At 39.9% G+C, this 259,107-nt stretch overlaps 1 protein-coding gene and 1 non-coding gene across 9 annotated transcripts; one reads left to right on the top strand and one right to left on the bottom strand.

Annotated features, from left to right (window-relative positions):
- Nucleotides 1-75,902: 75,902 nt before the first annotated feature.
- Nucleotides 75,903-217,204, top strand: ADD3 (adducin 3). Of its 8 annotated transcripts, XM_023546742.2 has the most exons (16): nt 75,936-76,020; nt 122,711-122,753; nt 183,904-184,127; nt 196,621-196,759; nt 200,955-201,106; nt 202,069-202,149; nt 203,304-203,453; nt 203,924-204,067; nt 204,180-204,278; nt 205,419-205,601; nt 206,157-206,414; nt 208,130-208,249; nt 208,660-208,746; nt 212,545-212,668; nt 214,245-214,340; nt 214,957-217,204. In XM_023546742.2, exons 3-16 carry the CDS (start codon nt 183,933-183,935, stop codon nt 215,247-215,249), a joined length of 2,121 nt encoding a protein of 706 aa, XP_023402510.2. In that variant the 5' UTR covers nt 75,936-76,020; nt 122,711-122,753; nt 183,904-183,932; the 3' UTR covers nt 215,250-217,204. The 8 variants fall into 8 exon arrangements, with proteins under 8 accessions (XP_023402512.2, XP_023402510.2, XP_023402511.2 ...); XM_023546744.2 differs by lacking the exon at nt 122,711-122,753 and having other exon boundaries at nt 75,903-76,020; XM_023546743.2 differs by lacking the exons at nt 75,936-76,020; nt 122,711-122,753 and adding an exon at nt 155,373-155,500.
- On the bottom strand, nt 94,643-94,744 carry LOC111750382 (U6 spliceosomal RNA). Its single transcript, XR_002785525.1, has one exon. It is a non-coding gene; the product is annotated as a U6 spliceosomal RNA (small nuclear RNA).
- Nucleotides 217,205-259,107: the final 41,903 nt, after the last annotated feature.

Here is a 259,107-nt window from a genome sequence, read left to right as displayed (position 1 = left end):
CTTTCAAGTGAAAGACCCCGATCAAAAGTTGTAAATTGGGTACCATGGGCTGATTCTCACCCATAGATGTGTTTACCTTGTCCTACATAATATTTTTAGATTTGAAAAAAATAGTTTTCAATTCATAAAAATGAAGAAATTTCACACACACACAAACATTTATTAACAGTGGGCCCATGGTTCCTGCTTAAATTTTGCAACAAACAGGCTGGTGTTGAGTAGTACCATCCAGTCCCCACCCAGCAGGCCTCACTCATTCATATGGATTGAACTGCGTTCCCAAAAAATATGTGTTGTACATTCTAACCCCCAAATCTGCAGTTATAATCCCATTTGGGAAGAGGTTGTTTTTGTTACGTTAAAGAGACCGGATTAGTGTAGGGTATGTCTTACCAAAAAAGCCAAACCCATTGCCGTCTTCGAGTGGATTCTGACTCAAAGCAAACCTAAAGGACAGAGTAGAACTGCCCTGATAGAGTTTCCAAGGAGCACCTGTTAGATTCAAACTGCCGACCTTTTGAATAACAGCCTGAATAACAGCCATAGCACTTAACCAACAAGCCTTTGGGGTTTCCCGGGTATGTCTTAAGCCAACCTCTTTTGAGATATAAAAGAGATTGAACAAGCAAGTGGAAGAAGCAGAGATGGGGGAAGAGAGATGCCAAGCCACATGAAGATTGCCCAGGAGCAGAAGTTCAAAGACACAAGTACCTTCCTCCAGAGCAAACAGAGAAAGCCTTCCCCTAGAGCCAACACCCTGAATTCAGACTTCTAGCCTCCTAAACTGTGAGAAAATTAATTTCTGTTTGTTAAAGCCACCCACTTGTGGCATTTCTATTATAGCAGCATAGATAACTAAGACATTCATCACGTAGCTGCCCACTTTCTAAAGCGTTTGAATTTAAGATCCTTGATCCAAATAATAAACCCTTGTGACTTCATGGTTAAGAATATATCTGCTAACCGAAAAGTCCGCAGTTGGAATCCACCAGGCACTCCTTGGAAACTCTATGGGGCGGTTCTACTCTCTCTTATAGGGTCACTACGAATCAGAATTGACTCAACGGCAATGGGTTTGGTTGGTTTCTTAATCCAATAATAGTTGCCAACTCATAAAAATGAAGAAATTTCACACACATGCATGAAGAGTCTGCACATTTGCTGTTTGCAGAAGCACCCCAACTCTATGGCCCTGCTTAAAAGAGAGACAGAAAAACAGCAGTGTCTTAGTTATCTAGTAGGTTGCAAGTCCAAATTCAGGGTGTCAGCTCCAGGGGAAGGCTTTATTTCTCTGTCAGCTCTGGAGGAAAGTCCTTGTCTTCAATATTCCCCTGCAGCTTCTCAGGCGCAGGGACCCCAGGTCCAAAGGATGCACTCTGCTCCCGGTGCTGCTTTCTTGGTGGTACGAGGTCCCCAACTCTCTGCTTCCTTCCCTTTCCTTTTATCTCTTGAGAGATAAAAGGTGGTGCAGGCTACACCCCAGGGAAACCCCCTTTACCTTGGATCAGGGAGGTGACCTGAGTAAGGGTGGTGTTACAATCCCACCCTAATCCCCTCAACATATAATTACAATCACAAAATGGGGGACAACCACACATGGCCTAACCAAGTTGACACATATCTTTTGGGGGACACAATTCAATCCATGACAAGCAGACAGCCAGACAGGCAGACACTGGTGAGCAACAGAAATCTTTGCAGGTTTGAAGAATGTCTTAGTTACCTAGTGCTGCTATATCAGAAATACTACAAATGGATGGCTTCAACAAACAGAATTTTATTCTCTCACGATCTAGTAGGCTAGAAGTCCAAATTCAGGGTGTCAGCTCCAAGAGAAGACTTACTCTCTCTGTTAGTTCTGGAGGAAGGTCCTTGTCATCAATCTTCCCCTGGACTAGAAGTTCTTCAGGGCAGGAATCTTGGGTCCAAAAAATGTACTATTCTCCTGCATCTTCTTTCTTGGTGGTATGAGGTCCCCCTGTCTCTCTGCTCACCTGTCTTTTTTGTATCTCAGAAGACATTGGCTCAAGACACAATTCAACCTTATAGATTGAATCCTGCCTCATTAACATAACTGCCACTAATCCCATCTCATCAACATAATAGAGATACTATTTACAACACATAGGAAAATCACATCGGTTGACAAAATGGTAGACAATCACACAATACAAAGAATCATAGCCTAGCCAAATTGATACATGTATTCTGGGGGGACACCATTCAATCCATGACAAAAGATTTATCAGGTGAGCAGATGATCAAAACAGGAACACCAGAATCCTCCGAGCAGTAGGGTCAGAAGGAGGCTGTGGGACCTCTGTGGGACCTCCCTTTGGCCAAAGTTCCCAAAATAAGCAGCAACTGCAGCAAGGCCTCCTCAGACTTCGAAGAGAAAGAAAAAAGCCAGTGTGTTGCCACAAACCATCAGTCTCCACAATGGGAATGTTTGGGAACAACATAACCAAAACCAAAACCCAGTGCCGTCGAGTCAACTCCGACTCATAGAGACCAGTCCCCAAATGTGAGGAGCTGGGCCCTACTTATTGCCAGAAAGTGCCATCTAGCTGGCTCTGCTGCGCAGCCTATCAGTTCATCTCATCAACTGCTAATTGGGAACCTGGGCATAGTAACCTACAGGCCCCAGTGGATCCCAGGCCAGCAGATGCCCTGGAGCAAAATATTTTACAAATTAAACCGTCAGCTGGTGTTCCTGGACTCACGTCCTTGGGTGGCGTAAATGGTTTGCGCTCAGTTACTAACTCAGAGATTGGCAGTTTGAACCCACCCACCGGCACTGCAGAAAAAAAGGCCTGGTGATCTGCTTCTGTAAAGATTACAGCTGAGAAAACCCCAGGGAGCCATTCTACTCTGTAACACATGGGGTCACCCTGAATCAGAATTGACTCTACAGCAAAGGGTTTGGTTTTTGTTTTTTTCATCCCTGGACTCAAGTGTTGGGTATCAAAAGCAATTTGCCCATTTATGGTTTTCCACAAGCTATTAGCCCATGTTGTATCATTGTTAGGTGTCATCAAGTCGATTCCAATCAGAGCAAGCCTATGTAAGTATACCATTGCCCAGTCCTGTGCCGTCTTCGCAATTGTTGCTGTGCTTGAGCCCATTGTTGTAGCCACTTTATCAATCCATCTTGTTGAGGGTCTTCCTCTTTTTCACTGACCAAGCATGTTATCCTTCTCCAGGGGTTGGTCTCTCCTGATAACATGTCCAAAGTATGTGAGACAATGTCTTGCCATCCTCCCTTCTAAGGAGCAGCCTGGCTGTACTTCTTCCAAGATGAATATGTTTGTTCTTCTGGCAATCCAAGGTATAGTCAATATCCTTCAAAGGCATCAATTCTTCTTTGGTCTTCCTCATTCATTGTCCAGCTTTTAAATATGAGGTGATTGAAAATACCATGGCTTGGGTCAGGTGTACCTTAGTCCTTAAAGTGATATCTTTGCTTTTTAACACTTTAAGGAGGTCTTTTGCAGCAGATTTGCCCAATGCATGGAGGTGACCAAACCTTAGCCTGCAGTTGAGTGCCAGACGCTGAAAGGAGTTTTACCTTGTCATAACCTGGTTCTCCAATCACTCCCAGGTATGTCAAACCACAGGACTTAGATTCAAATAGATTTGGGTTTGAATTCCCACTCTGCTGCTTCCCAATCAAAAACCCAGTGCCATCAAGTCTCTGCTGCTTACTAGCTGTGAAATTGTGGGCAACTTGTTTTACCTCTCAAAGCTCCATCTGCAAAGTGGGAAAAATAATACTTGCCTCTGAAGGTTGTTCTGAAGGCTAAGAGAAAGAACACAAGGGAAGCTCTTCACACTGTGTCTGGAGCAGAGAGAGAACACAATAAACATTGGCTTTATTATTATTGGTAAGCTCCCAGGCTACATTTAAAAATTTTGATAACTCTACGTCTTCAGAAAATCAAGGACTGTCAGGGGCCTTGGAGACTATCTAGTTCGCTACATTCGTGAGAAAAGCAGTTTCCTCCTCCAGAAGATGGGGTGATGACCCTGAGCGGAGCAGGATCCCATCAGTAGAGGGTTTCATCAATGCCCTTATTGTGTGAAGCAAGGCACACCTGTAGACACTAGAGTAGATTTGCCTGTGGGGTAGGTCTTACTGTTGTGCTAAAGAGTCACCTTTCCTGGCAGTTTCGGCTCACTACTTAAAAGTCAGATCTTAAGAGGCCCCTGGGTGAGACTCAGAGACAAATGAGCTCAGAACACATGTGGAAGGGCACAATTTACATCTTTTTCCTTTTTACCGGAGTCGCTGGAGTGTGTGAGGAGTAGGATGGATGGCTCTGGGGTTGGAGTTCAGCACAGCTGTAAAAACAGCCTATCCCCATGGCTTCCCCCAGCTCTTTAGCACCGAGGCCCGCAAGCGGCTTAAGAAAGCAAGAGCCAGGGAGGAGCTGCTCTTAAATGGAGCAAAAAAGTTGCTGTTGTATGACCTCATCACCAGCCAGGTCTTTTTTCCTTTCTTTGAAGTGAAGTGGGGCTGAAATCACGTGAGTGTAAAATAATGAGAAAAAAAATCCGTTAAAACTCTCCAAAGAAAGTTTTATTGTATACCATGATTTTCAGCTCCTGGGGTATGTCAATTGCAAACAGGCTTTAAAAGTCTAAAAACCTTAACTGCTGTGCAGTACACAGCTCTGTCCAGCCCTCCACCTCGTCCGTGCCCCTCTCTCACTGGGCTGTAGCCACACCTTCAGGTCTGCAAAGGGGTCACTTTCCACCTGTGGTGAGAGGCTACCGTATTGGTCAGAGTACTTCAGGACCTTTGCACATTGTTCCCTCAGAATGAAAACCTTCCTGCGTCTCTACCCCAAGGCATTCTTCACCTGGCTAATTGTACTCATCTTAAGGGTTCAGGTAAAATGTCTGTTCCATAAGAAAGTCTTCTTTGCCCTCTCCACCACTTTAGGTGTTATCTATGCTCTCCTACCCACAACTCCAAACTTCTGATGGTAGGAGCTATCCCAGTCTTGTTTCCCATTACATTCTCAGAGCCTAGCACAGAGCCCATGCTCATTTTTATTGAATATAGGAATGAAAGAGTATATGGACAGCATACACAGTCCACACTACTCAGGACTTTTCCCTCCCCCAAGAAGCTCAGGTGCCTCAAATCTAGATGTGCAGAGATAGAGAAACTAACAATCTCTTCACAAAGCACAACTAGTGGAGAAGAGCAGTGAGCAGGGTACATGGGAAATATTGGCCCAGAAGTCAGGAAATCAAATGACATATTGCATTGGGCAAATCCACTGCAAAAGACCTCTTTAAAGTGTTAAAAAGCAAAGATGTCACTTTGAGGACTAGCTGCACTTGACCCAAGCCATGGTATTTTCAATGGCCTCATGAATGTGACAGCTGGACAACGAATAAGGAAGACCAAAGAATTGATGCCTTTGAATTATGGTGTTGGTGAAGAATATTGAATAGACCATGGACTGCCAGAAGAATAAACAAATCTTTCTTGAAAGGCCAAACCAAAAAAAAAAACCAAACCCATTGCCTTCGAGTCAATTCCGATTCATATCAACCCTATAGGACAGAGTAGAGCTGACCCATGGAGTTTCCAAGGTGTGCCTGGTGGATTCAAACTGCTGACCTTTTGGTTAGCAGATGTTGCTCTTAACCACTATGCCACCAGGGTTTCTGTCTTGAAAGAAGTACAGCCAAAATGCTCCTTAAAAGCAAGAACAGCAAGATTTCATCTCATGTACTTTGGACATGTTATCAGGAGGGACAAGTCCCTGGAGAATGACAACATGCTTGGCAGAGGATCAGCGAAAAAGTGGAAGACCCTCAACAAGATAGACTGACACAGTAGGCTCTAGCATAACTATCACTGTGAGGATGGCGCAGGACAGGGCAGTATTTCATTTAGTTGTACATAGTGTCTCTGTAAGTCAGAACTGACTGGTCCACAGTGGACTTTTTACATTTAAATAGCCGCCTGTGGCTAGGGGCTACCCTATTGGACAGGGTAGTGCTAAACCAATGAGGCATTGTCGGCCAGGGCTTGGAACCGCTTAGTTTTGGTTTGAAGCCCTGCTGAGAATTTGCATTCCAAACACGTTCCCAGGTAATGCTAATGGTGCTGGTTGGGAACCAATTCTGAGAACCACCAGTAGAGCAGTAGTTCTCAAAATTTATTATGCATAAGAATCACCTGGGGATATTGTTAAAATGTAGATTACGATTCAATATATCTGGGGTGGAAATGCAAGCCGGACTCCAGGAAATTTCTTCGAATCTGTTCTAAGCCCTATTGATGTACAGTGATAGGATTCTTACCTTCCGTAAGGGAGACCTGTTTTCTATTCTTGGTCAATAAACCTCAATGTGTAGCCGCTACCTGTCTCTCAGTGGTGACTTGTGTGTTGCAAACTAAGACAACTAGGAAGAAAGACCTGACGGTCTACTTCTGAAAACCAGCCAGTGAAAATCACAAAGGTCCAATCTGCAACCCATCATGGGGATAGCGCAGGACTTGCCAGCGTTTTGTTCCATTGTGCATGGTGTCACCATGAATCCCATCAACTCATAGGTGGCTAACGACAACAGTTCTAGACTATACTGACATCTCCCTGCATTGCCTGATTATATTCTCCCAAGAACTGAATATAAAGTTGATTGATTCTCTCAACATTTTATTTGCATAAGTTTTGTCCTTGGAGCTGGACTATTAACATAAATTCAGGAGTGAGTTAAAGGTAGGAAAAATCTACTTTTGTGACCCTACTATCGGCGCACACTGCTGAGCACAGAACAGATTGGTCTCAATAAATTCTTGCCAAAATCATTTGGGGCTCAAAACAGAGGAAGATGGAAACAAAGCCTGGAGCACTTGGAACCCTAAGTAGCTGATGCTCCACTACTGAGGTGTGGGATTGGAATGACAATTTCGGAGAAGAAGCTAATAGCTCACTTGGTACAAAAGCCAGCCCTCAGGGCCCAAATGAGGGCAAGCTTCAGCCCAGACCAAGTACTTACACTCCTCCAAGTCCTTCCTGCAATTTCCTGGAGTCCTCTTCTGGTATCTCAGAAGTCACTTACAGTTCCAGAATATACACTGGTCTGAGGAGTGCAGAGTCCGTTACCCAGCTGCAGATCAGAGGGAGCCTCCATGCTAATTAGAATCATTCACCGAGCATTTCTTCGAACCCATGAACTCTCCTTTCCCTTCCCCCAGCCTCTGAAATGCCTGCACTGAGATTTTCTCCCTTTGCAGTTCAGTGCTGACTGAACAGCAAAGGTTTCAAGAGAGGAGCCTGAGCCCAGGGACACCCTCTACATGGGCCCTGTCACCACAGCTTGTCCTTAGCCTCTGCCCCAGTCCAGGGTGTTTTCCATGGGGAGCTGGCAGTGAGGGGTCAGCAGGGGCCCTATCAGCAACAGGAAGAGAAGGGGCTGTGGGTTCTGTTTGACAGGAATCAGAAGAGATAAGAGGCTAGAGCCTTTTGAAGAATGTTCTTCAGAGTCTAAGGCCTAGGCGTTACCCAAATAGGAATTTTGAAACAGATGAAGGTCAAGTTGTAAGATGAAGATAGGAGTGGGAGGGAGGGTGAACCCCGTGGTTGTGTCAAGTAGTCTCCACATTAGGAGTTAAGGAGGTCCTCGCCTGGAGTTTGGGAGGGGCCTCAGTACCTTCTTCCAGGTGAGGTGGAGATAGCTGGGAGGACAGTAGGAAGGCACCTGGATACCTGAGCCCATTACAGGTGGGCCACCAAGGTGATACCAGTCCTTACCCAGTTGAGGAGGAAGAAGTATTTTGGGGGGTTGCAGTTTGCCATCTGCAGTAGGTAGACTTCAGCCCCACTTCCTATACACACACCTGCCCAGTCTGTTCAGAGAGAGAAGCACCAACAGACTAAGTAGCACAATACCAAAACCAAAACAAAAGAAACCTAAACTCTCTAAAGTCCTGTCTGGAAAAAGATAGCCTCTCCTTCTCCTTTCAGTTCCACCCTCTCTTCTTCTCCTCTTAGCCTTCACAGCCAGGTTCTACAGAACGTTGTCCCATGTCTCTGCCTCCACTCCTTCACTTCTCATCTGTCTTCACTGACTCCTCCTCCAGCTCATGCAGGTGGCTTCTGCTTCCATCCAGAGAGGTCACCAATGCTCTACCAGTGGCCAAACTAAACAGACACTGCTAAGGCCTCATCTTACTCAGCCTCGGAGATGACTCCTCCCTCCTGCATGAAATGCTGGGCCTTCTTCATACAGCGGTCTCCTCACTTTCTCCAGCCCTCTGGGTGTCCTTTCTTCTTCCTACTTCTACAGGTGTCAGGGCTCTGCATGAAATGCTGGGCCTTCTTCATACAGCGGTCTCCTCACTTTCTCCAGCCTTCTGGGTGTCCTTTCTTCTTCCTACTTCTACAGGTGTCAGGGCTCCTTCTCCTTCAACCTGCATTCCCCCTGGGCGCTTGTCCTGTACTAGACCTGGGCATCACACTGTACTATACCTGGACAGTCACCCTGTACTGTACCTGGGTGCTCATCCTGTACTATACCTGGGTGCTCACCCTGCACCTATCCCTGGGAAATTGCCTTGCACTTTACGGGGGAGGTCACCCCCCACCTACCCCTGGACACTTGCCTCCAGGGACTTAAGTACCAAATCTATATCTCTGACCCAAACCTGAATATCTTAATTCTGGGTCCTTATTTCTCACTAACTCCTCCACACATCACCCAGATATTCTGCCAGCTCTTCAAATCAAAAATTAAAATCATCCTCTCTTCCCTTCCTTGAAACTTGATTCCCTTGCTATATTTGTGAATATTTAATATCATTCTAATCGTTGTTGTTGTTAGGTGCCGTGGAGTTGGTTCTGACTCATAGCAACCCTATGCACAACAGAACGAAACACTGCCTGGTCCTGAGCCATTCTTAAAATCGTTGTTATGCTTGAGCTCATTGTTGCAGCCACTGTGTCAGTCCACTTCGTTGAGGGTCTTCCTCTTTTTCACTGACCCTGTACTCTGCCAAGCATGATGTCCTTCTCCAGGGACTGATCCCTCCTGATAACGTGTCCAAAGTATGTAAGACGAAGTCTTGCCATCCTTGCCTCTAAGGAGCATTCTGGCTGTACTACTTTTGGCAGTCCATAGTGTACTCAATATTCTTCGCCAAAACCACAATTCAAAGGCGTCAATTCTTCTTCGGTCTTCCTTATTCATTGTCCAGCTTTCACATGCATATGATGTGATTGAAGATACCATGGCTTGCATCAGGCGCACCTTATCTTCAAGGTGACATCTTTGCTCTTCAACACTTTAAAGAGGTCCTTTGCAGCAAATTTACCTAATGCAATCTGTCTTTTCATTTCTTGACTGCTGCTTCCATGGCTGTTGATTGTGGATCCAAGTAAAATGAAATCCTTGACAACTTTAATCTTTTCTCCATTTATCATGATGTTGCTCATTGGTCCAGTTGTGAGGATTTTTGTTTTCTTTATGTTGAGGTGCAATCCATACTGAAGGCTGTGGTCTTTGATCTTCATTAGTAAGTGCTTCAAGTCCTTTTCACTTTCAGAAAGCAAGGTTGTGCCATCTGCATAACACAGGTTGTTAATGAGTCTTCCTCCAATCCTGATGCCCCATTCTTCTTCATATAGTCCAGCTTCTCGGATTATTTGCTCAGCATACAGATTGAATAGGTATGGTGAAAGAATACAACCCTGAGGCACACCTTCCCTGACTTTAAACCAATCAGTATCCCCTTGTTCTGTCCAAACAACTGCCTCTTGATCCATGTAAAGGTTCCTCATGAGTACAATTAAGTGTTCTGGAATTCCCATTCTTCGCAATGTTATCCATAATTTGTTTATGATCCACACAGTCGAGTGCCTTTGCATAGTCTGTAAAACACAGGTAAACATCCTTCTGGTATTCTCTGCTTTCAGCCAGGATCCATCTGACATCAGCAATGATATCCCTGGTTCCACGTCCTCTTCTGAAACTGGCCTGAATTTCTGGCAGTTCCCTGTTGATATACAGTTGCAGCTGTTTTTGAACGATCTTCAGCAAAATTTTGCTTGCATGTGACATTAACGATATTGCTCTATAATTTCCACATTTGGTTGAATCACTTTTCTTGGGAATAGGCAAAAATATGGATTTCTTCCAGTCAGTTGGCCAGGAAGCTGTCTTCCATATTTCTTGGCATGGACGAGTGAGCACCTCCAGCGCTGCATCTGTTTGTTGAAACATCTCAGTTGATACTCCATCAATTCCTGGAGCCTTGTTTTTCACCAATGCCTTCAGAGCAGCTTGGAATTCTTCCTTCAGTACCGTCGGTTCCTGATCACATGCCACCTCTTGAAATGGTTGAACATCAACTAATTCTTTTTCGTATAATGACTCTGTGTATTCCTTCCATCTTCTTTTGATGCTTCCTGCCTCGTTTAGTATTTTTCCCATAGAATCCTTCACTGTTGCAACTCAAGGCTTGAGTTTTTTCTTCAGTTCTTTCAGCTTGAGAAACATCGAGAGTATTCTTCCCTTTTGGTTTTCCATCTCCAGCTCTTTAGACATGTCATTAGAATACTTTGTCTTCTCGAGAGGCTCTTTGAAATCTTCTGTTCAGTTCTTTTACTTCATCATTTCTTCCTTTTGCTTTAGCTGCTCGACGTTCGTGAGCAAGTTTCAGAGTCTTCTCTGACATCCATCTTGATCTTTTCTTTCTTTCCCGTCTTTTCAGTGACCCCTTGCTTTCTTCATGTATGATGTCCTTGATGTCATTCCACAACTCGTCTGGTCTTTGGTCACTAGTGTTCAATGCATCAAATCTCTTCTTGAGATGGTCTCTAAATTCAGGTGGGATATACTCAAGGTCATATTTTGGCTCTCATGGACTTGCTCTGATTTTCTTCAGTTTCAGCTTGAACTTGCATATAAGCAATTGATGGTCTGCTCTACAGTCAGCCCCTGGCCTTGTTCTGACTGATGATATTGAGCTTTTCCATCGTCTCTTTCCACAGATGTAGTCAATTTGATTTTTGTGTGTTCCATCTGATGAGGTCCATGTGTATAGTCGTCGTTTATGTTGTTAAAAAAAGGTATTTGCAGTAAAGAAGTCATTGGTCTTGCAAAATTCTATCATTCAATCTCAGCATTGTTTCTATCACCAAGGCTGTATTTTCCACTGCTGATCCTTCTTCTTTGTTTCCAACTTTCACATCCCAATCGCCAGTAATTATCAATGCATCTTGATTGCATGTCCGATCAATTTCAGACTGCAAAAGCTGATAGAAATCTTCTATTTCTTCATCCTTGGCCTTAGTGGTTGGTGCATAAATTGAATAATAGTTGTATTAACTGGTCTTCCTTGTAGGCGTATGGATATTACCATATCACTGACAGAATTGTACTTCAGGATAGATCTAGAAACGTTGTTTTTGAGGATGAATGTGACGCCATTCCTCTTCAAGTTGTCATTCCCAGCATAGTACACTATATGATTGTCTGATTCAAAATGGCCAATACCAGTCCATTTCAGCTCACTAATGCCTAGGATATCGATGTTTATGCATTCCATTTCATTTTTGATGATTCCAATTTTCCTGGTGAGACACATATTTAGATTTCCTCCTTCCGTTGGCAGTACATGGATTTCCATTCAAGTTAGACTCCTCCCCCACACAGCGCAAAGGCTTTGGGGAAGATGGCTTCGGGCATGGTTCTTGTTTATCAGCAAATCCCATCCTCCTGGCCACAGTGTTTTGTTTAGGGATAGACAATAGTTGGCCCAGTTTGAACCAGTAAGATGGGAGGAGATGTTCCCTGGGAAAAAACTGCTTCAACCTTGTAGATAAACTCCTTGGACAGCTACTTTTCTTCTGATAGATGTAAATATGGAAGCACTTAGCTCTTAGAACATTCTTGCAACTGTCATGTAACCGTGAGGCAGCTAACCTTAGGAGGAATCAGGCACTCTGGAGATCTGAGAAGAAAGAGAGAAAAAACTGAGTCTTTGATGACATTGTTGAATTTCTGGATCAAGTCTCTCCTGAAGGCCACCTCCACACTGAGCTTGTCAATAAATTCCTTTTATACTTTAAGACTGTTTAAACTGAATTTTCTATTACTTGCAACCAGAATCACCCTAAGTGATGTAACTAGTAGTGTTTTTGTTAGATGCTGTCAAGCCAGTTCTGACTCACATCAACCCTATGTGCAACAGAATGAAACACTGGCTGGTCCTGTGCCATTCTCACAATTGTCACTACGTTTGAGCCCATTGTTGCAGCCACTGTGTCTATCCATCTCATTGAGGGTCTTCCTCTTTTTCTCTGACCTTCCACTTTACCAAGCATGATGTCCTTCTCCAGGGATTGATCCCTCTTGATAACATGTTCAAAGTATGTGAAATGGAGTCCAACCATTCTTGCTTCTAAGGAGCATTCTGGCTGTATTTCTTCCAAGACAAATGTGTTCATTGTTCTGGCAGTCTGTGGTATATTGAATATTCTTTGCCAACACCATAATTCAAGGGCATCAATTCTTCTTCTGTCTTCCCTATTTATTGTCCAGCTTTCACACGCATAGGAGGTGATTGAAAATACCACAGCTTCGGTCAGGTGCACCATAGTCCTTAAAATGACATCTTTGCTTTTAACACTTTAAAGTAGTAGTAGGTCTCAATAACTATTTGTTGAATTGAACTGAACCCCTAAAAATACACTAATTATGCATTGGCCTTCTGGTAATATAATGCCTCGATCCAGTTAAGTTACACATATCTCCCTAAGAAAGCATTTCAGCTATGACTCTAATGGCAGAGACTGCATGTTTTAGAAGTTCCCAAGAATAGCAGGGCATTGTGAAGAGCTTCCAGTCACGCCATGGAGGTGGCTAACCACTCTGCCTACACATGAGCCTGGTTCTTTCTCTATTTCAATTTTCTTGTCTCTAACCCAGATGATAAAACTTACACTTCCTTCTGCTGCCCCTGAGTTGTGAAAATTTGGGAAATCAGAGTAGTACATCTTGTAAGTTTCTGGTTTTCACAGTAAGAAATACAGATGCTGTCTATACAAAGCAGACTTTAACAATCTCCTCCTCACCTTTGGAGGGACAATTTCTTACCCAGCAATTTGTGAGAAAAGCCTTTACACTGGCTCTTTACTTTTAGAAAGCTTCTAATGATGTGTCAAAATCACAGGCAAAACTTCAAATCATTATGCCCCAAACAAACTTACCAAGCTCTGGTAAATTTACAAAATGAGGGAGTTGCACTAGATTACAAATTTTCGACCGTATTGTTCTAACACAACCTATTTCTAAGGTATGTTATAGTTTTTTAGTAATAACTGTTTCAGTATCATGTTTAGTATCGTGAACATCTGTTGGTTTTGCCCACCCAGTGTCCATTCTCCTATTGTCTGGTAGGAGCCCCTCAATTTTCCTTTTGGGAACACCTCACGCCTACTCTTAGTCCATATGGTTCCAATGAAGTTGACTCCGCCTCCTCCTTCCCCTATTCCCCCACTAGAAGGATGAGAGAGAGAGAGAAAATACAGTCCTAAACAATTGACAAATCCCATTGACCTGAACACAGTGGTTGGTGTTCAGGCATAAGAGGCAGTGATTTCAAATCAGTCCAATGAGTCTTAATCCCAAAATTTATGCTGAAGCTATACAGAAAAGAATGTTCTTTTTCCACAGAGGGCGTTAAGCTTTGAAGATACAAGTCTAAGGCTGCCAGGAGCCATTTGTCACTCAACAAGAGACATTGTCTGAAAATGATATCAATACAAAGAAAAGCAGAACCAAGAGATGGATAAATAAGAGTTCTGGTGATACCATTTGAGACCCTGGATCTAGCCACAACTGCAGCATCTGCTCCTGAATATTCTTTCAGTCTACAAGCCAATAAATTTCATCTTTAACTTAAGTCAGTTTGGGCAGGGTTTTCATTACATATGAGAATCCTGAGTTTTTAGAAAATAAAGTGAAATCAAGATTACCCTTATAACATCTCTCACTTAATTGCATTCTAATATGCTTTCCTGAGTGGGAGAGGATACAGTAGAAAAAGAGCCAATACCAGCAATGGCTTTCAACCTACAGCTTAGGTATTGCTTGAAGTGAGACCAAAAGTTGAGCCTACCAAAGTAGTATGTCCTGTTTGTGACCGTGATTCCTCTGTGTGTTTTCTTTCTTTATTCTAAACTTTATTCTAAAACTTGCAAAGTATGTGAATGGCTTTTATCATCACAGCTCATTTCTATCTGTGCATTTTTATATTTTCCAGTGTACTTTTCCACTCAACTCACAGGCATGTTTGCACTTACACAACCCTAAGCAGCCAACAGCAATTATGATACCGCTTCACAGTTGGAGAAACTGAGCCTGAGAGAGGTAAAGGAACTCACCCAGCTACACAGCAGGGGAAACTCACGTTTGCTCGTCCTAGCCAGCTCCCTTTCCTCCTCCTGTGAGGGCAAAATGAAATCATAAATAGGAAAGCACTTTGGAAATTAGGAAACTCTATTGATTCCAGATGTATTATTATAAAGCCAAACCTAAGTACAGGATAACCTTGTTACCATTCCCAGAGGTGAAGATGCTTACATATCGGGTCTGCTTAAGCGCCTGCTAACCTGGGGAGAGTACTGGGGCTTTCTTCAGCATGGTTAAGTCTGGCATGTTCCTGACATCACTTTCTCCCAAGGGGACCCATGAGGAAGAAAAGAGTGACATTCCTTCATTCCTTAAAAACATCATCTACCAATTATGCCCAACTCAGGCCAACCTAAACGTCAGAGGGTAATAGCGTAGATGTCAGGATTTAAAAATTATAGATAGTGTGGACATGTGCGATGGTTTTTTGGGGGGGAAATGAATTTGTCATGTGCAAGATATATGGCAGCAGATAAAACATCCTGACACTATTACACGCTTGGGGGTGGGGGTGCATGAGCATATTATTCTGAAAGCACACTGTTACAACACTTTAAAAATTCCAGAATGAATGCTGAGCAGATCCAGAGGCTAACGTGATACTGGAACATGCAGCTGTGCAGGACCATAAATGATCATTCATTTTGCTTCACAAAGTGCATTTTTTTATCTCCTTCTCTCAAATCTTTGAAGTTCGGTGCAGCAACTTTTGAAGCACATTTCATTTGGGTATATTAAAAAGAGTGTGATACAAAAGTAGTAGTAAAAACTCATTTTTTTTTTTAATTTGGAAAACAATACAAATACTCTAAAATTTAAAATATGCTCAATATTGCAAAAGTTTCAACCTAGGTTCCAGTGCACTATAAACTCCGCTTACTCTCTTGCATTGGCCAACATAAATCGCTGCCATCCTTTGCTATGACAAGTCTTGCATCATGAGATTTGTTTGTTTGATTTTTGCTTATATTAAGATCTTACAAATTGTAGCACCCTTATACTACCAAACCTACTCTTAGAGAATGATAGATTTGTAACAAATACTTTTTTTTTTTTTAGAATTTATGGGGAGAAATATTGCTTTATTGTGTAACAAATACTTTGATAAGCTTTATGGGGTTGGGGGTGATCCCCAAGGACACCACTACATAAAAATAGTTGATTTTAAAACAATAACTTCTAAGGAGGGTAAGTTTGCCAAATGCAGTTCTTTTCTTGTTCTCAGTGAGACATGCATATTTGGGGCCAGGGCTAAACTGCTCAGGATGACAAAAGAGAGGCTGAGTGTGGTCCTCTTCCTTTGCTTTTCCCCATTCACTGCATTCAGGGCTCTGATTCCTTCCGAATATTGATTTGAAAAGACACCTTATTGTTAGTCTTCCAGGGTACAAAATTGTTAGCCTATCCACAGTATCCAAGGGAGTTTGTCTGGCTCTTGGTACAACTAAAGTGGAGAAAGAGGAAGAAAGAAGAGTGAAAACTAAAGAGACACATTGGGTCTAGGTAAAATGAAGAGCCAGCAAAACTCACCATGGTGGGGTAGCTTAATAATGGTGATATCTGCTGTTTCATGTGAAGTTTGCACTACTGTGATTGTAAGATTTTACTCCATTGCTTCCTCACCGGTTCCTCAGTACAATCTCTCACGCTCATAAATGATTTATGTGAATAAGGGGTGGGTTTGTGTGTGTGTGTGTGTGTTTGTGTGCATGTGTAGCTTAAAAAAGGGCCTGAATTTTGTGCCCGGTAACCATGGAACCAAATGAAGACCATATGGGCTGAAGAATTGAGGAGGGGAAAGACTTCATGAGAACTGAAGCTCCATCAGGAATTCAGAGAATTTGGGGACCAACTTTGGGTATCCATAGAACAAAGAAAGGGGAGTTCCTTCCAATTTCACCTACAGATCAAGTGAAAGGGAAGTCCCAGTAATATCTGGGTTACATAATGAGGACCAAAGAAAGCCAGTCCGCAGAAGGGGAAAGGGTAAGCAGACAAAGAGAAACCATGTTGCTTTTTGTATTAAGTAGGCGAAACTGTGGCAAAGTGGAGGGTCACTGAAAGAGAGGTAGACCCTCAATGAGATGGATCGACACAGTGGCTGCAACAATGGGCTCAAGCATAGCAACAATTGTGAGAATGGTGCCGGACTGGGCTGTGTTTCATTATGTTGTGCATAAGATCTCTATGAGTCAGAACCGACTCGATGGCACCTAAGAACAACAACAAAAGCTGTGGCAACAAACTGAGGAAGTTTTATTGTTGCTCAAAAACAATAGACATGTATTTCTCATTCGTCCAACTGTCTGAAGCGGATATTCTTGGTCAGCAAACAGCTCTACTCCATGTGATGACTCAGAAACCCAGCTTCCTTCCATCTTGTGGCTGCACTATCCTCTAGGACCTAGGGCCACATCACTGTCTTTATCTAGCCAACAGAAGAGGAACAAAAACAAATAGGGGACATACCAGCTGCTTAGCCTAGAAATAGCCTACATCACTTCCACTCACACTCTGTTGGCTAGAACTCACTTGCATAGCCACACTAACTGCACGTATAGCCTGACAACTACGGTCTGGCTGTGTGTTCAGGAAGAAGAGAAAATGAATTTTTAGTAAACAGCCACCAGTTATCATGGTCTGCCCTTCTGGACACTAAATGTCCATCTGCACCCTTCTTCCCACACAGAGACCATACTCATGTCCTCCTTGAGGAAGACTACCCTAAGTCCTGTTCAGTCTCTACATGGAGCTCAAAGTCCAGAACTCTCGAGGACACAATATCTTCCCAATCAGGTCTATATGTGACTCCTCTTGGTCCAGTAACTAATTAACTAAAAGACCAATTACCTGCCCTTCTAACACACATCCATATACCATAGAGGAGCAGAGACTTGATAACTGCAGTAAAACTTGGATCCATAAAAGAAAGAATGAGGAAAACAGCAGTGCTTGATTGATAGCAGTGATGGAACCTTGCTGGGTGGGCAATGTGAAAACTTGCCAGGCGGGGGGAGAGGGAATTCCTCCCTTGGACTCTTAATTTGTTCTCTGGGAGGAACTGCTTGTCGATTATTCTCTGGGATCCCTTATTCTACCCTCTAGGATTTCCTTCCTTGTACATCGTCCTTTGTGGCCACTTTTTTTTTTTTTTTTTTAATTTTTGTTGTACTTGAAGTAAAAGTTTACAAATCAAGTCAGTCTCTCATACAAAAATTTATATACACCTTGCATAGCATATATACTCCTAATTGCTCTCTGCCTAATGAGACAGCCTTCTCCACTCTCTCTTTTCCTGTCCATTCCACCAGCTTCTGACCTCCTCTACCCTCTTATCTCCCCTACAGATAGGAGGTGCCAACATAGTATCAAGTGTCTTCTTGATCCAAGAAGCTCATTCTTCACCACCTTCTTTTTCTATCCCATTTTCCAGTCCAATCCCTGTCTGAAGAGTTGGCTTTGGGAATGGTTCCTGTCTTGGGCTAACTGAAGGTTTGGGGGCCATGACCACTGGGGTCCTTCTAATCTCAGTCAGACCATTAAGTCTGGTCTTTTTACAAAAATTTGGGGTCTGCATCCCACTGCTCTCCTGCTCCCTCAGGGGTTCTCTGTTGTGTTCCCTGTTAGGGCAGTCATTGGTTGTAGCCAGACACCGTCTAGTTCTTCTGGTCTCAGGATGATGTGGTCTCTGGTTTATGTGGCCGTTTCTGCCTCTTGGGCTCGCAATTGCCTTGTCTTTGGTGTTCTTCATTCTCCTTTGATCCAGGTGGGTTGAGACCAGCTGATGCATGTTAGATGGCTGCTTGCTAGCGTTTAAGACCCTAGACGCCTCTCTCTGAGGTGGGATGCAGAACGTTTTCTTAATACATTTTATTATGACAGTTGACTTAGATGTCCCCTGAAACCATGGTCCCCAAACCCCTGCCCCTGCTACGCTGGCCTTTGAAGCATTCAGTTTATTCAGGAAATTTCTTTGCTTTTGGTTTAGTCCAGTTGTGCTGACCTCGCCTGTATTGTGTGTTGTCTTTCCCTTCACCTAAAATAGTTCTTGTCTACTATCTAATTAGTGAATACCCCTCCCCACCCTCCCTCCCTCCCTGCTCTCATAACCATCAAAGAATATTTCCTTCTCTTTTTAAACTATTTCTCCAGTTCTTATAATAGTGGTCTTATACAAATATTTGTCCTTTTGCAACTGACTAATTTCACTCAGCATAATGCCATCCAGATTCATCCATGCTACGAAATGTTTCACAGATTCATCATTGTTCTTTATCTATGCACAGTATTCCACTGTGTAAATATACCATAACTTATCTATCCATTCATCTGTTGATGGGCACTTTGGTTGCTTCCATCTTTTTGCTATTGTAAACAGTGCTGCAATGAACATGGGTGTGCATATATCTGTTTGTGTAAAGGCTCTTATTTCTCTAGGATATACTCCAAGGAATGGGATTGCTGGATCACATGGTAGTTCTAGTTCTAGCTTTTTAAGGAAGAGCAAAATCAATTTCCAAAGTGGTCGTACCATTTTACATTCCCACCAGCAGTGTATAAGTGTTCCAGTCTCTCCACAACCTCTCCAACATTTATTATTATTATTATTATTTTTGATTCATGCCAGCCTTGTTGGAGTGTGATGGGATCTCACTGAACTTTTGATTTGCATTTCTCTAATGGCTAATGATCCTGAGCATTCCCTCATGTATCTGTTAGCTAACTGAATGTCTCCTTTAGTGAAGTGCCTGTTCATATCTTTTGCCCATTTTTTAATCAGATTATTTGTCTTTTCGTTGTTGAGTTTTTGCAGTATCATATAGACTTTAGAGATCAGACGCTGATCGGAAATGTCATAGCTAAAAACTTTTTCCCAGTCTGTAGGTAATTTTTTTACTCTTTTGGTAAAGTCTTTGGATGAGCATAAGTGTTTGATTTTTAGGAGCTCCCAGTTACCTAGTTTCTCTTCTGCATTGTTAGTAATGTTTTTATACTGTTTGTACCACGTATTAGGGCTCCTAATGTTGTCCCTATTTTTCCTTCCATGATCTTTATCATTTTAGATTTTATATCTAGGTCTTTGATCCATTTTGAGTTTGTTTTTGTGCGTGGTGTGTGGTATGGGTCTTGTTTCATTTTTTTGCAGATGGATATCCAGTTATGCCAGCACCATTTGTTAAAAAGGCTATCTTTTCCCCATTTAACTGATTTGGGGCCTTTGTCAAATATCAGCTGGTCATATGTGGATGAATTTATGTCTGGATTCTCAATTCTGTTCCATTGATCTATGTATCTGTTGTTGTACCAGTACCAGGCTGTTTTGACTACAGTGGCGGTATAATAGTTTCTAAACTCAGGCAGAGTGAGGCCTCCCACTTTGTTCTTCTTTTTAAGTAATTCTTTATTTATTCAGGGCCTCTTTCCCTTCCATATGATGTTGGTGATTTGTTTCCCCATCTCATTAAAGAATGTCATTGGAGTTTGGATCAGAATTGCATTAAATCTATAGATGACTTTTGGTAGAATAGATATTTTTATACTGTTAAGTCTTCCTATTCATGACCAAGGTATGTTTTTCCACTTATGCAGGTCTCTTTTGGTTTCTTGCAGAAGTGTTTTGTAGTTTTCTTTGTATAAGTCTTTTACATCTCTGGTAAGATTTAGTCCTAAGTGTTTTATCTTCTTGGGGGCTACTGTAAATGGTATTGATATGGTAATTTCCTCTTCAGTGTTCTTTTTGTTGGTGTAGAGGAATCCAACTGATTTTTGTATGTTTATCTTGTATCCTGATCCTCTGCTGAACTCTTCTATTAGTTTCAGTAGTTTTCTTGAGGATTCCTTAGGGTTTTCTGTGTATAAGATCATGTCATCTGCAAATAGAGATACTTTGACTTCTTCCTTGCCAATCTGGGTGCCCTTTACTTCTTTATCTAGCCTAATTGCTCTGGCTAGGACCTACAGCACAATGTTGAATAAGAGCAGTGATAAAGGGCATCCTTGTCTGGTTCCCGATCTCAAGGGGAATGCTTTCAGACTCCATTTAAGATGATGTTGGCTATTGGCTTTGTATAAATGCCCTTTATTATGTTGAGGAATTTTCTTTCTATTCTTGTTTTGCTGAGAGTTTTTATCATGAATCTGTGCTGAACTTTGTCAAATGTCTTTTCTGCATCAATTGATAAAATCAGGTGATTCTTGTCTTTTGTTTTCTTTGTGGCCACTTTTAAACTGCCCTTCTTGAAGACTGGACAACCTTCACAGCCAGCTTCCTGCTCACTCAAATTTTAGGACCCAAGAGTAAGGCTTGACCAATCAAAGATTATTTCATCCAAGCTTGTAATTTCTTTGGTAGTACGATGCCTTCAAAAAATTAATAAGCTCCTCACTTATGTGCATCCAATAAATTCCAAGTGCCAGAAACCACACCCAAAGTTCTTTCCTAAACATAGTCTAAAGCATAAATTATTTGTTTCTTTGTCTCCAAGGCTTTTTCTCTACAAAATGGTGACTACTTTGAGGCTATCTTAACAATAGGCTTGGGTGGGAAACTACACCCTTAATCTGATTTTTGCTACAGGGTTTAGCTCCTATATTTAACTGGGAGTTCTTAATGGGCTTTTGTCCTCTCAAAGCTTTGTGTTTTCTCTTTTTTCCAGTCTAAATCAACTCTAGGGAAACAGGTTTTATTTCTTACTGTTTGGTGTTCAGAATTCATAGGCTTTTCCAAATTTTGGGGCTCTCTTCCTTCCTTTTTACTTCTGCTCAATAAACCAGTCAATTCTTGCAAGGAATCATATTTTTCTTGTAACTTAAGCAGCAAGGAACTCAACTGTAACACACACTAATAGTCTGTCTCTTTCTAATGACTCCCTCTTTGAGCTACAGACTGAATAGACACTTGGCTTACCTTCCAAGTGATTGTAGGCAACAGTTATAACAACATGTTGCCACTCCATAACATGGGTCACTATTTTTATAACTACTTCCTTGTCTCCCATTGCACAACTAAGCTAGTGCCACATATTTTACGTGTTTGTGACTTAATCACTGCCCTTCTGAAACCAACATCTGTATTAGTAAAAGTAGGTAAACTACTGTAACAAATAGACCCAAAATGTATAATAACTCAACCACACAGAAATTTATTTTCTACTCCCATACAGTTTGAGGCAGCTGTCTCTTGTCAGACTCCCTTATCTAGTGGCTCTGCCACTTCCTGGAATTTCATCATCATCTGCATCTAGCCACAGAAGGTGAAGAGAGTGTGAAGAGGCATGTTATTCTTGTTGTCAGTTGCCGTCAAGTCAATTCCAACTCATGGCAACCCCATGTGTACAGGGTAGAACTATGCTCCATAGGATTTTGAAGGCTGTGACCTTTCGGATGCAGGTCAGCAGGTCTGTCTTCTTAGGCACCTCTGGGTAAGTTCAAACCTCCAGTTTGAACTTAGGTCAAGCACTTAGCCATGTGCGCCACCCAGTGACTCCTGCAAAGAGGCATATGTGTTTATTAAAAGCTTTGACCCAGAAACAGTCCATGTCATTTCATTGACATTCCATTGTCTAGATCTCAGTCGCATGGCCATACCCTATTACAAGGGAAGCTGGGAGATTAGTCCCGGGCTGGACAGCCATTTTACAAAAACATTATAGCACCAGAGATCAACAAACTATGGAGTACAGACTAAATCCAACCCATTGGTTGCTTTTGTAAACAAGGCTTTGTTGGAACACTTACATATTATCTGAGACTGCTTTCACAGTATAACAGCAGAGTTGAGTAGTTGTAATAGATACTGTATGGCCTACAAAACCTAAAATATTTACTGTCTGGCACCTTTAAAGAAAAAGGTTCCTGACCTCTGCTTTATACTATAGAGGCTACTACTATTGCAGCCATCTTGTAGCCACAAGGGGGAGTATGGAACTGCTGGGCCCACCACATGGAGGCTAAAAATGAAGCCAATCTAACAGAAGGCAGAGATGGAGAGAAACCAAGTCTTGATGACCTCATTTGAGCTCTGAAGGCAGTCAGTCCTGAAACCAACCTACCTTTGGTCTTTCACATTTCTTTCTTCACTTAAACCAATTTGAATTGGGTTTTCTGCCTCAACAAAAGGGCCCTAACTGATACCTTCTCCCATTCTAGCAATAACAGGCAAGTGGGGGAGGAAGTGTTGCCAGTCTTATACTTAAGACATAGTGATGAAATTTTGATCTGACTTAGCACACTAATGGGTCAGACTCAGAACTTGGACAAGTGCTACTGAGGCATAACCAACATGTGACACTTCCCAATTTAACCCTGTCAGCTCTTGAGACACTGATGGCTGGGAGCTACCTATGAATATTTCATGTTTCTGTCTGAATTGATCATATTTCTCAAAGCAGGTGAGAATGAAAGGCAGGGGTTCAGGAAGGCAGCTGCTTAATGATCCCTGGGCCCTGAAAGACCTTGGATAAAACCTGGCCAAGAAACAAAGGCAGAGATTTTTCAGTCTAGCCTATCCTGGAAAGGCCCTGTGTCATCTCACACAATGAAACTTAATAAGCAGTCTCTTTTCCAGGCCGAGCCATCGGAGCTTTCTGCAGGTGTGCTGGCAGAGCATGGAGGAGTTGGCAGAGGGCAGGTAGCTTTGCTCCCCCCACTGCCTCCGCCTTAGAAGTTGCTCATTACAGACTGAGGTGGTGATGTTACATAACACACGCTCAGCCTGGCTCCACTAAAGGACAAGGGAGAGCAAAATATCCAAATGTCTTAAAAATGCTGCAGACTGAGAAACCATATAGTGGACTCTTCAGACCTGGACAGACGGGGAATGCACTGAAGTCATAAAATGCCCTAGACTTCCTGTGAGGTACCCTTTCTAAAGCCAAACACTTGTAGATGATAAGAGTTTCCTAGAGTGGGGCCAAAAACAGCAAAGTCTGTGTTTCTAATAATTCTTGGCATTGGCCAATCAGCCTCCCTCCATGGATCTCAAAGAACTTTGCAAACATTTGCTGTGAAGTAACTTCACAACCATACACACCCACACTATACTTACTTTTCAAAGTCAACCTTGTGAATAAAAGAAAGGCGATTTATGCATACTTTCTTTTAATTAACTAACATGTCCTCCTATAGGAGCCCTGGTGGCATAGTGGTTAAGGGATTAGCTGCTAACAAAAAGGTTGGCGGTTTGAATCCACCAGTCACTTCTTGGAAACCCTATGGGGCAGCTCTACTCTGTCCCATTGGGTCACTATGAGTTGAAATCTACTCAACAGCAAGTTTTGATTTTTTTTTTTTCTTTTTTCGGTTTTTGCCCTAGAGGTCTCTTGTGACATGAATAAGAAATACAACACCCAGGAGACAGAAATGTGTCTTGCTATTTTTTAACCCTTTGTAAAAGTGTGTGAATACTGTGTAAAGAATGTGGTCTCCGAGCAAAAGCACGTAGGACAGAATTCTATAAGCCAATGGAGCACAAAAAGGCAGGAGCCTGGGGGCCATGGCATGTTGACAGTAGTGTGTGTACCTAGCTGAGCTCATTCATACCTGTCCAGATCCCTCTGGGTCAATCTGTGAGGTCTCAGGACTGGAGGCAGATCAGAGAAAGATTTATTCCAGGAAATAAACAGTAGCTTTGGCTAAAAACAAAGCTTAAATTGTGATCATCCAGAAAAGAAACACAAGGTCAAAGCTGAAAACGTAGAGCTGAGGGGTGAGGCAAGTTCATGTGCAGAATACGTAAGAGACTGGGAAGGTCAGGTCAAGAGGCCTAGGGCAATGTGAATCAGGGCAAATAGTTCAGGATGAGGTCTGCAACTAACTCAAGAGCCCCAAGGGTCCATTTTGATATGTTGTTTAAGTGCTGATTCTGACTCATAGCGACCCGATATGAGAGAGTAAAACTGTCCAGAGGGTTTCCTAGGCTATAATCTTTATGGGAACAGATCACCAGGTCTTTTATCTCAAGGAGCTGCTGGAGAGTTTGAACTGCAGACCTTTTGGGCTTAGCAGTTGAGTGCTTAACCATTACACCGCCAGGGCACCTTCTATTTTAAGACTTGGTGCCCAAGAGAACCAGACTTCTACTAAGTTCTTTATGTCATAGAGATTTAGGGCTAGAAGAGATTCCATAGATGAAGAATCTAAGAAGTAGACAATGGTAAAAAATAAATAAAAAGATCCTTGGGTCGCCTGAAAAAGAAGCAGGAAAAAAAAACAACCCAATTTAAAAATGGGCAATAGATTTGAACAGACGCCTAAGAAAAGATGATGTACAGATAGCAAATAAGTATATGAAAAGATGATCAACATCATATGTCATTAAGGAACTGCAAATTTAAACAATAATGAGGTACCACTACACACACCTATTAGAATGGCTAAAATTGAAAACACCGACAACTCCAAATTCTGGTAAGGATGTGGAGCAACAGGAATGCTCATTCATTGCTAATGAGAATGCAAAATGGTACAGCCACTTTGGAAGACATTTTGGCAGTTTCTCACAAAGCTAAACATAAGCTTATCATATGATTTCATCAGTTGTGCTTCTAGGTGTTTACCCCAATGAATTGAAAACTTACGTCCGCTCAAAAACTAACACACAAATGTTTATAGCAGCTTCATTTATAATTGGCAAAATTTGGAAGCAACCAAGATGCCCTTCAATAGGGAAATGGATAAACAAACTGTGATACCTCCATACAACAGAGTATTATTCTGCAATTGCAAAAAAAAAAAAAAGCTATCAAACTACAAATAGACAGGAGGCCCTTAAATGCGTATTGTTAAGTGAACAAAGCCAGTCTGAAAAAACTACCTACTATACGATTCCGACTATACAAAGTTCTGGAAAAGACAAAACTACAGAGACAGTAAAATGATCAGTGGTTGTCAGGGTTTCAGGAGAAGGAGGGGAGGGATGAATAGGTGAAGCACAAGACATTTTAACCCTTTCATGACTTGTGGAACATATGGTGTCCCACCCATTTTTTAATGCCTCTGAAGTTCTTTGGGAGTATACTTTTTCAGCTGAAAGTATTGCTTCCCTACAGCAGAGACTTGCGTAAGAGTGAAAGGTGAAAGAAATGCTCATTGAAGCAAAATAGCTGGGGTATTAGGCAAAACCAGAGGTGCCCCATATACTCATGTGGAAGGTGCCCCACAATAAAGCCTGGTATGCAAGACAGGTAGACCAGATAGGCCCCCACAAACTATGTATTTTCACATAATATTTCTCAAAACCTGTATTACCAACGAAAAATTTAAATACTCGATGAGCATTCCACTACTGGAAACGCAGAGTATCAACAAGAAATTCAAAACAGAAAATAACTGGGTCTTGAAAGGGTTAAGTGGCAGATACATGATACTATGCATTTGTCAAAGCCCACAGAACAACTACCACACAGTGAACCCTAGTGTAAACTATGGACTTTAGTTAGTAATAGTATATCAATATTGGTTCATCATTGTAAAAAATGTACCATAATAATAGCAGAAACTGTGTGGAGTGGAGAGAGGGGGCATATGGGAGCACTCTGTACTTTCTGCACAATTTTTATGTAAACCTAATATGGCTCTAAAAAATAAAGTGAGCTAAAATTTTAAAAATAAGATTAAAAGAGGCAGAAATGGGGCTAGGACTTAATTCTCTTAACTCACAGTCCAGTGTTTGTTCTCAGACTTCGGAGCTAGGCATCCTAAGTCCCAGGGTAACACGCAGTTTCTTTTTTTGATCAAACTTGATTGGGTGTAAAAACAGCTATGTGCCTTTAAATTACTGCCAGCTTGATCAAATCCTAATCATCCAAATATATATTTCTCCAATAACCTCAGGAGAAAGTTAGGCATAGCAGAAGGCTAGGGCAAAAACAAAATGCAAGAGTTTCCAAGAGACTGGAAAACATATGTGGACTTGGCTTCTTGCCCTTAAGAGTTTCATTTCTGAGTCACCTATATCTAACCAGCAATTACTTTGGGGATTCTCATTTGCACCTATGTTCATCTATATCCAAAACTGAGTTGCATCAAGATGGGCCTGCATATCAAGAGAGGGCTGTTCACTTTTCCATTAGACCTAAAATGGCTAAATCAGCTTGTTTCTGACTTTTTATGAATGAAATAACAAAGCTCGCTGTGTGGAACCATCTGGCCCATGCACAGCATGGATTGTTTGCATCAAACCCCACCTGGCATCCCTCTGGGGTCAGGCTCCTCCTATGGATAGCTGGGGTGGCTCCAGGAAGTGCTTAGAGCAAAAAAAAAAAAAAAAAAAAAAAAAAACTTGGCAAAAATAATCCACAAGAGCATCATGAATGCAAAAACTCTTCCCACAACAGAACAATTACCAGACGAGCCAGGCGCTTTTCTTTGGGAACCAGTGTGTGCTTGAAGAAATCAACCAGAGACCAAGGCAAAGAGAGACGATCTGTTACCACCCTCCCAATTTGTTCTGCTTTTGTTTCTCCAAAGTCACAGTTTGCAATGTGTGTGGGTGTTAGTGCACTGTTTTTCCCCTCTAGCAGAAATAACAACCATGGAAACCTCCACACTTCAACTGAGCAAGTGTTTGTCACTTTGAGTGGTATATAAGGGTTAATAATAATAGCTAATTGAGTGCCTGCTATGTGCCAAGGAATGTCTTGAGCATTTTACATGAACCAACTCATTGAATCCTCACAATGATCCTATGAGGTAGGTACCATTATTATTCTCACTTGTCAAATGGGAAGGTGAAAGGTAAAGAGATTAAGTTAGAAGAAGATTAAATTTCCTAAGCAAGGACTATATCTCATCAATTCTAAGAGAAACTTCTGTCACATTTTAACATCACTGTAATTGGGATGAGTTCTACAATTGATGGGGTATTAGCTTTGTGTTGTAATTTAACTGGCAGGATTTCTTCTTTCTTAAAAATAAATAAAGCCACTGCCACTGAGTCGATTCCAACTCATAGCAACCCTAAAGGACAGAGTAGAACTGCCCCATAGGGTTTCCAAGGCTGTGATCTTTGTGGAAGCAAATTGCCACATCTTTCTCCCGATGAGTGGCTGTTGGGTTCAAACCACCGACCTTTAAGGTAAGCAACCAAGCGCTTAACCACTGCGCCACCAGGGCTCCTTTTTCTTTCTTAGTGATGCTTAAAGTAATGATGTGTCTTACAGTCAATGGCAACTTAGATTTGATAAGATACAGAAGGTGAGAACCGGGATAAAACCCAGGTAGTCTGGCTCTGGAGTCTGTTCTCAGGCAGAGGTGACATGATGAGAACTTCCCTGCTGCCCCAGAAAGAGGGGGAGAGAGGAAAAAAAAAAAAAAAATTAAACTTTAATTTCAACTGGGAGAGTTCAGATAGGGCTAGGAATAGGATTTCTAAGAAGACCACACCATTTACCTTGTTCTTACATTGCTCCTTAAAAAGCAAAACTTTACTAATTAGGTTTTGAAATGGAATAAAAGCCAAGGCAGCCTAATCCACTTTATTAGGTTTTTTTTTTTTTTTTAATCCTCAGCATTTCTGATAAACACAAAAATCTCGTTCTGATTCCCTCCCTCTGACACCCCAGGAAACCTGACTTGTTGACCCTGCCCCGACACTACTCAGTGAGAATCTTTGGACTGAAGCACACCCAAAGATAGTCTGCGTACAATTGTACATGGGACTTGATCCACCTTTCTCTTTTATTATCTTCTTAAGCATAATAATATTCACACACTGCTGAACTTAGAGAGAGAGAGAGCATGGGTCAAGGGTGAAAACGAAGGATTTTGTGTGTGTGTGCGCGTGTGTGTGTGTACTACTTGAGTTTTTTGTTTTGTTTTGTATTTTGAGTTGGTAGGGAGGAGGTCTCCATTAAAAAGAAAAAAAGAAGAAAATGTGTAACTTAAACCAATTTATTGTCCCTGGTTTTCCTATCAGCAACACATTGATGTTGTAGCCCAGGGAGCTATGTTGAGTTTCTGGAGAATGAATTACCTCATTCCAAACCAAGGGGTCACCAAACACTCTCTTTTCAACCCTGTTTTCATATGAAACAAAGGCCATTCCTGGCCGCTCACCTGAGTCTCTCTGGAGTCTGAAACCCGAGCCTCAGCTCATTCTTGGGATTTCGCACTTCCTGCTGCAAACCATATGTTAGGTTATAACGGGAAAGCCCTATAGTTACAGTTGGGGAGGGTGGGGGAGGAAGGATGAGGTCACAAATCCCTGCAGGAGGCATGACGGCTCTAACCCAAAGCTGCTAGAAAAACATGCTCCAATAAATTAGATAGATTGTTTTCATGGCCCTTCAACTTCAACATTTTACTCTTCACGGTTCAAAGTGTCTTTCCCTCTACTCGGTGCCGGAAGTCGTCTCCTTCTAGACATCTGCAAAAGCTAATGACTGGCCTCCCCTGGCCTGTAATCTGCCTGGATTTTGTTCCCTGCACCTGGAAAGTTCTTTTAATTAGATGCATTTTTTATTCCCCTTCTTTCTTTGGCGGAGACACGAAATACCGAGGGCCTGCAGGAAGGTGGGCCCAGATTGAGGCCCCTTAGCGGGGTTCGGTGGTGATGAGGGCCTGCCCAGGCAAAGGATACCTAAGATTATCCGAATGGGTGCACAAGAAGAGAATTTGTCCTCCCAAGAGGAGGAGGATGAGAGCGAAGGCCGGCCTACATGCCCTGCTATCTGAAGGAAGATCTGGGTGCCTGTGGGGACTCGATTACCAGCCTGAGCCAGAAGAAGTCTAATCCTGGGGGTAAGACCATGGTCATCGTCCCTAAAGCAGAGGACAGCAAGAGTATTTCCTTAGAAATGGCTCGCAGAAAACTGGTTCTCATCTGGAGGACGAGATGGAGGAGAAGGAAATGGGACTTGAAATCTGGCAGACCGAAATTTGAATCCTGTGTGACCTGCAGTGAATTACCTGACCTCTCTGAACCCTTATTTCCTCCTCTATAAAATGAGGATTACAATACAAAATAAGACTATTATGAGAATTAGGAAGTCCCTGGAAGACAGAAACAGTTAAGCACTCAGCTACTAACTGAAAGTTTGGTGTTTCAAATCCACCCACGGATGCCCCAGAACAAATGCCTGGCAATCTATTTCAGAAAAAATCAGCTATTGATTTTTTCAGTTCTACTCTGACACACATGGGTTGCCATGACTGAGAATCGACTTGATGGCAATTTTTTTTTTTTTTTACTGGTATGGGAATTAAATTATATCACGGGTTTACAGTGCCTGACATATAAAGCTACTGCATAAATGCTCTGCCATCCTGCAAGGCATCTTCCAGGTCTTTGTGATTTCACGTTGTCATATGAGATTAGAGCAGCACCTTTGCTATGAAGGGGGATCTCTGGAGACAGCAGTTATGCTCCATTTGCAGACTTATCCCACTCCTCAGCACACCTCAGCTGCTTTTTCCTGGGGCCTTGTGAGACTCAGAAGTTAGAGCTATGCTTACCCCACTTTCCCCAACAGGAGACAATGAACGTGCAAGCCTCTAACCTTGCAGGAACTGTGAGGCTTTGACCAAACTCTGTTAATGTCATGGGCATGTTACAGTCTTAGGCATGTTCAAAGAATCTTGAGGGTGTATCACCTCCTTCTTCCAGTTGTTTCTGTGGATTCATTTCCATAATAAGGGCATTTGAGTAGCCACCTGGTCTACTGTTGCTTCCATTAGTCCTTCCTGTGGCCTAGAAGTTTTTGAAGTCTCCATCGTGCCAGATCTGGAAGCTCCACCCGCTTGGTGAAGCCCACTCTGGTCACCCAGCACTCATTGTGCCCTCCCTTCTCAGAACTTCCACAACACCACAAACCAGCACCATTCTCAGAACTTCTATAACACCAGAAACCTGCAGCACCATACAGTTTGTCAGGCAATAGTCCTCTTGTTCCAGAGGACTATGCTCCTTTCTCTTGATTGCTGTTAAATCCCTCAACTAGGGGTTGTCATATAAAATATAGGATGCGCACTTAAATTTGAGTTTCAGATAAACAACAAATAACTTTTTAGTATAAGCATGTCCCAGGTATTGCATCCCATATACTTTATCTGCTAAATCTGCCAATATTCAGGCCAGACCCTCATGCTTCTGCATCTACAACAGCACTCAACATGGAGGTAAGACTCCTCTGGGCCACACCATAAATAATAACTGATAACAATAACAACAATGATAATAGTAGTACACATTTACTAAGCATCAAGTACTTAAATTTGTCAGGTACTGTGCTAAATGCTTTACACAGACTTTGTCCAGGAGAGGTCACATACACTTAATCAATGATAATGAAAGGTGGATTATGATTTTTTTTTCTTTTAAGGTAATGTAGTTTAAAGATTGGGAGGAAGCACTCTGAGTCATATAGACCAACTCTGTCATTTACTCTCCCTGCCACCTTGGGTGTTCTAAACTGTCTCCATCCTTCTTATTTATAAAATAGTGATGCTAATAACTCCTTCTTCCTGGGGGCAGTTGTAAGGATTAAACAAGATAATACTCTAAGGATTTAGCAAGTGCCCAGCACGTATAAATTCTGGGAAAACAGTAGATGATGTTTTTGTTGTGGAGATGGTGTCAGTCTTGTTGGAACTTAGAGAGGTGAGGCCTTTGGCCTGAGTGGTCAGTAGACCCTCCACAGACTGTTAAGTCTGACAATCCAGGGGAGCTTCCTAGGACCGTAGGAAAGTGGAAGGCATTTATTCGCCAGAAATCAGCAACCTAGCTGCTTCAGTTTGTGTGGGATTAATTTGAACTTTCCTTTACCATCAAAAATATTCTGTAAAACTTTTTGAAATAGTGGCTACAGTTGCTCAACATGGTCAATATAATTAATGTCATTTAACTGCACACTTAAAAATGGCTAAAATGACAAATTTCTTGTGATACATATTTTGCCACAATAGAAAAAAAATTTTTTAATGCTCTAAAACTAAATAGGGCTTTAAGTCTAATGGTTAAACACTTTGCTGTCTTGCTTAGAGTGATTCAGAGGTCAAAGGATCCAAGTTGAATACTCAGTGATACAATGGTTTAAATGAGAAAGGAAACATCAGGTATAGTTCTGACACTTGATATCTGTCATTGCATCTCATTTCTAAGTTTATCACAGTGAAATAACATTCATCACGACACTGAGATATTTACTGACTTTGAATCCATCTATCAATTGACAATAAAGAGAATTAAACTCTTTTCACAATCAACCTGAAGAATTTTCTCCAAACATTCCTTTTGACCCTTCTTTACTACACAGGGACTTAGGTACAAAGCATAGGCCCAGCGCTGGGAAACTTTTGCAGAATCTGGGCTTCCACTGAGGTTTCTACTCAGGACTGTGGCTGTGGGAATGAAACCAGAGAGGGTGCCAGATGGCAGGGTATGGGAAGTCTCGAGCTAGAAAGGGATGGCCAAGATAAACAAGCAACTGGAGGTCTGAGAAATGAATGGATAAACATTCAGACCAAAGTCAACAGTGCTGGAGAATCCAACCTGGTCTCCACAGCTGGGAGGTTTTGACTCGTGAGTTGTCTCAACCCCTTGAAAGAACGTTTGTGCATCTGATTCTTAAGCATACCTGTTTTTGTGGGGCTAAGTGAGGGAAGTGACACAGTTCCTATAGCAGTGCAGGAATGGATGGATTTTCATCACTATGCCTCTCTGTAAAGTTTCTGCTTTGAAAATAAGCAGATGAGTGGATACTGGTTGATATTAAGTCATGTAAATTTCTTTAAGTGTGATAATGGTATTGTATTTACGTTTTTCAAAGGGTCTTTGCGATGCATACTTTTAGAGATGCATACTGAAAATGTACAGAGGAATTAACATGATGTTGCGGATTGCTTCGAAATAATCTGGGGACAGAGGCCGGGAATTGGCCACAAACTGATCAGTGTTTACTCTTGGGGAGCATTATATTATTCTCTCCACTATTTTATATGATACTTGAAATTTTTGAAAAAAAAGTTTAAAAGTTGCAATGATGCATTTATTCTGTATCATAACAACAACATCAAAAAAAATCCAAGCTGGGATCTAACAGAATATTTGCCTTACTGGGCATGAAAGACATTGATTTCAGGTTTACATAGAACAAAGTAAAACGACAAACTGGTCCAATTCAGCCATTTGGAGAAAGGGAATAAACATCTCATACACCGGAATATCTCAGGGCAAAATGCCTACTCTTTCCTGTAAATTCACAGATAGCTCACATGTATAGTATGATTGGTGTTCTCAATTTATCTTGATAACTGGATAGTGTAGACCTAATCTGGAGAGAAAACTGAATCAGGTAATGTTTATGAAATACCTACTAAGCGGTAGGCAGGAAATCCTGGTGGCGTAATGGTTAAGAGCTATAGCTGTAACCAAAAGTTTGGCTGCTCAAATCCACCAGGCACTCCTTGGAAACCCTATGGGGACAATTCTACTCTGTCCTACAGGGTTGCTAGGAGTTAGAATCAACTCAATGGCAATGGGTAACGGTAAGTGGTAGGCAAGGGGCACTGATGGTACAAGCGGTTAAGCGTTCAGCTGCTAACTGAAAGGTTGCTGGTTTGAACCCACCCTGTCACCCTGGGAGAGAAAGGCCCGGGGACATGCTTCCATAAAGATTACAGGCAATAAAATCCTATGGGGAGATTCTACTCTGTCACATGGGGTCACTGTGAATTGGGATGGACTCCACGGCACACAATAACAGCAATCTTGGGAGGCCATAAATTCAGGGAATAGAATTTATAGTGTGGATCTAAGAGATGCTTCAGAGTTAGCAGTTACTGCTTGTTTGGCTGGTGGCCCATTTGCAGTTCAGTGGGGTCTTGACAGAGAGGCTGGGGCAAAAAGAGGAAACAAGGACTTGAAAGTAAGGAGTCTAACGCGCCAGCAAAAAAGTCCCTGCTGGAGTTCTTCTCTGACCGAAACTCATTTCCTCCCAGCTTTCTGGGGTTTCTTTTGTTGTTGTTGTTTATTTGGTATTTCTTTTCAATTCCTGGTAAATTTCAATCATAGTCACTCTGTGATGTGTGCTGTAAAAAAAGAAGAAAAAAAGGCCAACTGTTTAGAATCCTTGTTTAAACTGGAATAATTGATTCAGCTTTGAAAATAATACATGATCACTTCCTGACCAGCAAAAGACCCCAAATCCTATGTGACCATAGAGGCAGTGTTTATGCAGCTAAAAGGCCTCCACTTTGTTTGCTGTCATTGGGGGCTAGAGAGAAATACCCTGCTGTTTCTCTAAAGTATGGTTGGCACAGGCATGGCCTATACAATCTCACCGAGTTTGCAAACATTGTTAGAAAACCAGCAAATGTCATAGGGTATTGTTTTTAATGCAGTAAAGAGTCAGATGATACTGTACAGCTTGTGCTGCGTGGGAAGGCTGCGTGCAGGCCTGGCCGCTCGGCTCCGGAGTCCAAATCAATTATGCTCTAATCAGGGCTGTTTCCGGAACTGCTGGGATTGAGGTTCAGACTGAAAAGGAAAAATTGCTATTTCTCTCCAGATCCTGTTTGCATCAGCGGACTCCATCTGAGACACATCCTGTTTGATCTCTGGCATGGGGTGACGGGGTTGGGGTGGGACTGTTTCTGTTTGACTTTTGACTGTCACTGATCTGAGGGTCTCTACTTTTGTTTTTGTTTTTTTTCAGGAAGAGCTCAGATTAGCCTAAAAACTCAGTCAGCATCCTCAGATTGTAAGGACTCACAGTCTGGGCTCTTTGTGTTGTCTCAAAATGTCATCCTCAGTGTATCAGAACGCTTGGGGCACTTGTTCAAAATGTAGACTCCTGGCCCTACCTTGAGACACAGTTTCTGGAGGAGGGCTGGGGAAGTCGCTCTTCTAACAAATGTCTTGGGTGATTCTGAAGTACTGTCAAGTTCAAGAATTTTCATCAGGACAGGAACTACTCAGATCCAGTTTCCTCATCTCAAGCTGCTGACTCCAGCCAGGCGCAGCCCGCCTGTTGACCCTCTAATGCTGGGAAAACTGTTTGGACTTTGCAGCACGTAGAAACGACCACCAAAAGAGATCTCCTTGCTTGTGGGTACAGGCGTGCTTTAGAACACCATGTCTATACATTCCCAGGTGGTGGTTAATGAGCTTGGCATAATGTGGGTTCAATCCAAAGACTAGTGTCTGACCATGACCAACTTCTCATCAAGCTAGATTAAAAAGAGAAAAACCAGGGTAAAGCTAAATTTATTCAAATTATTTTATAATTATGTTAAGCGTGCCTTCTGGGGGAAGGGGTTAACATATCTTTTCTTGCAGATATTTATTTTCCATTTATTTATTTATTTTTCAGTTAATACACAATTTACCTTGTACAAAATTCAAAATGTACAAAAGCCTCCTACACTGATTATGTGGGAAGTCTCCCTCCCACCTCAGAGTCCCAGTTCTCAAGCCCAAAGCAGCCACTGTTGCTGATTTCTTATTCTTCAAGAACTACTTTATGCATGTACAAGCAGATACATTTATAGAAACTAAATTTTTTTTTTTTTTTTAGGTGCGTGACTTTTTTGGGTTTCTGGGTTAGGTGAGAGTTTGCAGCTCAAGTTAATTTCTCATACAAAAGTTTATACACATATTGTTTTGTGACATTAGTTGCAATCCCCACAATGGGACAGCACCCTCCCCCTTTCCACTCTAGGTTCCCTGTGTCCATTCAACCAGTTCCTGTCCCTTCCTGCCTTCTCATCCTGCCTGCAGACAGGAGCCCCCCATTTGGTCTCATGTATCTGATTGAACTAAGAAGCATATTCCTCATGTGTATTATTTTTTGTTTTATAGTCCTTCCCAATCTTCAAAGGGTGGGCTTCAGGAATGGTTTCAGTTCTGGGTAACAGAATCCCGGGGCCATAGTTTCAGCGGTTCCTTCAGTCTCTGTCAGACTATTAAGTCTGGTATTTTTTAATCAATTTGAGTTCTGCTCCACACTTTTCTCCCGCTCCATCCTGGATTCTCTGTTGTGTTCCCTGTCAGGGCGGTCATTGGTGGTAGCCGGGTACCGTCTAATTCTTTTGATCTCAGGCTGGTGGAGCCTCTGGTTTACCTGGACCTTTAGTCTCTTGGGCTAATAATTTCCTTGTGTCTTTGGTGTTCTTTATTCTCCTTTGCTCCAAGTGGGATGGGACCAATTAATGAATCTTAGATGGCCGCTCACAAGCTTTTAAGACCCCAGATCTGCTCACTAAAGTGGGATGCGGAACATTTTCTTAATAAACTTTGTTATGCCAATTGACCTAGATGTCCTCCGAAACTATGGTCTCCATGCCTTAGCCCCAGCTAGTTTGTCCCTTGAAGTGTTTGGATGTGTCAAGGAAACTTGCTTTGGTCCAGTTGTGCTGACTTGCCCTGTATTGTGTGTTGTCCTTCCCTTTACCGAAGTTGATCATTGTCTACATTCTAGTTAGTGAATTCCTCTCCCCTCCCTTCTCACACTCTTAACCATCAAAGAATGATTTTTTCTGTGTTTAAACCTTTTCTTGAGTCCTCATAGTAGTGGTCTCATACAATATTTGTCCTTTCGTAACCGACTAATTTCACTCAGCATAATGCCCTCCGGATTCATCCAAAGAAACTTATTTAAAAAAAAATTTTTTTTATTGTGCTTTAAGTGAAAGTTTACAAATCAAGTAGGTCTTTCATACAAAAATTTAAATATACCTTGCTATATACTCCTTTTTTTTTTTTTTTATATACTCCTAGCTGCTCTCCTTCTAATGAGACGGCACACTCCTTCTCTCCACTCTGTGTTCCTATGTCCATTCAGCGAGGCTCTGTCCCCCTCTGCCTCCTCATCTCCCCTCAGACAGGAGCTGCGCACATAGTCTCTAGTCTCATGTGTCTACTTGAGCCAAAAAGCTCAGTCCTCACCAGTATCATTTTCTATCATATAGAAGAGTTGGCTTTGGAATGGCTCCAGTCTTGGGCTAACAGAAGGTCTGGGAACCATGACCTCTGGGGTCCTTCTCGTCTCAGTAAGACCATTAAGTCTGGTCTTTTTTACGAGACTTTGAGAAACTCATTTTTAATACAATGGATAGCATCTTGTTTTCTTTTTTTTTTAGTTAACAATATATTGTAGAAGTACTTCCATATAAGCATCTTTGGGGATTTTTTTTTTTTTAATTAAATGGTAAACCAGTAAAACCAATTGCTATCAAGTCAACTTCAACTCATGGCAACCCTATATGGAGTGACGATGTAGTTGGGCATTTTCTAGATGTCCTACACACGCACACATTTGGCAACTCTATTTTGAGGAGGTGGCTCTTTCTCAATCAAATTTGAAGTGCATTCCAACCTGACGTGTTCATACTCCGGCACTATATCAGACAGTATCCTGCTGCTGTCTGTAAGGTTTTCACTGGCCAATTTTTTCAGAAGTAGATCTCCAGGTCCTTCTTCCTGGTCTGTCTTAGTCTGGAAGTTCTGCTGAATCCTGTCCACCATGTATGACCCTGCTGGTATTTGAAATACTGGTGGCATAGCTGCCAGCATCATAGCAACACACAAGCCACCACAGTATGACAAACTGATAGACGAGTTGTGGAACACCTTACATGTGTCATGGTAACATCTTCCATTACCATGCCACATTTGTCAAAATAAGAAACCAGCATTGGTACAATACAATCACCTAAGTTTGACACCTTATTCAGATTTTACCAGTTTTTTCACTAATGTCCCTACTGTCCTGGGATCTGATCTACTACATTGCACTTAAAAGAATAGTTTTTAATTAGCACAATAATCAACATGATTAATTAATCAATTTGAGAGAGATTCCATTGTCAAAACCTAAGTGTACCTTTCTAAAACACTTTAGAGGTCTTGCAAATCATCTGTTCTTGTAAGTAGTTTTGGTGAACTTGTTGACCTATTCATTCGCATTGTAAATTCTTCTTGCATGATTAATGAAATAGTCAAATACGGGTTAGCATTTGCCTGAATTATCACAATATTCAATTTATTTGGATTTCAAAATAATAAGATTTTACTATGTACATAATTATGTTCTACAAAGATATTAACTATCTGGCACTTAGTAAAAAAAAAGGTGTTCTAAAAGTGGGTGTTGCTCTGTTGAATGTAAAGGGGAATTCAAATATCCTGACATCTTGATCTGCTTACAAGTGTAGTCAAACACACACATGCACTCACACACACACACACGCATTCATGTATTACATTTTCAGACCAAATTGGATTACAGAAGGAACCAATTTGAAAAGTTATTGAATTAAAACCCGTAGAAGAGAGAGATGGGTTTTATTGTTAGTGGTTGGCATGACAACTTGATATGGTAGAGAGTAATATGTGCTGAGTTCATGGCATTGGAGACCCTGACAAGTTCAAGGCTGGGGCTTTGCCTCTAAGTCTTGTTGCCAAGTAATGCAACATAAGGCCAGAATCCACGGAAATGAATACCTCTGACAGCTCATGCCAGCAGGAGCAACCTGATTAAAAGGGTTCTTTTTTTAAAAAAAGAAAGAAAGAAACAGTATTTTAACAAGAGCCGGAGGAGAATGCAAAGGCAGGATATGGAATTATGGGCAACAGAAAATCTGAAAGGAAAGTGGCCAGTAGATGCCAAAAAGCAACTAAATAAAGGGACCTGTTTTATTAGCAAGGGGCTGGTGATGTGTGAAGAGCTGCAGGCAGGGATTCCAGCCTGCCAGGCCATTTTGTAAGCAAAATGATACAGTCCCAAATGGTTCCCTGGCTCAAGTTCAGCAGAATGATTTCCTTTGATTAGTGGCCTCCCTGATGCAGACTTTAATTTGATAGATTTTCTTTCCTGATAATACATTAAATAAAACGGCTTCTGAGGGACTTTACAGGTCACGCATACTTCCCAAGACGAGAGGGGTTTCACAAAAATCTCAGCCTCAGAGTAGAGGCTACCAAAATGCTGTCGCCTGGAGCCACTAAAATGACCTTTTGGATATTCACGTGATTCATTGGTTGATGATTTGTAGGATAACTTTCTTAGGATCATAATCATACGGGATACTAGTTTTCTTAGCTTTATCTGTCAGTTTATCCTGAATTTTCTCATAATGAAACTGTGGTTCTTGGAGGTTCTTATGCTATAAGAACAGAGAACAAATCTTCAAGTACGTGATCATATTTCCCATACAGATTTGACCCAGCCTCCACATGAGCAAGGAGCTCTGGTGGCACAGTGGTTAAGCGCTCAGCTGCTAACCAAAAGGTCAGAGGTTCTAACTCACCAGATGTTCTGCAGGAGAAAGATGTGGCAGTCTGCTTCTGTGAAGATTAGAGCCTTGGAAACTCTATGGGGCAGTTCTATTCTATCTTACAGCGTTGGTCAGAATTGAGTTGACTCGACGACAACTGTTTTTCCACATGAGCTATCCCTCGTTGACATTTCCTAGGATTTAATAGGGATAATCAATAAACGGGGACTTGTGGATAAGAGGGTAAAAGGTGAATTCTGATAGGAACTCAGAATCCCAGATCAGCAGTTCTAATCTGATGTTCTAATGAATTTGGATTCTATGGGGAAATTACGGAATGACGAAGGACGCATCAAAAGAAGACGGAAGGAATACACAGAGCCACTATTTCAAAAAGAATTGGTCAATGTTCAACCATTTCAGGGGGTAGCATATGATTGAGAACTGGTGGTACTGAGGGAAGAAGTCCAAGCAGCACTGAAGGCATTGGTAAGAAACAAGGCTCCAGGAATTGACGACATAACAATTGAGATGTTTCAATAAGCAGAGGCAATGTGGGAGCACTCACTCATCTATGTCAAGAAATTTGGAAGACAGCTACCTGGCCAATGGACTGGGAGAGATTTATATTCATGCCCATTCCAAAGAAAGGTGATCCAACGGAATACGGAAATTATCAAACAGTATCATTAATATCACATGCAAGTAAAGTTATGCTGAAGATAATTCAGAAGCAGTTGCAGCAGTACACTGACAGGAACTGAAATTCAAGCCGGATTCAGAAGAGGATGTGGAATAAGGGATATCATTGCTGATGTCAGGTGGATATTGGTTGAAAGCAGAGAATACCAGATAAGTTTTTATGTGTGTTTTATTGACTATGCAAAGGCATTTGACTGTATGGGCCATAACAAATTATGGTTAAAATTTGAAGAATGGGAATTCCAGAACACTTAACTGTGTTCGTGAGGAACCTGTACACAGATCAAGAGGCAGTTGTTGGAACAGAACAAGGGGATACTGCATGGCTTAAAATCTGGAAAAAGTGTGCATTGTATCCTTTCGCCATACTTATTTAATCTGTGTGCTGAGCAAATAATTGGAGAAGCTGGACTCCAGGGAGAAGAACTGGGCATCAGGATTGGAGGAAGACTTATTAACAATCTGCGATATGCAGATGACACAACCTTGCTTGCTGAAAGCAAAGAGGACTTGAAGCACTTCCTAATGAATTACACCTCGACATAAAGAAAACAAAAGTCCTCACCACTGGACCAATTAGCAACATCTGAAACATGGGGAAAAGAAGAAACTGTCAAGGATTTCATTTTACTTGGATCCACGGTCAACGCCCATAGAAGCAGCAATCCAGAAATCAAAGGACAAATTGCATTGGGCAAATCTGCTGCAAAAGACCTCTTTAAAATGTTAAAAAGGCAAAGATGTCACCATGAGGACTAAGGTGTGCCTGACCCAAGCCATGGTGTTTTCAATCGCCTCATATGCGTGCAAAAGCTGCACAATGAATAAGGAAGACAGAAGAAAAATAGACGCCTTTGAATTACGGTGTATGCGAAGAACATACCACGTACTACCAGAAGAACCCACAAATCTATCTTGGAAAAAGTACAGCCAGAATTCTCCTTAGATGGGAGGATGATGAGACTTCATCTCAGGATCTTTGGACATTTTATCAGGAGGGATGGGTCCCTGGAGAAGGATATCATGTTTGGTAAAGTAGAAAGTCATCGAAAAAGAGAAAGACCCTCAATGAAATGAACTGATATGATGGCTGCAACAATGGGCTCAAACATAGCAGTGATTGTGAGGATGGTGCAGGACTGGACAGTGTTTCTTTCTATTGTACATAGGCTCGCTATGAGTCAGAACCGACTCAATGGCACTTAACAGCAAGAACAAGGAATTCGGATCAGAGTATTTTTTCATAGGCCAATGAGAGAAAGAGAATTACTGCATTTATACAAGTAGTTAATATAGCATAAGCTCTGTTGGAGAGCATACTGGCCTTAGAATTACTGACAAAAATCCAATTCTTGCTTCTGCAAGTGATTTGCTGAAAGATTTTGGCAAAGTATTTAACATGTTTGGTCTCTGTTTCTTAAACTATAAAACAAGGTGGATTGTCCTAGCTCTTCACCGGCAACAGTAGTTCACTACCTGGGATGTACAGCCAAATCATGGAGGGAACTTTTTAGAAATACAGATTCCTGAGGACCCACCCCAAACTTGATTGAGTCAGAATTCATGCTTCTCAAGAGCTCTATGCATGATTCTGATTTGCATCTCTGCCTAAGAGTCGCCAAGATTATGGATAACTTGCAAAGATAAATGGGCTAATATATGTGAGTTGCTTTAAGCTCCTTAATCAATCAAAGAAGAAAGATACTGCTTAGTTCAGCTAATACTTTTTTTTACCTTGTATTTTTAATATTTAAAACAGGGCAGAGGAATTAGGAATGTAAGAAACTTGGCAAAACATAAAATGGTTACATTTTCCTCTACCGTTTGAAGTATTTGGAGATGTCCAAGCTTTAAATAAAAAGCTCTTTGAAATAACTTCCCTTGTTCATGGTTTTCAATACTCCACTCAGTCTTTATTGATCTGGACAGAATGATAATTGAAGTTTATCTCATGCTTACTGGCACTATCCTGAGTGCTTTATAAGTGTTAGCTCATTTTGATCTTATCCCCTCTTTCGCACGTGCTGTGGAGAGATTAAGTAAACTGTCCAAAGGCCTCATGGGTAATAACAGGTAGAGGTGAGCTTTGAATCCAGCTACTCCAGCTGTAGAGCCTCACCCTAAATCACTGTGCTGTTCAACCACTTGAAAGATCAGACATTTCCAAAGAATAAATCGTTCAGCTTTTTCAAGTGAAAACAAAAGCTGATATAAACGGGTTCCGTCTAGGCCTACATTATCATTAGACGTCCTGATCCTTAGATTTCCTGCTTCAAATCACCCAAGGTGCTTATTAAAAATGTAGTTCCCAGGGATCCCTCCAGGATCTATTGAACTAGAATCTTCAAATGGGACTAGGAACTGGGAACTGGCATGGAGAAAATACACTGCTTAGGTGATTCTTAAGCTTAGTAAAACTGGATCAACATTTGTAGGTCACTATTGTTGATTTGGGAAACCCTGGTGGTGTAGTGGTTAGGTGCTATGGCTGCTAACCAAGAGGTCAGCCGTTCGAATCCGCCAGACGCTCCTTGGAAACTCTATGAGGCAGTTCTACTCTGTCTTATAGGGTCGCTGTGAGTCAGAATCCACTCGACAGCAATGGGTTATTGTTGATTTGGAGCCCTGGTGGTTCAGTGGTTAACAGCTTGGCTGCTCAACAGAAGGTTGACAGTTGGAATCTACCAGCTGCTCCTTGGAAACCCTATGGGGCAGTTCTACTCCGTCCTATAGGGTCGCTGTGAGTCAGAATCGACTTGATGGCAACGGGTTTGGTTTTTCGGTTTTATTGTTGATTTAGAAAAGACCTGGTGGCACAGTGATTAAGTGCTCAGCTGCTAACCAGAAGGCTGGGGATTTGAACCCATGGGGGAAAGATGTGGCAGTCTGCTGCCGTAAAGATTACAGCCTTGGAAACCGTATGAGGCAGTTCTGCTCTGTCTTATAGGGTTGCTATGAGTTGAACTGACTCCATGGCAATGGGTTATTGTTGATTTAAAAAGTTCTGGTGGTAGAGTGGAAACCCTGGTGGTGTAGTGGTTAAGTGCTACGGCTGCTAACCAAAGTGTTGGCAGTTCGAATCCACCAGGTGCTCCTTGGAAACTCTGGGGCAGTTCTACCCCTCCCTGTAGGGTTGCTATGAGTTGGAATCCACTTGACAGCAATGGGTTTGAGGTTTTTTTGTTTTGTTTTTGTGGTACAGTGGTTAAGTGCTAGGCTGCTAAACAAAAGGTTAGCAACTCAAAGCCACCAGCTGCTCTGCAGGAGAAAAACATGGCAGTCTCTTTCATAAAGGCAACAGTCTTGGAAACCCTCTGGGACAGTTCTACCCTATCCTATAAGGGTTGCTAAGGGTTGGAATTGACTCAACGGCAACGGGTTTGGTATTGTTGATTTTGTTTTGTTGTTAGTTTCTGACTTTGGAGACTCCATGTGTGACAGAGTAGAACTGCTCCATACGGTTTTCTCGGCTGTAATCTCTACGGAAGCAGGTCACCAGGACTGTTTCTTCCAGGGTGCCACTGGGTAGGTTTGAGCTGCCAACCTTTAGGTTACCGGCTGAGTGCAAACAGTTTGCAATGCCCAGGGACTGTATGTAGGTCACCATTGTTGGAGATGAGGATGTGTAGAAAATCTTAGGATGTTCTATGGACCTGAAGTTGTTTTCCAAAATCAGACATGGGCACTGCCTGGGATGGAATATTCGGTCAGGTGGCTAATGGATGGTTTGTACAAGGTGCCAGTTCTGTCCAAGATCAACTGGTTGTTGTCTTTCCTGGAGGGAAGCCAGCAAACTGACAGTATGAATTTACCTTCGGGACCCAGATCTCATTTCCCCTGCAAGGGGCTCCAGCTTGTTGATGGCAGGACTAGCACTGGCCTGGAACTTTGATGTTTTTCTTTTCAATATCCAAATGCCAGGGAGGCTGCGTGTCACTGCACACACAGTCTCCGACACAATGGCAAAGGCAAGGAGCAGACTGTTTGGAATGTGGTTTGGCCCCATTTGAGCTTTGAATTGGGCTGGAACTTGCAGACTCTCACAAGAGTTCATCGCAGTGTCTTTTGCAGATGGGCCAAGAAAAGGAGGCCAAGAGGCTAACTCAGAAAAGTTGGGGATTTGTACTCTGGAAGAAGTCCATAACAATTTTTTAAGTTGTTTTTGAGGAATCAAAATTTTTTTATTTGAGGCTTATCAAGGCATAATTTATATATGGTAAATTTCACCCTTTTTTGAAAGTACAGTTTGATGATATACTTACCATCATACCACTAATGCTAATTTGATGAGTTTTCACCAACGTATAACGCTAGATTACTAACTGAAAGGTTGATGGTTAGAATTCACCCAGAGGCACCTAGGAAGACAGGCCTGCCAATCTGCTTCTGAGAGATCACAGCCTTGAAAACCCTACAGAATAGTTTTACTCTGCACACATGGGGTTGCCATGAGTCAGAATGGACTCAACAGCAACTAACAACATAGTTAAGTAACATTTTCAACACCCCCCAAATTTCCCTTATACATCTTTGCAGTCAGTTATTTTCCTTACCCTCAGCCCTTGGCTACCACTGATTTGATTTCTGTCTGTATTTCAGAATGTCATATTAATATATAATACTTTATTGTTACATATGTCAATAGCTCTTTCCTTTTTATTATTAAGTGGCATTTTATTGTGTGGATGTACCACAATTTGTTTATTGATTCACCAGTTGGTGGACATTTGAGTTATTTCCACTTTTTGGCAGAAATTGGAATTTAAATGACCATGAATTCAATGAACTATTTATTGAACATGACAGAAGTATACTCTGGAAAATGAGATCATTTATGCTTACAACCTCTGATAAAAATAATAATCACACTGGAGGTTCAAATTAACACTCAGCTAATAAAGAAGGGGCTTCATTTGTGGCCCTGGAAACAGAGGTGAAGAAAGAGAATGCCATTAAAAGAGCATTTTACGCCCTTTGCAAACCCTAAGATTACTACCATGTTGAGACACATGAGGGCGTTCTAACCAGTCAGCATTAGCAAAAACTTTTTATATTTTAACAAAAGGTTGTTTGTGTTTTAATTTATTGGAATCCTTTGTTAGAAAACTCTGGTGAATTCTAGCTTCCATCCTTGGTCTCGTTGGCCACTCTTAGATGATAGAAAAGAATTTGGCATCAAGTGAATCTGTCTTTGACTAGTCCAAGGGGGTTTATTGTACCCAACCACAGTTTTATGGTCAGGCTCCAGCCGGCTTCCCTACGGAGCTCCTGACATGGAATGGAAAGACCTCCAAAGGAACTTTAGATTAGAACATCTCATAAATCACCAGGAGAACTAGGATTGTCCCTAAAGTTCCTTTTTTATTACTGTTGTTTTCAGGCCTTCCCAGAATGTGGCACACAAGTGTTAAAAAACAATTGCTGAGTAACATTTTAGAAAGACTTGTGAGGCACTGCTTTCACGTGGGCCAGCAATTTGGCTGGTTGAGAATTGTTCATTCTTGTCAAAGGAACCACTGTGATCGATAGAGATGAAAGCTATCTTTACCCCGAAGCAGCCAGGAGAGGATAGGGTTACTGGCTTTGGCTTCTAAGTGGCTGTTCAAAACAAAAACCAAAAAAAATTTCTGGATACATTTAAAATTTTTCAAAAATCAATGACTCATTTGTTACAGAATAACCAAGTACAAAATAAAAGACACTTCATAAAGACTGTATTAGAATGCTCTGATGGGAATTTAGTGCTGCGGGTGCCTGATTTTCATGCAAGCTCTAGAAAGTCACAGAGATCCTTTTCTTAGTGGAAGAGTTTGATTCCATTATTTGCAAAGATGTTTCTGCAAGGATTTTCTACAATTGATAGAATAGAATGTTCACTTGAAGAGAAAAGTTTTTTATTAGTCAAACCTATCCAATTTAAAATATGACTGTTTCAAGCATAAAATTAACTTGGCCTGCTGTATCCAAATTATATAATAAACCCGATCCAAATTATATAATAGCATGGTCTTAAAATCAGGAAGAAGATAGTGAAGAGATAATTCTAAGGTCAGGGTATAGCCTGGGCCTGGATCCTTTAAGCGGTTTCATCCCTGAGGCCCTACATTTGGCACCACTCTGCAGGACCACCTGGTGTGCTCTCTTTTCCCCCTTGGATGAAGTCCTGAACCACTCAACCAGACCTGGGCCCTTTACACAGTCTCACTCTGGGCTCTCTCAGTCATGCCCTATAAAAGGCATCCTCTGTTCCAACCTCGTCTTATCCCTTGGAATCCAAAGCTCACCAACTCTATGAGTGTCATAGTTTAAAAGCATGGATCAATGATCTTGAGTAAGTTACTTAAGCAATCTAAGCCTCACTTTTCCCACTATAAAATGAAGATTATAATAGCCTATTTCGGGTCCCCAAAATAGTCCCTATCTGAAGCTGTTGAGAAGATAAATAATGCATACAGTAAGCCCTCAATAAAGAGAACTAACACTATTATTATTACTATTTCCAGTTAGGCCCCCCTCAATATGCACTGGCCTCCCTATCCTGGTAATCCATCCTCAGACACCCTTGGGAAAAACCTTTCCCCTTAACTTCTCCTTTTCCGTGTCTACCCAGAGGATGGGTTTCCCTTCCCACCAGTATCCACAAACAAAATGTAGCCAATGCTCACAACCTTGCCCCATCACGTATTAGAATTGTGCTAAGACTGTCAAGAATGTCAAATGGCCATCACTTTAGCTAACCATCAATTAGTGTTGGATTTACCTTAAAGGTAACATGCATTCCCTTCGAATGTAAATCTCTGCATTATTCATCCATCCATCCAGGGGAAACATGACTTCAAGAGTACAATCTGCCCATTAACAATCATCTCATAAATGAGCTGCAGGGAGAGTACAATGTGAGTGGAAAGGGATTCTGTTTAAGAAGGGGGAAATGCTGTTTTATATCATTCCAATTATGTCTACAGAAAGCAATGGAGTTAAGGCCCAAGCCAACAATTATAGCTCCAAGGTTTGCAAGAGAAATAGAACAGAAAAAAAGGAAGCCTGCCCAGAGATATGATGACCCCAGTTTTAGAAAACTGTCTCTGGTGATAAAATTCTACAAAAGATGAATGAGGAGAAGCAAAGTGCCTCTAAACAGACTTGTTAACATTTCCTTTGAAGACTGGAGAGGAGGTAGAAATTTCTTACAGACAATTCAGAGTATCTTAGAGAGAAGTTGTGTTTTAAACAAGTTTTCTGGATTAGTTGGTGTAGTGTTTAGGAGTGCAGATTCTGGATTTGTCTACTTTGGTTCATATTCTGCCTTTGCCACTTTCCTAAGCTTTGGTTTTCCCATAGGTAAAATGGGGATAGTAACAGTGCCTACTTCATAGCGTTCTTAGAATTAAATAAGATAGCCTATTTATATGACTAAGCACTGTGCATGGAAATGGGAAAGAGGAAGGGAGATGAAGGAGAAGAAGATAATTGAGTAGGATTAAATAAAGAGGGACCTTGTACAGACTGATGATGAAAGGATGTATGAACAAAGAAGTGTGATTAGCTCAACCTCATGCACCTGAGGTCCAAGAAAAAGATAAGGAGAAGGAGCCTTAGCATATGGACTTTGATACTTGTGTTTGTCCACTCAGCGCCTTTTGGCTTGTTTCCTGGTTCTCTACTGTGTACTGATTAGGTGAGATTGCAGGATAGCCAAGTTCCAGGGAAAACGAATAACAAAACAATTATATACATTAGTGATAGCTAATTTTATGTGTCAACTTAGCTAGGCCTTGATTCCCAGTATTATGTAATTGTCCTCCATTTTGTGATCTGATATAATGGCCCCCCATTTTGTGGTATTATATAATTATGTGTTATAAATCCTAAATCTCCATAAAATTAAAGAGGCAGGATTAGTCTGGCATGTATCGTAAGTCATGCCCTTACTAAAAAGTGTGACTCAAGTCACACCCTTACTGAAGTCAGAGCCTTACTCAAGTCACAGCCATACTCAAGTCACACCCTTACTCAAGTCACCACCTTGCTCAAGTAAGGGGAGTTTCCTTGAGGGTGTGGCCTGCATCCAATACATATGAATGTTCTGGCAAAGCTCGCTTTTGCTATGGATTCTGCATTTGGCTCATCAACATCTAACCTCCAGTTCTTGAGACTTGAGCCAGCAATCTGCAGCCTGACCTGCCTTATTCTGGGATTTGCCAGCTTCCGCAGTCCTGTGAGCCAGAAACCTATCGTCTGACCTGATTCTTGAGCTTCTGCAGCCCTGTGAGTCATCAGCCTGTGGTCTGATCTGCCAACTTGGGTTTGTCAGCCCCTGCAGCCACGTAAGTCAGGAGACGCCTTCAGCCTGACTCCTGACTCATGGATTTGAGACTTGCCAACCTCCACAACCACATGAGCCGTTTCCTTGAGATAAATCTCTTTATATGGAAACCCTGGTGGCGTAGTGGTTAAGTTCTATGGCTGCTACCCAAGAGGTCGGCAGTTCAAATCCACCAGGTGCTCTTTGGAAACTCTATGGGGCAGCTCTACTTTTCCCTATAGGGTCGCTATGAGTTGGAATCGACTCAAAGGCAGCAGGTTGGGTTGGTTGGTTATATATATATACATACATACATATATATATACATACATATCACAATTAAAAATATGTGTTAAAAAATACATATATACACTTCACTGGTTTTGCTTCTCTAGAGAACTCAGCCTAAGACAACATTCATAGAACTAAATGCATAGCCTGAAGGGAATTTAGAGGCACTTTAGGCAATGCTTGGAAGCTGCTGGCCTGCTCAAGGTCACAGAGCTGAGGAACAGCCAAGGCAGGACTACACTAGAATGGCTCTAAGGGCCCTCTCTAGTACATCAGGCTACACGGGGAGAGGAAATAATAACAATAATGCTACTTTATTTCATATCTTATGTCCAGTGAAAAATGAAAGAGAAACATCTATACGGACTACAGGCATCTTTTAAAGTTCAACTTACAATAGGTCTTACACTCTAAATGGGTCACTCTGCATCACCATGGTGATTCCTCCAAGTTTTCTTGGAATCATCAGCTGTTTTCTAATGAGGGCACTCCCAGAACTTGCAACTCCACCGAACAGATAAATATTTCCCTCTAGAAAATTCCTAGCTCCTTAATCAGCTTAGTCAGCAGTTGCTTTTTCTTCCCTACTTCTAAGGAAAACAGCACAAGGCATTCTCCTCCATTTGCTTTAGATGTCACAGAGCTCTTAGAAAACCTCTTATTATCACATAATTCATAAAAGAAATAAAGTGAAAAGAAGACCTACCTCTTTATCCCCACCTGACCCCAAAGAGCCACTCATCCCCTCCCTAGAGGTAATATCTGTTAAAGTTAGGTATGCACCCCCAGAATTTTTGATGCCCATTACCAGCTGTTATCAAGTTCACCCCAACTTACAGTGACCCCATGTGTGTCAGAATACAACTGTGCCCCATAGGGTTTTCAATGGTTGATTTTTCAGAAGTAGATCACCAGGCGTTTGCTTCAAGGCACCTCTGGGTGGATTCGAACCTCCAACCTTCCAGTGAGTAGCTGAGCACACTAACAGTTTGTGCTACCCAGGGACTCCACCTAACGGCAAGGGATAGGAAATATTATCCCTGGACATATCTGGGGCTGGAGGCCAAAGCATTTGGCTAGAAGTGTATTTCACGCCTTTTGTTTTATCTTGAAACTTCACATAAAATTTTCATTCTAGTCTATAACATATTATTTGCTTCAATAAAAATGGCATCCTTCCCTCCAATCTAAGGGAAAATGGACACTTCCATGAGATGTACCATATTAATCAGGTGGCTCAAGTTTCTCCTGACATACAATCGGGGAGTAGATACCCCAGTTTGAGAAACATGAGATTAAGATAGATGTTGAATGAGGCCTTACCTCATGCTTCACCAATCATCTCCCCACCTCTGCACCCTACAGACCCATCTCACACCCTCAGCAGCCTTATCTCAACTTTCTGCTAAAACTCTCCTCCCCGCCTGTTCTCTCCTCAACCCTGATTTTGTTTTCCTAACTGACCTACACTTCGTATAGAAAATCCAACTATTCAAAAATTACTTTAGAAAAGTAACTCAATTGCAAAACTCCTCCAGTAACCGTATGAGGCCATTAAGGTCTCATGGAACACCCTTTGTTTATCCATATTGTGTTGGTTTCTTGCTCTGTCTCATTCCTGTCCCCTACGACATTAGACACTTAGAAGAATGTAGCTTGTTTAGTTGAGATCTTGGAAAGCACCCAAGCCAGTGCCATGGTCAGTTAATCCTGGCCTGGTTCTGAGCACTCAGTGAAGTGCTCCCCTTTGTGTGTGAAGGACACTGTAAACAGAACATGTTTTGAATTGTTTCTCCAGAGCTCAGGGTGACTCTCTAATCTGTCCCTCATGTCTCCATCCTCTCTGCCTGAGCTCTGGGTCAGGCCCTGATCATCTCTTGCTTAGATGATTGCTCTAGCTCCTGCGTGCATCTTCTTGTCCTTCCATTCCACCTTCACAGCAGCTAGAGTGATTTTTCTAATACAAAGATCAGCCCATGCCTCTCCCCTGCTTAAATCTTAGGTGGCACTGATCTACAACTACGTGTAACAATACTGAGTTTCTCTTATCAACAGGAGCAAAAGAAACCAGACACAAAAGAGTACATACTTTAAATATAGTACAAAACTAATTTTGGTGTTAGAAGTTAGGATAAGGTTACACTTGACAGGGGTACCCAGAACCCACCCAGTGCATTCAAGTTGATTCCAGCTCATAGCAACCCTGCAGGACAGAGTAGAAGTTCCCCATAGAGCTTCCAAGGAGCACCTGGTGGATTTGAACTGCCGAACCTTCGGTTAGCAGCCATAGCACTCAACCACTATGCCACCAGGGTTTCCTGACAGGGATAAGGGGTGATAATATTTGGGAAGGGGCATGAAAGGGGTCTCTGGGATGCTGTAAAAGTCCTATTCCTTGATCTGGGTGCTAGTTAAATGGGTGTGTTCAATTTGTGAGACTACATCAAGCTGCACATTTACGTTTCAGGTGTGCTTCTCTATGTCTATTACTGCAATAAAAAGTAAAAACAAAGCTAAAAACCAAAGAAAATTAGTTGGTTCCCATTAGCATAATGTACAGTCTTTCATGTATCTCTTATTTGTCCCCGACACCCATCATCTGCCCTGTGATCCAGCCACACCAGATTACTCAACCTTCTCCAAACACATCATGCTTCCTATTTTTTCCTCATGCTGCTCACTTTGAAAGCGAGCCCTTCAGTTGAAATCTACTTGTTCTTTGGGACACCTACTCAAGTGTCACTTCCTCCATGAGGCTTCTTCCTGACCACCCCAGTCAAAATTAATTGTTCCTGTCTCTGCACTTTCACAGTACCTTGTAATTCCTTTCATATCCCTGCAGTGGCCATAGTTTCCACATTAAAAAAACAGGATACATAGTCCAGAAAGTATGTGCTATGCATAAGGGGGCCATAGGATAGAATACTGGGATTAGGAATGGCCTGGAACACCTAGGGTGTATATAATACGATACATAGTATTATAGTAATTTCTTTAAGTTTGTGTTCATCTAAACCAGAGGTTCTTAATCTTTTCTATGCTGTGAACCACTTTGACAGCCTGGGGAAGTGTATAGACCTTGGGCCCCTTCTTAAACTTTTATTAAAGTACAACTATAAGTGTAAAAATCATAGATGCACAACTCAATGAATAGCATAACTTTTCTAATATTATTCTACAACCTACTTATTTCATAAACAATACATCATGGACATCATGCCAGGTTAGAATATCAAAATCAACATCACTTTTATTAGGGCTGCATTGTTGTTGTTAGGTGCTGTCAAGTTGGTTCCGACTCGTAGCAAGCCTGTGAACAACAGAACGAAACACTGCCTGGTCCTGCACCATTCTCACAATTGTTGTTATGCTTGAATCCATTATTGCAACCATTGTGTCACTCCATCTCATTGAGGATCTTCCTCTTTTTTGCTAACCCTCTACTTTACCAAGCATGATGTCCTTCTCCAGGGACTGGTCCCTCCTGATAGCACGTCCGAAGTATGTGAGACAAATTTCGCCATCCTGGCTTCCAAGGAGCATTCTGGGTGTACTTCTCCCAAGACAGATTTTTTCCTTCTTCTGGCAGTCTGTAGTATATTCAATGCTCTTCACCAACACCATAATTCAAAGGTATCAATTCTCCTTCAGTTTTCCTTATTCATTATCCAGGTTTCACATGTGTATGAGGCAATTGAAAACATCATGGCTTGAGTCAGGCACACCTTAGTCCTTAAAGTAACATCTTTACTTTTTAACACTTTAAAGAGGTCTTTTGCAACAAATTTGCCCAACGCAGTGCATTCTTTGATTTCCTGACTGCTGCTTCCATGGGCGTTGACTGTGGATCCAAATAAATGAAATCCTTGACAACTTCAATCTTTTCTGTGTTTACCATGATGTTGTTTATTGGTCCAGTTGTGAAGATTTTTGTTTTCTTTATGTTGAGGAGTAATTTATACCGAAGCCCGTAGTCTTTGTTCTTTATCAGTAAGTGCTTCAAGTCCTCTTCACCTTCACCAAGCAAGGCTCTGTCCTCTGCAGATGATGCAAAGGCTGCATGGTGTCCCATTTTATTTGTGCATAATTGTTTTTATTATTCTCCTATCAAAATATTTAGATTGTTGTTTCTTTTGGTTGCTATTACAAACCACATGGCAGTGAACATCCTTGTAACTATCTTGTTTAAATGCTCATACAAGGATTTCTGTAGGGTAGATTCCTCTGAGTCCCTGGGTTCCTCTAAGTTCCTGAGTCCCATGCTCCACTGCTAACCCAAAGGTTGGTGGTTCAAGTTTACCCAGAGAGGCCTCAAGAAAAAGGCCTGGTGATCTATTTCTAAAAATCAGCCACTGGAAACCCTTGGAGCACATTTCTACTCTGAAACATCTGGGGCTGAGACCCGATGGCAGCCGGTCATGGTAGTGGTTGTGGTGGTGGAGATCCCTTTAAATGAATTTGCTCGGTCAGAGAAGCCACATGTGCCTCTGGGGCCTTAAACGCTAGCAAGCGGCCATCTAAGATGCATCAATTGGTCTCAACCCACTTGGAGCAAAGGAGAATGAAGAACACCAAAGACACAAGATAATTATGAGCCCAAGAGACAGAAAGGGCCGCAGAAATCAGAGACTACATCAGCCTGAGACCAGAAGAACTAGATGGTGCCCAGCTATAAAAATGACTGCTTTGACAGGAAACACAACAGAGAAACCCTGATGGAGCAAGTGAGTAGTAGGATTCAGACCCCAAATCCTTGTAAAAAGACCAGGCTTAATGGCCTGACTGAGACTAGAAGGACCCTGGAGGTCATGGTCCCCAGGCCTTCTGTTAGCCCAAGACTGGAACCATTCCTAATGCCAACTCTTCAGACAGGGATTAGACTGGACTATAAGACAGAAAATGATACTGGTGAGGAGTGAGCTTCTTGGCTTAAGTAGACTCATGAGACTATGTGGGAAGCTCCTGTCTAGAGGGGAAATGAGAAGGCAGAGGGGGGCAGAAGCTGGCTGAATGGACAGAGGGAATACAGGGTAGAGAGAAGGAGTGTGCTATCTCATTAGGGAGAGAGCAACTAGGAGTACATACCAAAACCAAACCCAGTGCCGTCGAGTTGATTCTGACTCATAGCAACCCTATAGGACAGAGCAGAACTGCCCATAGAATTTCCAAGGAGCGCCTGGTGGATTCGAACTGCTGACCCTTTGGTCAGTAGCTGTAGCACTTAACCACTACTCCATGAGGATTTCCGACTCCACGAGGGTTTCCGACATAGCAAGGTATATATAAATTTTTGTATGAGAGACTGACTTGATTTGTACACTTTCATTTAAAGCACAATTAAAAAAAAAAAAAAAAAGCCACATTTCAATTTTTGATAGTTACGGCCAAATTCAAGAGGAGACATTTTGAAGCTTTCATCCCTAAGCAAATTTTCTAAGAGGATTCAACTAACTGTGAGAACCGTAGCTCCAGGCTATTTCACTCCTAAACTCGCAGAATTCCTTTCACTCCAGTAAAGCTAACTTGTTCTCTGTATCGCTACAACCCTTCTCCCTAATGCACATTTTAGCTCCTGCTCGAACTATCCTTTTTGTCAGAATGAAATGACTTCTGCAAAGCAAAAATTCAAAAGCCTCCCATGCCTCAAAGTGAAGATTAAACTACCTCCATTGTGAATTTTTTCCAAACAAGTCAGAACACATAAACCAACAACTTAATTAAATCCATCTTTAAGTGTCTCCTTTTCTAGTTGTACAAGCCAAAAAACAAAAAAGAAGTGGTTTATTAGAAAGAGAAAAGCAAGGATAATATAGAGAGAGTGATTATTCAGACCTGGATCTAGGAGGAAATTTCAGAAATTTTCAGAAAACAAAACAAAATATTGTAACAAGAACCTGAAATAATGCCATAAACTCCATAGGCCTCAATAAATATTGATTTTATTATGTTCTAAGAAAAAAAAGTCATCCTCTTAATAGTCTTTTTTTATTAAACACCCTCCATGTGCAGGCATTTTGTGTAAATTGTTTCTAATTCTCCTAACAAACTTGTGTGGGTAGGTTACAATACCCCATTAGACAGATAAGGAAACTGAGCCTCATAGAACTAAAACAATTTGCTCAAGATTTCACAGCTAGTTAAGTACCAAAAAAAAAAAAAAGTACCAAAGGTCGGGTTCAAATACAGGTTCACCTGATTCTCTTTCCACTGTTCTCCATTGTCTCTCCTGCCAGTCAAGTTGCTGTGCCAGAACTTTAGAGGAGAGAACCCAGAGCAATGAATGGAGGCGCTGAGATGCAGAACTTAGGTCAGCACAAGGAAGCTAAGGAGATAATGAGCACCCTTCATGGAAGCTGACTGATTGGTTATCAGTCAGGAATGTTGTAGACTAAATTCCTGCAGTGGATCACAGGCTGGATCAAATGACCTCCGAGTCCCTTTCCAAGTGTACAAATGTGTAATTTGACTCTCACATCCATTTTACACCTAGGGAAGCTAAGTAACTTGCTCTACATGGCTACCTAGTGAAGAACCCAAATGTGGTGGTGACCCTTCTGCTGACCTTTCTACTAGAACACATTGACTTTTAAGCGTGTAGACTCTCTAGCATTTTGTCTGCATAATTTTTGAAACCCTTTACTCATCTCTTTGTGACTTTGGCTTACCTAGTTTCCACCTTGATATCCAACTACAAATATATGATTAGGGGAGGGGGATGTCACACCTTTATTTTCCCTTCCTGTCTTTTCAAGAGTAATGGACAAGGAAGGGGCAGTCTGCGGGAGGACCATTTGGTGTCACCACACATTGTTTTTTCTTTTTTTTCTTCCATTGGACTCCTAATCCAGTGATGAAAATGCTAATGCTGTATATAAAGGAAGCAAATGTCATGAGGGAAGGAAAGCTGCAATACTTCCAGAAAATGCGAAAGCTTAGCCAAACCAGAGATGCATCCTGCAAAAATTCTGGCAATCTTCTTAGCAGCAATCAAGGCTAGATCGATCCTATCATTCTGTTTTGCAGAAAAGAAAAATAGACTAAGAAGGGTCTTCAAGAATCCTCCACGTTCTGGCCTGAAGTTTCTTGTATCATAGCGAGACCTTAGGGAGCCGGACTCAGGAAATCCACCCTGTATTTGCAGAGGCCCTGAATGAGAATAGGCTGTTGTTTTGTATGCACTGCCCTCCCTCCCAGATGCAAGTCCCAGGCTGGTCTCGTTAATGACTTCCCTGGTAAAGAAGCAAAAGTACCTACCAGAAAAAAGAACACAACTTTCTGAGAGAGTTTGCCACCCATCTCAAAAAAAAAACACACTGTAAAAAAGTAGAAACCCTTTAACTGAATTTGAAAACCAAAGGGCTTGCTCATACCTTTGGGGTCTTAGAGTAGTTTCATAATTCTTGCCACTTAACTTCATGTCAAGTCTTTCTTTGTAAGTAGATTTCTGTAAAGGCTGTTAGAAAGGCTCACCATTTAGTTAACAATTAACATCCAAGCGATATGGCCTCTAGAAAGCCTATTTATTTTGATTACCTTGTTCAGGTAGTTTTTAAATGTAGCTTTAAACATTCAAATTGAGGGTTAGAAGGGCCATAAATGGGTAAATGTGGCTAGAAGGAAAGGCAGTTGCTGTTTCACTAATTGGCTGAGCAGCCTTGGGGGGTGATAAGAGAAGGGGTTGAGAGGCCGGAAAGAATCTGGAGCCATTTTATTGCTTGGATTCAAAACCCGACCTCTGCCATTTACCAGCTCTCTTCTCAGTGCCTCAATTCCCTCCTTTTTAAACAGGAGTAAGAGGGTAATACCTCATGGGGTTGTTGTAGGGATTACATGAGGACTGAGAATAGTACCTGGCACATAGTAAACCAAAACCAAAAACCAAACCTGTTGCTGTCGAGTTGATTCCGACTCATAGTGACCCTATAGCACAGAGTAGAACTGCCCCATAGGGTTTCTAAGGAGCAGCTGGTAGATTTGAACTGCCGACCTTTTGGTTAGCAGCCGTAGCTTTTACCTACTAAGCAACCAGGATTTCCAGCATATAGTAGGTACTCAGCAAATACTAGTAGTAATATTTTATGTTTTAATGCTAAGAATGGTGATTTCTCCCCTCAGTTTGAAGTGAAAACTATAGTCTTGGAGAATATAGATTATATCCAGATGTTAATGTCATGCTTAGTTTTTACAAATAGCAACCACTAAAAAAAAATTGTTTTTAATTAACTAGACTGGTCTTTACACTTAATCTTCATTTATACTACATATAATCTGTAAGTGATTAAATTTCATTTTTATTATCCCTGTTAAACTATAGCATGCTCATTCATTATCTCTACCTGGGTGTGGTTCACACTCAGAATGCTGTTGGCTTTGTTCAGCATCCTATCTGTTGTTACTGAACTTCAGTAATCACTAACAAGAAGATTGTGAGAAACTTGTCCTGTTTGGAGGGTGTTGTTCGTAAAAGACCGACTAGACAGGAGTTAAATCATTTATTTCTTAAAGTCTTAAAGTGGTACGGGTCTTTTTAAAAATGGGGGGAGGAGGAAGGTCAACAAATGACTAGGACTCAACCCAAATGACTAAAAGGACAGGATGTTCTTTTTCTTCCCCTGGGGGCCACAGAAGGAAATGAGAACTAAATTTAATGTTATGAGTTCTCATGTTCACAAATTGATGTCTTAGGTTTTTGTGTCCTAGTAATTATGCCTTCCTTTGGAAAGGCTTACCCTGAAAATTTATTCAGAAGATAGAAATTCAGTACCTAGGAAAGTTAAGTAGAAACTATGAAATAAATGTATTGAGAGTTTCTAGAAAGGGATTTATCTCATATGTAAACATAGGAAAAATTTAGGAAGTAAGCAAAATTTGCATGTCATGTCTCAACCATCCTTTTCCTTCCTACCTCAATGATGGGATTGATGTCAGGTCATGGAGCCCTTCTACTGCCCTCTGCTTGATGAAGTGTGCCCTTCAGGTTCTGCTATCAGACATTTACACTTGAGTGAAAACTTAGGTCAATGTGTTACTGCTCTCAGTAAGGATTTGTTATGAAAATTTACCTCTAATTGTAGATTGGAAGGCCTTTTCATTGTGTCACAGATTGTTTTGCAAGCAACTGAGATCACTCTGACTGACTTAAGGAAGCAAAACAGGAATTTACTGGAAGAATAAGGCTCATAGCTCATGAACTGAAGGAAAAGCTAAAGACTCTAATCTTGGAAAGGCAAGGATCCAAGTCAGTTCCAAGAGACCTTTGCTGCAGTATCTAATCTCATTCTCTTCAGGGACCTTGCTGGAGATAAACTCGGATCTTCTTAACTCCTTGTGTCACTCTACTAAAGATTCAAATGCTAGGGAGAGAATTTATGGCTGGTCCAGCTTGGGACACCAGTCAACCCCTTGATCAGGAAAGGGCCAGGCATCAAGACTGTAGCATTTGGTGAAAGGAGGGTCCACAAGTGAAAATTGGGGCACCATTACCAGAAAAAGGAATGAATGCTGGACAGACAGAAACAAAATACATTTATTATAATTACCAAGTAAAGGAATTTCACACTTCTTTAAATAAATAAGTGTGGGATACTTTGAGGATGTGTCCTGCTCCCCTTGGAATTCCAGCACTGAGGCAGCCATCTTTCTTCTTATGAAGGGCCCTTCTAAGAGATGCTTTCCTGGTCTCCAATGGCAGTATGTAAGTCAAATGAGATAGGAAGGACTCCAGGGTTCTTTCCCTGGTTTTCTCTGGACAGCAAAGCAACATCTTATGATTTCACTGTATATGAGAATACCACTGAATTCTTAAAGCAATACTTAACAGTCTTTTGGTACAGCACTGAAGTGTGAGTTTCTAAGGTAAATATACAAATGAACACTGATCTCTACAACACCCTGGTTCTCAAATTGTAGTCCAAAATGCCTATCTGCAGGGCTGGTTAAATATGCAGTTTCATAAGTGCAACCCCGAGGAGCCATGGTGGTGCAGTGGTTAAAGCACTCAGCTGCTAATCAAAAGGCTGGCGGTTCAAACCTGCCAGCTGCTCTGTGGGAGAAAGCTTTGGCAGTCTGCTTCCGTAAAGATTTACAGCCTTGGAAACCATATGGGAGAGTTCTACTCTATTCTATAGGGTCACTGTGAGTCAGAATCAACTCAAGTGCAATGGGCTTGGTTTGCTTTGGAAGTGTGACCCCAGATCTACTACAGCAGAATGATTGTGGGGAGGGAATAGGGTAGAAATTGATTCGGAACTTTTAATAAGTTGCACAAGTGATATTGATGTGCACTTAAGTTTGAGAATCACTGAACTCTACTCAACAAATCCAAATATTTATTGAACATCTACTCAGGCTCAGTCAGTGCTCTAGACTCTAGGGATACAACAATGAACAAGATAAACAAGGTTCTTGCTCTTTTCAAAATTCTTATGGGGAGGAAATTAACGATGAATAAATACAAAAATAAATTAACAAGATAATTATAGAGTGAGATAACTGCTATGAAGAAAAAAAGTATGTGTAATCTCAAGCTTGACATAACCAAACAGAAGTTTTCACTTTTAGCTGTCATACAACTTTTCAAGTATTCCTTATCTCAGATAAAGGAGCCACCATCTACCTAGATGCTCTGGACAAAAACCTGAAGATCATTCTAGATTGATTCTTTTCTTTCCCTCATTCTCCGTATGCACTCTATCAGCAATTCATATCAGCTATAGTTCCAAAAGATAACTCAAATCCAATAACTTCTCCCCACCTCCATAGCCATCCCTATAACAAGACTCTATTTCCTTCTGTATGTTGCAGTTGCTGTTAGGTGATATGGAATCGGTTCTGGCTCATAGTGACCCTATGTACAACAGAATGAAACAATGTCCAGTCCTGCACCACCCTCACAATCATTGCTATGTTTGAGCCACTGTTAAAGCCACTATGTCGATCCATCTCATCGAAGGTCTTCCTCTTTTTCGCTGACCGTCTACTTTACCAAGCATGATGTCCTTCTCCAGGGATTGGTCCCTCCTGATAACATGTCCTAAGCATGTGAGACAAAGTCTCACTATCCTCACTTCTAAGGAGCATTCTGGCTATTATTCTTCCAAGACAGATTTGTTCCTTCTACTGGCAATCCATGGTATATTCAGTATTCTTCATCAACACCATAGTTCAAAAACATCAATCCAATTGAATTAAAAAATGGGCAAAGGATATGAACAGGCACTTCACCAAAGGAGACATTCAGGCAGCTAACAGGTACGTGAAGAAATGCTCATGATCATTGGAAGTGCAAATTAAAACTACAATGAGGTACCATCTCACCCCAACAAGGCTAGCATTAGTCCAAAAGACACAAAATAATAAATGTTGGAGAGGTTGTAGAGAGACTGGAACCCTATACATTGCTGGTGGGAAAGTAAAATGGTACAACCACTTTGGAAATTGATTTGGTGCTTCCTTAAAAAGCTAGAAATAGAACTACCATACGATTAAGCAATCCCACTCCTTGGACTATATCCTAGAGAAATAAGCACCTCACGTGAATAGATATATGCACACCCATGTTTGTTGCAGCACTGTTTACAATAGCAAAAAGATGGTAACAACCAAAGTGCCCATCAACAGATGGATAAAGAAATTATAGTATATTCATACAATGGAATACTATGCAACGATAAAGAACAACGATAAATCCACGAAACATCTCGTAACATGGATGAATCTGGAAGGCATTATGCTGAGTGAAATTAGTCAGTCGCAAAGGACAAATATTGTATAAGATCACTATTACAAGAACTCAAGAAAAGATTCAAACACAGAAGAAGATACTCTTTGATGGTCATGAGGGTGGGGAGGGAGGAAGAAGGGTATTCACTAACTAGATAACCCACAACTCAGTTTAACTAGTTAGTAGACAAGAATTATTTCAGGTGAAGGGAAGGACAACACACAATACAGTGGAAGTCAACACAACTGGACTAAACCAAAAGCTAAGAAGTTTCCTGAATACAACCAAACAGTTCAAGGGACAGAGTAGCAGAAGTAGGGGTCTGGGGACCACGGTTTCAGGGGACATCTAGGTCAATTGGCAAAACAAAGTATATCAAGAAAATGTTCTGCATTCCACTTTGGTGAGTGGCGTCTGGGGTCCTAAAAGCTAGCAAGTCCCATCTAAGATGCATCACTTGGCCTCAACCCACTTGGAGCAAAGGAGAATGAAGAACACCAAACACACAAGGAAAATATGAGCCCAAGAGACAGAAAGGGCCACATAACCCATAGATTCCATCAGCATGAGACCAAAAGAACTAGATGGTGCCTGGCTACCACCAATGACTGCCCTGACGGGGAACACAACAGAGAATCCCTGATGGAGCAGGACAAAAGTAGGGTACAGAACTCAAGTTCTAGTAAGAAGACCAAACTTAATGGCCTGACTGACACTGGAGGGACCCCACAGGACATGGCCCTCGGACTCTCTGTTAGCCCAGAACTAAAACCATTCCTGAAGCCTACTCTTCAGACAAAGATTAGACTGGACCATGAGACACAAAATTTTACTGGCAAGGAGTGTTCTTCTTAGCTCAAGTAGACACATAAGACTTTGTGGCCAACTCCTGACTGGAGGCAAGACGAGAGGGCAGAGGGGGACAGGAGCTGGTTGAATGGACAAGGGAAATACAGGGTCGAGAGGAGGAGTGTGCTGCCACAGTGTAGTGAGAGCAACTAGGGTCACATAACAATGTGTGTATAAGTTTTTGTATGAGAAACTGACTTGAATTGTAAACTGTCTCTTATACACAATTAAGAAAAAAAAAGACATCAATTCTTCTTTGGTCTTCCTTATTCATTGTTCAGATTTCACGTGCATATGAGGCAATTGAAAATACCATGGCTTAAGTCAGGCACACTTTAGTCCTTAAAGTGACATCTTGGCTTTTTAACACTTTATAGAGGTCTTTTGCAGGAGATTTTCCTAAACTAATATGTCATTTGCTTTCTTGATTGCTGCTTCCATGGGTATTGATTGTGGATCCAAGTAAAATGAAATCTTTGAGAACTTCAATGTTTTCTCAGTTTATCACGATGCTGCTTATTGGTCCAGTTGTGAGGGTTTTTTTTTTTTTTTTTTATATTGAGGTGTAATCCATACCGAAGGCTGTAGTCTTTGATCCTCAACAGTAAGTGCTTCAAGTCCTCTTTACTTTCACCAAGCAAGGTTGTGTTCTTCTGCGTATTGCAGATTGTTAATGAGCCTTCCTCCAATCCTGATACCTCATTCTTCGTATAGTCTTGTGTCTTCTTATCGTCTGTATATCTAGTGCTGCTATAACAGAAATGTCACAAGCAAATGGCTTTAACAAAGAGAAACTTATTCTCTCATACTCTAGCAATCTAGAAGTCCGAATTCAGGCTGCCAGCTCCCGGGGATGGCTTTCTCTCTCTGTCAGCTCTGGAAGAAGGTCTTTGTCATCAATCTGCCCTGGTCTGGGAGATTCTCAGCACAGGAATCGAGGATCCAAAGGACACGTTCTGCTCCCAGCATTGCTTTCTTGGTGATATGAGGACCCCATGTCTCTCTGCTTGCTTCTGGCTTTTGTATCTCGAAAGAGATTGATTTAGGACACAACCTAATCTTGTAGATTGAGTTGTGCTTCGGTAACATCACTGCCTCTAATCCTGCCTCATTAACATCATAGAGGTAGGCTTTACAACACATAGGAAAATCACATTAGATGACAAAATGGTGGACAATCACAAAATACTGGGAATCATGGACTAGTCAAGTTGACACACATTTAGGGGCGACACATTTCAACCCATGACATCCGGCTTCTCAGATTATTTGCTTATCATACAGATTGAAGAAGTATAGTGAAGGATACAACCCTGATGCACACCTTTATTGATTTTAAAACATTTAATACCTCCTTGTTCTATTTGAATGCCTGCCTTTTGGTCCATGTACAAGTTCCTCAGGAACACATTTAAGTGTTCTGGAATTTCCATTCTTCACAATGTTATCCATAATTTGTTATGATCCACACACAGTCAAATGCCTTTGCATAGTCAATAAAACAGGTAAACATCTTTCTGGTATTCTCTGCTTTCAGCCAAGATCTATCTGACATTAGTATGTATGAAGGACTTTAACAACCTCCTAAGTGGCCTCCCTGTCTCTATTAATGTCTCTCTAAGAGTCCCGGGGTGGCATAAATCGTTAAGCACCTGACTACTAATCAAAAGGTTGGTGGTTCGAACCCAACCAGAGGCACCTTATAAGACAGAGGCATCTTGGTAATAATCTGCTTTTCAAAAGGTCACAGCCTTGACATCCCGATGGAGCAGTTCTACTTTACACACACACATGGGGTCAACCTGAGTCAGAATCAACTTGACAGCAACTAACAACAACAAAAAATAATTCATTACCCACTGCTGTCAGAGTGAAATTTCAAAAAATGTAAATGAGGCCATATCGCTTCCATGCTTAAAGCCTCCCATAAGTCAAACTCCTCACTTGGATCTACTAGACCTACACGATCTAGCCCTTGTCCAGCTCTCTGACCTCCTCTTGGCCCTCTCTCCCCCTTGCTCACCATGCTCTAACAACAATACCCTTCTCTCAATCCCTCAGACATACCAAGTTGTCCTGCCTCATGACATTTGAAGTTGCTTTTCTCTTCAGCTGGCAACTGCAGATCATTCAGTCTCAGCTCTAATGTCACCTCCTCAAAGAGGCCTTCTTCATCTATCCTAACTAAAGTAGCACCTCCCTTACCCCAGTCATGGTCAAAGGTCTGTTTTATTTTCTTTATTGAACCTAACATCTGAAATGACCTTATTTACCAATTTGTTTACATGTTGACATCTGTGTTTTCCCAGTAGAATAAAAGTTTTATGAGTGCAGAGATTTTTGTCTGTTGTGTTCTCTGCTCTATCCCTAGCACCCAAAACAGTCACTGACACATAGTAAGATTCAGTAAATATATGTTTCCTTAATGAATGAAAATAAGTGAGTGAATGAATGGAAAGTAATGGGAGGTGGGGCTACTTAAACAAGCTATCAGTGAATGAACTTTGAATGTTCTCAGGTTTATGAGTTTGGGGACTACATAAATTTGAACTTTGCCCTACACAAATTCTCCATTCCAGGTAAACAGGTTTACTTGCTGTTGTACCAACACATCTCACACTTTGCCACCTCTATTCAGTGAAGAGACCTGCAATGAGCATTCATCATTGCGTTGTGATCGTTGTTGGTTGCAGTCAAGTCGGTTCCGACTCAAGGTGAACTTATATATAATAAAATGAACCATTGCTTTGTCCTGGGCCATCCTCGCAACCGTTGGTATGTTTGAGCCCATTGTTACAGCTATTGTGTCAATCCATTTCATGAAGGTTTCCCTCAAGTTTCACTTCTGAGCATGATGACCATTAGCATGGCCCTAAGCAAAATGCGGGGCTCAGAAAGCTCACATACATACTCTTACTCCTGCCACCTCCGTCACCAAAAGCCCTTCTCTTCCATCTTTCTCCATCACAATTCTGCTTCCCACTCAGAGACATTGTCCTTGTTTTCTCCAGAAAGAATTGACCTCTCTCTTCCCTGAACTCCTTTTGGATTCCTTGTATATATTATCACCCTGACCTTGGTATATTTATTAAATATGTGCCTTAAATTTAAACCTAACATCTCTGAGCCTCAGTTTCCTCATCTGAAAAACAGACTTAATGATACTGACCTTGCAGGATTGATACGATGATTAAATATCCCATGTATAAAACATGAAGCACAGTGCTTGGCACATAATTACTCATCAAATGGTAGCTATATGGGGTCACCACGAGTCAGAATCGACTCGACGACAACTGGTTGGTGGTTGGTTGTAACAATTATTTAAAAAATATATAATTATGGCTTAATAACTATTAAAATAGAAAATAATATTATTGATAATGAGATGTTTATTTATTGAGTTTACCATTTGCTAGGAGCTTTACATGATGACCTCATATGTAGTATCCTGCAATCTAGTTGTTTCATACATTTGTATTTTATTTCCCAACTAGATGTTTGGAGCACAGGCCGTGTCTAAAAGTTTTTTTTGTAATCTTCCCGGTGCCAGACTTATGCATTGTTCATAGTAAGTGCTCAAAACCTATTTGTTTAAAATGATGCTGATGATCTGTACCTCTGAGTTTTGGTGACTTGCATTATGTCAGAACATAAGCTTATCTAGAAAATCACATTAATTTGGCCTGCAATTTTTACATAAAAACTTCAGTTCGGATATGTCAATACATGTCCCTGGGCTGTTCCTCACAACTGCAGAAAGCTTCTATAGCCCTCTATCAGCTGCTTAAATAGTGTGCTCGTGAAAGATCTGCCTTCTAGTCACTCAACAAGTATTTTTGAGTGCCTACTATGTGCCACACTCGGTTGTAGGCTTTTAAAACATAGGGAAATGACAACATTCATCTGTTAGTACTTCTGGCATGTTTATAAACTCCAACTTGCAGTTGCTTATTCCTCCCAAGAGACTAGTTCTTATTTTGGGAGCCAAGCACTTAGATAACAGGCAGAACATACAGTGTCGTGAATAGTTAGGCTCTGAAGCCAGAAAGCTTGGGTTTGAATCCCAGCTCTGCTAATCCTTTGCTCTGAGATCCTGAACAAGTAACTTATCCTTTCTATGCCTCAGTTCCTTTACCTGTAAAATCAAACTTTAAGGGTTATTATGGGTAAAAAGTAAAATAATTCATGTAAAGCATTTATCACTACCATGCTATAAGAACTCAAAATATTAGCTTATCATTAGACTAATAGTTCATATTCTTCTACCAACCATACTAAGAACATGGGACAAGAAGAATGCACCTAGAACCTAGTTTTTTGATAAGGATGCAGAAATGACCATATATTTAAGTTCCATTGTATACCAAGCATTAGAGAAGAAGCTCTTCATATGTTATATTGTTTAATCTTCACAACAACATTAAAACAGTATTATTTTACAGATTGGGATGCTAGGACTCAGAGAGGTTAAATACGTTGCCCAAGTTGCACAGCAGAAATGATGGAGCCATTGCTGACCCTACAGGAGAGAGTAGATCTGCTCCATAGGGTGTCCAAGTATAATCTTTACAGAAACATAGAGCAGCTGGTGGGTTCGAACCGCTAACATTTTGGTTAGCAGCACAGCACTTAGCCACTGCACCACCAGGGCTCCTTCATTACTCTTCTAGGACAGTAGTACTTAAATGTTGGTGTACATGAGAATCATTTGGGGTACTTAAAACACCCTCAATCAATTTGACCCTCAATTTTTATGAAAAAGTGAGACTATGTCAATATTTTGAGGAGATAAAGATTCTAATTCATTGAGTTTGGAGTGGTTGTCGTTGTTAGTTGCTGTAAAGTCAGAATCAGCGTTTTGACACCCCCAAGTGATTCTATTGCAGGTGGTTCCTGATCACATTTAGATATACTGCCATGAGGATTAAACCACCTAGTTTTAAGATCATGCAATTAAGACATATACGTACAGGCAGTCCCCGGGTTATGAACAAAATTCATTCCTAACTGTGTCTTTAAGTTTTTAAGTCAAATTTGCCAGTAAATCGTAACAGGTGCATACTGTTCTTATTTAGACTTAATTTAGTGCAAGAAATGGTTTGAAGACTTTTCTGTGATTTAAAAGCTGTGCGTGCAGCAAGTGAAGGTGCTTGTGATTAAGAATTTGTTCCAAGTAGGGATTGGTTCAGTCATTTCAAAGTGATTTGCATAACATCAAAGGGCAAGTAAGTAAGATGTTCCGAACCTGGGGACTGCCTATATATTAAAGATAAGCAGCTGAAACCTTAAGGCACGTCACCAGGTGATGAAAAGGTATATGTGCAAATAAAATATTTTAGGTTTCACATAGCTATTGAATCCTTTGCATTCATTTTACAGCCTCTCTACACAGAGGCTGATGACTCTTAAACTGAGTTTGTATGGGTGAGCCTTTCATTATGGGTATCTTATATGCAGCAGTTGTTTATTTTGTCATGATGATTTTAAGAGTCACCAAATGGAAAATGAATAAATAAGGATAAATCCATTGCTGTTGAGTCATTTCCAACCCATAGTGATCCTACAGGATGGAGTAGAACTGCCCCATAGGGTTTCCAAGGAGTGGCTCATGGATTTGAACTGCCGACCTTTTGGTTAGCAGCCATATCACTTAATCACTGTGCCACAAGGGCTCTGAAATGAGGATAAGCACCTTTCAAAAAAAGAAAGAAAAAGGAGTACCCTGAGGGTGATATTTGATTAAAGTTACAGAAATGTATCAGCCTTGATTACTTAAACAGTTGTGTAAGGATCTGTCAGGTGTTTAGCTGAAGTAATTCCTTTAAAATAAACCATATAGGTCACATAGTGCTAATAAAATATGTTGATGAATCCTTGAGAATTGCCCTGATTATGGCTCCCTGGGGAATGGAGAACTCATTAGCATGAATTCCATGTCGGTACTTTCCAGACTTGGCATAAAAGGGTGATCAAAATGTATGTAGCCAGGCCAAGTTTCAAATGAATGACTTATCTGGCCCCACTGATTAAATACACTGCATTACGTAGTATGAAAGGCTGTTGTGCTTCATTAGGTTTACTTTACTGTCTGAAAGCTTTAAAAAGGTTAAAAAAAATTTTTTTTTTTTTGATGCTGGTGATGCTGGTGGTAGGGAGGGCTCCAAATATAAATTCTTGGCTCTTAATCTTCAACTGTAGATGCATACTTCCTATGATAGGAAAATCCCTCAAAACTGAGAAGTTGTTAAATTGCGAGCACTTAGGGTAGGGCGTGTGTGTGTGTGTGTGAAAGAGAGAGAAAGAAACAAGTGCAGGGAGAGTCATAAAGACCTGTTTGCTTTCTGAAACACTAAGTAGTGAAACAGGTTATTTAGGGTACAGTCCCTTGGACTAGATAACTGATTTAAAGTATATCTGCCTATAATAATACCTTATATTTACATAGTGCTTTGAAAACTTCAAAGTATTTTTACATTTATTATTTCATTTGAATTTCACAACAACCCTAAAAAGTAGGGACAGCAGGTATTATAATCCACTACCACTTAAAAGATGGCTAACCTGAGAGATGAGTATGTCAAGAAACTTTTTCAAGGTCACATAGTCAGTTGATGTCACAAGTAGAACACCAGAATTTTGAAACTGAAGCCTATGTTGTCTTGGCAGAAAATGTCTCTGCTACTGCTTGATCTACCCAGAGTTCATACGGATATTTGTGGCTACAATTTAATTGGAGAATGCAAATCAGGCTTGCCCAAAGAGCTCTACCCAAACAAACCCAGTGCAGCCAAGCCAATTCTGACTCAAAGCGACCCTATAGGACAGAGTAGAACTGCCCCATAGGGTTTCCAAGCAGCACCTGGAAGATTCAAACTGCCAACCTTTTGGTTAGCAGCTGTGGCTCTTGACCACTACGTCACCAGGGTTTCCAAAAGAGCTCTACAGAGAGGAGATTAGTTCTCTTCGATCATGGCCGTGTTCGAGAAGTTTTGGACAATGCAAGTTAAAAACAAACAAAAACAATCTGTAATCAGTTTCTGGATATTTGGGGGGCTATTCATTCACTAATTTGTGTATTCATTTTTCAAAGTATTAAGTGCTGTTATATAAGAGACTGTGTCAGCACTTTGGGGAGATACAAAGAAATCCATTTAAATTTTTGTGGGGTGGGGAAGCACTTTGAATTATACAGAGAATCACCATTTTATTCATTGTCAATTACCACCTGGTAGATTAAATAAAAAGCTTTCAGTGCGGAGGAGCAAGATAAACAAAAACAGATGAAGGAAACTGGGCAACTAATTTCCTTTAATTCTCTTCCTGTAGGAGGCTTTTTTAAAAAATCAAGGCGATAAATTGTCCTGCCAGGTACACAAGATATCAATTTTGCTATGCCACCTAATATAGCACACACATTAACCCAAATGCCCCCTTGAAACTGAGGACACTGGGTTTAGGTTAACACGAGATTCCCTATCAGGAATGCCAGATTAGGAGTTAAGAGAACTGTTGATATCTAAGCCAAAGCTTTCAACTTCCAAAAAGAATCTCTACAGGCCAGATTTAAGTCTCTACAACACTTTCACCCGTCTAGCTCCAAAATGAACTTTTCCTCTTGGCAGTCATGTTTGAGAATGCACACAAAAGGGAACAGAAGAACCAAGGGACAAAAGGAAGCAACTAATAGAGCTGAAGGCCCTGTCACTAGGGTGGAAGATAAGAGTTTGCTAAAGAGTGTTGTCAGTTTCCCTGGATGTCATCTTTTTTTTTTTTTTTTAACATTTCCTTGACAAATGTCTTTGTTTTCTAGCATAAATGCCTCCAGACCCTGAAAGCAAAATTGTGTTAATACTTAACCCAAACCATAACCACTGCCAACGAGTCAATTCGGACTCATACCGACACTATAGGACAGAGTAGAACTGTCTCATAGGATTTCAAAGACTGTGAATCTTCAGGGAAGCAGACTGCCACATCCTTCTACTGTGGAGTGACTGATAGGTTCTAATCACCCACCTATATCAGTTAGCAGACCAGAGCTTAAATACTGGGCCACCAGGGCTCCTTTCTTAATACCTACACACATTACAAATACTTGGTTGATGTATTTCTTTAGTTTATACTACATGTATACAAGCCCTGGTGGCACATACGGTTAAGCGCTTGCTGCTAACCAAAAGGTTGGCAGCTGGAACCCCCCCAGCCACTCAGTAGGAGGAAGACCTGGCAACCTGCTTTGGTAAAGCTTACAGGCAAGAAAACCCTATGCGACAGTTCTCTGTCACATGGAGCTACTATGAGTCGGAATCAACTTGATGGCACCTAACAACAACACGAGTATACAAATAGTCTCATCGAGTGAAAATACCTTTGTTTGTTGTAACAGTTCCTGATCAGTCCCTGGTGTGTAGTACATGAAAGAGTGTGTACGTACATATGTGTGTTGCTTATATGCTGTGTGTGTGTGTGTGTGTGTGCAGCACACGTGCACTAAGAGGGGACACTCAAATTAATCCCAGCTCTATCCCTGTCTTCATTTGCTTCTCTGGGTTTACATTTTGTTCCACTTGTAAAATTATAGGGTTGAGTAGATAAGCTCTAAAATCTGTTCCTCTACCATGCTTTAGTTTTAAACATTTTAGTTACTAATTATTTAACATACATTATGTTGTTGTTAGGTGCCATCAAGTCAGTTCTGACTCATAGTGACTCTATGCACAACAGAATGAAACACTGCCTGGTCCTGTGCCATCCTCACAAACATAGCTGTGCTCAAGCCCATTGTTGCAGCCACTGTGTCAATCCACCTTGTAGAGGGTTTTCCTCTTTTTTGCTGACCCTCTGCTTTACCAAGTACGATGTCCTTCTCCAGGGACTGATCCCTTCAGATAACGTGTCCAAAGCATGTAAGATGTAGTCTTGCCATCCTTGCTTCTAAGGAGCATTCTGGTTGTACTTCTTCCGAGACAGATTTGTTCATTCTTTTGGCAGTCCATGGTATATATTCAATATTCTTCGCCAACACTATAACTAAAAGGCATCAGTTCTTCCTTGGGCTTTTTACTCATTGTTCAGCTCTCACATGCATGTGAGGCAATTGAAAATACAATGAATGGCTTGGGTCAGGCACACCTTAGTCCTCAAGGTGACATCTTTGCTTTTTAACACTTTAAAGAGATCTCTTGCAGCCGATTTGCCCAATGCAGTGCGTCTTGATTTCTTGGCTGATGCTTCCATGGGTGTTGATTGTGGATTCAAGTAAAATGAAATCCTTGACAACTTTAATCTTTTCTCCATTTATCATGATGTTGGTTATTGGTCCAGTTGTGAGGATTTTTGTTTGATTTTGAGGTATAATCCATACTGAAAGCTGTGGTCTTTGATTTTCATCAGCAAGTGCTTCAAGTTTTCTTGACTTTCAGCAAGCAAGGTTGTGTCATCTGCATAACGCAGGTGGTTAATGAGTCTTCCTCCAATCCTGATGCCCCATTCTTCTTCATACCGGCCAGCTTCTCGGATTATTTGCTCAGCATACAGATTGAACAGGTATGGAGAAAGGATACAACCCTGATGCACAACTTTCTTGACTTTAAACCAGCAGTATCCCCTCGTTCTGTTCAAACAACTGCCTCTTGATCCATGTACAGATTCCTCCTGAGCACACTTAAGTGTTCCAGAATTCCCATTCTCTGAAATGTTATCCATAATTTGTTATGATCCACACAACTGAATGCCTTAGCATAGTAAATAAAACACAGGTAAACATTTTTCTGGTATTCTCTGCTTTCAGCCAGGATCCATCTGATATAAGCTACGATATCTCTGGTTCCACATCCTCTTCTAAATCTGGCTTGAATTTCTCACAGTTTACTGTCGATATACTGCTGCAGCTGCTTTTGAATGATATTCACCAAAATTTTGCTTGCACGTGACATTAATGATATTGTTCGATAATTTCTGCATTCGGTTGGATCACCTTTCTTGGGAATAGGCATAAATATGGATCTCTTCCAGTCGGTTGGCCAGCTAGCTGTCTTCCAAATTTCTTGGCATAGACGAGTGAGTACTTTCAGTGGCGCATCTGTTTGTTGAAGCATCTCAGTTGGTATTCTATAAATTCCCGGAGCCTTGTTTTTGGCCAATGCCTTCAGTGCAGCTTGGACTTTTTCCTTCAGTATCATCAGTTCCTGGTCATGTGTTACCTCCTGAAATGGCTGAATGTCGACTAATTTCTGGTATAGTGACTTTGTGTATTCCTTCCATTTCTTTTGATGCTTCCTGTGTTGTTTAATATTTTCCCCATAGAATCCTTCACTATTGCAACTCAAGGCTTGAATTTTTTCTTCAGTTCTTTCAGCTTGAGAAATGCTGAGTGTGTTCTTCCCTTTCGGTCTTCTATCTCAAGGTCTTTGCACATGTCATCATAATGCTTTACTTTGTCTTCTCCAGCCGCCCTTTGAAATCTTCTGTTCAGCTCTTTTACTTCAATTTTTCCTTTTGCTTTAGCTACTTGATGTTCAAGAGCAAGTTTCAGAGTCTCTTCTGACATCCATTTAGGTCTTTTCTCTCTCTCCTGTCTTTTTAATGACCTCTTGCTTTCTTCACGTATGATGTCCTTGATGTCATTCCACAACTCGTCTGGTCTTCTCTGGTCATTAGTGTTCGACGCATCAAATCTGTTCTTGAAATGGTCTCTAAATTCAGGTGGGATATACTCAAGGTCGTACTTTGGCTTGTTCTAATTTTCTTCAGTTTCAACTTGAACTTATGAGTAATTGATGGTCTGATCCATACTCGGCCCTTGGCCTTGTTCTGACTGATGATATTGAGCTTTTCCATAGTCTCTTTCCACAGACATAGTCAATTCAGTTCCTTTGTATTCCATCTGGTGAGGTTCATGTGTACAGTCACAGTTTATGTTGGCAAAAAAAGTATTTGCAATGAAGTCGTCGTTGGTCTTGCAAAATTCAATCATGTGATCTCTGGCATCATTTCTATTACTAAGGCCATATTTTCCAACTGCAGATCCTTCTTGTTTCCAACTTTCACATTCCAACCACCAGTAATTATTGGTGCATCCTGATTGCACATTCGGTCAATTTCAGACTGCAGAAGTTGGTAAAAATCTTCAATTTCTTAATCTTTGGCCTTAGTCTTTGGTCCATAAATTGGAATAATAGTCGTATTAAGTGGTCTCCTTTGTAGACATATGGATATTATCCTATCACTGACAGCACTGTACCTCAGGATATATCTTAAAATGTCCTTTTTGACAATGAATGCAACAACATTCCTCTTTAAGTTGTCATGCCGGGCATAGTAGACCATATGACTGTCCTATTCAAAGTGGCCAATACCAACCCATTTCAGCTCACTAATGCCTCTGATATCGATCTTAATGCGTTCCATTTCGTTTTTGATGATTTCCAATTTTCCTAGATTCATAGTTGTACATCCCATGTTCTGATTTTTAATGGATGTTTGCAGCTGTTTCTTCTCATTTCATGCCATTAGCAAATGAAGGTCCTAAAAGCTTGATTCCATCCATGTCATTAAGGTCAAGTCTACCTTAAGGAGGCGGCTCTTCCCTAGTCATATTTTGAGTGCCTTCTAACCTCAAAATATGAGGGGCTCATCTTCCAGCACCATATCAGTGTTCCACTGCTATTTGTAAGGCTTTCTTTTCAGAAGTAGACGGCTGGCTAATTCTTTTCAGAAGTAGACTGAGGGTCCTTCTTCCTAGTCTGTCTTTGTCTGGAAGCTCAGCTGAAACCTGTCCGCCATAGGTGACCCTGTTGGTATTTGAATACCTGTCACATAGCCTCTGGCATGACAGCAACACACAAGCCCCCACAGTATGACAAACTGTCAGAGTACCCCAGTAAATCACTAACCTTACCAATATAGTAGCGTTCTGCATCAGCAAAATTGGTCATAGTAGGATATAAAATCATAATTCAGATAAAATTGTTTATTCACTTTATGAACTGATTCTTTGCTTTTGTGATAAATACACTCTGGCTATGCATTTAAAATAAAGATTTACTTTTAATCCAGGTTTTCAGGAAAAGTAATTTAGAGTGAAGCACACTTGCATTAAAAAAACACAAGTATGAACATAGAAATGTCATAAAATAAGAGTGTTTTGGACTGCTTAAGCACACTGGAAAATTTCAAATCAAATTCCTCATTTTACAAAATAGGGAACTGAGGACCAAAAAAGCTTAGTTACTTGCTAAGGTAGCTAACAAAGACTATGCAAGAAAAAAAATCAATGGCAGAATATTTTCCATATTTTTCACCATGCCTCTTTGTTTTACCGATAAAGAAAAAAATTATAGTTGTTGAGTGTTCAAATGAAGTTATAGTATTAAAAATGAAATTGAAAGTACATAATACAGACTCTTAAGTTCTTTGTGTATGGACATATCACATTTCAAAAGTCTAAATAGTAGATTCATACGCATTTAAAATAAGTTAATCCACTTATTTCTTCATTTTGCTGATTTTTGAATTGCCACTGAAATAGCACAGTACTCTGCTAATATTTTCTAAAGTTATTTTAGATATTACACTTTTTGGTTTTTCTACAAATAATATTGTGACTTTAAAAATATATATTGAAATCTGTTAATAACACATTTTCTAATATTGACATTCCAGATGTGCTTACAGTTGTAAGATTTGAATCCATTGCTCCCAGGCACAAAAATGAGTTTTTATTATTCTTTTCATTTCTTGTATTAAATACTAAATAGCATCCCTTTATGTAGTTAGCATTTTAATGCAATGTTTAAAAATTAAATACCAACACAAAATACTACTCAGTTTCAAGGCACACCACTGTATTTTTGCTGTGGACCCCAGTGCTTGAACTTAGCAGGGCTCTTTAAAACTAATGCTTCTAGCATTTCATTGACTCACACTAAATTGGTCCCTCCATCACCCAGTTAATTTTAACCTTGACCTCCCACAGCTGTACTGCTTTACGCAGTCCAAAAAAACTTCCTGCTTCCACCCTTTCTGCCTCTTATGAAGCAATAGTGGAGAGGAAAAACAAAACCCATTCCTTTAAGATTCCGCCTCCTCTTTTATAAGCAAGTGCCTAATGGTAATTGTGGAGTCTCTACTAAGTCACACACTTTACTACTCAGCACTGGGAGAAGCTGCTGCTGTTGCTGCTGCTACCGCTACTGCTGCCACTGGTCTAAGGCTGCAGTGGGTTTCTGTGCAGCACTGCAGAATCCACACCTAAAGAACAGAAGACACACATACACACAGCTACCACCCTGGACAGGAGGGAGCCTTGGATCCTCAGCGGTAAGCAGATCTTTTATCCATTTTATCAAGAAACTGTGGGAAAAGGAATGATCGTGGAAAAGAGGTTTCATCAGACATGCCTAAGATGGATTATGTTAATTTCTCTTTTCTTGAGGGGGTTTAGGTTTGTAACTGGCAAATGCCCTGTACGGTGGAGACTATCATCTGACATGTTTCCTTTGCATACTTTTTTTTCTTTTTGCTATTCATAAAAAGGCTAACCTTGATGCATGCAAAGCTCTTCGTTTTTAAAAGCACGGAAACATTCAGCCACTCCCAATCTCTCTCAAATACTGCAGCTATTTTAAAATGCCAAATAAAATGATAGGCTTAACATTTTCTAAATATTTTCTTTTTCTCCCCAAAGCCAGGAACCCTTCCCCATGATTTTTAGGAATATTTAAAAATCACGAGGCATGGTTAGGCTTGAGCAGATGGGAAATGGTGGCAGACTAAAATTCCTATAGCATTCGTCCAGTGGAGAGAGAAAATGAGGATAAATGAATCACAGTTTGTGCCAAGACAAGATACATTTTCCACACTTCGTATGTGGGAAGAGGAAACTACATTTTAATTAGTACATTTTTAGGGAAGAGGGAGGAGATGAAGATGAGGGGGATGGCGTGAGATATTTGAGGGGGAAGAGAAGAAGAGTCTGCAGAGGAAGGAAATGAAGTGGACAGCCACCAGTGCCTTGGAAACGAAGGGAGGTAAGGGTGGGGAATGAAGTTTGTTGTGTGTGTTCGGGTGGGGTTGACCCAAGGGACCGTGAATAATTAGAATGGCGCTCGAAGGGGTGTGCCTGCTGGTGGATGTGGGATACATGTATTCATGTCCGTGGAGGACATGTGTGTGGTAGGCATGTGCAAGTCGTAGGTGGAACAGAAAGGTGTGCTTTGGTGGGAGGTCTATTTCAAGCACCGGTCGGGGTAAGAAACGCGTCTGGGCGGCGGGGGTGGGCGGCCCAATGTCACCTGTGGCTGGATCCACACCCTTGCAACTGCGTGTTGCAAAGTTTGCCCCGATTCATTTTGAAGGCTGTGCCTCGACTTTTCACCTCCAAAAGGTCAACTCTGTGAGACGGTCACGAGGTTGGGGCCAAATTGGGGGGGGGGCCTCGACGGGTGCAAGTGGAGCCCGATTGAGAGCCCCTGCCCTGCCCTCCGTGGAGGCGAATGGGGAGGAGGAGGCGTCCCCACAGGCAACAGCCGACAAGATAATCCGGCCCCCTTTTTATTGGGGGGAGGGGGTTTGCGTGCGGAGGTTGAACCTCAGCAGGGGTCGGTCTCCCTCCGAAGACCAAGCAGCCAGTGTGGGCTGCAAAAGCTGACTCTGCAGGCGGCGGCTCAGCCTCGGGAGTGGTGGTCTCGCTCAGATCGGGCGGTAGATATTGACGAGGCGCCCCTTCTTCCCTCCGCGGTCGGGTTTCCGTCGGGGTCGTTTCCCGCTCCAGCCCTCAGAGGACGCCGAGGATGCCGGCGGCACAGCAGGGAAGAATACGGCGAAAGGGCGCCAGGGGTCCCCCGCGCCAGGCCCTTTCCCTGCCGGAACAGCAAGCCCCCCCGCAGCGGCCTCGGCCTCGCGGACTACGTGCTCGCAGGCGGGGTTGGGGCAGCGGGGGCGGGGCCAGAGCGCTCGAGGGGCGCTCGGGGCGGGGCCAGGGCTCTCGGGGCCGCGCCTGGCGGAGGCGGGGCCAGGGGCTTTCAGTGACCGCGCGGGGCAGGGCCCGAGGGGCGGGGCAGGGCTCGAGGGGCGGGGCAAGGGAGTTAGGGTGCGCGGGGGGCGGGGTCAGGGCGCGCAGCTGAGCCGCCAGGAGGCGGGGCCAGTGGCGCTTGGGACCTGGGGGCGGGGCTAGAGGACGCCCGGGGGGCGTTCGGCCAGTCCCGCCAGCCTTTAACGGTCGCCGGGGCGAGGGGCAGGAGGGGAGTCTCAATTATACAATATTTTTAAAACTGAGAGCAAGGGCTAGAGAGGCGACGGCGACCCAGGTGTCGCTGTTTCCTGCCACTCGGGGCTTGGCGCCCAGGCCCCTCCCTCCTCACGCCCCTTCCTCTGCCCTCCCCTTTGGAGCCGTGCCGCGCTTGAGAGGCGGTGGCGGCGGCAGATCGGCGGCCGCTGCAGCCCGGGCGGCCGCGGAGAAGGAGGGAGGGAAACACAAAGCCGGCTGCGCTCCGAGGTAATCCCAAAGGGAAAGGAGGCGCCGTCGCCCGTCCCTCCTCCCCGTGGGGCAGGCGGCGCTCGGGCGGCGGTTGGCTGCGGGGACCCTTCCAGGGGGTTTCGCCGGGGTGGGGAGTGCGGCGACGTGCGGGGCCGGGGGACTTCCTATTGGCTCTGCCCGCGGCCTCAGGTGAACCCCTCTGTTCAGGGGGCGGGAATGGGAGCTCGGGGCGGGAGTGAGGGGAGTGCATCTGCGGGGGAGGGTACGCGGGGCGGCCGAGCGCCGTCTGGGACCCGCGGGTGGGCCCGGTTCCGACGAGCGTCCTTTGGTTTTCCCCGGGAATGCGGGAGTTCTTCAAAAAGTCTAAATCCTATCTGAGAAGCTTTGGTGACCCGGGCACCCTAAACCCTCAAGGTGCGCTCCAGGCGGGCAGGAGGTTCCCGCGCTTGGAAAAGATTGAGGGGAAGGGAGGGAGTGTGGGTTTTTTGTCCTCGTTGACAAAATTTATGTTACAAGTTAAAAGTGTTCAACCACCTTTTCCTTCTAATCCGCGCTCCTCTCGCCATAACGTAAACCCACCCCTACAAACGTATACTTGTTATACTTGTGACAGGGAGAGTTGGCAGCGCGTCCAGGTTGCTGGTGTTTGGGGCACAGCCAGCATTTTTGGAGGAATGCTCTTACAGCTAGGCAAGACCATAGAGACAGGTAGAATAAGCTGGGCCTGTGGAAACCCTGGTGGCGTAGTGGTTAAGTGCTATGGCTGCTAACCAAGAGGTCGGCAGTTCGAGTCCGCCAGGTGTTCCTTGGAAACCCTATCGAGCAGTTCTACTCTGTCCCCTAGGGTCGCTATGAGTCGGAATCGACTCGACGGCAGGGGGTTTGGTTTTTGGTTTTGTATTAAAATAGCAAGAATAGCCTCAGGTGAACTTTTTTGTTCCGGAGATTTAATTGCAAGTAGGTACCTGTTTAAAATGCAAGTGTAAGTAAAACCACTAATTTCCTTGGCACGTGTGCTGTTGGAATTGACCTCCTGGAGCGGTGTGGAGGAAAAATGGAATTTAACTCAACCAGGAGGCTTTGAGTGAGGATTATATGCAAGGTTGTTGAAGAAATTGATGATTCTGGGAATTAGGACCAGCTACATAAACATGTGTGCACGTTTACATTGTTATAAGACAGTTTAGATTTAGCAGTATGAAATGGTTGCTCTTCTTGGAATGGATTCCCTCTGCATCAGGCCGGGTACATCCTAATTTGGGTTAGAGACTTCTGGTAAGGATATTGTTAAAGAGAATAAAATGAGAAAGCTTAATTTGACTTTTTGCAATTATGATCCTTGGATGTTAAAAAGATTCGTGTAATAAAGGTATGGGACAAACCCATTTATAAGGTTAAGTTACGTTTGGAACATATATAGAAAGCTTTTATAGCTAAGTCATGATTGCAGTGTAATTGCACTTTAACTCATTTTCCTTTGCTTAAATAGAACAGATTAATTTTACAGAGAGAGGACCAGGAAAAAATGGCCACTTTTGGCCATTAACTCTTCCCCTTTCAAGAGTTGAGTCTGTGCCTCGAGTGCTAGCATGTTGGTAGTTGTTTTTAAAAGGAAAAACAAAAAACAAACTGGTGTGTTTGTTTTCAATGTGAAACACAATTTGAGAGTTGTTGAGATAGTTGGTTATGAGGCATTCAGTGTTAACAGCTTTTTACATGTATGATAGCAGGAAATGTTTGATGGTAAACATTTGACATATGACATAGGTGATCATATGACACCTGGGAAATATTTATTTTGCATGATAGGATTATATTTTCAAAATGTAAATTTTAGCCGTTAACTGAAAACGAAGGAGAAAATTGTATTGTACACTTTGCTCTTTCTAGTCTTTTTTTAAATGATGTTATTATACTGGGATGAGTGTGAATTTGCTCAATGATGTTTAAAGTGTAGATTTGGTCTTTGTAAAACCAGAATGTTCTACACACAATTCTAAAACCTAGGTACAGGGTGTGGTCATGAGGCTTCCTGAAGTAGGTGTATGATGTGTATTTTTGTCATGCCTAAGCCAGCGGGGTGGTAAGGTGGTTAATCTTGCCTGTCTCAAAGCAGTTGGTTAGCAGTACTAGGCAACGCTTGTGCATCTGATCAGGGTATGAGAAGCATTTCTCTTGAGGGGAAAAATCGTGTACTGGCATGAAAATTGAACTCCGAACAGACTAAATTTGTACAATGTTGGAAGATTGTATCAGAACGCTAGCTTAAATTAGTTATTATATATAAAATGCTTAGAATAGAACCTGGAACTCAGTAGGTGCTTTATGTGTTTATCATAATCATCCTATATAAAATGGCATCATTTTAAGACATATCATGCTCTTCAGAAGCAAAGAGCCAGCACTTATTTACAACAGCTATTTTTTAAAATATTTATTTGCTCTACCTCTGTGCCGGGCTCTAATCTAACAGTTTTATATGATTTAATTTACTTAATCCTCACAACAACCCAATAACTAAACAGAGGCATGGAGAGGTTAAGTAGCTTGCCCAAGGCATACAGCTACTTGGTGACACAGGCTGGTTCTGAACCCAGAGACTGGCTTCAGAGGGAGCCCATGTAACCACTGGAGACTGCTGCTTTTACACTCGTGCAAATCAATGCAGTCCTCACAGTGTCCCCCAAACTACCAGGTCCACGTGGTCTTATTTATTAACACTACCCACCAGTTGTGTTTATATCTGAAGGGTGGTGATTAATCTGCGTTAAGTAGCGTCCCCTTTACCTTTGGAAGATGATTCTCTTTTGGTACAACATATGTTTAGGATGATAGAGTTTGGCCTACAGTAGGTTATCTTTTTAATTACTAAAGATGTTGAGACAGGCCTGGTGGTCTGCTTCCGAAAGGTCACAGCCTCTAACACCCTCTGGAGCAGTTCTACTCAGTACACACGTGGTTGCTGTGAGTCCACATCAACTCCAGGGAAACTAACGTTATCTTTTCTTTTTAATTAGTAAAGATACTGAAGTCTTTTTTTTTTTTTTCTTTGAAGCATGCCAGGTGTGAGCCTTAAGTGGCTCAGCGGGCACATCCTTTGGAGTTTCTGGTTCAGCGCCTAATCAGTAGGCCTAATCTGCTTTATGACTACAAACGCCGTATCTACCTGAGATGGATTTTTAACTATTTTGTTCTAAAGACCTCCTGAATTGCCTCCTAAAATTAACTTTAAATGAAAAGATGTAACTTGTGGTTTTAAGTCTGTCATACTCAAGGAACTGGTGCTACAAATATGTTGTTGCTTTGCCAGTGTAGTTGACATGTTAAGCAAATTAATTATACCTTAATTTAGGAGCCGGTTAAAGTAATGTTTAGAATTATTATTGTAGATAGCAGATATATCCTTTGTTGGCAAAGTAGTGTCATGTTAGGAAAAAAATGTTTAAAAACAAGCATATGTTGAAGTATAGGCTGTGTTGAAGACTCAGGTGACTAGTCTGTTTCTCACACTAAATCAACACTAAATTTTCTGTTGCTGAAATTAACAGTGCTGTTTAAGATTCCTTTGAAAATATGTACATTTTAAGGTTTAATAGAAAAATTGAAATGCCTAATCAAGAGTGCTTTTATTGTAAACATAGACACCGTATTTACACTCATTTGAACAGTTATAGGCTGTGTCATGTCATTGAGATTTAAAATGAGTGCGTTAATACTTTATATCATGTCTTCTATGTTAACACTCTATCATTTGAGCTTGGAGTTCATGCCAGAGTATTTATAGGTGAGATCGTTGTGAGGTCTTTCAGGTTCTGCCAGTGATTAAATTCTCTTGGCCAAAACCCAAGACACTCAATTTTTTATTGTAATGGGGTGTATAGTAACAAGGATCCTCTCTAAAACATCCAAGTTTTTGAAGCCTTTTGTTGACTATGGCTTGAAAGAAAAAAGCTTGTTATCTCCTAGGTCAGTTTGATTATTTTTCTCTTCTAGCAGTAGCTAATTATGGGCACACATACGTATTATCTTTCAGGTAAAATTAAAAATTATTCACTTGGCATTCATGTATTGTGTACCAATAGCAAGTGTAGAGCAACAACTTTATCTAAAAAAAAAAGTGTTGGAGGAAAAAAGGGTTTTGAACTTTGTTTATTACATTTCAAGTATATTTTAATAATGTTGGTCTTTTATATGTGGACATGTTTCAAAATAAAGCTCAAAATTAAATTAATTGCACAGTTGAAAATCTATTTGAATGTTAAGAAAATGCTGTTTACTCCAAAACCTTAGATGGTAGCATAGATAATTAAAATCAGCGTCTCTTATTTCCTAAGCTGTTTTCTGTTCGATATCTTTAAGATGCTGCACTAAAAATCTCTTTCAGGCTTCTAGGATGTTATTTACTACACTGAAGGAGGAATTTAATGAAGAGCATCCTAGAAACCTTGAAAAACAAATGTGGCTTTCAGAGTTGACTAGCATAACACAAAAAGTAGTAACATGAACACCAAAAGACATAAAATGGATGAAACCTATCTTTTAAATTAAAGGTTACCATTCTTATAAGTTTGTTTCTTGGGGAAGATTATATAAGCTAGGTTCCAACTATGCCAAAAGCTGAACTGCTCTTGTACAAGATGTATAGGCCTTTGTCTTATAATTATACCTTTATGAGTTCAGGTCTAAATTGAGCCCTTGCCTGATGTCAAACTGATCTGCATTGCCACCATATACTTTACACTTACTTTTTTAAAAAGTTAACTTTAGTTAAAGCTTAATTGGGCATGGTAAAACTCCTGATATAAGATGAACTTTGATATCTTTTTGTTTCAAGTTACCTGAAACTGGGCTTGAGGATATTAGTGTATAGGCAGCACATTAACTAGGATTTAACATTGCTACCTCATCAAACAAGGTTAGAGTTTGAACCTAGGGTTATTAACTTAATTTTTCTGCAATAGTCATATATGATTTCCATAGGATAAAAATTTTCTACAACTAACCAGGGGGTAAAAACACTTCTTAGAAGTTTAAGGGCGATAGTAACATAAAGCCCTTAAAAACAATGCCTCAAGAAGTATACTGTGTATATTAATAAAATAGAATAACTTTTTTTTAATGCTCACAGTGTACATCAAGGCAAGACAAGCAATGGATTAATCAGATCAAAATCTAACTCCAGGTTATATACATGACATTGTTTTTATTCTTTTAGCTAAAGCGTACCCCTTTAAATATATTCTTGTAATATCTTACCTCCTCATTCTGTGGGGTAGTTCTATGTCCCATAGGGTCACTATGAGTCAGAATCGGCTCCATGGCAACAGGTTTTTTTTTTTTTTTTTTCCCCCACCTCTCCCTAAGGAAGTGCTCACCTCCTTGGATGAAAGGGGAAAGAAGGATAGTGCAGACTATGAGTTCATGAACCTATTTAACTCAGCTAATGGAAACCCAAACCCTGGTGGCGTAGTGGCTAAGTGCTACGGGTGCTAACCAAAAAGGTCAGCGGTTCAAATCTGCCAGGTGCTCCTAGGAAACCATATGGGGCAGTTCTGTGTCCTGTAGGGTCGCTATGAGTTGGAATCAACTCGATGGCGACAGGTTTGGTTTTTGGTTTGTTCTCATGGCTGTTTGTTGGTTGTCTGCTAGGGGCGCTGGAATTCTAAAAATGTTGAAAGCAGTCAGGTTGGAGAAGTGCTGAGTTTTTCAGTATCATGGGGGCCTTGGTGTATGCCTTTAATTTGTCACCATCAGCAATGTTTTTGTGAAGTTCTTCCATAATGGCTTGGCTCATCCTGTGCAGGAGAGCATTTCCTTTTTCCTTTTCCATAGAATATTCTCATTCTGTCATCTTTTGATCTCCTGGAATAACTAAATGCCATAGCAAAAAGATGGGTTTACTCAGCATCTTCACGGAGAAGATAATTAGGTTTACTTGGTGTATATCTAAAGAAGTATGTTTTGGGATCAAGGCCTCCCCGAGGGCTTCTTAAGAACACTTTAAATCCTTCTGAAGTTAGAGTCAGCAGCTATTAGCTGCATCATCACTTCTGCTCTCATTTGTCTTGTTAGTGCATGAGACAAAGATTTTGTAAGGTCAGCCTTTTTAATATCTAAGGAAGTAGTTGGGGAAGGATGATGGTCAGAGCTCAAGTGGAGTTGTGAATGGAAATAAGTGTATTAGATAAGTGGAATGCTTTTTGCTCAGGATGAGTGACACAGATGGAAGATGGAAAAGGGAACAAGATTGGCAATGAAATTGATAATTCTTATTTTATTATACCCTCTCCCAATTTTTTAACTTTAAATGCTGTTCCTCTTACTTTGCCTTCCTCAGATAACATTTATTGTCACAGCTGTGTTCTGCCTCTCCTAGAGAAAGGTGGAATTTTTAAGGTCATTCCTACCTGATTGCTGGAGAGTTTGGCTTTCAAACTGGAGGTTGCACTAAGAGGAATGTCCTTCCATCTCTTTCCACAACTGCTTTGTAAATTTAAAAGAAAGATCTCTGAAACAGAAGTGTGAGAAATCTTGTTCATCACCTATAGTTGAGAGCCATCTATGTAACTAAAGTAAAATGCATAAAATGAATCAAATCCATATTACTTTAAACACTACTGATTTTTTCCCAAAACTAAATTTACAGTGATTTTGCATTAGGATGTTTGAGTTTTTTAAGTGAGTATCAAAAATCATTTTCAGACAAGAAATGTTGAAAGGATTACGGCTTTCATTTATGTCTTAGCAAATGTTGATAAAAATCATGGTTCTCTAAACACTTTGCTAGCATTAAACACTCTAATGAAATAGGCGTTAGATAAGCAAGGATCTGGTCACTAGCCACTGAAAGGCTGTCACCTCTGCGGCAGAATTAAGAGGGAAGGAACGTTTTATGCTTGAATAAGAACTGTGTTTGCTTGACATTGTGAAGGCTCTGAGAAGCTGATTATTTGGTAATCACTTGAGTTAGGTGATTTCATATAGTGTTTGATGTCTTATAACCTAAACTTCCCTGGGCTCTTTAAAAGTGTCTGGTTTAATCATCATCTTTTGATGAATGCGTTTCTGGAGGGATTGTGACTATCAGTTAAGTGCTTTGAAGAGAGAATCTCTGCTTTGTATCACACCTGAATGTCTGAACATGCTTCTTGGAGCTTGTTTAACTTGGGCTCAAAGCAAAGAGTGCCATCTACTGAACGGCCAGCATCAAGTTGAGCAGCCCTTAAGTTTTCCTTACAGAACTCATGGCTGGGTACTTGAGAAACCAGGCCTCGATTCATTTGGAGGATTTGACAGAATCATAGTACCAAGTGGAATTGTTGCCTGCTTAATTTTAATTATGCTTCCCAGCAGGAGACCTAAACACATGATGAAGAACTAATTCAGCACTTGCTGGAATGCATGGGAAAGAAGAAACTTTAAAAAGTTGTTGGGACTTCTTTTAAAAACAGTGAAGTTTAATGAAATCATTAAATTAAAAATAGCAAAGAAAATTATTGTAATTGTGCATCTTTCATTAATAGTTCTGGTTATTGCTGTCTCCTGCAGGCAATAATGATGTTTCTTTAAGATCTGCTTGGGCTTAAAATCAGCAAACAAATCATTTTGCTGATTGGTGAGATGAATTTAAAGACTACTTGAATATTTTCATTTTTTTTCCCTTACCCTTTTCCTTTATCTCAGTTTCTAAGATGGTGATTCCTACTTGAGTAAATTCACTGTTTCAAAGTGGATTTTGTTGTTTTGGTTTTTGCAAGTGGCATCCTGTTTTTGTTTTTTTCTTTCCCCCTTACTGTCTTCCAGAAACTGCCTGTGGTAGTAGGCAGTAGCCACGAGTAGAAATGGAAGTAGTAGAACCAGTTATGGGTCCGTGGAGGCTTAGGGTACCTGGAACAGGCTTGTTATAGCAAGGTAAGAAAGAACTTTGACGGGGTAAATTGAAAGGAAACTTTGAAATTATTAGGATAAGAGGAATATCCTGACTGTTGTTGTATATTTGTTATATGCAGTTGCTTAATTAGTGATCATTTTTCTGAGCCCTTAGACCTACCAAGGATTATGGTATGCACTTTACGTAAATTGACTGAAGTTTAGTGAAATGACTCGCCTGAGATTACACAGTTAATACATGGTAGCCCAGATTTGAGCCCAGGGCTAATTCCCTTAGACGCTGTGCTATACTGCTGATTTACTTGAGTTTATCCTTGTCGATGGCTGCACACAGGACTTAAACCAAGATTAGAATGGTATTTCTGCCTATGCTGGGGATCTTGTTAAAATGTAGATTCTGATTCAGTATATTTGGGGTTGGAAAGGCAAATTCTCAGTAGAGGTTCAAACCAGAATAAACCGGTTCAAAGAGGTTGATGAAATGGATAAGTAGAATTGACATTTCACTAGAATCAGGAAGTAAGCATGAAATCGACCTTCAAATATTTGCTATTTGATTTTGTCTATAGTATTATTATTATTATTATTTTTTGCTGTATTGTTTCTTATTTAAAACCACAAGAAAAGGTTATTGAAACATTGAAGTGAATTGTTTCACATTGGGGCCTGCTTAAAATATATTTTTGTGGGAAGAAGGGTTAAGTTATGAAGGGTTTTTTGTCTTTCTTGTTTTGATTTTTTTTTTTTAATTTGGTGGTTGTCTTTCTATATTTCACTTGCCCCTATATATTTTTAGGTAGTAGTACTTTTCAATATGACAATAATATCCCAAGTCCACAGCACAATAAAATTCAACCATGTGCCAATCCTGTAGAGCCTCAACTTCTCTTGTGCATGCTAAATATACCCTGTACACTGAATGAGTACCATATAGCACATTTATATATTACGACTTTGTTGAATTCATGTATCCTCTCATTTAAGAGACTCTTTTTTTTTTTTAAGACCTATTATTATAAGGTTTTGATTTTGCTTTTTTAAAAAAATATATTTTGATCTCAAAAGACACCCTTATTACTTTAAAAAGTTGGGAATAACTGTTTTGGTATAATCAAAAGCTTCTAAAATTGCAGTCCAGTCATAGTAGTACTGACTGTGCATCCTAAACCCAAAAGATCACCTTTTATGGCTTCTGGCTCTGCCCCTTCATATGTAGGGGAATTATATTTTACCTATATACCTTCCAGAAAACCCCTATAGGAATATCAAATGGCTAGGTCCTTGAGATCCTGACTTTCTATTCCTCTTAAACATAGGAAAGATTAATAGCAACTAAGACAACAGTACAAAAGATGTTACTTGCCAGTGTGTGACTGCCAAATGACAGGCACAGATAATAAACGCCATTGGTTATCTGGCTAAGAAAAGAGCACCACAGAGGGAGTGATCAGAAAAGCTCCCACACCTCTAGGAAAGAGCAACAAGGGCAAACCATGAAGGGCAGGATAGGATCTCACTAGGTAGAGAGGATGGAAAGGGTTTGGGCCAGAAATTTCTGCCCACGAAAATAACAATTCTTTTTCTGTAGCACAGTGGGAGATAGTTTATGTCAGTGGTTCACGACTTTTTCCCACAGTAAGGTAGTTGTAGAGAGTACATTCAAATATTGTGGAAATGGGGGAGGGGTGATGGGGATGGGGATCATGTAGACCCTGACAGTGCTCCCTTCTGAACCCCAGATGAAAATGAAGAGGTGTACATTTTAGAAAATCAGAATTTGTCCATCATTTCCATTGCTGAATGCTAGAATGTAGTTCTGTTGATGACTCTGTTATAGCTTCTAAATCTAATGTGTATATGTAGATAGAGCTATTGACATATAAGACATAATAATTTCTACTTAACATTTTTATACAATAACATTGTTTATTTTTGGATAAAAAGTCCTCACTGAGAACATGTGAACAAAGACCTGAAGAAGGTGGGGGAGGAGCATTTCAGGCAGAGGGAACAGCAAGCACAAAGGCCCTGAGGCCCAAAAGCATCTGGTAAGGATGAAACATAAAGAGAGAAGGTGAAGGGAAACCACTGGATAACTTTGAACATTGACATGACATGATCTTCTAACTTATGTTTTAAAAAGGGTTATTTTGGCTATGTTTTGAGGCTAGACCATAGTGGGCAAGTATGGCTGTAGGGAAACTAGTTAGGAGGCCAGTGTATTAATCTTGGTGAGAGATCATGGTGTAGCTTGTATGTGGTAGAGGTGGTGAGATTTGATTGGATTCTGAATATATTTTTGAAGATTGAGCCGACGAGATTGGCTGACTGGAATGTGGGGTATACATAAGAAAGACAAGTGAAGCATGACATAGGTTTTAGACCTAAGCAAAAGTTTTCCAGAGGAGTAAGTTTGGGAGGTAGGAAAGAATAGGAGTTCAATTCGAGACATGTAAGTTTGAAATGTCATTTAGACATCCACTTGGGAGATGTTGAGTCGGAAGTTGACTGTGAGTGTAGATCAATGCATAGCTATAGGTTGAATGTATAAACTCGAGAGTTTCATTATTTTCCTCCTCCATTTTTAATGGATGCATATTTAATCTCTTTGATAACTAGAATAAATTTTGCTCTAGTAAGGGCTTTATATGTTCCTGTATATATTTATTCTGGGAAGGGGTTTAATCTACCTTGTAAAACAATTTATTTTAACTTCTAAGGACACTTGATCCCAAAGGAAATCTTTTTCTCTAGGCATATAAAAATTTGTTTTTAATCAAAATGTGAAGTAAAAATAGTGTTGTTTCTGCTCACTAAAAACATAGATGTGATTGTAAAATGATATAGTGACTTTGGAAAAGCTTGACAGTTCCTCACTTTAAAAGGGTGACTTTTATGGTATGTGAATTATATTTCAATTAAAAAAAAGATTATACCAGAAAAAAGTATATGTGTGCATGCACATGTACGTGAGGTAGTTGAAACAATTTATGTGGATCTTATTTCTAGAATAAAACTGCATTCCCAGTAGAGCATTGATGAAGTAAGAATTGCCATACCCCACCTGGCTTAACTTCGGTTCATTTAAAGAGGCTGAGGTAAGGCACTTAGATTATTCAGGTAGTAATCAGAAGCCAGTTTGTGATCCTATCCATGGTAATTAACGGGTAAGTCTAACTTTTCTAATACCCAGTTTCACTGGGTGCCCTAGATAAAGTTCTATAATTACCATTTCCATGGGTTTCTGAGAGTGGGAACCAGTTTTTAAGTAAGTTTATTAGGTCTTAAGTCAATAAATGATTTAATTTTTTTCTCCATATCTATAACTAAAAAACATGGAGGACTCAATTCTCTTTTTTTTTTTCTCTTTAGCCAACCCAAGATGATACTTAACTTCTTAAAAACATTGTGATCAAAGGATAGATTTTGCTTGTCTAGGAAGTACATAAGGATCCCTTGTGGTACAGTGGTTAAGTGCTCAGCTGTGAACTAGAATGTCAGCAGTTCGAGTCCACCAGTTGCCCTGCAAAAGAAAGATGTGGCAGTCCGCTCCTGTAAAGATTTCTAGCCTTGGAAACCCTGTGGAGCAGCTATACCCTGTTCTGTAGGGTCACTATGAGTCAGAATTGATGGAAGTGGATTTGGTTTGTTTTTTAGGAAGTACATGAAAGAATTATCTTTAACTTAACCTTTTATATGCCATTTACCCTAATATTTTCTTCTGAGATATAATTCACATACCATCCAATTCATCCCCTAATGTTATTTTGAATAAGCATCACCGTACTTATTCAGCCTGTTTGCTGAAACAGTCTGTAAAGCTGGACTGTATGAAGAAGAACGCAGCATCAGGATTGAAGGAAGACTCCTTAACACCCTGTGATATGCAGATGACACAACCTTACTTGCTGAAAGTGAAGAGGAAGCACTTCCTGATGAAGATCAAAGACTGCAGCCTTTATTATGGATTATACCTCAGCATAAAGAAACAAAAATTCTCACAACTAGACTAATAAGTAACATCACGATAAATGGAGAAAAGATCAAAGTTGTCAAGGATTTCATTTTGCTTGGATCCACAATCAACACCCATGTGAGCAGCAGTCAGGAAATCAAAGGACGAGTTGCATTGCACAAATCTGCTGCAAAAGACCTCTTTTAAGTTTTAAAAAGCAAAGATGTCACTTTGAGAAAGAAGATGCACCTGATCCAAGCCTTGGTATTTTCAGTCGCCTCATATCCATGTGAAACCTGGACTGGAGAAGAATCGATACCTTTGAATTATGGTGTTGGCGAAGAATATTGAATATACTGTGGACTGCCAGAAGCACAAACAGATCTGTGTTGAACGGAGTGCAGCCAGAATGCTCCTCGGAGGCGAGGATGGCAAGATTTCATCTCATGTACTTTGGACATGTTATCAGGAGGCACTAGTTTCTGGAGAAGGACATCATGCTTGGTAGAGAATCAGCAAAAAAGAGGAAGACGTTCAGCAAGATAGACTGACACAGTGGCTGCAACAGGGGGCTCAAACAGCAACGATTATGAGGATTGTGCAGGACCAGGCAGTGTTTAGTTCTGTTGTATAAAATGGGGTTGCTATTAGTTGGAATCAACTTGACAGCACCTAACAAAACAGCAGTGTTATTTTGGCAAAATATATTTGTCTTTTTTTAAAATTAGAATGAAAATTTCTAGAAGACAGGTCCATATTATTTGAATGACTGCTATATGCATGACTTGTTATGTTTTCAGCATTTTAAGGAAAGCTTATATAAACCTGACAGGAACCTTTCTGGGAAAGATAAACATTTATGTACCTGACTCCAAAACCAACCTCAAAGCTGTGCTGCAGCAATGATTTAAGAATGAACAGTTGGGCACAGAGAAGGGGCATATTTATTCTATTGGAGAGAAACAGTTCATGGAGGACAGTGACATTTGAGTTGAGCTTTAGAGGATCAGTAGGATTTCAAAGGTTGGGGAGGAGGGTGAATTACAGGCCAAGATAATAGACTATGCAGAGAGATGTAGGGCTATAGGATAGATGTGGTAGGAGAAGCAGGAAAGGTAGGGTTGAGAATACCAGATCATCAAGGCTGTCTTAATGGGTACTGTGTTAAGAAATTTAGATTTTATTTTATGGCACCTATTTTAGCAGATAAGAGGCATAATCAGGTGTGTCTGAGATTTGGTGGCGTGAAGAACGGTGTGACGAAGAGAGAGTGTTGGCAAAGAGATACCTAGAGATAAGCAGATGAACCAAGGCAGAGGCTTTGAGATTAGAAAGGGAGGAATTTTGGAGGCAGAAAGTCATACAACTTGCGGAATAATGCAGAGGGTTGAAGAAACATCTGTTCGCTGAGGGTAGAAATTTAACTTTTCGTTCACACCCTTTCTAATAAAATGATTTATGGCAGATGTCTATTGTACATCTGTACAACTAGAAATTTGTTAGATTTAGCAAGACTTGAAGGTATCTTTTCCTTCACATATGTAAAGCTTTTAGAAACTTGACTATTTCAAAATCTGTTTTACTACTTTTCAACTATTAATTATTACAGTCTTTGGATTTGTTTTCATGTGTGCATTTGGAAATGGTTGAATAGTCATCATTTTGGCTAAAGAAAAGTCTTTTTGTTTCCAAATGAAACTGCCTCCCTATGCTGTGTTTTTGTGTTTCGATTTAAACTTTTGTGCAGTGGAATAATAAAAAATGACTGGACGCGTTGGGCATTGCAGTGCACCAAGTATTGTGTGTGGTCATTATAGGAAGTCACGTGCCACCTTGAAGTTTCCCCTTACTAACAGTTAGTGGTTTATCTTGGAACTTCAAAAGTATAGCAAGTACCTGTAAGAAATTGTTTGAAATGTCAAAAGAAGCAAATGCAAAATTATTTGTTTTTGTTATGAAAATTTAGTGGAGAATCCAATAATCCAGTAAGACTTGTACGTATTTGCACAAAGAAAGAACTAATAGAAGATTTGCCTCGTTTAATGCTTCCAGTAGCTTACTTGCAGGCACGGTTGGCCGTTTTTATTTGCAGCTCCCTTGATGATAAGACATGTAACCAAGAGGGTTTGATATTAGGATATAGTGATTTTCTAAATGAGTGGAAGAAGAAACTGGACCTGACACAAGTCCTAGAAATCCTGCGTTTTTGTGCTAGCATTTTATAGGCATTGCACAAAACAGAAGACAGTTGACTATCACTGTATAATCTAAGGCTTCAGAAGTGTTCTGTCTTCTTTCTGTCAGTGCATGGAGCCTAGATCCTTCTTTCTGTCCAGACAGGAGAAATGCTGGTGTATTTAGGGTCTTTAGTAAAAACAACAGGAAAAAGTATGATTTGAAAGTTAGAAGTCTGCCTCAGACCTCTAATTTGGACTGGGAAGCAATCATTGGGGACTTTTTTTTTTTGTTAAGAATCAACGAGTGGGATTTTGATGGTTTCGGAAGGAGACTGGAATTCCCTGGAATTCTCAAGAAGTTCCTCTGAGGCAAGTTTAGCAGTGGTGGTAGTAATAACAATAATAGTTATCATTTATTGACCGTTTCCTAATTACTTTGTGTGCATTGTTTTCACAGCAGCCCTGTAATGATAGGTACTGTTATTATTCCCATTTTGTGGATGAAGAAACAGAAGCCCTGATAGAGTATGTAAGTGATCTTTCCAAGGTAACATAACTAAGATTTGGCAAAGTACTTGAAACTAGAACATTCTGATACCAAATTCCTGTTCTTAATTATAATATACATCTTAGTAATAAAATTATTAGACCCTGTTGGTGTAGTAGTTAAGAGCTTGGCTGCTAACCAAAAGGTCAACAGTTCAGTTCTACCAGCTGCTCCTTGGAAACCCTATGATGTAGTTGTTTTCTCTCCTGTGGGGTTGCTATGAGTCAGAATTGACTCCACAGCAACTTTTTTTTGGAAAATATTTTTTAGTTCCTTCTAACCTTGAACAGATTAATATTTGCATATGCACGTATGTACTTCCCCTCATTTTGAAAGAAACCTTATCATGGTGGGTGCATTTAACAGTAATATATATATTTTTTTCTTTCGGTAGAGCCTCTCGGGGTTTTTTAGGTCTCTGGGTAGCACAAATGGTTTGCACTTGACTATTAAAGGTTGGTGGTTCAAACCCACCCAATGGCACTGTGGGAGAAAGGCCTGGCAATCTGCTTCCGTAAACATTACAGCCGAGATAACTCTATGGAGCAGTTCTGCTGTGTAACCTGTGGGGTCGCCATGAGTTGCAGTTGATTCACTGCATCAGGTTTGGTTTTTGTTTTCAGGGTTTTGGAAACTTTACCCTTTGGATTTCAGATAGCCACGTGAAATGGAACAATACCATTTAATTATGTGCGTATGTAATTATGACAGCAATTCTACAAAGTAGATAACACCCTTAGTTCACATATGATGGATTTGACAGCCAAAAATGTTGAGTAATTTGCCTGAAGTCACACAGCGAATAAGTAAATGGCAGAGTCAGAAATGAACACTAGTGCTTTCAACTTGAAAGCCCATGATCTTTCCACTGTGCCAACGCTCAGGTTTATATAAAACTTGACCATACTTCATCGAGGAGCACGTGGAACCACTTCACTGATGCAGTGTAAAACTTCCTTACATGCTTAAAACTTTTAAGTATTAAATAATGTTTAAAACAACTTATTCAAAAGCAAGTCTTAACAAAAATTATGGATATAAAACAATGAAAATAAAAATCAGAAGAGTAAAAAGCATTCTCACTGTTTTTTTTTTTTTTAAGAACAGGAATGATTTTATTAACTGGTTTCTAAGTTAAACTTACTATTTGAATAAAAAAAAATCTTTTTTATTCTTTAGATGAGGGTTTACAGAACAAACTAGCTTCTCGTTAAACAGTACACATATTGTTTTATGACATTGGTTAACAACCCCACGACATGTCAACACTCTCCCTTCTCAACCTTGGGTTCCCTATTACCGACTTTCCTGTCCCCCTCCTGCCTTCTAGTCCTTGCCTCTAGGCTGGAGTGCCCCTTTAGTCTTGTTTTGTTTTATGGGCCTGTCTAATCTTTGAATGAAGAGTAAACCTCAGGAATGACTTCATTTGAACCAAATTTTTATGAAAATCAAGTTCACTTTTAAATTTTTGATACTGATTTTTTAATAAGATGTATAAGGAATTGGAACAAAATTTAAAAGGCACAAAGGAGTATACAGTGAGAAGTAAGTTGTCACCCTACCCCCAAACCCCTCAGGTTTCCTTTCTTAGTATTTCAAGGATATTTTTCATTGTGTATTTTAAAATTCTCAAATCGAGACTTTGCTTGCCTTTATCTGGTAGATGAATTGCTGCGTAAGAGATAAAGCTTTAGATCAGAACAACCTGGGGAAATAGTAGTTATACGATCTGTTTCTTCTCCTAGGTGTGATTCCCAGGTCTGTTCATCATCTTACTAATTTAAAGAGTATCATTTCCTAGTTTCCTTCTACTTAATACTTAAGGCAAAGGTGTGGAAAGTGTGAGGTGGTAATTGTAATCATCTTCTGCTCATATCCAACCCGCGGCAAATACAAACAACTTTTATGAAATGATACATGCTAACAAAGCAAATTCCACACGAGAAGCCTTCCCACAGAAAAACATCCTCTAGTAGGAAGGGCAAAGAAGGGGTCAAGAGTAGCCAGCCTTCACCACTTCTGTGCACCTGCCCTGTTATGCCAGCTGGAAGTGGACCTTTTCTTTTTTTTGAAAGATGACCTTTTCTAAAACATATTATTTTAGTGCTTGGCATTATTTTGGTGACTCTGCCTTTGGCCACCTGCCATCAAAGGATTTTTTTCCCAAGCTGTGGGGTCACCTGACTTCTAATCTTATTGTTTCTAGACCTAGGTTCTTTTCTTCCTTTGAATGGTATTTAACTAATAGTATGTCATTTCTATACAAAGATAAATACTATATTCTTTGGTCAGAAATATTGAAGATCAAGGCTTTGGGTGACACAAAATCTATTATTTCGGTACCTGATCAATATTGTAATTTTTTTTTTTTAACTCTATAAACAAGTCTATATTCTACAGCAAAGAGTGCCTGTTTGGCATTCGAAGTCCCTGGAGTTAAGGCAAGGGGCACAAAGCCTGTGCCTTTTGACACATATTTTAAAATGAAGAACCGTAGCCTCATTAAAATTGGAGGGGACCTAAAAAGAGTAGCTGCTGAAGCTACTTATGTATAACCAAACACCTCATGGGATTTGATTCCTTGGTTTGGAGGTTTAGGGTCATGGTTTTATGGGACATCCTAGTTAATTGGCCTAATAACGTGTTCAGTACTTCTGTCTCCTAGTTTGTTGTGAAGCTCCTGGGGTCTTAAAAGCTTGGAAGTGGCCATCCAAGGCAGAACAGTTGGTCTCTATTCACCTGGAGCAACAAAGGAAGAAGGAGAGTCAGGAACAGGAGAAGAATATGGAACGTGTAACTAATTACCTCCATGAGCAACTGCCTCCTTTGCCATGAGACAAAAGAACTGGATGGTGCCTGGCTGCTGTTACTGAACATTTTGATCAAAGATTCCTTAGGAGAATCTTGATCAAAAGGGGGAAAATGTAGAATAGAATTTCAAATTCTCATGGACTCCAGACTTTCTGGAGCCATGGAGGGTAGATAAACCCCTGAAACTATTGCCCTGAGATAATGTTTAAAACTTAAACTAAAAATATCCCCGAAGACATCTTAAAACGGAGGAATAATTGAGCTTAACTAGTAAAAAAGGTCTTCCCAGAACATTATGCTCTTTTAAGAACTGTCTATATGGGATAAAATTGACAACAGCAGCCCGAAAGATTAGAATAGGAACCTTAGCGGGGTAGTAAGTTTATGTTAATGAGGGAGGAACAACTCAGAAAAAGAGGGTGAGAATGGTTGTACAACTTGAAGAATGTAATAATGCACTAATGATACATGTAGAAACTGTCAAATTGGTACATGTTTTGCTGTGTTAATTAACAAAAAAATTTTGAAAAAGGCATTGGAGGGGACCTAACCCAAAGCTATGCAAATTCTGTTCTGTGCCAGGAGGAAGGAGTTTGATAGTTATGAGAGAGATGGGAATCATCAGAGTGGTATTAGCAGACCTCTGCCACGATGACACAATAAAAAGGAAGTTTCTCCAGGAATGTAAGTGAAGTAGGAGCTCCCCAGGCCCATAAGTCTTTTTTGGGTGCTAAAATTCACTCTGTCTTTGTGTGAATGATTCTGGCTCTCTGTTACAAGTGTGGAAGTGGGGATTCTCTACAAACTTCAAAGTTCGGAGAGGCAAATGGGAATAAAGAGGGGAATGAAATGTAGACTCATAGAATTCTGGAAATACCACCTCATTTTACTAATGAAGGACCAGCTCTTTTTGAGTCAAGTGACATGTTCAAGGTAAGATATCACTTTTGGTAGATCTAGACCAAGGATTAGAGGTTCCTGGCCATCCAGGGCTTTTTCTACTTTATTACGTTACCAGCCATCTTAACACATTCGTGTGATTCTGGGATGGAGGGTTGTGTCCAGAATTCCAATTGACTTTCCCTAGAGCAGCATTTAAACAGCGACCTTCTCTACAACAGGGTTTGGACAAGATGAAAGACTCCAGTCTTTTAGGGATTTGAGGCTTCTTTTCAAGAAATAGTTGGTATCTGCCTTTTACTTAAAGTACAAAACAAAAATCTTGCATTAAAATAGGGAGAGTTTTGTGAAGAAGTTCTAAAAAATCTGGAATGTGTCATGAACTTTCTTGTTATCCTAACCAAAAGCCATGCTGACCTTCTGTATATTGTTCCAATTTTAGTATGCTTACCACTGAAGCATGTCATGTATATGGTAAATGCTTCTGGCATGTTTAGGAACATTATATTGAAAATTCAAACTGGATGTATTTGGCCGCCTTGATATTTTTTTCTTTTGGAAGGGAACATATTTAAATTAGAAACAGTCTTCCCCTCCAATGAAAAAGGGAAAGTTTTAGGTCATTTGCTTCAGTGGAATAGATTATGGAACTTACGACCCCAATTTTCCATTATTTTCAACTAAGTGGGCCATTACATGAGGCACAGTTAAGGTAGAAATCTATCATATTAGAAAGTATTTTAATCTGATTTGTGATTAAATGTATTTATCAGTAAGATTTTTGCCACCAAGAATGCGTTTTATCTGTTGCATCATACCAAGGATGTCGCATGGAATCTATAAAGTCTGCTTTTCTTTCTTTATTTTCCATGTTTTGCTATGGCATTTGGTTTTATAACACTTTTAGAAAGCAGTTTTCAAGATAGCTTGGTCTTTCCTTCTATACTAGATCCTTTCTGAGCTACTGCAAAAATTCATGCTTATGGTTATGATCTAAATAAAATGTAATTGCTTTTGATTCTCCTGTGAATATCAAATGTCTTTTAATCTATTTTTAAATCATTTTAATAGTAATAAGGACAAGGTCAAACTGGTTGCTGTTATGCTGTGAGGTGCCGTTGAGTCAGTTCCAACTCATAGCGACCTTGTGTACAACAGAAGGAAGCACTGCCCAGTCCTGCACCATCCTCAAGATTTTCTATATCTGAGCCTATTGTTGCAGCGACCATGTCAATGCATCTTGTTGAGGGTCTTCCTCTCTTTCACTGAACTTCTACTTTACCAAGCATGATGTCCTTCTCCACGGACTGGCCTCTCCTGATAATATGTCCAAAGTATGTGAGACAAAGTCTCTCCATCCTCGATCTAAGGAGCATTCTGGCTGTACTTCTTCCAGGACAGATTTGTTCCTCCTTCTGGCAGTCCATGGTATATTCAGTATTCTTTGCCAACACCATAATTCAAAGGTATCAGTTCTTCTTTGGTCTTTTTATTCATTGTCCAGCTTTTACATGCATGTAAGGCAATTGAAAATACCATGGCTTGGATCACTTGCATTTTAGTCCTCAAAATGACATCTTTGCTTTTTAACATTTTAAAGAAGTCTTTTGCAGCGGATTTGCCCAATGCAATGCGTCTTCTGATTTCTTGACTGCCGCCACCATTGTGGATCCAAGTAAAATGAAATCCTTGACAACTCAAATTTTTTCTCCATTCATCATGATGTTTTTTATTGGTCCAGTTGTGAGGATTTTTGTTTTCTTTACGTTGAGGTGTAATCCATACTGAACGCTGTGGCCTTTGATCTTCATTAGTAAGTGCTTCAATTCCTCTTCATTTTCAGCAAGCAAGGCTGTGTCATCTGCAAAATGCAGGTTGTTAATGAGTCTTCCTCCAGTCCTAATGCTCTGTTCTTCATATAGCCCAGCTTCTCAGATTATTTGCTCAGCATACAGTTTGAATAAGTGTGGTGAAAGGATACAACCCTGATGCACATCTTTCCTGATTTTAAACCACAGTGTTTCCCTTTGTTCTGTTCGACCACTGCCTCTTGGTCTATGTACAGGTTCTGCATGAACACAATTAAGTCTTTTGGAATTCCCATTCTTTGCAATGTTATCCCTAATTTGTTATGATCCACACATTTGATCATAGTCAGTAAAACACAGGTAAATGTTTTTCTGGTATTCTCTGCTTTCAGCCAAGATCCATCTGACATCAGCAACGATATCTCTGGTTCCACATCCTCTTGTAAATCCGGCCCCTTAAGTTAGCTACCCATATTCCAGCTGACTTGGCTGGGTCAGTTTGTATGACAGTGCTTTTTTGAGAGGTGTTGCCTGCAAGCAGCCACTACCTCTCTTCCTACTCTTTCTACCTCTCCCTATTCATGAGGTTAAAAACAAACAAAAAAAGTTACTTGGTCCACCACCTCTAATATTTACTATGTGTTTACTATGGTATTTCTTAGTATTTTAAAGATATTTTTTATTGTGTATTTTGAAATCCTCAAATCAAGACTTTGCTTGCCTTTATCTGGTGGATGAATTGCTGTATAAGAGTTAAAACTTTAGATCAGAACATCATCTTACTAATTTAAAGAGTGTCCTTTCCTAGTTTCCCCCTACTTAAGGCAGAGGTGTGGAAAGTGTGAGGTGGTAATTGTAATCATCTTTCACTCATATCCAACCCTAGGCAATTACAAACAACTTTTATGAAATGATACATGCTAACTTAACTGCACCAGGGTCGTATCCTTTACCATACCTGTTCAGTCTGTATGCTGAGCAAATAATCCGAGAAGCTGGACTATATGAAGAGGAACAGGGCATCAGGATTGGAGGAAGACTCACTAACAACCTGCATTATGCTTATGACACAACCTTGTTTGCTGAAAGAGGACTTAAAGCACTTACTAATGAAGATCAAAGACCACAGCCTTCAGTGTGGATTACACCTCATCATAAAGGAAACAGAAATCCTCACAACTGGACCAATAAGCAACAGTATGATAAAAGGAGAAAAAATTTAAGTTGTCAAAGATTTCATTTTACTTGGATCCACAGTCAACAGCTGTGGAAGTGACAGTCAAGAAATCAAAAGACACATTGCATTGGGCAAATCTGCTGCAAAGACCCCTTCGAAGTGTTAAAAAGTAAAGATGTCACCTTGAATACTAAGGTGCGCCTGAGGGAAGCTATGGTATTTTCAGTTGCATCGTATGCATGTGAAAGCTGGACGTTGAAGAAGGAAGAAGAATTGACTCCTTTGAATTGTGGTGTTGGCGAAGAATATTGAATATACCGTGGACTGCCAAAAGAATGAACAAATCTGTCTTGGAAGAAGTACAATTAGGATGCTACTTAGAAGCGAGGATGGCGAGACTGCGTCTTACATACTTTGGTCACGTTTTGAGGAGGGATCAGTCCCTGAAGAGGGACATCATATGTGGTCAAGTACAGGGTCAGCTGAAAAGAGAAGACCCTCAACAAGACGGGTTGACACAGTGACTGCAACAATAGGCTCAAGCATAACAACGATTCTAAGGATGACACAGTACCGGGCAGTGTTCCCATCCTGTTGTGCATAGAGTTGCTATGAGTCGGAACTGACTTAATGGCCACTAAACAACAACAGTTCTAACCATTTTTTCATTTTTATAATGTGAGAACTAAAAGCTGAAGAAATGAAAATACTGTTATAGAATGAAAACTTTAGAGAGCAGGCTCGGTTGGGCTAAAGTGAGGGGATGTGGGGTAAAAAAGGAAGAGTCTGCTTTGGGTGGTACAAAAAGGACAGGTTTTGCCATCAGATCTGACAATTCTGCTGACCTTGAACACAAGTTGCTTAACTTCTCTGAGCCTTTTTCTCCCCTGTATATGTAGAAGTGGGATAAAAACACCTATCTTCTAGAGTTTCAATGAGGATTCAGTGAGATGGTATATGCGTATAGTGTCCGGCACATAGTAGGTACTCATTAAATATGTATTGAATACATGATTGTTGCTTACTTACATTCTCCCCATTCCCTCCTTGTGAGAAAAGATGAGGAAGGGGACAGGCCTAAAATGAATGTAGAAAAAATATTAAAGAAACTTAGCCCATTTGTTAATTTTACTGCGATTCAGCATTTGACCAGAACTAGTCCTTAAGCATTGTGGCAAATTGAGGTTTTAATTCAGAAAGTAATGATGTGAAATAGTTCTGTTCTTTACCTTATTTAAATAGTAAGAAGTGAATTTTGCTAATTAATTTTATTTCACTGTACTTTATTGTCTTAGTCATCTAGTGGTGCTATAACAGAAATACCACAAGTGGCTTTAACAAAGAGAAATCTATTCTCTCACAGCTTAGGAGGCTAGAAGTCCAAATTCAGGGTGTTTGGCTGCTAACCAAAAGGCTTGCAGTTCAAATCCACCAGGTGCTCCTTACAAACTCTATGGGGCAGTTCTCCTGTGTCCTGTAGGGTGGCTGTGAGTCTGAATTGACTCGATGGCAGCAGGATTTTTAGTTCTAGGGGAAGGCATTCTCCTTTGGTTCTGGGGGAAGGTCCTCATCATCAGTCTTCCCCTAGTCTAGGAGCTTTTCAGTGCAGGAACCCTGGGTCCAAAGGAATTACTCTGCTCCCAGTACTGCTTTCTTGGTGTTGAGAAGTCCACTTGTCTTTCTGCTCACTTCTGTTTTATGTCTCAAAAGAGATTGACTCAAGATACAACCTAATCTTGTAGATTGTCTCTTGCCTTAATAACATAACTACCTCTAATCCTGCCTTATTAACATCATAGAGGTAGGATTTACAACACATAGGAAAGTCATATCAGATGACAGAATGGTGTACAAACACACAATACTGGGGCTCATGGCCTAACAAAATTGACACACAGTTTTGGGGGAACACAATTCAATCCATAACATTTACCTCTTCCATTAATCAAGTATAAATAGCATCTGTAAATGTTTCAAAATTGTTCCATTATTTAAGAGAAAATTCTCAATTATCAAAGGTACTTCTCATCTTTTTCTGAATACGATGCAAACACATCATTTTCCTTTTCTTTAAAAGTCTCGTCATAGGAGTTATGGCAATTTGGGATTTAAATATGTTTCATATTGACCTTGGTAGGCTAACCTACAGAGTAATAGATTGTTCTGATGATTGTGAACTTGTGTATTAATTGGAATTAAGGAAAGCTTCCCTAGATGGAAGACAAACAGCCGCTTGGTGACTACATTTTGTTATAACGCAAGTGAGGTATTGTTCTTGCTCAGGCATTAACAGCAGGTTTGTATTTTTAGACAGAATGAGGACTTTGTATGACATTAGCTGTATGAAGTGTTCCGAATCTATTTAGAAGGGAGTTTTTAATCCTATGTATATTTCTGATTTGCTGTGCATTTTGAGGAATTTATTTGAAAATTTGAAACATTGAAATGTAGGAAAGCGTAGAGAGTTTGGAATATATGGTTAGATTAGATAAGAATTTTTCAAAGCTTTGTACTCACCCAATGTAGGCCACATCTGTGGTAATGTTCTTGGAAATTGGTCACATTTTAAAACCTAGTTCTTTGCCAACAGCATCTGGTTGCACTTTACATACTTTGAAAGTATATTTTGCATTGCAGAAAAGCAAACCATATGACATAGACTTTTTTTTACCTGATTGAAAGTTGTTTACAGTTATAGTTGAACTTCAATAAACTTAACATAACCAAAGGCATAATCATCCCAATGCATGGAGTGTCGTGATGCCTCAGATATAGAGGGTTCTTACATACAGTTACCAGCTTTTAAATGTTATCAAGACTTTTACCTTATTTTAGTAATCCTCCTAAAGAGGTCTTGTTTACTGAAAGTTCTTTTAGGTTTGGGGAATTTTGAAGGTGCTGATATGATTGGAATGCATTCTACTTATGGGCAGTCAAGAAATAGTGTTGATTGATGTGATTGGCATTCCTCCACCAGGTACTTACAGCTCTGGACAGCTGTTACTCGTTATGTACTTGTGTTTATGTTTGTCATAGCTTCTGTGAGCCTTTGGTATACTACAGGTGTCCTATTTTAGTAAAATAGGGTTTGGCAATCCAGAGAAGATTTGTGAGTTGACTTTGATTGGCATGGATCTAGGCAATTCTGTGAAATAGGCCAAGTATGTCTTTGGTTTCCTTAAGATTTCCTTCTCAGTGTCCCCTTTTTAGCTTTACTTTGCTTTCTTCCACTTAACTGCCCAGGTGGCTAACCTGTTTCAGATGATCCCTGTTGAAATGTTAGCTGATTAGTCCAGTGCTTTTCCAGGGATGTTTACATTTTAAAAGTGAGATCTTTTAATAACAAGGCTTTTAAGGTCTCTACATTTTAATATGATAGTGAAGTAACAGGTATTAGGGTAGACTCTTTGGACTGGGCCCAAGCTTGATGCCAGGATTATAGAGCCCTGCTGTCAGTATGGTAGTCAATTACCACATGTGGCTATTGACTACAGGCAGTCCGCCGGTTACAAACGAGACCGCTTCTTAAATCTGTCTTTAAGTTGAATTTGTAGGTAAGTTGGAACAGGAACATATGGTTCTTATTTTGCATCAGTCAAATGTTTGTCTTAGCATAAAGTATATATTTTTAACTTTTTATGCGTATAAATGTCTTGAAAGAAATAAAACCAGAATGCTCCTTAGAAGCAAGTATGGCGAGACTACATCTCACATACTGTGGACGTGTTGTCAGGAGGGATCAGTGCCTGGAGAAGGACATCATGCTTGGTAAAGTAGAGGGTCAGCGAAAAAGAGGAAGACCCTTAATGCAGTAGATTGACATAGTGACTGTAACAATGGGGTTAAGCATAACAACAATTTTGAGGATGGCACAGGATGGGGCAGTGTTTTGTTCTGTTGTACATAGGGTCGCTATGAGCCAGAACCAGCTCGCTAGCACCTAACAACAACAACATGCCCTGGTGGCATAATGGGGCCCTGGTGGTTCAGTGGTTAAGTGATACGGCTGCTAACCAAATAGTCGGCAGTTCAAATCCACCAGCTACTCCTTGGAAACCCTATGGGGCAGTTCTACTCTGTTCTCTAGGGTCGCTATGGGTTGAAATCGACTTGATGGCAACATGTTTCGGGTGGGATAGTGGTTAAGAGTTTGACTACTAACCAAAAGATTGGCAGTTTGAATCCACCAGTTGCTCTTTGGAAACCCTATGGGGCAGTTCTACTCTGTCCTGTAGAGTTGCTATGAGTTGGAATTGACTTGATGGTAATGGGTTTTTGTTTTGTTCTGTTCGTTTTTCTATGCATATAAAACATTTTTTAAAAAGCTTCAAAACTGTGCAGTATTTTCATAAGTGTCACAAAGTAGTGTGTATGTTTGTTATTATGAACCATTGTATTTAACTCAAAATTTTAATAGGCTTTATGGCAGTCCTTTCTTAATTACGAGTTGTCTGTAAGTCGGACCTTCGTAACCCAGGGACTGCCTGTACTTGAAACGTGGCTAGTCCAAATTGAGATGTGCTCTGAGTATAAAAGGCACACTAGATTTTAAAGACTTGGTACAAGAAAAAGAATGTAAAGTAACTCAGTAATTTTTTATATTGATTGAGTTGGAATGATGACATTTTAGATATCTCGGGTTAAATAAAGAGTATTAAAAATTCATTTGTTTCTTTTTACTGTTTTAATATTATACTAAAAAATTTAAAAGTGTATATATGGCTTACATTTGTGGTTCACATTACATTTCTATTGGACAGTGCCGTGATAAAGAGAAGAGAGTTTTGTTGTGTTCTTACTGTTGGGAACTTGCAGAGGTTCAGTGAAGTGCTCCCCAGGACGCCTTCGCTACCCTTATTCCAGCTGACTTGGCTGGGTCAATTTGTATGACAATGCTTTTTTGAGAGGTGTTGCCTGCAAGCAGCCACTACCTCTCCTTCTACTTTACCTCTCCCAATTCATGAGGTTAAAAAAAAGTTACTTGGCCCATCGCCTCTTAATATTTATTAACTCCTGGCCAGCTTCTTGAAGACAGGTGTTTAAAAAAAATTTTTATAGCTACTATGTATTGGGCATCTGCCATGGGCCAGGTACTAGTGCCGGGTACTTTACATAAACTCTGGAGTCCTTAATCAATTCTGCAAGATTGATATTACCAGATGAAGAAACTGAGATTCAGATACATTTTAACTTTGCCCTGGGTCAGTTAGTAAGTGGCAGAATCAGGGTTGCAGCCCAAGACTGTCTAGTTCTATAGCCAGTGTTCTTTCTGCTGTGGTTTCCATCTCTTGTGTGTGTCTTTTAGCACAAAGCAGAGTGCCATATACAAAGGGGTCACTTGCCAAATGGTGTTGACTGATAGTTATATAATATTTTTGTGTTGTGTTCCTTTGTCTTGGTGGATGACTCCAGTGCCTATCACTCCAGCGCATCTTCCTCCCCTGTCCGGTGCCTAGAGATTTAAGCTTATTGACAGCCTTTTGAGCAGGGTAGAACATCTCTAAGCTTCCTGTGAAAGAGCATCTTTTTCCCCTTGAAAATGAATCAACAAAGAATGCTTCACATGCCTCTAGGAAGAGATACAGTAATAGTCACCTTCTTTGGATGCCAAAAATACCAAATGTTCGATTTCAGAGGCTAGCTAGCCATATAAGGAAAGGGCTTTTTATAGACAAAGAGGGTTGAAGTAAAATAATGGGATAGAATAAGTATATTGAGCTGGATAAGTCTTGTATAATCCTAGGTTATCTCTTAATGGCCATGTCCACAACATTGTTGCATTAACAATGAGAGTAAGGGGGTAATAGTTCATATGTTTGGCCTGCTGATGTCTTAAATTAGAGTGGATGCAATCACAACCCATGAGTGCTCTGGTAGGCTGGGTGCTACGTTCACTCCCTGCTGCCTTCGCTCAGGCTCCAGCAAGTGGTGACAACTTTGGAAAGATAAGGAGAGAAAAGGAAGAACAAAGAGGTTCAAGGAGTAAAATTAGAATGGGGGTAGGTGGTGGGGAGGTTTGGGCAAGTTTACCTGCAAAGCACTTTTATACATGCATATGCATATTATATTCGAAATATTAAGAGCTATGTAAACTGTAAAATACTATTATTGTAGGAAATAAACTGTGACATACTAGAAAGGAAAAAAAAAAAAACTAGGTGATATGAATTCAATTTCTCTAGCCTCACCATTAGTATAACTGTGTAATCTTAGGAAACCTATAGAATCAGAGATCTAGTAAAATGGGAAAGATAATCGTTTCCCTTTCCACTTCTCCAGTCTTCTGTGATGATTATATAAGATCATGATGAGTGTAAAAGCACTTGGTGCATATTCATATGCCATATAACTTGTTGTTGTTTCTTATACTATTATTTACTCTTTATCTGAAGTATTGCCTACCTGAAACTTCATTGAGAGGAAAAAATGTGTACCCAAGAGTGCCCACGTTTTGACCAGGAGAAGTTAAGAGTTAAATGGCCAAGTAAAATAAGGGCCAATTTGGCTCTTGTCCCTAGGCTTTATAAAAGGGACAATGTCAGCCTGTGGGTGAGGGGACTGTGGACCTATTTGCTTATAGAACTTAAACAGTCAACCTTTTAGTAGCCCCTTTAAAGCTTGACTTCTGTAGGTTGATTCTATAATACGTGAACCCGCAAGATGCTTCTCTTTGGGTAAAAAGTCCTATTGAATGGCTTTTTTTTAAATTAATATTTTGATATATTCATAACAATAACCTGGTTTACATTTCTTTGAGACTCACAGTCTTCAACTTCTGACCAAGCTAGTGAAGTGTTGCTATAGCTACCAAATGGCAGTCTTTCCTGATCCAGTGTTGGATGCCAACAGACTAATACAGAATAGATTTAAATAGTGTTCAAGCACATTTGAAGTATTATATAAACTGATCATCTAGCAAATTTATCGTAAAGAGGATAAGTTGAATACATTCATGTTACCATACAATTGCTTGGTTCTCAGGGAAATCTCTGAATGCATATGTATTCAATGTAAAATACCGGGTACAGGGATATTTGCCAAGTGCCAGTTTGAAATTTACTTGGGATTCATCCAGCTGGCAGATCAGTTGTACTGATCAGATGGGCCCGTTTCTGGGGAACAGGATTTCATAGCAAGAGCAGTGTTCTTAAAGTATAGTTGCTTTAAAAATGAGTTCATTTTTAATTTTAAAACTCAAAAGCATTATATTAAAAATAGTATAACATTATAATGCATATGTGCAAATACGTAATACATTTTTGTAAGTAATAGTGGGGACAATAAATTCATTATACTATATTCAGTTTTTTTTTTTTCTTTTTATTTTGCTTTAGGTGAAAGTTTACAGCTCAAGTTAGTTTCTCATACAAAAGTTTATACACGTTGTTATGTGATCCTAGTGGCTATCCCTATAATCTGACAGCACATTCCTCCTTTCCACCCCGGATTTCTCATGTTTATTCAACCAGCTCTTGTCCCTTTCTGCCTTCTCATCTCGCCTCCAGACAGGAGCTCCCCATTTAATCTTGTACTTGAACTAAAAAAGTACACTCTTTACAAGTATCATTTTATGTCTTATAGCCCATTCTAATCTTTGTCTGAAGAGTTGGCTTCAGGAATGGTTTTTAGTTCTGGGTTAGCAGAGAGTCTGGGGGCCGTGTCTTCTGGGTTTCATCTAGTCTGAGTCAGACCATTAAGTCTGGTCTTTCTACTAGAATTTGAGTTCTACACCCCACTTTACTCCTGCTGTGTCAGGGACTGTCTGTTGTGTTCCCTGTCAGGGCAGTCATTGGTGGTAGCCGGGCACCATCTAGTTCTGGTCTCACACTGATGGAGCCTCTGGTTTATGTGGCCCTTTTGTCTCTTGGGCTGATACTTGTGTTTTTGGTATTCTTCCTTTTCCTTTGTTCCAGGTGGTTTGGGACCAATTGATGCATTTTAGATGGCCGCTCGCTAGCTTTTAAGGCCGTAGACACCACTTACCAAAGTGCGGTGCAGGATATTTCCTTTGTATACTTTGTCATGCCAGTTGACCTAGATGTCCCCTGAAACCATGGTCCCCAGACCCCTGCCTCTGCTACTGTGTCCCTAGAAATGTTTGGTTGTGTTTAGGAAACGTCTTAGCTTTTGGTTTAGTCTGGTTATGCTGATTTTCCCCTGTGTTGTGTGTTGTCCTTCCCTCCACCTAAGACATTCAGTTGTTTTTAATTTCTATTTTGAGTTTTTGGAATCATAACTTGCTTCCCAGATTAATCCGTATGAACAAGAAAGATGCCAAAGTACAGATAGATTAAACCTAGTAAACACTGCAGCCAGCTGGCTTTCTGTGTAGAGTAAGCTGTAAACTAATACTCTGTTTGAGGTTAGCTAGTTAAAGACTACATGGGACAAATGAAAAGGAATTCAGTCATCATAGATGGGGGTTAGACCTGAAGAACTAACATAGATCCTTTTTAACCCTGAGATTAACTGTGTAAGTGTAGTACACTGTCATTTTCATACTAAGAAACCTAAGGTTCCACAGTAGCATTTCCCAAAGTATTTTCTGCAGATCACTAGTTCTGAGATATTTCCCAGGAAAAGTGTTTCCAAATATGTTTGGGAAATTGTGTTCTGTATCCCTATTGAAAGTTTATAATTGCATATCAGCATTGTAAAGGCAAGGAGCCGTGGCAGCGCAGTGGTTAAATGCTCTGCTGCTAATTGAAAGATTGATGGTTCATACCCACCAGGCACTCTGCAGGAGAAAGATGTGGCAGTCTGCTTCTGTAAAGATTACAGCCCTTGGAACCCTATGGGGCAGTTCTGCTCTGTCCTATAGGGCCATTATGAGTCAGAATCAATTTCATGGCAACGAGTTTTTTTTTTTTTTTTTTTTTTTTTAAAGCAAAGACAAAAGTGCTGCTGTTAAGTTCTAGGTTTACCTTTCTTAAAAACTCTGTGGTGTTGGTGAAGAATATTGACTATGTGGTGGACTGCTAGAAGAACAAACAAATCAATTTTAGAAGAAATACAACCAAAATGCTCCTGAGAAATGAGAATGGCGAGACCTCAGCTTACTTACTTTGGACACATAATCAGAAAAGACCAGCTGCTAGAAAAGAACATCATGGTTGCGAAGACAGAGGGTCAGCGAAAACCAGGGAAGCCTTCAATGATATGGATGGACACAACAGCCACAGCAATGGATTCAAACATCCCAGTCATGATGAAGATGGTGCGGGACTGGGCAACGTTTCATTCTGTTACATAAGGTCGCCATGAGTTGGAGCTGACACAATGGCAGTTAACAACAAAACAAATATCTCAAACTAAATGAATCACATAGACCACGGAAATCGATCAGTCAAACTCTCTAGTAAAATTGTATTAACATCCCATGAAACTACTGTTTCCTAGAATGTACTTGGGAGAAACGGTGCCTTTAAGCAGTGAGTTGCAGATTTCACTTTTTTTTTTTTGTCTTTAAAAAATCATAATTAAAATTAAATTTGGGAGTTACAGGTATCTTGGCCTTGGGGATATAATACTGTGTTTAAAAATGTTTTAAAATCAGTATTATAAGGCAGTTTACATAGAAATGTTAATTTGTATGGGGCATGTCTTTTGAGTTGATACTGACATGTATCTTTTGGGAGCGTTTTGATACTTTTTGTAAATATAATTTTCCTTTTATTTAAAACAAATAATTTTGATAAAAAGTCCAGATAATTCTTTTAACAAGCTGTTTCCTAGTTTAAATTATATATTTTTCAAGAATAAAATAAGAGGTGGGGCCAAGATGGCGGAATAACCAGACACTTCCTGCGACCCCTCTTGCAACAAAGACCCAAAAAAACGGGGAAACAGTTATATTTATGACAAGCTAGGAGCCCTGAACATCAAAGGCAAAGTTAGAAAACGGACTGAGTGGCAGGGGGAGCAAGAAGACGGTTCAGAAGCAGAGAGGAGTCACTGGACCTGAATCCCCAGGATCCCTCAGGCACCATTACCTGGAGCGACTGTGGTGGGCTGGTGGTAGTGTTAGGCTGCAGTTTCCTCAGGGAGAAGCAGCCAGCTGCACAGCCTGCTCGTACCTCTGGAACCAGAGAAGAACGGCGCTTTTAGCAAAAGCTAAGTACTTGCGTATATTTCACCACACCTCCAACCGCCAAGCTGGCTTCAGTGGCCTTTGATTTCCTTGGGCCTGAGATAGGCCATATTGAGCACCCGTAGCCATCCTCCTGGCCTTGGAGTAGGAATAAATTCACAGTTGAGGGAAAAGATAATTTGCTAGCCCCACTAACCAGGGAAGCTCAGGACAGAAGCAACTCCTGTCCAGGCATAAACCTTCCGTGGACCTTGAGCACCTTTCCCTTCTGCATGGACCTGTGTGGGCCTATTTCAGGAGAATAGGCCCTTGTTGGCAGATTGCAACTGTTTTCAGCTGTGCGGCGAAGAGGTGGGTGTTTGATATTTGACACTGCTTGACCTATTAGATAGGGTCCTCACCAACCCACATCGGGCCTAAGGACTGGTAGCTCCACTCAGGTCACCTGGCCACCCCTAACAGGGGTCCCGGAATAACTGGTGCCTCCCAGTGCTTACAACCAAAAACACTGGGTGCCCACGGTCCATCTGCAGAACCCACCCACCTGTACGCTTTAGGGAACAGGGCTGTGCTTTCCTCACAGACATTCGGGGGACAGTTCTCAGCCCCCTGCCTTGTTCAGAGTGTGACCCCCTGCTACAACCAGGTACCAGTACCTACACCAATCACCCCTGCCCCTCTAAGACTGTTGGACAGAGCCTGTACTACACACATGATGATCAGCTACCTGGACACCTGCGCTGAATTCATACAAGAAAAGTGAATGGACTCCTAGACTGATACACCTGATAACAGCTCTAGCCGTCTGGTCACAGGACGTCAGAATTTCAAAGGTAAAAATAATCAAGCAACCCATTCAGGCATATCAAAACAAAACAAAGCAAGAAGCTAGGATACAGCAAGCAAACATAAAATAAACTAATACAGTAACGTATTGATGGCTTGGAGACAACAGTCAGTATCAAGTAACGTAAACAGACCATGATCGCCTCAACAAGCTCTAGAACAAAGAATCAATGGATCTTCTGGATGAAGGTGCCTTTTTGGAATTACCAGATGCAGAATTCAAAAGATTAATATATAGAACTCTTCAAGACATCAGGAACAAAATTAGGAATACGCAGAGCAAGCAAAGGAACACACAGATAAAGTAGTTGAAGAAATTAAAAAGGTTATTCAAAAACATAATGAAAAATTTAATAAGCTGTAAGAATCCATGGAGAGACAGCAATCAGGAATTCAGAACATTAAAATTACAGATTTAGACAACTCAATAGAAAGCCAGAGGAGCAGAATTGCGCAGGCGGAAGGCAGAGTTAATGAGCTTGAAGTTAAAGTACATGACACCAATAAATTTGAAGAAAAATCAGGTAAAAGAACTTAAAAATATGAAGAAACCTTAAGAATCACGTGGGACTCTATCGAGAGAAATAACTACGAGTGATTGGAGCATCAGAACAGGGAGGGACAACAGAAAATACAGAGAGAATTGTTGAAGATTTGTTGGCAGAAAACTTCCCTGATGTCGGAAAGATGATAAGATATCCAGGATGCTCATCGAACTCCACATAAGGTAGATTCTAAAAGAAAGTCACTAAGACATATTATAATCAAACTTGTCAAAACTAAAGACAGAAAATTTTAAGAGCAGCTAGGAATAAACGAAAAATCACCTCCAAAGGAGAGTCAATAAGAATAAGCTTGGACTGTTTGGCAGAAATCATGCAGGCAAGAAGGTAATGGGATGACTTATATAAAGCATTGAAGGAAAAAGATTGCCAGCCAAGAATCATATATCCAGCAAAACTGTCTGTCAAATATGAAGGTGAAATTCGGACATTTCCAGATAAACAGAAGTTTAGGGAATTTGTAAAAACCAAACCAAAACTACAAGAAATACTAAAGGAGGTTTTTTGCTTAGAAAATGAATAATATCAGGTATCAACCCAAGAGTAGAACACTGGGCAGAGCAATCAGAAGTCAACCCAGACAGGGAAAAAAAAAAAAAGATAAAAAACCACTCAAAACAGGAAAACTGTGATGTTATTATGTAAAAGAAGACAACATTAAAACACTAAAGAGGGACTAAGAAATGTAGTCATAGATCTTTCATATGCAAAGGAAGACAAGGCAATATAAAGAAATAAAAGTTAGGTTTAAACTTAGAAAAATAGGGTAAATATTAAGGTAACCTTAAAGGAGACTAACTATCCTCATCAAAATAAAATACAAGAAAAAAATAGAGACTCAGCAGAAACAAAAACAACAAGTAAGAGGAAAAGACAATAAGGATAAACTCAGCACAAAAAATTAAGTGGGAAAAAGAAACTGTCAACAACACACAAAAAAAGACATCAAAATGATACCACTAAACTCATACATATGTATAATTATGCTGAATGTAAATGGACTAAATGCACCAGTAAAGAGACAGAGAGTGGCAGAATGGATTAAAAAACACGATCCGTCGATATGCTGTCTACAAGAGACACACCTTAGACTTAGAGACACAAACAAACTAAAAATCAGAGGATGGAAAAAAATATATCAAGCAAACAATCAAAAAGAGCAGGAGTGGCAGTATTAATTTCTGACAAAATAGACTTTAAGCTTAAATCCACCACAAAGGACAAGGAAGGACACTACATAATGATTAAAGGGACAATATACCCAGGAGGATATAACCATATTAAATATTTATACACCGAGTGACAGGGCTGCAAGATACATAAAACAACCTCTGACAGCATTGAAAAGTGAGATAGACAGCTCCACAATTACAGCAGGAGACTTCAACACACCACTTTCGGTGAAGGACAGGACAACCAGAAAGAAACTCGATAAAGACACGTAAGATCTAAATGCCACGATCGACCAACTTGACTTCATAGACATTTGCAGAATACTCCACCCAACAGCAACCAAGCATACTTTCTTTTCTAGTGCACATGGAACATTCTCTAGAATAGACCACATATTAGGTCATAAAGCAAGCCTTAGCAGAATCCAAAACATTGAAGTATTACAAAGCATCTTCTCTGACCATAAGGCCGTAAAAGCAGAAATCAATAACAGAAAAAGCAGGGAAAAGAAATCAAACACTTGGAAACTGAACAATACCCTGCTCAAAAACGACTGGGTCAAAGAAGACATTAAGGATGGAATAAAATTCATAGAATACAATGAGAATGAAAACATGCCCTATTAGAACCTTTGGGACACAGCGAAAGCAGTGCCCAGAGGTCAGTGTATATCAATAAATGCGCACATCCAAAAAGAAGAAAGGGCCAAAATCAAAGAATTATCCCTACAACTCGAACAAATGGAAAGAAGAAGAAGAACAACAACAAAAAAAAAAACCCTCAGACACCAGAAGAATGCAAATAATAAAAATTAGAGCAGAATTAAATGAAATAGAAAACAGAAAAACAATTGAAAGAATTAACAAGACCAAAAGCTGGTTCTTTGAAAAAATTAACAAAATTGATAAACCATTGGCCAAACTGACAAAAGAAAAACAGGAGAGGAAGCATATAACCCGAATAAGAAATGAGATGGGTGATATTACAATAGACCCAACTGAAATTAAAAGAATCATACCAGATTACTATGAAAAACTATACTCAAACAAATTTGAAAACCTAGAAGAAATGGATGAATTCCCAGAAACACACTACCTACCTAAACTAACACAGAGGTAGGACAACCAAATAGACCCATAACAAAAGAAGAAATTGAAAAGGTAATCAAAAAAACTCCCAACGAAAAAAAGCCCTGGCCTGGACAGCTTCACTGCAGAGTTCTACCAAAGTTTCAGACAACAGTTAACACCACTACTACTAAAGATACTTCAGAACATAGAAAAGGACAGAATACTGCCAAACTCATTCTATGAAGCCACCATATCCTTGATACCAAAACCAGGTAAAGACTCCACAAAAAAAGAAAATTACAGACCTATATCCCTCATGAACTTAGATGCAAAAATCCTCAACAAAATTCTAGCCAGTAGAATTCAACAACATATCCAAAAAATAATTCGCCACGACCAAGTGGGATTCATACCAGGTACGCAAGGATGGTTCAACATTAGAAAAATAATGTGATTCCATTTCATTCCAACAAGGCTGACATGAGTCCAAAAAACAAAATAATAAATGTTGGAAAGGTCGTGGAGAGACTGGAACACTTATACACTGCTGGTGGGAATGTAAAATGGTACAACCACTTTGGAAATCGATTTGGCATTTCTTTAAAAAACTAGAAATAGAATTATCATACGATCCAGCAATCCCACTCCTTCAAATATATCCTAGAGAATTAAGAGCCTTTACACAAACAGATATATGCACACCTATGTTCATTGCAGCGCTGATTACAATAGCAAAAAGATGGAAATAACCAAGGTGCCTATCAATGGATGAATGATTAAATTATGTTATATTCACACGATGGAATACTACGCATTGATAAAGAACAACGATGCAGCCATGAAACGTTTTATAACATGGATGAATCTGGAAGGCATTATGCTGAGTGAAATTAGTTGCCAAAGGACAAATGTTGTAAAAGACCACAATTATAATAACTGGAGAAATAGTTTAAATGGAGAAAAATATATACTTTGATGGTTATGAGGGTGGGGAGAGAGGGAGGGAGGGAGGCAGGGAGAGTGGTTTTCACTAATTAAATAGTAGATAAGAGTTATTTTAGGTGAAGGGAAAGACAATACAGGCAAGGTCAGCACAGCTGGACTAAAAGAAAAGCAAAGCAGTTTCCTGAATAAAATGAATGCTTCGAAGGCTAGTGTAGCAGGGGTAGGTGGTTGGGAACCATGGTTTCAGGGGACATCTAAGTCAATTGGCATAATAAAGTCTATTAAGAATACAATCTGCATCCCACTTTGGAGAGTGACTCCTGGAGTCTTAAATGCTAGCAAGTAGCCATCTAAGATGCATCAATGGGTCTCAACCCACCTGGAGCAAAGGAGAATGAAGAACACCAAAGACACAAGATAATTATGGCCCAAGAGACAGAAGGGACCACATAAACTCGAGACTACATCAGCCTGAGACCAGAAGAGCTAGATGGTGCCCGACTACAACTGACGACTGCCTTGACAGGGAACCACAACAGAGAGCCCCTGAGGGAGCAGGAGAGCAGTGGGATGCAGACCCCAAATTCTCATAAAAAGACCAGACTTAATGGTCTGCCTGAGACTAGAAGGACCCCGGAGGTCATGGTCCCCACACCTTCTCTTGGCCCAAGACAAGAACCATTCCCAAAGCCAACTCTTCATACAGAAGTTGGACTGGACTATGGGATAGAAGATGATACTGATGAAGAGTGAGCTTCTTGGATCAAGTAGACACATGAGACTATGTGGGCAGCTCTGTCTCGGGGGGGAGATGAGAGGGCAGAGGGGGTCAGAAGCTGGCTGAATGGACCCGAAAAGAGGGAGTGGAGGGAAGGGCTGTGCTGCCTCATTAGGGGGAGAGCAATTATGAATGTATAGCAAGGTGTATATAAATTTTTGTAGGAGAGACTGAGTTGATTTGTAAACTTTCTCTTAAGGCACAGTAAAAATTAAAAAAAGAAAATTACTAAATTAGGAGACGCTTTAGTAGCAAAGTAGCCTGTAACTGTTTTTGTTTGAACTGGATGGAAAGCCGAAGATTTCAGTAACCCAGGATAATTGCCATGTAATCAGTTACGTTAAGTGAGGTTTTGAGACTGTCAAAAGCTAGACATTGACACTTTAAGAATAGGTAAATTACTTATCTTTACCAAAACCTCGTATTTATATTCTCTAACCTGAGTATAAGGAGTCCTGGTGGTGCAACGGATAAGTGCTCCACTGCTAACCAAAAGGTTGATGGCTCAAACCCACCCAGTGACTCTGCAGGAGAAAGAACTGGCAATCTGCTTCCAAAAAGATTACAGCCTAGAAAACTGTATGGAGCAGTTCTTTTGTCGTGTAAGTTTGCTGTGAGTCGAAATCGACCCAGTGGCACCTAACAGCAACAACCTGCATATATATAATCCGAGGATTATAAGCATTTCTTTACTTTCCATGAATTCCTTAAAGATTACGTCTGAGAATGGTTTTTAAAATGCTACAGCTAAATATGAATCCTGAGTCATCCCCAGATTGGAAAACTGGCATGTTTTATCATATTATAGGTAATATAAAATATTAAATATAGACAGGCTTCTAAATGTGAGCCAGCACATAAATAAACCAAAAAGCTTGACCGACCAACCATGTTTCAAGTTTTGTGACATACAGTGTATAAGTGAAACCTCCTACCAGAAAAATACTTCTCTTTCCGTTAACCACCAAACCAAATCATGAGACAATATTTTATTTTAGTTGTATTTGGAGACCATGTATCTTGTACCTAAATTTGCCAAATAACTAAAAATGGCATGTTTAATGCTAAGTAGTATTCATGACTAGACCATCAAACCCCAAATGGAATTGAGGGAGGGATTCTTTCATATTGAAATATGAAACAAACATCTTTTCCTTAGTGTTATGTTAGACAGCACAAGATCCTTAGACTGACTCACTTATGGGATATAAAATGGTTACCTAATCCATGAGGCGCCCTGGTGGTACAGTGGTTAAGCACTTGGCTGTTAACCAAAAGGTCAGAAGTTCAAACCTTTCAACCACACTGTGGGAGAAAAATGTGGCAGCCTGGTTCCATCAAGATTTATAGTCTTGGAAACACTGTGGTGCTGTTCTGCTCTGTCCTGTAGGGTTGGTATGAGTCTGATCACCTCGATGGCAATGGGTTCAGTTGCTTTTGGTGTCTAATCCATACTGTGTCATCGGTTTTCTGCCCCCTTGCTGCAAACTCTTCCTTATTGAAACTGTCATAATCCCCAGTCTCACCCCAGCCAGCATCCCATGTTTTAAAGGGATTATGGGCAATAGGGAGTAAACACACTAGAACAATCTTTATTCTGAAGGATATTTCTTGGTGGGAAAGCCCAAAGATTTGAGCAATAACTGACTCCACCAGAAATGAATCCCTTAGCAACTACTGTGAGATCAGATGCTTTAAACACAAGCTGGACTAGCTACCTAGACAGAAACTGTACTTGTGGAGCTATCTCAAATGCCTGTAGTTGGACCATTTCTCCATTCTGCCAGTGGTGGCACCAGCCCTTTTAGACTAGTGGTTCTCAGACTTTAGCGTGCATTGGAAACAAAGATTGCTTGGCCACAACCCCAGGTTTTTTGATTCTGTAAGTCTGGGGTGAGGCACAATAATTTGCATTTCTAAAAAGCTTCCAGGTGTTGCTGCTACTGCTGGTCTAAGACCAACTTTGAAAACAGTCTTCTTTTAGACTGGGAAATAAATCTTTTTGGATCTTCTGTTGTCCTTTCTGTCCTTTTCCTCCCTCATTCCCCTACAGTACCCATCAAAGCCTGCTATTTTGTGTAATGGAGTGTCCAAAAACGCTCATATTAGATTTCCCTGCATCAGTTTCTTTCTTTTTTTTTTTTCTTTTAGCCCATCTACAGTCAGTGAGGCAGCATTGTATGGTAGAGCCAATTTTTATTATTATAATTTGGCTGTATATTTACCAGTTTCAGAATCCTTTATATGTTCTTCAATTTATGATATTTCTTATATAAATATTCTTCATAGTTTAGAAACCACATCTTTTAAAGTTGTCACATTTGAATTTTTAAATAGATGCTTCCTGCTCTTCTAAATTCATATTGGCTTTTTAAGGCTTGGGAATATAGTGTTTCACAGAAGGGTATGCAGATCATTTCCCTAGCACCCTAAAGCAACGTTTATGAATAGTCTCCATACTTAGAAGTTAGGTGAGGAGAAAGAGAACATTGCTCTTCAAGCAATTATTGCTTTAGCCATAAACAGTAAAACTTCTTTTTGTTATGGGAGTGCCCGCCTGGGCCATGGTTAACCAGATTTGCTTTTTGCTTCCCAGAATGGCCTGGTGCTGAGTTCTGAGGATGAACAGGTGGGTTTTCTTGGGAATGGAGAGTTATGGGAGCACTAGGTGCATCATAAGAAAGTAAAAAAAAATGCTACTTGGAAAGAACTGTTCATAGACCTTAGAGGTCGCCCATCATCTGGGTCAGGCTTCTCATTTTATACAGTAGGAAATGAGACATTTCTCAGACTTACCCAAGTCACATAGCCAATCAGAGATCACTTGACTACCATTTCATTCTCACTTCAAGGCTTTTGCTGCCTTGACACTGGCATGAAGTGAAATTCTGTGGTATACTCAAGTAATGACTAGCCATATAGCTCAGCTTTTTATGAAATTAACTGCATACAGTATTTGTGTTTGTTTTTAATCATGATGTAGTGATTTAACATTTATATAATTTTAGAGAAAGTGCCGTATAATATACACTGTGTGCTTGTGTGTATTCAGCACTTTTATTTATTTTTTTAATAACGTTTGTTTCTGGCTGTAATAATAACAAAAGCTCGTTGCAAAGTGTTTGGAAAATACAGAAATAAGTTAATAAATAAAAATCAGGAATAAACTGTCATTCGGAGGTAGCCTGTTACGTTAGTATAGGCTGTCTGTGCTTATAAACATCTACAAAATTCATCGACTTTGTGTTTTCTTTCACATTTATGTGCAGTTCAGTGTAGATTAGGTGGAAAAGGGGCGGAGGGGGAGGTTTCTCTGAGACCTAGGCTCTTCCATCTAGTGGCTCCACCATTGCCCAAGGCCTTGGAATCCTGCTCTGGATCTTGGATCATCTGTATCCAGTCAGTAAGTGAAGGAAGAAGAGAGAGATCATGGAGGAATCCATAGTAGACCTTAAGAACTAATGCTGAAACCTAGGACATCAGTATAAAAACCATTTTGTATTCTATTTAAACATGGTGCAGTAGAAGAGGGTTCTTCAGCCACCAGGGAGTAATCTAGGACAGTTGTCTTTTGACATCTGTGTGTGTGTATAATCATATATATCTTCGATACGTATTTACATACACATAAGTATAGGGAAACCCTGGTGGCATAGTGGTTAAGTGCTACAGCTGCTAACCAAGAGATTGGCAGTTCGAATCTGCCAGGTGCTCTTTGGAAATTCTATCGGGCAGTTCTACTCTGTCCTATAGGGTTGCTATGAGTCGGAAACGACTTGACGGCAGTAGGTTTGGTTTTGGTTTATATATTGATTATGACAATACATATAAATCATATAAATATGTATCATGTATGTATCAAAGTAAAGACACAAACTGTGTTGACTGAAGTTGAAAGATCAAATGATAATAGCTGATATTTTTGAGAACTTACAATGTCCAAGTACTGAATATGTGATATTTAATTTAATCCTCTCAATAATCTGTTGAATTAGCTATTATTTTCCCCATTACAAAGATGGAGACGTTCACACAGCATGGTGAGATCAATTTCCCAAGATTAAAAAAAACTTGGGTTGACTTCACTGAACCGCTCTTTACTTTTGCCTAACAAAAAATAACATTTTTTTTGTTACTTTTGCCTAAATACCATTAAATGTTAATGGTTATTATTGTTCACATTAAGTTTAATTTGACTAGAATAATAAATTTATACATGTGTATTCAGCCTTCATAATTTTTCTAATGTGTTGTCACCTATTTATAACTTTAAAAATAAAAATGCAAGAAACCCTGCTTTCAACTGTCAGTGTGGATTCTAAGCAAACCAGTCTCTGCAGGCTTGTTCATTTGCCACGGAGGGAATTAAAGTAAATGCTCTCCAGGGACACACACTGTTCTTGGGGATTGACTAATTTGCTACCTCCTGGTTAACCAGTAATATCCGCCACCCCTAACATCCCTTGTGTGCAGGGTCAGATAGCCATTCCCATTAGGAAGGAGGAAACCAGCACTCAGCCTTGATGTGCTCGGTAGCCCCCCCCCCGCCCAAAAAAAAAAAAAAACAACTCATTGCTGTCAAGTCAGTTCTGACTCACAGTGACCCTACAGGACAGACTGTAACTGCCACATAGGTTTTCTACGGCTGTGAGTCTTCATGGAAGCCGACTGCCACACGTTTCTCTTGTAGAGTGGCTGGTGGGTTCAAACCACTGACCTTTTGGTTAATGGCCAAGTGCTTAACCACTGTACCACCAGGGCTCCCTTGATAGGTTGGTCTTACTCAGTATAGGGACCATGTATACCAGCCCATATCGTTGATGATATTTTTCTCGTTTGGTACAACAAATGAGATGGGAGAAATTGCTATCCTGGACAGAAGCCTACATATAAACAGCACGTTTTCAGAATTGTCCGTAGTGAGAGTCTCATGAAGACTTACTTTATCTGTAGCTCTTACTCGTTTTAAGATATATTTAATGATAAAAGATAGTATGGTTATTATTGAAAATATGGAAAACTAGTCACAACCACTGTTAACGCTTTGTCTTTGTTTTCTGTGTATTCTAATCTTTTTTGATATATTTTTAAGATTTTTATTAATCTATATATAATTTTATCTCACTCTTTTGTAACTTAACATTAGTTATTTTTCATGTTACTACAAAATTTCATAACCATTTCAATTGATAATATTCTGTGCCCTTTTGTGGGTTATTTAGATTGTTTCTGATTCTTTGCTCTTCAGGCACTGGAATGAGCATTTTGGTGCCTAAAATTTTTTTTTTTTTAGAATTATTTACTTAGGATTGATTTCCAAAAATGGGCCAGTAGGCATATGCATTTAAAGCATCTGATACATATTGCTAGATTGCAAAAGGGTTATACCAGTTTATATTCAAACCAGCAGTATATGAGTGAATAGTTCATTTTTCTGGGTAAAGAATTTGTGTACTTTGTTATTTCTAAGAGGAGAGTACACACAGACACTCTGTGATGTTGACATAAACAAAACCCTAAAATAATGTATTAGTTATCTATTGCTGTGTAACAAATTACCCCAGAAATTAACAGCTTGAAAGAAAAAACATCTCACAATTTCTGTGGGTCAGGAATCCATGAGTGCCTTAGCTGGTGATTCTGGCTCAGGCTCTCTCAGGAAGTTGCATCAGGCTGCTTGCTGGGGTTCAAGGCAAGGCTGAATTAGGGCTGGAGAATCAGCTTCCCAGCTCGCTCACTTGGTTTTGGCAGGCCTTAGTTCCTCAGGGGCGCATGGCTTGAGAGCCTCAGTTCTTTGCCAAGTGAACCATACCACAGGGCTTTCTGAGTGCCCTCAAGACACGGCAGCTGGTGATAGAAAAAGAAGGAAGAGGGGAGGGAAAGAGAGAATCTAAGGTGGAAGCCACAGTCTTTTTATAACTAAACCTTGGAAATATACTATCATTTCTCTTACATGCTCTTGTTCTCTCAGACCAATCCAGGTACAGTGTGAGAGGGTACTACACAAGATTGTGAATACCAGAAGGCTGGGATCATTGGGAGGCATTTTAGAGGCTGCCTACCACAAATAACAATGCTGCTTTTAGGTAAATTATTAGGGAGGTTAATTTTTGCACAGTTTTCCCACCTTTATCTTATAAAGGGATGTTAGATATTGCCAGAGATGCTTGTTAGAGGTTTGAGTGAGAATATACTCAGTGATGTGGTTTTCTTCTCAATTTAGTAAAAAGAGATTGTGTAAAACCTGTGCCAGGACTGAGAGATGGGCCCATTTACCTTAAGCATGACTGAACAGATTTACACTGGCAGGAACACACAGCACAGATCCAATTTAACCAATTTGTATATGTGCTATAATTACATGTGCAGTAATTTTTTAATGGTTGTCATCCATAATTAGGAGTGAAAAAAAAGAAAACCTAAACCCATTGCTGTCAAGTCAATTCCAACTCACAGTGACCCTATAGGACAGAGTAGAACTGCCCCATAGGGTTTCCAGGAGCCGCTTGTGGATTTGAACTGCTGGCCCTTTGGTCAGCCATAGCTCTTAACCACTGTGCTACTAGGGCTCCTAATTAGGGGTAGTTAACTCCAAGTTTAAGTATTCATTGTTTTGATGTGGTATAAAACAGATAGTGGTTTATAGTAACAAATCACTCTATAGATTTGAATACCTTAATAGTTCTGCTTTTTATGTCACTTGTGAGTTGGCATGCTTAATCAAAAAGTGGAAGTTGATTCTCTCTCAGAGAATATCTGAAAGGACCTGTCTCTGAATGTTTTATTTTGTTTTGCTTTGTTTTTCTAGGTTCCAAAGTCTTATGATTTTCATAATTGGTCCTGGAAAAAAAGTAGTTTTAGACATCCGTCATCAATAGAGAGAGACAAATAGAAGACATAGAGTACAGTCTGGCTGGGAGGATGGGTTTTTAAAATACGTTCACTGAAAAATTCGTTATAGGTACTATAAGAGAAGTATGGACAAGGGACCAAAGGAGAGAGGGTGACCAGTTTTACTCGTTGGGGCAGATGTTGGAAGCGAGGGCTGTAGAGTGCCAGGAAAATGTTCATATAGGTGATGACTCTTGAAAGATAAGTAGGTGTTTATCCAAGCAGGTAGAGGGGCCAGGGACAAAGTAGTCTTCTATTTAGTCTTCTATGGTGGGAGCAGAATACAAAAGGCATGGGGAAATTTCCAAGAGTTCAGGTTGGCTGGCATATAGAGTTTAGGATGGGGCTAAAATAAGTAAAAGATGAAGCTGAAGATATCAACAAGGATTATATCATAAAAGAATTTACGTATCATATATGAAATTGGGACTTTATTCTGTGGGAAATGGGGATCCATGTAAGAATTTATAGAAAGGGAGTCAGTATGATCAGGTGTTTTAAAATCTCTGACAGCTGTATTGAGAGTAGATTGATGGAGGCAAGGTTGAAGGCAAAGACATTATTATAATATCCCAGGAGAGAGAGAATGAGAGCCTGAAATAAATCAGTAGTCTCAGGAATGGAGAGGAAGAGACTGGCATGAGAGAAAAAATGATAAAATCAGAAGGAATTAGTTACTAATTGGATGTAGGAGGTTAAGGACAGGTTAAAGAAGACTCCTAGGTTTCTGGCATGGAGAAAGAAAACGGGTGAAGATCCTTTCCGTTCCCTTCTCCTTTTCTCTCTCTCTCAATCTCTCTTTTTTGTGGTGGAGGAACGTGTGAGTAACATGAGTTTGATTTTCAACGTGTGACGGTTGAGATACGTAGACAGCAGTGAGGATATAAAGTGGACAGCTGGAGCCCAAGCTAGAGGCGTGACAGGACTGGAAATACAGATTTTGTGAACTCAGAGAGGAGAAATGATAGTTGAAGCTGTGGGAGGCAGATGAGGTTGCCCAAGGTGAATGTACAGAGTGAGAGGTGTGCCACGGATGGAACTTTGTCAAATACCAAGGTATAAAATTAGCCTTTGTATAGTCACAACGCAAACTAAGAAATTGCCAGTGTAGGGATCTCTTCCAGTCCCAGCCCTGTTTGAGGTTACATTGACTAAAGTACCAGGACTCCTCCTGTGTGACTTAAAACAAATCATTTAACATCCCTGAGCCTAAGTTTCTTCATCTGTCAGATGAGCGGATTGGTTCGTATCAGCAGTTCTAAAAATTTTTTGTGCTCGATTATGCATAACATATGATGTTTCCATGCCCAGAACATTTCTATGGATGTGCTCTGAATTTTGAGCAGTTTCCATTGCTCTGGAGCTTTCTGTCATACAAGAAATGCAAGTAAATTGGAGTTATGTTAAAAAGAAACCTTGAGTCTGCTCTATTATATATTTCAAAAGGCTAATAGTTTACAAATCTGAATACTTAATCACCAATAAGTTACTTGTGATACTTCACAGCTGATAGGCATATACCGATGAAAACCATACTTTAAACCTCCAATCTAGTTAGGTCACTTTCACAGCTCTTTTGAAGTCACAGACCCCTTTGAGAATTTGATGAAGCTTATCAGTGGAGTTGCTTGGGATTCATGGACCCCAGGTTAAGAAATTCCTTGTCGAGATAAATCCCGTTCTCCCCAAAGATTTTATGACTTTGTATGTTACAAAAGGAGCCTTCCTCTTTGGAAGTATACTTTGTGATTAGATTATTGTAGATAACGAATTCTATAACAGTTATAATTTTTAAGTAGTATTGTTTCTTAAAGGCATTATTATTGTTTATATAAGAACTTGTCAAACTTTTCAAATTCTGTGGGCAAACTAGAACCACAGTAACATTAAGAAGAATAAGGTGATAGGACGGGCAACTATTCAGTTGTTTTAAACTAATGCTATATTATCTTTTGGGGGAAGAGGGGAGGGGAATGTGAAGTTAGGTAAGGGTCGTGGTAGTAGGGCAGCCAGAAGGTGACAAAGAGCCCAAGCATGCAGGAGGTTTGAAATAGTGCAAAACAAAACAAAACAAAGAACAACTTGTTCACGGCCGTGTATTTGTCAAAGTCAGTCTTGCCTAAGTGACTTGAGGGTGTTTAGGACTCTGTGTTAGGTGAGCTGAAAAATAATCCTGTAAACCTTTTACCAAAACAAAAAAACCAAACCCGTTGCAGTCAATTCTGACTCATAGCGACCGTATAGGACAGAGTAGAACTACCCCCATAGAGTTTCCAAGGAGTGCCTGGTAGATTCGAACTGCCAGCATTTTGGTTAGCAGCCCTAGCGCTTAACCACTAAACCACCAGGGTTTCCAGTGCTTTAAAAAAGAAAAAGTAGTTTATTTCAATTAAAACAATACTATTTTTAGTTAGAAAATATTCTGGAATATGTATTTCGGTGTTCCCTAAAAAGAGTAGTTTATAATTAGTGCACTAATGCAATATAGGTATCTTACTGATAACTGAATTTTGCCTCGCACTGTTTCTTCATCTTTTTTTTTTTTTTTTTTAACAACTTTGACTATGGAACTAAATCTAAATCTTCTGATAATTTACAAATAAAGTACTACTTCAACAATTTCCATAGTCTGTTATTTCTTGAGAAAGCTTTCACTAATGGTGAAACTATTTGATTTTGTTCTTTGTCTAAAGTTGTATACATACCAGAGAAAATTTAAATTGATTTGGATCTAAACTAGTTATTAAAACATTGAAATTAAAGTAGAATGCACATTTTTCTAAGACTTTTAATGGGTTACTTTGTATTTTATTTTCATGAATTATCATGCAGTTCAGCTTTTTAGCAAATTGCATCCACTGGACCAGTGATGATTAATCCTGGTTCAATGGTCAAGATTGTTGATTGTGAGAACTTATTTCCAGGCTGTGGAATAGCCTAGGGAGGACGTAGTAATTTGGTTTGCATTTGAATTGTGCACTTTGGTGTACATGGTTGTTGGGCAAGTCAGTCCGGTTTCCAATCGAACTGCTTGCCCTTTCCGGGTGGACTTTTTCTCTAACTGTTCTTCCCTTTTTTCTCTTACAGTAATTGTAACTTTACTGGAGGTTGTCTTAGCCTTTAAATCCAGGTGAGATTTTTTTGTTTCATTTTTTAGGAACTAATTTCAAGGATTAAAAAACAGCAGGATTAATGTATTCATAAAGCTTTTCAGAAATATTTTTAAGTTGTATAATAAAAACTTTTCAAATGTGCACATGTGTATTAAAAGAATGAGTATTTACTTTTAATGTATCTGAATTAATGTTTTTTAGAGAAGCTCATTATCATGTAAAGAAATTCCTAGTTTTTTTAAAAAACACTTTTTTTTTTTTTTAAAGTATAGCTGGTCTTTTCTTACACCTTTTAACTTTACTGTGTAACTTGCATTCGAATGTTGCTAGACATTTTACTAACCCATTTGTTGCTATTTCATTTTTACCCAGTCTACTTTTATATTTTTATTTTTCAACCAAGGACGAATAGGTTGGGAAGAATGACATGGTAAAATGAACAAATCTTTCTTTGAGGGGAAAAAAATATCACTGTTGGAGCCACATTTTTGCACTGGATAAGTTCTCCCAGGAGGGGATTGGGAAATTTTAAAGGCTACTTTAGTCCCTTGAAATGAAGGTGCTCTTTTCAAATTATTACATTCAGGTCCTAAATTCTTCATTGAATACATGTTTTAATTCTTGCTGGTACTAAACACGGTAGGGGATACAAAGATAAATCTAGAGTCTTTCCTCAAGCAATATCAAGTCAATTGAGTAAGATGCTCTGTGTTTTAACAATTACAGTATAAAATACAAAGTAGTAAGAGAAGTACAAATTGAGCCGTTCTAGTTCAGAGGGAAGGGCTGATTATTTTTGTCAGCAGTGAAGGAATTAGAAAAGATATTGTTAAGACTCTTTTAAGGTAAAATTTACTAAATACTGAATAACCTGTAACCCGTTGCTGTGTGTCAGTTCCAACTTATGGTGATCCCGCATGTTTCAGACTAGAACCGCACTCTATAGGGTTTTCAATGACTGTAATCTTATAAAAGTAGATTGCCAGATCTTTCTTCCACAGTGCTGCTGGGTAGATTCAAACCACCAATCTTTTGGTTAGTAGCAGAGAGCAAACTGTTTACATCACCCAGGGACCTTTTAAATACTTAATAGAAAAAGAGAAATCTGATTATATAAATGAGACTTTACAGTTTGAGTATATTCTTTGGGAAACCTTATGTAAGAATTTGTCATTTTGCATTATTACATCTTTTGGCCTATTAGACCATTAGTTCTTTGAGAGTAAGAATCGTGTATTTTTATCTTTTTGTTTCTAGTACTTAATACTTTTGCTTATTACATCATTATTACTTTTGTTTATTACATGATTTTTGAGGGAGTGAATCAGGTAGGAACCTAGACATTGCCACACTGAATTAGAAAAGCGTTTCATATATTTGTGTTCTAATTTAACATAGTTGCTGCCCTCTGTAAATGAGCTTCAGAAATTAAAAATATTCATAGAACATCTCTAGTTGATTCTGACTCGTAGCGACCCAATAGGACAGAGTAGAACTGCCCCATAGAGTTTCCAAGGAGTGCCTGGTAGATTTGAACTGCCATCCTTTTGGTTAGCAGCCATAGCTCTTAACCACTACACCACCAGTGTTTCCCTAGTTAAGTAACACTAATACAGCTTTTTTCCAGGGATAAGTTAGTGGTGTCACTGGGGGTGGGTGAGACAAACATCCTCCTTCAAAATAAATTTATCGGCCACAGAAGAAATCTGTGTCACATAAGTAGGTAGCTGGAGAGTCTTCAAATCTTTCCCATGAAATTAATCAATAGTGACCTTTCAATTCAAAATGGGAAACTTATGATTTATAATTTGGAACTGGGTGAGTTTACAGTCTTATCAAATGCTGTTTTTATAAGTGCTCTACTCATAGTACTCAGACTAAATATACTACATATCTGTTATGGTAAATACGCATATTCACACCTAAATAGATTGCAGCATGCATTTGTCGAGGATTGGATTTTGACTACAGTCTTACCAGTGGAATCTCACTGTAAAGCAATTCCTGGCCTGAGGAAGAGCATCAACAATTGAAGTTGAAGGGAGGAAGCTGCTTGCTTTCCCTGACAACTTTTCCCCAGCACACATAGTTTGAAGTAGAGCACCGATGCTGATATTTCCACCAGAAGAACCTCCTCTGTTGCGGTATAGCATTTTGAGCTGTTAGGTATGTCAAAAGAAAAAAAATGTCAAGGATTTATATAAATGTTATTTATTTATATAATTCTAGGAGGATCAAAAGCTTTGAAGAATATGAAATTCCATCATAAAGTGAAATTTTTCTTAATATATAAACGGAACGGGCTAATGGGAAAGGAGTAGCTCTAAGAGCCTGAGTTGTGCTGCTTAATGGTAGGACTTTGGGGAAGTTGCTGACTCTTTCTAGACCTTGTTTTCCTCGTTTACAAAATGGAGATAATATTTGTCTCATTAAACTAGTGGTGAGCGTTAAATATGTATGTAGATCAGTTAGCATAGCGACCCTATAGGACAGAGTAGAAAAGATTGATGACCTTTTGGTTAACAAGCCGAGTGCTTTAAATACTGTGCCACCAAGGCTTCTCCCAGTGCATAGTAAGTGCTTCAGAAATAGTGGCTGCTAATGAAACATTGTAATATTGATTTGAAAATACGTGGTTTAAAATTGAAAAAGACTAAAACTTGAAATACTGTCATGATCCAGGATAATTTTGTTCTTTTTGTTGTTTTATGGAGTTTGCATTTAGGTGATGCTGAGGTGCAGTGCAGTTCTGAAGTGATGTCTAGGTTTGTCCTTAGGTCACAGCTGTTGATTATTAAGATGCAATTTGTCACCCTAAACACAGTAGGATGGAATTTTCACCAGATGACTTTTTGTGTTTTAAGGGTCATGCTTTTCTAGTGTGTCCTGAATAATGACAGCTAGTTCAAAGCAGTGAAATACATGTAACTCACTACTCTTTAATATTTTAGGTGGCTTAGGGTAGTTGTAAGAGTCTTTCTATGGATCATTTACATTTTTAAAATCCAACAATATAAAAAAACCTACTCTCTGCAAAGTAGATTTACCAAATTAATATACTTTTAGCAACCATATGAATAATAATTAGGCTTAGACGGTTTTACATAATGTACTTACAGTTGGAGGACTTGGATTCTAGTGCAGACTCCACTGCTTGATGACTACAAGTTGTTTGGCTAACTCTCAGCCTCAGACTGCTCGTGCATAAATGCACACTGCAACACTGAAGTTTTTTTCGTACAATCATCGTGACGTTCAAATTAATTCTGGTGCTTCTTAATGGGAATATGTTAGAATCAGATGTGAGCATTTTCCAAATATGTATTTACCTGGGCCCCATTCCATGTCTTCTCAATCTGAATCTTTGCAGGTTGCAGCCTAGGTAATTTTTATATGCGACCCTGGTTAAGAACCATTTTATGCAAACCTTGTCTTAGGCTGGGTTCTCTAAAGAAGCCAAATCAGTAAAGTGTATAAATACATAGAGAGATTTATATCAAGAAAATGGCTTACGCAGTTGTAGAGGCTGAAACGTCCTGAGTCCGTGGGTCAGAATAGAGGCTTCTCCTAATTCATGTACATGCAGGGCTGTGAAACCCAAGATCAGCAGGTCAGAGAGCAGGATTCTTGCTCACTGGCTTTGAAGATCGACACATCCCAAGATTGACAGGCAAGACCGAAGGTAAGCTGCTAGCTCAAGTACCAAGAACCAGAGGTCACACCAACAGGAGCCAACTGCAGAATCCAGAGCAAGCAAAAGCCCGCAAACCTTGCCAGAATGTCCATTTATATTCAGTGCAGTCCACACACCCAAGGAAACTCCCTTACAACTGATTGGCTATCATAGCAGATCCCATCATGGAGGTGATCACATTATCTCAAATCTCATCATGGAAGTGATCACAACATAACAGGACTGTGAAACTACTTCATAACTGCCAAACCACTGACAATCATGGCCCAGCTAAGTAGACACACAACATTAACCATCACACTATAATATTCCTCTTTGTATCTTAAATGATTATTTTGGGACCAGTGGAGAGAAAAACTTTAGTCATGCCATTTATCATAAGGTTGTTTAGGAAAATAAGAAAAGACAACCATAGGAAAAAGACTCAGTTGCAGAAATAGAAGTGAGCAAGGTAGCTTCTTAGATACAGAAATGAAAAATCAATTTAAATTTCAGGGATTTCTCACCAACAGAATTGTTCCATGTGTATCCCCAGTCAAAATTTTAAAAATGAATGTTTTAAAATCAGACTCAACTAATAAGAATGGTTCAACTAATAAGAACCACTGTCCCATTTGAAACAGACATATTACGATGTTTTAAAAAGATCATATTGCTCTCTAAAATGGTTTTTGCATGATATGAAAAATGGATCCTCCTATAGATCAGTCATTGTTCGGCAAAATTATGCTAATGTGGGATATTCTTTAGTAATTTTCTCATTCCATTTGATTGCCTTTCTTTGGAACGGGCACAAGTAATCTCTTCCAGTAGGTTGGCTAAGTAGCTGTCTTCCAGATTTCTTGACATGGACCAGTAAGCACTTCCAGCATTGCATTCATTTTTTGAAGTATCTTAGTTGGCATTCCTACTTGACAGCATCTAACAACAACAACGTATATCAGTGGAAGTATAATTGGGTATATTCTTTTTGGAGAGCAGTTTGACACTGTCAAAATTAATATTGTATATAATCTTTAACAATTCCCCTTCTGGGGATTTTTTTTATAGGTGTGCTAACAAATATGCGCAAAGAAATATATACAAGGGTATCACTGCAACATTGTAATAGTCAAAGACAAAATCTATATACCTACTAAGAGGAAATTTGTTAAATAACAGTATATCCGTAGAATAGAATGGATGTCCATACAATAGTATCCATACAACAATATAGCCATACTGTGCAACCTTTTAAAAACAGATGGATATGTAAGTCCTGATGCAGAATGAACTCCAAGTTATGCTATTATGGAACACAGAAACATGGAGAGCAGTGTGCAGCCTGCTGCTTTTGTAAAAACAGGTGGGAAGAGGTAATGGAAAGAATCATAAGAAACCTGCAAAAGTGGTTGCTTTTAGAAAGAGATTCAAGGTTGGGAGGAAGATTAATTTCCTTGTGTAGACTCTTTTGGGTTGTTTGACTTTTTTTGTACCTTTGAATTTTTTTTACCATGGTATTATTTTCTAAGTAAGTTGAAAAAAAAGTTTAGAACACACTAAAAAGATTTGATAGCATCTGTTGTCTCACTTTATCTGCCTGGAAAATGAGCAAGAGGTAGGATCACCACTCTCCTGAGGAAAACACTTCAGAATGGCTGCTCATAAGCTGCCTTTTTCAGGCAACAGGTCTGTGTTACTGAGTATCTGGGGCAAATCATTAGCTTCCTTAGACAACTTAAAGTGAGGGTTCCTCTTGTGCACAAGTAGACCACAGTTATTTTGACAAATACCAAATCCATTGCCACTGAGTTGATTCTGACCCGTAGCAACTCTATAGGACAGAGTAGAACTGCTCCATAGGGTTTCCAAGGCTGTAATCTTTACGGAAGTAGACTGCCACATCTTTCTCCCTCAGAGCAGCTGGTGAGTTTAAACCACCTACCTTTGGGTTAGCAGCCAAGCATTTAATTACTGTCCCACAAGGGCTCCTTTATTTTGACAAGTAGGTTATGCTGAATGCATAAATAAATGAATATGTGAATAAATATTTTTAAGGCTGAAAACCATTTCAGAGGTTGTATATTTGAAAGTAAAGAAAGTACAAGTGAATCAAATGAAAGGGTCTAAGGCCCATTCAGAGACAGGGTTGCTGTAAAGATTGTGGAAAAAGGGAATTTTGTTAGAGCTTGAAGAAAACATTACATAGTCAGATACAGCGCAGGGACAACCATATAGAAAAGAAGTATATCATGCTGTGTTAAGGTATAAATGATAATGAGGCCTTCAAGAATCTATTCTGAGGAGGACCAAATACCTAATTAAGAAAATGAAAAAAAGCACATGGGAATAGCTGTATAAACACAATAGGAAAGATAGAACTTTTATTTTTGTTAATGAGCAAATTTACCTTCCCAGTAGTATTGTAAATATGATCCAGGTGGCTGAGCGCATAAGATCGTGGTAGGGTGGGGGGAGTAAACCCAACAATTTACCATAGTAATTTTTGACATTTTCACATTTACTTCAATAGAGAGAAAAAATTACATTTGTTGTTGGAGGATGCTCTTGGATTCACTTTGAAGTAGATAAATTTAAGTAATGTCAGTTTTTGTATGGGCCTTAATGTGGATATTTGTTTTCTGTGGCAAATGGTAATTAGATAGGAAATGGCTTTTACTTTTTAATGATCCCTTCTCAAAATATCTTTGTTGATTATTACTATTAGAATGATGAAATAATAGGTATAAAACTGGAAGGCACTATCTAGCTGGATTCTATAAGGTTGCCACTATGTATTTTTATTTTGCATTTCTATTAATATTCCATTGGAATGTAGTTTTTTTTTTTTTACTTTGTTTTTATCTAAAAAAAAAAAAAAAAAAGCAGTAATTGGAACCTTTACTGACTATCAGCAGTCTAATCTTTACCGGGAATTTAATAGAACCACTGGTTCATTTTCATTGAGGATTATTGATTGCTGTCATCAGTTAGAGAAATGAGAATGGGTGAGAGTCCCTTAAAACAGAAATTTTAAATGAAACTTTAAGTCTAATGTGTACATGGTTGATTGGAATGTTAATGGGTTCAGTTTTCATGGAAAGCAATTTATCAATATTTAAAAAAAAATATTTAGCAAAGATGAATTGTGCTTACCCCTTGTCCTATCAATTACATTTCTAGGAATTTACCTTACAGTTTTACTTGGAAAAAATGTATAAAGTTTTATGTACAAGGATGTTTATTTACAGCAGAGTTGGTAATAAATTTTTTTTTAAAAAAAAGCCTGAAAATGGAGGATTACTGTGGCATAATTGTACACTGTAACCATTAAAGAATGAGATCATTCTGTGTAACTCAGAATAAAATATCCATGGTATATTAACTTTTTAAGAAAATAAGTTGTAGAACAGAATATATAATACCAGTATTTTTTAAAAAGTACGAATGAGAATGTTTCTCTTTATATATGCTGAGAAAATATATGAAAGAATACCTGCCAAACTCTGATGAAAGTTTAATTTGTGAGCATGGTATGAGTATGTATTACTTTTGCAATAATACATTTTTAGAAATCAGGAGTGTAGTGTAAAGATTAAAAGCTGTAAAGCTTAGTCACGAAATACTTTAGTGCTATCAGATAATGCTAATATTATTGGTGTGTAACGGATGGAGCACAGGGTTTAGAAGTCCTGGATTCATATTTTGGGACAACCATTCAACTATCTGCAAGATCTTGGGAGAAAGCCAGTCTCTAGAGGCCAGCATTCTTACTTTTAAAGGAAATGCACGTGAAGTGTTTAGCATAGTGTTTGACATCTCATTAAGTGCCCAATAAATATTAGCTACTCTTATGTTCTGGTGAAATTTTCCTTGATTGACATGATGTCAAACTGGAAAAAATACCAGAAGTACAAGAAACAGGAATAAGCCATGGTAATAAAACACCCAGGCAGATGTATTCACCATATTTGATTCAACTGCTGAACTTTTTGCCCCGATGCTCTGAATTATTTTGGTGTTGTGTAGGCATAGAAAATAGTGGTGAATCAATGTCTTTATACAAAAACCACTCAGCTGCTTGTCACCTTATGCTTTATTTCAGAAATATGACATGTGGAACTTCCTAAACATTACTTTGCATTAAAAAATATGTGTATTTTGGGTTAAGTGCTGAGTATAGTATTCCATATTTGGTAAAGTCAATCGAAAATGTTGTTAGGTGCTGTAGAGTTGGTTCCGACTCACAGTGACCCTAAGCACAGCAGAACGAAACACTGCCCGGTCCTGCACCATCTTGACAATCGTTATGCTTGAACCCATTGTTGCAGCCACTGTGTCAGTCCACCTTGTTGAGAGTCTTCCTGTTTTCCACTGACCCTGTACTTTGCCAAACATGATGTCCTTCTCCAGGGACTGATCCCTCCTGACAACATGTCCAAAGTATGTAAAACGCAGACTCGCCATCCTTGCTTCTCAGGAGCATTCTGGTTGTATGTACTTCAAAAGCAAAGGTTGCCAAATTTTACAGCTTAAGCTATTGAGGTAATGATGTTATATCTAAGGTTCAAAATGTTTAATAATTATTTACAATGTTAATAACTTAGTTTTTTTTTTTTTTACTTTTCATATTATAAGACTAAGAAAAGCCCAGGTTAAAAATAAGTGATGAATTAAAAGTTTAAGTAAATCAAAAGGGCCACATGAACCAGAGACTACATCATCCTGAGACCAGAAGAACTAGATGGTGTCTGGCCACAACTGATGACTGCTCTGACAGGGAACACAACAGAGAACCCCTGAGGGAGCAGAAGAACAGTGGGATGCAGACCCCAAATTCTCATAAAAAGACCAGACTTAATGGTCTGACTGAGACTAGAAGGACCCTGGTGGTCGTGGCCCCCAGACCTTCTGTTGGCCCAGGACAGGAACCATTCCCAAAGCCAACTTGTCAGACGTGGATTGGATTGGACAATGGGTTGGAGAGGGTTACTGGTGAGGAGTGAGCTTCTTGGATCAGGTGGACACTTGAGCCGATGTAGGCATCTCCTGCCTGGAGGGGAGATGAGAAGGTAGAGGAGGTTAGAAGCTGGCAAAATGGACACGAAAAGAGAAAGTGGAGGGAGGGAGCGGGCTGTCTCATTAGGGGGAGCGTAATTGGGCGTATGTAGCAAGGTGTATATAAGGTTTTGTGCGAGAGAATGACTTGATTTGTAAACTTTCACTTAAGGCACAATAAAAGTAAAAAAAAGTTTAAGTAGATCAAGGATGGTAGCTCAACTGCCTAACAATAAAGGAGGAAATCAGAAAACCTGAATTCCAGTCTTAACTCTACCACTTACTGTGTCTTCAGTAAATTCCTTAAACTTCTCTAAGCATGGGATGGATCTTAATCTGTGAAATGAAGGTATAATTTTACAAAGTTGTTTTGAGCATACAATGAAAGATGGATATGAAACTAGAAGGCATTATGCAGATACAAGGAGCTATGTCATCTTTTTCTGATCTAAACTTTCTTTGCAAGGTATGTTTTATTAGATGACGTAAAAGCCCATCATGCCAATTTTCTTAATGGAATGAGACAATAATGGTAAAATGGAGCATTTGTTGTAAAACTATGCTAACCGCTATGAAATCTTTTGGCATAGCTAAACATGCAGACTAATATAATAGAGTGCCTGTGATAGCACATATGTGAGTTCATGACCTGAAGCCTGTTGAATTGCTAAAGAATTTTAAGTCAGCAAAGACATTAATCCAAACTACATCACAATTCCAAGTGTTCTTAATGAGATGACTAGCAGCCTCACTACTACCCTGCCACAGCTCCAAGGTTTAGGCTTGGGGGAATGTAAATCCTCAAGCTGACATAATTCAAAAAGGGTTCCCATGATCCTCAAATGTATATGAATATTTAGTTCCATGAATAAATTGCACACCAGCGTTATGCTGTTCCATTTTGCATTTGCAGACTTTACATTCCTGAATTGAATGGTATATTTTTAATCAACTGGTTCCTTTAATGATTAATTTCAGACATGCACAATAGTATTTATAAAAGGCAGGGAAATGGAAGTGAGATCAAGGATTAAAAGAATTAATCTTGACCTTTTATATTGAGAATTAAAAGTATTTTGAGGATGACACCTCAGCTAAGGTGGGTTTTTTGTTTTTCCCCAGTATCATAATAGTAGACAATTTTTAAAAGTAGGAAAATACCTTTCCTGATGATTGGGGAAGATACGGAATATTTTGCAAAATTATTCCAAGATTCAGAGTAACCCAAACCAAACCTATTGCCATCGAGTTGATTTTGATACATAGCAGTATTATAGGACAGAGTAGAACTGCCCCAAATGGTCTCTAAGGCTGTAATCTTTGTGGAAGTAGACTGCCACATCTTTCTCCTGCAGAGCAGCTGGTGGGTTCAAACCACTGATCTTTCAGCTAGCAGCCGGAAGGCTTAACCACTGAGCCACCAGGGCTCCGTGGATTTGGACTAGAAGGTGAAAAATTAACTTTGTGGTTTAGAGTGTTAATTTGCTCTGACCAAGAGTTACCAGCAGGAAATAGAAAATGGACAAATCAGATTTTTCATCTGGTCAACACTGAATATATTCACAAAAGGATTGAATTTTAAACAAGTGGCATATATTTAAATTCTAAGATCCCCAACCCCTGCTAAATAAAACTTGATGAAGTTACTTTGTAGCTCACCTTCCTCAGAAGTACCCTTCCCATGAATCTAGGGCAGAAGATTCCTTTCTTTTGATTGGTCTTCATAGCCTCCAAAGGGACTACTTTATTTGTGCAGTAGCTATAGTAGTAGGAAGACAGCATTATAATTAGATTATTTTTGGTTCATTCCAGGCCCAGGTCTTCATGAGAAAGTTGTTTGGATTCCTGTGGTCAGTGGTATAAGGAAACGCTAGGTTGTTAACAGTTTCCAATGATTTCCTCAAGAGTTCCTTTGGTTGCAAAATATTTTGATGCCTTTGTTGATAAGAAGTGAGGTGGGGTGAGGGGATACTGACTCAGTGCATTTCTTGTGAAATCTGTGATACCCAGATATTCTTCCCTCACATCTCTAATTGTCCCTTCATTAACCCCTTCTCTTATACTCCACCCCATACTTTTCCAACTGGGTATATGTGTTTTTTTATATGTGACAGCTTTTTTCTGCATTGAACATATGAAGTTGTTGTTACTTATCCAAAAGTAATTGCCAGTAATTTTCCCTAATAGTTGCTTTGGAAAATTCTCCTTCCTTTCAAAAGATGCAGGAAATCATTTTCACTGACCAAGAGGTGTTTTTGTTTTTTACCACCCAATCTTTTTATCATTTTATTCCTAGACTAGAGAAAGGTGTCTTGAAAACTTGAAAGGTATTCTTTGGAACATGGAACATTACGTTTTTAAAGAGATAATCACATTAAATGTAATGTTTGATTAGCAGGCAATATACCGAATTGGATGGTTATATGAATCTGGGGATTTTTGTTTATGATGTTACTTTTCCTTTACATTGTTTTGTAATTATAGATTATACTATTACCAATTACATTCTTGGGATATACTAATGGGACATACTTAAAACGTTTAGACTGTTCACTTTGAAGAGGAAAGATATGTACTGAAAACTGTAAACATGGTATTACAACACATGGTATTAAATATTGAAAAATGCATATGATTTAGCCCATGGATCAAAACAACCAGGAAGGGACAATGATGTGTCTGAAGGATTTGGTAATAAAATGTGATGGACTGAAGGCTTTGGTTATAGTGAACCACAAGAGCACAGAGTTTGTAAACTAAAGAATGACAGATTTTCCATATGCAACTTTTAAGATATCATCAAGCACATTCTGGTTTGTTTGTTTGTTTTTCTTTTTATTGTGCTTTAGGTGAAAGTTCACAGCTGAGGTTAATTTCTCATTCAAGATTTTATGCACATATTGTTTTTCTTGGACATTAGTTTCAATCCCCAAGTTCCCTCCCCCTTTCTACCCCAGATTGCCTGTGTCCATTTGATCACTTCCTGTCCCTTCCTGCCATCTCATCCTGCTTTTGAACAGGAGCTGCCCATCTGATCATGTATATCTGATTGAACTAAGAAGCATGTTCCTCATGTGTGTTATTTTTTGTTTTATAGTCCTGTCTAGTCTTTGTCTGAAGAGTGGGCTTTGGGAATGGTTTCAGCTCTGGGTTAACAGAGCATCCGGGGACCATAGTTTCAGGCGTCCTTCCAGTCTCTGTCAGCCCATTAAAACCAAAAAACCAAACCCATTGCTGTCGAGTCGATTCCGACTCATAGTGACCCTATAGGACAGAAGAGAACTGCCCCATAGAGTTTCCAAGGAGCGCCTAGTGGATTCGAACTGCCCACCTGTTGGTTAGCAGCCATAGCTCTTAATCCGCTACACCGCCAGGGTTTCCTAAGACCATTAAGTCTGGTCTTTTTACGTGAATTTGAATGCTGTTCTGTGTTTTTCTCCTGCTCTGTCTGGAGCTCTTCTGTTGTGTTCCCTGTCAGGGTAGTCATTGGTGGTAGCCAGGCACCATCTAGTTCTTCTGGTCTCAGACTGATGGAGTCCCTGGTTCAGTTGGTCCTTTAGTCCTTTGGGCTAGTATTTTCCTTGTGTCTTTGGTTTTCTTCATTCTCCTTTGCTTTGAGTGGGGTGGGACCAATAGATGTATCTTAGATGGCCACTTGCAAGCTTTTAAGACCCCAGACACTACTTAGCAAAGTGAGACGTAGAACATTTTCTTTATAAAGTATGTTGTGCCACTTGACCTAGATGTCCTCTGAAACTATGGTCCCCAGGCCCCGGCCCCAGCTACTCTTGTCACTTGAAGTGTTCGGACGTTTCTAGGAAACTTCTTTGCTTTTGCTTTGGTCTAGTTGTCAGGCACATTCTGAAGAGAGAGCTGTGCAGGTCCAGAATGGGAACTCTTTAGAATTTTATGAATCAACTTTTTATGTTTAATGAAATATTTAAATGCAGAGAATGCTTTTTCATGGAGAAATACAGTTTCATTTGCTTTTAGTAGTTGATGCCTTAAATTGTTTTGTTATTAAATATCTTCTGTGGAAATGTGGAATTTAAAAGGAATATTTTTGCTTTGTAAAGACTTTTTTGCTGTTTTTTTTTTTTTTTTCCTTAAAGACCAGAAGTTGGGAACCAGTGCTCTGGTTCACTGGTCCTTAAGTGTAGTTGTTCTTTGCATCAACTGGGGAGCTTAAAAAAAATACTGACATCTTGGTCCCATTCCCAGGGTTCTGATTCAGACGGTATTGGGATATTTTGGGTGATTCAAATTTTCAGTAAAGTTTGAAAACCACTGCTCTAGACAGTGAAATGAAACTAGACGAAAAAATTAAAATGCATTCCTCAGGATTATGAATAATATAAACTCCATGAGGGCAGGGAATTAGTTCTCCACTGTGTCCCTAGTATGGAAGATGGTATCAGGTGCATAGTAGGCACCCAAAGAATTTTTGTTGAATTAAGGAATATACTTATTAAGGATTAGTATAATTTATTTAAAGAATAAACCATTTGAGCATCAGTTTTTTGAAGTAATCTGAAATTTAAGAACTGGTAAGGAGACCTGGTGGCGCAGTGGTTAAACATTAGGCTGCTTACCGAAAGGATGGCAGTTTGAACCCACTAGCCACTCTGAGAGGAAGATGTGGCAGGCTGAGTCCGTGAAGACTTACAGCCTTAACCCTATGGAGCAGTTCTACTGTGTCCTACAGGGTCGCTATGAGTTGGAATCAACTCAACAGCAACAGATTTGGGTTTGGGTTGGTTTTATAAGAGCTAATTTTTTTCTTTTAATGATGAGTTAGTGATGGATGAATCCTTTTTTGTGTGTATGAAGGAAAAGCTGAAGCTAGATACTCATTTTCAAAACTTACAGATAAAAATCCCTGCGTGAATATGAAGTGGAAGCATGTTCTTCTCATTCATTTCAGTGTGTTTGCACTTCAGATAACTCACTGGGACAAAAATGATTTTCCTACTGAAGCTAGCCCCTGTCATGAAACGTTTTGTTGATGTAGCTGTTTTTCCCTTTATCTCTTGCAAAACATTTTTTCTGCTATATGCATGTATTTTGCTCTTCCTTTGGTTTGTGTGTGTGCGCGTTTGTGTTTAATAAAAGCACCGCTCTGTCTCCTTCCTTCAGGAAACACCTTTTTTTTTTTTTAATATGATGCAGTCAGTTTTTGTCATTTCCACGTTAATGTGAACTAAGAAGTCATCCTTTTCTTGTGAAACGGAAATTTCCCAGCTGCTCGTAAATTGTGGAGCCTGCTGTGGGAGAGGGCAAGATCTCAGAAAGAGTTCCTTCTCTTTTCCATGTGTTCTTTATTACTTTTTCCATATAGCCGATCTCATTTCTAAGGTGTACCATCCAGTTGATAAGATGGTGATGTCCTGTTTAAGAATTAGCTCTGTTTTTGTGTATTAGACCCATGGCAATAGTGTTTGTGAGGACTGTGGCAACACTGCTGTGCTTTCCTCTGATTTAAAAGGTAAGCTGGGAAATCAAAAGACATTGAAAGGGGTATTATTTTGAAAGTAATTCTATAGTGTGTTCTTGGTAGAAATGCTAACCACTTCCTCTTTTCTGTCTAAACACGCCCATTTGAGCATATCACCGTTTCCTTTGTTTTGAGCCTCTCTCATTTGTATATGTAGAACTGCCATTTGGAATATGATCTCCTGCTGATGCACCTGGATACCTCTAATCAGAATCTTAGTACAAGAATCAATTGCAGAGTTTTCTAAAGTGGAGCTGTAGGAAGGACCTTACTGCTGTTAAACTGTCATCAGCCCCAAAATATCTCGTTTGCACGTGCTGCTCCTGGTACCTGGAACACACGGTCTCTCTGTTTCTCTGCTTGGCTAGTTCTTATCCATACAAATTCAGTTCACATGTTGGCTTCATTATGAAGTTTTCTCTTTCTACCTCCATTGCTTTAGACCTCATTAGGTAGTTGCCTGTGAAGGATAAGAAATTTAATTATATTTTGGTGCCCTGGAAATAACTTCCCAAAACAAGAAACTAAGGATCATCTGTACAGGTATGGACTTCGTAAGAGCAAAAGCTGGTTTTATCATTCTTGCTACAATGTGTTCCTCCAAAGGAGTGCAACCAACACGTTAGCCCCACATAGTATTTTTTTTGTGAGGAGGAGTGGGATACATCCCAAAATACTTGTCATCCATAGACTTACTGGCACTTCATCGATGCTGTTTGAATGGGTGTATTACACAGGCTTGGTCAAAGGGTGAATGTGCACTGGGACTGTAAAGGGAATAGAGTTGGGGCTTGGGAACATTTTTGTTTTTCAGATTGCTGACTTCCTGTTCAGCTAAGGAGATAGTCTTGTAACTTTGCCATTCAGCTAAGGAGATAGCCTTGTAAGCTTGACAGATCACAGCTGTGTCCTGTACTTTGTGTGAGAATGAGTTTTCTTTCCCTCTGTTCATCTAATTTTTCTAATTTCGTAATGTATTAAAGTTTATTCCAGTGTTTGATGAAGCAAGTCGTTGGATATATGCCCAGATAAGAATGTGAACAATGGTCAAATACTAAGTTGTAGGCAGAGAGTGAATTAAATATGGGGTGTGTGTGTGCTGTAAAACCTGAATGACAAGGAGAAACTCCCTCTGAATAAATTTTTAAGAAAAGGTCCCAAAGCACTTGGACATTTTAGCCGAGTGCTATAATTGAAACAGTCTCCTATTTCTTTTAAAAACCACACAATTCCTTCATAAAGAACCAAATATTTGCTCTGTATTCTAACCATGCCGTTTTATTCTCTCTCAAAACTTAGAACAGCTTCAGGATGTTGCTTATTTCATTTCATCATTCTAAACATCTTTGATTACCACTAGAACAATATTAACTACTCAGACCTCCTTCCTTCCTTGGGATTTTATACTCCAATGTCTGTTTAAACCTAATACTGTAATACATCTGCTCACAGCAGAACCAAATTCATTTCTTGGACAAACAGATAGCTTGGATGTGTTTTTCAGTATCTCGTCTCAGATGAGGAGGGATATTTCATTGATGATACGGAAGAATGACAATTGACATGTCCCTTAGGAGGGAGGATTCCAAGTTAAGCATTTCTGAGGCAGCTTTAACTTTGATAAAGTGAAATGAGTACTAGGCTTAAGTCAGTAGATACTGGTGTGTGTGACCTTAGGCACTTCTGAATTCTCACAAATGAAAAGAGAGAATTGGACTACATCTAGTCCTTTAAGATTCTTTCAGCTGTATTTGACATTCACAGAACCTGAGCTCTCTCCTTGGGCAAAACACAGTTGTCTCTCTCATTATATTAGTGCCTGTTACTCCCAAAGACCCACCATATTATATGAAAGGTAAAAAAAAGGTAAGGTAGTTGAGGTGCTTGATTTAGAAGGATGAAACCACGGTGTGCCAGATGGTGCAGCGCATCTAGCACAGCCACAAATTATAAGCGAAGTGGGCACAGGTAACACTGATGGCTTTCTGACAGTTTATGTAGTAGACAGGAAAGGGCTTGTGAATTGACTTACTCAGCAACACCTACTTTTAATGATGTAGCACAGCCTAGAAAAGGATTGTCTGTATTTTTTTCTCTCATGCTAAGTGGTCTTGAGAAAGTCTCAGTGAGAGGATTGATTGGAGTCAAGTTTTCCTTTAGAAACGTAGAAGGAAGATACCTTCAAGAAGTACTTTTGTAAGGAGTAAAGCAGATTAGGTATACTGTACTTCACACCTGGTAAAGTCTTCCTACAGTGCACATAAATGCTGAAGTACAAAGATGAAATCCAGGTGCTTGTAGAGGGATAAAGTAATATCCGTTTGCAGGGAGACCTACTGTTACACATGGATTGGCTAATGAAGGATTGGCTATTTGCTTCTTTTGTTTTGCTGTGTTATCTATATCTGGGTAATATAATCATCCATATAAATTTTTATTCAGAGATACCTTCTTCAGTTGAATCATAGAATGCTAGTTAGCATTGTATGAAATCTTTGAGAGTATCTTCAATCCCCTCATTTGAAGTTGAGGAAACTGAGGCCTAAAAAGGCTGGGTAATTTGGTCAGTTCTGTTGACTCCTAGATTTGTACTGTTGAGAATACAAACCTGGCTGTCTTAGTCACCTAGTACTGCTGTAACAGAAATAACCACAACTGGATGGCTTCAACAAAGAGAAATTTATTTTCTCACAGTCTAGTAGGCTGGAAGTCCAAATTCACGGCGTCAGCTCCAGGGGAAGGCTTTCTCTCTCTGTCAGCTCTGAAGGAAGGTCGTTCTCATCAATTTTCCCTTGGTCTGGGAGCATCCCAGTGCAGGAACCTCAGATCCAAAGGACGTGCTCTGCTCCTGGGGTCGCTTTCCGGGTGGTATGAGGTCCCCTACCCCCTCGCTTTCCTTTTATCTCTCTTTAAGGTAAAAGGTGGTACAGGCCATACCCCAGGCAAACTCTGTTTACATTGGATCAGGGATGTGACCTTAAGTAAAGGTGTTACAGTTCCACCCATGTCCTCTTTAACATAAAATTACAATCATAAAATGGAAGACAACCACACAGCACTGGGAATCACGGCCTAACCAAGTTGACACATGTTTTGGGAGGACACCATTTAATCCATGACACTATCCTTTATATAGTTGAAAGTATGAAATGTACCCATAAAATTTTTGTAAGATGGTAACAACCTTTAGTAAGTTAATGAAACCAAATCTGTTTTTCTAGGAGTCTTCCCCCCAACCTTTCCTTTTCAGTAACATGTCAGAAAGTAGCATTCTGCCAGCACATATGTTTCCATATCACATTATCTGCCAGATCCCTGGGTTATGAGATAAAACAGTGTTAGGCAAATGTAGGATAACATTAGTGTAAAGTTTCTGTTACAGTAAGAATCCAGGAAATTCTGTTTTGACAGGGCAGGGCTGTATAACACTGAAATGTTTTGGTGTTGATCAGAATTTCAGATCTTAACCCAGTGAGGAAAATGTAACAAAGGGAAAAAAGAATTCCTGGTTGCTTGTTGTGGGTTAGTGATGACATACAAGTTTTTCTTTTCATTTTTCTTATTTAGTTTTGAACTATTTTAGTTTTTTAAATCACTACAAAGGCATAGTTTATATTTAAATATCTTGTGACTGTTGTTTCTAATCACTGAAAAAATGGTATTCGGATCTGAAGATGATGGGGGAAGCTGCTGAATTCAGATGGTGGAATGTATTAATATTTTAACACTGCTGTTGGCCACAATAATTGAACACTGGGGAGATTTAAGCTACCAATACATTTCAGTCCATTCATTGTATTGTTGATGAGGGAAAGTAGAATGTGTTAGTATACTGATTTGAGCTTTACAGTCTCTGCTTGGGAATATCTTGACTCTGCCTTCATGCTGAGTAGTTAAAATTATATGGGTTACTTATATTCTTATTTTTATAGGAAATAAACAATTTAACATATAAGAGAGCTTGGATCATTTCTTAGGAAAGCTTGGATTATGAAAATATTTTGGTTTTGTAAGAGGATTTAGCAGTGTCTCCAGAGAGCTAAACTAGCCAACAGAAAAGATGGCATTAAGTTGTGAGCTCTTGCTACAAAGAGAGTGGAGGCATTTCTCTCTCTTTTAAATTGTGAACCAAATTTGTTCAGATTAACCTTTAAAAGTAAGATTAACATACGTAGAAAAAGTGCACAAATATAAGGTACAGTTTGATAAATATTTATAAAGTGAACATCCTGTGTAACCCACCTAAATCAAGAAATAGAACAAAAAACTCCCTTGATGCACCTTCTCAGGCATTATTCAAGAAGCACACCCTCTGCCCCCACCAAAGGTTGTGATAATCCTGACATATAATAATATAGGATAGTGCTACCTGCCTTTACATTTTATGTAAATGGAATCATTCAGCATCTGCTGTCTTGTATCTGGCTTCTTTTGCTCAACATGTTTTTTTCTGTTGAGATTCATCCATGTTGTATGTGACAGTAGTTCATTCTCATTATTGTATGTATTCCATTGTATGAACATACAATAATTTATCCATTTTGCTGATGAACATTTGAATTGTTTCCACTTTTTGGCTGTTAAAAGTAATACTGCAGTGAACATTTTTGTATATTTTTATTGTTCATGTGTATGTATGCATTTCTGTTGAGTGTTTTCCTGGGAGAGGAGCTGCATGTGTGTCTCCATCTTTTGTAGATACTGCCAGGTTTCCAAGGTGTTTGTTGTAATTTATACACCATTTGTACCGGTTGAGCTCCAGATGCTCCCCATTCTTGCCACGCTTGGTATTATAAGTTATTTTGTGTTTTTTCTTTTGTTTTTTATTTTCATCTTAGCCATTCTGGTAGGTAGACAGTGATATCTCATTGCGGCCTTAGTTTGTATTTCCCTGATGACTAATGACGTTGGGCACTTCTTCATGTATTTATTGGTCTTTTGGATATTCTCTTTTGCAGAGTGTTCAGATCTTTTAAAAATAGGCAAAATTAGTTGCATATCTTTTAACTGATTTAATAGTCATTTTAAAACTATATTCTGGATAGTCTTTTATCAGACACACAAAATTTTAACATGCATTCTTAACAAAGTCTGAAGTTAATAGCTGTCTTTCCTCTCCTGAACAATACAAGAATCTTAAACCACTTTAACGCTTATTCTCTGTTCCTATCTTATATATTATTGACAAAAAATTTGAGTTCCACTTTGTTTTTAACCCCCTACATTTGTCATTTTTGCTGCTATTGTTTCATATAGTCAGTATTTTTTTTTTTAATTTACTCACATTTACCAGTTTCTCTGCTCATTTCTTCTTTCTTCCACTCATCCATTCCAATTTTAATTTGCTTCTTCCTGAATTCATCCTTTGGAAGTTCCTTTAGTGAGTTTAGAAAACTTTTAATGTTTTGGTTTGTCTGACAATGTTTTATTTCACTCTTACTCTTGAAAGATAGTTTTGTTAGGTATACAATTCTAGGTTGACAGTTATCTTCTCTCAGTGCTTTAAAAATATTATTTCAGTGTCTTGTGGCTTGTATTTTTCTTTTACAGTCTGCTGCAAGTCTAATTTGTCACTTCTTTCTAGGTGTTCTATCTCAAGGACATTCTGGAAAATTTCTAGCCATGTTCTCCTTGAATATAACCTCTCCCCCATTCTCTTTATTTCCTTTAGGAACTCCAGTATGTTGGGCTTCTTCATTCTACTTTCTCTTTTGACCTCTCTTCTGCATAATCCATTTCTCTGTCTTCCTGTCATTCATTCTGTTTTCTTCCCAGATCTATATTCCAGTTAATTCTCTTTCCAGTTAGATCTAGTTTAATCTATTAAGTTTTTAATTTCAGTTATTATGATGATGATGTTGTTGTCTGCTGTCATGTTGACTCCAACTCCTAGCGACCCTATAGGAAAAAGTAGAACTGCCCCATAGGGTTTCCGAGGAGCGGCTGGTGGATTCGAACTGCTGACCCTTCAGCTAGCAGCCTGAGCTCTTAGCCACTGTGCCACCAGGGTTCAAAAAAAAAAAAAAACCTGTTGCTGTCAAGTCAATTCTGACTTACAACAACCCCTAGGACAGTAGAACCGCCCCACAAGGTTTCCAAGGAGCAAGTGGTGGGCTCTAACTGCCGACCTTTTGGTTAGCAGCCGAGCTAAAATACATCTGTAGGAGAGCATGGTATAGTCAGTAGTTTTTCAGATCTACTGGTCTCCCTTTATAGCATCTCATTTCTTTCTCATGTTTGCAGTTATGTCTTTAAAGGTTTTGAGCATTGTAAAAAAAAAAAAAAAAAAAAAAAATTTTTTTTTTTTTAAATTTTGTATTGTACTTTAGGTGAAAGTTTACAGAGCAAATTAGTTTCTCATCCAATAGTTTGTATATGAAGTGTTCCATGACATTGGTTTCACTCCCCAAAGTGTGTCAGCATTCTGCCCATTTCCACCCTGGGTTCCCTGTTTTTCTTTCATCATGATTTTCTACCCCTTCCTGCCTTCTCATCTTTGCTTTTGGGCAAATGTTGTCCTTTTGATCTCGTATAGTTGATTGTTATAAGGAGAACAGTTCCTCTCAGATATAATCACTTATCTTATGGGCCTGTCTTTGGTTTGCCTGGAAGGTGGTCTCTGGGCATAGTTTCAGTTCCAGTTCAGGCTGTAGTCATAGGGGTTACTCTAGTCTCTGTTAGACCAATAAATCTGGTCTTTTTTGTGAATTTGAGTTTTTGTTCTAGAGTTTTTCTCCGGCTCTACCCAGGGGCTGTACCCAGGACCCTCTGTTCTGATCCCAGTCAGAGCGGTCAGTCGGTAGTGGTAGCTGGGCACCATCTAGTTCTCTGGTCTCAAGGTCATGTAGCCTAGCCTGTGGTTCATGTGGTCCATTAGTCCTTAGGACTAATTGCTCCCTCAAGTCATTGGTTTTCTTCATTCTCCTTTGCTCTGGATGGTAAGAGACCAAAAATACTTATTTTATGTTCTATGCTCATAATTATATTGTGTTCAGTTTTGGGGAGCAGTCAGATTCTGGTTTCTGTTGTTTCTGCTGACTTATTTAAGGTGGTTTGTTTATTCATGTGCTTTGTATTTCAGAATTTTGAATTTCTGTTTGGCAGAATTTTATTGGTGGGAATCCTTAGGCAGCCTGTGTTGAGACTACCATCCTCCAGACAGGATTTGTGTTTTCTTTTTGCCAGGTATCTGGGGGTGCTGCTAACTTGATACTGCTTCATGTTACACTCTTGGCTTCGAGCTTTCTGGACCATACTAGATAAGTTCAAATCCCAAATCCTTGTGAGGGTGGGTCTATTGGTACAGATTTCTCAGGGTAGACTTTTTCTTTTTCACTCACCATTCTGGAAAAGACAGATAAGTGGGTTTTTTTGTTGTTGTTGGTTGGTTGTTTTTGTTTTGTTTTGGGGGGTTGGTTTTTTGTTTTTTTCCCTCTGTTGGTGGGCAGATTTTTTTCAGTCTTCCTTTTAACTGAGGGTATAACTCTGCAAGATTCTAGCTTTATGTGGGGATCTCTATAACAACTCCCCACCTTGCAAAAAGAAACCTCTTTCTCACTACCCCCACTACTCTTGGCTTGAGGAAAACCTGGTTTCTAATTTAACATTTTTTTCTTCACAACATTGAGCTCGTCATCTCAGAAGGCCAGAAAGCTTTCTTTCTTACTCCTGACCCCACTCACCCTAGTGAATTAGCTATGAGTGTGATTTAGAAATTATCTTTCATAAGTTTTAAACTATTTATATTGGTTTGTGCTGTGATTAAACGTCTGTTTTTCATTACTGAAATAAAAGGGTATTTCTATGAGTACTTTGTGCTTCTTAATAATAATATGATTTGTATAATGGCTTTATATATTGAAAGAGGGTTTTCATGGTTAGATTCCTCTTTTGAGTCCCTGGTACAAATTTTTACTTTTAAGTCAGTGAGCCAAAGTGGTAAAGCTACAGCTGGTTGTTCTGTTCAAGCTGTACTTAAAAAACACCAGTCTAGGTGCACTGATTGCTTTCTAGCTTATCAGGTACATCTTGACTTTTATGTCCTGGCAAAAGTAAACACTTGTTGAAGGTATGGAGTCCTTTTTCCAATTGCTGTAGGAAGGTATTATTTAATGCTTTGAAGAATGTACAGATTTATGTAGTAAATCATCTTCTAAAAAACTTAAAGTACATTTTTTTTTTCACCTCTCATTTCTGGGGTGTAGCAAAAATAATAACCGTCTTGAAATGGAAGAAAGTGTTGTGTGATAATTTGCTCTGGCAGAAGGTCTTTGAAAAGTCGTTTCTGTAGTATCTAGCCACACGATGGAAAAACACAGTAGTAAATGTATATTATGTTGTTCCTCCTCCCACCTCTGATATTTTTTTAAAACTTAAAATCAGTTCCGAAGTTACTAGTTTAGGCTTTCGTTCTCCCCTACCCCCTTTTAATTTAAACATCGTATCATTTATTATATTGGGCCAGCAGGAATAGTTTAAAGGGGTTGAAAGCTGTTTCTGATTAATGGCTTGGCAACTTGTAAATAGCCCACAGGAGTCGCAGGCCTGCTTGTCTTGGAGTAAAGTTTAAAATCCCAGCCATTGAGAATTGTTTCTATAAGCTGCCAAGTTTAAAATGGGAGTGAAGAAAAACCTTACACTGATCCGCATACTCCAGAATTCTTGTCGGTATACATTGTGGGGTTCTTGTTTGAAGGACAACATAGTCCACAGCCTAAAAAGTTTTATCATGCTGTCAGTAAATAATGCAGCTCTGGGTATATGCGGAGTTTATATTCTTTCTTTTCAAAGTTCTCAGTTTTTTTTATTTTCATATATAAGGTATACATTATCGCTTTTCTAAAATCTGACAATGCAGTGATTTTTGCTTTGATTCCCTTTGCTTATCATATTCCTATGATCCAGTCATTACTTCTCTATTTTAGTTTAATGTTTTTTAAAGTTGTAAGCATCTATTACATCCTAAATTTTTCTATGTTGGAAAAATAGCCCTTCTTTTTCCTTCCCCCGTTTGTAGGATTGTGCAACCTTTCAGTTAAACAAAACCAAAATTGTTCCCTTGTTCACAGTGTTCCACCCCCTTGAAATAAGCCACATACCTCCCTGTGGGTGTGCCTGGCTCATACTGCTGCCATGGTTACTTGGCTACTTGATCATCCTTATCACACGCATGCCACCCAGGGCTCCTTACATTGTTCATCCTCTGCACTCTTGACTCCTCCTTCTCTCCCTTCCTCCTGCTTTTTGTTCTGCTCTAGTCACCTCCCTAAACGCTCAGAAGTAGTTCTCATGAGGTTCATTTTTAGTGTTCTGCCTTTTCTTGAAGTATTCTGAGGAAGATATTCATATGCTGTCCAAAGATACATGTTTTATTAGAAATGCTAAGCTTCCCAGTTTTAAAGGGGAGAGGATTTGCTTTTTCTTTTTGTCAGAGCTCAAGTATTGCAGGTGTGAATTCATGAATATAAAGATGGCCCTTACTTTATGTAAATATATACTCCTAAAAAGTTGGCTGTATGCCAGTATAATATGGTTTTGTTCTATCGTGCATACGGTTGCTATGAGTCGGAACCAACTTGACTGTACGTAACACCACCACCATCACCTTAATTTCTGTTTTAAAAGGTTTATCCTCAAGTTGTCATGAGAGTGTATGCCTGTAAATGGTGATTTTCATATTATTCTTCATAAATCGGAGATTTTTTATTTATGTGTATTTAAAATCTAAAACTTTAACCTTATGGCATTTTTGGAATCAAGAGTAACTTGATCAAAATGGGGGACCTATTTATCAGCAGTTTAACATGTCATCCCTTTCACCTTTAAATGTGTATTTCATCAGATTAGCCCAGTTTTCCAACTTACAAAGGTAACTTTTATGTGTCAGCGTCTTTCTGGGCCAGAGAACTTGAGGCACCTTACAACACACAATGCTTGTAATTCTTGGGTTCTTTTTTCCTCACCCTTCCCCTTAACTCTTCCATAATTACGTTTGATACCTTTAAGGATTTGAGCCCATAGGGTATGGTGTATCTGTGCCAGGTTGGCCATATCTTTGTTTACTGACCTTGGTATTAACCTAGAATATCCATGTGCTTCCTTCCATGAAGATGTGGCAGATGACACTTTGATTGGCTTCCAGATAATTGTTCTTAATTATTTGTAAGTTGTTGGTTAATGCAGTGTTAAGCACAAGTGAGGTTCATGTGTATAGTCACCATTTATGTTGTTGAGAAAAGGTATTTCCAATGAATTAGTCGTTGGTCTTGCAAAATTTTATCATGTGACCTCCTGCATCGCTTCTATCACCAAGGCCGTATTTTCCAACTACCGATTCTTCATTTCCAATTTTCCCATTCCGATCACCAGTAATTATCTATGCATCTTGATTGTAGATTTGATGAATTTCAGAATGCAGAAGTTGGTAAAAATCTTTAGTTTCTTCATCTTTGGCATTATTGGTTGGTACATATATTTGAATAGTAGTTGTATTAACTGGTCTTCCGTGTAGGCGTATGGATATTATCCTATCATTGACAGCATTGTATTTCAGGATAGATCTTCATAGGCTAACCATTGGTGACCCTGTTGGTATTTGAAATACCAGTGACACAGCTTCAGCGTCTCAGCAGGATACAAGCCACCACAGTACCTCACACTGACAGACAAGTTGTGGTCTAAGCTGATAACCAGTGATGGTTTTGATTCCTCTTTTGTATTAGTTGCAATCTGTGATACTTATATGTATTAAACTTGTATGTTTAACTTATATGTGTTAAAATATAAGTTTATTCAGAAGTGTATTAACTTTGTATATCTTTCTGCCAGTCTTTTTCCCCCCTTATACCTACTCACCGTTTTAAGACCAAGCTCTGAGGTAACTTCCCAGGAACCTTTCAAATTGGCTTCTTCTCTGAGTCTATAATACATCTATTATAACACAATAACACAGTGTGTTATAATTGTTTAAGGAGCTGTCTCCCTCTCCCCCTCCCCTCAAGCCACTAAATGGCTAGGGTTTTAGAGTCAAGGACAATGTCTCATTCATTTCTTGCACTCTCCACCACACTACCTCCTCAATTATAGCACATAATAGGTATTGAATGAATTGTTGTTAAAGAATAAATGAACTTCAGAAAATAGAAAAGGATTTATTGATGAGTTGATTTACCAATTTAGAATTTAAATATAAATTTTTAAAATCTAAAACCAGAGTAGGTTACATAATAAGTACAATTTTAGATCTTGGCACAGAACAAGTGGATATTATCCAACTTTAGTAGTATTTGAGGGCAGAAACTATGATGCTGTAAACCAGAGCCCCCCCCAAATGCAAAGGAGAGATGTGTCCATAAGCCTATTTTGTTTTTGGTTTTTTAATTAAACTTCTCATTGTGCTCAGTTTGTCTGAGCAGATAGCAAGGTGGCAAATCTGCCAGCCATCTAATGAAAAAACACATTAAGACATTTTCACTGAGGGCAGACAGAGCTGGTGCAGGGGGTAGAGGAGTGGGGGTGGAGATGGGTGGAGAATGCTTAAACCTTTCTGTTGCCCCGTCTTGAAAAGAGTTTATGATAGTATTTGGGGACTCCTTAAGCTTTCGTTTTGGTGGATGAGATGTGGCTGTTGCCATGGATAAACAGCACATATTCTGGAGGTTGATCTTAGAAAAGCAAAGGTTATTAGTAGGTCCTACAAGTTACGTGATTTGCCAGATTGGCCACCTTACCTATCTTACAGCAGTACTTGTTTTTCCTGAGAACCTATAGAAACACCATTTACACGTAATATTTAAATTTCCCAAGGTTAAAACATCTTTAGTAGGCTTTTTATTGGGTAAATTATTTGAAATGTAAATCATTTTTCCAACTAAAGGGACTTAAATGCCTACATAGTCCCCATACCCTTTGGTGGAACAGATCACTCCAAAAGTAATATTTTTAACAAGATACTACATGTGTCTATAAGGTTGCTATGAGTCAGAATCAACTCGGTGATACTGGGTTTTTGGGTTTTATTACATGTGTCATGAATGTTTCATAAATTATGGTCATGTTGTGTTTTATTTTTACTTGTTTTCTGTTCTTTAAGGTTTTTAGACTTTTCCCTAAGCAGAAATTATTTGTGAATTTGTTTTAAATAGCATATCTACATTTATTCTTTACTTTTTATCTTTTTTTTTGTTTTGTTTTTCTCTTTTTTATGTAGTCTTTGTCTAAGAAAAAACCCAAACCCAATGCCGTTGAGTCGATTCCGACTCATAGTGACCCTGTAGGCCAGAGTAGAACTGCCCCATAGAGTTTCCAAGGAGCGCCTGGTGGATTTGAACTGCCAACCCTCTGGTTAGCAGCTGTAAGCACTTAACCACTATGCCACCAGGGTTTTCTAATAATGCATTCTATTAACTACTTCTTTGTCTAAGAAGTAGTTAATAGAATGCATTATTTTCAGAAGTATTATGCCATGGTGGAGTCAAAGCCACATATTGTTTTTTCATCTTAGGCTTAGCAACATTGAATATGTAATGCATGCTCACTTATTTGGTTAATTTTTATTTTAAATGGGATCATGCCTAATCTTTAGACCTAATGATTTACTAAATCTGAACATCAGCTTTAATAGGCTTCACTTGTCAATCATTGTAGGTTATGTTATGTACGTTTTTTATCCAAAAAAAAAAGCCTATTTGAACATTATATTTCACTTATCCCTTTTTTTTGATCCCTAACCTTGCCTTTCGTGTAATTGTTTCCTGTTTAGATCCTGGATTACCTCTTAACAAATAACCATCTGTCAAATATTAAATAGGCAAAAGACGTTATTCATTTGCCATGCGTAATACTGTTTGGACTCCTGTTTGCAAGGCCTTATGCTAGGTTCCCACGTTGCTCACATCACCTGTTAGAGAGATACCAGTGAATACACAAATGTGATTTATTGTAACGAGTGCTATGGTGGAGGTAAGCCAGACAGAGCTGTGGAACCTGAGGCTTTAAACTTCAGGGTGGATCCTCATAGGGGATTTTCCTTCACAGCATTCGTCTTTACAAGGAAGGCAAAACCAAGGCACCCTTCAAATGGGAAATTACAGCATATTGCCTCCAGACAAGAGTTGAATTTCACTGACTTGACAAGGCTGTCATTATCTTCTGAAGCATGAACACCATGGTCATCATTTTTATCAAGGAGTTATCCATGTTGTATTATCACTTCTGAGAACAGTTACTGTGGGAAACAAGAGCCATTAAAAACTAAGAACTGCTCTTGAGCCCTCCTACGATGCTAGGGCATCTCTGACTTGGGTTTCCTAACTCCAGGATGGCAGAGTTCCTTGAAGCTAACTCCTACAGAGAACTCACACCACTGTTACCACCTCAGCTTTGGTTTTTTTTTTTTTTGTCCAGACCACCCCCCACCCCCGACCCCGCTTTGAGTTTTGCTCCCTCAGCTGAAACTCTTGTATTATTTGGTTGTCCCTACAACCAGATTTTCTTTAACCCAGAGCCTTCACACTACATATGAATTTGACTTGTTATGAAAATCACCTATGAGAAAAAAAATCCCATCTCCCCCTTTTAACTCCATTGCCATTAGTCATGTGACCTTATTTGTTCAATCTCTCGGAGGCTCAGTTTTCTCATCTATAAACTTAAACTCTTTGTCGTCAAGTTGATTCTGACGACTCATAGTGACCCTAAAGGACAGAGTCGAACTGCCCCATAGGGTTTCCAAGGAGCAGCCAGCTGGTAGATTCAAACTGCCAACCTTTTGTTAGCAGCAGTTAACCACTGTGCACCACCAGGGTGCCACATCTATAAAAGGGGGATAGTAATAGGGTTATGTGGAAAGAATACAGGATAAGTTTATAAAACAGAACAATCTAAATTATTCCAATGGCACTTGAACTACTTAGCAGCAGTCTCTTCTCTTAGGGCACAAAAGTTTGCACACAACGACTTGTAATCTTTTATTATCTCATGCCTTTAATCTGTCCTGTGACCAGCTTCCCCTCCCCTCATCTTTCTGGCACTTTGCTTTCCAGTTTGGTGAGTGTTTAGCCTTAGTTTTTGTTGTTCTTGGTTTTTTTTGTTTGTTCATATGTTTGTTTGGTCTTCAGAGCCAACATTATCTCCAAAGCTTCTACTGTCATCCTAAAATGAAGCATAGAGCTTTGGCCTAAGAGCACTAGACTAGGCTGCCAGTAAATTACCCACCAGCTGGGTGACTGGGACAAGCAGCCAGAACTTTCCATGTTTTGTTCTTTCACCCCCAAGCAAGTTGCCCTTGAGTTAATTCCGAGCTCTGCTCCATAGGGCTTTCAGTGGCTGATTTTTTGTCTTTCTTCCGAGGCGCCTGTGACTTACGTGGACTTGAACCTCCACCCTTTCTTTAGCAGCCAAATACATTAGCCACTTGCACTATCCAGGGTCTCCTCCCTCACCTAAGAAGGCAAGTAATGGGAGTAGGTGAGTCTACCCTTCTTTTTAGCTTTGTGATCTCCTCTTAGATTCCTTCCATGTATTTTGTTCATGTCTGCAATTTATCATTCCGTGGGACCAAGGACGAGTTACGTGATGTAGCAGAGAATGTTTTAATGCAGAGATTGCAAAGGGATGACTTTGCGGAGGTTTTTAAAAATCAAAATACTGTTTGCCTCGGGGAAGTGGGAGTGGGGGTTGCCTAGGAAGAAGTTTGAGGGAACTTTCTGGAAAGAAGGTAATGTTCTATATTTGGGAGGGGTTTAGGTTACATATGTGTACATTCAGATCTGTACATTTCCCTGTGTGTAAATTTTACAGTTAAAAAAAAAAAGCAGTAAACAGATACTGAAGTGTACTGATGCCTGTACTTTGAAATGCACTAAAAGTAACATCAATAAATGGATGGATACCCACCCAAAAAACCCACGGCCATCGAGTTGATTCAGACTCATAGCGACCCTAGAGGACGGCGTATAACTGCCCCCATAGTTTCCAAGGAGCGCCTCGCGGATCTGAACTGCCGACCTCTTGGTTAGCAGACACAGCACTTAACCACTACGCCACCAGGGTTTCCATGTATGGATAACCCCAGCATATAGAGGGATAAATAGATGATAAAGCACGCATGCAGACACACACACACACAAACCAAACCCATTGCTGTTAATTCTGACTCATAGCGACCCTGTAGTACAGAGTAGAATTGCCCTATAGGGTTTCCAGGCAGCAGCTGATGGATTCAAACTGCCGACCATTTGGTTAACACCACCAGGACTCCATTATGAGTTTAAGCGACCTGATTTAACTGGTTCAGACAGACCTTTCCTTAGCCAACCTGGTAGGTGGCGGGGGGTGCGGGGGGTTCCTGCCCTTAGACATTTTAAGCTAGGCTGACTGTCCCACAGAGCTGAAGCTTCCCAAGCAAAGCTCATCCCTGTGGCTTTTTTTAGTCATTAATAATTATACCATATTTCCAGAAGTTAGCGTCACCTATCAGCCAAAGATTAAACTTTCCCTGTCCTGGGCAGTCCTTCCTCTCCCCGAGAATGTCCTTGACCAGATAATGTTCCTTTAGAAGGGAAAAGCCCTTTTGTGGTTTTGTGCTTTGTTTTCATTCTATCACATGTTCAGGATGCCTTGTATTTCATTAACAAATCATACTTCATGCTGTCTAGATTCATAGCACTTTAGCTGGGGCAGCTTCTCATTGTCCTGGCTTGAATTCTGGCACTTAAGAGCTTCTTCATTCAGAAGCTTATAGGCTCTCACTCTCCTATTTGGAGCCGGAGAGCTTGTGTTCTCTTCATTGGCTAAACCCCCGACCCTAATGGTGCCCACGGTGAGTGTGCCATCCATGTGTATTTGAGAATGTACAGGATTAGGAGTGCATGAACTCTGGTGCAGCTGATGTGGATTTGTGGGCGAAAGGGCGGGCGGGGGCCCTTAGGACAATGAATTCAATCATGAGGATATATAGTTTTCTTGTAAAAACCAATAAGATAGCTATAATACGTTTCCAATTATTTTGTTCTAAAGATGTCATCTTTCTCTTTCCCCTAACTTTCATAACAACAGCTAATCACAACTCATTTTACATACTGAAAACACAAATAACAAAATGACATATTACAAGATCTAAATGAGGCAAGTATTTGGAATAAAATTGGAGGTGGAGGGAGGGAGAGAGGGGTGGTGGAATACTTCATGAGTTGCACATGACCTCATATTCTAGTTGTTAAGCCTCTGGCACTTGGTATAGAGTATTCTTACTTAAAATCCACAAAACTGAGGGGTGGGGAAGAAATGTGATTGCCTGAGCGTTGCACTAGAAGATTGGATCTGTAAATTTACATGTGTCTCTAAAACGGGCAGGTATATGTGACTGCCAGGTAATGTCGGGTTAACCAAGAAAAACTTGCCTTTCTGCATGACTGTGGTGAAAGCACAACTTTCACATTCATAAGGATTGTTTTAAGGGACTAACTACACACTGGGCAAGCCGCTCCACAGTCCAGAAAGCATTGGCTGGATTTAACATACTAGGGGCTTGTGGATTCCTTAGAATGTCACACCTTGTCCGTACCAATAAATCAGAGTGTCTGTTTTTGATACTAAATCTGATGTTGTTGGCAGATTTTCTTCTTTATCAGAAAGGTGATATTCAGAAGGGAGGATTTTTTTTCCGTGTATTTTTCTGTCTGTGATTGGGATGTTTTTATGTTTTTTTTTTTAAATCTATGAAATAATAACTGGCAAGACCCAGGAAAACTAGATCTGGATTTCATTTTGTCTCTTCAACTCTGTGTGATCTTGTGCACATTCCTGACATGTTGCAAACAGCTTGTGTCTCTGAATGTGCAGTATCAATTTTCAGTGAAGGAAGCCCCAAAAGGAAACAGGCTGATTCTTCCATGTGCAAACAGCTGGGCAGTTGTGGATGGAATTAATTGCTGATACATATTGGCTGTGTTTTTCTTCTCTTGTCGTTTCCTTTGCAGCTGTGAAAGTGAAGTTCGACTTGAAAAGGGACATTTTTAGCAGTGCAAATCCAGAAAGTATCAAGATGGGATTCTTCTAAATAATCTCCAACTGATAGCTTTGAGTTGTTCAGTTTGAGAATGAGGGCAAGCAAGAGATGGCAGCAGGTGATTCATAACTAACGTATATGGTTGAAAAAAGAATTAAATGAAGCACTTGGACTATGAAAAGAGATAGTTTGGATTCGCTGGCAGCTAACAACAACAACAATTTGTCGTATGGTAAGAAGAGTGACCTCATAATCCAACAAAAGGCTAAAATCAATCAGCACTCCTCCCCAGCATCCTCAAACAGGGTGTCCTAGACCATCTTTCTAAATATCACACATGCTCAATACTCAGAGCTGATTGATTGATCCACTTTGATGGAATAGCAGTTGGTAAGGGTAATATAACAACATGGATCACTAAAAATAATATTTTCCTGGTCTTTCCCCAAAATCCTTTCCATTATTTGTTTTAAAGTCTATGTAAACAATTACGTAGCTTATTTTACATGCTTAGATATTTTACTCTGAGAAATTTATCTATCTCATGAACTATAGAAATTCAATTAAAAGTAACTATTGATTGTGTCTAAATGTGCATATAAAGAAAGTCATATTGGTTAAAATTACTTTGAAGAATAATCAGATGTTTGATAACAGTTCCCATAACTCACAAATTATTTTAGACACTATTAAAGATGTTTCGACATGTGTGCACATCCTATGGGCTATCTTATTTGGAAATAAGTCATAGAAAAAGTTAAAATTCATGTGAAATTATTAGGGAAAGTATGTGATTGCAAAATTTTAAAAAGAACAAAGCCTGCATGTTAGTAATGTTCATCAAGATAATTTTCCCTTTTATATGTTCATATCAGTGTCCTACCAAAGCAAGGCGGTAAATCAAATCCCTTATTTCTTTAGTTTTTTAAGACAACTCTTTATTATTTCTCCGTGGCCAGGAGAACTGGAGCATTGGTGAGGAGAGGGTGTGTAATCTGCTTGTGTTCACGTTCAGGTCTCCTGACAACAGGCCGAAGTAAAGTTCTAGTGTGAGCAGTGTTTCTGATACCTTGAGATACGTAAAAGCTGCTGTTCCTAAACTTAGACGTTGGTATGGTCGGACTTCCTTTTTACTAGCTGCTTCTACCTTTTCTCTTGGCTGAGCTGCATGGTGTACCTTGCATTTTCTCTTCCCTTTCTTCAGGAAAAAGAAATGAGTCTGTATTTCACTGCAAGATAGGTAAACCTGATCTGCAAACGTGAACTTTGCCCTGTTTCTTTGAGGAGGATTAACCAATTAATTTTGACTCTGAGGCCTGACGAAATGTGGCAGTATTAATGTGCAGTTTGCTTTCACTAATGCCTGCCTGGGTGTGTTGCTTCCCCCAGAGTGGGCTCCACCCTTGCTCTAACCGCACTGAGTGTGGATATCTTGCTGTTAAAAACAAAGTTCATTTTTAGGGCAGCATTGCTTCAGAATTGCCACACAAAAACCAGCTTAAGAAATATACAGCAGCTTCAGTTTTTGTCCGTAAGTAAGGGATTGTCTGTTGTGATACTGAGAGCTCACTGCTCAGGGGAAAGCATCCATAAGGTAAATGGTTAATTTCGTGCCAACTGCTAGTAACATACAGTCTCCTTCTTGGGGAGGAGCTTCGGATTTTATCACTTAACTAAGTTTTTTCTGTTAGTTCACGTCTCTGCTTTTTTTTTTTTTTTAACTACTGAATTATTGTTATTGTCGCTTTAACTGTTTTTGGAATGACACTGACTATTTAAATTAAGGAAAATACTAATTGTCTCCCAAATGTGCTAATCATTAACATCAAAATGTTTGAAATTGTGTTTTGCACTGAATTTATTGGACCCATTAATAGCATAATCTGGCGGTACTGTGTTTTTCGAGACATTGTGGCATGAACTTTGTGTGTAAGAGGGGGGTTCACTGAATTAAAAAAAGGCAGTATCTAAAGAGCCTTTCATTTCTGTCATAATGATGCTTTGTGCTATTGCTGCTGGGTGTGTGTCAGAAGAGTTGGGGAAGACTACAGCCCAAAGCTCTGTTCCATGCCATCTCAGTTCCATGCCTCTGTGTTCTTTCCAGAGTGTGTGACGTGAACAGTAAGTTGAACTGTAGGAGAATTATTGTTGTTCAGGGAGGGCCACGTTCAGCAATTTTTCTTTGCAAATAGGGTCAGACCTTTTTTTCCCCCCTCATGGTGTATTGAGGTTCTGTTTGTAGCTGGGCTTTAAATGCCTGTGAAGTGTTTAATTATGCACTGACCCAAGTGGGCATGATGAGAGAGAAGCTGTGCTTTGTGATGTCTCTCTTGACTGTTATCTTTCTCTAGTGTGTATTCATTGTGTACTGTTCTGGAGTAGACACACCCACTTGGTGCAAGCAAGTTGAAATCAAAGCTGAATGTTGAAAATGGCATATTTATGTAAAGCTTACAAGGGTGGCATTGTGTCATCCTTTACGGACTTCCTAGCATCTCCTTGCTTCAGCTTCCTCTTTGTAACTTGGTAGTAGTTGTAGTTAGTTATCTCTTAGCATGGTATCTAGAAAAAAGCAGTAGCTTGGGAATCAAGAGACTACAAGTTATTCATCTGTAAAATTCAGAGTATGGATTAACTCTGAAGTCTTTTCCAGCTTAGAATACCCTAACTCTCTTATAAAGACTCATGCCAATTCCAGAAATGCTAACCGGAGTATATTAGAACGGAGGGGAAAAAAATGATTAAATATTAACCCAGAATCATTCTTAGAAATGACATGCAAGCTAAAGCTTTGCTTTAAAGAAATTGTATATGTCAGGAATTTTCAAAATTTACCTTTTTTACATCTGAGCAGTAGAATTAGCTATATAAATATCTCTTCACCAAGAAAATAAACTTTGAAGCTGAAACTAGGCCAGCCTCTTGCCACAAGTGTTACACAGATCTTTCCTTAAGGCATTGCCTTTACTCTGTGTATAATTATTAGTTACATAGCCTTAAATAAATAGCTTTTCAAACTTTTGACAACAATGCATAGTAAGACATATATTTTATATCATGACCTGATACACACACATGTACCACCCAATCTCTGAAATAAGTTTCCCTTACAATATGAAAAACCCTCTGCTATTTTCTACTCTTTCATTTTTTTCAGTGTTGGTTTCAGTCCCCAGTGGGCTAGGTCTCTACTCTCCCTTTGGATTCTAGGAGAGTACAATTACACTTTGGCTTTTACAGCTGCTCCAGAGCAAAGCTGGCCAATCAGTTTGCTGTTAGGTATTGAAATTAGAAGATTTATAAAATAGATTTTGTTTGGAAGTTCTATACAAAGTTAATATTTAGTATTGTGAATAATACTTTCTTATTTTTCTTGGAATAATTTTGTAATGTAAAGAAAATGGAGATGATTTTTTTCACCAAGCCCTATTTAGCTACCCCAGATCTCCTCTTGGAAAACCTGGTGGCTTAGTGGTTAAGTGCTGTGGCTGCTAACCAAAAGGTTGGCAGTTGAAATCCACCAGGAGCTTCTTGGAAACTATAGGGCAGTTTTACTCGGTTGCCATGAGTCGGAACCAACTTGACAGCAGTGGTTTGATGTTGCTTTTTTTTTTTTAAATCCCCTTCTGTTGACTCCAGTATGTTAAAATGTTATCATTTTTATGCATACCGTGTTAGTGAAAACTAGCACACGTGGCATGACATGAAAAAGATTGGGAGGTCTTTTCTAGAGAATTAGATAGAATGTGTCATATAGATTAGATGTAGATTGACCATTGATGGACCCCATCCTTATCTCCCATACCACATAGTTGACCCAAGGCTCAATAGAAGTTTCCTTTTCTGCTTTAAAGCACTTTTTTTAAACTATAAGTTTTATAATTTAAAAAATGCATATGGTTAAAAAGATGAAACAATACAAAAGGGCATGTGATAAGATGTCTCTCAACCCTAATCTTTCAGCCCTACTCCCCAGGAAGGAGTTTCTTCTTTGTATATCCAGAAAATATGTATGAATGTAAATGTGTTTGTGCGTATGTATATATCTTTTTTTTTAAACCCAAATAAAACCATACTACATATACCATGCTGTGTCATTTTCCTCCACTTAACAATGTCTTAGAGATTTTATGTCAGTACATTGAGATCTACCTCATTCTTTTTAATGCCTACATATGGATGGATGTACTATAATTTATTTAATCATTCTTCTGTTGATGAATATCTGGATTATTTCCAGGTTTGTTTTCCTATCAAATGTATCTGTGCTGTCAGTCTTCTCTTTTATGTCTGTGTTAGGATAGAACCCGGACCCAGGTGTCATAGGGAAAGGTGATGGTGTTATGTGCAAATGGAGAAATACTTTCACCAACTTCTTTACTGACTAAGGCTGCAAGGTTAGGCCCTGTTATCTCAACCAGTCATGAGTGGATCAGAGCAGCCCTGGAGGAGATTCATTTCTCAGCAGAATAATGAAAGAACATTGGTTTGAAAATCAGATAGCTTGAATGTAAAGATTGTGAGTAGGTCACCCAGCCTCCTTGCTTGGTCCTCAGTTTTGCCATCTATAAAATGAGAGGTTAGAATGGAATAGTTTTAATGTCCCTTCCAGCTTTAATATTTACAGTGTTTGTTGTAATATTGATTTAAACCATATAACCTAAATTATATGAGGTCTCTGTTATTTAAATTAAAAACTTCTTTTTGTGTGTATTTTGTGGTCTAATTTTTTTGACCTGCCATGTGGCCTAAACGTATTTGAAAGTTTAAGCATGAGAAAAAGAAAAGTTGAATATTTTACATAAACTATTCTTTTAAATAAATCAATTTCAAAAGTATAAAGCCATTCCAAAAGTAAAATAAAATCCTTTTTATCAAGCCTGAATAGCTGAAGAAGATTCTGAATGAGGCGATGTTTGTTTTTAAAACTGACCCACGTAATTTTCATTGAATCCAACCTTTCAAAGCTAATCCTAGGACTTTGAAGCTTGGCTCCAGCCACCTTGTTTTAAATTGTTTTCGCGTTTTAGCCCTCTAATCCATCTCCTTGAATGCTGAAATTGACATTACTTGACATAACTAGAGTTTTCTGATTTGGTGCTGAGGAAGCAGACTTAGAGGTGAACTGTAGCCAGTCATCCTGCTAGCAAAGTTATAAAGTTACACAGCAAAGTTATAAAGTTACAGAAGCAGGAATTTTTGCTGCATCACACATAAGATGTTTGGCATTGCTTGTTTTACAGTTTTATTCTCATAATTCTGTAAAATGACAGCTGTCTGTCCTGAAAGCAAAATGCTTTAAGAACTTCATCACGTGGTTTGTTTAATTACAGCAGGAAGATAAAAAGATATTTTCTTGGTCTGAAGGTAGGGGTGTCTGTGTTTGTGTGCTGGTTACCCTAGCTTCTTGGCAGAAGGCTTGACATACCTTAGATAAGTATACTTTTGTAAAATCTGAGATATTGTTTATTATCCAGGTAATGCTAGGTAATTATAATACTGGTACTCCATATTAATTTTATGTAAATTATTTGACACCTGGTTCAGTTTAGCAAAAAGTATTGAGGACCTTCTCGGAGTCAAGAACCATATTAAATGGTGGGAGGACGGAGATGACTGAGACGATCTTTCTGGAATCTACTAAAATGGCACCTATGCCTATTTTTTCCATTACTCGAAATTTCTAATATCCATTGGGGAGTAGAACTGCACAAAAAAAGTTCAAATTTGAGTCTGTGAAAATAGATAACAAAACATTAGACCCCTCCTTTTCTTAATACTGAAAATACACTATTTTTTTTTAAGGCACTGTCATTATTGCGAAGGCACATTCTTCTGTATGTGGACCTGTTAGTGATGCCAGTTTCTCACTAATCAGATTTTGAAAGAAAGAAACAGTGTTGTGATGCTTGATAAATTGAGCTTCAATTTCTCCTACTAAAATGTATCTGAGATCTAAAAACTTATTGCAGTTATCTGTGCCTCATATAATGACTTAAAATAATTGCTTTTATAAAACTAAGCTTGAAAATGATTATGCTACATCTGGATGACACATCCGATAGCTTCTTTGTCAAGTTACCCCATCCGTTGTGGCATTTACAACTAAGGAAGTTCTCCATAGTTGGGAATATACAGGATGCTGCTGTCTACAGGATGTTGAACAAACTTTGGTTAAAATATTTGAAACCATTTTAGGAGTACAGTCCTGTGATAGCAAAATCAGTCAAATAGATTGTAGTTTGAGCTGAAGCAGAAAGCCATTTAAAACGAGAGAGAGAGAGAGAAGAACAAATGTAATTATTGCTCTGGTCTGTTATTCAATCCCAGAAGGGGCTGCTCTTTTGAGCCTAGCTTTTGGCTAGGGTCTTGTGACACACACTGGGAATTCACTTCCTATCAGGAAACGCTGTTTTTCAATTTATTATCTTGTTGAGGCAGCCACAGTGGACAATAGGCTATTAATGTATTAGAACAACAAGTGCTATATCTAAGCCAATATTTGCTTTGTATTATTACCCTTGGGAAAAAAAAAACCTTCGGTCAGGCTTCTGCATACATTTGACCATCAGTAACTGCTGAATATAGAAGCCAGCACAGTTAAAAAGAACAGAGAAGGAAAAAGTGCTTTAGTAATGATAACGAACTTTTGCAGGTATACTCTACTGGCTTCCTGTCCATAGAGAGACAAGAAAACTGAGTATTTCAAATATATCTTTTGGGTGTCAAAAATGACCATTTAAAAAGCCTATTTTGAGTTCTGGAAGCCACACACCAAGAGACTGGTGTAAAGGAAAAAACCCCTCAAACTTAGGTTCTTTGATGCAGCGTCACATGTTACTCACATTCAGTTTCAGATACATGTATTTTGAATGTATTTGGTGATATTGCTTGTTTCATTGTTGGCAACCTTTTTTAAAGCTTCTTTTTTTTTTTTTCTATAATGACTAGGAAGAAGAAAATTCCGTTGAAGTGGGTGGTCAGTTAATATCAAGGAACTACTATAATTATGTGATAAGAATATGGTAAAATCTCTGAGCTGGAAGGGAGTCTGGATGTCATCCGACCAACTCTCCTCATTTTATAGATGAAGAAATTCAGATCTTGCTTCTTTATTGATATATATTCCTTCACTGTCCTCATCCAAAATTCTTATCAGTGTTCCTCAACACCTGCTGGATGTCTTATGTTTACCTTTTATTTGGCAGTTGTCATAAAATGTTTTTTACTGTCAGTTATCTTTCCATGTGGATGTGTTTTAGTTATCTCCAGCATTAGCTGGAAGGGCGCTACAGTCAGGATTCAGACCTGTGCCTTATATTTCTTTATACCCTTTGCCTAACAGCTGAATTAATGTTTGGATCAGTAGTTTTGGTTTTTTGTTCTTGTTTTGTTTTTGGTTCTTTTAAGATGACATTTTTGTAGTAGTATTTTTACCTGGCTGCAAAACAAAACATGGCAGTAAGGATAGATTTTTTTTAATTACTCCTTTTATACCCTCATACGTTTTTGTGATTACTTGTTAGTCTGCTTAAGAATTTCATATGCAGATCACAATATTCATTACATCAACCACCTCGGTTACCTGGCTAGTCTGATCAAATCATGATAGCCCAGTTTTCAAGGTTTGCTCTAGATTCTTTGCCTTAGTTTATTTATTCTAAGACATAGAGAATGGGATATTATGAGTCAGCAGTCCTACTCACCTCATGAATTTAATAAACCCTTCTTGAGTAAATGTATAGTGGACAGTAAAGAAAACAGAAAGCTATTAACCAAGTTACTGGGGCAGAAAGATGCAGCCAAGTAATTTAAAGGAACAGTTTATGACAAAGTGCTTTGGGAGCACTAAGGGAAAAAGGCTAATTCTGATGGAGGAGATTGGGGAAGCCATTATGGGAGGAGTTGATTTTTGAGTGAGACCTCTTAAGTGTCAACTAAGATTTGGAGGAATGGAGATTAGAGGGAAATCAGCCCAATTGTGTTAAGAAACAAGGCGAGCAAAACCACAATGAGGGAAATGGCTTTTGTTTGATAGCATCATCATTTCCCTCTCAGCCTATACGCTATAGCCTTTTTCATCCTTTTCAGGGCCTGAATTTTAGAAGCCCCACACTGATTCCTAAGTATTTTCTAAGATGGGACTCCCAGATGCATTTTTTCTTTGGGAGGAGGGACTAAGGAAATGGTGTTTTGGAAAATTGTAGTAGATGACTTTGTGCTTCCCAGTTGTAACCAAGGGCTGCGGTTACTCATAGTGCCTGCTAGAGACTTAAAATCATACTTTCCAAGACTACAGAGCTTTTCCTTGACAGTGGAGATAACTTCCCCCCTCTCCCCATAAACATATTTTCATGAAAAAATTGTTTTCAAGAATTTTCCATGTGGATGTTAGTGAACATTTTTGTTTAATGAGAAAATACACCCGCTAAAATACTAAAAAGGATGGTGCAGTTTCATATGGCTGAACAACCCTAACAAGGACTCAGAATCCAGGCAGACCCTTGAGGGCAGGACAGATTCCCAGCAACACGTAATAGGAAAGAGCCCAGGTGTGTGAACAGTAAGTATGAGCAAGGTTCAGCAATAGGTACCAGATCCTGGCATGTAAGTAGGGCATAGTGATGGTAATTTGGCAAAGAATGGTAATTTGTAGAAGTCCAGAGAGGGAATCAATACCAGGGAGGTCTGCATGGCATTAGAGTTTTCCTACCAAAGTCCCAAGGTGCAAGCTATTAGTGGACTTCAGGGAACAAGAGCAACAGATAGAGGGGTCTAAGGTTGAGACCTGAGAAATGGGGTTAAGGCATAGACTTTGAATTTTGAAAATATTTGGAGTTTTCCAATAGAGACAAAAAAAGGATTTAGACTGCTTGGGAGTGGTGAATAGAGGGTCTCAGAGCTGAACAGAGTGTGATTGTTAAGAATCAGACAAAAAAGCATTGCTAAAGTGAATGGCAAACATCAGAGACTTGATACTGAGCTGCCAAACTGGTTTTTTATGGCTTCTTGTAATCCCAAGGCCCATAACTTGGCATGATGCTGAACCTGCTGGTGTGGGTTTAGTGGTCCCTAACATAGGGGACCCTGGTGGCACAGTGGTTAAGAGATCAGCTGCTAACCAAAAGGCCAGCAGTTCGAATCTACTTGCTGCTCCTTGGAAACCCTATGGGGCAATTCTACTCTGTCCTATAGGGTCGCTGTGAGTCGGAATGTACCTCACACGCAGCTACCATCTGTCTGTCAGTGGAGGCTTGTCTCTTGCTATGATGCTAAATAGGTTTCAGTGGAGCATCAGACAAGGACAGACTAAGAAGAAAGGCCTGGTGACCTACTGCTGAAACTCAGCCAGTGAAAACGCTATATGAATAACAGTGGTTCTGTCCACAACGGATCATGGGAATGGCACAAGACCAGACAGCATTTCGTTCCGTTGTGCATGGGGTCACCATGAGTTGGGCAGAATTGACGCCAGCTAACAACAGTAGCAATCGTGGGGAGAAGGGCAGAAATGTAGCATGTATGTATACATGGCAAGACACTTGGCTGACCCGAGCCGGTGCTTTTTTTTTTTTCCTTCGTCTTCCTTGTTTAAAGACATTCCATCAGATTGTAATATTTTATGATTTGGTAAATATTTTAACAGTATTTCAGCTACTGTGGAAGCAGTGGAGCCCATTGCAACTTTAATTTGTGGTTGTCATTCATTGTGAATCTTCATGGAATTTTACGAAGAGATTTCTGGCCAGAATTTGATGTGATGAGAACATTCATAGCTTCTTGCTTCAGATTTCCTTGGAAACACGGTTTTTGTCTAACACTGTAGTTGACGAAGGTCTTGCCATCGTGGAAGACATTTCTGTTGCTTGGGACTTACAGGTATCAGATGTCTTGTTTAGGTTGCTGTTTTGGTGATTTCTGTCCTTTTTAAAGAACTGACTTTGATTCTTTCTGCAGAGGTACACTATCCACACTGTTGTGATGGTAAAAATGCCTCCTAAAATCGGTATTATAGAGATTTCATTGGAACAGTGTGTCATATAGAACTTTAGATCTAAAGGATTATTCCTTTTGAAAAGCCAGTTGCACAAAATGAGAGTTAAAAAAAAAAAATCTCTGAGGTTGATCAACATCCCTTTCAGTGGACTTCTGCTTAACACCGTTACCAAATTCTGAAGTGGCAGAGTATGACCAACAAGTGTTTTTGAAAGTAATTTTTAAGTACTATTACCTGTGCTTAGTAAGCTGTATTTTCATGGTTCATTTTTAGGCTTTACATAAAGAAAACAGGTGAGGTCATGATGATCTTGAAATCTTCTTAGCAGCCAAAATCTGAAGGCAGGAACTCCTTCTTCAAATCATACTTCTTTGCGGTAGTGATATGTTGAGTTACCTAGCTATTGGATTGACTTTTGCAGCTGTATTTTTTTTTTTTGATAAGATATAGCCATGAAAGCCAAAAATCTTTAGCTGGAAAATCTGGAACAGTAAATCAAATGAACTTCTGGGATTTATTCATACTCCGTGTTCTTTAATGTTTTTGTGTATTTTCCACCATTTTTTAAATAAGAAGCTTTGTCCGATATTTCTTGTGCCCTTCCAGACTACTCTCCTCTTCCCTGTTGGTCACAGTGACCTCATTAGGCATGGCACATAGAAGTAATAGTCTACAGTACCAAATCAATTTCCCAGAATACCCTTTTGAGTGACTTTTTATTTTGCAAACTCAACTCATTTTTAATTATGAGCTTTGTAGGATTGCTTACATTTCTTCAGAATAAGGTTCAGATGTAGGTAAATGTAAGATTGAAGTTCTGGGGAGTTTTCTACATCACCTGTCTTTTGATATTCTTTTTGAAAAAAATAATTCTGGAATTTCTGGAGTAGGTATGCAGTAATAGATAAAAGAGTGAGTATGACATCTCAAGAAACTATCAAAAGCAGGGGCTTTCAATGTTTCAAGCTCAGTGCTGCACAGGTGATTAAATAGACTTTAGTTCATGAAGTATGTAAGAGTTGATTTTTTTAAAATAGTTTTCTTGCCCAGAAGAACTACCAGATAGTAAAGAGCCAAAGATTTAAGGTATCTCCAGAAATTTGAGGGCAATGAATCTTCTTTAAAAGTCATAATCTCCAGTGATTTCACTTTTACAAACCTCTCATATATCATGAACTGTCAAGTTCTAAATAGTTTCCTGGATCTGAATTTTTAAAATTTCGGGGGACTCAATAACAGAAACTATCAAAGAGGCACAGTCGAGTAATCAATCTACTAGTCTCTGGTAACTTTCTCTTAGGGGGAAAAAAATCCTCCTGTTTTTTTCCCAACCATTTCTAAAAACTCCATGTTGAAGTCAAGTGATGACTAAGGGAGTCTATAAGAAGCTTTCATCATATTTTGTAGAAGGGAGGGTAAGGGCACTGAGGCCATGTGTATTTGGATTCTGCAAGATACTTAAAAGATTCCTTCTATGTGGTTGATTGTTTTACTCATCATTTTACAAGACTGTATAAAGAATTAATTTCATATTTGCTTTTCCAAATGATTCATGATGGGAACAATTCGAGCCAACTCTAGATAACAATTGAGTTTGAACTTCAAGAAAATACACTTCCTCTGAACTTTTTATACATGTTTGCAAGTTTGTAACATTGCCCTTTACGTGGTCATTGTATTTGGTAAGTTTAGCCTATTTGTTTAGCCTATTTATATTAATTTTTTTTTTTTTTGTCAAGTTATCAGAGAATGTTACTTCTATTCCTCTCAGTGTCGAAGCAAGTAACTGCCCCTCTTTTACCCTCTCCCCCCATTCTTCAAGTGCAGAAATCTGTTCAGCTCACTTCCTTGCAACAGGTGCTATGAACCAATAAAATATCTTTCATCAGGTATTGATACTTTAGTGAGAATTCATCCTCGGTGGTGTCCAGCAGTGAATGCCTTTGGCCTTTGGATCACCCAGCTGAAGATTATGTTTACCTGGCAAGCACAACTTGATATTTTTGTACTCATTGCTCCTCATTTATATTTGGAACCATGTATGATTACCTATGACTACTTGTTTCCGGTTGTACAGTCAAAGGGAGATTCTTTTCATGTTTGCTGAAATAGTTTATCTTAATTAGCAGTATTCTATTTATAAAGCAAAGTTTAAAACTGAAATACTGTCGTAGTTATTCCTCCAATTTGACAGCTTTCTTTTTTTTTTTAAATGAATGCTAAGAGTGGCTGTCTGTCTCCATTGAGGACAGGATCCTATGTAACTTGATGAGTTGTTGTTACTGTTACTAGTTTAGTTTTGTTACGTTTTTTTCTTCCTTGACTAGAAGTTGGATTTTTAAGAGTCACACTAACAGTATCTTTTTCTAAGCAACTGTAGATTTGTTGTTTGCTAGATTTTTATATTACATTTTAGACCTTCTAGTCTTATTTTAAAGATACACTCGAAAGAAGTCATTTCAAAAGGGTAAAAAAAAGGGGGGGCGGGGAGAGGTTCAAAAATTTAAGAGTGATTTGGACCAATATTAAGATTTGGCACTAGATAGGAAAGAGTTAAGTTTCCATATTTATACCAACTTAATAGCCATGCCAGACTTTGTACAATTTTTATTGCTATTTTGAGAATATTTACCATTCTACTTTGGAGCTCAGTATTGTAATTCTGTATTTCCAACATCCTCCGATAAAGAAAGGTAGTAATTAAGGTTGTAATAGTTGTATGTGCCTCTAAGAAATGACTGTCTTTTGAGCCGTTCCGTCTCTTTTGACCAACTCTTCCACACCCCTTAAGGTCTGTAAACAGTTTCTGTTACCAGTTATCCCTTCGGTATATTGTTTCCATCCTAACTCTTTAGATCCCCACATAATTTTTCCCCCTAGAATTGGTTTGTTTCCTAATAGATAATTAGAGGCCCTCAACCCTTTCAGAATTAACCACAGAGATAAAAGTGTGAACTTGAACATAATTTATTATTATCCAGAACACAACCAATGCCAATTTGATAGCCTCTAGGATCACTAAGAGTTGGAATCAGCTGGACAACAAGTTTGGTTTTCTGTTTTTAATTAGCGCAAAGCAGTCATCTGTTGGTTAACAGTTACAGTTTTCAAAATACTGATCATTGCCCTTATGGTCTTCTTTTCACATGTACTTGAGCCAGTTTAAGGGCCTTTAGCCTGCGTTTGGAGCCCTGGTGGCGCAGTGGTTAAGACCTGGGCCGCTAACGAAAAAGTCAGCATTTCAAATCCACCAACTGCTCTTGGGAAACCCCATGGGGCAGTTCTACTCTGTCCTATAGAATCACTGGGTTGGAATCAACTCAATGGCAACGGGTTTGGCTTTTTGGTTTAGCCTGCATTTAATTCCCGTTTGTTTGGAACTTAGAATTGTGTGAAATGTTTGATGATATTTCATGATACTATTTATTGTTGCCTACCAAAAAAAAAAAAAAAATTTTTTTTTTTTTTTTTTTTTACCACATTAAGCTTCTCGGTCTGCCCATTTTCCAATATTCCTTGTACTTATTACATCCCACTTATATGGTTTGCTTAGTACTAACAGAAAAGATGACCAAGTATATAGGGTGAAGAATTATGAGTAAGCAATATGGTATAGTGGGAAAGAGTCCCGGACTATGAGAATTTGGATTACCGTGGATGCTAGGCATATCATCTTGGGCACGTCTCATTACTAAGACCTCCTTCGTTAGCTATCTACCCTGGAAAACAAGAGATTTGGACTGGATGTTCTCTTGATTTTTGCTTCAAAGCTGTCAAAGAACTTAAGTGAAAGGGCAGATCCATGATTTGTTAGCAACATGTTAATGGGTACTTCTTATCTTTAATAACCTAATTGCTTAAGGAAGACTTGTTCCTTAGGTATTTAGGTTAGCAAGCCACCATTATACTACTACCCCACTTGTACGTTTACTTTTTTGTGTGTGTAGTAACAGCATCCTAGACACACAGACAGTCCATTTTCAAGCATTAGAGGAATTTTATCCCTTCCTAATAGCCTGTTCCTCTCAGTCGATACAATTTATAAAATTCCTTCATAAACATGATGTGTGAGGAGCCTGTTTTCTTTGTTAAATTTCACTGCAGGAGCAAATTTTGAGCATAGGGCAATCTGTGAGTGACATGGTCATGCAAATAAAAGTCGTTACTATGATTGTATGACAATTTCTGACCCCTGAGCATTGTAACTTTAGAATAATTACTCAACACCTGCGTATGATTTTCTCTCATCTTTAAAATGTGATCCTTAAGTCTAGTATGAAATATTTCAAGAAAGTTTTCATAAAAACAATCACTATGATAGTAATATGATTCTAGTGCTTTGTGAGGTAATTAAACCTTCTTCCGTTTGGGCAACTTAGAAAGTGTCATTTGTATTACTTAATGCCACTTGGTTTTTTGTTTTTGTTTTTCCTTTGTTTTCTCTTTCTTCATGACTTTTACCTAGCTTTAGTTTTCCAGATCTGTCAATTTCCATGTCAGAAGTAGCTCCTGTCTGTTAAAATTTAAAATGAATAAAACTTCACTGGCTGATCTGAGGATGTGACCTGTCATAGTTAGTTCAGGGTCCATCTTGTTTCCTAAAATTTTAAATTTCTTCACAATTTTGTACTAACTTTCATCAAGAAAAAAACTATAACTCAGTAAACTAGTATTTGTTGTGGTGGTGGTTTTATTTCTTTAAACCAAATATGCAGCTTTGAAGTCTTGGCATATCTTGTTTTAAATATTGGGACAATAGGCCTGGTACTTGAAAGTACAACCATCTCTTTGTTTATGTGTAGGGAACGCTGTTAAAACTGCCAAGAATTTTAAGTTTGGAAAGACTTCTTATAAGTAATAACTTTTTGGAAGTTGTTTTTTTGTGTGTTTTTTTTTTTTGCCATTCCCAGCCTAGAAATAATGCAAACCAGATTTACTTGGAAGGAGCTTTGATACAGTAAAATAATTCACTTCAGGCACCATTTATGGCATACTCTGCCATTGTGGAGACTACAAAGATGGTCCCTGTTCCCAGGCTTTCAAGGTGATCAGTAGCTCCTCAGACAAATTTTTTTAATAACAGCTTTATTGAAATATAATTTATGTATCATAAAATTAACCCATTTAAACTATGCAGTTAGATGGTTTTTAGTATATTCTCAGAGTTGTGCCACCATCATCATAATCAGTTTTAGAACATATTCATCACTCCAGAAATAAACCCCGTTAGCAACTACTCATTTTCTCCCAGACCACCCTCCCCTCAAAACACAAACCACACCTGTGTTCCTAGGCCACCACTAATCTACTTTCTGTCACTGTAGATTTACCTCTTCTGGACATTTTATATAAATGGAGTCATACAATATGTGGTCTTTTGTGGCTGGCTTCTTTAACTTAGCTTAATGTTTTCAAGGTGCATCCATGTTGTAGCATGTACCAGTAATTTCTTATTACTGAACAATATTTCATTGTATGGGGTATATCATATTCTGTTTATCCATTCATCAATTAACAGACATTTGGGATATTTCTACTTTTTTACTATTATGAATAATGCTACTATGATAACCAAAGACTAGAAACAACCCAGATGTTCATTAACAGGTGAATGGTTAAGCAAATGGTGGTACAGCCATACCCTTAAAACAGTACTAAGCAATAAAAAGGAACAAATTATTGATACACACAACAGCTGGGGTAAATCTCCTTTGAATTATGCTGAGTGAAAAAAATTTTTCCAAAGGTTATACATAACATGATTTCATTCATACGGTATATTCCCTAAATGACAGAATTATAGAAATAGGAAACAGATTAGTGGTTGCCAGAGATAAAAGAAGTTCTGGGGACAGGAGGAAAGTGGATGAGGCTGTTAAAGGGCCATGTGAGGAATGCTCAGTGGTTATGGAAATGTTCTCCTTGACTGTATCAATGTCACTGTCCTGGTTGTGATGTTATAGTTTTGAAAGATGTTATTATTAGGGAAACAAGGTAAAGGGTATAAGGAATGTCTATTATTTCTTATTTATAATTACATCAAAATAAAAAGCTTTTAAAGAAAAAAAAAAATTCAGTCAGAACTTTGAACATTTTGCCTAGCCTAAAGATCTCCTTAGCCAGATTCACAAATGTAATTAAGTATATTTTTCTGGTTTTCAAGTTAACACTGCTTGCCAGTTCTGCAGCTATATAAAACATAATCCTTTCTCCAGCCAGCAGTAGCAATCTCCTCACTGCCCTTTTAGCCTCCACTAACAGCCTCCTCACTGCTTTTCCAGCCTCTACCCACCATCCAGTCCCAAGGCCATTGCCACATATTTTCCATTTTTGTTATTGCAGCATCCCACTTTTAGGTACCAATTTTTATTTTAGCTACCTTTACCCAGCATCTATTTCTAGAACCTGTTTGGCAGCCTGTGAACACTTTGAGTTAATTTATAATGTCCAGCTTTACAAAACATACAAACACATGTCAGCTACTATGTAATATATAGTAGCATAAAGTTATAAATGTTACTTCTGTTATTTGGTTTAGGTTTTGAGAGTTATTGTATTAATAAATCTAATTGGATTTGAGGATATGGCTTTAATATGCACGTTGGTTTTTAGCTTAATAGCTCAGATATTATTTGTGAGTTTTCTGTGAATTTATTTTGTATCATATCTTACCTGTGAGAAAAATTTTTTTTTTAATTCTTCAGTGAGGGAAAAGCAAGGTATACTATAAAATTCAGGGAGTGCCCTGAAAAATGTGGTAATTTCCTTTGGCTGTGTTGGGATTGGATACGTTTTACATTGGATGGTTTTTTTATGTGTGTGTGTATTTTTTTTTTTTTAATTCTCGTTTTGAAATTACTCCAGACTTACAAGAAAGTTGCAAAAATAGTGCAAAGAACTTCTATCCTTCATCTAAAACAAAAAACCAAACCCATTGCCATCAAGTCGGTTCCGACTCATAGCGACCCTATAGCACAGAGTAGAACTGCCCCATAGGGTTTCCAAGGAGCAGATTTGAACTGCTGACCTTTTGGCTAGCAGCCAAGCTCTTAGCCACTATTAACAGTATCAGGAAATTAGCATTGAGGTAAATACTATTATCAGATTTACAGATTTTATTTAGATTTCACTGGTTGTCCCACTAATGACCTCTTCCTGATCCAAAATCCCATCTAGGATTGCATGTTACATTTAGTTGTCAGGTCTCTTTAGTCTCCTTTTTCTCCTTTAATCTGGACCAATCCTTCAGTCTGTCTTTTAGGATCTTGACATTTTAAGAACACTGACCTGTTAATTTGTAGAACAAGCCTCATTTTGGGGCATTAGAGGAATAAAAACTTCTAGTACTATTTTCAAATGGTTGAATATACTGAAATGTTGCAAAAACAAAAATGATTCTTGTGCATGAATAATAAGGGGGGTGATTAAGGAACTGAATAGAAATGTAAGCATTGACGTTACCTATAAGTGGCTATGTTTTTCGAGTGTATGTAATATAGGTGTTTGTTTTCAAAAATCAGATTAAAAAATTGTGCTTTCCAGATGTCCAGTTCATAGAGTCATAAACAGCCCTTCGTAATATCCTCAGAGATCTTGAAAATGCTTTCATCTTTCTCTGGTGCTGACATTGGTATGTGCTTTATATGGGCAGACATTGTCCTATCAGCAAAGCCTTCTTCTGGGTGGAGTAAACAGATACGGTTGTAACATTTTCTCTGAGACTAGCTACTTAAAATTTCTCTTCACACTCATGCATCTCAACGCAAATTGTAAATTCTATTTTTGCATACAGATAATTTTTTTTTTCCCCTCTGAGTACTTTTGGTCTAAATTTACTCTTGCCTCTTACGCTTACTAATTTGATCAACTTCAGTTCTTTGTTTAGAAGAAAATTGCCAAAATTTTGTTTACTAAAGAGTTTTCTCTATAAAATATCCATGTATAGAGAAACCTGTAATAACCTGCCATACAACATGTCTTCAGACAAAAAATCAAGGTGTCATTTCTTATTCCCTCCCATCTCTCTAACACATTCTTTTTCTCTTCCTTTTCCCTTCTCTCTTCTTCTTCCCCTGTTCTCGCATACACACACACACACGCACACACACACATACACACACACACACACACACAGACACGCCTCTTCTTTCCATTTCCCATCTGACTGTAGCTTAGAATTTCTAGGGCAATATTTTTCAAATTGTGGGTCACAACCCATTGGTGAATCATGAATCAATTTGACCAGCGTTTAAAAAAAAAAGATTAAAACAGCATAGAAAATACCAGAATATATCACATAGAAAGGGAAGGTATCATGTCACAAATTTATTGCAGCTATTTTATGTATTTATGTATGAGTACTAAGTCACAATGTAAAATATTTCTTACTGTGGGTTGCATTTGAGAGCCACTGTTCTACAGTGTTTCGTCTATTTGTGCCTTGAACCTAATGTTCTTTAAACATACATGTTGGGTAGTCACTACATAAATATTTGGATAAGATTTTTAAAACTAGAATTTTGTTTATACTTGATATCTTGTTTCTGATCTGCTTGGCCAAAGACTACATCAGAGGAAAACCCATAGTGTTGACAATGTTTTACAGCATTACTTTTTGTTTGTTTGTTTTTTCTGCCTTCTGCATCATTTTCAATTCAAAGACCACTTTTAAAAGATTTGTTTTCCTTAATGGAGTTCATACTGGTTTTCACTGGTTTCTATTGCTTTGAAACATTAGAAAGCACACCTGTGTGTATGTGGTATTAAAAAAGAGTTGGTCAGTTTTAAAGAGAACAAGCCCTATCAACAACAATTAAAAAGAGAGAAAGAACAAGCCCTGGAGCCAAGCTGTTTCAAGTATCAACTGGAAGCAGAAGCATTTATGCTTAGGATTAATTGTTCAGGGTGAGAGAGGCTGGAATCTACCACTTGCTTCCTTTAAAACATACCTCCTTGGTGACAGTCGAACAGACCAGAGGGCTGGTAGATGTATGACCCCTTTCCAGGCAAGGGCAGTCCTGGTGCTTTTTCTCTCTGAGCCAGAGTAAACCTTTCCAACACTCAGTGCTACTAAACAGCTGGAATTGGCATTTGACCAACCCCTGGATCTGGGTTGTGATTGAGAGCATGGGCTTTGGAATTCAATAGACTTAGATTTAAAACCTCTTTTTCACCACTTACTACCTATTTGACCTGAGACAAGTTGCTTCTGAGTGGCAATATTTCCTCATCTGTAAAATGGGGATAATAACACCCATATCATAGGATTATGAAGAATAAATGAGCTAAGGTATATAAAGTTCTCAGGCCAGAGGCTGGCACACAGTAAGAGCTCAGTAACTGATAGTTGTTTTTGAATGCTATGATGACCCATCGCTAAAGTAAAGAACAATTATTGTTAGAAAATCTCTGGTAATGATGAAAACTAAGCCAAATCAGGGGTCCTTGTCTGTCTTATTGGAAACCCTGGTAGCTTAGTGGTTAAGAGCTATGGTTGCTGACCAAAAGGTTGGCAGTTCAGATCCACCAGGGGCTCCTTGGAAACTCTGTGGGGCAGCTCTGCTCTGTTCTGTAGGGTCTCTATGAGTTGGAATCAACTCAACGACCATGGGTTTTGGTTTTTATCTCATTATGGGCCGGATCATAGCATGCAAGAACTAGGAAAATCTGAAGGGTCTTTTGAGATAACCCATTTGTTTTATAATTGATAAGGGCAGCTTTACAATGCAGTTGCCTGTTTTTTTGTATTCCTCACTAGATTGCAAGCCTCAAATGGACCTATACCTGTCTTACGCACAGTTGTGTTCTCAGTACAAAACCTTGACACATAGTAGATTCTCAGACATTTGCTGAATGAATGTACTACACGGTTGGTGGAAATGCCAAGACCTGAATCCTGGTCTCTTTATCCCCAATCCAGTATCCTGTACCACACTGCTTTTTGGTTCAAAAGATTACATAGAAGGAAATGTTTAGAATATACTTTTGAAGTTTTTTAAAAGTTTAGACAGAATGTTTTGAGGCATTTTTAATCTTATGTACCCTTTTTCATGTCATTTCTTCATTTTCTGGCAGATTTGATAGGCCCCAATAGTTTAATATTCAGGACAGAATATAGACTAAAAGTGTCAAAATTTTGTAGCTATCTTTTATAATATGTGAAATAGTGTATCATCGTAAAGTAGACTAGGTGGCAGAATTGTGGCCTTGAATATTGCCTGTGACACCAGCAGTGTGATTTTGACAGGGTTTTTAATCCATGAACCTCCATTTTATCAATCACTATCTTATTGTGTAATTGCAAAGGTGAAGTAAAAGGTGTAAGCACAGTGTAAACTATAAAGTGTTTTTATGTGTGTGTGTGTGTGTGTAATAGATTCTATTTTACTATTAAAATGGGTGATTTGATTTAGTAGTCACCCTCCTCTTCACCTTACTCATCTGAAAATGCCTTCATCATCAAGAATTACTTCAGACTATAAGCTTTCACTTATCAGTGTTTCATTAAACAGTTCTTAAACCAATACTGGGACAATGAAATGAATCTAACACCACGGTTTCTTTGTTTTTGCTGTGTTTTCATAAAATTATTTTGTAAACATCGGCAAATTCAGTTAGACACAGGTTTATTATCTAACTCTGTTCTCTGTGGTTTAGAATAAATAGTGTTTTAGGGATCAAGATATAGGTAAAATCCAATTAAAGGTAGTATTTATGGACTGTCTTTTAAAAATGGTTCAAGAAGTCACTGGTCTATTGTGATAAGCTAAAACAGAATTCATTTTTTTTGTTGAACAAGTCCCAGTTATTAACTGAGCACTCACATAGTCAGTACTTGGCCATTAAAAGTCAGCATGCCATTTGCTAATATTAAAAAAAAGGAAAAAAGAAATTCATTGCCATTGAGTCCATTCTGGCTCAGCAGCATGAAGTACTTTTTGTCTGTTTTCCATTTTTTAAACTTTAACTCTCTTTGAAATTTCTGTTGGCAGTAAACTGTTTTAAGGGGCTCAAGTTGTCTTATTATAAACAGCTTCTTAAAAAATTAGGTTCCAAAGATTGGTCGAAGCTCTAGATTTCTGATGACCCAGCTGGATATGAAGAAAAAAAATGTTTCTTATGCTTGGTGCTCTGCACATAGATAATAGCAAGATGATAATAGATACTATAGGTTGGTAAATCAAGCTAATAAGAGTAAAATCTGATTTTTGAAGAGTGTAATAAGACCAGGATCATTCCATTAGTAATAGGTGTCGTGGGAGAAAGGAAAGAATTGGTCACTTGTGAAGAACGCAGTTAATAATCAGATATTTACTGCCTTTTCCCAGTTTTTTAATTAATGAATTAGGATGTGAAAGACTCAAACAAAAGCTCATTTTTTTACATTCCCTTCACACCAAGTAGTTGCTTTACAGTCATAATATCCAAATTTCATTAAAGTTGTATGATATACAATGTTTTTAAATATTTGATTAATTTTTTATATTGTGTGGTAAAATAATTATGATAACTCCTAGAATGTAGTATATGAGACTGTTGGTTGTTGTTGTTGTTAGGTGCCATGGGGTAAGTTCCAACTCATGGAGACCTACGTACCACAGAACGAAACACTGCCCAGTCTCGCGTCATGCTCACAATCCTTATTATGCTTGAGCCCATTGTTTAGCCACCGTATCAGTCCATCTTGTTGAGAGTCTTCCTTTTTTCCACTGACCCTGTACTTAGCCAAGCATGATGTCCTTCTCCAGGGACTGATCCCTCCTGATAACGTGTCCGAAGCATGTAAAATGCAGTCTCGCCATCCTTGCTTCTAAGGAGCATTCTGGTTGTACTTCTTCCAAGACAGACTTGTTTGTTCTTTTGGCAGTCCATGGTATATTCAGTATTCTTCGCCAACACCACAATTCAAAGGCGTCAATTCTTCCGTCTTCCTTGTTCTGTTGTCCAGCTTTCACATGCACATGAGACGATTGAAAATACTTTGGCTTGGGTCAGGTGCACCTTAGTCTTCAAGGTGACAGCTTTGCTTTTCAATACTTTAAAGAAGTCCTCTGCTGCAAATTTGCCCAGTGCAATGCGTTTTTTGATTTCTTGACTGCTGCTTCCATGGCTGTTGATTGTGGATCCAAGTAAAATGAATCCTTGACAACCTCAGCCTTTTCTCCGTTTGTCATGATGTTGCTCATTGGTCCAGTTGTGAGGATTTTTGTTTTCTTTATGTTGAGGTGTAATCCATACTGAAGGCTGTGGTCTTGGATCTTCATCAGTAAGTGCTTCAAGTCCTCTTCACTTTCAGTAAGGAAGGCTGTGTCATCTGTGTAATGCAGGTGGTTAATAAGTCTTCCTCTAATCCTCATGCCGTTCTTCATATAGCCCAGTTTCTCGGATTATTTGCTCAGCATACAGATTGAAAGGTATGGTGAAAGGTTACAACTCTGATGCATACATTTCCTGACTTTAAACCACGCAGCATCCCTTTGTTCTGTCTGAACAACTAGCTGCCTCTTGATCTACGTACTATGTACAGGTTGTTCGTGAGCACAATTAAGTGTTCTGGAATTCCCATTCTTCACAGTGTTATTAACAGGAAATAGAATAAAACTTAGTTTTAACGTGTTTTGCAGAAATTATTCAACAGACTAAGTTTGCATTTTTAGGACCTGAATTAATAATGCAAGACTAATGAGTTCGACGGCACTGGGTTTTTGGGTACTTAGTTTGCATGGGCTAAGTTGGGTCAAAGCAGCTTTAGAGATGAATTCTATCAGAGAATACTATTGCTAGAGACAAACACAGACAGTAACCTCACTGGCTGTTACTGTGTTTAAAAGATGAGACTGTTACCTCTGGATATTTTCAGGGAATCTGGTTCCTAAGGAGAAGGTGGCCTTTACTTTTTCCCCTCTGTTTAGGTCTAAATAAACGTTCTGCTGGGACTCTGAGGCTGTGAAGAATCTGTAGTGTTTCAGGTCCACAAAAATTTCCCCCTGCACCTTAATTTTCTACATAAATGGAAAAGGAATATTTTGATATTTTACATTTAACTGCACATTGTTAGGAGATACTTCTTTCTACCAGGCAAATATCCGTTGAATAAGTAAGTACGATTTTGTCAGAATGGTTTTTCTGTTACTCAAATGTTTCTATTGAACAGGTTGCATTTGAATAGAATTCACACCCTGTAAAGACATTGTTTTAAGCAAAATCACCTTTACAGTTTCTTTTTTGTTTTGTTTCCCATTTCTTCCTCCTTGTTGTACATCCCTTCTTGTATTTTCTATCCCCAGCTGGAAAGAACAACTAGGGAAAGAAAGGGATACACTAAATGAGTGATTTCCCTTTCTCTCGATGCAGGCTTGTGCCATATCACCACTTACAGCTGGAGGAAGCGTTCCTTTATTTTTTTATTTTCTTGCCGTCCAGATTCATCTGTGTTGTGAGATGCTTCAGGGATTCATTATTGTTCTTTGTTGTTGTATAGTATTCTATTGTATGTGTGTACCATAATTTGTTTACCCATTCATCTGCTAATGGGTCAGTACGAATTTTTTTTTTAATTGTACTTTAGATGAAGGTTTTACAGAACAAACCATCTTCTCATTAAACAGTTAGTACATATATTGTTTTATGACATTGGTTAACAACCCCATAGCATGTTGTGCTCTCTCTTCTTGACCCTGGGTTCCCTATTACTAGCTTTCCTGTCCTCTCCTACCTTCTAGTCCTTGCTCCTGGGCTGGTCTGCCCATTTAGTCTCGCTTTGTCTTGCAGGTCTGTATAATGTTTGGCTAAAAGGTGAACCTCTGGAGTGACTTCATCACTCACCTGAAAGCTGAAAGGGTGTTGGGGAGCCATACTCTTCGGGATTTCTCTAGTCTCTGTCAGGCCAGTAAGTCTGGTGTTTTTTTGTTTTTCTTTTTTTTTTTTTTTTGAGTTAGAATTTTGTTCTACATTTTTCTCCAACTCTGCCCGGGACCCTCTATTGTGATCCCTATCAGAGCAGTCAGTGGTAGTAGGCGGGCACCATCTACTTGTACTGGATTCAGCCTGGTGCAGGCTGTGGTAGTTGTGGTCTCTTAGTCCTTTGGACTAATTTTTCCCTTTAGTTTTCTTCAGTTTCCCTTGCTCCGGAAGGGGTGAGACCAGTGGAGTATCTTAGATGGCCGCTCACAGGCTTTTAAGACCCCAGACAGTACTCACCAAAGTGGAATGTAGAACATTTTCTTTATAAACAATGTTATGCCAGTTGAGCTAGATGTTCCCTGAGACCACGGTTCCCACAGCCCTCAGCCCAGTAATTCAGTCCCTTGGGGAGTTTGGATGTGTCTATGGAGCTTCCGTGACCTTACCTTAGAGGAGTTGTGCTGGCTTCCCCAGTATTGTGTGCTGCCTTACCCTTCACCAAAGTTACCGCTTATCTATTGTCTATTTAGTGTTTTTCCACCCCCACCCCTTCCTCTCCCTCGTAACCATCAAAGATTGTTTCTTTTTGTGTGTGAACCTTTCCATGAGTTTTATAGTAGTGGTCTAATATGGTATTTGTCCTTTTGTGATTGACTTATTTATTCAGCATAATGCCCTCCAGGTTCATCCATGTTGTGAGATGCTTCACAGATTCATCACTGTTCTTTATTGTTGCGTAGTATTCCATGTGTGCATGTCCCATACTTTGTTTATCCATTCACATCTTTTGATGGGCATCTAGGTTGTTTCCATCTTTTTTGCTATTGTGAACAGTGCTGCAGTGAACATGGATGTGCGTATGTCTATTCATGTGACACCTCTTGTTTCTCTAGGATATATTCCTAGGAGTGGAATTGCTGGATCATATTTCTATTTCTAGCTTTCTAAGGAAGTGCCATATTGTTTTCCAAAATGGTTGTACTGTTTTACATTCTTACCAGCAGTGCATAAGAGTTCCAATCTCCCCACAGCCTCGCCATCATTTGTTATTTTCTCTTTTATTGATTCATGCCAGTAATGCCAGGGTGAGATGGTATCTCATTGTGATTTTGAGTTGCATTTCTCTAATGGCTAGTGATTGTCAGCATTTCCTCATCTGTCTGTTAGCCACTTAAGTGTTTTCTTTGGTCAAGTGTCTGTTCATTTCCCTTGCCTATTTTCTAATTGGATTATTTGTCTTTTTGTTGTAGAGGTTTTGGATTTTCCTGTAGATTTTAGAGATTGGACTTGTGTTGGATTTGTCATAACCGAAAATTTTTTCCCAGTCTGTAGGTTCTCTTTTTACTCTTTTGGTGAAGCCTGTTGATGAGCGTAAGTGTTTAATTTTTAGAAGATCCCAGTTATCTAGCTTATCTTCTGGAGTTTGTGTGTTCGTAGTTACGGTTTATATCCTGTTAGTGCTGTGTATTAAGGCCTCTAGCATTGATCCCATTTTTTCTTCTGTGATCTTTATAGTTTTTGGTTTTATATTTAGGTCTTTGATCCATTTTGAATTTGTTTTTGTGTATGGTGTGTGGTATGGGTCTTGGTTCATTTTTTTGCATATGAACATCCAGTTTTGCCAGCACCATTTGTTTAAAAAGACTGCCTTTTCCCCATCTGATGGACTTTGGGCCCTTGTCGAAGATCAGGTGCCCATAGGTGGATGGATTTACATCTGGGTTCTTGATTCTGTTCCATTGGTCAATGTATCTGTCGTCGTACCAGCACCAGGCTCTTTTGATTACCGTAGCTGTATACTAGGTTTTGAGGTCAGGTAGCGCGAGCCCTCCTACTTCATTCTTCTTCTTCAGTATAATGCTTTGCTTAGCCAGGGCCTCCTCTTTTTCCATTTAAAGTTAATGGTGTTTTTTTCCATCTCTTTAAAGACTGTCGTTTGGATCAGGATTGCATTGTATTTGTGGATTACTTTGGGTGGAATTGTCATTTTCACAGTGTTGAGTCTACCTATCCATGAACATGACATGTGTTTCCATTTATGTAGATCTGTTTTGGTTTCTTGAGGTAGTGTTTTGTAGCTTTCTTTGTATAGGTCTTTTACATCCCTGGTTAGATTTATTCCTGAGTATTTCACTTTTTAGGGGCTATTATAAGTGATACCCTTTTCCTGGTTTCCTTTTCATCATTCTCTTTCTTTATCGGTGTATAGGAATCCAACTGATTTTTATATATTTATCTTGTATCCTGCTACTCTGCTGAATCTATTAGTTCCAGTAGTTTTCTTGTGGAGTCTTTTGGGTTTTCTGTATATAGTATCATATCGTCTGCAAATAAGGGACAGTTTTCTTCTTCATTATCAATTTGGATGCCCTTTATTTCTTTTTCTTGCCTTATTGCTGTTCATCTGATATTGTTTGTTCTCAAACTGAAGAACTCCCTTTAATAATTCTTGTAAGTTTGGTTTTTACATATTCCCTTAATTTCTGTTTATCTGGAAATGTCCAAATTTTACCGTCATATTTGAACAAGAGTTTTGCAGGATATATTATTCTTGGTTGGCAATTTTTTTCATTCAAGGTTTTGTATATGTCATCCCATTGCCTTCTTGCCTGGATGGTTTCTGCCGAATAATCAGAGTTTAGTCTTACTGTTTCTCCTTTGTATGTGACTTTTCATTTTTCTTGAGCTGCTCTCAGAATTCTTTCTTTGTCTTTGGATTTAGTGAGTGTGATTATGATATGCCTTGGTGATTTTATTTTGGGGTCTATCCTGTACAGGGTTCATTGAGCTTCTTGGATGGTCACCTTTTCATCTTTCATGATATTAGGGAAGTTTTCTGTCAGCAATTCTTCAACGATCCTCTCTGTTTTTTCTTCCTGATCAGTTGTGAATTTTTATTTTTGGTTGTATCCCACATAATTCTCAGAGTTTCTTCATTTTTCTTTGTTCTTTTGTTCTGATTTTTCCTCAAACTTGTATCCAAGTATTTGTCTTCAGTTTTGCTGATCCTGCCATGTTCCTCAGCGCTTTTATGACACTGTCAATTTCTGAAATCACGTTTTTTACCTTTTGGATTTCTGGTTGTTGTTGTTTTTGTATGATTTCTAGTTGTGAATTTATTTTGGCATTTTGCTTCTGTTATTATTTTCCTGAATTCTTTTTTTTTTTTTTTTTGTATTTTCCATGAATTTGTCTATTTTATCCTCATTTTTGCCAACTTTTTACTTCAACTCTTGGATAGCTCTGAATATTAGAGATTTGAATTCCCTATCAGGTAGTACTAGTGCCTTTTATCCTACCAGAAAGTCATCTGGTGTTTTATTTTGGATGCCTACTGGAGCCATCCTGTCCTATTTTTTTTTTTTTTTTAATGTTTTGATATTGTCTGTTGTCTTAGGGACATTGAATAGTTATTTTCTTCATTTATGGATTGTAGATTTGTTTCATCCTGCCTTTTTGTTTTATTTGGTTATGTCTGAGCAGGCGGACTGTGCATTCTTTCTTTGCTCATCTGTGGACATGATATTTTTCACCTCCTTGTGCAATGGTCAGGGCCAGTCACTCAGCTATGGTGCAGCAGGGCAGGTCTAGCTGAAGGGAAGGGGCTGGGATAAGTCGTTTGAGGCATGTACTGAGGCCGACAAGGTGAGCTGGGAGTCGGTGCAGGGCAGGTTCTGGTAGGCCATGCCTGTGCTGCCCTGGAGTGCAATGTTCAGCACACGGTGCAGAAAGGCAGGAGGGAGGGAAAGGGAGAGGTTGTGATGTGTGGGGCTAGACTGGGTATGGAAGAGAAGAGAGAAAGGAAAGAAAGAGGAGCAAAAAAAAAGGCTGAGGGAGCCTCCTGTTGGAGTGGAGAGACGAGAAACCTCGTAATGAAGAAAAACAAAAAGGAAAAAAAAAGAAAAAGAAAATTTTTTAAATGCCCCCAGGGTTCCCACTCGTGTGGCTGTACAGACCGGTAAAGCGGCTTCCAGGCCACACTGTACAGGCTGGCTAGAAGGGATGGAAATGGTACACAGCCCTAGGTATTCAGGAGACAGGAAAAGAAGGTAAGTACAAAGAAATGAGAAACTGAGAAATGAAAAAAGATAGAAAGGAGAAAACAAACAAACAAAAGAAAAAAAATCCAAAGGAATTCCACCAGCATGGTGGCTCAGACTGGGGAAGCTGTTCCCCAGCTGTGTAGCGCTTCACAGCCTGTCAAGAAGAAGCAAAGATGGCACCACAGAGTCAGGTGTTCTAGAGAAAGGAGGGGAAGGAGGTGAGAGGCAGGGAAGAAACCAAAAGGTGCCGAATAAAGTAACACCAGCAACAAAAATTAGCAATAAAGGAGCCAGCTGGTGTGGGCAGGGCAAATCTATATGCCCAAGGAACCGGCACCTCATGTGCCGCAGCCTAATGGGAAGCCGCAGATCGGCCTGCCGGGAATCCTGGGATGGACCTGCTGGGAAGCAGTAAATTGGCCCTCTGGGAAGCCGTGGATCAGCCCGCCAGGAAGCAGTGGATCGGCCTGCGAGAAGCAGGAAATCAGTCCTCTGGGAAGCCGGGAATCAATCCGCCAGGATGTCTTGGATCAGCCCGCTGGGATGTGGCGAAGACTGAGCAGGGGGAGGCAGGGTGGAGGATGGGAAAGCATGTCTCGCTGGTTACTGGGTACACTCTCTCCTGCTGGGAGCTCCATGAATCTGCTTTCCCATACTCCCTGTCTGCCAGTCTCCAGCAGGAGTCCAAGGTGGTGGATCCATGCTGCATTAGCTGATAGGGGATCTATGCTCATAACTCTCCTCGTTGTCTGTTCTCTGTCAGTTTCTTACTCCATTCAGTGCTTGGTTGAGTTCTTTAGCTCTTCATTTGACACTTAGGCTTCCAGGATTGACATTTGTCTCTGTTTTACTTAGTTTTTCGAGTTTTTGCTGTGGAGGGACGGCGTGGTGCTTCTGTCTATAGCGCCATGTTGGCTCCACCCGGAAGCATTCCTTTAATTAGCAGTGCCATTACTCTCTGCTGTGTGAGTGCTACTCAAAGTGTGGTCCATGGTCTGGTGCCAGTCTGTAGACTATTACCAGTTTGTGACATGTACAGAATATGACAGTGAGCATTGAGAAATTTTTCTTGCAATTTGATGTTATTATCCCATGTAAGTGTGTTATTTTGTATTTTACAGGGATATTGATCATCAGTGAATTGGAAATTAAAAGAAAATCGTTCACCATAGACAGTTTGAGAAGCACTGAGCTAGACAACTTCATCAGCTAACACATGCAATCACAATTGATTGGGGGAGGGGGGAGCTGTTAAATGACTATCCTGTAGAGCTAGCTATACTATAGTTAGTTAGGTGCTCAGCTGTAGCAAAGCCCAGATGAATTTGTTTCCCTGGCATAAAATCAAGAATTTTCTTAAATATCAATAATAATCATTTTAATTAACAAGAATCATAGCTGTTCATTTGACTTCTGAATAGCTTTTAATTGTTTCTTACTTGGAGTTGAAACATCATCTGCTAAAGTTAAGTAGCCTGGCAACCGTAATAATTTCTGCATTTTCTCTGGGAAGTTGTTGAATCATTTGAGAAACATAAAGCTTTGTTTTCTTGTGTGTTAGTAAATTACATTCATTATAGAACGTAGTAGTCTTTAAATATAACTGAAGTTTGGTTTAACATACAAGCAAGAGTAAGAAAGAGAAGAGAAGCTCCGTTGACAGTACTCCCCAGTTGTGAAAATTTGCCATCTAGATGTGACGTCTTACATTTAGATATTATGGTCATTGCTCCCTTTAAAAATTGAGTTAGCAATTGATGATATTATAATTGAACCACAAGTTTCATTAGCTTAGAAAATACCAATTTCTAATTTAACATTATTACCTAAGATTTTTACAAAATCGTTCTAATTTTTTTTTTAGAAATTACTTGAGAAAGTTGCTGTTATTACTCAGACAGCAAAAAAGATTCTGCTTGATCCATGTAAAATATGAAAATATACTAATGAACTTATCATCAGCGTCCTCCTCTTTTGTGTTTATTGATACAGATAACAAGGGGAATTAACAGACCTGAAGCATGAGTTCAGATGCCAGCCAAGACGTGGTCACTACTCCTCCTCCTCCCACTATGCCTCACAAAGAGAGGTATTTTGACCGTATCAATGAAAGTGACCCAGAATACATTAGGGAGAGGAACATGTCTCCTGATCTACGGCAAGACTTCAATATGATGGAGCAGAGGAAACGAGTTACTCAGATCCTGCAAAGTCCTGTGAGTTAAAAAAAATTACAAGGATCTCATTTTTCTTGCTCTTTGGGAACCTTGATATAATGAAGTAGGGGGTATCTTAAGCAACCCTCAGATTAAAAGAGAGCTCGAAGAGGAATAACCAGTTGCTCCCAATCATTCAGAGGACAAATGGACACCCAGTTTATGTATCTGACTTGCAGAGCTTTAATAAGAAACTGGTATTGTCTTCGGTGATGTGAAATGTCTTTGTGTGTTCTCTGGGAGGACAAAGGGTGCTACTGAACTCAAGGATACCCAGTTCAGAGTGAAAATCTGTGACGAAAAGAAAGGCATGGCTGAAGTATTAGGAACCAAGAAATGAGTTAGGTACATCCCATGCACATATTTTTTTTCTTGCTTCCTGTACCTTGACACTCAGGAGCATAGGAAGACGTAAGGTTTTTGAGGAGGTCTGTGATTTGACAGCCTCGTATTATGTATAGGAGCCTGGGTGGCATAAGCAGTTTGCAACTGGTTGCTAACCTAAAGGTGGCCATTCAAACCCACCCAAGGAATCCATGGAAGAAAAGGCCTGATAAACTGCTTCCGTAAAGATTACACCCAAGGAAATTCTGTGGAGCACTTATGCGCTGTAACACAAGGGGTTGCCATGAGTTGGGGACTGACTCCATGGGAGCTAACGAGTGTTATGTACACTCATGCAGGCATACACACCAAAGAAGGTAAATTAAAAGTGGATTATAAACTTAGTAACTCAAGCTGAAAATTCTCTCTCTATAGCAGTGCCCAGATTTTGCGATGGTGTTAAAATAATTTGTTATTTTTCTTACAAACATTAAATGATATTGTAAAGGTCACATGTAAGTGATGGAAAATGAGAGAACAGCTTGATTTAACATGATTGAAAAATTACAGCAAGAGTTGTGAAAACCCAAAACTTTTCCATAGCTTATAGGGAGGGGTCCCAGAAGCAAAATGGTATTACAGAGTGTTACTCAAATTGACAAACTTTAGATGCAGAATGAATTCATAACATTATGCATAATGAAGATCATGGGCCTCTTAAGGTAGAGTTCAGCACACATGGACAAGCTGAGGTTATTTTAGATTTCCACCTTGGATACTAAAATAAGCATCAAGGGATAGAGCTGCCTGAAGTAGCCCTGGTAAATCATTTGTGTTGTGCCCTTTTGAATTTAATCACGAAGGCTGAGTCCAAAGCCGAAGGGGAATTCCGCTGTGAATAATTTTCCCATACCAGTGGCTTAGATGAAAGCATTGAAGTACAAGTTATAAAGGCAATGCAAGCATTGAGGAACTTTTTTAAGTGTAGCACCCAATTTAAAGAACCCTTTTTTTTTTTTTTCCCAAATAGAAAGCAGACTAACCAGAGAAGTCATCACGAGAGAGTAAATGCTCAATGCCTTACTTTGTGTAAACCTGCGTTTCTGTGTTTATAAATACTTGAAAGGCATATTAATGATTTGGATCGAAATAGATTTATTTTCACCTTTAAAGAAACCCCACTTTTAAGAACTAACTTATTAAGCAAATGATTGTAGTCACAAATAGTATAATTGACAGAATGGTACATAAAGTTAGATTTTTTTTAAAGATTGATAAATATTGAGATTTCTTTGGGAAATACCCCAGAGAGGACCATTCAATCTAACTGTAAAGTTTAAAAAGTACTAAATTAAGTTTCCATGCCAGGGTTTTTGTTTTATGATTTTCCCATTAAACTAAGGACAGCATAACTTTGAGTAGATTATTTGTTTTATTCTTACATATTTCCATTTATAATTTGGCTTAAGGATATCAATTTTATTTGTGCCTGGAGGAACTTAATAAAATATTGGGAAAGGGTAGGCATATAAACTGTCTTTTCCCCATTCACTTAGCAAGAGTGATTATTTTCTTTAAAAAGAAAGAAAAAAAAAAAAAAACAGTTCATCTGTTGTTCAGGGTTCCGAGGTCACTGTTTTTGTTGGTTCTTACTTGATTTCTTGTGTCATTATTGTAGAGGGACATACATATATATCTATATGTATTTATTAAAATATAAAGGAGTGATTATTTTCTGCCTAGAGAGGAACAAAAAAGGCTAAAGTTTAAAAACAATTGTGAGTTGGCAGTATTTTTGCCTAGATCTTTGCTAGTGAATTTGAAAATCTTGCTTGTGACACACTTGTAAAAGTGTATGTCTTAGTTTCCTAGTGCTGCTGTAACAGCACCAAATTCTTTGATGGTTAACAGGGATGGAAGGGGTAGGGTGAGAAAACTACTAACTAGGTAGAAGACACTTGTTAATACTGGTGAAGGGAAAAGCAATGCACGATATGGGAGAAGTCAGCACAACATGACCAAGGCAAAGGAAGACACTCAGAGGAACACAAGAATAAAGGGCAGCCATTTTTTTATGGTAATTACTATAACATAGACAATCCTGCAACAATGGTATAAACAGTGATTTACCAATGGATGCATTAACAAACAGTGATTTACCAATGGATGCATAGGCAGATTGGTATGCTGAAGAGGTATGGCAGGGTGTAAGGGAGCACACTTAACTGCAGATACAGGTTTGGTTGTGGCTATTTCTACATAGGTAATTGTAGGTGCTGTATGTATATTAATATAAACAATAGAGCACACAAGGGGCACAGTCACGGAAACTTCTTAGACATAACCAAACACCTTGCGGGATGAAGTTCCAGGGCTCAAAGGCAAAAGACCGTAAACTTGAGGGACATGTATGTCAATTGGCACAACATAGTTCGTAAAGACAAAGTTCTGCATCCTCCTTTGGTGAGTAGCATCTGAGGCCGTAAAAGCTTGCGATCAGCCACCTAAGATACAACTATTTATCTCTCCCTGTCTGAAGCAAAGGAGAATGAAGAAAATGAAAGACTCGAGGGAGCAATTAGTCCAGAGGACTAATTGACCATATGAACCACAGCCTGTATGACCCCAAGACCAGAAGAACTAGGTGGTGCCCAGCTACCACTACCAACTGCTCTGACTGGGATTGCAACAGAGGGCCCCAGACAGAGTGGGAAAAAACTGTAGAACAAAAAACCAAATTCACAAAAAGGACCAGACTTACTGGTCTGACAGAGACTAGAGGAACCCCCAAGACTATGGCTCTAAGAACTGGAACTGAAGCCATTTCTGGAGACCACTTTTCAGCCAAACAATAGACAGGCCCATAAAATAATAACACCTGAGAGGAATGTGTTCGTTAGAACAATCAATTATACAAGATCAAAAGGACATTTTCCCAAAAGCAAACAAAGATGAGAAGGCAGGAAGGGGTAGAAAATCCAGACAAAAGGAAATGGGGAACCCAGAGAGGGAATGGGGAGAGTGCTGACACATTGTAGGGAATGCAGCCACTGTCCTGGAATACTTTACGTGCAAACTATCGAGTGGGAAACTAATTTACTCTGTAAACTTTCACATAAAACACAATACAAATTTTTTTTAAATGTATACCAGTAAAGCAAAGGAAGAAGAAGAAAAAAAGATTTGTGAATCTCCTGTTAATATTATTGGCTTTCATTCTGTTAGACAAAACTCATTACCGGGAAAGATCAGAATCAAAGATACTACTAACTGTATGTTTGTAAGTAACAAATTTGTGAACCTTCTATTTAAGATTCTCAGTTCATTTCAGAAGAAGGGAAATAAGCAGAGAAGCTAAAAGAAAAACAAACTAATAATTCTTTTTTAAGCACTTAATATGTGCCGGGAGCCTATTGTGTACATTATCTTATTTAATCCAGAAAACAGCCCAGTCAAGGAAGTATTATTATCTGTGTTTTACAGATGAATAACTGAAACTTAGAGATATTAAATAACTTGCTGATAGTTTTACAGCTGTTAAATGGTGAGGTTGGAATTTAAACTATAAAGCTAACACCTTTAGCCACTAAAGGTGTGTCCATTTAAAGCATTATCAGTAACAATGAAAAATTCCACCCATGTATCTCTTGTTGTTTCATGTGCCTTCAGATTGATTCTCTTGCTCAAGTTAATTCACCCCAACTCAAGAAAATTTTTCAATCATGAGACATTTTTGGTGTCTAAATTTGGATGACAAAAATAGTACCTTATTGCCTTGAGCTGAGAAAGTAAAGGAAGAACACAGAATTTGTCTCAGCTGGACCCCAAGTTTTTTTTTTTTTTTTTAAGAATTCAGTCTTCTGTCATATTTCAGTACTTTTTTTTTAAAGAAAGTATTTGTCTTAGAAATCAAGTGTCTATGGGTAAATTGGTTTAGCTAGGTGTTAATGCAGTGGAGAGAAAAAGTTCTCTTTGCTCGTATGCCATGTCTCTGGAGATCCTAGGTTGTCATGTACCCCTTTGTCTCAGAATGAAGTGTCCAGGACAAACTGTTGGAATGAAACGATGCCTCGTCACAGTTAAAAACCGTATAAGCTGAAAAACTAGCAGATAGCACATTGTATATAGCAGATGCTTAGTAGATTCTGAATGGATGGATGGATATAGATACATGAATAGCTGGGTGTTCTTTGAGTCATTAAAATCTTGAAAGTTGTCCAACAAACTTCTACTGAATTTTCCCAATATGGGGAAACAGTTGGTGGGCTTCAGAAAAAACTAAGTTCTTAAACCTTACCACCATAGGGAGCAATTTAGATTGGTTGATGGAAGTATAACATTGTTATTCTGACAAAATAAGACAGCTCAGGGTCATGACATGCTAACATTTCTCAATAACAGGGCAGTATCTAATGCTGCAAGCTTATTTTGAAGATAAGGACAAAATTGAAAGCCATGTACATCCTAGGATATCATTTTAATTGAGACCTAAAATAATAACAAGGTGCCTTAATTAGAAAATTGGTCAGATTCACCATGACCTATCTGGTCACTTTGGAAGCTACGATGTAAGTATTTTTTATTAACTTTGTTTGTATTTTTATTATATACCCTGTTCAAGAAAAGATATTATTCTAACCTTTAGCTTAGTGTTAACTAAGACTTAGGTACAGGAGAAAGAACATCCAGAAGAAATTTTGGGTGGTTTTTTCTCCTTTCAACAGGGCCAATAATCTGTTTCCAAATGAAATACATTTCTCAGTGGAGAAGTTCTAAGTAAGTTTGTTATGCTCCTAACCCCGCTTAAGGAGCGATCTAATAACATAATTGCAGGATGCATTGGAAGCAACAAGTCTGTAATCTTTTCTGTTGTCGTTTGTTTTGAGGATTTTTTTTGAGGGGGGGGTCCCAGTTTTCCTCTCTAGTAATTGCTACGAGTAGATATTTAGAATCTCTCTCTGATACATCTGATGTTTGTCGGTGTTCTGTTACCTTACTTTTCATAAAGTTGAACATGACTGATAAGTTAGTCTACATGATTTCTTTAGCATTAACCAAAATAATTGCATCAGATCAGTTTCTTTTATCAAATCGGTCCTCTTTTCTGAGATTTAAAAATCTTTCACTTATTTCCACGTTCTTTTAAAATTTCTGATTTCGAATACAAAAACCTTTAAGATCTGATATTTCAAGTTCACTCTACTTTTGGTATCCATGAATACGTATGTACTGAAAGCATTCTCTTAACCTATATGAATCTCAAATATCTGAATGCCCCAAGTTTTTAGAAGTTTATTTTTGTCCATACCTTATAAAATCAAAACTTTCAGGGTCACTCCCTCAAAACTGATAGAAGATATATAAAATCAAAGGGTTGTGAGATTCATACAATGCTTGTAAGCTACCTTTCTCACGCTTAAAGGTCCCTGGGTGGCAGGAACATTTCACTCCTGGCTGCTAACTGAAAGGTTGGCGCACTGGGGAAGACGATTGTTGCTAATTGCTGTGGCGTCAGTCCTGACTCATAGTGACCCCACATGTGCAGAGTAGAACTACTCCGTGGGGTTTTCAAGGCTGTGACCTTTAACATGCAAATCGCTAGGCCTGCCTTCCGAGGTGCCTCTGGGTGGGCTAGTAGTCAAGCGCTTACCGTTTGCACCACTCAGGGACAGCCACTGAAAACCCCACGGAGTGCAGTTCTACTTTGAAACACATAGGGTCACCGTGAGTCGGGAGTGACTCTATGGCAGTGGGGCTCTAGCTTAAACATTTTATTTTCAGCTTGTCATTTTTTTACCATACTTTTTGGAGGTGTGTTTGAAGAGCTATCCAAACTATAATGCTATGGGGACAAAGTTTTCAGGTGGGATTTTGTTTGAGTTGAAGCATTGAATGACTTTTTAAAATTTATGACATACAATAAATATTCATTTCTTATTAAAAAAAAGACTTCTCCCAATAGGATGATGGACAGGCATAATTACAAGGAAGAATTTCCCAGTCAAGTGATATGCTGATAAAACAGTTTTCTGTATCTTCAGATTCCAGTGCTAGTCATTCATGAAATGTATCTTTGCTATCATTAACTCAGTCAAGATTGAGACCAGATTCTTCACAACACATCTTTGTATCTAGAAAAATGAAAAGAAACCCTAACTTACTATTTTATTAATTGGGCATTGAACTAAACACTTGAGAGGAAACTAGAAATATGAAAGACTCACCTCCAGCAATCAGATAATTGTGACGTAGTAGAGTTGAAAAAATAGATCAACAATCACAATGTTATGATAGGTATCCTAAGTATGGCATAGGCAATACATGTTAAGAATTCACAGTGGGGTTGGGGGAAGAGATGTGGAGATCCCTACTAACTGGGATTCTTAGGAAGGACTCCAATGAAAAGATGGCATTTAAGATGAGTGTTGAGTAAAGACTAAGAATTGCAGAGGTAGAAGAACAATGGAAGCCAGCACTTGCATGATCTGAAACAGCATGAGCAAGGATTTAAAAAGTGCAAGTTGTGATGAAAGAATGCTGAGGATACCTGGTAGGCTAGACCAGAGCATAAGGTACCAAACCAAAAACCAAACCCAGTGCCATCGAGTCGATTCCGACTCATAGCGACTCTATAGGACAGGGTAGAACTGCCCCATAGAGTTTCTAAGGAGCGTCTGGCAGATTAGAACTGCCCACCCTTTGGTTAGCAGCCGTAGCACTTAACCACTACGCCACCAGAGTTTCCAGCATAAGGTAGTAATGGCAAATAAAGACAAAAAATTACATAACAACCAATTATGGAGAGCCTGGAATACTGGGCTGTTTTGAACTAGAGTTAGGGGTCAGCCTATTTTCTCATCATTTCTAGTTTTTTTTTTTTTTTTAATTGTACTTTACATGAAAATTTGCAGTTCAAGTCAGTTTCTCATACAAAAATTGATACATACATTGTTATGTGACCCTAGTTGCTCTCCCTATAATGTGGCAACACACTCTTCCTTTCCACCCCAGATTTCCCATGTCCATTCAGTCAGCTCTTGTCCCTTTTTGCCTTCTCATCTTGCCTCCGAATAGGAGCCGCCCATTTAGTCTCATGTATCCACTTGAGCTAAGAAGCACTGTCTTCATGAGTATCATGCCTCATTTTCAGTTTTAGCCTGTTTATATAATTTTTCTTTTTATATACACATATTTGTACACTGCTAGTTTTCGATCTGGATTCAAATCTTTGCTTCACTGACCATTTATTAGCTATGTAACATTAGGAAACTCACTTAGCCTAGCTGAGCTTCAGAATCCTTGTTTGTAAAATAGGGAAAAATACCTGTCTTAGTCATCTAGTGCTGCTATAACAGAAATACCACAAGTGGATGGCTTTAACAAAGACACATTTATTCTCTCACAGTCTAGTAGGCTGTAAGTCCCAATTGAGGGCGTGAGCTCCAGGGGAAGGTTTTCTCTCTCTGTGGGTTCTGGAGGAAGGCCATTGTCATCAATCTTCCCTTGGTCTAGGAGCTTCTCCGCTCCGGAATCTCAGGCCCAAAGGATGCTCTCTGCTCTTGGCACTACTTTCTTGGTGGTATGAAGTCCCCATGTCACTCTGCTTGCTTCTCTCTTTTATATCTCAAAAGAGATTGGTTTAAGATACAATCTAATCTTGTAGATTTCATCAACGTAACTGCCCCTAATCCATCTCATTAACATCATAGGATTACAACACATAGGAAAATCACATCAGATGACAAAATGGTGGATAATCACACATTACTGGGAATTGTGGCCTAGCCAAATTGATGCACATATTTTTGGGGAACACAGTTCAATCCATAACAATACCTCATACAGTTATTATGACAATGAAATGGAATGATGTGAAAGCAGGTAGTACAGTGCCTAGCATGTATAGTAGGCAACCATTTTTGTGGAAATTGTATACATAAGGTTTATTCACTATGCTAATTTAAAGCATATTATGTTTTTGTGATAGTAGATGAAGATTTTAATTATATAATTCTTTAGACTGAATTTTGTTTTTGAAGGCCTTAAGGAATATTTCACCCCGATGTCATTTTACCTCATTCATATTCTTCACAAGATGGTAGTCCAATTCCATCCCTTCCTCCTCTGTGCTCTTCTAGTCCTGAAAATGAAGACACAGTTTATGCTGTGGTTTTATGTATGTGTTGTTTAATCTTTTAACCTGACTCTTGTCTAGTAGAAACCCTAGAGAACTGTTGACTATTCTGACTTCAGAAGCTTTGCATATGACCTCTCTGCCCTGTTAGTTTCTCACAGAACTTCCAACAGTTCGGTCAGTAGGGGTTTGAACCTGATGGAACCAGTTCAAAGCCCAAGTTCCTCATTATGCTTTGGTGGGAAAATTCCTAGCTGCAAGTAGCCAAGCTGCGACTCAGCCTGGTACTCCAGGATCATCGTACTCTGCTGCTATATAATTTTCTTTTAATCTACCATTCTATCTACCATTATACCCTAATGTTCTAATCTAGCCTAAGAGGTTTACTCAACATTTCTGATCACAACTTGCCTGCTGCCTTATTATTAGTTATGTTTGATTTCAGTGACACCATCCAGCTCTGATAAAATTAGGAAAAGGTCCTGTGTCCAACGGAGAGTCCCAGATTTGAATCTTTATTACATTTAGTGATGCAAACTTTAACAAGTCATCACATATCTCAGCACTTTGTTATGCGATTCAAATGAATCAAGTATAAAGGATTATTAACATATGACTATAGTAGAAATATGATTAACTATTCATAAAGATAAATAAAATTTTATTTTAATGTTTTAATTAAAGCTTAATAAATTTACTGATATATTTTTTAATCAACTGAAACAATTTTATATCATTAGTAGTTTTTACACTAAATGCTGTTTTATGACTTTGGTAATTATTTGAAAAATATTTCAAAAACATTTGAAACATGAAAAAGTAAGTTATAGGCAAATGTTTTGTTATATATGTTTTACCACAATAAAAAAAATGAGTTATAAATGTTCATGACAAAAAATATTAACTCTTCTTGCCCAAGAAGAATTATCTACTGAAATAGTTAACTGTATAAAAACCTGGGGAAATCTCATTTATTTTGAAAATTGTTTTCTTTACCTATACTGCATAGAAGCTATTCACCAGCCTTATAGGGGAAACTCGTATTTTTTCCTGTTCTTATTAATTGATTTCAGAAGGGCTTATACATCCTTCAGTGACTTCAGGGATCATCCCAAAGCTTTAGATAGGTACTCACCATATTGTGGGATATATGAAAGTGAAAAAAGCATTTTCATTAATGAAAAAAGTATTTGATGACCTGAGTCCTTGCAATTTAGTAGCTGTGTGACCTTGAACAAGTTTTTCAGTCTGTCTTATTTAGCTTTGTCATCCCACCCAGCAGAAACTTACCGGTTTCAGAAATAGCTGTGATTCTTTTGAGCAACCAGTTGGTTTTTAATCTTAAAGGCATTGTAAATCAGCATGCTTAGTAGGTTGTCTTGACTGATGTTGGCTGCTAGAGAGTTTAGATCAAATTTAGCCCATCTCTAGCAAATGCATACAATTTTGTAGCATACACTTTATATCTTAACCTCATTCCAGGCTCTGTCTGGCCTACTTATGCTATTTTCTCTTTAGCTTGATTTTTTCACCTGTATTTTATTATCTTTTTATTATTTAAATCTATGGAAGCTGCCTTAAATTCTTCCTGGAACACTATGGGGTGGAAGCGGCCAATAAAATAAATGAGGCCCGCTTCTCAGAGCTATTATAATGTACATGAGTGATACCCATAGTAGAAATCACTGATTTTTTTTTTTTTTTCACTGAATCAAAGAATATTGGTTATTATTGCTTTGAACTGAGGAAAATCTAAGGAGAGTTTAGTTTTGAAGGGAAGGTAAAGTTTCAGAAGATTGGCCCATTCCCACGTGTTCAGAAGTTTTTTTTATAGTTTATATAAAGATAAATGAGGAAATACTCTTCTTCTTTCAGCCTTAGACATGGTAAAATACTCCTGTTCTTCATCTGTGAAGGTGTCCATCCATCTTATATGCAGCTCCCAGCCATTTTATGTTCACAGGGTCTTAGAAATATATTAATGGAGTTCTCTGGTAAATATAATATGTCTTTGTAGAAGATACTTTATAGGATAATTTCTCTGGTTTAAATTATGTATTTAAAGGAACTAGAGGCAGTTCACAGAAGTATTTTAGAATTTTAACAATTGTGCTAATAATTTACACTTAATAAGTGTTAAATTTCTAAAAGAAAAACCATGTTTAACTGGTAGAAATTGCTCCATGAGCTCAGAATTCAAATATGGTTACAGTTAGTATTTTGTAAATTAATCACTTAACCCCCCCCCCCCCCCCGCCAGCTGTATTAGCAGAAGATCCAGAATCTTCATCTGAATTTGTTTTCCCCTGAATTGTCCAAAGAGCTTTAGTGGCTTCCATAGTCCAAAGTGTTCATCAGTGGCTTCCATATCCAAGAGGTGGTGTGTGTGTGTGTGTTTGCATGTGTGCATCCGTGAGTGTATGCACGAGAGTCACGCTACAGCCTTCTCAGTCCACCACTGCCACTGTACCTTCCCGTTGGTAAAAATCTAGCGGCCTATCCAACAGAAGACGCAAGTTCAAAGTTGGCCCAAATGCCTGTGCAGGCCATCAGGGTGCATCAGAGAAGGATTCTTCTCTCTCACTTCTTGTTAAGGGTGCCATGGTTGAGCTCCCAAGATTACAGCTATTAGCACTCTGCTCTTTCAGTTCACATCACAGGTGCCTTTCAGCTGTTGTTCTAAAAGCAACACAAGCATTGAATCAGGGCAAGTGCTAACATCTACCACCTAATAGCCTCAGAACCGCATTTTCCCTCCCCACGTGAACTTCTGTGCCATTATGAAAAAAGACAAAGAAAAAAGTCCCCGGGCACCTCTGGGCTATTCACCCATCCTCTGAAGCAAGGCTACCTCTTAGCAGGGACTCCAGGAGATCTTATTCCCACCCTTCTGAGGAAGGTTCCCACCAGTAACTCAAAAAAGATTCACCTTTGAAAGGGAGACTTCCCAAGTAATTTCCAGGGTGTTCATACTTACCCCCCTTGGAGGTCTACGTTCAGTGATTCCAAAGTAATTGTATGCCTTCTCCCTCTTAGGTGAAGTGGGAAATAAAGGAATTTGATTTCTGGCAGGGCATCCTGCTACACATGTGAACAGTCTCAAGTGGAAGCATGAGGCTTCGATGGTTTATATCGCAAGAGCCTTCGGCTGTGTTTAAAGTTAATGAAATAGACATGAGCAAAAGAACAAATGATAAATTTAATAAGTATTGGGTGGGATGGGAAGATGTGAAGGATTGGGAGAGGATTCAGATGATGAATCATATTAGTGACTCAAGGGTTACCGGAATAGAGAATTTCTCATAATGTCCAGGATTTTGATTTATATAAACACTATTTCCAAATGAGACTTTCATTCTCTTTCTGTCACATACCCATCCCCATGCCAAAAAAAGACAAGAAAATATACAGCAGAACTCCAGACTGGGAACATCTGGAACTCAAAGTTGAAGCAAAGTCATTTCTTTAGCACAGTGTTGCAGAAGGAAAGTAATCAGCCCTCTACTTTTCTTACTAGCTTGCTTTCAGAGTTTATGGCACTAAGTAATTGCCATGGGTCATAAAATGGGAACCATGATTTAACGTTATCTTAATGAAACTTTTTACTGTGGGTTTACAAATGAGAGTAACCCATTTAGGGAGTTGCCCCATTCATACAGGGACTCTGTCTTAACTTCGATGGTGAGGCTGCTAAGCAAGGAATCGGTCTCTTTTTGCATCAGAGCATTGGTGCTCTAAATTGTCCATTAATAACAGAGTTGCTTTATCTGTACATGTCTGATGTGGATGTTAAAATATTTCACTTTCTTTGAGATGAAGAATGCCTGCTTTTTTCCTTCCCCTAAAAGCAAGCTTTTTGGTGTTTCTTCTAGTGCTCTAATATTATTTTGTGTCTTATATTTGTTTTTAGATGGTATAGATGAAAGCTTTTCAAAAGAGGGATGAGGGAAAGATTGAGTATATCAGAGCAAGTCGAGTTTGTGTTGTTTCGCTCCAAGTGGATGTATGTGCTCAGTGGTTACTTTTGTGTTACAGGCCTTTCGGGAAGACCTGGAATGCCTTATTCAAGAACAGATGAAGAAAGGTCACAACCCAGCTGGATTACTAGCATTACAGCAGATTGCAGATTACATCATGGCCAATTCCTTCTCGGGCTTTACTTCATCTCCCCTCAGTATGTCAGTGTTGGAGACTTTGGAAAAATTATAGCGTTATCTTTTCTTTGGAACACTGTGTATCTCTAGCAGCATATTCTGCTCAGGTTCAGGCCTTACATATATAACATCTAATCCTTAGAAAGAATCTCTTTTTCAAGTCAACTAGGCATTTACTAGACTAAGGATTATAAAGTAGTATAAAACGAGACATAGTCCCTGCCCTAGATAAATATGTATTTTAGTTGGGGAGATATACCATAAATGCACAAAAGATTAGAACTACAAGATAACTGTAGAAGAAAAAATTACAAAGCAGTTTGTAAGAAATGATTTAATGACCTTTTATAAGTCACCATGCTGTGAGCTCAGAGGAGGAATTGATTACTGACTAAAGTGGACTGAGAAAACTTCATGCAAGGAGAGAGGCCTGAACTAACCAGGCTTTAAAAGGATAGAATATTTAGAACTTGATATAAAAGAGAGGTTAGGACATTTTATTCATTCAACAGATCTTTAGTGAGAGCACCAGTTTGGTGAGCTGAACACTGTAAGGATACCAAAAATCATGAAGGCATTGAACTCAAGTACTTTACATCTCAGCACTGAGATACATACAGCAATTGCTGCAATAAAGGGGCAGGTACACAAAGTATCAGAGGAGTTCATGCCAGATGATGCTGTCAGGGACTGCTTCATATCAGATTCAAGGAATGAGGGCAATACCTCTTCCTTTCCTTTCCGTTTTATTAAAGATTTAAGTTGAATGCCAATGAATTAAAGTACTTTTCAAATAAGGGGAATTGTATAAAAAGAGACATGATGGTGGGGTGGGAATATGCAAGGTGAGTGTGTGTAGAACTCTAAGTGGGCCAATATGTTGGTACATCAATGAGAGTCCTGGGGTAAAAACCTAGGGAGAGAAGTTGGGTCTGATTAAAGAAGGCTTTCACTGCTGGACCAAGGAGGGCTATACCAGTATGGACAGGGGAAAAATCTTGTGAAGAAAGAATTGATAAGTGATAACTTGAATGAGTTCTAGGGAAGAAGGCAAAGAGACTGAAGTTAGAAAGACCAGTTAAGGAATCTGTTGAAAGAGTCTCCACCTGAGGTACAAATGTGTGAACGAACTAGAGTGTTGGTTTTGGGTATAAAAAGGAAGAGACCAATGAGAAAGGCATAGCCAAGAGTGGAAAAGACTTCACAGCAGGTTGGATATGGTGATGTGGTGGGGAAGGGAAAGAGATGAGTCCCAAATGACTGAGTTTTCTAGCTTGGGGTAATGATGATTCTATCAGAAAAAACAAGAAAATTCAAAGATTGAGCTAGTTTGGTTCGTTCTCTCTATAACACTGAGCATCTGTTATGTACCAAGCACCTTTTTAGGGACAAGGATAAGCAAGACAGACAAAATTTTTGTTCTCATGGAGATAGAATATAGATTAAGTAAATAAAATGATCAGATAAGGGAAGTGCTGTACAGAGAATTAAAATACTGTGATGTGATAGAGCAACTAGGTGGCTACTTCAAATTGTGATCAGAGAAAGCTTCTCTTTGGGGTTGACATTTAAACTGAAATCTGAATGGCAAGAAGGAGCCAACCATACGGAGATGGCATTCCAAGTAGAGGAAACAGCTAGCACAAGAGCCATAAGGTAGGAATGAGTTTCACCTCTTCAAGGAACAAAAAAAGATAATGGTCTGAAGCAGGAGAAAGTCCTGGTGATCAGCTTCCAGAAAGATCACAGCCTAGAAAACCCTTTGGGGCAGGTCCCCTCTGTCACATGGAGTCTTGTCAAAATCGACTAACAACAACAACAGTGGTGTGGAACATGGTTTTTAAGGGGATGAGTGGAGCAAAGTGAGGTCAGAAACACAGGCAAGGGCCAAATCATGTAGTGCTTCAGAGCCACGGTTGGAAGTTTGGATTTTATTCTATCTTTGATGGGAGCCGTTTTATTCTCTTTGATGGGGAATGATCTATAGAAAGACCAGTTTAGTTTCTATGTAACGAATAAACTGGGAGATTTCATAGTATAGCCAACAGAAATAGCAAAGTCCAGAGTGGAATCTAGCTTGGTTTGAGAAAGTGGGGAATTCAGTTTTAGGCATGCTCAATTTAAGTTGCCAAGACACTGCAGCAGTTGAAAATTAGAGAGCTTAGGAGACAGTCTTGGCAGATAGACACAGAGAAGTATTACTCAAAGCTGTGGAAGTTAAACAGTCATTCAAGAGGGAATAGGCAGAGAAGAAAAAGAGTGCAAAGAGAAAATATCAAAAGTTGGAAGAGGAAGACTAGTTAGGGAAGACAGAAATAATAAAAGCATCTATCTTGTGAGTGCCCTAGATATAAAGGAGGAAAGGGGAGTGGCAGGGGGTGCTGGCTGGCTGCCTGGAATGTACAAGGCATGGCAGGCAGGAAAGCCATGTCCCAGTATTCAGAGGTCAGGGAGTAGAAATCGACCAGTTTGTCTGCTGCAGTACTTGTGTTGCCTCGTGAGATATGGGAGTTATAGTTGGAAAGGTAGGGAGGTTAAGAGGAGACAGCTTAATGGCTGACTCTGAAATTTTGTCAGAAATTATATCATTTTGTGTGGCTTACATATTGTTAAAACTATTTGAATTAGTTTGCAACATTTCAAAATTTGAAGATCTCACACTTAAATGTTGACTTGGGGCTTCTCTTAAAAAGTTCGGATAGCATGAGACACGTATTCTTACATGAAAACAGCTAATTGGAACTGAGTGGTGCCTGCCTGCCCGGTCAGACTAGGGCTATGTGCTCCAGTTGCCCATAGGCTGCACCTGGCCTGGGTTATGCGTTTACACTACCTTCCTGGCCCCTGTGGGCATCTGAGTTTGCGGTTCCTGCAAAACTAAGAGGTTAAAAGTAGTGCTTTAGGAAACTTGATCTGATGGCTTCATGCAGAATGGATTTGCAAAGAGAGGCACTAGAGGGACACAGAAGAATGAGAAGGCTTATTGTAGGATTTTGCATGTGAGGTAAGGGCCTAAATTTTAACATGGAAATAGAAGACCCTTATGAAGAAAAAACGTGGCAACCTCATGTCACCATGGGGTCACCATAAGTTGAAATCAACTCACTGGCGCCTGGTGTGCTTGGTTTTTTGTTTGTTGGTGTTTGGCTTTGTGAAGAAGTTAGTGATGAAACCTCATGGTAAATTACATATGGTAGCCCAGAAAAGGCTAAGAGATGGAGGTTACTTAATGTTCGAGCCCACAGGAATTGGAATACCTTCAATATTAGAACAGTAAGGAGAGAGAGAAGAAAAATCAGGGAAAATAAGATAAAATCACATTTAGACTTTTAATTTTTATGTTATTGTTTTGCTGGCCATGAGAAACAACCTGAAGAATGGGGAGGAGGGGCCTGGTCAGTGATGATGATGAAGTATCTATCTGCGTAGAAATCACAACTGGAGTCTTAACAGTATATGGTGTTTTCATGGGGAAAATAAAATGAAAAGTACATAGCGAAAGACTGAGCTTTGGGAAAAGAGCCACAGCTAGGGAAAGAAGGGGGAAGAGAATGCGTAGAAGCAGAAAGAAGATCAAGTGGAAAGGGAACAAAAAATCTCAAGATAGTATCATGTGGCCCTGGAAGGCAGTACTAAATAGTGTCTGGCTTTCAAAGAGGTCAAGGAGAATGAAGCCTGAGCAGGCGAAAGCTGAACTGGGCGACTGGGTCATTAGAGCAGTGACAGTGGGTTAAGACTAGTTTTTGGTGCATGATGGAGGCAGAAGCCAGACTACTGTTTCAATGCATTCTTTTTCATCTTAATGTTTTTTAACATTTGAATAAAAGTCGAGATATTAGAAAAGTCATTTTCCAGAGTTCTTTTCATCATAAAATTAGCAGTAACCTTAGTATTTAATAACACTTTTCACCCTTGGTATCATGTAACAATTTTTCCCCAATGATGTGAGCCTTTGATATAGTTACTCCCTAACAAGCACTAGATGAATAACAGCCTTTACCAAGCAAGTAGAAAAGATAGCTGATATTTTTACTCACAGTGTACTTCTCTGAAGGAGGATGTGCTAACTAAACATTGTGTAGACTGGTAAATTTCAGATTATTTACAAGGCTGAGATGCTCTCAGGTTCGGGTTTCTTCCTGTAGGATGTGTGAACTCATTTCCAGGTAAGGCATTGGCTCAACTTGAATCTCTGTCCGCAATTTCCCCTTTTAGGTCTTGGCATGGTCACACCTATCAATGATCTTCCTGGTGCAGATGCATCCTCATATGTGAAGGGGGAAAAGCTTACTCGTTGTAAGCTTGCGAGCCTCTACAGACTTGCAGACTTGTTCGGATGGGCACATCTGGCAAATACATATATCTCAGTGAGTTCTTTAGTTTTCACTGCCTTTTTTAAAAATCCCAAGTAGACAGTAACTGTATCCTTCTCACCTTGTTGTGGGGAATTCCGTTTTCAGACTTCATTCTCTGAACCTAGAATGCTGGATCACAATCTAATACTGATTTAAACCTCATCTCCAAGGGATTATCTACAATCATCCCAACTTTCTTCTCCATTTGTCATCTGCATTGTTCCTTCAGTTCAGACCAGTTAATAGAACGTATCCGGGGATAAATCCTGATGGCAAGTTTTTCCCTTTCCATGTTAATTATGCCCACGATTCAGTGGCATTTAAAAGAATTGGGGGAAAGGAAAATAGGAGTGAGGCAAGTTTGCCCCTGGTTTTTATTTTTTTAATACGGTTTTCCCAATTGTCTTGATCTTATTTTCATTTTGCCACATTTGGAAGTAAGACAGTATTTGGCAACAAAATATTAGAATATTGTGTGGTGGAACTGGCATAAATGTGTGGTGCAGTCTACCAACAGCCTTTTTTCATTTCCCCCAGCTACTCCTTAGTCGTTCCCCTTTTCATCTCCACCATAATTCTTGTCCTAGGAAGAAACTCTCTTCTCTTTCCTTTGTCCATTTTGCCTAATTTCCATGTTGTAAATCAGGGTCATAGGCATTCCCACATTGGGCTGAATAATACTGACACTCTTCTCATGAACGTAGCTGGGACTAAGCTTTTCCAGAAGCCCAAAATAACACTTTAGGCCAGTCCAGTGAATGAGAAACTAATGTCAGAATTCTTTTAGAAAGTACCTGAGCATTGAGGAAAGAAAAACTTTCAAGGAAAGTTTCATATTGCACGTCTTAAATTTTTGTTTTTTTCCCAGATCTCTTACAATTATTTATTGTTAATGTGTGACATTCCTAGTCATGTCTACTCTACAAAAGATGAACACCTCAGAGTAATTCCTTAATATTTTTTCTTTATTCCAGGTGAGAATAAGTAAAGAGCAAGACCATATTATAATACTTCCCAGAGGCCTATCTTTTTCTGAAGCCACAGCCTCCAACTTGGTATAAGTTTCATTCCTGTGTTACTGCTTCTGAACTCCCTTGTGTTTTTGACAGCTTTTAGCATAGGCCAGAACAAGAAAAGATATGAAGAAACATGAACAGGAGAGGGTTTGGAAAGATGTTTATTTATAAGAAAAGTTTTAAGGGTTCAAGAAACACCGTAATTGAAGAAACTGATAAATGATTTGGTCTTATTGGTTAACCTATCCAGATTTTAAAGGGAACCCTCTGAAATTTTTTCCACCCTGTATACTCTGGAATTTTTTTTTTTTAAGAATGCAAAATCTATGTGTGCTTTATAGGAGTCCCTGGGTTGCGCTTCACTACTAACCAAAAGGTTGGTTCGAACCCATCCAGAGGCACCTCAGAAAAAAGGCCTGGCAATCTACTTCCAAAATATTACAGCCATTGCAGATTCATGGAGCACAGTTCTACCCTGAAATACATGGCGTCGCCATGAGTCAAAATCAGCTTGAAGGCAACTGGGAAAAAATACGTGTTTTGTAGGTAGATTTAAACAAAGTTTAGTTGTTGTAAGTATAGGGTATGGCCTAGCATTTTTTATCTTTTCCATGATTATACTGCTAGCCGTGCCCTAGAACCAAAACCCGCTGCTGTCAAGCCGATTCCAACTCATAGCGACCCTACAGGGCAGAGTAGAACTGCCCCATAGAGTTTCTAAGGAGCACCTGGCAGATTCAAACTGCTGACCTTTTGTTGGCAGCCGTAACACTTAACCACTACACCACCAGGGTTTCCTGCTCTAGAACAGCAGTTGCTATGTTGATCCTGGGTACTGAGGTATTACCAAATGGAAGATTGCTAGCCAATCCGTAAATGCTTGAGTTGTCCAGACCTCCAGTGAAGTTTCTTAGGAAGGGTGCCTCTTGTTAATTCTAAGTTCTGTTCCAGACTATCTGTTTTTGTAAATAAAGCTTTATGGGAACACAGCCACACCCATTCTTTTACCTGTTGTTTATGGCTGCTTTTGTGCTACAGTGGCAGAGCTACATAGTTCAACAGAGGCTCACAAAAGCCTATTTTCTATCTGGCCTTTTATAGCAAAAGTTTGCAGACTTTTGGTTTAGCTTGTGGAGTGTAGGCAAACTTCAGTACATGTGTACCAATTAAATACGTCTTTCTGATTTTTCCAGGTTAAAGTAAATATAATAGGAGAAGTGGTTGACCAGGGAAGTACTAATTTGAAAATTGACCATACAGGATTCAGTCCCCATGCTGCAATCTATTCCACACGTCCTGATGTTAAGTGTGTGATACACATCCATACCCATGCAACAGCAGCTGTAAGTCAGTGGGGGGCTAAAACCAACAACAACTCTGGGAAATGTATTATTTTCATAGCTTTCCTGACATGATGCTTTTGTGTCTGCATTCCATCAGACCCTGCCATTCAAAATCATATTTGAAATACTAATCCTCTGTATACTCAGAAAGCAAAAGCCCCTTTGAACCAAATGCTACCATTCTAGGAAACAACTAGAAAGGTGGTATTTGAATTTTTGAACTAATCAGTTTAGTAATTGGATCACTGAGTCCACTGGACTCTTTCATAATATTTGACACAGCATTTAAATTGGATTGTATCTCCTAAGTCCTCCCCGCCCCCTGCCCCAGAACCAAAGTAGGAGGATGGGCTGGAGTGGTGAACACAATGAATGGGCCAGTGCTTCCTGGGTGGACTAAAAAATCAGGTCCCTGTGAATGTCTGCTTAGTAAGTAAATGGGTCATGTTGATATGAACCCATTCAAATAGGTATCCTCCATGAAGTGTGGGATCCTTCCAATTTCTCAAGAGTCCCTGATCCTGGGAGATGTCGCTTATTATGACTACCAAGGGTCACTTGATGAACAGGAGGAAAGAATTCAACTGCAGAAAGTTCTGGGGCCAAGTTGTAAGGTATGTAGTAGAGTTTCTATCTCAGGAGGTATTTTCGTTGCTGCTGCTGTTGATGAAAATGGTGTGAGCTATGACAGTTATTTAAAGTGATTGCTTTGGGATTCTATTTTAGGTGCTGGTACTCAGGAATCATGGTGTGGTAGCACTTGGAGAAACAGTTGAGGAGGCTTTTCATTATATTTTTAATGTGCAAATAGCCTGTGAGATTCAGGTAGGAAAAAAAATTTTTTTAATTGCTTTTTTATTTGCTTGCCTAGTTGGGTTTTGTTTTTACTTATTTCTGAAGCTTTTTGTTTTGTTTCTTAAGAGAAGTTCTCTACTTAAGTAAAAAAGGTCAACACAATTATCTCTTGAGAATAGGAGGAAGGAAAAATGAAAGTCACGGACCTACACACCTAAGTGCCTCAGAAACAATTTTTCCCACAATCCTTACCCAATTATTTTCTGCTTTCAATTTTTTGTTGATACCGTGTGTTTTCATTAATGGAAACATCCTGAATCATTGAGTGTATCTGAACTTTTGGTATGTAGTATGGATTTTTTTTCTTGTCCCCTGCCACAAGCCTACCTACCCTAAGTGTTTAGTGGTACATTTGAAGTACCACTAGTTATACCTGAGTCCCCAGCAGGATCTGTTGGTACATACATATAACAAATAAAAATTTTCAGAATTTCAGTTTTTTCTACCAAAAATTCAGATGCTTCATACAATACCCAGTAAAAACAGTAATTTGCAGTACGCACCCATTTCTTCAGTCTCAAACAGTCGTAAAGGCCCTACTTTGTTGAAGCACGCACTGTCAATGGTACTGCAGCCTCCCAATAAACCCGAGAGGCTGAAAAAGTTCATAGTCACTGTATGTACCTTGGGCATGAAAGGACTAAGATAGTACAGTTGCACATCTCTCTGTTCTCACCCTCTGGTGGTGGGGCTAATAAGCTGCAGAAAGAGGAGAAACAAAGGCATCCTGCAACTATCAAGGACCAGATGCAGCCACTTTTATAAAAGCATAAAAGCAGTGTCAGAAATTTCATGAAGTTACGCAATTCCCGATGATTCTACAGTCTCGTTATTGTAACAGGCAAGAGAGTTCAGTTTCTTGAAATATTTTAAATGGTATGACTAGAAATCTGCTTTCCGTTGACGAGAATCAGAGACCTGAAAGGCATCTTTTTCGGATAGTTGGAAAAGATACTTCTTTCATAAGAGTGTGTGGCCTTTTCTTTGTCATTAGCAGCCTGAACAAGCATTAAGGATTTTTGCAGAATTGAAATTGTGCCTTTTTGAAAGTAAAATACTCATTATGGCCTTACAGTCTTGTGCCTCTGTGTATCTTATCGCTCATTGCAGGTGCGTGCGTTAGCAGGGGCAGGGGGAGTAGACAATCTGCTTGTGCTGGATCTTCAAAAGTATAAAGCGTTCACTCACATAGTAGCAGCGTCTGGAGGAGGAGGTGTGAATATGGGTTCTCATCAAAAATGGAAGGTCGGCGAGGTCGAGTTTGAAGGGCTGATGAGGACTTTGGACAATTTGGTAGGTGAAAAGTTGAACATAAACCTGAATTTCATGTCTTCAGATTTTAGAGAAGCTCTCATCTTTCCTTGGTTTTGGGATATGCTCCTTATCACTCCAGGAACAGAATTTGCCATTAGGAAGGCATTCCAGTGTTATTTAACCAAGTTTTAAGAATCACAAAGTGGAACATTCTAAGGTCATCTTATCTTAGACTTTGTCCTCTTTCATGAGGTGTCAGGAACAGACTTGAATGAGGCCTGAGATTTGGTTCCCAGAAAGCCATTTTATAGGTAGAAAAATGTTTCTGGTCAGCGGTTTTGTAATTACCTTTGTCAGGAACAGTTGTATGAGTGGAAATGGCTGTGTCAGCTTGAATCCTTTTTAACCAGAAATTGAAATTTGCTTCATTTCAACCCTGGTGTTACATGGAGGTTATGTGGGGCTCAAAAGGTTTTTTCCCCCTTATTTGTTTTTTAACAAAGGAGTCTTGAATCATTTGTTTAGAGAATTAAAATCCAAATGATCTCTTGGTACAGGTTTAATTAATTCAAATGTGAATTTTCCTTCTCTTAGGGATATAGAACAGGCTACGCCTACAGGCATCCTCTCATTCGAGAGAAGCCTAGGCACAAGAGCGATGTGGAAATCCCAGCAACTGTGACTGCCTTTTCTTTTGAAGACGATACAGTGCCACTCTCTCCTCTCAAATACATGGCACAGAGACAGCAGCGTGAAAAGACAAGATGGCTGAACTCACCAAATACATACATGAAAGTGAATGTGCCTGAGGAGTCTCGGAATGGGGAAACCAGCCCCAGGACCAAAATCACAGTAGGCCACTTTTTTATGTAGTTTGCTTCTACTAAATATTCTGTCTGGTTACTCATGAATTGAATGTTCTGTGTCAAAAATTGGAGAAGTACAATATTAATAATAATGTCACTATCAATTATTAGGTATTAAATTTGTTATGTTCTAAGTGCTATACATGAATTATCTAATCTAATTCTATGAAGTGGATGCCTGTTTCTCCCCCATTTTACATTATGAGAAAACTGAGGCAGAGGGGCTTAACTAATCACGTTTCAATGGTGAAGTCAGGATTTGAATGCAGGCAGTCTAACTCTGAATGGAGCCCAGTTTTTACCCACTATATGATACTGCATTGTAGTTTATATAGTGCCACTTAATTAAAGGGGCCCTGGTGGCACAGTGGTTAAGCAGTTGGCTGCTAACCAAAAAGTCAGCAGTTTGAATCCACCAGCTGCTCCCAGGAAACCCTTTGGGGCAATTCTACTCTGTCCTGTAGCGTTGCTATGAGGAGGAAATCAACTTGACTGCAGTGACTTCTGTTTCTTTGTTTATGATACTGCTTTATGGTTTATATTGTGCCACTTAGTTAGAACTATAAAAGTTATCAACACCTAATAGTGCGCAAGTTGTATGAATTACTGCCCATGGCGAGACCTTGTAGGTGGAGAAATGGATTGTCTCATCTTTTTCAGCATTTTGCTTCAGGTTTGGTTTGATTTGGTTTTGGGGTGCTTATCACCAAATATCTTTCAGATACTCAACATTAATTTATACTGTCATACAAATCAATAACATTCAATATGGAAATAAATGCCTAGGCATCAAAGTGTTTTCTTCCTAGTCGTGAAGAATTCTTGTCTCCCAGGCAAGGAACATCCTAAATTAAACTCATAAGCTTCTCTGAATTAAGTTTATTGACAGAGCTTAGTGGGAATCCATCATAATCTTGATGAATGCTAGCCTTTTTTAAGGGTTATGATGTGGGGCAAATGACAAGAATTATATAAGGCCATTCCAACTTTGTCACTCTATAATACTATATCAAAAAAAAAACCAAACCCATTGCTGTTGAGTCTATTCCGACTTATAGCAACCCCATAGGACAGAGTAGAACTGCCCCATAGAGTTACCAAGGAGCGCCTGGCGGATTCGAACTGCCGACCCTTTGGTTAGCAGCCATTGCACTTAACCACTACGCCACCAGGGTTTCCATGATACTATATACTACCAGATTGTTCTTTTTCTAAAGTGTAGTATGGGAGCGTGACCTTTTCTGTCAGCCTAAAATGAAAAGTGAAGTTTGGAAAACCAAATCTTAGATTTCTTGAGTACTCTTCTGTGGCTCCTTGGTCATCATCAATTGATGAAGCTTCAGTGCAGGAGACAGAACTCTGAACGGGAGTTAGTGGGGGATCATGCTCTGTGTCTGTATTTGAAATATTTTCAGTATCATATTAAAAAATGCCAAGAGGATAAAGTTTAATTAGCAGTTTAATTGAGTATTCATGTGAATAGTTATGACATTTTTTAAAGTGGATGTTGATTGTGAGTCTATTTCTAACTAGTGTGAAATATAGACTAATTGACTAAGATACTGCTTATTGAAGTTTGTTGAAGAATGGCAATGTATGCCTGCCCCACACCCCCCACCATGAGTCAGTAAACAGCTGTGGAGCACTTACTTTGTTTTCTTAACACAGAGCTTCATTCTAGAATATTTTTTTTTTCTTTAGTGGATGAAAGCAGAGGACTCTTCTAGAGTGAGTAGCGGCACACCTATCAAAATCGAAGATCCAAATCAGTTTGTTCCTTTAAACACAAACCCAAACGAGGTACTAGAAAAGAGAAATAAGGTAAGACATGATCTTCTCTGGCCAGGGGATACATTTTTATGCTGGTTTATGTTTAAATCACTGGCAATTGAATTCAAAACTTATGATTCTGAACACAGAAGAATTTGACTCTGCTAGTCAGAGTTAGGCTAGGCACGGGGAAGAAGTATTAAACATATTTCTACCTTAAATGCCCTGGTATTTAGTGAAAAGGGTAGCTCTCTAACAATATGATAGGAAATCACATGCCTACAAGAGTGGAGGAGATTAATGTGAGTTGTTAGGACAGTAAGAGAGGGCTTTGTGGAAGTGGGAATTGAAGAGACTCTTGACTTACTGTGAGATGATCACATAGTAAGCTTTGAGGAAAAGAAAAAATAAAGGCCATCTGCCTAGTTGCCCTTGTTATTATTATTTTTTTTTTAATTCAGATTCGGGAGCAAAACCGGTATGACTTGAAAACAGCAGGACCACAGTCTCAGTTGCTTGCTGGCATTGTTGTGGATAAGCCTCCTTCTGTAAGTGTGTGAAGCAGTATGATCTTTGTTTTTAGTGTGCCACAGTAATGTCTTTACTTTTTAATGTAAATATTTGTTTTTACTAAAGTAATATAAGCACAAGTTAAAAAGTCAAATAGTCCACAAGACTTTCAAATGCCAATTCTCCAATTCCCAGGGGCTTCCCAGTATCCAAGAGCACCTTTATTCTGATTTTTCTTGGTTTAGCCATTTTAGATCTCTGCTGTATTTGATCAGATCTATGTCATGAATTATAAGAAGTGCCATTATTTTATGCATAACTAAAAGAGAGAAAACACTTCCAATTATACTTGTAGGAAGCCATCCGTTATAAGATGAATCTCAATTTCAGAGATGTGACAGTGGGGGGAGTAAAGTATTGGTGAAAGATAGTGGTGACTTCCTATTACAGGAGACAGGCATTTAGCCTGTTCACACTGCTTCTCTTTTTCCTTCTCCCCATTCTCCCAGTAAAGTTAGAGCACAGTTTTTTTAATCAAATCAGCTTTCAGTGTTTATATTATTCAACATTTACTGCTGAGCCAGATGGTATCGCATTATTACAAGTCCTCTCTTTTACAACTTGGGAGTTAATGACTATCTCCTTTTTTCATTGCATAGGTATTTTGGGTCCCTGCCCCTGGTAGCACAATAGTCACGCACTCGGCTGCTAACTGAAAGAAAGGCTGGTGCTTCAAACCCACCCCGTGGCCCCTTGGGAGAAAGACCTGGAGATCTGCTCCCGTAAGGATAACCGCCTAGGAAACTATATGAGGCAGTTCTACTCTGTCACATGGGGCTGCTAGGAGTCAAAATCTACTCGAGGGTACCTAACAACAACTACTAGTTTTTCCCAAACTATTCAATAGAAATATAAAGTCCCTCTTACTACTATTTTCCATAGGGTCACAGGTAAGAGGTAATCTCTCAGTTCCAGCCCCTCTCATTCTGGTCCAAATCTGGACTGGTTGCTCTCCAGACCAGCTGCACAGGCTCCTCCTGAACATTCCTGTGCTTCTCGCCCGTGCTGCATCCTGTTTCCTGTAGTGCGTGTCTTTGCTTTCTTGATTTACTCCTTTATAATGGAACACATCCTCTAATAACTCCCTGAGAAAGACACCTAGGAGATAGCAGTCTGAAAATGTCTTTATCCTACTCTCAGGTGTGCATTGTTGATGTTTTTAGGTGCCACTGAGTCGCTTCTGGCTCATAGCGACCCTGTATACAACAGGACAAAACACTGCCCAGTCCAGCGCCGTGCTCGGGGTCGTTATGCTTGAGCCGGTGGTTGTAGCCACTCTGTCGGTTCATCTCGCTGAGGGTCTTATTCTTTTTCGCCGACCTTCTACTTTACCAAGCATGATGTCCTTCTCCACACGTGCATAGGCGGTGTAGGATTCTAATTGGGAAATAATTTTCCCCCAGAATATGAAAAGCGTTGCTCCGTTTTCCTCTAACTCCATGCTGTTGTTGAGAAGTAGGAGGGCGTTGTGATCCTTGTACTTCTGTATGTGACTCAGTTTTGTTTTTGTTTTCTTTCAGACCTTTTCTTCATCCCTGCTATTCTGAAATTTTATGGTGGTGTGCTTTGGAGATCTCTTTTTAACTCTTGTTCTTAGCATTTAGCAACTTCTTTTAATCTGCTAAGTCATATCTTTTCAGATCTGGGAATTTTTTTTTTTTTTTCGTTATTTCAGTAGTTTTTCACCCTCCAATTTCTTTCTTGTTTGTTTTAGGATATCCTGTTAGTTTGGATGTCAGACCTCTTTGACTTAGCCACTGATCTTTTTTCTTTCCTGTTTTTCACCTCTTTGTCTTTTTGTCCTACTTTCTAAGAGATTTTCTTGACTTTATTTTCTAGCCAGTTCATTGGAGTTTTTATTTTGATATTAATTTTTTTTATTCTCTGAATGTTCCCTTTTTATAACATCTTGGTCTTTGCCGCATGGATACAATATTTTCTCTGCTCTTTCTAAGGGAATCAGCTTTAAATTTTTTTCAGTATCCTTCCTTGTCTGTTTCTGTGAGTTCCTTTTTCCTTTATTGTTTTGGTCTCTGTCTTCCATGTTGGAGGTTTCCTCAAATGTCTGGTAATTTGTGGCAGTCTGTTTATATTTCAGAATGAGCAAGTGAAGGCTGGTCAGAAGCTCTGGGTGTGTACAGAGCTTGGGGATTGATGCGCTTCCCTGTATAATGACTGGATGTGGACTAGGCTGTTTCTCTGGGGGATCCCCAGGTGTAAATATCTATAGTTTTTTATCTGGGGCCATTTAAGTTATCCAGAAAAGAATTTTCCAGTCTCCTGCCAGTCTCCCACCATTGTTCTAGGAGCCCTCATCTGTGTTTTGTGTCCCCTAATCAGTTTTTCTAAAGAATAAACCTTTAGTCTTCTGCGAAGGGTGGGAGATAGGTAAATGCTTGGCAGTGTGGAGTTGGAAGGGGACTAGAAATCTGTCTGTTCCTTCTTCTGACTTTCAGCTTGCCCCTGTTGCAGCTTTTTCCCTGACCACCATCCTCAGTGGTACCTGATGTCTCCAGTTTCTGAGCCTTACCAGGCTCTGTACAAGGCAAACAGGCATCCTCCTTCTCATTTGCATCCTTCTGTGCAGGACTCAGGGAGCCCTGGTGGCGCAGTAGTTAAAGGGTTTGCTGTTAACCAAAAGGTCAGTGATTCGAACCCACTAGCTGCTCCATGGGAGAAAGATGTGGCTTCTGTAAAGATTTACAGCCTTGGAAACCCTATGAGGCAGTTCTTCTCTGTCCTATGGGGTCTCTGAGAGTCGGAATCAGCATGACAGCAGTGGGTTTGATTTTATACAGGACTTAAGCTTCAGCTTTTTTGGCTCTACTTCCTACTCTTCCACCTGCTTTCCGTCTTCCAAAAATGCATTAACATTTTTCATCCTCTGTTGTCTCCACTCTCATTACTGAATTTTGTCCTTAAATGTTTATACCATCTTTCTTGCTGTCCCTTTGCTATTATTTTAGTGGGGCTTTGGGAGGGATTAGAAATAATGCATGGGTTCAATCTGCCAATTGAATTGAAAGTCCCAGTAATTCTTTTCCTGGAGAAAATAGCAACAAGTTTGTTTTCATAGCAAATTTTAAAAAGTTCCCCAGGTACAGTTTCCTTTATCTGAGCTTTTTGTACAAAACATGTTGCCGTTGAGTCGATTCTGACTCATAGAAACCCAAAGGACAGAGTAGAACTGCCCGAAAGGGTTTCCAAGGAGTGGCTGGTAGATTCGAACTGCCAACCTTTTTATTAGCAGCCGAGCTCTTAACCAAAAGACTTTTTGAAATAGAGCAATTCTTGGTTTTTTAAAGATATTTCTTAATTATATAATGCTTAGTAGAACTTGGCTTAGTTTTCTATATTTTTAAAAAGGGTTATTAAAACTATGTCATAGAACAATGTGTGTACTGACTGATGAGAAACTAGTTTGTTCTGTAAACCTTCATCTAAAGTACAATAAAAAAAAAAAGTGACTTATATAGGCTTTTTAAGGAAACATAGCTGGAAATTATATTCCTTTGGATCAAAAGTCTAAGAGCGTTAATTTGATAAGAGTATTTTTAAAAACCACATTGCTTTATCGTATCTTATGATTGTTGTGATATATATATATTTATGTGTGAGCATATGTGTGTGTATATGTGTATATGGGGTATATATAAAGTATTATATATGTATATGTACACATACACACACAAAGAACATAGATACATGGATAAGGATAGGCAGACATTTTTTTGTTACCAAACTCTTGGTAACAGATAAACTTTTTTCTCTGCAAGACCATGCAGTTTGAAGATGATGATCATGCCCCGCCAGCCCCTCCCAACCCCTTCAGCCATCTCACAGAAGGAGAGCTTGAAGAGTATAAGAAGACAATCGAGCGTAAACAACAAGGCCTGGAAGGTTAGTTAATTTTTAGTTTAAACCTAGCATAGTCATACCTCCTAACAATGGGAACACCTTGATTTGGATGATTGAGGAAAGCAGCCAGTGTTGAAATTTTTTTTCCTTTTGTAATCGCTTGTTCTGTTTCTTCTCTCCCAGTCCTTAACTGAGATGTTGACACTGAACACTTTTTCTTTCCTTTGAAAGTAGTTTGAAGGCTAGTTATTTTATACCCAAGTCTTCTGTATTAGCCAAAATAGATAGAGATACATTCATAGATTGAAACATTTCATAGTAGATGGCATTTTTTTAGCATCTTATTTTGGAATAACTATAGATTTACAAGTGTGTGCCTTTAACGCTTAATAAAATCTCATTCCTGGGTGTCCTTGAGGTGTCAATATTGTAATTTCAAAATCAAAATGTAAAGCAAACTGCTAGACCTTCCTTTAAGCACTTGGCATTCTAGTGAAATTGAGTTTCTGAGTTCAGAACCTTTAATGAATAGTTTGTTAGGATTTTATTTAAGATACGTCAGTGAAAACATCCCAGCTTATTGAATACTAACTTTCTTTTTCTCTAGAATAAGAAAGTCTTTATAGCAGGGGTTCTCAATCTTGGGTCTTTGGAAGAGCCCCAGACATTTCATGAACCACCTGGAAAATACCTACTTAACTGTGTGTGATGCACATTGGGGAAGGAGACGGGGGCGGGGAGAGGGGTTGGAGTTAGAGCCCCTGCTTTACATACATCATCCACAGCATACAGTTGAAAAGCTTCTTCTTAAATGTCTACCCAAGGCAAAAGGGAAGCCAGTAAAGAATTTTTATCCATGTTAGTAATATGCAGGATCATCCAAGGAACAGTTTTTATTAGTGCGTTAGTGCCATTGTCACAAGAGGGAGTCATCTTGACTCATTAATATGATTACACTAAATGCTTTAAGTGGTATGACTGAGTTTGTTTATTGTAACATACGGTTGCCAGCTTTCTCTGTTTTTTATCTTTTGTGAAATGTTCCTCTTTCATCTCCTATCTTTTGAAAGCCTAAAGATGCCAGGTAACAAACATTGCACCCTAGAATCATCATCTTTTATATACAACTTTTTAAATTCTCCCACATTCATTATGACTTTCTGAAACAGCCCACTAATATTGCTCTGACAGAAATTGCTAATTGGATGTTGTTCAAAAATTCTGTGTTCAAAAAATCAGCTTCCTGCCTGATTAATGTAGCAACATTGGAGAGGCTTATAAGTCTTTTTATCTCACTGCTTAATATATTTTGGTTTTCTAATGTACTAGCAAAAGCTAAATGCATACGTATTATTTGCCTGGGCCGCCAGTAGCCCTGCTTCCTTTGTTAACCCTGTATGTAAAGTTACTCCTAGCTGCCAGAGATTTTAGCCCATTAACATCCTCATAATGAATAATTATTGGTGTCTGAGGTAACTGTTAGCATGCTCAGCTAATTGCTAAAGAGTTCATCATCTGTGTATGCAGGCATTTGGTGTACGCACTAACCTCCCTGACCTCTTAGGCTTCTCTGTATGTTTTATTTTGCATGGCTTTTAACTAAACTCTTATCCAACAGATACTGAGGAGGAAGTATTCTCAGATGACGCTTCATCTGTTTCACAAATTCATTCTCAAACTCAGTCACCGCAAAATGTCCCTGAAAAATTAGAAGGTATTCAATGTAATTTCCCGTAGCATTCACTGAGTTAGTCGTGTGAGTCTGCTCCTTTGTCATTTGTTTTCATGTAAGGAAACGGAACACTTGACTAAGTAAATTTGCCATGGATTTTACTTAAATCTCCCAATCATTTTATGTGTTTATTTTTATTGAATAGGGTGCTACTTTTGTTCAACATTTGTATAGACTTACCTTAATCTGGACTTTGGCCAACCCACAGTTCTGAAGATTTTGTGGAATTAAAATCGATTTGTCATAAAGCTTCCAATCAAAAGCATAAAATCTTTTATATTTCGGTTGCCAAATGATCCTAAAATGAAAGAAAAATATAAATTGTCTTCCTCATATATGTTGACTTAATTTACAATGGAGCGGTCATGTAATCAAACTGAAGTTACCTGGCTTGCACCCTTTGATCTGACAACTTTGTTCCCCTCCATCATTTGTGAAAATTAGCTTCATGCTAATAAATCCATGGTCTATTAAAATAACGTCTGTCTTCATTGGAATTAAAATAATGCCTTAGTACATTGCTAAAACGTTTCAGTTTTGTAAATTAAGCAGAGATGCTAACTATATAAATAACAAGGAAAAAAATCCCATTTTGTAGAAAACCATGAGCTGTTTTCCAAGAGCTTCATCTCCGTGGAAGTGCCGGTCATGGTAGTGAATGGCCAGGATGGTATGCATGATGTTGAAAATGAGCTTGCAAAGCGAGTGAGTAGGTTAACTACAAGCACGACCATAGAAAACATCGAGATTACCATTAAGTCTCCGGAAAAAATTGAAGAAGTCCTGTCACCTGAAGGCTCACCTTCAAAGTCACCGTCTAAGAAAAAGAAGAAATTCCGCACTCCCTCTTTTCTGAAAAAGAACAAAAAAAAGGAGAAAGTTGAAGCCTAAGTAAAGTTTTTTTTTCTAATTATTATTATTACCATGTGACGTTGCACATTTAAATACCACATTTAAGGTGATTGTTAAAATGCAGTGGTAGATCAGATGAGGGGGAATATAGCAAACTGGACTTTAAGAACTGGAAAGAGGTTTTACTAAAAGAAAAACATTATGAAAAAACTTTCAAATTCATCTCTCATTTTATGTATCCAGAAATGGCTTTGAATTTTTTAAAAATTGCTGTTTTAATTAGTTTTGCCCTCACGAGGTGTTGTTATAGTTTACCAGAAACAGGTATCTGTCTGAATTACTTTCGGCCTTCTCCATAATATCTGTTGGAAACAAATTACCAGTGAGCAAGCGAGAGAATTTTGATTTCTCAGCAACTGCTTCACTTGGTAATCAGATTATAACTTTTTTTATATCATGATTTTTGACTGTACCTTGTGGGTCCCCATTGTTGTAATGGGTATTAACAGAATGCTTTAAGAGCTTCTAAGACAAGAATCTATAGCATTAGTATACACTGGCACATAATATTTTTTTAAAAAAGTAAGAAAAGATTCATTTGGAATTTTACTCATTGTATAAAATTTCTCGCCTGAAGTAACTTTGCCAAAAAAAAAAAAAAAAAGGTCATTTTAGTAAACTATAATTTTTGAAAACTTCCTTTTTTATTAGTTTAGAAAGCCCCTTATTTTTCAACAAAGGGGATTTTGTACACATAACATGAGTTATTTAGTTTAACTCCAGCAAAAACAATTTTTGTATGTTGAGATGTTTGTATACCACTCAGTATAAAAGCGTCATAAGCATATTAGCCAATCATTAAATAGTAGAGCATATTCAAGGCACTGAGCATATGTAAGTGTAGTTTAAGAATCCAGGGAATTGCTATCAAAAGGGGATTAGAGCTCATAAAAAGTATAACTGGATCCATATCTGAATCTTACAATGTATTTTTCTCTTAGTATTGCTAATGCATGGAGAAAATCTCATAAGGTAACCAGATGCAAGGGAAAAAATGAGAGGGGAAGTGAGAATTTTAAGGGAACAAAAGATGGGACATGAACAGAAGGGTTCTAGTTTGATGATGACTCGTATTCACTATGGGATTTGAAGTGTGATTTGTTGGAAACATGTCCTACATTTCTAAAATTCTGCTTCTTTGCCAAAATCAGTGTATTTCTTGGTTCATAGTTGAGTTTTAAAAGGGTCACATCCTTCTAATGTGTATATCTTTAGAGGGCAGCACTAGAAGAAATCAGTGGGTCCAATCCCACCACTGAGAAAACTACCGCTTTTTGATTTTTACAAATCTTTTTATCTTTTCAGTTAACTTTTTCTAATGTAAATATAGATTTAACCTAGGCTTAACATAGTCCCTCCCCTCCTTTCTCCCAAGTGATGTCACAGATCAGTGTAAAATCAGTGATCCAAAGTGGCTAGTGGGTAAAAATAATTCAAAATGTTTCAAGAGGGTAAGCTGGCTTGCAAAAAAACCTGACATTGATTACAGTGTGTTCTGGGGCTGTGTGAGTATGATAATGAATGCCAAGTTGAAACGGAACCTGGAAATGTCCTTCTAGATCTGACTACTGGAATCAGTGTTTTAATCTCTTAGAGGAAACTTTCAGTTGCTTAACTCTGTTATTTTTTTATGTTCTACATCATTTATGTTGTATTACAACGTATGTAGAAGCAGTAACCTGTGAACTATGCTTTTCCATAACTTTTTAAAATATATATATATCTAAATGAATGCAATGTGCATAAATATTTTTTAAACGCAACAGTGAACTATTTGCACCTTTTGCTAATGCCTCTATTTACTTGCTTTGGCATAAAGAATGAGCCAATGAACCTCTGTGTCCTGTGGAAAAATGTCTAAATGTTATCTGATATTGCTCTTAGATGTAATGCTAATTAATGTTAAATCACAAATAAACAGTATTTTAAATAGATGGATTTGATGTGGAGCTTTCAATTCAGGGGTGGTTCCTTAGCCTGATTACTCTCTGGTATGCTGAGTTTTATCCTTCGGTGAAACCTTGACTACGTAAGATGAGTGCTTCTGAATAAGGAATGTCCTGATAAACTTATTTTCAAATTAGTTGAAAATGAACTGTATAAATATTTTCTTGTTTCAGCCTATAGTAGAGAAAATATTTCCCAAGTGACCCATTTTTTGTCTTGACAGGCAATGAGGACCTTTACAGCATCTCTGAGCTCTAAATGTCTTTAAGGACTTGCCATTCTGATTCTGTCTCAGTTTTTCTGTTCAAATTTATCAATGTGAAAGAATAGACGATGTTGTAGAATGTGTGCTGAATTCACACATTATCCCCCACTTTGGTTTTTATTTGTTTCTTGTGCAAATAACAATATAACAAAAAAAGGTAACAGAAGGAATAGGGAATAATTCACAATCCCACCACAGTAACTTTTTTTTTTTTTTAATTCCCTTCCAGCTCTTGTCCAGTTACGTGAATTTCCTGTTTAGTAGCAATCATGATGTGAGTGTAATTTCTGTTCTGGGTTTTTCCTACTTACTGCAGCATAACCGTCGGAGAAGATTTTCAGACTAAATCCCTCACATGAATAAAAGTTTCTGATGATTTTTTTTCCACTTTGTCCTAAAAATAGAGTACAAGAAGGAAAATCATGTTAATTGAGGGTTCTGGTTAATCAAAATTTTTACTATAATTACCCATTATAAAAATGAAGGGTTTGGGCAGAGAAGAATAGATTCATAGTCTCGGGCATATTTAATTATTACTTTGGCTTGTAAATAGCCCTGTGGTGCAAAGTGCTGTTTTAAGAAAGATGCTTGTTTTAAAATTTCCTTCAATAAAGCAACAAAGACGATTATCCGCAGCTCTCACTTGAGAGTCAGTATAGCGTGGGTAAAAAGCCTGTGCCTTTTCCTCCATTGATCAGTATTTTCATTCATCAGGAAATAAAGACTGAATGGGCAAAATTGCGAAAGCATTGGCTTCTCTTAACGTTCATTCTTTTTGACCTGGGCATAAAACACACAAAGATAAGCTGGTTGTTATTAGTTTTTTAATCAAGAGTGATATATACATCCTAACATACCCAGCTTGTACTGTTGGCAAAACCAGGATTTTAAAAGAATAGTCTTCTTTGTGGCCACTAGAGGGTGGAATAGACCTAATGATTCAGGCTGTTTCTAGTGATTGCATCCAACTTCCGTTTTCTTGGTCTGTAGGCACCACCATGTTTGTTGTGAAATACCCAGAAGTTGGAAGAGAGGACATTCCTTATCCTTTATTGCTCATCTTTCTCCTCACTAGGATGCTCTTGACGTCATTGTCTTAGCAGGTCCTGGAGGTCCCATTTCACAAATACAGATACCACCAGCTGTGACACCGTCATAGCAATGAGGAGCACATTAGAAATTTTTAAGGCATGATCTCAGAAGGAAGCATGTGAGAAAGTGACTCCTTGGGACTGTGAGTGGTAATATAATGCGTCCTTCAATAATTGGCGTTTTTTTTTTTTAACTGAAGAGCCGATTGGTAATATTTATCATTTGTTGATCCCTTCTGCGTACTAAAGATCATGCTAAGTAGTTTTCCTGTATTATTTGGCCTTCCCAGCATCCCAAAAAGTAGACGATATCATCCCCGTTTTTTAGATAACAAAACTAAGGCTTAGAGAAGATGAAAAAGAAGTGAGTATTTTACCCATAGAGATTCAGACTTCTAAAATTACCCAGTACCATCTGTGTGCCAGATCCTATGTGGCCCTAATGTACATTTCTGTGAGTTTTTAGGGAAAAGATGGTCCTTCTAGTTTGTAATAAAAATCTAGCCATGGTGAATTCATGTTTTGGTATGAGCAGATTTGGGATAAAACATTGACTTTTTATTTTGAAGATTTTATTTTTCTAATAACTCACCTCAAGAGTGAAGAAACTGATGGATATCTGGAAAGCGGGAATGACCTGTGGTGACAGTATCCTTTAGGATAAAGAACCAGCTCTGGAATCTTCTCCATGACACCTGGAAGACAAGGTGTCTGTCTCCCTTTGCTTAAGGTACAGCTAAGACTTGGGTAGACACCCTTTTTCTTTCTTTTTGATTTTCAATATTGAGAGCAGGAGAGACTTTCTAAGAAAGATATTGTTTCAAAAACTATTTTAGTCTAGTTATAGAAGGAGATTATACTGTATATCTACTTAAAATTTTACTTAAGCAAATATTCTTGGAGATGGGTTTCCTTTGCGGAAAAACCTAGTATACATGCGGGAGATCAGAATAAGGATAAGGATTTCAGGAAACTTTTGGTACCAAAAAAAATGAATTTGTAAATTTAGTTTACAAAGGAACTTCATTTCTAAGAGATGACCATTAGGGGGCAGTACTGGGTTTAAATTTCGTTTTAATTAATTGAGAGAACTTCTCTTTGAGCTTGGATTTAGGGTTTTTTTTCTAATTCATGCATTATTAGGGGCAGACTTTCCAAAGTTGAGGAAAGTTTATAGATGCCAAATTCTATAATTTCCCCCGTGAGTGTGAAATATTTGTAAAACTAGATGATATTCTTACAATGGATGAAGCAAGATGATTTTAAAATGGATGCTTAAACTCTGAAAAACATAAATAAAGATAATTTAGCTCAGGGGTTGGCTTTTTTTTTTTTTTTTTATATAAAGGGCATATAGTAACTCTTGTAGGCTTCACGTGCTGTATGTTCTCTGTCACAACTGTTCGACTCTGCCTTCTATAGTGGAAAAGCAGCCATAGCCAGGATGTAAACAAATGGGCATGACTGTGCTCCAATAAACCTTTATTTAAAAAAAACATGCAGCAGGCTGGAGTTTTCCAGCCTCCAATTTAGCTGATAAAATGTTTCCTCTCTAATTACATGTCAGAATTCTGGATCTAGGTGGCTATGTTTCCATAGAATTTTGCAGTAACCATTTACTCTTTGGAAGGTTTTATGGCAATTGCTATCTAAACTTTTTTAAAGCCAAACTAAGAATATTCTTTTACTTTTAGATTTTACCTCCACTGGTCTTAACACGTGCCAGATTTTTTTGAAAATAGCAAAAGCAGCCTTGGCTATGTTGAGACTTTTATGTACTAGATTTGTGTCAAAAGCACATTTTAGAATCAGAACAGGTGATATAGAAATTAACTATGTTGTTATGGCCATCATTAGGTGCCATGGAGTCAGTTCTGGCTCATAGCAACCCTGTGCACAACTAAAAACACTGCCCAGTCCTGCGCCATCCTCACAATTGTTGGTATGCTTGAACCCATTGTTGCAGCCACTATGTCAGTCCATCTGGTTGAGTGTCTTCCTCTTTTTCGCTGAGGCTCTACCAAGTATGATGTCCTTCTCCAGGGACTGATTCTTTCTGATAACATGTCCAAAGTATGTGAGACATAGTCCCCACCATCCTTGCTTCTAAGGAGCATTTTGGTTGTACTTCTTCCAAGACAGATTTGTTTATTCTTTTGGCAGTCCATGGTATATTTGGTATTCTTTGTGAGCACCACAATTCAAAGGTGTCAATTCTTCTTCAGTCTTCCTTATTCATTGTCCAGCTTTCGCATACATATGAGGCGATTGAAAACACTATGGCTTGGGTCAGGCATACCTTAGTCTTCAAGGTGACATCCTTGCTTTTCAACACTTTAAGAGGTTTTTTGTATCCGATTTGCCCAATGCAATGCATCTTTTGGTTTCTTGACTGCTGCTTCCATGGGTGTTGATTGTGGATCCAAGTAAAATGAAATCCTTGACAACCTCAGTCTCCTCTCTGTTTATTTCATGTTGCTTATTGGTCCACTTGTGAGAATTTTTGTTTTCTTTATGTTGAGGTGTAATCCTTACTGAAGGCTGTGGTCTTTGATTTTCATCAGTAAGTGCTTCAAGTCCTTTTCACTTTCAGCAAGCAAGGTTGTGTCATCTGCATAACATAAGTTGTTAATGAGTCTTCCTCTAATCCTGATGCCCCATTCTTCTTCATATAGTCCAGCTTCTTGGATTATTTGCTCAGGACACAGATTGAATAGTTTTGGTGAAAGGATGCAACCCTGATGCACACTTTTCCTGACTTTAAATCATGTGATATTCCCTTGTTCTGTTCAAACAACTGCCTCTTGATCCATGTACTGATTCCTCATGAGCACAATTAAGTATTCTGGAATTCCCATTCTCCGCAGTGGTATCCATAATTTATTATGATCCACACAGTCGAATGCTTTTGCATAGTCAATAAAACACAGGTAAACATCTTTCTGGTATTCTCTGCTTTCAGCCAGGATCCATCTGACATCAGCAATGATATCCCTGTAACTATAGTTACATTGAAAAATTGGCAACCATAGTAAATATTAAGTAACTAGCATATGTTTACAGTTTAGGAAGCACTTTCCCATTACTCCATTTGTTCCTTACAGCCCTAGTTATCTTGTTCTGACTTTTAAAAAATCATTACTTCCAATAAGTTGTGTTGTCTTGCATCATACAGTTCATAGAAAGCTAAACCAGGATTCAGGCAAAAGTCAGCATCACATACTTTTCTTCTATAGCACAGCTTCCCTAGGAATAGATAAATATCATTTGTGAACGTTCCCTGTAAATTAATGTTCAGGACTTTACTATGGGAATAGTGAAGAGAAACATATCGCAGAACCAAACTTGTATATTTTTCCTAAAAACTCAAGTCTCTTAGATGCTCTGTGTCTTTTGAATATTCTCTCAAGTTAATCAAGATGCCCATTTCCTTACTGCTGGAACCTATATTTAAATGTCATTTATACACCACATGACAAACTGGGACATTTTAATAGTGAAGAATTTTATATTTTATTCTAGTAGAATGATAGATGGGTATAAATTCAATCCACAGTTATTTTTAAGACCTATATAACTTCTGGTTGGATAAGTCTTGGTACTGAAGCTGAAGGTGAAGGTTGTTAATTAAGCCAGCTTTTGTCTTATATTTTATTTCTACACAAACTGCTTCTACGTTTTGTCATTCCCCAGGGCCAGGCTTGCCCTTGCTTACAATGGTAAAAAGACTCCTTAGTTTTGGGTGTGTTAAACCGAGTGACATTGACCTCTGTCACTAGGCAAAGTACTAGTTCTTTGCTAAATGCCATGGCTTAAAATCAATAGCATTGATTTTATTAGTCTATCTTGGACGTGCACTGAAAAATACTAAATTTCTAAGAAATCCTCCCTAAAATTTTTTAACTTGTGTTTTTGAAATGGTAAATAAGAATAGCTGCTATAATACAAACCCATAGCACCAGATGATACGACTTGTAGACCAGATTTTTGCTCATCGTCTACTTCTATTAGACTCTACCTAGTAAATATGTGAGCCCTATAGAAAGACCATTCTTGAGTAGTAATTAATTGGACTTCATAGACCAAACAGTGTCCCATCAGGTTGATACTTAGACTCGAGGATTTTGAGAAAAACCTTGGCTTTACCAAAACAGTAATATTCTAACAGATGGGGACGGAAATGAGGAAGTGGTACGGCTACAAAAATGCTATAAAAATGCAGGAGTTAAGAGGTAGACTGTTCTGTGGATTTCCCTCTGCTACTTCTGACTTTAGTTATCTTTTCCAGGTTTGAAAAAGAAAAATTGGTAGTGATAGCCCCAGCCTGGACCTACAACTACAGTGTTGCTAGGCCCTTTTGGACCATTGCCTGTCAAGTGTTCTGTCTTTACTTAAAGTCAGGTTGTCTTCTTTCATAAAACAGGTTTTTAGTCTAATTGTTTTTTCCAAAAGCAATAACTTCTGAAGATTCCTATTGAGCAGGAGCTGTGGAGGAAGTAGTTATTGCACTCTATAACTCACCCCTTTCCTGTTGAGTAATGCTCTTGGGGTTGGATTTCAGTGGTGACTGGTTTGATAGACTTTGACTTTAGAATAGATGACCTCCTCGGTTTTATGAGAGAACACTTAGATACAGCCAACTTGTTGGCAGGCACAGACAAACTCTTCCAAAGGTGTTTAGTGGACTAACAAGTTATGGTTAAACATTACTTCCTATCTGGTTTCTATTTTGGAAATGCTGGCTTCAGTTGTTTGAACTGAATAAAAATCATTTGAGGCTATTAAGACAACCGAAAATATATTCCAAACATCTATTTGGTCTATCACTGGGACAGGCTGGGGGGATGGGGGTGGTGAGGGAAAAGGGTGAGGCACCACTGAACCCTGATATTTGGGTGTGTAAAGCCTTTTAAAACATATTGTGGTAATTGAGAGGTTTCATTTTAAAAATATCTTTAAATAGTTTCATGTTTTTAAAGTATGTACATGAAATGATTTTATAAATAGGTAATGGCCTCCTGTCTTCATTTTGACCTTTAGGTTAATATTGAGCAAAAGAAAATGCACATATACTTGCTAAAGTCAAGCTGAGCGTGGCTCAGTTAACTGCAGAGGAATAGGGCAGTCTGGGTGGGTCAAGGTCTGGGCTTCTACTCACTCACTGAGCAAAGTCGGGGGTTAGGGGAACACTCGAACTGAAGCCGGAGGTCCAGCCCTGCTGGTGAAAACATGGAATCTGGAGGACATGGAAATCAACCAAACACATAATCTGGTAAGGTGGTCTGTATCAGGGAAGTTTAAGTCCTAATGAGGAATCCAGGAGCAGGAAATCAAGACAGCAGAGGTCTCATAGCATGTGTAGGAGGAGCCTCAGCCACAGGCCAAGCTTCAAGAGCAGAGCTTCCTCTGCTTCCTGTGGGGTAATGGCAAGATCAAGGCAGGACCTCAGGCTTAAGGGCCTGAGCATAGTAAGCAGCTCTTGAAGACAGAAATTCATATGTAAGGAGAAAAACAGATAGGGATCCCATTGACAGATCTTAGGTACATGGTACTGAATCTCAGAATCCCTAAAACAAGGTGCTCTGAACCAAGACACAAGGTCATGACTGGCTTGCTAACAGGTGTGACTTGATGCTGAATGTGTCCCAGAACATGAAAGTAAAGCTACCTTAGCTCCTTTTGCCTCATCAGGACTAGTTCTAGAGACCATAGCCAGGTAAGGGAGTCAAGTAGCTCCCGTTGTTGAAGGAGAAACCAAAACCAAAACCTGTTGCCCTCTAGTCGATTCTGACTCATAGGACCCTATAGGACAGAGTCAAAGTACCCCACAGGATATCCAAGGCTGTAATCTTTATGGAAGCAGACTGCCATGTCTTTCTTCCACAGAGAGGCTGGTAGCTTCGAACCACCAAACTTTTGGTTAGCAGCCAAGCGCTTTAATCACTGTACCACCAGGGATCCTGTTGGGGGACAGGAGCACTGCAAAGATGGGGTCTGACCTAGCTTTCACAGTAGACACAGCCCCACAGAAGTGCTGCAGAGCAGCAGGAATGGGTTATTAATATTTCACACCAGAACCTAGCTGCAAGGACTAGCAATGACTAATGAACAGGGCCAAGTGCTACCAAAACACTAGCTGTAAAGATGGCCATATAGTCCTTGGAAATGAAATTTCTGTTTTTGGAAGCACAGTTTTACCATAGAAAAATTAGCTCCAGTGATTGCTGTGTGCCGCACCCCCCCTCCCGCCCCACCCACCGCTGGGAGTCACTCTAAGATGCCCCTCAAGAGCACCAACTGGTTAGATGGGAATCAGAAAGAGTGGTCTTTGTTTCCTTCTCCTTCCAGAATAAATGAGGCTATGATTTTATGCTAGCAAAACAGCTCAGGGTCACATGGCTGATCTCCATAACCTTCTGACTGGTAATAGCTTTTTATCACCGAATCAAAAGCCCTCTCTGATTTGTGTTGGCCACACTCACCCAAATAATGATGATTCAGTTCTCTCTTCTACAGCCTGCTGCTAGAGGGCCTGGCTTCCTTGGGACTTTACCTATAGGAGCTTAGATCTGTCATCATCTGGGGGACCCAAGAACAAGCAGTTTGAATCATTCAGTCCTCCACTCCAGCAGTTGTCAACCCTCTTCTGTGCTCATCTCCCCTAACCTGTGCATTTGGCTGAGGTCTTGCACCCTCCCAGATCCCTTCACAGCTCTCCAGGTACCCTTCTCCACCTGGTCCCACTAATGGAAGATGTTTCTATCATCAAGAAAACTTCTTCCTTTACCAAACTCCAACAACACTTTAGGGTCATACTTTTCTCAGTCTTTCTTGAATTCGTGTTATTGATTGCCTCTCTGTCTCCCCTACAAGATAGTAAGCTCTGGGAAAGCAGAGACTGCACGTTGTTCATCCTTTTGTCCTCCACCATCCTTGGCCAAAAAATAGATTCTACAGTTTTATTGGTTATAATGGACAGTACCATTCATGTTGATGCTGTGTTAATAATTGTATGTCCGTAAAAAAAAAAAGTCCACAGCAAAGAGATATTCTCATACCTCTCAAATAGGGCAAATCAGGAAGTGGCTTGGGGTGAAAATCCTACTGGAGCCACTAGTCTGATCTGTGAGCTAAAGAAAAATAATACCGACAGTTTACCAAGTGCCTGCCATTGTGGGCATTGTACTAAATGTTTTAATTACATTTTCCCATTTAATTCTCAGTCCTGCACCATAGGGTTATCTCCACCGAAGGTAAACTGAAGTATTGAGAGAGGCTGAGTACTTGTCTCATATCACCACCTAGTAAGTGGTAGATCCAGGATTCAAACTCCAAGTCTATTTCTTGCCGCTTTGCCAGGTTTTTCACCCAATGCAATCTTCTTGTTAGCTGGCAGGAAAATTAGGTAGATATTAGAACCTGCAACAATGGCAGAGAAGCCCTCCCCAGGCTGTCTGTCGTGGCTAGAGTGGCTTCTAGATGAGGAAGAGTTTAACCCAGGGCAAACTGTCTGGGCAGCTACACTGCCATTCACTAATCCATAGTGGGGAGTGGCCTCCTGAGCAAGGAGACATGTGGTTTTGGTTAGGAACCCAAGGACAACTTTGGGGATGTGCAAAGGATAAAAAACTGGATGTTGGCCCTTTCTTAGCCAACCCTAGTACAGGAGTGCTAATAAGGTGAACAATGATACGGTTACTATAACCTGATCAGCAGTATGCTAAGTACTATTATCCCCCATTTTACACATGAGAAACTGAAGCTTAGAGAAGTTGTCCAAGGTCACACAATTAATAAGTGGTAAAGCTGGGGTTCAAACCTAAGCAGTCAAACTTGAGAGCTCACACCCCTACTATCTTTGATTCCCAAGGATAACTGCTTCTCACCGCATCTTAATTTACCATGGATCTCTGGGGACAGCAGCCACTGGTTAAATAAACCATTACATTATACTGGATTATGTTTTCTTTCCCACTTAGTCTGTTTGGTGTTAGAGTGCTCTATCCATTGGCACATGATATGTATTCTCTTATTAAACATACCAATAATGCCCTGAAATTTACACATTTGAAATTGTTAGAACATTTTTTTCCTCTGTCTGGTAATAAAGGATTATAATCTAATAGCTAAGATCTTGTGCTCTGGAGCCACCGAGACCTGAGTTTGATTCCTAGCTCTTCTCTTTCTATCCTTATGGTCTTAGACAAGTTTTTTAATTTTTCTCTGGCTGTTTCCTTGCCTATAAAATGGGTGTAATAATTGTACTAACCTCTTAGGGTAGATGTAAGAACTAAGCAAGATTATAATACACATAGAAATTAGCATGGAGCCCAGTATCAATAAACCCTCAATTAATGTTGGTTTTATTATTGTTAATATTATCTTTTTTTTTTTTTTTTTTTGTCTCTTGACTACATATTCAGAGAAAGATTAAACTATAGCTGCTTTATCTCTCTGTTATCCATTTGAAATGTCATTCCTGTTCTTTCCAGAATGCTTTGCACAACTGTGGCCAGGTTTTCAGCCTTGGAAAAAGAAGGCTAGAAGATGATAAGAAATGAATAGATAACCCTGTGTAATTTGCCCTTTTCTAGTAAGAAGCCTGGTTGGGGGCATGGTTTGTGCCCTGGGAAGGTGATGGATGAAAGAATTGTTGTGATGATTCATCCCTGACAGGGGTACTCCAGAGCAGCAAGGTGGAGATCACTGGGCATGCCTAGACCTAAGACAGCTTCCTGGAGAGGCCACTAGGGATCTGTCGCTGTGGTCCTAAGATGTGTTCAGTGGAAGAACACAGTTTCCTAGCTCTCTTTGCCCCTCAAAACCCAAGTGCCATCACACAGGGGGTTGAAGGTCTGCAGACTTTGAGCCCCCAACTCTCTCATCTTAGGAATCTAAGAAAGTCTTGCGTGAACAAGCTGAAATGTTTTACAATTTTAGTTTTCTACCTTGGGGATGCCCCAGCCACAGAGGTTAGTCTGAATTATTCTAACAGTGGTCTGCAGCAGACCCAGAAAAGACATACATGTCAACCCTGAACTAGGCAGACCATTATTCATAAAATAAATATGCTTTTGAAGAAAAATCCACATATACTCAAAATATAATGGTAGGGGAGGTAGGGTGGAGGGAAAGTATGTAAAAGTAATGTGTTTTAATTGGATGTAAAATTCTACAGTTTGATGCCAATTTTATTTTAAAAAGTAAACATGTTACACGCATTCGTATTCACAGGGAAAAGACAGGAAAGAATACACCCAAATAGTACCATAAAATCTGCAAAAGCTGGAACCTGTGTAAGACGGAAACCTGTTAGAGAAGGGAAACTCAAATATTTTCCACAGAAATGAGCCATAGGGGTAAGACTGCACCCTGTCAAAGGCGGGAAACTTGTAAGACCTGGAAAAAGAAGGCAGACTCGTCAAGTTCTGGCTCTTAGGTTTCACTCTATGTGTATAAAGGTGGATATTTCCTGGTAATGGGGTTTATAAGTGCTTTATATTTTCTTGGCTTTTTTTTATGATTTCAAAGTTTGAACAATAAATTACTAAAAACTCAGAAGATTAAAAATTGGGATAATCAAGGAGAAATGTTATTTTTAAGTGGTATATCAATATTGATTAGTAAAAAGAACAGTGCCCAACAATGCCTACAGTATGCTAACTTTGTATAATAAATGGCAAAAACAATGTAATTATTTGTATATGTATAAAATATTCCTGGAAGTTTAAACCAAAAATCAGTCACAGAGTGTTGTCCATGGGAAAGGGAGCTGGCTAATGGAGGACAGGGTAGGATGGTGACATTTCACAATAGACCCTTTTGTACTTTTTTTTTACAAAAATATAGCATCTGTATTAGATATGTAAAAGGTTAAATTTTAAAATATTGTATGTGTGTGTGTAGTATATCTATCTATTGACCTATTGATCAGTCATTAGAGGATCCAAGTAGAATGAAATCCTTGACAACTTCAGTATTTTCTCCATTTATCATCATCTTGCTTGTTGGTCCAGTTGTGAGGAATTTTGCTGAGATGTAATCCATACTGAAGGCTATAGTCTTTGATCTTAATCAGTAAGTGTTTCAAGTCCTCTTCACTTTCCACAAGCAAGGTTGTGTCATCTGCATGTTGTAGGTTGTTAATGAGCCTTCCTCCAATCCTGATGCCACCTTCTTCATATAGTCCAGGAAGCAGGAGTCAAGAAATCAAACGACATACTGCATTGGGCAAATCTGCTGCAAAAGACCACTTTATAGTGTTAAAAAGCAAAGATGCCACTTTGAGGACTAAGGTTTACCTGACCCAAGCCATGGTATTTTCAGTCGCCTCATATGCCTGCAAAAGCTGGACAATGGATAAGGAAGACGGAAGAAGAATCAACGCTTTCGAATCATGGTATTGGTGAAGAGTATTGAATATACCATGGACTACCAGAAGAACAAACAAACCTGTCTTGGGAGAAGTGCAGCTAGAATGCTTCTTAGAAGCTAGAATGCTTCTTAGAAGCAAGGATGGTGAGATTTTGTCTCACGTACTTTGGACTTGTTATCAGGAGGGACTAGTCTCTGGAGAAGGACATCATACTTGGTAAAATAGAGGGTCAGTGAAAAAGAGGCAGACCCTCAGTGAGATGGATTGACACAGTGGCTGTAACAGAGGGCTCAATCAAGCATAACAACAATTGTGAGGATGGCGCAGAACCAGGCAGTGTTTCATACTGTTGTATGAATGTGTGTGTGTGTGTGTGTGTGTATGTTATGTGTGTTTTTGTATGTATGTACATATACGTAAAACCCATTGCCATTGAGTCAGTTCCAACTTTTAGCAACCCTATAGGACAGAGTAGAACTGCCCCATAGGGTTTCCAAGGAGCAGCTGGTGGGTTCGAACTGCTGACCTTTTGGTTAGCAGTTAACCACTGTGCCTCCAGGGCTCCATATATATATATGGGGGGGGGAGGGTTATTCCCTATTTTTCCAAGAGTTCTTGAAAATAGTGCATCATTTATTTGTGTGTGTGTGTGTGTGTGTATGTGTGTGAGCACTTTAGGTAAATGTTCACAGAGCAAATTAGTTTCCCATTCAGTAGCTTATACACAAATTGTTCCGTTGACATTGGTTGCAATCCGCACAATGTGTCAGCACTCTCCCCATTACCACCCTGAGTTCCCCATTTCCATTCATCCGGTTTTTCTGCTCCTCCCTCTCTTCTCGTCCCTGGTAACCATCAAAAAACGTTTTTCTGTGCGTAAACCTTTTCTTGACTATTTATAGTCTCGTACAGTATTTGTCTTTTTGTGATAGACTTCTTTAACACAGCATAATGTCCTTCAGATTCATCCATGTTTTGAGATGTTTCACAGATTCATCATTATTCTTTATCATTGTGTAGTATTCCATTATGTGTACATACCATAGTTTATCCATTTATCTGTTTGTGGGAAGTTGTTTCCATCTTTTTCCTCTTGTGAATAATGCTGCAGTGAACATGGGTGTGCATGTCTATTCTTGTCATGGCTCTTATTTCTCTAGGATATATACCTAGGAGTGGGATTGCTGGATCATATGGTATTTCTATTTCTGGCTTTTTAAGGAAGCGCCATACTGTTTTCCATAGTGATTATACCATTTTGCATTCCCAGCAGCAGTGTATAAGAGTTCGGTCTTCCCACAACCTCACCAGTGTTTGTTGTTTTCTGTTTTTTTGATCGGTGCCATTATTGCCAGGGTGAGATGGTATCACATTGTAGTTTTGATATGCATCTCTCTAATGGATGGAATGGCTAATGATTGCAAGCATCTCTTAATGTGTTTTTTTGGCTCCCGAATGTCTCCTTTGGTGACTTGTCTGTTCATGTCCTTTACCCATTTTTTAATTGGGTTGTTTTTATTTTTGTTGTTGAGTTGTTGAAATTGTCTATAAATTTTACAGGTTAGACCCTTGTTGGATGTGTCATAGCCAAAAAATTTTCCCAGTCTGTAGATCATCTTTTCACTCTTGGTAAAGTCTTTTGATGAGCATTAGTGTTTTAATTTTTAGGAGATCCCAGTTACCTAGTTTATCTTGTACTGTTTGTGCATTTTTAATTATGTTTGGTATCCTATTTATGCCATATATTAGGGCCCCTAGCATTGTCCCTATATTTTCTTCCATGATATTTATAATTTTAAGTTTTATATTTAGGTCTTTGATCCATTTTGGGTTATTTTATGTGTATGGTGTGAGGTATGGATCTTGTTTCATTTTTCTGCAAGTGGATATCCAGTTTTGCCAGCACCATTTGTTAGAGGCTTTCTCTTTCCCATTGAATGAACTTTGACCTTTTGTCAAAGACCAGCTGTCCATAGGTGGATGGATTTACATCTGAATTCTCAATTCTGTTCCATTGGTCTCTGTGTTTGTTGTTGTTCAGTACCAGGCTGTTATGACTACCATGGCTGTAAAGTAGCTTCTGAGATGGGGAGTGTGATACCTCCTACTTTGTTCTTCTTCGGTAATGCTTTGCTTATCCAGGGCCTTTTTTCTTTCTGTGTAAAGTTGGTGATTAATTTTCACATCTCATTAAAGAATGTTGTTGGATTTTGGATGGGGATTGCATTATAATTATAGATCATTTCAGGTAGTATTGACTTTCACAGTGTTAAGTCTTCCTATCCATGAGCATGGTATGTTTTTCCATTTATATAGGTTTCTTGTATCTTGCAGTAGTGTTTTGTAGTTTTCTTTGTATAAGTCTTTACTCATAGCAACCCTATAGCACAGAGTAGAACTGCCCCACAGCGTTTCCAAGGAGTGCCTCATGGATTCAAACTGCCAGCCTTTTGGTTAGCAGCCATAGTTTTTAACCACTACGCCACCAGGGTTTCCTTTACATCTCTAGTTAGATTTATTCCTAAGTTTTTTTGTTTGTTTGTTTTTTAAGGCTATTGTGCATGGTATTGTTTTCCTGATTTCTGTTTTAGAGTTCACTTGGTTGGTGTAGAGAAATACAACTGATTTTTGTATGTTGATCTTGTACCCTGCCACTTCGCTGAATTCTTCTATTAGTTCCAGTAGTTTTCTTGAGGAGTCTCTGGGATTTTCTACGTATATGATTTTTTTTTTTTTTATATAGCATCTGCAAATTAGGGGTAGTTTTACTTCTTCCTTACCTATTTGTATGCCTTTTATTTTCCTTTCTTGTCTTACAGCTCTTGCTAGGACTTCCAGTACAATATCAAATAAGAGTGGAGATAAAAGGCATCCTTGTCTGGTTCCCATTCTCAAGGGGAATGCTTTCAGTCTCCATTGAGAATAATGTTTTGAATACATGACCTTATTTATGTTGAGTAGTTTCCCTTCTATTCCTATTTTGCTGAAAGTTTTTATCAAGAATAGGTGTTGGACTTTATCAGATACCTTTCTGCATCAATTGAGATGAGCATGTGATTCTTGTTCTTTGTTTTATTTATGTAGTAGATTGCATTGATTGATTTTCTAATGTTGAACCATCCTTGCATACCTAGTGTGAAATTCCACTTGGATGTGATGTATTATTTTTTGATATGCTATTGAATTTTCTGTTGGTTTAAAATTTTGTTGAGAATTTTTACATCTGTATTCATGAGGGATATCGGTCTATGATTTTCCTTTTTAGTGATGTATTTGCCTGGTTTTTGTATGAGGGTTATGCTGGCTTCATAGAATGAATTTGGGAGTGTTCCTTCCTTTTCTATGTTCTGGAATAATTTGAATAGTATTGGTGTCAACTCTTCTCTGAATATTTGCTAGAATTCTCCAGTTTAGCCATATGGGTTAGGGCTTTCTTTAATTGGGAATTCTTTTATGACCTTCAGTTTCTTCTTTTGTTATGGGTCTATTCATATTTTTTACCTCAGTTTGTATTAGTTTGGGTAGGTGGTGTGTTTCTAGAAATTTGCCTGTTTCATCAGGTTTTCAAATTTGCTAGAGTATAATTTTTCGTAATATTTTGTTATGATCCTTTTTATTTCAGTTGGTTCTGTTGTAATGTCACCCATTCCATTTCTTACTTGGATTATTTGCATCTTCTCTTCCATTTCTTTTGTCAGTTTAGCCCTGGTTTGTCGATTTTATTGATCTTTTCAAAGAATCAACTTCTAGTCTTATTGATTCTTTTGGTTGTTTTTCTGATTTCTGATGAATTTGTTTCTGCTTTAATCCTTATTTCCTTTTTCTGTTGGCTGTGGGCTTTTGCTGCTCTTTTTGTGTTTGTCCTAATTGTAAGTTTAAGGTATTGATTTTGGCCCTTTCTACTTTTTTGATGTGTGTGCTAGTGCATTATTTTAAATGAACTGTGTGCATTACTGTGCTCACAAGTTCAAACATGCTCAGAATGATCCGCGCTAAGTAGAATGTCTACAAGATACCAAGATACCATCCGCTGTACTTGTGATGCTATTTATCTAAAAGCCCACATGTCAAATGTGTATCTTCATTCAGAGAAAAAAAAATTTTTTTAGTTTTAATATGACCCATCAAGTTTACGTTTTTGCCTTGACTTCCATGAAACCTAGAGCTGTGTTTTGTCTTCAGCCATGTTTACTGGTACAGTCAGACTCCTCCCTACACCTACCCACTTTGTTACTTGGCTCTCATCTTTCAAATCTTGTTCTAATAGCTTTCTGTTTACTTATAGCTATGCCTTTATCCATGTGGTGTTTCAAAACTGTTTTGGAAATCATTGAGGTATTGTTACAGATTGAATTATGTCTCCCAAAAATGTGCGTTGTAAATCCTAACCTCTTTGGCTATGATTACATAGAAATCAAACTGACTGCATCTACAGAAAGAGATGATGAAGCAGCTCAATATCATCAGTCAGAACAAGGCCAGGGGCTGACTGCAGAACAGACCATCAATTGCTCATAAGCAAGTTCAAGTTGAAGCTGAAGAAAATTAAAACAAGTCCACTAGAGCCTAAGTACAACCTTGAGTATATCCCAGCTGAATTTAGAGACCATCTCAAGAACAGATTTGATGCATTGAACACTAATGACCGAAGAACAGATGAGTTGTGGAATGAAATTGAGGACATCATACCTAAAGAAAGCAAAAGGTCTTCAAAAAGACAGGAGTGAAAGAAAAGCCCAAAATGGATGTCAGAAGAGACTCTGAAACTTGCTCTTGAACGTAGAGTAGCTAAAGTGAATGGAAGAAACGATGAAGTAAAAGATCTGAACAGAAGATTTCAAAGGATGGCTTAAGAAGACAAAGTATAAAGTAATATAATGAAATGTGCACAAACCTGGAGTTAGAAAACCAGAAGAAAAACCGTGCTCAGCCTTTCTCAAGTTGAAAGAGCTGAAGAAAAATTCAAGCCTTGAGTTGTGATATTGAGGGATTCTGTGGGCAAAACATAGAACAATGCAGGAAACATCAAAAGAGAATGGAAGGAATACACAGAGTCACTATGCCAAAAAGAATTGGTTGACATTCAGCCATTTCAGGAGGTAGCATATGATCAAGAACCAATGGTATTGAAGGAAGTAGTCCAAGCTGCATTTAAGGCATTGGAGAAAAACAAGGCTCCAGGAATTGACAGAATATCAATTGAGATGTTTCAACAAATGGATGCTGCTCCCTCATCTACGCCAAGTAATTTGGAATATAGCTATCAAGGCAGCCAACTGGAAGAGATCCATATTTATGCCTATTTCAAAGAAAGATGATCCAACAGAATGTGGAAATTATCGAACAATATCACTAATATCACATGAAGGTAAAATTTTGCTGAAGATAATTCAGAAATGGTTGCAGCAGGACATCAACAGGGAACTGCCAGAAATTCAGGCTAGATTCAACAGAGGACATGGAATGAGGAATATCATTACTGATGTCAATGAATCTCAGCTGAAAGCAGAGAATACCAGAAAGATATTCACCTGTGTTTTACGGATTATGCAAAGGCATTCTACTATGTGGATCATAACAAATTATGGATAGTATTGTGAAGAATAGGAATTTCACAACACTTAATTATGCTCCTGCAGAACCTGTTCATAAACCAAGAGGCAGTCGTTCAAAGAGAACAAGGAGATGCTACGTGGTTTAAAACCAGGAAAGCTGTGCGTCAGGGTTGTATCCTTTCACCATACTTATTCAATCTGTATACTGAGCAAATAATCTGAGACGTTGGACTGTACAAAGAAGAACAGGACATCAGGATTGAAGGAATACTCATTAACAACCTGCAATATGCAGATGACACAACCTTGCTTGCTGAAAGTGAGGAAGATTTGAAGCACTTACTGATGAAAATCAAAGACAATATAGCCTTCAGTATGGATTACACCTCAAAGTAAAACAAAAATCCTCATAGCTGGACCAGTAAGCAACATCATGATAAACAGAGAAAATACTGAAGTTGTCAAGGATTTCATTTTACTTGGATCCGTAGTCGACGCCCATGGAAGCAACTGTGAAGAAATTAAACGACCTGTTTGCACTGGGCAAATCTGATGCAAAAGACCTTTTTAAAATGTTAAAAAGCAAAGATGCCACTTTGAGGACTAAGGTGTACCTGACCCAAGCCATGGTATTTTCAGTCACCTTGTATGCATGCGAAAGCTGAACAATGACTAAGGAAGACCGAAGATGAATTGATACCTTTGAATTACTGTGTTGGTGAAGAATATTGAATACCATGGACTGTCAGAAGAACGAACAAATCTGTCTTGGGTGAAGTACAGCTCCTTAGAAGCAAGGATGGTGAGACTTCGTCTCACGTATTTTGGACATGTTATCAGGTGGTACCAATCCCTGAAGAAGAACATCTAACAACAACAACAACACTGATTAGATACAAGTCACTAAATCTAGCCAAGATTCAAGGGAAAGATGATTAGATTCCTTCTTTTAATGGGAGGAGTGTGAAACAATTCATGATCATATTTTAAAACCATCATGGGGTATAATAATCAGAATAATCTGTCAAATTAGTCAAATGAGAAGGTAAAGACAATGAGAAATGAAGAGAAGGTAGTTTTTGGAAGAAGGGAACATTTATTGAGCAACTGCTATATGCTCAGTACTTCACATACACTATTGTTTGTGAAGTAAATAGGCTCTGTACTTCACGTCCATCACTGTTTAATTTCACAAAATGATCAGGCTCCAGAGGATTTAGAAATGAGCTTCACAACTGAGGAAAAGCGAGACTCCAAGCGGATGTATAGCTTGTCAGAAATCATACAGCTAGTAAAGAATGAGAGGAGTATGTTAAGCATGCATCACCCAGAGGGAAATGGAAAGCAGCAAGAATGATCAGGGCATCCCCAAGTATTTGGTGCTTTGACTTATCTAAGCCACAGCCATTTTGCCACCAAGGAGAAACTGATGAATACCCCAAGTTGAAATAATTCTGACAGAGCTGTTTAGCTCTTTTCTAAATCCTTTGAAACCAAGCAGATGTTAATTCTCCTTCAGGTGCACCTCCTCTGCTTTCCATCATTGCCAGATATTTGCCCAGTCCAGGCAGTGCCATGCCTCTCCTCACCCCTGACTTTGAAAGCCATCCAACTTCTCTTCCCATTATGTTTGGCTGTGACCTGGAGGTCACTGGGGTCAGTGGAGCAGGGTGGCACTAAGCATGGGTGTGTAAGGACAAGGCCCTTTTCTGGAGACTGAGCCAAGCCCAGCAGGGTGGAGATAGGACAGCCCATCTATCCTGGTGCCATGCTGGACTGCAGGGGCCTGATAAGGGCAGGGAACAGCCCGCCCAACTCTGTGTCTGCTTCCAAATATAGATTTCTCCCTGCATTGCTCTCCCAGCTGCTGGTTGTCACGTGGATGCTTTTCTCCAAAGGTGGCTGCCTACATCTTCCCCACCAGGGGATGGAACCTGACCAGGCCAGGACGAGCTTTTTGGGGTGACAGATTGACCAGGGGCTTTGAATGAGTTCTCTGAACTCCTACCTCTTCTACCCCCACTTCCCTTCTCAGTATTGGCCACTCCATTCCTCTTGGGAAACAAATTTTTCTGATGGATTCTCTCATGGTCACAACACTGTCCTTTCTGCTGAGAACTCATGCCTAGAGAACCACTGAAACTCTCCTCTAGTAGTTCCAGCTCCTAAGGCACATTTCCTTGTACAGAGAATTTTTCTTGTGTTGGAAGTTTGAGAAACCAATGTTATCATTGGATCCAGAGCTGCAGAAAAAAGCAGATCAACTGGGCCATTAACCAGAGCTCCAATCCATAAGGGCATTGAAAACCATCCTGGGAAAGGTAAGAAAGATGAAGAATGTCAACTTAATGGAATTTTTCTTAGGAAGTATACTATCTGGTTGAAAGAGTACAATGATGAAATACTTTGCTGTGGTGGAGGACCTTGAGACCTCTATTATCAGTTGGTTGCCAAGGATGAAGATCTGGTTAATAGCAGGACTTTTTTGGGGGGAGTGGGGTTTGTGTGTTTGAAGCCCAGTGCTACCCCCAGCACACCCCTCCTTGGTCCTTCACCCTTCTCTGGACTCAACCTCCTCTCTAAATGAAAATATAGCAACTATCGAAAGATTATCAACAGGTAGGGCACGAAGTTATTAGAGCACATAGAATCACATGCGTCTTCTGCTCCTGATTGGAGTAGTGTGTGTATGGCACAGGCTGCCCTCTGAGCGGTTGGCTTTATGGGGATGGATCAGTCACCATTGATTGGGATAGAAGGAGACTCAGGGAGGGACCAAACCCATAAACTAGCTGGTGGCTGTTTCCCTCCTCCCCTCAGACCTTCCAGCAGTTAGGGTTGGATTTTCCCTTTCCTCATAGCTGGGGTTGACCCCTTACTTGGAAAGCCCCAAGACATTTGACCTTGATGAAGGAAGCAGGGTGAGCCCACAATCCTGCCTGGAGGGCAGCTGTGAGTCAGCACCAGTCCATTTTAAGTGCTGGTGAATACAACCGCCTAGTAGCCTATTGCCCCCAGTCAGCCAAGACCCCAAGATTGTTCAGTGTGGGCCCTGGGAAAGATCAGCCTAACGGTAGAAAGTGCTAGAATGATAAAATCCACTAGTATGTATGAAGCACTTACCATATCAAAGGCAGTGTGCTAGCTTCTTTACCTGGGCTGTGGCACTCATCACAACACCGCTGGAGGTAGGCCTGTCACACAAGTGAGGAACCACGGGCACATGGAGGCTGAAAAACTTGCCCAAGATAGTAATTAGTAAGTGGAAGCTAAGAATTCAAAGGCTGGTGTCCCTGACTCCAAGCCCTTTCAACATGGGCCCCTTTGTCTCTCCTGAGAGAAATTGCCTTTTGACTGCTGGCACCCCCCAATGCTTGGCTCTTCTATCCCACTGCTTTGCCCTACCCTCCTCTGCAGGGCCCTCCTTTGGGCCCTCCTGCCCCAGAGCTGTTAGGGCAGCTCATGTGATCCCTGCAGTGAGACAGGCTTTTCCAGAACAGATGAGGTGCATGAAATCAGGTTGTGTGTGTCCCAAGAGAAGGCAGAGCCCAGCAGGATGAGAAGATGCTGGGGTATGGGTGTGCAGGGCAGTGATCAGGGCTGAAAGACTTCCAGAACACAGGAATTGGCAAGGCTGAGACTATGGCTGAGGAGAAAGCATGTGGACTTTGGAACCAGAAACACTGCCCACGTCTAAGCTGAGAGACCTTAAGCAAGTTTCTTAACTTCTCAGCTGTGAAGTGGGAGTGATTGTATCTACCTCATAGGGTTGATGTCGAGGGTGAAACAAGCGTTGAGTCAGGTGCCTGGTGCTACAGCTGGCCCACTCCAGCCCTCCAGATGTTGTCACTGAAGGGCATGTGAGGCCACTCCTACGGGCCTCTTCTCTCCCTATCTCCTTCCTCTCCCTCCTTCATTCTTTCACTCCCTATTCCTTCTACAGAGACCTTGTGTGGCACACTGGTTAAGAGCTTGGCTGCTTACTGGGGAAGCCAGCACGACTTATACAAGGCAAGGTCAGGTAAGTTCCATAGATACATCCAAACTCCCTGAGGGACCGAATTACTGGGGTGAGGGCTGTGGGGACCATGGTCTCGGGGAACATCTAGCTCAATTGGCATAACAATTTTAAAGAAAATATTCTACATTCTACTTCGATGAGTAGTGTCTGGGGTCTTAAAAGCTTGTGAGCGGCCATCTAAGATACTCCACTGGTATCCCCATCAGAAGCAAGGGAGAATGAAAAAAACTAAAAACACAAGGGAACAATTAGTCCAAAGGACTAATGGACAATAACTACCACAGCCTCTGCAACTAGATGGTGCCCAGCCACCACCAATGACTACTCTGTCAGGGATCACAATAAAGCATCCTGGACAAAGCTGGAGGAAAATGTAAAACATTTTAACTCACACACACAAAAAAAGACCAGACTTACTGGCCTGCCAGGGACTGGAGAAACCACAAGAGTATGGACCCTGGACACCCTTTTAGCTCAGTAATGAAGTCACTCCTGAAGTTCACCCCTCAGCCAAAGATTAGACAGACCCATAAAACAAATGAGACTAAAGGGGCACCCCAAGGGCAAGGAGTAGAAAACACAAGGAGACGGGAAAGCTGGTAATAGGAAACTGAAAGTCAAGAAGGGGAGAGTGTTGACATGTTGTGCAGTTGGTAACCAATGTCACAAAACAATATATGTTCCGGTTGTTTAATGAGAAGCTAGTTTGTTTTGTAAAGCTTCATCCAAAGTACAATAATAAATTTTTAAAAAAAGAACTTGGCTGCTAACCAAAATGTCAGCAGTTCGAATCCACCAGCCGCTCCTTGGAAACTCTATGGGGCAGTTCTGCTCTGCCCTATAGGGTTGCTATGAGTTGGAATCGATTCCATACACAGCTAGAGGCCTCGGAGCGGCCAGAGAGGTATGGCTGAGCCTTGCCCTCACTTGGGGAGGAGTCACTGGACAGACCTGTTGGTAGCCTAGAACACTTTCAACCGAAAGGTGAACTGAGCCAGGCCCTGAGTCAGTGAGGGAACACTTGTCACATGACAGCCACACCCCAAGCCTCTGACCTCCTCACAGGCACCTGTTTGCCACCTTCCCTTCTCACCCAGACCTCTACCCTAGGAGCTTCAGCTACAGTCTGGGAAGGGTCTGAGGTGAGGGAGAAACAGTCCACTGCAAAGAGACCACTGTCATGGTCATTTTAGCTGGAGGGGAGACTGCAAACTGCCTTTCTTCCTCCTGCCCCTTCCCAAAATGGAGGAAAACCGAGGCATGGGGTGGGGGCCCAGGGGCTGCCATGCTTGGCTGGCTGGCTTTCTGTGTGAAGGGTATTGAGTCTGGCTAATTGACAGATAGTAAACAGGGATAAGGACTTTGGAGCAGAGAAAAAGGGAAGTTGTTGGTGGGATGAGGCAGGCTGAGGCATTGGGGGATGGTGAGGGGTGAGGGATTTGGGAGAAGACCAGATGGCTCCCTGCCATGTCCCCATCTGGGCCTCCACAAACTTTAAGCCAAATGAGCAGGGCCTGGCAGACAAAGGCTGATGTGCACATGAAGGGGGGTGTATGTGTGCGGGGGCGGGGGGGTGTTTGGAGAGTATAGCCTGGACGAAAGTAGAAGTAAGGGACTCCCCCTTCTGTGTGAGGCCTGACAACTTGGGGCCCCTCCAGTACCCCTCCCCCATTCCTTAACTCTTTTAGGGCATCTTGAGCCACCTCCACTCTGCCCCTCAGCTCACCTTCCCCTTTGAGGGAGGCCTGGGATGTTGGGTTTCCCAGGCAGGCCATGTACAGCTCCACACCATGTGAATGTTAATTTTTCCTGCAAGGGCCTGGGGTCTCTGGGACCCTGCTGTTGGCAAAGCTCAGAGATGTGAAGCTGCTGGGGAGAGCCTGGCCTTGGCTGCCAGTTTCTTGTGACCCCACAGCATGGCCCCAAACCCAGAGGAATGGAGTCCCCATGAGATCTAGGCTCCCAGCCAGGGCTGGGCTTCTGAATGAAGTAGGCGGGGAGCTGCCTGCTCTCTGCTTTGGGCCTGAGCACCATCCCCACAGCGGACATGGTCCCACAGGGTCAAGATCTCTGTCAGCTCACTAATGTTGCCAAGGTTTCTTATTATGCTCAGCCCCCTGAGGAAGGGAGAGGATCAGAGACATCCCAATTCTTGTTGGGCAAATTCATTCACTTCCGCCCTTCTGTCTGGCTCCTCAGAGAGGCCTTCCCACCCTCAGCCTGACCCACTGGAGCTCTGCCCTGCCAGTCTACCAAGGCCAGTCACCATGAAGAATCGCCCTCCCTTCCTTTCCAAATCCATCCCAGACTTTACTGCCTGGTCACAGCCTCACCTTTTCCCATAAGTCCTCCCAAGGACACCAGGATGAAAGAGAGACTGGGTTCAGAGTTCACCCTGCTGCTTATGACTTTGGCAAGTCACTTGATTTGAGCTTTGGTTATAAACGGGAAAGGGGGTGCCACCTTGCAGAGTTGTGCAGATTTAATAAGGTAAGGCCTAGAGCATCCTGACCTCCCTCCCCGGCACTTGTGAAGCTTGCCAGACCATGAACTCATAGGAGTGTGGTCACCAAAGTACACTGAGTCTGCCTCCTCAATCTCTCTCCCTTTTAGCCCCTTCTTTCTATCCCCATTGTCATGACTCTAGGCTAGACTCATTTCCCACCTGAATTCATTTAAGCAGCCTTCTTACTGGTCTAGCTGCTGAGCAGCTCAGCCCCCTCAGTCCAGTCTCATATTGCTGGCAAGGGGGCTTTTTAAAATGCAAATCATGGTCCTGTCACTCCCTGTAGAACTGCCTGTGATTTACAAGAAAGGTGAAATTAAACTTTTTTGCACAATGGAGCCCATTGGTGATCTGGTCCCACTCTGCCTCCCCAGCTTTATCTCCATACTCCAACCCTCCTCTCCTCAGTCTAGCCACTGTTTTCACTCTGTTATGCCATTGCACATGCAATTTCCTCTGCTTGGCACAACCTTACCCAGTTCGTCTGATAGCCAGCTCCTCTTCCTTCCAGGATAGAAGGGGAAGAGGCCTATTTTGTGCCAGGCACTGTGCTAAGCATTTTATTTGCATTATCTCATGAGATAAGTAGGAAACCCTGGTGGCGTAGTGGTTAAGTGCTACAGCTGCTAACCAAAGGGTCGGCAGTTTGAATCCACCAGGTGCTCCTTGGAAACTCTACGGGGCAGTTCTACTCTATCCTATAGGGTTGCTATGAGTTGGAATTGACTCGATGCCACTGGGTTTGGTTTTGGTTTTTTTTTGGGGGGGGGCATGAGATAAGTACTATTATCATCCCCACTTTAAAAAAGGTGATAAAACCAAATCTCAAGTGGGTAAACAGTTCAAACCCACGTCAGTCATGCTCCCAAACCCATTGTTTTCTGTTACAGCGTTCTCGCAGCTCAAATATTTCCTTCTCCTCAAAGCCTTCTCCCACTCCAGGTATAGAAGCTCCATCTGACTTGATGTGTCGGAGGACAGTTTTAGGAACACAAAAAGCTTCTGGTGGGGAAAAGTGTGTGAGAATTCAGTCCAGCAAACATGGATTCAGCAGTTGGCTGTATCCAAGGGTTGGGTCTGGGTGCTGTGTGGGATTAAAAACCGATTATGGAACAATAACAAGGGTTGTGAGAAAGTGGAGAAATGGGAATCATCATACACTATGTGAATGTAAAATGATATCACGTATTTGGAAAACTGGCAGTTCCTCAAAGAGTTAAACAGAATTACCTTGTGACCCAGCAAGTCCACTCCTAGCTATATACGCAAGAGAATTAAAAACACATGTCCACACAAAAACTTGTACATAAGTGTTCATGGCAGCATTATTCACATTAACCAAAAAGTGAAAACAGCCGAAATGTCCATCAACTGATGAATGGGTAAACAAAATGTGGTATATCCATACAACAAAATATCATTCAGCTGCAAAAAGGAATGAAGTACTGATACGTGCTACAACATGAATGAACCTTGAAAACATTATGCTAAGTGAAAGGCCACGTATTGTATGATTCTATATGAAATATCCAGGATAAGCAAATTTATAGAAGTAGAAAGTAGATTAGTGGTTGCTAGGGGCTGTGGGAAGACTTGGTGGCACAGTGGTTAAGAACTCAGCTGCTAACCAAAAGGTCAGCAATTGGATTGTACCAGCCACTCCTTGGAAACCCTGTAGAACAGCTTTACTCTGTGCTATAGGGTCACTATGAGTCAGAACTGACTCGACAGCAACAGATTTGGCTCATACCCTCTCCAAGGGCTCACAATTTATTTAGCAAGGAGGATAGATACAGACATCAAAAAGGGACAGTAAGAAGTTAGGAGAGGGCCTCTAGAAGGATGGAGTTTGAAATTATACCTGGAAGAAGCATTTGGGGGCAGAACCAGAAAACTGGGTCTATGGCTCTTGGTTTTCCAGGGGACAAACAGGAAGGGCCAAAGGATAGTAGTCCTCATCAGCTGTCCTTGAAGATCCTGTGTCTTGTGACCCAACACTTCCCTAATACTGGCTTAATAATTCTGGATAGAGATTTGCCTCCCTTACCCCACAACAATTGCCAAAATTGAGTACTTTGTCAAAACCAAGGATGGAACAGTCATCTAGTAGCATTTGAAAAGGGACTGGACCAGAGTTCCCCGGGACTGCCACGCTGGTGGTGGGGAAGGTGGGGTCTCCTTCCCTCCCGGCAAAGGGGATGAAGAGAGAAGGCAGGACGTCAACCTTTCAGAGCCCAGCTGTTCCTCACCTTCCACCCCCTTGTCTTGCTTTTTTAAATGCTGCTACCTCTTGAGCTGGGGGAAGTGCCCAGTGGGCTGCAAACAGAAGTCGGAGGCTGTGAAATAAAACACCTTCAAGATCAACAGGAAGCAGGGAGATAAATCATGAGAATGACTTGGGGAGGACGTATGTTGGGTTTGGTCTTATTTTTAGTGGTCATGGTGGTAGGGAATTGAGGCCAGAAGCCGGAACCTGGGTTTCCCAGCCTCGGCTTTTGATGGTTTCCGGGTCCCCTTGGGCCTATGAAGAAGGGAGTCATCTCTGTGATGAACCCAAACCCAGAAACCCAATGCCGTCGAGTCAGCTCCTTTAAATTGTTTTTGTCTTTGAAAGGTTTTAATCTCTCCTTGTGAAACTGCTACTCCTGTGAGGGTTGCCTCAAACCATGAGTAAGGCAGAGCATGTTAACCGGGGTCTGAGTATGGCCTTAAAATTGTAGCATTGTGAGTGAGCGTTCTACTCATGCACTCACTCCTGGATATTCTGTCGCACCATGAAGACAAGAGCTTTCATCAGTGTCTCTAAGGGATCCACAATTTGCCCAAAGCTAAGAATTACTGATATAAGAAAAAGAGCACTCGACTGGAAGTCAAAAACAAAGTTTGAGCCTCAGTCTTGCAGCTTATTGGCTGTGTGATTTTTTTCAAGTTACTTAATGTTTCTGAGCCTTGGTTTCCTCATCTGAAAATGATGACTACAGTACCTAAAAGCGTCTACTGATTCTTAGGTGCTAAAGAATATTTGCTGAACCAGGGTCTATCTGGAGAAGGCAGGAGAACATTCTGGGACCAGAAAGGCAAACGTGCAGATCAGCACCCAGACCGACTAAAGGCACAGGTGATAAAGGAGTCTTGTGATGCAGCAGGAAGGAGCTAGCTGGTTGTGAGACTTATAAACTGTCCACAGGCCCTGCCACCAAGAGCCACTTCTTTTTCCTCTGTTCACCTTCCCCTCTCCCTCATATTTCACCCAACTAGTCCACATCCCCACCAGGCATCTTGCTTCTTTCTCGATGGCTTTTCTGGCTATTGGATATTTTCTGACCCCTGTGAATGCCTCAAGGTAGAGAAATGGCGCGCAAGAGAAAAGAGTAGATCCAAAGAGACCTTGCTTGAAACCTGAGTCTACTGTGTTGTGACCATAGGCTGCTTCACCCCTCGGAGCCTGTCTATAAAGAGGAAGTAATTAAGCCTACTTCCTCATAGGTGGTGTTTTGGAGATGTTGCATGTGAAGATTTAGACAGAACCAGGTAATCTCTCAATGAGTCGTATTATTTCTTCTTTCCCTTGGTGTATGGACTACAGCACTGAGCCCCAAGCAGGGCCTCAGCTTCTAGAACTTAGCCAGGTCCCATCCATGCTCTTCCCACAAACTTACTTCTCTGAAAGGCACTCCAGTGGCTAGTTTGTTGCAAATGTGGGAACTATAAGATGGAACCCTGGTGGCACAATGGTTAAGAGCTCGGCTGCTAACCAAAAGGTTGGCAATTTGAATCCACCAGCTGCCCGTTGGAAATCCTATGGGGCAGTTCTACCCTGTCCTATAGTGTCGCTATGAGTATGAATCGACTCAACAGCACCCGATTTTGTATACTCTAAGATGACTAGATCCCAACCCTGGCCACACATGAAAGTTACTTGGGGAAGTTTCTTAAAAATATGAATTTCTATGCTGCATCTCACCCACCAAATCAATTTCTGGGACTCTGCACTTCTAAAAACTTAGGTGACTCTCATTTAGGAAATCACTATTTTAGAAGAAAACACCCTTTCCTTCTGTTAAAGCTCCTTGTTAGCAAACTTTAAGTCATTTTTTCCATAATTCAAAACACCACACCACTGACAACGATGAAATGTGTTTATTTTTTTCATTCATTCCAAAACTATTCATTGAGTGCCTCCTGTATAGAATAATAATTAAGAATTTAGACTCTAGACCACATCACACCCACTCAGATGACTATAGTCAAAAGTCAGATAATACGTTTTGGAAAGGGTGTGGAGAAATTGGAACCCTCAGCCACTGCTGGTGGGGATGTGAAATGGTTCAGCTGGTTTGGAAAACAGTTTGGCAGTTCCTCAAAAGGTTATACCTTAGATTCACCATATGATCCAGCAATTCCACTCCTAGGAATTTACCCAACAGGAATGAAAAAAAAATATGTTCACACAAAAACTTATTCATAAATGGTCATAGAAGCATTATTCAGAATAGCCAAAAAGTCGACTCAACCCAAACGTCCATTAACTGATGAATAACTAAACAAAAGGTGGTATATAGATTACACAACGCATTAAAACTCATTGCTGTCAAGTGGATTCCTACTCATAGCGACCCTATAGGACAGAGTAGAACTGCCCCATAGGGTTACCAAGGCTGTAAATACTGGAATGTTATTCAGTCATAAAAAAGAATGAAGTCCTATATGTGCTACAGTATGGATGAACTTGGAAAGCATTATGCTAAGTGGAAGAAGCCAGGCACAAATGACCACATATGTGTGATTCCATTCGTATGAAATGTCCTGAATAGCCAAATCTGTAGAGACAGAAAATAGATTGGTGGTTACCTGGGGCTGGGGGCTGGGGGAAGAAGGGGAGTGATTGCTAATGGGTATGGGGTTTCTTTCTGAGGTAATAAAAATGTTCTAAAATTGATTGTGATGATGGTTGCAGAACTCTGTTAATATACTTTTAAAAAATCACTAAATTGTATACATTAGAAGTGAATTTTATGGTATTTGAATTATATCTCAATTTTTAAAAATGAAAAAAAAAAATTACGTAGGTGGCTTGCTTTACATTTTTATTGGCCAGCGCTAATCTAGAAGCTGGGGTAGGAGCCCTGGCAGTGAACAATCCTCACAAAGCCCCGGCCCTTCTGGAGCTCCTTTTCTTGTGGGAGGAGATGGCAGAGGCCTTCCATACAGCTCAGCCGGCTTCTGCCATTCCACATACAAGAACTGCCTCCAGATTGGGAAGAAGGCAAGGCAAAATCATCCAACGTCTCCTTTATCCACCACTCGACAAATCGCGGGGAACACATCAGAGTCACAAACAATAAGGACTGGGCAGGCCCCACATCATGTGCTCTAGCACCTTGATTTTATAACGGTGGGGGAAAGCCACAGAACTGGTTTAAGGCAGAGCAGAACTACAACACGTGTTTTCTGACTCTGGTGTCAAAGGGTGAAGCTGCCTACAGAACGTTCAGTGACACAAGGAAACCCCAGTCTTCTCCTGGGACCCAGCCTGCCGGAGCCACAGCATGAGTCAGGAAAATGTGCAGCTATTTCCTCTGCCGAGTGGCTGTGTGAGTTAACCTCTCTGTTTAGGGGTGGAGGGAAGTCCCCGCACTTTACCCCCATCCAATTCTTGCCTCCAGGGAGGCTGAGGCTAAAGACACTTCAGGCTGAGCTTCGAGCTCCTGGGACACCCTGGAGGTAACTGCAGGGCCTCTGCTGGTGCCCAGCACCCTCTTGCTGTCCCTGAACACAGCTCAGGGTTGGGGGGGGGTTCCTCAGCCCTTTCAGGGCTCTCCTGGATTCAGTGAGGCCCACGCTCTGTCCCAGCTCCAGCTGTGACTTAAAGTGAGAGGTCAGACAAGTCGGTGAACCCAGCCTTTCCAAGAGTAACACCTACCTTCCTGACCTCACTGGGGTAAGGTGAGGATCACAAAGAACAATATGAAACAACTGGCCCTGACTGGCTTCCCGGGAACACCAGCATTTCCATGAGGGAAATTCTGCCCAAAATGACTCTCTGGCCCAAAAGAGTCTGGGAAAGGCTGGGTAAACAGTTGGGTCCTTCATTGCAGGCCTTTTCAGAGCCTTGAATATGCCCGATATACTGTGCCATATGGGGTGCACCTATAGTGTCATTTCCCAAACTTATTTGACCACAGGAATACTGTGGAGAAAAAAAAAAAAAAACACCTACTAAAATATCCTGGAATAAAGGTAACCCGTGGAACACTGTTTGAGAAACACTGATGAGATGAAAGTAGGGTAAACACAAAGCACAGTTCAGAGGCACAATGGTGTAGATAATGACTGCAGTATAAATTCCTGCCATTAGGAGCACCTACTCAGTTTCCCTGGCCCTGCTCACAGTGCTGGGTGTTTTTAAAGTGTAGATCATAAACCATTAGTGGGTAGCGAGATCAAGTAAGTGGGTGGCTACCAGCTTTAAAACACATGAAACTGAATATAACAGAAAATATGCAGAGTGAGCTGCATTTAGTAAGGGTTAAGTTGTGTTTTTTGAAACATACACAGTGTGTGCTGAGTTGTGACAGAAAATGCCTTTCTACTGTGGATTGTAGTCAAGGCTGTGGAGCTCCTCTACTGTAACAACGTGAGGGTTCCTCTCATTTTCCAACTGAAGCTGCAGACCTGTCTGGTGAGGGCCCTGGGGACAGGGGCCTCTCCCTGGCCCTGTGATTACGGGATAGATTTTAGGATTAGCAGTGTCACCTTGTTGGACCCTGAGAATGACAGAGGCCCCCTTTGTTACCCCATGTGCACCAGAAATGCAGCTGGTCTTTCATTCCTTGTTCAGATACCATTTAGCCTCCCTGACAAAGCACATTTCTGCCTAGGAAAAATTGGGCCTTTGAGGCTCAAGCGTCTTGGATCAAGTGCAACTCTGATGCCTTAAACCGTAATGACTCATTGTACCTTTGTCTCTCAATGATTTCCCTTTGGCTGTTGGATTTTTCTTCTTTAAATGTTATGCCTGAGCAGAAATCATTTCCACATTCTGGTTCGCCTTCTCTGTGAGGGGTGAGTATCTAGGTTTCAAACTGGTGGGAATCTTTGGAGAGTTTCACATTGACCATGTGGAGTCAATAGCCTGTGGAGCTTTATTCCTTAATTAAGAAGATATGCTTTGTCCAGTTCTACTCTGACACACATGGGGTGGCCATGAGTCAGAATCAACTCTACGGCAACTGGTTTTACTATGATAATAAAGGAGTACTAATAAAGTTATTACTACGAAAAATAATAATAGTAAGATGTGCTTTGTCTGAGTCCCAGCTCTGCCATCCACCACATCCACCACTGTGTGACTTTGGGCAAGTGGCCTAATCCCTCTGTGCCTTTGTCTTCTCATCTGTCAAGTGGGGGTAATAAGCTATGCCTCACAGGGAGATTTTGAGAGTTAAAGAAGAGAGTCTCCAGAAGACATTTGTCACAGCCCCACACATAGTGAGAGTTCAATTAAGAGTTAGCTATATGGAAGGTAATACCTGTCTAAAAAAATTTTTTTAATTAACAGTAATATACATTTTATTTTATATTAAATATGAAATTTTTAAAATGCAATTTTAATATGCATTTTTTACGTTTTTGAGACATGATTTAAATATAATAAAAATAATCTTTGATTTCCTCTTTTATTGTATGTATCAGGACCTGATCATATTAGGGCAGGACCCTTTTAAGATCAGGTGGATTGGGTGGGACACCCTCTGCTACCATCTTAATAAAAGACCCTTCATCTCTGGATAAGTCATCAGCACATCTGACTTCCAAGATCCTTTTTTGGCTCCCCCAAGCAACCTTGGATCCCGTGTCGTCTTCGGCTTCCGCACGGCTTCCTCTCCTGGTCCTTGATGGTGTTTGGGCCTCTGCTCCCATGTCCATATCTCTTACTGACTCTAGTACTCCACCACCACCACCCCTCACCCTGGACACCTCCCATGTAGTGGCTGGCAGACTGCTCCAACCAGTCCCCAGAATACAGGCCAACAGCCCTCTTCCATTCACCCACCTAATAACACACTGGATTCTAGGAGAAATCTCATGGTTACTGATTTTACATGTTTCCTTTATAGTCAAAAACATATTCACCCACAGGGATAGGGATGACCTAAAAGAAGATTTATTCATTCAATCATTCATTCTTTCAGACTACTTTCACTGTGAACCTCCTGGGACTAAACATACAATCTCTGATAAGACCAATGCTGTCTCCGGTCTTACAGAGCAAATCAGCCATGGGAAATACAGGCAAGTAAACAAGCAGTTGTACCACAGCAGAGCTATACTGGGGGAAGAGCAAGCTCTGTAGGTGTGCAGAGGAAATAAAGACTTGTGAATTTCTTAGACTATTCAGAAAGCTTATTTATTTTGATTTGTTTATTTTACTTTCCTGTCTTCTTCTTCTCCAAATTACACAGTATTTTTTTCCAAGTTTTAAAATGAGGTAAATGGAGCTTGGACAATTTGTTCAACAAATTGGAGCCAAAACAAGACTTTTTAAAAATGTATTTTTTAACCAAAGTTGTGCTTTCAACAGATTTTCAACTTCCAATCTATTTTATATGGTATGTTTCACTTGCTTTTTATTTGGAGTTTATGACGCTAACAGAACAATTGAATATAAAGAGGTACTATTTTATTTGACTTTAGTCCTAGGTATATTTTATAAGAGTAAACCATTTTCCCTCAACTTACAGTAGCTGACAGATTCTCAAGACAGCAGCATAGTAAAATGAGTGGAATTAAAAAAAAAAAAAAAACTATTTTCAATCACTACTCCTCCCACTACTTCTTTGTAGTGTAATTTATCTGTTGACATGAAACTTGAGGTGATCTGGTCCAGCCCCCTGTCTTTCAACGGACCTTTCAGGTTTGTGAAAGAGCCTCTAATATTCAGAAGTGGGTTTGCGGACCCAGAGGTCTCTGCCTAGACTCTCTGCACCCTTTGCAGAGAGAGTTCAGGTGGGCTCTTCTATGCCTTGGGAGACCATGCAGAGCCTTCTGATGGTGACTTCCACCCCATCTTCCTTGTTGGGTGACCAACCATCCTGGTTTTCATGGGACTTCCTCCTAGCTTTGGCACTGAAAGTCCCGTGTCAGAGGAAACCCCCCAGTCCTGGGCAAACCAGTTCAGTTGTGATCCTACTTCCCAGATTCCTTTCCAGTGGCCTTTACACCCCCAACCAGCACTCACTCCAACTCTTACTTGGAGCAACCGCCCCTCCCCCCAGCTTCCCTGAGAGCTCTACCTTCCTGCCCCAAGGCTGGGCTGTGGTTTCCTCATTCAGTGACATCTCTCAGTGGACTTGTCCACCTTCCCTACTAGACTCTGGTCCCTTGAGACTAGGAAGTTTGTCTTATATCAAATTCAGTCATGTATCTCAGAGCAGAGGCTCAGGGCAGGGGCTCAGGAAAGTCAGCAGGGGAGGGAGGGAGGACAGGCGGACTGATTGAGTATTGGGCAGCCTGCTCCGAATCAGGGAGGTGGCAGCCTGGGAGAAGCGCCATGAGCTCCCTCCTTCCCGTCAACGTACAAACCCAGGATGCCTCCCACTCTGGGGTTCCACACCTATGCCCTTCCCCCAAGCATGGGCAGGATTGACCAAGAGTCCTCCTTTTGGACCAGAAATGCCGGCAGGGAGGATAATGTGGACTCTGACCTAGTCTTGGTCAATGGGCCATCTTATCAGGAACACAGGTTTTTATTAAAAACACCAACTCCTGGGCTCCACCTTGGGTTTATTCAATTTAAAATCCTTGGGAATCTACCTTGGAACCGATGATTCTGATGTAAACTAAAATTTAAGAAACCGTGATCTAGTTCTAGAACTTCCTTCACCTGCTCCACTCTCAGATACCTTCCCTGGACTTGACTCCTGGAGGCAAATGTAGGCCCAGTAATTTTAGGGCAGGGGCATCAGGTATGTGATGGAGTTGCCCAACAACCATGGCCATTCAGAAAGGATGCTGTAAGCTGGACCTGGCCCTTTCCGAAGCCTGGGCTATCCTGGGACCCGCGGTTGACAGGAGAAAAGATGGCTCTGGAGTAGCCTGGCTGTAGGTGCCAATCTGGGATCTTCACTCTTCCAGCACATGGTCTTCCTGAAAGGGTAAAGGCAAGCCTTTTTTTGAGTTTTGATTTTTTTTTTTTTTTTAATCCAAAGGGAGCCATAGGGGACTTCAGGAGAGCCCCCAAGTCCCCCGAAATCGAGTGCACAGTTGTGCGTGTGCATGTCGACACACTTGCTTTTCTGGCGTGAGGTGTATAGAATAATGGTTGATGGTGTAGACTTTGGAACCAAACTCAGTGAGTTTGAAATCTGGCTATACTAGTTTTCAATGCTTGATACAAGTTACTCAACTTCTTTGAGGCTGTTTTCTCATCTGTAAAATGAGGATAATAATAATTCCTACCCTATAGGTGGGTCCCTGGGTGGCACAAACAGTTAAGCATTTGAGTACTAGCAGAAAGGTTGGTGCTTTGAACCTACCTAGAGGCACCTCGGAAGACAGGCCTGGCAATCTGCTTGAAAACCCTATGGAAATGTTCCCCTCTGCACACACTGGCTCAACAACAACTCTATTTGTTTCAAGAATCCAATGAGTTCATACATGAAAAGCATCTAAAGCAGTCTTGGCACATGGTAAATATTATTGATCATTACCTGTTAGGACAAAATAATAGCTTTTGGCACATCTTCAAAAGTCAATGATCCCAAAAGAGATTAAGGAACACTGAAGTTCTCTTGGTACCCAAGAGGCAGTTTAGTGGGGTAGTTGGATATAGCCTTACTGGTAACGAGATCTGAAGGCCCTGCCACTTAATGTGAGGCTTAGGGCAAGTAACATCACCTCTCAGCCTGTTTACTTATCTGTGGGTGCACTCATATTTATTTCATGAGACTTTGGTGAGGACTGACTGTTTTTAGGGTGCTCGGCGTGGCGTCCAGCACAAAGTAAACACTCAGTGAAGGCTCAGCAACCATTTTGCCCCTGGAGGCATTCCTAGGAGGGTAGGTGAAGGAGCTAAACAAGCCCTCTCTATAATGTCTTCTTCCTCCACCAGCTTCCCCCAAAACCATCTTCCATCCCACCAAAGCAGTCCGGAAACTGGTCCATTCGCCACCTTGACCCCACACACCCTGCTGAGGTAGAACTTCTCTGTAAGGGGAGGTTGTAACAAAAACAGGCTCTGAACTTCTGGGGGGCCTCCTAGTGGAGCTGGTTATGAAAGGCCTTTCCCTCCTCCCCTTCTACTCAGCAACTCTGGATTCCCTCCGCTTTTTCTCCTCCACCTTTCTCTTCCACAGGAGGAAGACGGGCAGTCTGCTTCTGTAAAGATTACAGCCTTGGAAACCCTGTGGGGCAGTTCTACACTGTCTTACAGGGTCGCTAGGAGTTGAAATGGACTTGACAGTGATGGGGGATAAGGCTCCTCCCAGCACTACTCCAGGTATCTCTGGACATCAGGAGAGCTCTGAAGACAGCTCTGGTGCCCTGGAGCTGTCAGCAGGTGCCAGAGAGTCTGACACAGTGGCTCAGGCAGGACCTGCCTAAGAATAGAATCACAAAATCTCAGGCCACAGAGGAGTTGGGAGGCCCTGCTAGGGCACCTGGCCCAGCTCCTCTCAGGAATCCCCTGAAGCTGCATTGGCCAGCCTTGCTTGGAGTCTGCTCAAAACACACTCTGGGCCCTCCCCAGAACTGCAGCTGTGGTTCAGGAGGGAGGCCTGGGGAGCTGGCTGTTGAGGAGCATCTTGGCTGATTCCTATAATTAGGAAAGTTACAGCATCTCTGCAACCAGCCTTTTCTTGAATATATCTGGAAATGGGGGACTCACCATCACCTCTCAAGGGTGGGAGAGAGGATGAGGACAGAGTTAATGGTTAAGAGCATAGATTTTGGAGCCAGCACGGGTAGGGACCTCAGCTTTCTTCTGTGCCAGCTCAGCCACATTCAACCACTTACTCAAAGTCCCTGAACTTGATGTCTCATCTGTGATGTCCCTGGGTGGTGCAAATAGTTAGGCAGTCAGCTACTAATCAAAAGGTTGGCAGATCAAATCCACCCAGAGATCTCTTGGAAGATATAGCTGTCTACTTCAGAAAGATCGCAGCCGCTGAAATCCTTACAGAGCACACCTCTACTCTGACCCACGTGGTGCCACCATGAGTTGGAATCTACTGGAAGGAAGATGGTTCGTTACTTCCCGGGTGGTTTACATAAGCCAATGTAGACACTGTCCTCAATAAATGGCAGCTGCTAGAATAACAACAACAACGAAGTTCTTTCTTATGTTAAGCTGGTATCTGCCTCCCTAGGAGGTATACCACGGGCACTATTTTTGCCCTCTGAAGACTCACAATGCCACGCGCCACCAACTCCCTACTTCCCTTAGACTTGGAGAATCCTTCAAGCCTTAAGGTGTGGTGGCAATCCCCAAGGTACAATTAGAGGCAGAGGTAGCACTCTCCCTCTCAGACCTTCCATGGTGCTGTAAATCCCCAGTACTTCACACCTTGACGTCTAGAAAACCAAAAAACTAAACCCACTGCCAATGAGCCTATTCTGACTCATAGTGACCCTATAGAATAGAGCAGAACTGCCCCATAGGTTTTTCAAGAAGCAGCTGGTAGATTTGAACTGCTGACCTTTTGGTTAGCAGCCAAATGCTTAATCACTGCACAACCAGGGCTCCTAGATTTCAAGAAAAAAAAAAAAAAATTTTTTTTTTTTTTTAGAGGCCCCTGTAAAAATGTCTGGGACCCAGAGAAGGAAACAGATGACTCAGCGATGGTCAGTAGTTCATTAGCACAAGATAGCTATTGGAATGTATTGGTGGAGGACAAGGTGCCAAGGGAAGGAAGTGCTTCAGGGCTTGTGCACCACCTGGGATGGGGCCACCTGAGATAAGGGGCCTGCAGCAGTTATTTGGGGCCCCTGAAAATCGACTGGCCATGGTGGGTTGGAGGATATTGTGAATTTCTTTTGCAATTCTGAGAGAAACCCAATGTCTTCTGTTAGGCGAGAGTCAGTAGAGCCCAGTCGTTGAGAGTTCAGGCTCAGGAGCCAGATTGTCCTTGGTGCTAATCTTGACTCCACCACTTAACCTCTTGAAGTGTCAGTTTGGTCATCTATTTAAAAAGGACAATAACTAGTATCCATCTCACATGGTTACTATGAGAAACAAATAAGATATTCCACATAAAATATCTAGCAAATCTTTGCTACTGTTATTAAAAAAAAAAAAAAACACAGTTGCCAGCAAGTCAACTCCAGCTTGTGGCAATCCCACGTGTGTCACATAAGAACTGTGTTCCATAGGGTTTTCAATGACTAATTTTTCAGAAGTAGATTGCCAGGCCTTTCTTCCACAGCACCTCCAGGTAGACTCAAACCACTAACCTTTTATTTAGCAGCTGACCATGTTAACCATTTGCACCACCCCAGGGACTGCCCTGCTATTAATAGTAGATGCTAAAGCTCCTCTTGAACTGTGTCAGGAATGGTACAGATGTGAGGTGTCTTTTGCCTTGCTCCCCATAGTTTGCCTATCCATAGCCTATCTGCCTCTGTTTCCAGAGCTGGGCTGTTTCCATATTCCATAGCTATGAAACATTTGGTCTAATATTCCAGGCATCAGAGCATCAGAAGAGGTCCCCTAGAGCCCACAGCCTGGCTGAGGAGACTGAAGCTCTGTTTGTCCACGGATAAACCAAAAAAACCCAAACCCAGTGCCATGGGGTCGATTCTGGAACAGAGTAGGACTGCCCCATAGAGTTTCCAAGGAGCACCTGGCGGATTCAAACTGCCGACCCTTTGGTTAGCAGCTGTAGCACTTAACTACTACGCCACCAGGGTTTCCTTGTCCATGGATAGAGATAAATAACTCTGGACACAGTTGGGGGTCTGATTTGCTTTGGGACTCTGCCACCAAGGGCAGCTCCTTGTGTGGTGCAGTTGAAGTGATGACACCTGGGGCTGTACGTGGAGATGCCCTTGACGCCTCTGTGTTGCTGGGTTCTGTCGAAAGCTGCTCAGAGGACATGGTCATTCTTCATGTCCTTTTCTCTGAACTTGGGGTAGGACACACTGGGGGCCCACAGGCAGGCCTATTCCTGAGGCAGGAATAGGTGTGACTTTATAGTGTAAGAGGTTTACCAGTTGTTTGGTGACCTGAGGGCAGGGATGGAAGTGGGAAATGAGAGAGGTCACCTCTCTTCCTAACAGCCTTGGGCCAGGGATTTGATACAACACAGGGTTCATTTTCCTTGTTTGCATTTGGACTAAGGGAAATTAAGCCTGATGTGTGGTCCTCCCAGGGCCTCCCTGGAGAGGGTCCCGCCTTTTTGCCTTCCTCCCCAGCCCAGTTATTGTGTGGCTGTGGGCTGCTAGGGCCACCAGTGGTCAAAAACATTTTTTTTTTTTTTAATTGCTAACAAAGAAGACTTCCTCTATCCCCCGCTGCTCTGAGGAGCTTTAAACTTTCTAACAGAGAAAGGCGATCAGGAGTCAAAGTATGAATCCAGGAAAAAAACCTCAGCCTGTTCCTGGCAGGTTTGCTGCTACTTGCAGAAATATTCCTGGGTCCGAAGCACCTGTGCTCACTGCCCACCCAGGTCTGAGTGCAGCTGTATGAAGCCTCTGATGGGGGTCCTCCTATCTCCTGACGACTCCTCTTTGGGAGGCAACAGTCCTTGGAAAGCAGGGTCTTCCTTTTCTATCAGGTCCAGGGATTCCCCACTTGAGGTCTTGGTGGGCTTCTCAGGCTCTGAGCTGGTGAGGACCTTGAGCCCCACACAAGAAGCCCAGCCCTGCTTGCAGAGAGGAGGAACCTGAGAGAAAATGACTCACCCAAGATCACAGCTGACTGAATCCTACCTACCTCTTCTGATCTGTGAGGGAAAATCACACCTCATGGCCTTAGGCCCAGGTCCAAATCACTGCTGTGTGATGTTTAAGGTGACAGCTGAACTCTCTGAGACATACGTTCGTCCATGTAAGATCATACCTCTGTGTGCAGGGTTGTTGTGAGGATTGAACAAGTTATTGCCTGTACCATGCCTGGCCAGGGGTGGGTCATCAACTAATTGTCTCCTGAGCCCCACCCTCACCTTGCCCCCACAAGGGGTTATTAATCACTCCCTGCTCTGCCCTGGTTCTTGCATACTTGTATCATTCTCACTTAGGACCTTTTCCACTAATAATTTAAGTCTGTTTCTCCCTAACTGTGAGCACCTGGAGAGAGTCGGAGGGCCAGAGAGACACCTATAGCTCCCCTTCCACCCCTGTGCCTGCACTGCCCCAACCTGAGCCCCGAAAGGCACACACAAATCTACACACACACACCCCAATCCACCCATAACGAGGTGGCAGATGTCACATACCCTTGGCCAAGACCTTCCCATGGCAGATGTGGCATCTGTAAAGTTGGAGTCAGAGCCCTTGGCTTTCTCGCCTTGGCCTCTCCTGCGGGGGAGGGTCCCTCCCCTAGTACCACATGCGTTAGCATCAGCTGACAGGCTTGTTGATAAATGGTTCATCGTCTGAATCAGAATCAGATGGTGGGGGCCCTGGACTCTGCATATTCATCAAGCATCCAAAGTACATCTCAGACTAAAGTTTGAACACAGATGGGTTGAGTTTAGGCTGTGCAATTTAGGGCAATAACCCTTGGCTAGAGAAGGTATTTAGAATTGACAGATGAGCTGACCTCCATTTAATCCCTAAAAACACCCTACCTATGAGGAGCTTCCAGATAATGAAACATGGCTTCTGCAAAGCAAATTGAATGCACAGCCCACTCCTTCACAGCTCATTCTTACTCTTCCTCATCCCTCAGGACTACACAGTATTTGCTGTTTATGTTTTAAAACAAAACAACTTGAACACAAGCTGAAGACAAGCCTTCCGCGTGATTAATGAGCAGTCAAGTTCCTGCTGTGATTTGAAGGGCCCCAAACTGTCACCTGCATGCTGCCCTATGTCTGAAATGCCATCATAGGCAGGGGCGAGTTAACCAGTAAGTATTTCTTTTAGACAAGGTACACAGGGGCTTACAGTAAGCAAGGTATGCAAGGCTTGATTCTGTTTACCTACTAATCTGTAGTGCACAATTTTACATGGGTGAAAAATACATGAAATTGTGCAGTACAGATTAGTAAGTAAGCAGGAGTGAGACGGTACATACCTTGCTTATTGGGTAATCGTCCCTGACGGGGGTACCACTGAGCATTCTTTGGGTTATGGCCATGCTCCTAGGAGAGCCAACTCAGTTAGTGGTGAGCCGTCATTAAGCCACTCAAGTCCAACTCTTGAACAGCCTTTCCTGATCCCCCCACTACTGTGCACTTCTTTTCTTCCAGTTTGCACTATTCATGTTTTGCATAATGTTTTAAAGGCCAGATGGTGTGGGTGTCTCTCTTGCTACTTTCTGGGCTTTCTAATGCGTATTAAATTAACATGACCAATTGCAATAGGGCCAAATTACCCTAAAACAACTATTATTTTTTGTTCTATGATGTCCTTCCCCAGTCGTTATCACTGTGCATATAAGATTTTACACAGGTGTCATCAAGGCTTGGAAGCTGTTTTGCATTCTTTACCCTATATTATTTCATATGCATTTTTCCGTGAATCTACTTAAGCTTCACTTTTTATTCTTATTGGAAAAGTAATATTCCATCCATTTGATAAAATAACATTTGCTTAACCAACCCTCTTTTGTTGATCATTTGGGCAATTTCCAGGTTTTCATCACTGAATCACACTGCTATAAATATCTTTATACAAATAGCTTTTTAATATTTGACCAATCTCCAGGAAATGACTTCCCTAGAAGGGCATTTCCCAGGATGCATTTGGATTTTGAGTTCCTGAAAAACACTTGCTATTTCACTGACATTCTGTATCCTCTCTGCCCACCTCCCAGCCCCTGACCTCACCCAGGACAGAAAGAAATCTGCCCACTGAGCAGGCTGTAAGCATGGGGCTGGCTGATCTTGCAAGGGAGCCCCATTTTGCCTAGTGTCCTTTCAGAAAGAGGTTGGTGATCTTTATTCAGGACATACCCTATCCCTGAAGTAGTCAGCTGCCAGGACACATTGTCTAATGGGTGGTTGGGGAGGGCCCTCCCAGCAATTATGGAAGGAAGAACCCTCAGTGCACGGGGCTGGCTGCTCATAGCTCAGCCTGAGTTTGACTTGAATAGGGACCCTGGAGGACAGTTGTGGGTCCCACCAGATATGGGTTCTAAGGGAGGATGGAGCAGTACAAGGCTTCTTAGATAGAGCCTAGGCTCGGAACTGCTTTTTGGAGGGAGGTCTTTATTTCCTGGCAGTGTGTGAGTAAGGATAAGGAGAGGTTCTTTGCCCAGTAAAAAGGCTACTGGACTGAAAAGGCCCAAGATCTCAGTGCTGAGCCAAGCTCAGGCTTGAGTTGTATTTCCCGGAGATTGGGAACATTTCATTTTAAGCTGTAGGCATTCAATAAACAAAACAAGAGAGGTTAATGTCCCATTAGCAGAACTCTTTATGGGTCCTTAGCGCTGTCACAACTGGTAAGTTGGGGGCAGCGTAGGCCCTTGAAGTCCCAGCCCTACCACTTACCAACTGTGTAACGTTGGGCAAACCACTTGACCTCAAACGATTTCCTGGGAGACTGTACGATGGGGAAAATGCTGATACCCAGGGGCTCCACAGAGTTACTGGGAAAGTAAACAATGTAATACAGGTGATTCGCATTTGGGTTATCTTCGACTAATCAAAGCTTACTTTCTTAGTGCTTTTGAAGGGTGTTATGACCTGTGGCTTTTCTTTAAAGCATCAGCTAACTGAACTTAAAAACTCAACCTAATTATAAAAAAATTATTTCAATCATCATGTATTGAATGTTATGTGCAAGACACTGAGCTTCCTGTGAAAACAAAAGAATGTTCCAGAACTTTCCCCATCATTACTTTATTCAGTCCATACTACAACTTTGCATGATAACCCACCCATTGCCATTGAGTGAATTCTGACTCATATTAT

Source organism: Loxodonta africana, chromosome 16 (assembly GCF_030014295.1).
Source record: "Loxodonta africana isolate mLoxAfr1 chromosome 16, mLoxAfr1.hap2, whole genome shotgun sequence".
Classification (NCBI taxonomy): Eukaryota; Metazoa; Chordata; class Mammalia; order Proboscidea; family Elephantidae; genus Loxodonta; species Loxodonta africana.
The sequence above is the reverse complement of the archived record's forward strand: the minus strand, read 5'-3'. Positions and strand labels throughout refer to the sequence as shown.

What these genes read in the sequence shown, in the direction of transcription:
- ADD3 (XM_023546744.2), top strand. Translation starts at nt 183,933, where the DNA reads ATGAGTTCAGATGCCAGCCAAGACGTGGTCACTACTCCTCCTCCTCCC. An exon ending in ATACCCATGCAACAGCAGCT is followed by an intron (nt 203,454 to 203,923) that starts GTAAGTCAGTGG and finishes CCATTCAAATAG; the next exon opens with GTATCCTCCATGAAGTGTGG. An exon ending in TAAACAACAAGGCCTGGAAG is followed by an intron (nt 212,669 to 214,244) that starts GTTAGTTAATTT and finishes CTTATCCAACAG; the next exon opens with ATACTGAGGAGGAAGTATTC.